Genomic DNA, 288,358 nt, shown 5'->3' on the forward strand with positions numbered 1-288,358 from the left:
TGTTCATTCCTGGGTTTAGTTCTTATTTTTAGATTTCTGGTCCTTTATACACATCAGAATTACCAGGCAGTTTTATCAGATCTTCTGGATCTTTGTATTTTTTATTTGGTAGCATTATGCTGACTTGTTGACTACAGACGCTCTTTTTATGTAAGGCTATATAAATGAAGTCACTGCACAGCTCCTGGGAGGAGTTGTTTATTTAGAAGAGAAACTATCTTACTAGCTCTCTGTCATAAATCAGATATACTTGTGCCTGCCACAAAACAGTTACAAACTTTTTTGCTTCTTGTTCTCTTATGTGATGTTCCTATGTGAGACAAGATGGTAATGTACATAAATTAGATTTTATACAGTCTTCCAAACTTCATAGCAGGTGGTGCTTTGTCTTACTACACCATAGATGGAATACTTTGGGATCAAAGCATATTTCCCTGCACAGGAGGACGCCAACAAACTCTCTCCTTCATGACAGGTGATAAATGATTTCAGCATTTTAGCAAGGTGGCTGCCTTCACCTGGAAAATCAGAATTGGCAATGGTAATTAAAGAAACTGCTTATATAGAGACATCAATGCTTGCATGTTATGAGCAGTCTGAGACTGCTGTGCTGAATAAAGATGTTACAAACTGGATAGATAGAGCTGGCCTCATGAGTTCTGTAGACTAGGCCATTGAAATAAATGGATTTGATTTAGAACTACAGAGAATTTAAATCGTAATTTTACTATTATAAAACTCCACAAGAGATAATTTCTGTTTTCTAACAGCATCATTTTCTCCAGGGAAGTACAGCATAAATGCAAATGAAATGTTCTGTGAAAAATGTAACAGTCTCAGAAAAAAAAACACAACCCAGATCCCTAGACAAACAAAATCAACAAACCATGACATATTGCTTTTCTTTATGAGAAGGCTTGATTTTAATAATTTTCAGAAGTTCTATTTTGAAGAAGCCAAACCATTTAATTTGGACTTCATAGTTTGTTTCACTTAGTTCAGTAAATTATCGTGCCACACTCTGTCACACCATAACATATCTTACTACATCAATCATAGAACCCTAAGCGTGGTTGCGCTGCACCAGGCAGAGGTCCACCCATGCAGAACCTCGACTGCAACAGCGGCCAGCAGCAGATGCTGGTGGTGAGGAGCAGCCAGGCTTGTGAGGAGGACCAGCCTCGTGGTTCGGAGCCTTCCATAGCCAGGGCTGGTGTCCATGCTGCCCTGCAGTGGTGGCAAAATAAATTTTAAGCACTGAAACAATACAACTGCACCATCCCATTCATTGGATTTATTACATCCATAAGTATTGAAAATACCAAATTAGATACTATCACAGTATAACTGGAAGGGTACATTTAGTGCTGGTGTAAATTTAGGAGCTTCACTGATGGAATCGATACAAGCCCTCATATTTTGCAAACTAGGGCTACACCCTTGCCACTTTACTTTCCAAAGTGGTCTTTTGAAATAGAAGGTGTGAGCTTAGCAGAATGAGGCACTCCAGTTCCGTCATTGCAAATAGATGTTACAGGCTGGTAGAAGATTGCAACCCCAACCTGATCTTACAGAGGTTGTAGCTACCCAGGGTCTGAGTGCAGCCAAGGGAACTGTGAAGGCACAGTTGAGGAAGGGGTGAATAACCAGAGCTTTTATGAGCTTTGGACTAGTTCTGACTAAGCCAGTCCACAGTGCAGAGCTGTTGGCAGTCACAGCTAAGTCTGTGCAGCTCAGAAACCAGGGAACATGACAAAGACCTGTGTAATTTGTTCATTCATTCATTCACTTATTTGTTCATGCAGAGGCTGAGTTGCAAGTGATCGGCATAGCCCAACAAGGAAGCCTGCAATTCACAACCATAATTCTAGCCATCTCTTACAAGAGTGTCCCAAACAGGTTTCCTGTTCCAGATTAAACAATAAACGTTACAAGAAGGTGTTCCTTGCTGAGACTCTGAAGAGCCTTTCACGGTCGAGTGAAGGTGCTGGCTTTGCCAGAGATGTCTGCACAGGTGCTGTTAGGAAGCAGCAAACCCACTGGCCGTCCTGAGCTCTGGAGCTCAGCTCCAGCCTGCTGCAGTGGGACAAACTGGGTAGGGGCTTACAAGGATGGCTAGTTGTGTTTCCAAACCCATACCTCAGGGTCTGACTTGTCCCCATGAGGCTGTGCCCTTGTCAGATATTTTTGCATCAGGTACAATGTCTGCAGCGAACCCCAAATCTTTCTGCCTATTTTCCAAGGGTTTTCAATTAATGTGTCTGAGTCCCACCTCCAAGACCATGGGCTCACAGCAACATTGGAAAGTCCTATTTCCTTCTCTGTGACATTTGTCTTGGAGGCAGCCAGCTGGGGTGGCCCAGAAGAGAGCCAAGGACTGGACTAACGCTTAGGCAGCGTGGACCTGCAGAAAACCACATCTGAACTTACTGCATCAGCCTCTTCTAGTTAGCAACATGCCCAGACCCTTACCACCCATCCTGTGTCCTTGAACCTTCAACATCTTCTTTTACAAATGAAAATATTTCCTTTAATGCTTGCTAGGTAGTGGAAGAACCTGGTCCCTTCATCCTGGCCAACAGCTTGAGCTGCTCTCTGCAGGGCTGGGCAGCATCTTTGGCAATCACAGTCTGCACTCTATGTGATGGCATCCAGATCTGCTTTTTCCTTTGCTCTTGGAGACATTAAAAGGCTCCATGTGCATGATACACAAAATGATGATCTCCAGGCATGGGATTCACTCATCCTTTGCTTGGAGATGTCTGTGAGAAATTTAATTTTAAGCTTAGTCTCAGAGCAGTGCAGAGTCAAGGATTCTTTAAAGGTTTCTTCCTCTTTCACAAAGTCTTTATTAAAATTTACACACCGTGAGCACCAGCTAGAGCTGCCCGTGAGCCTTGTTAGCCTGCTGGCGTTGCAAGTAGGTTCCCCATACAGGTCATCATCCCAATAATACTTTGCATCATTTCCTTGTCTGTTGGGATAGATGTATCAGTAACGATTTCAGCCCCACCAGGATTTGCATGCAACGTTGCTGTGCTATTCCCCATGCCAGGTGTGTGATTTCTGTTGCATGGAGTTGGCAGTCATTGTTAGCTTCGCTGCAGCCCCGGGAGGCCGAACCATTTTCCGAGCTCAGATCTGTAGATTTTCTTCCCTTTAGACAAAATGATTGTGTATGGAGACTAGGAAGATTTGTGCAGGCAAAAGGTGGCTTTTCTTGAGAGTTTTCTTTTACTGAGAAACACCTCCAGTTTCAATCACTGCCCCGATGGCGGTGAGGCAAGGACATCTCTGAAATGAGGATGCTGAGTGCACGCTCTGTTTCCATACCAGCTCCTGCCCGAGAGCACTGCCTGGTCTGTCAGGTCTAGTGTGTGGTATCAACAGTCTCCTAAAAGCCATTACCCCTGGGAGGAGAGGAAGATGTGCTCTGTTCACGTACTGACTTCATTTTCCTTATTTGTTTCGTAAGTGACATTTCCTCCTGTGGATGGATGTGGAGTCCCTCCAGGGCTGTGTGCTCATTCCCAGGGCAGCGTGCTTGTAGCCCTCACCCCGGGCTGGGGGCAGAGACCCTAGCCACCCCCCTGGAGCGGGGATGGGGAGGGTGAGGTGCTTTTGTGCTCTCTTCTGTAGTTTGCAGCGACTGTGTCTACTCCCTGGAGCCCCTTGGTCTTTTCCACTATTGTTTTGACTCCAGTGCACTCGCCCTGCGGATGACACCAAGGATGTGACATTTTAAAAATCGCTGACACTGTTATGAACTCTTTCTTTCATTTGCACATGCCTTTATCTCCTTCAGTGGGGAATAGCCCTTCTGAGCCCTTTCTTTTCTTACGTTATGCTGCCTGTAGCTTTTCCTTCAGTGCTTGTAACCCTGTCAGACACATTATCATCTTGCGCAGCTCTGTCCAGCCGAAAAATGATTATTGCCATTTGCCTACGGGCTGGTTGTTCTTTTATCTTCTGCCACAGCATTTTTCATGGCTCCTGTGAATAAGTTCCTTCCCTCTAATGATGCCGTCACCATCCTCCTTGCCCATGCTGTGCACCATAGGTTCACGTTGATTCTTTCTCAAATGACGTAATCTGTTGTGATTTTTGCATCTTTTCCCAAATGCTGGGTGTAGCTGTGGCTTGCCAAGGCACATGCATCATATGTGGTCTTTCAGTGTCTCCCAGCACAGCAGACTTAGCTTGCCCTTCTATTTCAGGGCTCTTTTCCGAGGTGTTTCAGAGTCTCTGCCCGTCCTTTCATCAGCCTCACTCTGTTCTGGTTGATTTCCTTTGCTTGGCAAATATTAATTCCTTTCTCCAGAGTTAGTTCTGCTTCCTACAGTAGCCCCCAGCCTCTGCCGCAGGCAGCAGTTGCAGGGGAGGCTCTTGGCGGCGTCCGCTCCTGAACTCCTAAAGCTGTAGCTTTGGCTCTGCCACGTAAGGGCAAACTTTCCTTTTTGTACCCTCTATTTGAAAACCTCTTAGTTTTTTTAGCTTTTAGATGAAGTATAGGACTCGCATTTCTACAATGGTTTCTTTGCCTGGCAGAATTGAAAATTATTTGGAAACACCAAGGAATGTCTCTTTCTCCTGCCTCTCCTGCCTTTTCCTGGCAACCTCTCTCACCCTTACTGTACTCACACTCAGTAAACCACAGTTTATAACCTCTTCTGGTGTCCTCTCCAGGTCCAGTGTCTTTCAGCTCTCTCAGATCTTTGCCACCTCTGGTCTTACACAAAGAATATTTTAGTATATTTTGTTCCTGAGGCTGTGTACTGCTGTCCTTGCTACCACAAAAGCCCCTCTGTGGTCTTGCTCATTACATCCCAAGCTGGGGCCAAGGAGGACAATGATCCCTTGGACTTTCTGTGACCTGTCACACCTCTGTGCCTTGAGCACCCCCCTGCAGTCAGCAGAGCCCCAGGATCTTGGCCAGCCATGGAGAATCACTGGCTTTTCATAGAATCATAGAACTGCTTTGGCTGGAAAAGACCTTTAAGATCATCAAGTCCAATCACTAACCTACCACTACCACCACTAAACCATGTCCCTAAGCACTACATCTACGTGTCTTTTCAATACCTCCAGGGATGGTGACTCAACCACTTCCCTGGGCAGCCTGTTCCAGTGCCTGACAACCCTTTCAGTGAAGAATTTTTTTCCTAATATCTAATCTAAACCTCCCGTGGCACAACTTGATGCCATTTCCTCTTGTCCTATCCCTTGTTACTTGGGAGAAGAGACCGACACCCACCTGGCTACAGCCTCCTTTCAGGTAGTTGTAGAGAGCGATAAGGTCTCCCCTCAGCCTCCTTCTCTCCAGGCTAAACACCCCCAGTTCCCTCAGCCGCTCCTCATAAGACTTGCGCTCTAGACCCTTCACCAGCTTCGTTGCCCTTCTCTGGACACGCTCCAGCAGCTCGATGTCTTTATTGTAGTGAGGGGCCCAAAACTGAACACAGGACTTGAGGTGCAGTTTATGGGGTCCTTGGTTCCACACAGCCTCGGGCAGGCCTGCAGAGCATCTCTCCTTGTAGAGAGGAATCTAAATCACTCTTTTGTAAAGGTAGCAGTGAGACAGTGGTTTAAAGTGCTTTTCTCAAGTTCAAAGGTGTTTAAATTTAGAATCGTATGAGTCTTTACTCTGTTTCTGTACCTGAAGTCTGCCTCTGATTTACACTTGTAGTTTGAGGCATATTTTATATCAGAAAGATGTTCTTGCTTTTATTTGAAATAAAAAAAAATCATACAAGATTGCAAAAGATGCCAAAACTTCACTCACATCAAAATCCATGACAAGATCTATTTAATTCTAGGCTTATAGTATGGTAGAATAATTAAGTTCATATGTTCATTTGGACTGAACAAACTGCAGTACTCTAAGGAAGTTCAATGAGCTTCACCTCTGCTGTGGAGACTAGAAGGCAGAGCATCCAGCTGTCAAGGAACAGGCAGTGGTGGCACCAAATTTGCACCTAGTGCAAGGTCACAGGTTGCACCAAAAGCCACAGAGCATTGCCAGCTTTCATTAGGTGAGGATCCAGCGCCTGGGCTCTCTCCTTCTGAACTGCAGCAAGCTGCTTTCTGCAATTTTGGCATCTGCCAGCACAGGCATCTATTTTGTTGAAGCCGCATGCAGCTGTGCACGGAGATGTCCTTGTGGCTCTGCCTCTACCAACTACTGGGGCTCCAGGAGTTCATCTGAGTTCAAAGGGACTTGTGTGTGTGTAAAACTGGAGAATAGCATGGATTTTGGTGCAATTAGAAAGCTGCCCACAGGGAGCAAAGGACTTGTTTCTGGCTCTGTTTAGTAGGCAGCAGTTTTGACTGGGGACATTTCTGAAGCTGGGATTTCAGTGAGTTGGCCAAAAAGACCATGTGTCTGAAGACCTACCTGCAAAGAGGTATTAAAATGCACAAGTTTTGCAGCTGAGGGCGCAGTCTGAGCCTCCGACCATGCCACCATAATGACTTTTGTCCTAATAATAACTTAAATGGTTTCCTAAACATTAACTTGAACTTGCTCAAGGGAATGGCCTTTCTTTGCTTATAATAATTTCACATGAAGTACAGCATGCACATTGGAGGGTAACTGGAGTTAATGTCAATTATGAATCACCAATTTCCTGCTCTAAATAGCATTTCTTCTCAGCAACTTCACAAACGGCAAGCTGCCCTGCAGTTTTAACCCAAATTGTTTAGCTGAGACTGACTTTCTTTTAACGTTTTCTTTTTAAACATGGGGTTTTGCACAGAGAGTGGCCACGCAAATCTGGGTGGTAAAAAAATTATTGGCTTGAATTTTTCATAGTAAATAGCATAGAAAAATGTCTCTTCCACTTTGCTTATTGCATTTTTACTGCAAGAAAATCACATCATGTGGGTATTGGCAGCAGACTGCAACAAAATAAGGTTGCCATTATTAGTATCTGGCTGTATCTTGCCAGGTCATTTTTGCTGCTTCTATGGGAAGGTTTTGTCATTATGGAAATGTTGTTCAAATCACAGTCCTAACCTGATATTATACTGAGGAAGGCAATGATGCCCTTCTCAACTAATTGGAGATCCTCCTGCCCCCTTAGTTAGCGTTTTCTCTCTCTCGTACAAACCATCCTAGAAATGAAGCTACAGTTTGACCCTCAGCGATACACAAGCTACAAGGAAGCCCTCAGGATCTGACCCTTGCTGAGGGAAGCTACTTTAAGCCACATCTAGAAACTTTAACCCCTGGGTTATGCTCAGGCAAAACTGCCAGATATGCCACTGGAGGCTGTATAGGACTTTCTGACAAACTCTGACCTCTGGAGGAACACGGGGGACAGGAAACAGCTGAAATGTTATTGTTTGTGGTTTGGGATGGTGGAGTAGAGAGACCAACTCTGACGCCCAGGGTGCACCATAATATCACCCACATGGGGAGACAGAGATGCAAATGCTGGAGAAGCATGGGAGAAATTGCCAGAGACACCACATGTAAGCTGTATCCCAAGGTCCCAAGCTCCACATTGGAAACCTGAGGGGCACGATCATAACTTCTTCCTACAGGAGACCGGGGTTAATGCAGCCATCTTTTAGATGCAGTTTGGGGATCCTGTAGGACAGATCATAACAGTTCTTTGATACTTGGATAAGCATTTGCAGACTACAAGTCTTCACAGAGAGACTCTTTCTGCCTCTGTCAGATGGAAGAAATACACTGCAAATTGCACACTGCACGTCAAGTGTTATTATCCCACACTGTTTGACACAAGACTTTCCCTGCAGCCTTGGCAAAACCAAGATAATTAGCCTTCACCTATGTACAACTATAGATATCTGGTATGTTATGCATCTACTGCATATGCTTATAAGATAATTTGAAACAACCTTAATGGTGGAATTCACCTGCCCTAGCCAAGGCACCCAACAGCTGGAGGACTAAACTGGAACTAGTCACTCCTGGCTCCCTTTGTTAGGAATAGAGATAAATTGATACTGCCAAAAGGCAATTCCACCTGGTCCTATCATCAGCAAGTGAGCAGCCCTTCGGGTTGTACCTACTTGTGGTTTCCACTGACAGTAAGAGGAGCCAAGCTGGGATGGAGATATCTGACTTCAGGAAGGGCGGATAAATCCCACAAGTGTCTGCAGAACTGTTGATCCATATTGCTGAGATTCAGAGAAACATGGTAGCTTTCCTCTCTCTCCATTAGATATAAAAAAAGTGGCAAAGGAGACCAGAGAGGTGCAGCCAGTCACTCCACAGGTGATGGGGACAGGGATTATGGTGGCTGCAGTCTGTTCCAGGAGAAAGAGACTCTGCCTTCCAGCAGTCTGATGGTAGAAAAAAAGACATCTTTACTCTCTTATTTATGATTTTATCATAGGATTGAGTTGCCTTTTTGTCTGTCTGCCCTGATGTTAGACTCTCCTATCGGCATTTCAATCAGTCATCCAATTTCAACCGATTTTAACAGCACAGCAAAGGTCTCCAGGAAAACAAAGTTTCTAGATGAGTTCTTGGAGATGTAAGGAGCTGTGGTGCTCAGGCAGGAGTGTTGCATGCTATTTCTGTCCTGCAGAAGGAAAGTGAAGCACCCACAGTTTGGCAGTCTGAGGAGGCGAGGAGGCAGGGCATGCTGGATGGTGAGCATGTGCTTGCTACTTATGGAGGGCATGCTGCCCCTTGCTAAGCCAGCAGTCTTGTAGAGACTTTAAAAGCAGTTGAATATTTTGTGGAAGGAGCAAAGGCAAGGTGGGACATTACACATCATCAAGAGCTGCAGGGATCAGGGAATTGAAGGTAACGTAGAAGCAAAACCTGAGTGGGTAACCATGAGGGACATGGGCTTGAAAATGTGTAGGAATGCAGGCTTCTTCACTTGTCCTACACCACCTGTTCATCACGGCTCTGTGGTGAGCGCAGGGGAGCCTGAGTGTGACTAATGGCAGGCAGCGACTTTCGTTAGGAGGGCAGAGCAGCAACGTCGTGCACCGGGATCACTCATGCTGACCTTCCCCCGCCTGACTGCCGCCCGCCTCTCTCCCACAGACCTGTTCAAGCCACTGTTCATCCAAGATCTCTCCCTGATATATTGTTTTCCCTGTTAGACTCTTGAGCTTGTCTTTTTTAAGCACCAGTACTCCAACATCATTCTCACCTTGTAGGCAGCACACCGCAGGGGAGCCCTACCTGACTGGCTCCCCCTTCTTGCTGAAGGAGCCAGGAGGACACCAACTTCAGGTCCTGCTGAAACCACACTTTTCAATAAAACTAAAGTCTGAGTATAGTCCACAGGCAATATGTCTTTCTGTGGTAAAATGGACAAGCACAGTCTTCTCCATAGCAAGAGAGCCTTGCTATAATAATGATGTATGAGTAAGGCACTGAATAGGCATTTCCAGATACTGTGTCGTAAGAACACACATTCATGGGTACATATAAACATTGAAAAAAGAGGCCCATCTAGGTTACAGAAGAATATATGCATTTAGGTGTTTAAATATCTTTATAAAATTAATCTGGAGGAATGCACAACATGGTGACAGAAGAGATGAAAAACACTGAGTACCTAAACAAGCTTTTGTGACACCTGGTCCTGTATTGATGTATGTGGGTGTGCAATTTTATTTGTTGGGAATATTATTTACCTAATACTTATTTTGATTACTAAAATGATAGAAAATACTTCCTCTAAGAATTCTGAGCACCTCTTGTCTGCACAAAGTATATATTCATTATATAAGTATTATGTTGCTTGTTATTGTAGACTATTGTTACAACACTTCCAGTTCCTCCTACATTCCCAACTACCAAAAGAATACCGACAGCCAAGCTCCAAATATAAACCACCATGTATCAATTCAATAATGGAACAAAAGCATTGTCCTTCCCTGAACCGCATTCCTATACATTCAACTCCCTCTAACTGCTTGCAGCAATAGTGTGCATGTGTTTATGTCTGTGCGTAAGTATCTATCTATCTACACTTAAAAATTGTCCTTGCGTGTGTACTACACTCATGGTCTTCACAGACACAACCAGCACAGATACCAAGTAGTGCCTGTTCTGGCAGTACATTTGATGATATGGCGGTCTGTTATCCACGGTCTTAGAATGTAAAAATTGGCTGGGGAAGACTACAAAATGGCAGCACTGTAAAATCCTTCAGATGAAAACAAAAGATTCCACAGTGGTGGAATAAGGAAACCTGCGAATTAGGGTTGCAGGTCTGCAATGCATTTCATGGGGATGGAACCAGGGAGGTTGGTAGAACTCCATGCAGAGGTGGATCTCCATCTCTTCAAAATTGCAGCCCGAGTTCTTGAGGGATGGATTTATCTCATCTGGTTTTATCTAGTTAAAAGAATAGATATTTAATCCAACTGAGTCAGCAGAATACCTTTGGTTGTTCACAGAGAGAAAAACTGTTATTGATGCCGACCTGAAACTGGTCTGAATTGAAATTAATTTGGGATGGAAACTCTCCATTTGCCACTAGGAGAGCCTAAACGTAGTTTTCAGTCATCTACAGTTAAGTGAGATAAACTCCCTCTGAAGCGAACTTAGATCAGAAGTCATGGGAGCAGGATACCTGAGATCTTCTAGAAATCTTATCTAATATCTGGGGTCATCTCAGATGCCTAATCATCTTTGAAAACTGAGCTCTGAGCTCCTGTGCTTTCCGCTTTTATTTGTTTCTTTAAAATGACTGGTTTTACGGATGGGGTTAAGTCACAGAGGTTGAGAGAGGCTGAAGATTTATGAACAGCTATGAAAAAGTTATGGGCCATAGTGTTCTTGCGGTGGGGGGAGGCTACATTCGATGCTTCTACTTTTGTGCTTGTGATCATCTGTAAATTCATTCAAAAGGCCACAGATGAGGGCTTCAGTTTATAAGTCACCAGTCTGTGAGGTCAATTAACTGCTAATTAACTCCCACTTACTGCCAAACACAGTCTTGAAGATGAAGATAAAAAAATGAAATCCACTTTATTCTTTTTTTTTGAGAAATTCTTAGTCCAATATCTGCAGATTTTCCTGTACTAGGAATGTGTAGCTGTTGTAGCAAACTGCTGAGCACTACTTCTCAAAAATACCACTGGTTGAGGTATTACTGATAATTTTTGAGTATTTATTGTATGTTTAGCACCCAACAAACAATTAATATAGATAGTGTCACCAGTAGATAATGCAAAGATAAGAAACCTAAGCTGCACCAGTAGAAAACTTTAGCATTATTTTCAGGAAGGACCATGAATGGGATATCAACTGTGTCCTGGAGGATTTCATCCAGGAGCTGCTTAGCCAGGCCTTTGTCTCGCACGTGGCAGGTCCTTAGAGCAAGCAATTGGAGTATGTACGTGAGCCACCTTCTTGCTCATGGGAAAAGCGACACAACCTGGCAGCATAAAGACCAAAGGGCCGATAGCCTTAATTTTAAAAGAGGGTGTAGGCTAAATTAAAAAAAAAACACCCCACACTCAAAACATTGCTATGTGAAGTCTATCTGTTTAAGGTATATGTAATACCAGAGCATCGGTGACGTTTCAGCCCGCAGTTACAGCGAGGCAAAGGTGCTGGTGAGCTCTGCCATCGCCCACCCTGGGTGACTGCGGTGGCATCTGCGAGGGAGGCAGAGAGCTGGTACACGTATGGTCGGTGAGAGAAACACGGGGCTGACTTAAAAGGCAGAACACTGTAAACACAGAATATGAGGGGGAAAATGTGCAGCAAAACTCACATCCTGAGAGTCTCAGTCCTAAGTGGATCATTTGTTTTTCCCACCAGCCAAACCTGGCTCTGCAGCAAAGCAAGCCAAAGAATGTCTCCTTTATTGTTTCCATGATGCTTACTCATCTACAAGCCATTCCCTTTTTAGATTATTCTATTTTTAAGGCATAATTTCCATCTGTTCTTTGATCTTATACCACATAAGACATTTAGCTAATAACATCATCCATCAAATACCAACTTTCCTTTAGAGTTCAAACACAATCGACACAGGACCCCGTCCATCTGCTGGCCAGTGGCTCTGAACAGATCCAGCTTGTGAATGGCCAGCTATGTCGCCTATTTTTTAATTAACCGGCTAAGGTCTGCGCTTCCCGTAGCGCCGCGGGACGACTAGGGGGCACTCCAAAGGGAAGTGAAACCCGCTGCTCCACGGGAGAGGAGAAAAGGGTTTGGTGCACTCAAAGCTGCGATGTGCTTGTTGTAAGCGGGGTTTTCCAGTGGATGGACTCTGCCTTCGGCCCCTCAGGGAATTAATTTTCGCATTAAAAATGCAATATTTATATAAAAGGTTTGAAGGATAACCGTTTTCAAACTTGGCATTCTTCAGAGGAAGGTGGGTAAAGCAGAAAGATAATGTTTGAAATCTTAAATATCTCTGCTTCTGTGAGCAATCTTCTGAGTTTATTTGAGAGAAACTGCAGAATTTCAGGGCAGGTTATCTGAAACATTGGAATTGCAGATTTGCAGACAAGTACTTATACAGAAAATGCTTGTCTGCTTACCCAACTGGAGAGCCAGGGAATGTCAGATGATTTAGGTGACCAATTGTAGTGAAGCAGCACAGCTTGAATTAGGGATATCTGAGATCAATCAGAGTTAAAAAAAATCTAAGAAAAACCTGTCAGAAAAAAGGGAGATTAATGAGTAATCCAGGGGAAAGGTAGTTTTTCTATGGATATTTTCCAAGTGTAAACAGATAGCAATTTTTTTAAATCGTTACTTTCAGATTCTTCACTTAGCTCTGTTACCTTGCTTCTCGGTGGTTTGCTTTATCTTGCACACAGTGCATTTGTTTGGGAAGGAATTTGATTCAGGATTTCTATTCCACTGGCTTACATATGCCACAGCGTACGTATCTCCAGATCCGAAACAATAACAACAACAAAGAAGCGCCTACATTTCCTTCTATTTGCTGGCTTGCCAATAATAAGAAGTCCCTGCAGAGGGGAGCTTGGCTGGTGGTGTTTTGTGATTTCTCAGATAACAAGAGCTTCACATTTCTGTGGAATTCCCATTTGCCAGCGAGCTGCTGCTGCCGCTGCCCTGATTGATATATGACTGCAATGGCACTTTTCCATTTGACATTCCCTCTCTCTCTCTCTCCCCCTCTCCCTCGCTCTCTTAAACAACAGCTCTAACTTTTGTGTGTTGCAAATATAAAAGGCAAGCCATGTGACAGAGGGACAGAAGAACAAAAGCATTTGGAAGTAACAGGACCTCTTTTTAGCTCTCCGAAGAGTTTGAGGGGAGGAAGGAGCAGTGCATTTTCCAAAGGTAAGCACACAAATAAGAGATTCCTCCAGATTTTGAGTATCACGTGGACTTAAACTGAACGCTTAATCTCTTTATCTGACAAACCCATGTTCTCCTTGTACCATTTTTAAAATTAAAATGTGCTGATGTGGAATCGACACAGCTCCAGTACCCGTGTCTCCTTCTTATCCTTGTATCTTTAACTGCATCTCCTGTCTGAAGGATGCCTGTACACAAAGAGGTAGCCCAGTGTGCTTCTGAGCAACTTGGTTAAACATCTATTCTTGTGAGCGTGCTGGTCTGCAGCTCTGCACTGGTCCTAGCTGTATGGCTTTGGAGTGAATGGACTTGCTGGACTCTGACCCGAATTCGTTGAGGCTGGTATCGCCAGCACCCTCTTTGTCCCATTACAATAGGGCTCTATGAACACAGGCAAGCCTGCTGGTTTAAAGCTAGACTGTTTACTTTTATCACTACTTATGCATGCTGTTCTCTTGCCAGTCATCTGCCGGAGTGCTTAGAATAATTTGAAACAACAGGCAATATTTATTTCTAGCTTTGTGTGTCATGCTTCGCAGGAGCACTCTTAATTTGCACGTTATTATTTATCCAAACTTCTGGGAAGATTTACTATGGACTAGACAGCACTGGTTATGGATTAGGACAGATTTAATATACACTCTTGATTGGCTGAAACCTATGAGGAAAGCCACGGCATTTGCCTTTGCTGTAACGCCGTAGGGTATATTTAGTAGGTAGCCGACCCCGTCAGCGAGACACGTAATGCAGCGTGGCTGTGCAGTCAGTAGCTGACACGGGAGGATGCTGCAGGACCCCAGACCGCCTGCTGAAGGAGAGAGGGAGGCTCTCCTCATCTGCTGGCAGATCATTTCGCTGTGTATCAGCGTCAGAGGCACGAGCATAACTGTTCTCTGTGTCTTTGGGACAAAAGAAGAGTTTTACTGCTATGAGCCCAGTGATAAAGTGTCAGCGTAGCGTAGCTGCGAGGCGCGGGAACGGACAGTGTCCCGAGAGAGCCCAGCTGAGGAAGAAAGCCCTGTCTCCCTGCTAGAATTCAGGTGAGTGAATTCCTCCTATAAAAGTTCAAATGAATGGGTCTGGTAGCAAAATCCAGAGTAACCAGGATGAACCATGTGAAGACCAATCTGAGTACCCTGTTAGCTAGCTGCTGCAGTGTCAGTAAAGCAGGCTTACACAGAGTGTGTGTTGGGGGGGGGTAATTTTCTTGTGGCAAATCTGAATTGCAAGACTGATTCTTGTGGGACTGTCCTGCAGATTTCTTGTCCTACCTCTCAAATTCATTTAAATTTCTCCCACAGACTCCCCATAGCACATCTTATTTGTTTCTGCCTGGGACAGATGGCATGACAAGTAACTTGCAAAGGTTCGTGCAGCTCTTTAAAGATGAAAAAAAAGTTTCCTATAATGTTACTAACAGGTCCTAAAGCTTTGTAATTGTCCCGGTGGCTGAGAGGTGAGAACTCTGCATTTTGGAAAAGGGCAGGCAAATGATTATTTAAAACCAACAGTGGGAACAAATTCACTTCAAATCAGTTCCTTATTGCAAAGTTATTTTCTAAGAGAAGCAACCCAGCTGCCTGGTGGGGTCAATAAATGTGGATGTAATAATCACAGTGCTGTTATTTTTCCCTGCTCAAAAGAACATCTACATTTTAGGACCTCTATTTTTTTTTCTTTTTTTCTTTTGAATTACTAACGATGCTCACTTTTGCTCGGGTTGTGGGACCTTACTCATAACTGCGAGTAGTTATACACATGAATAATTCCCTCGACCTAAATAGAACTATTTGATGAGTAATTACTTACCAGCTTGAATCAGAGGTTGCCAGCGTGACTTATATATACTTTGACGTACTCTCGCTGGAATAATGAAATCTTATTTGCAATACTGGTATTACAAGAAGATGCTTTAAGATTTTTCAGTTAAAGCAAATGTGGAAGGAATAGATGTTTCAAGTTTACAAAATAAAATAAAATTTGATTTAGTGAAAGGGTATAATTAGGGGCTGCTGCTGATTGCTCTAGTTAAAAGCTCAGATCTCTACCTGAATGTGTCCCATGTAGGTTTTGCAGTGGGTTTGCACAGTGCCTGGTTTTGTTCAGATGCATGTTCACTGATGATTCCCCCTTGCAGAGCAGGATACTTGTTTCAGACAGTCTCATGTGCAGTTTGCAGTAGCAATACCCCAGGTAGCTGCCTACTCGTGGCTGATCTCCACAAAAGCCATCCGTCCCACTGGAACAATCCCTCACATGCTGTGGAGGCTTGTGATACCATCTGTATGTTCTTGCTTGCTTGAGTTGCCAGGATTGCAATCTTTTTTGCCCAGGTGGGAGGGAAGCAAGCCACCTCCTTGAGGGCTCACATTGATGCCTGCGGTGACTCATTTGGCAGGGAGTCCTCCTGGAGCTGGCTTCGTTCCCCGTTTCCCCTGGGGTCGACTGTGTCCCATTCCTGGCTTGTCTGCTCTCAGATGCACTAGGAAGTGCTCAAGGTTGTTCTCGGACCTTGAAGGGACTTGACTACCTATGGTGCAAAGCTTACATGAAGCCACTGAGACATTTGCTTTTGCAACAAGTCTGGAGGATTATTTGTTTAATTGAAAGAAGAAGAAAAAACCTCAACTCTCCCCCCCATACTTCCATTGTAACTACAATTATAAATATTGCATAGATGTATTACAAATACTACAAATTCCTCTGCTGCTAATGTCCTGCTGAGTATGAGGAGACACTTGTCTCTATGAGTTTTAGAACACATGAGACTGTGCCACAGTCCCATGTTATTTGAGCAATTCACCTCTTGAGCGTGGCTGGAAGCGGCCACATCAAAGAAATACATAGAGACCCCATGGCAGGCAGCTACAGTGTAACTTGCTGTGGCAAAAGATTTTTCCCTAACCCCATCAACCCTTCCAAAAACTCTTTAAAAATAAAACCCTTGCGACTGTAACCCTCCTGTACACAACAGGTCCTTTTGCTGAGCCCAGCTAAACTTTTGCCCTCTGTGATATCTTGTTCCACTGGATCATTGTCGGTTGTGTAAACATGTGTTTCTTTTCATCAGTGTTAAATGTGCAGCCTCTCAGCTCCGCTGGCCTTCTCCACGTCCCGGTATCTTGGGATGGGGTGAGCAGCCATGCCCAGATCACCTTTTTTTCTGCTGTCTTGCTTCCTGCTCGACAGCCCTTTTGCTGAAACTCGGCTCAATAGTAGGAGAAAGGTTCAGTTGGGTCAGGTTAGCTCGGGTGCCTGAGTCTCCCTGGCCAAGAGCACCCCACTTTGCCCACGCTTCTGTGCATTCATATGAAGAGATGCTGCAGTCTCCGCTGACTATGATCAGCTGTTATTTCCTTTTTATATGTGTCAGTGTGGAACATATTAAAATTTCTCAGTAGTGGTATGTTAGGAATCCCTCTGATGCCCCACCTCTAACTTAGCAGAACAATAAAAGCAAGGTTGTAGTAAGCCTTTGAGCAGCTGGCCGTCTATATATTCCTTCTTTTTTCACATAATCTAATTCAGACTATTATCCGGGTAGCAGTGGCACTACCACTTCCAGACACCATCAGTCCTTGTCCTGTTTGCTGGAATTTCATTGTGTGGCACGGAGATCCTTTCTACCACAGATGAGTGTAACCTTTCTTCTGGTGTCAGGGTATGGGGGCTGCTGGTGCCATGGAGACATTGGTCCTAGGTATTCCACCACATCGCTGTTTTTCAGCTTCTCTTTGTTACTTTTCTATTTGCATCAATCATTGTTATGGCTTACGCTTGTCACTTTTACGTGCTTATTATTACTGAGCTGTAAACTGTGTCGGTCCGGCAGTGTGGAGGCAGCACAGGTTACGTTGCCCTTTAAGAGATGTGAGTTGAGGATCTGAGTTAATGCCTCAGCTCTGGTTTGGCAAAGGTTAAGCATACCATGGCAGTGACAATCGCATTACTGTCATAGCAGCACGGCTCAAAAAGAGTGGGACCTAGGGGAACGCTGTTCCCCTTGTTAGAAGACATAAAATTGTTACCATGAGCCAAATATTTAGGTTCCCTAATTATCAGAGGCCAGGGTATATGGATGGTGGTCTGAATTTTGCCTGTGTATAAATGAAGAGAGGATTTTGCCCCTAGGGTCAGAAAAGAGGGAACATCCCCTTCAGTCGTGCTACCTCCAGCATGCATAGCACTCTCTGCTGGTCCCAGTGGCAGGGATGTCTTCGCTTAGTATTAAAGAACAAGAAACCCATTCCTACCCTGCATCTATTGATAACTGCAGTCCTTTGAAAGACTACAACGTAAAAGACAGGCCACAAAAACTGCCTGCCTGCTTGTAACACACTCCAACAGGTAGAGGACACACGCCTGAATGTGCTAGACCTCTCAGCAACTTGTCATTTGGCCAAGAGCCATTTTTCCTCATGTTGGGTCATAAGACTAAAGTAGAGGTAATTACTGAAGCAAATCCTACAGCTAATGCTTGGCTGGGAATATTTGCATTTTAGCCAGCAGCCACACTTGCTGGTTTGCCTCCTGAGAGGGATGGGAAACCTTACTTAGCTCGGCTCTGCACCTGGTGCTTCACCGAGGAGTGGTCCCATCCAGCATCTTCTGAATCAGCAAGTGGAAAACTGTATTCCTCTCAATTCCTGTCCCAGACTCAAGGCCATGACTACTCTGATATTCAGCAAGACACAAGAATAAGGAAAGAATCCAAGGCTGGCATCATCTCGCCATTAAATGGCTCTACTAGCTCATTAGAGAGAGATCCCATACATGCCCTTAATCAATCTATTTAAAGTTTCCTGGAAGCAGGAAAAGGAAAGAATAAAAATACAAGCACTCTTTTGTCCACCAGTAGTTATTCTTTGCGAGTGTATTAAAAACCCTTTTCTCCATGTTGGCCTGTGCCTGTCTGCTGGCAGGGCGCCAGCTTGCAGTACCCACTAGAGTTTGTTATTTCAACCGCCTAGCAGGAAGGCACTGTTAGCTCCCCCTCTCCTAGCTACCTGAAGGACTGGTAATATTCTTGGAGACTTCAAAAGGAGAGGGAAGCTCAGCCAACTCAAGTGCTGTTCACCTTAATTTGTTCCACCTCATGCACAGGGTCCCCGCCGCGTGAACACTTATGGGGGCCTTACATGAGCCGCCCCATCGAAGCCCGGGGAACCAGTCCCATGCGTGCTCACCCCATGCGTGCTCACCCCATGCGTGCTCACCCCATGCATGCTGATGCTCCTGGGGTGCTTGCAGCAGTGTGTTTTTCCATTAGATTTGCTGCAACTGCGATGTTGTTTCTTATGCTTCGAATACCATGGTCTTCCTGTTTTTTCAGTCTGCTTACAATCACAGGTGTTCATCTCCTGAAATATTAAAAGATTTAGCGAAGCCTCACAGCAGAAAATGATGTGCAGAAGTTTCTCTCAACTACCATCAGTGTGATTGACGTTTCTGACGGCTCAGAGGTAGTGTCCTTTTTCCCTTCTTGGTTTTTACGGGATAATGATCTGCAGTTGCTGGCTGGCAGGCAGTAGGACAGCGCAGCCCCAGCAGGACCAGAAGATGTGCTTCCCTCCTGCGGACACCCAGATGAAGATGCTTAAATCCCTTCTTTTGAGCCTGTTTTGCTTTCTACTGCCTTTTTCCTTCCGTTCCCCTCTCCTCTTGCCCACCAGCTGCTGCCAGCTCTGGCCAGGAGTGCGTGTTACTTGTGCACCCTCCTCACAGGCGCGCGCTGCCCTGCAACCTGCTGTGCAATGCGTGGATGGAGCTCCTACACGATGAGTGAGAACATTCCCCTTGGTGTCAAAGGGGACAAGCTTCAGCACAGCTGGATGTCAGCAGGGCAAGCGCTCATTTAGCACAATGAGGCCTCGGGGAAGCATTTCACTTATTTAGACCTGTAAGGATCTCACTCAAAATATTTAGTTTGGTATTTGCTCTGTCTTGGGAGGGGAAAAAAAACCTGTTCAAATGCTGCATGGAGGCATTTCACAAACAATTGGAGTTCCCCAGGTTCACCTGCTGCTTCCCGGCTGCCACACGGCCACTCGGTGACTTTGTCAGGTGTTTTGAAAGGAGGCTGCAAAGCGGAGTGAGGATTTTGAATGCATATATAGGAAGCCAGCTACTTCACTGCTGGAACAGAAACGGCCACAGTAAAATAACTAGATGAGAAGATGATTGCATTTATTTACAGAGCTACAACGTACCCTAGAGCTGATAAAGCCCTTGAGTTGATTCAACAGAAAGCAGGATCAGGCACAGCGTCTTAGGTCATCTCTCCCACTAGACAATTGTTCTTTTAAATTGCTCAAATGGCCACTGGTACGATTTTGTCCCACAGCACACCGTGCTTCCCAAGTGGTTCCTGGGCATGGTGCGGGTGGTTGCATGGACTGGAAGCCATCTGAGTGCCATGGAGGCTGGAGGAGGTCTGGGAACGGACCACACCACGCCAGGAGGCCGTAGGGCTGGAGAGCCACTCCAGGGGGCTTTAATGTCCCATCAGAGATGTGGCCTTAGAGCAAGACTTGAGCTGTGGACACGCAGAACCACGCATGGCTTAGGGAGAGGGGTACCCCTCCACAAAGACAGCCCTGGTGGAAGGGCAGTCCAGCTGTTGCTGTCATCTGGGAGCTGTGGTCGAGCGTGGGGTGGTTCTGTACATAGGGGCTCCCCAGCCGACCACCCAGATGAGGCCTTGGCAACTCATTGCAGGAGCAGAAATGATGGTTTCCAAGTTCCCTGAAAGCACAGATCCTTAGTCAGAAATCTCAGTCACGGGCCGCCATGGGCCATGCTAGCACCGTGGCCAGGCAGCAGCGGGGACACCGCAGTGCCGCCCCATGCCCTGGGCTGGGGTGCTGGGGTTGGCTCCAGCACAGAGCGCTCTTTCCCCCCTTCCCATCCCCAGCCCCTTTTGTGGCCCTTCTCATGGCAGCGGGGAGCTTAACCCTGCAGAACAAACCCTGCTGTAACCTGACTGCGGAGTTTGCCCAACGCAGTCGTTTCCATTCCAGTCCAGATCTTGGAGTACAAAACCCCCACTCAAATCCTCATCTTTCTGGACTAAACTTTTCCAGGTTAGCTGAAGTTCTTGAGAAATCAGTTTGGTCTCATAAAGATCTTGGTGGCATTTTTATCAGAACAGCAGCAGCAAACTACACACACACAGACATATATATACATACATGGTTAGCGACACTTTTTTAGGGCTGGAGTTTGGAGAAACTGAGTAGTCTTGTAACTCTTCTGTTTACATAACAAATTCAGAATGAGGGAACCACATGGTAGGATCCAAGTAATTGTGTTTACTAAATATGCACAGCATGCAAGGCCAGGCTTAGTTATATATACACACTGCTGCTCCAATGGGATTTTGGCAGCCTCCGAAACATAAAAGGCATTGAGTGACTTGAATTGTACCCTCATCGTCAAGCAGGAGTCTCAAACACGGAAAATACACAGCAAACGAAGGCCAAGCGGAACATACGTGCGTGCCTAGTTCAGGGGGCTCAGGAGCGGGGAACAGCGAAGTACGCCATAAATGGGCTTTTCCATTGCTCCCTTCCTACCTTCCAGGGTGAAAGCTGTGCAGATCCAATAGACCTTTGGAGAATTGCTCAGCTCTTTATTTTTTCCAAGATACATAGCAAAAAGGGAATTTCTGTTTACGTTCTCACAAAGAGACTGGCTAAATAATTCCAGATGATGGAATTTTCTTCTGTCCTTAAAGCGAAACAAAATCTTAGCCTTCACCACTCTCTAAATGATATTAAGACTGTGATAAGAAATCTTTATTTCGGCATTCGCAAAGCAGTTAATAACAGCAACATAAAGTTGGAAAAATAACCCTAACTCTGCCCATATGTTCATGTGCTGTACAGTCCTAGATTCATATGGGCTTTCTTTGGGATGTCTTCTATTTTTCCCTGCAGTTTTTAGGTAACAGCTGTAGCAGTTTTAGGTAACAGCTGGAACAGCTTTTAACGTGTTATGTCCTATGAATTCCTGAAAACTAGTTATATGGAAAGGGCACTATAAGCCTATTACTAACAACATGTAATGCCCCTATCAGTGAATTCTGAAAACATGAGAAGTAGTGGTTTTCATCCACTGTTAGGACAAATATTTTTATAGTCAATCTTCAGACTGAGAATATGAAGTCACCTTTGCATCTTGTTCTTTACAGGATGCTGTAAAGAGGAAGCATTTTAGCTTCCTTTTTGTTAGCTTGGCAGATGAGCTGTTTACCACAGTTTTTCACATGAAAAGAAATGGAGGAAAAAAAAGCTTAAATAAAAGAAAAAAATCTACGTGAAATTGTTAATTTTGATAAAAAATTGTATTTTCCAAATGAAACAAAATGTACAGCTATAATGATTAATGATTACAGGTGTACTTGCTTCTGGTTTTGGACAGATAGGTAGACTGGAAGCTACATATGTCACTCCTGGTATCATGTACTGTCTAGGATTTTATAATTTCAGACAGCATTTCAAAAGGAATACAACCTTTTTCTTTTCTTTTCTTTTCTTTTCTTTTCTTTTCTTTTCTTTTCTTTTCTTTTCTTTTCTTTTCTTTTCTTTTCTTTTCTTTTCTTTTCTTTTCTTTTCTTTTCTTTTCTTTTCTTTTCTTTTCTTTTCTTTTCTTTTCTTTTCTTTTCTTTTCTTTTCTTTTCTTTTCTTTTCTTCTCTTCTCTTCTCTTCTCTTCTCTTCTCTTCTCTTCTCTTCTCTTCTCTTCTCTTCTCTTCTCTTCTCTTCTCTTCTCTTTTCTTCTCTTTTCTTCTCTTCTCTTTTCTTCTCTTTTCTTTCTTTTCTTTTCTTTTCTTTTCTTTTCTTTTCTTTTCTTTTCTTTTCTTTTCTTTTCTTTTCTTTTCTTTTCTTTTCTTTTCTTTTCTTTTCTTTTCTTTTCTTTTCTTTTCTTTTCTTTCTTTCATGTGCACTGGCATGTGCAAATAGCCCAATGTTGTCGTCAGTCCTGCTTCCAATACCTACACACTTGTTTCGCCAGTATCTCTATCAACGACCTTACACAGGCTGGGTTTTTTTCACGAAAGATGGGTCACATTTACACCCGTGGTCTCTCTTTTTACTAATAAATATGGGATATCAGTACATTTTTCTTCTTTCAAAGCTTTGTTACGAAAGCCTGCTACATTTCTTTGCCAGGGAAGTATCAGGGCAATTGAAAAAGATCGTGCAAGTGTTAATACTTTTTGTATTGTGCTGTGTTTATCCTGAAGAAGGTACAGACATCTTCCTTTTCTCACATCTTTCCCTGCTTCTTTCCAGCTTTCTCAGAGTGTTTTCATGAGGCAGACTCTATGTCATCCAATTATTTCCTGAAGAAAACTAGAGAGATAAGCCTTTGAAAACTGAGCCAGGACTTCAGATTTCTCTCACTGTATTAAATCATACTGATCAAAAACATAGAAAGATATAGCAGCACAGAATTAACAGTGGGACAGAGACAGTGGGAAACGGAGATCCCTGGATGTAATATTACATGAGATGAGACCGTCCAATATCAAGTAAACTTATTTAGACAGAGAGGTAATTACTGGGTGTGTAATACTGATTAACTATGTTGGAGAGAGACCTTGCCAAGCAGCGTGTTTTGGTCAGCTTCTTTGTAAAGAAGAATAGGAATGTAGGTAAAAGGTTAAATATTTTTTTAAAAAAAGTGCATCACTCCTTCTGTTAGCTAATCTTTAGGCATCATCTGCATGAACCAAACAAATACAGTTCACTTCTGGGAAGGAGTCTGTCCCAGCTCCCATGACAGAGATGTTTCTCTCTTACCCTGCTAAAATGTTTGGAGGGGTATTTATTGACATGAATGAGACTGTGTGTAAATGTAGCCGAAATCCTAAGTGTTTAGTGTTGTTTAAGCTCCTTATACTGCAAAAACATAGTATTTTTTTAAATGCCATATCCACTGAAAAACATTTGTTCGGGGAAAATGCACCAGGTCATAGGTCAGACTCCGGGAAAAAAATATGTTGTCTATTAAATCCACAGTCACATCATTTTTCCTTTCCTACTTAGGCACACGGACAATAATTTGAAACCCAAAAAAGGCCTTTAAAAATGTCTAATATGCAGAGCGTGCCTAATTACATTTCTTCCCAGCATGAGACTTTGTATGTCACTTCAGCCCGACAAGTCCTGACTCCCAACTTGGATGAACTCTGGAAGGGTTTCTCACTGCTATGCGCTCCTCTCACAAAAGTGTTTGAGCAAGCTATAAAGCAATACACAAATCATCAAGCACTCTTGTGGGGAGGCCTCGTAATTTCAGGCTGTTTGGGAGATGAGTATCAGTCAGTTTAGAGTATCACCAGCAAACCAGAAAATAATTTTGAAAGAGGCTTGTGTAAGGCAATAAAGGCACATATCAGCTCTTTAAACAGGCAACAGGCTCCAGGGGAGCATTTCTGCACAACCAGAGAATTGGTTTATCTTAAGTTTCTTCAGAAAGTCCTCACACTTTTAACTCTACTTATGACTATCCTTTGCTTTGTGAGGTTATATTTAGATGGATAATTCACAGCTCTTTCACGCTGTAGCTATTTGTAGTAAAAGCAAAATTAAATCACACATTTGAGACTACGGACTTTGTGAGAAGGATCAAGGGGCTGTGATGAAGCAGCTGAGGGAGATGCCCTCCTTTCCCTGCAGGCACAGAGCTCCGGGCAGCATTTTGGGGATAGTCCTGTGTGTGTTTTCTGGAGGATCTCCTGGTCTTCAACATGCACCAGAAATCTAGATGCTCAAGTGGCAATCCGCATGATTCTACCCGCATATATTTTTTTCCTAATTGCTAGCTGGGATGTACTGGGATATTATGGAATATAATGTATTTTTCAGATGCTGCTCTTTAATTAATGTGGAAGAGACTGTCACTGAGCAAGTGCAGCCTGATGAGTAAGCAAGTAAAGCATGCCCACCTTTGTGTGTGTGAGTTTGGTACTGGGGAAGGCAGGGCAACTGGAGACCTACGTGCGGGTCCTCCATGCAGTGCAGGTCCGTGCTTAGTGAATTTCCCAGGGGATTGCACTGCCCATGTCTGGGCTTGGACCCTCTGCGCCCCTCCATCCTGGGGGTGCCCCTTGTCCTTGCGGGACACCGACACTCAGCCCCTTGAGCCGGGGGTCAGCCTGCCTCCAGCCTTTCCATGTGCTGCCTGGGCCAGAAATTCCCACCTGTAATGCAGGACGAAGCCTAGCTTTGCCCCCCAAGTGTGGGGGTTGATACTTCGAGTGGATACACAGTCCTTTCAATTTGCAGAAATCTCTGATGTGTTGGTAATCACCAGTTTTGAGGGGAACACATTAGGGACATCACCAAGTGAAGAAGATTGGCATTGCAGCACTTGTGATGTTAAAAGTCAAAAGGTTCTCCCCAGTAAAATAATGGAGCAATGCTTAAAGTAAAAAAGGCCTTGACATCTCCTTCTTAATGCCATGTACTGTACCTACTGCAGGAATGATGCTCACTCAGAGCATGTATTTTGGCTAGGAAAAATCCTGTGTGCCCTAATATTATTTATGTCTGTTTTTCTCCAGAGCTCTTTTTGGTCAGGATTGTGATTTATGTTGTTTTTATTCCAACTACACAGGAGATTCTTTGACGGATTACAATCTCAGCAAACTCCAACTCGAGAAGAAGAATGACAGCTAAGAGACTTAAACCAGACTTTTCAGAGTCCTGGAAAGGAACTGGCTGCCAGTATTTGGAGTTTTTTTAATACTCTATCTCCCTCTGCTGTTATCAGCGAGAAGTTCCTCGACAATGGGAAATCATGTACTTGCGGCTTCGATTTCCATGCTCTCGCTCCTGGCAGTGATGGGAGACGCGGACAGTAAAACAGACAGTTCCTTCATGATCGACTCCGACCCCAGCCGCTGTATGAGGCATCACTACGTCGACTCCATCAGCCACCCACTGTACAAGTGTAGTTCGAAGGTAAGGACTTCCTTCACCCCTTCGCAGCAGGGTGCTGCATCGCTAGAGTTGTTAAAATGAGCCATTTTGTGTGATCTTTTTTTTTTTCTCTGCACAAATTCCTTGCTACCAAAATCCAGCTGCAGAGAGATACAGATGTAGAGACATCTGAGTGTGTGCATCAGAAATGGGGCTGGAGAGAAAGGTTCTTGATTCTCTTTTCACCTTCTCAAAAGGAGTAACACACCATAATGATAAAGCTAAATGCAGTAAATTATAAGATTCAAAGGAGGATGTTGGGGTCTCAGCCGCTAGTGCCAAGGAGATGGGCTAGTTTGGAAGTTTAGATCATCACAGTCACCCCCTCCTTCAAGTGAGTAGTTAATCCAGAGTATGTAAACTTACGACTTTCGAGGTGAAGTACTGAGATAAAGAATCAAGCTGTAAAATGGTAATAAAAAAAGAATGTGAAAAACATTGCTATTTCCCCCCACACACACACTTATTTTCAAGGCCTTTGTTTTCATGTAGAATGACAATTGGATGTTTACTGTAGGGCTTAGGAGCAGAAGGAAATACAAGATTTTCTTTTATTTGAGATTTCAAGCCTGAAAAAATTTGTGTCAAAATGCTTTAGCAGCCAGAGCATGTAGCCTACAGTCATTTATTTCATTGCATGGAGAAAAAGAATGGGGAGAAACAATGGGAAAATCTTTGCTGGTCCCTTTTGTCTTGTCCTAATGTGTTTCAGCTGAGTTAACTCAGCACGTATTCAGATGTACAGTCTCCGCCTGGACCATCCCTCTGTCCCACAGAAAGTGGCTTTGCCTTCTGCACCCGCATCCCTGGATTAACGAAAGGGAACAACCACCAGCTCCAACACTTTTGCCAGCCCTGTGTTGGGTAAGAGAGCGATGGGAAGCAGGTACATGATGGGGTTTAGGATAGGAGGGCTGCCTGCGGTGTTGCCTGATGGCAAACCCCAGCAGCGGTGATCCCAGGAACATTTCCGAGGACAGAACAAGGATCCACACAGTTCAGATGGATGCAGCGCTGGCTGTGGAGACTCCCAGACGTCTTTGCGTGCAGAACAAGTTATTTGCTTCCCATGATCAGTGCAGGGGTGAGGTAATGCCACAGGTAGCAGCAGGCCATAAAATTTAAAATAAAACACAGAGAGAAGCGTCGAAAGAAAATAAGACCTGCTCAGTTCTCTGCGCTCCCCCTGTGCACCAGGACGGCTGCTGTCCTGGCTGCACACCTTCAGGGGGTCTTGCCCTGTGCCTGCTCGCCAGAGAGGGGCTGACGGGCTCGAAATTGGGCACAGGGGAAAGCCCTGCTCTGGGCTGCCTTGCATCGGTCCCACAGCAGTGCTGTCTGCCTGGCTTTGCATAACCACGCCTGATCCACAGCAATGGATCAGGCCATACTGCTCCTTAGTTCAAACAGTAAAATTGTGCATTACTTGTGATTCAGAAGAGATCTTTTGGTTTGCTTTTAGCCTAGACTAGACCTTCCTACTATCTGGGAAACATCCAGCATTAATATACAGAACTGCAGAGATGCACCTCTTTGTGCAATATTGATTTTATTGCAGTTGACTCCAGTGATAGGCAAAGGTGAAAAGTGTAGGTACGTGGGTGGTGTGCGTGGGTTTTACTTACTGGTACGCGGGTGCTAGCAGCCCTCCCCTCTCAAGGCACTTCAGATCACCTATTAGACCTGAGAAGCCATAGCTACGGTGGTGGTTTAGGCCGGGAGGGCGATGCTTCACCCAGCTGGCCCTCACTCTCAGCTCCCTGCTCTGCCAGAGAGCAGGAGGAGCTGTGGTATGTAACATAGGCAAGATGGTAGGTAGCCCCCAGAGGCCCTTTGGTCTCCAGGTTTGGGTAGGATCCCCCTCTGCCCCTCTACACATGGAAGAGAGAATGAGTAACAAGCGGTGACTTCACTGGGGCGGTGAGAAATGCAGAGTATGACTGACCTGGGCACACTGCTTCAGACATGAGAGGATAAACGCAACAGGCCCCTATTTGCCTTAGGCAAATCCGTCCTGGAGCATGAAGGATGGGGCTTCTCCAGCTCGGGGCCAGAGGGCTGCCGTATCCCGGTCTCTCCTTCCCCCTGGGCCATCACCCACCCGCCCCCATCCCCCAGCTGCAGCGGCTTCCCTCTGCTCGGCCCCGCATCGCCACCAGCTCTCCAGCGGCCACTGCCACGGCCAAGCCCTCCTGTCCCCGGGCCAGCCGGGCACTCGCCCCGAGGCTGCTGCCCCGGCACTCCCAGCCCTGCGGCTCCACACGCTCCTTCCTGCCGTGCAGTCAGCCCGTGCCTTACCTCTGGCCGTGGTTTTCTTCCACACTCAGGGCACGGCTTCCTACACAGCCCATTTGCTCCTCAGCTGGCTCTCCTGGTGGCGGCTTTTAGGGTAATTGTGTTAGGTGGGATCCTAAATACACGACGGTCCATGTGACCGAGAGCTGTGATTGCGCCTGTCCAGGACTCTGTCAGTCTGTCGCCTGATGGCTGGGATGTGCCGCTGGGTCTGGCACGCTCCTGCACGCCTCTGCGAAGCCCTTTCACTGTGTGGCTGCCTTCCTTGCTCCGCCATCGCCATCAGCATCCTCTCGGTTGGTCTTAAAACTCTGGCTGCCGCAGACATCAGAGAGAGGGTCATTTTTCTGCAGACAGAACAAGAAGAAAGGGACAAAGGAAAGAAGGGAGGGAGGGAGGGAGGGAGGGAGGGAGGGAGGGAAGAAGGAAGGAAGGAAGGAAGGAAGGAAGGAAGGAAGGAAGGAAGGAAGGAAGGAAGGAAGGAAGGGAGCCCACCAACAACTCAACTTCTTAGCATCTCTAATGACAGAGAAAAGCAATCAGGCCTTTAGGAGTGGGATTGATGGAAATGAGAACACAGAATGCATTGTAATGAAAACCATATTATTTCAAAACTGAGCTTTGAGAAAAAAGCTGTTGACATAAACATCTGTAACTCTGACTGCAAAATGTCAGTGACTTTTTTTATATCAAGCCTTTAATGGAAATCATGTTTGAAAATATTATCACATCTCTTGGCTTCCCAAATTCCACAATGGTTTCAAGAACAGTTTTTTAACAATACTGTAAGTTGTATGGACTTTCTCATGAAGTGGAAAATGAAAACAGTTTCCATACAAAGCAAAATAATTTTGACATTTCCTAGAAAACTTCTCTCTGTTTGTTAAATCAGGCTCTTTTTTTTAAGGTCTCAGGGATCTGAATCATCCTGCTAGACATATGGCTTCTGTTCTGGCTCTAGCATATAAACACAGACCAATATTAGACTTGCTAATGAAAATTAGACGTAACGTCTGTTCCTATATATATTGTGATAAAATATAAACAAGTCAAAAAAAGGAAGGTTCTGCGGGAGTAGCTGTGGGAATTGTGGTACCTTGTTTCCACCGAGTTTCCATTGTGAAGCTTGGAGCAGCAACTGATGTCAAGCAGAGACTTTGCCCTTTTTTGACGTGATATATTGGTTCCACTGAGCCATTCTTTTTCACTCCGTATGTTTTCCCTTTTAGTGCAGCATAGAATTACAGAAGTTAAAAATGGCTTCAGAAATTGCAAGACATATTACGTTTGCTGTCCGTCTTGGTTAAAAAAGGATTATGTCCACCGTGCTTCTCTGTGGAGGCTGCCAATTGTACCCACATGGGAAGTCGTTTTGTTACATTTGGAAACATTCACCCAATATAATTTAATCATTAAAATCCTTCTTGCTTGTGACCTCAGGCAGATGTTGAAAACAGGTTTCCAAAGCCTTCAGAAACGTAGTCCATTATAGTAACAGAATGTATAACAGAGACACAAAGGAAGGATGGAGGAAGGTCATTTGTTCCTGAAAAACAATGTTTGCCTTTGACTTCAAGGAAATATTTGTGTTAGCTCACGAGGTATTGCCTTTCCTGACTATATTTGATTCTGCCTGACCTCTCTCATGGCAACCCGCTGGTCTTCCATGTGCTGGATCGCCTTGCTGCTGCGATCAGAGCCGGCTAGATTACAGTACTGGCTGTCACGAGTGCTTCCTCCAGATGTGCCAGAAGTGCGCTACCACTGGCAGTCTCGCACTGAGGAATCCAGCCCAGAGAGACACGGACCAGATGAAGAAGGATTTAGCAAAAGTTTGAAGACATTTGCTCATGAGGTAACTGAGGAGATTTTCGGTAATGCCTGCTTGCAGCCAGGCCACAGATACTATTTGAAAGTCTATTCTCATGCCTCTCAGCCCATCTGCCTTCGGGCCTCAGCTTGTTGCTGAAGAGGACTACAAACACTGTTAATATCAAACCAGTTCACAACTTCTGAATTTCCAGAATACAGCTCAAATGATCAGAGTCAAATGTTGCCTCAGATTCAGGTTGCTCTCTTTTGTGACTGTCCAGATACCTACAGACTGCTGACGTTAAGTAAGAAAACCTATTTTTCCCTAGCTGCTCATACACATGAGACCCACTGCAGTTCCCACATCGTAGCGCACCGTGCTTCCGGATCTAGCATCGCAAGGTGACACGCACAGGCTCACATGTGCAGGGGATGAGGGGAGCCAAGAGGCATGTGTATCAGGTTATAAAATACCCACGCGTTTTTACTATATATACACACCCACTGTATTACTGCGCTGTGCCATCATAGCATTACTAATTATTTAGGCAATAATCTCTATTGTGCTACAGTACACGATGCAATAAGCAGCTGGTGTGATTGATTAAATGGCAAAGCAAAGCTTTTAAAGTACATGCTACTTCCAGCTCATTTGCACACCTGCCAAAATCCACTGGTGCTGTTCTGGATTTACGAGGAGGAGGAGGTAAAATTTTGCTGAGGACTTCAGGTTAGCCCAGAAGTTTAGAAAGCTGTCAAAATGGGAGATCTGAAAATTTTTTATCCTGCAAGTTTGACTTGATACTCATGGTGCTGTGCCATTTGCAAAGATTTACAGTCATCCAAAAACAGGGCATAAAACCAACTCTGTGTAATTTTACATGATATGAATACTGACTGTAGTCTTATGAAAAACTAAGTGGCCAGAACAATTTGAGTTTAAAATTAAAGTCTCTGTAGAATAAAACATGTTTTTAAAGACAAGACTTGCTAAGCAATTATAAATGCAGTTGCACATTGAAGAAATATTGGCTGGTTTTGCATTAGAAAGCTTGCTGTTGATTAGAAATGTATTCAGACACAGATATTGGCACATCAGATAATTCTGCCCTATAATTACACTGTTGTACTGTAGTCCTTAATCCTTTTCCTTGAGGATTGGTTTGATTTTTCCTGGCATTTCTGAAAGTACCTGCACATACGGGAGCAGATGCGTGCCATAAAAAGTCCTTAGGGTAACAGTACCAGCAGTGACTAACTCTTCCAGCTCCAGAAGCGTCAACCATTAGAAGTCACCTCCACCATACAGCTATATGTGCTGTCACATTTGGGCTGAAATCACAGAATCATAGAAATGTTGATTGGAAGGGACTCTGGAGGCCCTCTGAACCTCCCAAAAAGCAACTCGTGGCAACTGCATGTCCCCCGTTGACACTCCTGAGGAGTGTTTGGCTCCGTTGTCTTTGCAGCTCCCGTTCAAGCAGTTGCCAGCTGCCATTGGATTGCTCCTCACCCTCCTCTTCAGCCAAAGGCTTGGGAATAGCCTGTGACAGAGCGTGCTCGCAGTCTGGTGAACTGGTCCAACGGGGGGACCTAACAAGAGCTGTCAAGATGCCAGAAAGGAAACTAACTTTTTAAAGATGTCTCAATCTGCTGTCTTTGCTTTGTAATACAGGCAGGATTAGATACCTGTGTAGCTCTTCACCAGCTGCCTGCCTGCCACTATGGGAAGTGAGTTTTGCTTGCTAGGGGACAAAAGTGGATCTTTTATCTGTCAGTAATGGGTTGATAGCACTGTAATAATTGTCCCTTTCCCTAAAGGGACACTGATATCACTAAAGACACTGATATTAAGGAGCTTGACATAGCTGATACGTCTAAAGGTAGGGTGTGGCTCAACAGTACACTGAAATTTTCTTCCCACCATATTACAACCAACAGCTGAAGTGACTTTGCTTATGAATAGGCAACATCACAGGAAGGGGACCATAAATTTATGCTACAAATCATGGTAAATTTATTGGACACCCACAAGAACCCATCTCTTAATTAAACCAAGGAACAAGATGGTACCAACCCCTGATCATCAGGTCATGAAGACATCTTCCTTGTGATCTGTCTGTGTTGACTGAAGTGTACTTTTTAATATATCAATACATTTCCAAGAAAACTATTTAGCATGCAAGTACTCTTGGAAGAACCATTTTTAAGCACTGTGCAAAGTATGTTCTTTATGGATGATCAGTTCCCTTCCCATGGATACAGGCAGTGCTGGTATTTCCTGCTTTATGCCAGGAATATTCTCTTTCTTTCTCTTTCATCTTTCCTCATGACTCTGACTAAAGATAAAATGAAACATTTGACATACGTGCTTGCAAGACTTGGAGACTTGCAGCCAACTGATCACGTGTAGTGAAAGCAGCTCAGAAGTGTTTAATGTTGTAAAATATTTGCTGTCACATTTGTAGTTATCCTTTTAGATTGTCTGGAAAACTCATGAGATATGGGCAGCATGGTTAAAATGTAATTTTCTTCCTTGCTTATAAGATAGATTTCTGACTGTTTTACTGCCTACTTTCTCACCTCTGTCACATTTTGGCCTTGTTGGGGTGATACAATAAGTTGATTTCAAAGTTTGTGTTGGTTAATGAGAAATAGATGATCTGGACTTAAATAATATCTCATTCCCCATGAAGGTGTAAGAGTTTGTCTAGACTTGTCCAACACTTATCTGTTATTAAGGTGATAACAGCTATTTCTAACCACATGATTTCCTGAGCTTTAGAAGATCCTTTCCCTATTTTCAGTAGAGCTTAGGAGACTCGATCCATCTCCTCTGCTCAACAAGGGGTTGTTGGGAAGGAGAGTAGGTGACCCCCCACGGACTTTCCTTCCTTAGCACCTCCTGTTGTGCAAGTTACCTTCCTCTGGTCACAGCTCAGTTTGTGAACTCTGGAGGAGAAGAACCATGGAGCCTGCACTGCTTGTGGAAAATCTCACTAGCAAACCCTCATGTTTAGCAAGGAGTTCACCTTGCTTACATTTTCACTGCATTGTGTTGTACAGTGCTATTTATACAGATACGATTGATGCAATTATAGATATATACACACATATAATTACAAAAACATATTCAAGGTGATCTTTGTAAAAGAGTCTAGAAACCTACTTCTTTAGAAGCAATGAACTGAGCATCTTTACATTTCTACTTCGTATGTTTATATATCTAAGCATTTGAGACATTCACTGGCCCCGAGGATAAGTTCTGATCATTAGTATACACTCAAAATGTTGGAAACTGTCCAACCAAAGTGTCAGTCTGGCTGATGATTTAAGGGTTTGGCTGCCACAGATCTGGGGTCAGCAAGTCACAGTTGTAGTCATCATGCCTGGAAAGCAGGGCTGGCTGTGATCGTTTGGAGCCCCGAGGTCAGCTTTCAGAAACCCAGGCTCCGTAGTCCTTATCAGTGTCGGTGCCTGGGACTTTTATTTCCTCCTGCCCACGTTATCGCCCCTGCTCTCTCAGACACAGCTCGGGGCCAATGCACTGTGTGGGGCTCAGTACCCTCGCCGAGGTGGGGATATGCAGCAAGGGAAGAAAGACCTGCCAGACTGGAAGGAGGTACCCACCTGCCGTTGTTAGCTACGTGCTGGCAGCCACAGGGGCACATTTCCTAACCCGCCTCTTTTCCTTCACAGATGGTGCTGCTGGCTCGCTGCGAAGGGCGCTGCAGCCAGACGTCACGCTCGGAGCCGATGGTTTCTTTCAGCACCGTCCTGAAGCAGCCTTTCCGCTCCACCTGCCACTGCTGCCGGCCCCAGACCTCCAAGCTGAAGGCCATGCGGTTGCGATGCTCGGGGGGCATGCGGCTCACTGCCACCTACCGCTACATCCTCTCCTGCCACTGCGAGGAGTGCAACTCTTAGGGACGTACCTGCCACAGCAGTGGGGGGACCGCGATGCTGCTGTCAGGGAAGGCTCCCAAGAAGTCACCCTAGGTGAGGTCGACGCTCCCAGCGTACGATTGCAGCGAGGACAGGACTGACCAGGCTGGATTGGATCTGAGAGCTGAAGCGTAAAATATCCTGGGGCCCTGGATGGTGCCGGTACTGAATTGTGGGCTGTGACAAAGGCAAAAGCACGAAGACTTGTTTTTAAGAAACCTTTCTTTCTTCTGAAAGGATATTTTTGTGAGTTTCTTCTTTTTCAGGCTCAAGTCTGACTACAGAGAGGTGTTTTTACTTTAGGCAGAGGGCAGCAGGGGAAAAGACAGGAAGGTCAGCTGGATGACAGCACTGCGCTCTGGGAGCTGGCGTTCGGACAGAGGATGGGCATCAGTTCCCACATACGACCTCTTAACCTATCAATTTATTCTCAGTCTCCTAGCTATATTGGCCTTCAAAACAAACTGTGTTGTTGGTGAGGGTTATCTGTTACTGATCTAGCAGGCAAGTGCTGGATAACTTTGACTGTGGTTTAGCAGAAATTACAAATAAATCATTGAAAAGTGAACTGGATGTGAAATGTAGCGCTGGGACTACCAGCCCTAGCCAGCTGAAGTGATTATTTGCAGCGAGCAGCATCACAGTTCAGTGGCTTCTGAGAAGTGAAAGGTCATGAGACTCATTCTTCCCCTCTAAAAGCCTGGAAATGTGACACACCACATCTGTCGCAAAAGCCATTATTCAAACACTAAAAACTAATCAAAGATTAAAATGACATTTGCTAAATGCAGTCTTTTCTTAACTTGGGTAGACCTGTTGATGCACAGAGCCAGAGCCACCAGAATAATGACCAAACCTAGGACTTATTTTCACCTATGGCTTTGAGGTCATTGAGTGAATACCATTTTGTCTTTAAAGACAGGCAATCCCAGATGCAGAGGAATCACACTGACACGCCTGTAGGAAGTTTAAGGCAGAGTCTAAATCCCAGCATTATCCACTGGTCCTGGTTGACTCACGATCCAGCTTGGCAGCTGCTCGGGGAATCGCATGGCTCTTGGCTGGGCCATACGCCCATGCATCCTTTGTGCACGCACAAGGATGTAGGAGGCTGTGGCAGGGTTATCACGAGCCCAGACCTCACCCATCAGTGAAGCTGTATCACAGCCAGGGACTCAGAGTGGGATGGGGACAGCACTGCAGGGTCCTGCAGAGCAGGTCTAGACAGCGCTTCTCTGTAAGAAGCAAGTGAGACCATGAGCTGCTTTCACCTGTAGGACCGTTGCACAAACAAATGCCCCGAGGAGCTGAGTGAATTGCAGTGACTGATAGGGTGAAAGGATCTCAAAATAACAAAGGATGCCAAGTTTCAGAATGGTATTTGTAGAGAAACTCTGTCCCTCTTCCATTGACATGAGGTTTTAGGAAGGGTCAGTCATAGTTTCTTGCGACTGTAAGGAAACAACTTAACTTATTACAGCTCTTATCTCCTTAAATGGCAGTATATTCAGTCAGTCAGCAATATGTTTGTGACGTTCATATAAACCTGGGTAAGACTTTTTTTGATAGAAGTCATGAAAGTTTTGGGAGCATCTTTGCTGTGTAAGGATTCAGTCAGTGCAGTTTCTACCCCTCGGTAGCCCCCATGTGCATAATCCCACAGTTATTCTCTGGAACAATGTCTGGTGGGGCTCCATGGTACAGAGGGGAAGTCCTCTCCAGGCCCAGTGTTCGGTCCCTCTGTGCAGCGCCATCCAGTCTGTCTGCAGCAAATGCCATACGCAGCAGCTCGGGGATGCACACCGATGTTGCAGGGGATCCCCAAGGTCTGCCAGGGAGGGCAGTTGTCCTCTGGTCTACACAGGAGTTACTGCGGCTGCTTGGGCAAAGCCAAATTCCTTTGTCGCTGCCTCCTCATGGCGAATATGTATAGGATGTGAAGGCAGGCAGGTGACGGACACTGGGCTTGCAAGCCAAATCCTGGAGCAGGATGGCAGTCAGTAGTGGAAAGTGAAGAGGGACAAGTACACCCACAGACACCAGTTAGAGAGGTTTGTGACACATGGGAAGGACAGTCTCTGTCTTCCGGAGATGACTTGGAGATGGCCAGTTTTCAACAACTCAGAGCTGTGGGCAAAGAAGAGGGGGAATCAAACTGTTAGAGTCTGAGCAGCTCAGATTAAAATGTCAAAATCAGGAGTGATGAGCCCCAGTGAGCTCATAAGACACTACACCTGATTTCAGCACTGTCAGTCATTCTTTTCACAAACGATCCATGGTCTGAACATCAAAGGGTGAGCGAAGGGAGTGCGAGCTGGGCACTATCACCAGACTACTTTATATGAAAGATCATGCATGCATCCCTTTTCCACTCTCTTTAAACTTCCAGCATGTTATCCAAAAAAGCACCGCACCCTTCCATTAATTATATATGGAAAATTCTAGTCCGTATCTGAAACATCAGCAATACCTTCGATAACCAAATAACTGTAGTGTAAAATATGCGTGACATCTAAGTGTGGCTATAGAGCCTGCTGCACGCAAGCAATGCTATGCACTTATCTAAAGAATGGGGAATGTTTGAAGCATAACTGCTATATCCATCATCACCTCCCCCATGGGTCGTGCTGTCACTGGCCTCCTTTGCCAGTGCAAAATGGGATGCTGGGGGGCTGTGACAAAATTCGGGTGACAATTTGCAGCACTCCTGCATGGCTGCGAGTGGCTCTGCTGGCTGAACAGGACATGGCAGAGCAGTGTGGCCCCAATCGCGATCCTCTGGTAAAGGGAGAGGAGAGGTCTGAGCAGAGACTATGCCTGAGCTGATTTAGAAAAAAGAGAATATTTATAGTGAGAGAAGAGCTTGGCTGGTGTTTATTCCCACATCCCCTTGCTATCACAGTGCCAGAGCTATAACTGCTCAAATCGGTCTCACAGAAGATATTCGTGTTTCGACAAAAGCTTTTTTTTTTCCCCACTCACACCCCAAATTCCTTCCACTTTTGCTCGGTTCCTCTAATGAAATCATCGCCTTGTAACCGCAAAGGCTGTTGCCAGGCATAAATGTTGAGGTGAATTCAACATTTTCTAATTTAACTGTTGAGTTGAATAAATGCATGGAAGGAATATAATAGCAATTAAGAAGGACAAGGCAAAACATACTTGTAAATAGCTAGAACTGGATATTAAACAATGAATCAAACTTTCAAATTCTCCTTTTAGTTTTGTCAGGCAACCTTCATATTAACATTTAAGAAAAGGAGGAGCTATTCTTCAAAACCAAATGCCCCAAAGTCTGTTATAAATCCATTTTTTGATACTTTTTAATCAGTATTTTAGGCAACTAAGTACTGAATGAAGCACACAAGTGCTACTTATGTTAAAATTCAGGAGGCATACTGAAGCAAAAGAAAGTAAGGCTTCAGGTAAAACTACAGGATTTGGCTCATGGTGTGAGAGAGTCTAAATGGTGCTTGGAGGTGAAACGGCTTCCTGATTTCTTAGCTTGACACCACTCTGGATACTTAAGCTCTGTTTTTCAAGTCAGACTACCATTGTAAGCTTCTTAAATTGAACAATAGGCAGGGCAATGTCTAGTTGTCCAGATAATATTGTGGGGCTTTTTTTTTTTTTTTTGCTAAAGCATCCAGTTGCTGAGACTCAAATGAGACAGCTTTCTCCTTTTTTGCCCTCACTGCACCTCACTCTTCCGGCACTGTCTTCCCTCACGGAAAGGCTGGTTCAGCCGTGGCCATCCTGTGGTTTGCTCAAGATGAGATGTGATACAGAATTTTTTCTGTGACCACCCTATACCCTCTTTTCTTTTGATAAAGTTTTTGAGTCCAGCTTGGCTTACTTTTGAAAGCCACCCGTGCCAGCAGTGGTGGTGTTACTTTTCATCTGGAGTGATTGCACTCATGGAGACCAGAGGGAAACACTAGACCTTTGCTGGTACCCTTTGCTCGTAAGAAAAGTCTTACAATGCCACTGCATTTTGTGCCTATCAGAAATAATCTGTGATTTGCCAGAGGAAAAGAGCCCAAGACCTAGCAAATTTTAATTATTCTGCTCCTAGCTGCAGTGGGTCTGTTAAGCGCTTAAAGCTGCATAGGCAGAAAATCAGTTTGCTGCTTCAAGCCTCTTATGAATCTTTAAACTGAAGAACTCACTGCTTTCTTGGGGATGTCCCCACTGACTTTCCTTACACCTCACTTTGCCCTCTGAGCTTGGAGAACTTCTACCAGACAATTGATCCTGAGCCTGGCTGTCTCCTGGTGGCCTTTATCAGGGCTTTTGTAAGCTACTGCCACAGCGCTCATGGCAGTATCGGAGAGGTGACGCTCAGTGGCATCCATGGTACGCCACAGCCTGTGCTGGGCCTGTGCATGAGACCAATTCACCAAGTCCCTGCAGATCTACCATGAAGCCCTGAAACTCAAACGAGAATGTGTAGACTGCAGTCAGAATATTTTTGTGAAAGAGAAGAAAAATAAAAGATGAGAGGTTACTGTATCATAGGAATAGTCTCATGCTCTGCTGCTTTCTGTGTCTCACCTCAGTTCTGAGGATCTGATATGAGAAAAGAGATGCTCTTGAGCTCCCTTTTGTGGCGAGTGGTTTTTTTAGTGCCTAGTCCTACATGTTTAAAGACAGTGGTTTCTTACTGAATTTACCTGAAACACGATTAAACCCTCTAGAGAACACACTTCTGCTTAGCAAGGAATTTTTCCTCTGACTTGGGACATAAGTATTTTTGAAAAAATCAAAATGCCATTAAAAAGATCAGGGAGAGTGTTCCTTACTTTTATGACTCTGTAGTTTTTTAAAATAGAAGGGCCATAGAAAAAGAAAAAAAAAGATTATATCCAGGGTAAAAGTGACTAACAGCCTTCTAAGATACAGCAGTATAGCGTTACTTATTAGCATTATAGCTAACAGATATTGAGACAGATACTCCTACAAAAAAGTGCAGGAGGCTGTGTTGGAAAGTAGCAGCCCAGTAATTTTGCTGTGTTGCACATGTGCAAATAAGCTGGTTGGAAATCCAAATAATGAGTCTATCCCTTTTATTTTGCAAGCAAGGGGTTACAATCGTTATTTATGCTGCAAAAGAGAGAGGACAGGTAACCACTGGTCTGTAAACTATCTTAGCAAGCAGACTAATGCACTGAAAATGGTCCTTGGTAGTTCTATGGTATGAAGAAGATTCTTTACATCCGTCAAGACACAAAAGATCAGAATTCACTAATGAGAATAAGTAATCTTGTTTGGCCTCTACTAAGAATGCATATTTCAAAAAGTTTTGTTTTGGCTTCTTTTTTTTTTTTTTTTTTTTTAATAGACCATTTGGGAGTGGTCTAGGAATCACAAATATGTATGAAAAGACAAAAGGACATCTATCATTTGTCCAAGTAAGAATGAATACTTCCTTTAGATGCTGACCAACAGTACAGTCCATTAAAACAAAATTTTAAAAGCAGTTAATATCATTCCCAAGTAATCTATATATATTTATCTCATATTTTTTCTAGGAAGAATTAAAGAGCTAATTCTGAGTTAGAGCTATTTTCATTTGGATGCACAATTGCTATTCCAAGCTCTGCATGGATCTCAAGACTTCATAGCACAAAATCTAATGGAGGTTAGCACTGTTGTGTAGTATAGACAATCACTGTATAAAAAAGAGGATTAATCTGGGGAGCAGCAGTAAGTGGTGTGCCAGGATTCATCTCCCCCAGATCCCACCCAAAGCACTAGAGACTTTCTCTTGCTGGGTCTAGTTCTGCCTCAAAAGGATTGATACTCAGGAGGGGAGGTGGAAGGCCCTGTCCCCTGCAAGTATCAATAGCCAGCTCTGTAACAGACGGGGGTCAAATCCCCTGTTTGAGTGGAGGAAGGCCTGGAATCAGTCTCCACTCTCTCAGGTGAGCGTGCTGCCATGCAAGAGCTGTGCAAAAAGGAGGTGGTACAACCACTGAAGTGGTTGTCACTAAACACAGTGCAGTCTTGGTGAGCTAAGCACGCTCTGAGCATCAGCAGAACGATGAGGCTGCTCTTTCGATTTGAGTTTCCTGTACGCTAAATGACCTCACGCAGATGCAAATTCCCAGGTAGTCCCTGCAGGAAAGGCAGAGGTAACTTCTGCTGGTCACAGAGGCTTCTGTCTGAAACTCTGAGGCTGGAAATGTCCCAGGCAGTGTCTGACTGTATTAGAAATTAGATATGTGGAATTCACACAGATAGTATTGAAAAGCCATTGAAAATATTTCAAGTACTGAAATGATGTGCTTACCACCTGCTTTGCTCTTTGAGAATGAAAGAAAAATGTTTTGCAGAAGTCAAACATTCACAAGGGCAATCAGCCCCATAGCTTTAGTAAGGAGCAGTTTAGTACTATTAGAAGTAATAACTCTTGATCTTTTTGTTATATTTTTGTGTATATATATATGTACATATATGCACAAAACAAGGCTGTATTTCACAGACATCTCTCCTCAGCCTCACAGCCTTCTATCACTCCCTGAGGCCCTGGGAGCTGGAGAGGAGCAAAGACCTCTCCTAGACCCTTTCCACTGCTCTTGGAAAGCAGTTATGTTTCACCCCCGTTCGCGAGATGGACAAAATTTAGCAAGCAGGTGACTTGAATGACTCATCATTCTCCTGAAGTGAAACATCACAGTGGGCATCCAAATCTATCCATAGATGCAGCAGAGGATGCTTGGGGGAACTAAGTCACCATGTTCTACACTTTGATGAAATGACAGTAAGGGATTTTCTTCACCTAAAGAGATCCCATAGTTAATACTTAATTGGATAAGCACTAAATTAATTCTGAGTGGGATTTTTCAAAGGTGCTCAGCATTGACTCAACTCTACTTTTATTCACACCAAAGGAGAACAATCAGTAGCTTCAGTGAGAACAAACCCCGGCCAGCACCACGAAGTGTCCTGCCTGCGGGTGATGGGGGAGGGAAGAGAGGGAGGAGCCAGTTCTGCGATACACCTGCTCAGGATATTGCCAGTTCTCAGCATCAGATGTTCACAAGTCAGCTGCCCTTAACTGAGGAAAATGTGGAATTATGCTCATTTAAATTTTCTTCATCCCTTTCTCCTGCCCTGCTCCTCCTCGCCCACCCTGCACCTCTGCTACGTGGGAACAATTGTGCTGCTGGGATCCAGCTGCTAATGTCAGACACATCTCCATGTTGTCGCATACAGAGCTTGGCCAAACACTCCCAGTAACTGGGATGCTGGGAGAAGAAACCTGTAACCTGCTGCAGCAAGACTGTGCAGACTTAAACCAATTCTAATTTTATATGAGCTACATATGTTCAAATATTACCACTCCAGGGACTAGAGTTAGTACTGCCTTGCATATTTCATTCCCTTTGAAGAGCAAGAGAGTCCCTGCACTGGGAGAACCCATCCCCTTACTTCCTAATTTCTCCCATGTTGCTTCTTTGTTTATGCTTGCTTCTGCCTTTAAGGCCTTGAGCAATGAGGAGTCGGTAGTCCACTTCTCTTCCTCTGTACTGTCCTATTTGGAAACAGGCTCGGGGGGGGGGAAATACATCAATCATCCTCCTCTATATTGAAGACTTCTTTCCTCTTTTGCATCTTGTTTCGAAGATTGAATGATGTGCTGGTTCTGGCTTTTCATCTGCAGGCACTGTAGAGTCTGGGACATTGGGGCTATCTATTTTGTGACCTGATGTTGGAAACTCCCTAATGACTACTTTGTGGGGTTTTTTTTCCCTTAAACTGTAATGATAGATACAGGTACATGTGTATGTTTATATGCACACACACATACATGCACAGAGAGAGAGACAGAAAGACAGGGAGGGTGAGGCTGTGTTTACCCTAGGGTGGGAAAAGCTATAGTTTCTAGCCTCGACTTGGATAATCACAGCTTTGTGGGAAATGATTTATACTACAGTCTGTCAGGGAGATGTAAAAGAGAAACATACAGAGACACACACAAATCTACCTTTATATATTCATAAATATATTTTATGCATTTAAACCTCAATAGTGCCTTTGCTGTCAGACAAAATAACTGCACAAATGATCTTGAACGCGGTAAAACAACAGGCGATAAATACGAAATGACGCCAGGTCAGGCAGCACACCAGGCTGCAATGGAGGCAAAGGGCATTCCTGACTCTGCTCCTACATTTTGCTGAGTAATCTACGCTTTTCCCTGGAAGTGGAGGACAGCGTGATGCTCAGGCATGACGACATCCCTGCGGATCCCTCCTCCCTTCCCGGGAGAGAGCTGGGGCCGAGCCTTTAGGTGGAGCTCACGTACCGCCGCTCCTGGGAAGAGCAGCGCGGCGGCTCCCGCCGGTCACGGCTGACCCGGCCCAGACCTGCGAGGGCAGAGCCAGGAAAGCAGAGTTAGTCTCCTGATTTTCACAGCTCGGGTTAACAGCCAGGTTCCTCACAAGCTGGAAAATGTTTTCTTTCCAAAGCTGTTTGAAGATGACTTTTGTCCTGCTTACACAGTGTTGACTAGTGCATACAGGGCATAAAGCTGCTAGTGGCTCCACCTTGGCTAGGCTGCGTTGCCGGGGCTGGAGGTGGTGTGTGCACCCAGCTACCATTGCAGGATGAATATGGTATCAGAGACTCTCTGTGTAGGTCCACACAGCCAGGGAAGTGCCCTTCAGGTCTAACTCGCATCCCAGTCTAAGAGGATCCATGGACCTTCAGAAACCATAGACTCACAGAATGCTTTGGGTTGGAAGGGACCTCAAAGCCCATCTAGTTCCAACCCCCCTGCCAGGGGCAGGGACACCCGCCACTAGACCAGGTTGCCCAAAGCCCCATCCAACCTGGCCTTGAACACTTCCAGGGATGGGGCATCCACAGCTTCTCTGGGCAACCTGTTCCAGTGCCTCACCACCCTCCGAATGAGACGTAGTATGGCCCAGGGGCACCCGACAATGGATGCAGTTGGCACATTTTGCTGCATGGCAGCAGAATTCTGTGTTGGGTTGTGGGATGGGGAGAGCAGTGCAGAAGCTGTGTGACTGGGAGGAGGGCCATTGCACAAGTGAAATGCAGTGGAAAGCACAAAGAAGCAGGCTTCTGTGCAAGTTTTGTGCTCAGCAAGGGAAATTTGGTAGGTTTGCACCAACCGCAAAATGTGTGGTTCCCACATGCATGGCAGCCCGGAGAATAGGCAGAAATAAGTGGAAGAAAGCTTTATGCTAGCAGCAAACCCCAAATCAGTGGACTGCAATTAAGTCACATGTCAGGGCTTGCAATGTTGTCTAACAAAACCAGGCTTGTAAAAGCTGTGTTTATTTCACACTGTAAAAGTGATACCAGGCATCACTAGCAGGGCGCCCTCTGTGTCAGCACAGGATGAAGAACGTGAGTGTCCTGGAGAGCACCAGGGGATAGTTCCAGACAGCAGAAAGGGACAGGAACGGTCCTTAAACCTGCAAAATCACTGCATTCCACTTTTCCTATTACACATGAAGCTGCCAGTAATATCACACTATACTCAAGGAAGAGCCTGACATAACCCCAAATCTTGCCCACCATGCTTTTACACTCGGAAGCCTCCTGGGATGAACAGATGTTTGGGACAGCAAACTTGTACAAAAGCAGTATGTCCTGCTGCCAGCTGTGGGATGGTGAGGATCTTGCATGGATATCAAAGAGGAATCAGGAGGTGACCAAATGCCCTGTTGAAGCCCTAGCAGTGAATGGAAAGGTTAGATTTGTAACAACTGCTTCTAGCTTGCTGCCCCAGGGCTGAACTAAAAAGTTTGGTGGGTAGAGCAAGCCTGGGCTGCGGGGTCAGCGTGTAGATGGGCTCTCCCTGTGCTGCAGCCAGAGTGGTGATGTGTGTTAACAACAGAGTTGCTCTAACACTCTTGTCATTTCATGACATTTCATGAAATACCATGACTATGAGCTCTTGCTCCTTCTTGCACTTAGCGTAAGTTGAAATGAGGTTTGGTCAGTGACAAACAAGGTTGATATTGCCAGTCTATAACAACTTCAGTCAGGAGAGTCTGTCTTACAGCATCTGAGTCTGTGCAGCTGGGGCAACTAAAGGGGAGGCAAAGTTCAGATATTCAGTTAGCAGCCAAGGCTTTTAAAGAGCAGATTTTGTCATCCACCTTCAGCTTCATACTTAGATGGTATTTAAGTCTTTACAGCTGAGAATCAGTGACAGGTAGAAGAGGAGATGTAAAGTGATGCCTCCGAGGAAGGACTGCTACAAAGGAGAGTACAGAAGGGCAAGAGGCATTTTGAAAAACAAAACAAAACCTAAATCCAAACTAGATAGGCTCGGTAATTCTGCAGCCTGCAGAGCTACTTTTCTTTCTAACTTCAGTGCTTGCTCATTTCAGCTGGATTCTCATAAATTCCTGTTCTTTTTTTCTACTTGTGCAAGAAAAATACCCTGATGGTTGTGAGTATCTGTAAAATAGCAAATTTTTTGGTGAGCTGTTTTCCAGGCAAAACTTCATCAGCTGAAACTATGTCTGTATCAAAAATCATTCCCCATTTTGTGACCTCTCAGCATTATCCAAATCTCCCTCTCATGTATGTGATAAGAAGTTTTAAAAGGAAATCAAGTTATAAAGGAAACAAATTTTAGCAGCATTGCTGTTGCATGCTTCTCCTTATGTTATTACTTTATTTTCCTCCCCACACAAAAAAAGGACAATTTTCACTCAAAGAGCCCAGATTCAGGTGTAACTACACAGCAGCTGTGGAGATCAATAGGAGTCACACTGATGCTCTTAACATAGTCTCTCTAGTGATATTCTCATAAATAAAATGAGGAAACACGGTCTAGATGGAATTTGTGAGAGGTGAGTAAACAACTACTCTCAGAGAGTAGCTACTAGTAAACACTGTCAAAATGGGAGATTACATCAGTTGGGACCCTTTGTATTTTCACTGATGACCGAAATGATGGAATAGAGAGGATGCTCACTGTATTTGCACGTGGCATTAAGCGGGAGGGACTGCAAATACAAATCAATACTCAAAGCAATCCTGACAAATTGAAGGTACTGTCTAAAGTAAACAGAAGGGAGACCTGAAAGATGCAGCAGACAGGACAGAATCATCAGCTGTACAAATACAAGCCTTCACCAGGAGGAGGTAGGGGGGTTATGGTGGGTCAATAACATCCTGTTGTTATGAGAAAGCTAAATGTGATACTGGGTGGCACCATGAGGTACCTGAAGCAATCCTTCCACATTATCGTTAGTGAAGCTTCAGCTGGAATAGTGTGATCAGTTTTGAGCTCAACAAAGATGTTCATCAACTAGAGGAGAGAAATTCAAATAATCAGAGGGCATGAAAACATTGCCTATAAGAAAGAATTGAAGGAAGTGGGTTGTATAACCTAGAGAAGGCTGAGGGAAAATCTGCTGAAAATATTAAAATATGCAAAAACCTGCTGCAAGGATTAAATTCCTAATACCCATAATGAAAAGACATTCTTACGCAGAAGACAATGAAGGACTGGAAATAATTGCAGAAGGTGGCCGTTAAGACATATCCTTAGGTGTCTTTAAGAACAGTTTAGATAAATGTTTAGGTATAGTCAATTGTACCTCGAGATGGTGCAGTGAATTAGATGATCTCCTCAGGTCTCTTTCCATGTCCCAGTGTGTAACAGTGCCTCACGACCATTTTGTCATAATATCTTTCTCTTGGGTAACTTTATGATGTGTGACCCCTCAGGAAAGAGTTAAAAAATTGTGCCACTAAACTAAGCAAAGGAGGTCAAGGCATTTGTCCTCGTTACAGGGGCTGCCACAGAGAAATTATGTCAAAGTGATTCTCTGGTCCGGAAGCACAAAAGGAGAGTCATTTGCAAGCTCCTGTCGAAACTGAGCTAAACAGACAGCAGAGCTGCAACGGTTAGAAAAAGTAAATATACCGTGAATTTGTTTCACGTAACGGGGCAGGCTGCAGAGGCCTGGCAACATTTGGCTTGTTAAAGTGTAGGCTAAGGGAGCCCATTTGTTCTGACTGTTCTTTGGCAAGAGGGAATCTAGCTTTAGCTTGCAGCTATGAGCGTGAGCTCTCTGTGCCTGCTGCAGATGCTTGTAGAGCTGAGGTAGATTTAACCCAAAGTCTTGAACCTACCTCTGCATCTGCTTTTACCCGCCCCCCCCCCCCAATTTTTTCTCTCCAAGAATGACTTTATTCTGTTCCTCCTGGTTTACATTTTCTACTCTTGTTCTTGTTTATACTCTGCACTTTCCAATGACCTTAAAACGCTTGTCACATAGCCAGGAGGCTTAGAAATCTCTTGAGGCTTGAAGTCAGGTCCTTGGCATAGCCAGTATCAACATTAATCCACACTCACTATAATGCTCCAGCAATAAACAGATATGCTACTGGTCTAAAGTACAGTGTCAAGACCGTTAGAAATAAGATATCCTAGTTTTGAATAAAGGAACAGAGAGGCCTAGGCTTTATAGCCATGAAGGTATATAGGTAAGGGGATGGCCAAAAGGCAGGGAAAAAGGTGTTTTGAAATCTCAGAAAACAGCCCAAGAGAAAATATTTAGAGAGGAGAATGTAGTGGTGAGGCATAGGGATATGACTTGTAACTACAGTGCAAAAGAAGACGTGAATGCTGGTTCCGTAGAGAACAGGGACATGGAGCTACACTGACTCTCAGGGCAGTCGTCTCCTGGGAGTCTCTGCTAACAGCAAAGAGCAAAGGTTAAGTGAAGATGCGTGCGGAACCTCAGCCTTTCCCTGAGCAAGCTTTGCGGTGTGTACGCCTTTGCTAAAGGGCTACAGCTCTGAGATCCCCGTTCAGGAGGCTCCTGGGCAGCTCTGCTGACTTCTCGTAGCACAGTATCACTTTTTATCTTTTTCTCCTTTTCTCCACCCTCCACCTCCCCAAGCCCAGCTGAAGAGGGAGTTATGTGTGTGTATTCCCTGCTTTCCTAACTACTTATCTGTGCTCTTGGAACAGCTGACTTTCAACTGAGGCAACATTAAAATGCCCTCCTCTGAATTCAAAGACAAGCTAACAGGGAAAAAAACCCCCAACAATTTATTTGAAGATTACTTCATCTGTAATCTGTCTTGAAATCACTAAGGTTATGAACCTTCTGGAGAAGTATACACCAGCCTGTAGAATGCTTTGCCTCTATCTCGTTTAATTGCCATGGCCTTTTCAAATGCCAGCACTGAAAATTTTTTTGTACTGAGATCTAAGTACAGGACATGTGTTCAGGCTCTGAGGCATCATAGGACTACAGTAATAATCAGAACATAATTTTTAATTGTATTCTGAGGTGTCATTCTGATTTTGCTGGATTATGAATCGTTGTTGAGCATCAGACAAATCTACCAAAGTTAGACACATAGAGGAAAAAATAACCTTATTGCTGATAAAACTTGAGATTTTCCATTTTGCTGCTGCATACATTTAAACCAGGTTGTTCTATCATTTTCATTATAAATAAAACCAGCTTCTCTGTCTCCTGGCAGGCAACATATGTGCTTCTCCCCTCCCTCCCTCTCCCTCTGGGACTGATGCTTTGATGGGAGCATGATTAGATATTGGAAAAAGAAGAGGAATCTTGCTAGAACAGAACCAATGTCAAGAGAATGTAATAAAAGACCACATTGTTCACATGAAAGGGAACAAACAAGTACTTCATAACATAGCTGAGACTCATCACCTTTTTGCTTGCCTATTCAAAAGCAAATAGTAACAATACCGTTTGTCTTACACTGAACACAGATCAAAATGCTAACAAGATGAAATAGCTATCAAATAATGATGCCTGTGATACAAATTGCTAATCTTATGATATTCCTCTTCAGTTTTTTTTTGTTACAAATATTTACAAAGAATTCCTCTTGTAGAACACTAATAATGTTGAAATACAACTAAAACTGCTACAGTCTATGACTAATATTAGTACAGGATAGGATGGGACTAATGTTAACTGCAGAATATATACAGTGACAGCTCTCCTTTGAAATAAACTTTTTGATGCTGTGTATGGCATGTCTGACTTTTAAACTATAGCTTGCATCTGGAAGTGCTGGAAGTATTTCTTCACAGTAAGACATTCAAGTCTTATGCTGTTTCTAGCGGATAGAACTGAGATATGCACTTCACATCAGCCAAAGACAGACAGACATTTATGAACAGAAAAATCTTCTTTTTTTAAACATCTCTGATCATAATCAAAACAATTCCTCTCAGAAAGTATGTTGTTCCATACTTAGGAATTAATGACATCATTTAAATTTTATGCTGTGTTGTTAAGCTGTCCCCAGACATTAATATTCATTTATATTTTATCTTCACTCCTCCATAACACCCAGAGGTTATGGAGTCTGGTATTCTTCGCTTGGTGATTTCCAGATTTTTTTATCCCTCAAGCCCATGTCAGCTCTCAGGATTTCTGTAGGCAACCATGCATCTTCAGCACAGTTTTAACTGGAATTACTGTGAAGGTGATGTTAGCTCCATGATCATCTGCAGATCACTTGCCACAGTCTTGCAGAACTCAATGCTTTGAAGAGAAACAGTTCCTTGGGATTTATTTACAGGGTACAAAGAGTAATTTCCTTTAAAATTCAGCATGACATTATTTGGTAGGTAATAAGCAACACCATTATCTCTGCAACAGGCCCTTGTTCAGGATGCACTTTACAGTCACTGGAATGATGAAGACCAGCAGGCTATGAATGTTGGAAACTGTTTTAAAGAAATTACACAGTTACTGCCCATGACATCATATTATCTAACCTTGGTCATTTGGGGAAAGATTATTTTGAATGCACAGTGCCATGTTGAGACATAAACCCCAGAGCCAGCTTCCAATACCCCCAAGTTTAGAAAGATCCTTAAATCCAATGGTCACATAAGACCTACTGTATGCCTGCAAGATTATCTACAGAGAAACTGTGCTCTGGGTCTGCAGAATGCCTGTGCTTACCTTTATTAGAACGTGTCTTATCCACAGGTATTGTACCTGTTGCTGCGGTCATTGGTCAACATTCATCTGGAGCTCAGGACACCTTGCATAGGCTGTTACCACAAATACGTTTCAGAGGGACGTGAAAACAAATTACAGCTATTCCTAATGAGGAAATCAATCAACATCAAACAGCTGTCATGACAATATTCTATGTCTGATCAATTAAATGTCACTACATTCACTGCTCTACAGTACCTGTCCCAATATTTGTGCTATCTTAACCTCCTGTCACCATGAAGTCCTTCATCTAACCTTTAACCACACTTCACTGTGTAAGTTCTGTACATCTGCAACCTCTTTTTCAAGCATAGCAAACCACTGTGAAAGTAGGTATAGCAACACTGCCATATCACAACAAGATGAGACCTAGACATGAAATTTCACAACATGGTTTACAAGGCATGAATGCTGTTTACTTTACAAAGGCTTATGCAAAGGAAAAGATGACATAGAAAATTCCAGGCATGGTCTTGGGAGATAAATCAAAGTTTTAGATACAGGAGAGTTCCCTGGAAGAAGTCTGTTGTGGTTTAAGGCATGACAGCCATCTCCCTTCCCATTCAGAGTGGCTGGAAAGAATGCTCAAGTGAACGACAGCACTGCTCATTTTGCTGGCATCCTCTATAACTTCTTAGGCCAAAGTCTTGCTATTTCCTCACATGGATTATCAGTGTTCAGTACCACCACTGCCTGAAATAGTGTGAATGCAGCCACCATCCTGACTTCAGGAGGCCTCTCTGGCTCTCCATCAACACGTAGCTGATGTGAAACTTGCAAATTTATCTCTGACCTTTTGATCAACCTGAGTAAATACAAACACTACTGGCCAGCCCAGCTCTACAGCAGTTTGCACTAGCACCGCGAACTAGTAAACAGTTTTATGCATCATGTTCTCCTAGGGGCATGAAAATGATGCTGGCTTTCCCTGGGAGACAGGTCAAGGGCAGAACAGAGGGATTTAAGAGTTTGACTCCCAGGTATATAATTCAGTGGCTACAGGCTAGCTTCTGTGAGATCTCTCACCACTCACCATGCGACCAAGTCCATAGAGCCAAAGTTTAGAAGCTGTGCAATGGAGTGCTAATCCACAATGTGCAACATCTTCTTCAGAGGAAAACCTATATCTCAAGGTAATGCTATTTTATAACGCCGTAAAAGCCAGTGCTCATGGGGATATGGCTACTGAGTGCCAGTTTAAAAGGTATGGCTACATGAAAGAATCTCGCTTCAGAACACATGCCCTCATTCAGCAAGCCTCATGGTTATATAATGTTTACAATCCCAGAGTCTCCTATGAAAATGTCAAGATTTTTTTCAGAAATACCACATATATTTGCTAATTAATCATAGTGTGTTTACTTTGCTTTTCTCTACTATTTTTATCGGCCAGTCAATCCCAGATGAAATGCTGACTATTCTAATGAACTCAGGGTATTTGAAATCACTAACCAATATTCAAAAGGCCATTTCTTTCTGGTGTTGTCTATACCTATTCTCCAAGTATGAAAGTATGCAAATATACCTGGTTTATTAAAATCTTACATCAGTGCTAAGGCATTTATGACTGTCAGTTCTTAAGACCTGACTGACAGAATTGCTTCAATTGCTTCAGCTCATTGACATAACTTAAAAGTCACATTTATTTGCCAGAAGAATTACCAGATGTGATATTTCTTGTACCTTTGTCCAGATATCTCTGGACAGGTACCAGTTCCAGAAACCTCTGTGGCTTAGACAAAAGTCTGTCTAACTTCAGTGAACTGCTTGCACATGTTAGTGTTCTTGTCATCTAGAATCATGCATGAAAATCAAACTAGTTTTTTCAAACCCAGGAATTTTAGAATGGCAATAAAAACCATATCACAAGATCTCAGAAAACAGTCCATGACACCAATATAAATCTCTCCACTGACTCCAACAGCCACTGGAACAAGATCACAAAATACATTGGTGATCAGCAATACGCAAAGCAAAAAAACATGGCAGAAGTTGCAGATGGCTATAAACTAATCCCTTACACCACAGTCTGCAATACTAAAAACAATCCAAACAATGAAACTTATTTTGTGACCTATCTCCAAACTGGCAGAGAGACATAGCAGATGAACCAACCCACAGCTGAACTAGCCATATGCACAATATAAACAAGAGCAGTAAGCACTGCTACTGTACTCAGAATGAAGAAATCATAGCAGTTTCCCTGACCACTGTGCTTATACTGCACATACACACAAGTAACGGGAATAAAGACTGAGAAAGTTCAGGCTCACTCAGCAAGGGTAGAGAATGCTAACAAAGGAGAACCAGAAGAAAATAATGCAAAACAAGACAGACAAAAGGATGTTAGGGAAGCAGACAAGACTTGAAAAACAGTACAGACTCAAATGAGTGCATAGTCTGATCCCAGGGCATCATCTGGAGTTCTAATAGAACATTTAAAATAAAAGGATGCCTTTCTGAACAAGCAGAGCAGATGATAGAAATAGCCTTGCTGAGTACCCTACTGCAAGTGCCTGCATACAGTGAGTCACAAATGCCTGACACATCACCATCAGACATCAGCCATTCCCCATAAAGGCATGAGAGAAAGCAATGGCCACTGCATACAGAAAGGAGGCAATCAGTCAAATGCATGCAATGGCTGAGGACCAAGATTTTAATCCCAACAGAGAAAACGCAGAAGGCTCACCTTGATTTTTTCTGCCACCTGCTGTGAAATGAGAATTGCCAGAAGATGAAGGATCACTGCAGTTCTTCTCCCAGGCATGCAGACAGTAGGGTCAGGTATTTGAACATGACAAGCTTCTGGTTTCACACTGCACTCTAGATGATTGATGATATTCTAGATTCTAGATGATATTCTGATTCAAGAATCCAGTTCATGAACATAGAACTATGACCAGGTGAGGATAAAATAATTTAAAGTTGATCTCAGCCCTGACATCTCCATTCAATGCAGTCACCAGCAACTGGAAACTAGATCACCACCTTGAGCTGAGGAATGGGACAGAGACCAGGTCCCCTGGTGCTGTCCATCTGGTTGCTCATGTCTGTAAAGTAACAGCATTTTAAAATATCCTGCCTAGTACTGACCTCCTCTAAAATCTACCTTTTGTGAAATACAACCCACAGTAACACTAACTACATGCTGGCTACCTCATGAAACCAAAATACGGGTCATGAGAAATGTGAGAGGAGATCAAATAATGTTTTTATCTGAAAACTCTTGTTCAGCGTCTGTATGTGACAGTAGTTAAAATTCTCATGTATCTAAACTCAAAATATTTTTATTTCGTTGAAACTAGAAGAGAAGATTGGCTTCTGTCAGAGATCTGTAAACATAAAGGGAATGCAGCAGACTCGTTTTGCAGAAAACTAAGAGACTTATGACTGATCATAGCTGCACTGTAGAGAAGTGCTAATATAAACAAAACATCTTTGCAAGTTAGGCTTATTAAAATAACAAAATGTTTCAAAAGAAGTAGGCTATAAAATGCAAGACAATAAGCAAAGACAAACCTAAATACATAGAGAGACAAAAAAATAGCATGAAGACAACGTGAAAAGCCCTGCTTATTTTTAGATCCAGATTCTATGGATTTTAAACAATTGTACATCTAGTAAGTGGATACATATATACTTTTTTAATTGTCTGAAGGAGGTTTGTCTTTTATGGAAATGAGTTAAAGGAAGCATACAAGGAAAAGTTGATGAGGAGCTGGACTTGGGAATTTATACAGTAATTAAAGATTCTGGAGAAAGTTTAGGCCTGAAAAGAATGAAAACTCTGTGTGCAACAGAAATAAAAATAACATGAGTATGGAAAATCTACCCAAAGTCTCAAAGAGCAGGGTCAAGTCCTGATCCCAGAAGATTTAGCACAGAAAGATTTGGATTAAACTCAGCACTTTGCAATGCCAGGATTTTGAATGTTTAGAAAACACAGAGTGCAAAGGGCAATTACAAGATAAAAACTTGACTCTGGTCCAGCAGACAGCTAATGTTGTTTGTGTCTATGGGTGATTAAAATCTGTGCTATGACGTTAATAATTATCAAGGTCCTGCACATGGGTCGGGGCAATCCCAAGCACAACTACAGGCTGGGCAGGGAATGGATTGAGAACAGCCCTGAGGAGAAGGACTTGGGGCTGTTGGTGGACAAGAAGGTCAACATGACCCAGCAATGTGCCTTTGCAGCCCAGAAAGCCAACCGTATCCTGGGCTGCATCAAAGGAAGCATGACCGGCACGTTGAGGGAGGGGATTCTCCCCCTCTACCCTGCTCTCGTGAGACCCCACCTGGATACTGTGTCCAGCTCTGAGGGCCCCAACATAAGAAGGACATGGAGCTGTTGGAGAGAGTCCTGAGGAGGGCCGCACAGATGATCAGAGCACTGGAGCACCTCTCCTAGAAGGAAAGGCTGAAAGAGTTGGGGTTGTTCAGCCTGGAGAAGAGAAGGCTCCGGGGAGACCTTCTAGCAGCCTTCCAGTACCTGAAGGGGGGCTACAGGAAAGATGGAGAGGGACTGTTTACAAGGGCATGTAGTGATAGGACAAGGGGTACTGGCTTTAAACTAAAATCGGGTAGATTTAGATGAGATATCAGGAAGAAATTCTTTACTGTGAGGGTGGTGAGGCAGTGGAACAGGTTGCCCAGATAAGTTGTGGATGCCCCATCCCTGGAAGTGTTCAAGGCCAGGTTGGATGGGGCTTTGGGCAACGTGGTCTAGTGGAGGGTGTCCCTGCCCATGGCAGGGGTGTTGGAACTGGGTGATGTTTGAGGTGCCTTCCAAGCCAAACCATTCTATGATGCAGATGGTCAACATAAGATGAAATGGATCCCACCTGTAAAAATGATAACCTTTTAACCTTCTCCTCTTTAAGTTTAGATTTTTTCACTAGCAAGCATATTAGCATATTTCCCCATCCATTTATTGTTTTCATGGCTCTTCACTGAAGCCATTTCAATTTACACAAGGCCATCTTGGACTGTGGAAGTGTGCACAGAAGTGTAAACAATCTCCTCCGAGTAGTCGCAGCAGCATTACCATATACAGGTATAGTAATACATAATACATACATAATAGCTTCCTCAGTGATAATAACCTCCATATCGACACATGATAGCCTGTTGTTCATTATTTCAATTCTTTCCTAAGTTTGCACTGAAGGAGCTTCCAGAGTATCTTCTTGTGTGCTTTTTCCTTTAGAAGAACATGAGTTTTGCTACTGATGCTGGACTATTTCATGACAGCTAACAGTCAGGGCATGAGGCATTAGAAGAAACACAGGGGAAAAGACATAATTAGAGAATGAGGAACCAGAGGAATGCAAACCTAGGAACTCCTTTTCCTCCTGTTCAGGTGAGATAGGTTAGCAGAGAGCTAATGAAGGCTGGCAGCGGCTGGACTGAAAGGGAGCTATCTTTCAAGGGACAGATAGAAACGGTGTGCTGTGACTTTGATAGATGCGAAGCAGCAGGACCAGGATGATTAAGAAAAAATAAAAGGTCACCTGTCATTATACACTAAGAAAAGATTTGACATGAGCGAGAGGCATAACCTGTCTCTTCAGGAACTCTTCAGATTAGGTTATTGGCAAAGGATATAGCAATCATTTTTGTTAAAACGATGATAGTGTTTTATTTCCTCATGTATTCTGAGGTATCCCAATGCCTATTACACTGTGGACTGTCTGTTTAGAAGTATGAGAAGGAATTTCACTGCTATCATCTGATTTGCATTCTTAGCCTTTGCTCACCTAGTTCAAGAAAAGAAAAAAAGAGCTCAAACAAGCTCTAAACAAGGGACAGAAAAAAATAGGCATTACACAGCAAAATCTGTTGATTTTCAGTTCAGAACATATGTCTTCTGGTCACTGCTTACAAAACACTGATTATTTTGGAACAATACCCTTTGACGGCAAACTTAAGTCAGGCTCTGTCTGAAGCAGGAAGATACTGCTCTTACTGACTGCTCTCTGCCATTCCAGGTCATGCCTTGCCTGGTGGTCTCTTTTGTGGCCTTTGGGCTATAGGTGAACTGGAGGGCTTGGGATCACCTTACCCAGACTAGTTCTGCAACCTGGACAAGAAGGGGAACCATTGTCATGATGCACACGTGGAGTTCAGTTTAACTGCTGCTGTTGAGATTTTTTTTTTCTTTTCCATTTTTGTTACTTTCTAAGAGACTTCAATTGTTCTAACTCCTTTACATCTACTTAAAATGTTGCTTTCCATTCTGTCATTATTCTTGTCTGTGTGGGTCACCTGTGGACCTGTCTGCCAGACTTCTGCACAGTGGGAACTGGTATTGCCTGTGAATGAATGCAAAGCATTTTTTGAAATTGGTAGAAGTGCATCACAGATGCCATGGCAGTACCAGGCATCTCTGCCAGATATGCATGCTAATACCAATAGCAAACATCAAACCTGGCAGTGGATTTCTTTTGGAGGAAAATTTTGCAAAAGAGAAAAGTAATAGGAAATTGGACCAGTCTGAACTGTAGCAAATGGTCAGGAAGAGACTATCATAGTGCAGGGATGAGCTTCATGTTGGAAAAATAATTTATGCCAGTTTAAGGTTTTCTCCCTGCTTTTTCTTTGTTGGCTATATTAGTAAGTATGCATATACTTGTATAATTACCATAATTGTTATCAATCCTTGCATCAGAATGGTCGTTACATCAGTCACAGATTTGTAAAACCAGGCTCATTAGGACCAAGACTGGAAAAGGAAACTAGAGACTATGAAGTAGTACTAGCTGGAATGGTTTGAGACATCACATCAACTTTCTTCTACTCCTCCTTGGGGCTTCATTACACAAGCAGTCATGATGAATGTGTTCCCCGTGAGATCTAACGAGGGGGACCCTCGTTGTGTTAGAGCCTACATGCCCTCCCTCCACTGAATGGGAGGCTGCCTCTATACCCATTACAGATGCTTTTGGCCAGAAGGATCCTTATATCTAAATAGACAAAGAGCTAATAAGAAGAAAGCCAAAATTATTTGGCGTTACAATTTAATGATTGTGGTGTCAGTAGGGACCTAATTTTGCTGGTCTTTCTGACTAACCTGTAAATACGCAAAGCAGTTTTCACTCAGCTTCGGGGCCCTGAGGGTGCCACCAGCCCTGACTGCCCCTTGGAGCCACCTGCCTGCAGCCCAGGACCCCATGGCACCCCCAGGGCCGTCAGCCCCTGCCCCAGCGACACTGCAGCAGGGTCGGTCTGCAGCTCCCCATGGCCCTGCCCTGCCCGGCCATGGGCCCCGCTGAGATGGGCCCATCTGCGGGCCCACGGCCCAGCCCATCCTCAGCCCATGCCTGTCTCCAGAGAGGTGCCCGATGCCCGGGGCTGGGACTGCCCCGCTGCCCCCAGCTGCTCCGGGCTGGGGGTGGGACAGGCCCGGGGTGCCAGGCCCTGCCCTGCCGCCCTCCCGTGGGGAGCACCCATGGTCCCGGTGCCGGGGAGCGGCCAGCCTGGCTGCGCCATGGCACTCGGCCCCTTGTCCTGTTCTTGTGCTATGGCTCTGTGTGCTCATGAGTAACGTGTTTACATTCACTCATCGCTTTTACTAATGGACTTAATCTTATAGGTTTTATATTTAATGATTGGTCCTACCTTGAATGGAATCTGCCTGATAAAATATTCAATTTTTGCTTATTAGCTCTAGATTAATGTCAGACTGTTGTATGTTGGATTAAAAATCTTGGCTATTAATATTTAGCCTCTCCAGTTAACATTTGCTGCTAATCAAGATACATTTTGGTCATGGCTGATGCTGCCGTAGGGCAGAAGGACAGACTAGACAACCTCCTGAGACTCCTAGAGCAGTTTTCCTTTATTGGAAAGCCTGGCATGGAGCTTATGCTCATTTAATTGTATGATATTTGAAAAGTACTGACATGTGCTTTCACAATTTCTGCACTGATTGCTTTAGAGAAATTTGAAATTATGTATGTTTAAAAACGTGCTTAAACCTACTTGTCTCCTGTAACATCAGTATTCAACAGACACAAAGGTGCTAACCAGAAGAACGGCATGACCTGGTTGCAGACTAGAGAGACAGCAAGCCGCGTTCACCCAACCTTCAAGGGATTCTCCACCACAAACCAGTAATGAAGTACAAGCACCAAATTCACTAGGTGCCTGAAAGCACCAAGCCTTGGTGTATGCTTGTGGCTGATGGAAGACGCAATCTCCCTCTTCACAACCAAGCTCCTTGTTATATTTCTCTTCACACGGTTTCTCTGCATGTGACTGCAATGCCCTAAGGCTGTGTCAAGACTTACCTGTGCTCCTGAACCCAAAGCTCTGGCCACCAAACAGCCTAAAACCTGTTGGGTTCTTGTGCCCTGACCCCAGTTATGAAGGTCTGGGACCTCCTGTGGTGTGCCATGGTGCCCGTCTATCCTGTGTGCACAGGCTTCTCCCTGTGCAGTAGGAGATGGTGGCAGTGGTGGGTAAGGGTGGGAGGCAGGATGAACACCCAGGGCTCGCTAACATGGACCTGGCACAGTGGGAGTTTGCATCCAGACACAGGAATTTAGAAGAATTCCTGGTTCTGATCATGAAGCTGTCGCTGAAGCACCCTAGCAATGCAAGTGCTAATACAGTTTGCAGGTAATGGAGGAATCCATTCTGCCACCTTGATTAAAGGTGATGTCAGCATGTATTACTTGCCAGCAGGAAATTTCAGCAGTGAAAACTGGCTTGTCCTGAAGCACAGACTTCCCCACTGAATATGATGAAGAGACACTGTAGCACAAAACAAACAACGGAAAGCTGGCTTATTAAATGCACTGCTATTTAAGGAGCAGAAGCTGAGAGGATGTGTAATTTAAAATGCTGCACTGGGTTTTTACCAGTGCCTATATTCTACCTCTTAGTCTTTGTAAATTTGGAGGTCTTTGGCTTTGATCCCTACTCCACCAACTTTCCAATCATTTCTCAAAATTTAGTCCAGGGCTGTCAGTACATTTTCTACCAGACAGTATAGCTATTTATGCCATCTCATTGCCACAGTGTATAAGTGCCTAACAAAATTTATGAAAACAATATACTTTCTCTCAGATGAATTCTCTTCCAAGCTGAGAAAATGTGGAGGCTCTCAGTTGCTCTGTTTTCTCAAAAAGTTTGCTTTGCTTTAAACATTATGCATTCAAAGGATAATGCACCAAAATCCAGGTAGAAGACTCTTTATTTGTTTAATCAGTTAGAACCATGTGTGATGAGAGAAGTAATGGGGCCATAAAAACCAGAAACAGAATCCTAATATGATTAGAAGAGATGTTTCCAGACATTAAAAAAAAAAAAAAAAAAGACATCAGATAGGCTTTATTTGGATTACATGTCCCGTTCTGATCATACCTGTTGAAGATGGATACTTTTGGACTAAGAAAGATGCAGAAAAGAGCTATTAGGATCAGCGAATGTGTATCCCAGTATGTAAGGCTACTGAAGTTCTTGACAAGCATCAACCTTACAAACAGAAAAGCAGAAAGGAGCTTATGCTATCTGTTTAAATGCATCATGATATAAACATTTTGGAAGAAGAAGTGATTGAGATGAAAAAATGAACCTTTGAAACGGAATTATCGTGGGAGAGAGGAGGGAAAAACTACCAAGCTGGTTTTGGGAGACATTTGTCCTGCTCTTGACAGAGCTAGATTTATTAATTAGAAGGATTATATAGTATGTTCATGATGATAGAAACCCAGACTTAATGACCCAGATGTTTGCTCTGTTGTATCTCAACAGCCCTTTGAGGGCTTTGTGCCCTCAAACACCTCCATGGACCTTCATGTTACTTCATGGCATGCACCGCAAACCCCCAACTGCAGGCAATACAGCCCTCTCTGTTTCAAACACTCATATTAAAAAAAGAAAAAAAAATTATTCTTTAAAGCCACAGGAGGAAAATAATGTCCAGAGGAATCCTAGGACTAAGTGTTACTTATTGTGGACATTGTGAATCTGTTGCATTGGCATTAACTGCATAGATGGAACCATAGCTACCCTCACCAGCAGCCCAAACAAAATGACCCACTTCTGCTTCTGGAATATCCTTCCCTACCTTTCAATGTTTCATATGAGGTTTAAAATAATCTTTACAACTATTATTCCTGACAATCATTTGATAATTATATTTCTCTCAGTATGAAGAGGTCTTGGAGTTTGATTTAACCATCCTCAAAATCAGACAGATTCTTTTAATCACAGTAAGAATCTTTATTTCTGAGTAGAAACTAAAAATCTTCTATTAATTCATCTTCTATTAATTTAGCCTCATCAGCCTCCCAGTAACTTTTTATTCAGGTTGTTTGGAGAGACCTCTTTCTTTCTTCTCCATTAACCACTTCTCTCAAAAATAAGGAATTTCTTCTTGTAAATGATTAATCATGTGGTACTGCTTCAGGCAGGGCAAGTATCACTCAGCAAAACTGTTTTCAGAGGAAGATATTTATGATACTTTTAATGAGGCAAAGGTTCTTGTCTTCACATATCTTCTAGGTAGAAATGCAATAACAGTAAAAATGCAGATGCTCTCATTAGACTACTTCCTTTTGTGAGAAGTTGATATATATATACGGCCTTAACAAGAAAGAGATCCCATCTAAAATTACACAGAAAGGGTAAACAAGCAGCTAGGCAAAGATCTAGAGAACAGACCTAGGATATGGAACGAGAGCAATAGAGAAATGATGGGGTGAGGAGCTGTAAGTGTTCTTCACAAATGTTCATTTTTTTTTTAAAGCAAAAGATTGGTTTGATCAAAGCAGACTTCACCAGCACAAAATAGAACTGAATGTCTAAAATTATCTGGAACTGCAGTTACAGATACAACACCTAACTGCAGTTATGATATTCATAACTACAGTGATGAAATGAGACCCAAATCTCACATACAATAAAATATCCTTGTGTTGGGTTTGCGTGGCAAGGTTTTGGTAGTGGGGGGCCTACAGGGGTGGCTTCTGTGAGAAGCCGCTAGAAGCTTCCCCTGTGTCTGACAGAGCCAATGCCAGCCGGCTCCAAGTTGGACCCACCACTGGCCAAGGCCAAGCCAATCAGCGCCTCTGTGATAACGTAAAGACGGAAAACAAAACAGTTAGAGGGAGCTTTTGCAACCGGAGAGAGGAGTGAGAAGATGTAAGATACTCTGCAGACACCAAGGTCAGTGCAGAAGGAGGGGCAGGAGGTGCTCCAGGCGCCGGAGCAGAGATCCCCCTGCAGCCCGTGGTGAAGGCCATGGTGAAGCAGGCTGTCCCCCTGCAGCCCATGGAGGAAGGATGAGGGGGTGTAGAGATTCCACCTGCAGCCCGTGGAGGACCCCACACCAGAGCAGGTGGAGGCACCTGAAGGAGGCTGTGGCCCGTGGGAAGCCCACGCTGGAGCAAGCTCCTGGCCGGACCGGTGGACCCGTGAAGAGGGGAGCCCACGCCAGGGCAGGTTTGCTGGCAGGACTTGTGACCCCATGGGGGACCCCACGCTGGAGCAGTCTGTTCCTGAAGGGCTGCACCCCGTGGGAGAGACCCACGTTGGAGAAGTTCGTGAAGGACTGTCTCCCATGAGATGGACTCCATGCTGGAGCAGGGAAACGATTAAGAGCAGTCCTTGCCCTGAGGATGAAGAAGCAGCAGAGACACCGTGTGATGAACTGACCGTAACCCCCATTCTCCGTCCCCCTGTGCCGCTGAGGGGGGAGGAGGTCGAAGCCGGGAGTGAAGTTGAGCCCGGGAAGATGGGAGGGGTGGGGGCAGGTGTTTTAAGGTTTGATTTTATTTCTCATTCCTCTACTTTGTTTTGCTTGGTAATAAATTAGATGAATTTCCTCTCTCAGTTCAGTCTGTTTTGCTCATGACGATAATGAGTGAGTGATCTTTCCCTGTCCTTATCTTGACCCATAAGTTTTTTGTTATACCTTTTCTCCCCTGTCTAGTGAACGAGGGGAGTGACAGAGCAGCTCTGGTGGGCACCTGGCCCCCAGCCAGGGTCAACCCACCACAGTCCTACACATTAAACATATTAGGTATGGCAATACAGCTTATTGCTGACCCAATGAAAAGGAATGTATGTACTAGCTAACTACTTCTTAGGGCAAGCACCCTCGGAAAGAAATCCAGTTCAAGTGCTGAAGTATATTGGTTGATTTCTCGCATTTAGAAAATTAAAAGTGAATGAAAAAAATGTGCACAGACAAGAGGCAAATAAAGTAGGGCCACTGCCCTCTTCTCTTCCTCTTTCAGTCCTTTTTCTACTCCCCTTATCTACCCTGATCTCTCTTCTTACCAGCAACCAGCCTGAACTTCAGAAATATAAATGTAGCATTCTGCTAAGCATATAAAAAGGAACAGTACCACATGTCCCTTGCCTTATAATGAATTTCTTTGTATATTCCAAGAGGTGTCCTGGCCTTGCAGATGACAGCTCAATCCCTCGCAGTCTGACATCCCTTGTCCCTCTGGGTATGCCTTCTCCTAGCCAAAACAGAAAATACTCATGATCATGAAGGAATTGCATTCCCGTGAAAGGTAAGTGCTGCACATGTTTTCTGGGTATCACCACTGCAATTATTAATCTAATAGTCACAAAGTAATAAAGATATTAGGTAAATCAAATGAAAAATTTCATACTTCCAATATTGAAAACTGTGCTAAACTAATTTCAGCTAGATATTGCTATTTCTCTAGGTTTTGGGTTTTATTTATTATTTTCTGTAACCCAAACTTACCCTTAAGCTGAAATCATGGGATTTAGTTCACTAGTTCTTTAGGTTTTGGGGGTCTTTCATCCTAAAGGTTGGACTTCATTTGTCACTTGGCACACAGGTTGGAGAAAGAGTGGGTAAGATAGAAGGAGAGGAGGTTTTGAGGTGAGCAGGGCTGGAAAAGGGATTTAAAAAGGGGCAGGAGAAGTGTGGAGACCACATCTTCAGGGAATGAGAGATGAAGCAGAGATGGGGAGGAAAGTGAGGTGAAAGCATATGGAAAAAAAATTTCATGGTAGAAGTTTCTTATGATGAAGGTGATGAGACACTGGAACAGGTTGCCCAGAGAAGTTGTGGATGCCCCTTTGAAGATTATCTAGTCCAACCCCCCTGCCACAGACAGGGACATCTTTCACTAGATCAGGGTGCTTAAAGCCCCATCCAACCTGGCCTTGAACACTGCATACTTGTAAGACGAAGAGTAGTGCATCCCGGGGTGTCACGAAGATGCTACAGCCTTAGCACTGGATGTTGAACTTCCTTCCCACGAACAAAGTGTCATCCACTGTGCATGGGATACAGGATACAGGTCTCCTGGCAAACTAACCATGTCCAGGACAAGTGCTAAGGCAGCGTCCTGTGATCATCTTACTGCCTACTGCTAGCACACCTCCTGGCACTGTTTGGCCCATGCCAACCAGTCCACTCTCAGTGTGGAGGCCAATCTGGAGGAGCACTGATGCATGGCACTGTTGCACGGCACAAACTGTGGCTGGCACAAGATGCTGCTTATTTTGAGGTGCTCTCAAGGAAAGCCCTAACTGGTCTCACAGAGTCCACACCGCCAGCCTTGGCAGCCACAGCCACAGGTCCCCTCTGGTGGCCCCGGGACAGCCACAGAGCAGGCAGAAGCAGATTCCTACATTTCCATGGCCTTTGGAGAGCAGAGGGCTGTGAGCCCGCGGCTGCCGTGCCTCCGGGGCCGCGCTCCTCAACCAGGGGCACGGTCTCCCCCCAAACCCTCCCGGAGGTAGGAGAGAAAATGGCAACGCGCATTGCTGTGGGTGACTGGGGCTGCTGTGAGGGGTCAGCCATCATCTGGAGGGCCAGCGCCCACTCAGCAGGAGCCCCGCTCGCCCCTCTCAGCAGGCCTGCCGCCCCGCGGGGCGGAACCCCTCACCGGGCGGGCCCCGGCACAACCCCGGGAGTGCGGCGGGGCCCGCCGCCGGCAGCTCTCGGCCTCGCACGGGGCGGCGGGAGGCGGTGCCCATCGGCGGGGCGGGGCGGTGTCCGCTCCGCTCGGGGGACGCCAGAGCCGGGCCGGAGCCGCCGCGGGAGGGAGCGAGCGGCCGGTGTAGGGACAGCGCCATGGCCGAGAGATACGACGTGGTCGTGGTCGGGGGCGGCATCTCAGGTGGGTCAGGCGGCTTGGGGGCGGTGGGGCGTCCTGTCAGCCCCTGAGGCGCCGAGCCTGGGCGCCCGGTCGCTGGGCGGGGTGGCGGCACCCGGGGTGCAGTCGCCTTGGGCGCCGTCGCTCGCCGCCCCGTACAGCCGCTGGCCCGCCCGGCGGGGGGAGGCGGCGGTACCGGCGTGGCGGAGCATCACGGCGGCCGTGGGGGAGAGGCTGCGCTGGAGCTCGCCTTCTCCTCGGCCTGAGCCGGTCTCCCCAGGGAAGCCCGAGTTGCGAGCGTATCCCAGCGGGCTCGGTAAGGCTGGCTGAGTACAGTCCCTGTAATTCAGGGGCACTGAATGACACATGGTGCAGGCAGTATTTTATTATTTTTTTAGTTTATTGTTTGTATTATTCTGATTCTTCCACTGTCCAGCCCCAGCATCCCCTGAACCTCTGTAATTGCTGCTGGAGCCCCTGGAAGTTTTGGGCAGGCGAGGCTATACGCGCTCTGCATCCTCTGCGCCCGGTGCTGGGGTGCTGTGCAGAGGCCCTCAGTAACACATGACTAATTTAAATCTTGGGGTGCTTTCTGTTTAGAGCAGGTTGAAGCATAAAGGAAAAATGGCTGAAATCAGCTAGATTGTTTAGTTAGTTTCCAGTTCCGCATTCAGTACCGGACGGATTGGAGAACATAAGCAGTCTGGCAGAAACGGGCAGCAGGCCTGGAACCCTTCTTGCACTGGGTGGCAATCTGCTGTTTTTAACCCAGTCCTGCCTAGAGGAGCTCTGTGCCTGCCCAGAGTGAGTCTCTCTCTCATGCATTTTGTTCCGAGATACACGTGCCCAAATAAATTGTGTATGTGCAGTAGATATTTTTTTTTTCCTGTGCCTTTGACATACCGAACAGTTGCTTTTTGGGCTGTTAGCGTTGAGAGGTATGCGGTGTGATAGCTCCTGTGCTGTATGTTGCTCTCCTCAGTGCATAATGAGTATGCGTACGTCCACAGATGCAAGTAGCATCTCTTGCCAAACTGAAAACAATTTACTCGAGATGTGTTACAAACCATGATTTTAGTCATCCTTTTTTAACATAGCTTTTAATTTCCACTGTTTTTTTAAATATATAATTCTAGATGTCTATTTAACCATTATATTAAGGTATGCAGTGTGCAATTTGAATGATATATGAAATGCAGTGAACAAAATCATTGGCATTATTTCCTAAGGAGGATTCTCTGATAACAAACTGCTGAATAATAATTGAATGTTTCAAGTATGTTTATGTGATTAGCAAAAATTGACTATTGCTTTTCTATAAAGCACAGCTGATTCTGAACACAGTGTTATGGCCAATTTTTAACTGACACCATGTTTTCCAGTGAAAGTCAATTACAGAAAATTAACCAGTGGTAACTATCTATTTATGCCTTCTAAATGGAAACTTTGCTAGTGGTGTGTTTTTGTACAGGAGTATTGCTACAGGTTCCCTCTGTTCCATGAGTTGGAGTGAAAGAGTTAGTGTAACAGCTTTTAATATACCCTTGTTTTTCATAGTTGCCATGGGAATATTTTCATGGCAGGCCTGCACAGCCCACATATGTTTTCCTGAAAGAGCACTCAGAACAGAGCAGCAGTGCTGTGTCGTATTAAATTGTGTGCTTCGCTCTTTGCTACCCGCAGACAGCAGCAAGTAGCAGGGTGGTGGTAAGAAGGAACCTGTTTTCTATTTAATTCCTTTTACACTAAATCTTATACAAAGCACTCTGCTTTCATGCTGTAGCAACTTTTCTCCTGCCCTCACACAGAGGCTTGAAAAATACACACTTTTACAAAAATTACTAATGACTAGGCACCTCTCTTTAGTTACTTTCTTTCAGCTACTATATATGACTCCCGATTCACCCGTCTTCTACCCACATACTTCTCTGCAAATCATTGAGCTTACAGCCAGGTGATGAAACCATGCTTTTATATCTCCTTGCTCTGATTGACGTGCCAAACTGCTGCGGAGATCTATTCTCCTGTCCACTGGAAAATAAAATACATGATTTTTAAAATAACTCACTCGTCGGAGACGAGGTTTGTTACTGCTCCCAATTTGATGTGCGTTCCTTCAGAAAGTCGCTGTTTTTGAGGCACCTGAGGCACAGCCAACTGAGACTTCACTGTTACTGCCTTTAGGTGAGGAAGGCAGCAGTCGGTGCGCGGCTGTAAAACAGCAGAAAGCTCTCATAGCCCTCGGAGTAGGTGTGCTTGAGTTAGCTGCTACAGCCATAGGCAAAACAGGTAATCACAGAAGAAACAAAGAGTTGCTGTGCTGATGTGAGGATGCAAACAAACATGTTGCAGAGGTGCTATTCAGCTCTCTCTTCTTCTGTTTATTTATTTAGGTTAATAAAAGCTATCCATTTGCAGTGCTCTGACCCTCTTTGGCAGTGGTTCTGCCCATCTTTTAAACCCTACTAATTAAATCTGGATAAAATTTAAAGAGTAAATAAACCTGATAATGGAAGAGCAGTGCAGAGGCCTTCGCAACCCTGACAGTCGCTGTTCTTCTCTGAAGGGGCTGATGTTTTATCTAAAGATACCACTTGGTTTGTTGAAAAGCAAAGAATAAAACTAAAGAATTGGCTAATCTAAGTGTTATTTAATGAAAATCTATTCAAAATTAGTCTTCATTAATTTCTTTCAAGTCTAAAAAAAAGGTCTGTGGCTTCTGTGAAGATTTCAGATCATCTCAATACAGTTATTATGACAATGAAGACATTTGAGGAACAGGAGGATTTACTACAGAGTAGATTATTTTTTATGAGTAAAACTTCTGCTAAAGTCTTTGAAATTGTAGGGAATGGGGTAGATTAAAAAGAAATATTTTAGAAGAAGATTTCCTGACTTAAAAATGCATATATGAAACCACTTTGCCACACACTTTATCTAGTGGCACTGTATTTACCTGGTACTAAAGAATATTTTGATAGGAAACATAAAAGGTCCTCACTGAGCTGGAACTTCTGTCATGACAGGTTCTTCTGTTTGCTCAAAGCTCTCTCTTTTTCCTGGAAGGACTCCGTAAGCACGAGGATGGAAATGACTATGAGAAAATGATGAGGTTGTGTCATCAAACTTGCCTATCTTCTTAATTGATTGAGACACCGATGACAGAAATTTTCTTAAAATCAAAACTTGAAATCTGTTCAGAGATTTAATTTGAAAACTTCCTCCACATGTTTCAAAAGTGCCTTCCTGTCCGTGCTTTTGCCATGGGGACCTCTTTCTTTTTTTGTTTTAAAAGAAGTTATCAGATTTGAACCTAATTTTATGCAAGTCCTAATTAAGAAAATGCTTCTCCTAAATTACCGGTGCACAGATTTTACAATTAAAGTGAGATTAATTGATTTTTTTTTCCCCTGAAAAGTAAAGCCTTTTTTTAATTATGGCAAGTGTTATTTGAAGTATATTTAGTGTTTTCCTGTTCACAAGCAATGTGTCATGTTCCTGTAAGTTTAGAACCAAAACCTACTGTAAAATCTTTCTATTGAAATGTTAGGGTTTTAAAATATTTACATACCTATTCTTGTGTTATTTAGATACCACTGTGCTCTATACTCTTACTTTTAAGTCTTGCTTTGTATTTGTATGAAGATCTAATATGCCGTGTAATTATAGTAGTTTTCACTACATCTGTGAGCTAGTTTCAAATTACTTCAAAAAAAAAAAAAAGGTCAGGTGTTTTGGGGGCTATCATCTGAAGATGTTCAATCCATTTTAAAATAGACTGAAGCAGAGGGCAAAATTGTTTTTTCAAAACAAATCTGGGACATGTTATAAGAAAGGTATACAAGAGGCGCATAACCTCCACTACTTACTTCTCAATGTTTTCCTTTTGCTTCCTGGTAGTAATTTACAGTGTCATAATATTCGTCCTTTGAAAAGATAGCTTGCCAAATGAGACGCTATTTTTTTGAGATTACCAGTCAAGTAGTCCTATACTAGATGCCCATCTGGAGAGGAGAAAACCCCAAACCAAAACAAAACGTGGGCATGGATGAAATAGCTGTGCATGCTGAAATGGAATGGACCCATCTGTGGGAGGATTTTGATCCTCTCAGAGGGATACCACTCTCTCCGGGATGCGCTGAGGCAAAAGGAACCCAGGATATTTCCCTGTCAGTTGACATGATGAAGCTTTTCATTCGCATTTTCAATCGTCCATCTCTGTATCTGCCATCAGGGTATTTTTCCGTTTGTATTCGGCTACTGTCATAGCTACTGCAAAGGAATATGAGGCAATTAGATGGAGCCTGCCATTCTACTTCTAGATCTTTCACAAAAAACCTTGGCAATACACAGTAAACAGTGCAGAAAGCACCTGCGTTGTGTTGTGAGATAGTTTGGTAGCCTAGGCAGCAGGGACAGTATTGTAAGTCACTACTGATACATCCTAATTGGTCTGAAAGTTGATTTGATAAGAAGCTTTCCATTCTACCTGCAGGAGCCATCTCATCTCCCAAGGCTCAAAGCAATGCATCATTAAGGAACGCTTTTCCATTAGCTTATTTAATCATTATGAAAGGGTGTTATTAGGGAAAGTTCATTCTGTCTGTTCAGCAAAATGTGATAACCACCCTGGAAGGGGCAAAAAAGGTAAGTTGGGATGGCAAAACTTTGTGCAAGGGATTCCTGGGTGGGTACTATGGAAATAACTGGTGGAGAACCTAAGTTTATATGTAGCAGTTGATGTTAGGGTTACAAACTTCAAAGTCCACAGGATTTTCTTACTTGTACTGCTGAATTGTGTATTTTTTGACAAACCAGATTAGACACAGGAGAAGCTTAAAGTTCTTTGTAAGAAAGTTCAGTCCATTGTTTGCTTGGGCAACCACCCGCAGTGTTGCTTTTAGTTTGTTAGGTTTGTCGGAGTCTAGTCTAGCACTTGACTAGAACCTAATCACACTTCAGGAGGTGGTAGGTATTCATCTGCATTAGTGTATTGGTTTGGATTGAGTGTGTACTGTGAGCAAATCTCCTGGTTGACCCTACGTATTGCTCTACAACGTGTACCACAGAGCAGGCACAGAGCACATGCATTGGATTTCTTTTTGCACAAGACCAAATGGGAAGACATGCTCTAGGAGCTCACCTTTTGAGCTCCAACCCCATCAGCTTGTAAGACCATGCAAGAGCTAGTCTGAAATAAAGCCCCTGTCATGCATATAGTATGGATACTTGGTATTCAGGATACAACTGTTTTACTCTGCAGATCCGCTGTTCTGCACTATTTGCTGACATAGACACTGCAAACTTTCTGTCTTGGGATACTTTTAGTTTTGCAGATCAAAGGTAGCAACATGGAAAGAGCAAACATTTCAATTTTGTGCTCTTCTTCCATGAATACACAGTTAAAAATAATTTACTTGGTCATCTTGACCACAGATGTGTGCCTGCATCCTCTGTCTCCATCCTTTATGTCTTCTCCTTGCCTGCTTTTTTTCCTCTTTAATTTTCTTATAGCATCAAGAGATTGCCAAAAGATCACATTCTGTGTACTTCTGAATTTTGATTTGTTCATTTTACTCTTTGGCACCATCAAGGACAGGAGTAATTTTAAAACCACACGATTCAGTATGCTTCCCCCTGTGTAGCAAGTGACCATAATGTCAATCTCCAGCAAATAGCAAGATGCTCATCACCATAGTGATACGAGTCTGGGTCAAACACTGTTACTCGCAGTCCCAGAGGCTGTGAGGAGCAGCCCACTGCTTTGGCTCCGTTCTGGGTGCGTTCAGGCTGCCTGATGTGATCTCAGGAGTGTGCAAGGACTGAAGGGCAGCTAGTGAGTGAGTGAGTGGAGGTGGTCTTATCAAAAGGTGGAGAACTGTGGCAAAAGCTAGGTAGGCATGTTTGTACTGCCTAAGTAGGCAGCCTGAGCAATGCAGGCTTACACAGCCCTGATAGTCCCAGGGGTAAACTTCCAGCACTGCTTGTAGTATCATAAAACAGCAGAGAATTTGCTCTATATTTACATATCTTACACAGCAGCTAATGACAATGAATTAGGGCTTATGCATAATTTAGTCAATTGAGAAGGCTTTTCTTCTTCAGAAGTTACTATTCTGTATGTAAACAATCCGGGTGATTTTGGCATGCTTCCCACTGGCACAGTTTCCTTCTCTATAGCACAACTGACAGCTATAGTTAAGTAGTTCTGTTACTTAAAGATAAAAAACCATATTGTCTCACTGCCCCTTCCCAGAAAGGGAGTAGCTCACTTTTGTGTTTTGCCTCAGTTCTGTAGCAGCTACTTCACACAGTACACGGATACAATGGTACAGTTTACCATGGTTATAAAAGTTTGCTGAGCAATGCCATAGTGGATTAAATACCTTCCTTTGATTTTTGTTTACAGAAAATGTGTCTTGATTCACTTACAAAGCTCTCAGTTATGTTTCTGACATCAGTCGCCATTCAGCTGGGCTTCAATTTCTTGAGTAAACAGTTTCAGTCATTTAATTTTTTTTATAGCCATTTTTGAACTTAACATGATTTTCCTTCTGGGCTGATAACCTATTTCATCCTTGTAAACTTATGTCAGATATTAAGGTTTTTTGCTGCCTTGTGAGGTGTTTTGCCAAAATGTGATCGCCTATCTAATTGACTACCTTTATTTCCTTACGGACTGATTTGTGTCTAAGGTTTATAATTCTGTAATGTATGATCCTTGTTTAAAGATACTTTTTGCTGATTTTAGTGGTCAATGAGAGTGCACTGCAGTATGTCAGTATTTAAACCATGAATGTCTAGTATTCTTTTAAATAACCCATCCAGGCATTTGCATTTTGCGCAGCCTTTTCTGTCCTGTCACTTTTCTGTTCAAATAGCTTGCTTAAAAGTAATGTCAGTGTGGTTCCTTAAAAACTGTATTTGCTCCACAAACCGTTATTATGACCAGTAGTTGGGTCTGGAGCAGTGTAAGGGAAAAGAAAGAAGAATGGGCATCAATATCATTGCCCAGAGAAGCTGTGGATGCCCCATGCCTGGAAGTGTTCAAGGCCAGGTTGGATGGGGCTTTGGGCAACCTGGTCTAGTGGAGGGTGTCCCTGCCCGCAGCAGGGGGGTTGGAACTAGATGGTCTTTAAGGTCCCTTCCAACCCAAACCATTCTATGGTTCTATGTCTCAGTTGTGAATATCCTGACTTCTGGATAAGTTAGCGAAAAAGAAGATGCTGGAAAGTGCCTGTCAAGCCACAGGGGAGTTGCATTAACTTAGTCAAGAAACAGTGATAATATTGTTTATGGGAAGAGCAGGCTTCCCAGGAGAAAGAGTGACACATTTTCAGGGACAAAGCTGCCCACGGGAATTCAACCCATCTTCTTCTCCCCCATCTCTTCTCTCCCCTGTCTGTCTTTGTGCTGTCCTCACTGCCAGAAAGATGTTTCCACGTACATAGCAAATATGTGGGACTGCTGTCCCCACCCCACCCAGAGCCCCATGGGACTCAGCTGCATGGATATGGAGGGAAGGGGTGTTGATGGCATGAGGAGCATTAGCAGCTATGGATGGAGAGCAGGGAACTGCTTAAGGAAATGACGGGCATCAGAATTTTTGTAGGGAGTCTGTGTGTGTTCATGTAGAAGAAGGGAGGGCAGGGGACAGGATGGGGGAAACACAAAGTGCAGTCCAGTCTGGAAAGTTTAAGACCTCGTGAGCTACTTCTGGTAACTGGTGTATATGGCAAAATACATCATAGATGTGCTAATTTTTAACACTGGCTTAACACTGAAGAGTCTGGCTGTGGTTCGTTACAGCCTCTGACGTCTTGCAGTTACAAGGATTAGGTTATGGTGGTGACCACTGTTTGGCGCTTCATGTTTCAGGTGGTTAAAGAGCTCCATGAAGTTTTAATTACTTTGAAACCTGTTCATTTTATAAATATTACTTTGTACTATTCAACTTCTTCATTTTTTGCAGTTTCCACCATATAACTCAGCTAGGAGTGAGGGGGGTGGGGAGGAAAGATGCCTTTGTAGCCTCCCGCCTGCCAGCCAGCTGGTCTTTATATATGAATTATACCATCAAGATAAAACATTGAATGCAGTCTATTCGGTTGACTGCACACGGCAACAGCTGATCAAACAGCCAGTTCATACTATGCATCATGATTACCTGGATAGCTTGCATATAAACTTGCATCCTGTTTGCTTGAGTGATAGATCTGTGTTTGAATGCATTAAATATTGGAGCAAGACACCTCTTTTGTTCCAACATGAGTTAATTTTTTATAAGGCTAGCTTGGGCAGAGGCTGAATCAGTGAGTTATGCTGAATAGTGAGCAGAAATGAGGAAAGAATCTAAGTTATTTTATTTGTTATCCTGAATATTTCTCTTTTCCTCTATGCTTCCTTCGCCTTTTTTTCCCCTCGTGCATTGTATCACAATGGTACAAATCGAATGGTAACATTTTTTTCTTTCATAACACTGATGTTTTTATGAGTTGTTTGGCTTATAAGACTTTGTCCTGCCTGCACTTAGAGATGGAGGGAAGACAATCACTTGAAAATCTTCTTATTCAGTGATTCCCTTTTGGGCTTCTCTGGATGACATCTATGTTCTCAGTCTTTGGTATCTCAGCTAGGGAATGGTTCATCCTGAGCTGGCCGTCAAGAAATAAAGTGGTCTTTTTGGGATATCAGCAAAGAGCTGGCTGACATATAAAGTGATTATAGAGGATGCTGGGAAGTGTTGTGGTTCATCTTCATTTTTCAGTTGTTCGAATAGATAAAATGTTCACAAATCCTTGTAAGCTTCACTAGCTATTAGTATCTAGCCTGTACGTGTGTGTACACTTACCTACTTGTATGTGTGTGCTATGATGATGATAGGAATTTCCAGAAAGTCACTGGGGTAGGGCTTGGTGGATATTCGAAAGTGACCCTGAAATATGCTTGATATAAATCCATAATTATTAGGTGCAACTGGGTGAAAATAGTTAGCTGAAGATCAAGGAAAACATGAAACAAAATGAATACCCATGCAATGAGGGCATGGTGGCTCTGCTGGGTGCTTTGCTAGCTGCCATGGGAAGTGACCTTCTCTAGATGGATGCCTGTGAGTCACCAGATGCTGAGAAATCTGGGTAGTTACATGTTACTCTCTAATGTCAAGATATGAGAATGATAGTCTGTTTATTTTTTAAGTTCACATCTTCTATTTGATCATGTATTTTGAGCATTTACTTTTCTCAGGGGACTAAAAAAAAAGAATTCTTTGCTTGAGCTCATGCAAGACTTAGCAAAACAGATAAGCATTTATCTTGAGACAAATGCTGCATAATTTTGCAAAATTTTCCAGACATGGCTTAGGTTTTTTGGTTTTTTGGTTTTGTTTTTTTTTCCACATTGCTGTGTATGGAAGGCAAAACTCTTCGTCAGAGTAAATCTTGCTGGCATTTTATTTGCTTGTGTATCTCTTTGTAACAGTAATGCCTAAAAGGATGCTTTTAGTAAACTACCCGTATAATGCCTTACCCGGTTCTTTGTGCTAAGCTTTGTTTGTTCCAGTGGTACAGTATGTTTGTCGTAGTGCTGCCTTGTCTTTCAGTTATCTTTGTCATCTCCTTTGTTTCTTCCTTCTGTTGTGTTTTGAGGCAGCCTAGGTTGGTAAACTAGCGGAAAGGGATGACCTAAGCCAAAGGAGGCCCTGGAATTGAAAGCATGAGATAATACTGCAGTACAGATAATAATAGTAATAGTAATAATAATAACAACAACAATAATGCAATTAACTTTAACTTGTCAGTATATCCTGGGGCCATAACAAAGGACATGCAGAATGTGTTTGGGTTTTTTCACCTGGCTGGAGCCTAGAAACTTTCGACTCTTCCTTTCAAGGTGTGAGGTGGGCATTGAAGGGGTGTACCACTCTGTATGTAAGACATGACAGGTCCATAAAATGAAGAGAATACTGAGTAAATGATTGATACCAGAACTACTGGTCCTTTGAAATGCTGGAGTGCTCAGTTTCATCAATCTATAGTTTCATTGGAAACTTTATATGTAAAAATACAGTGGACATTAAAGGGAAGCCCTGTGCAAGGGCGGAACAGCTGTGGCTTCAGAGCATGAGCCTGAGCACCACCGCACTGAAGGCGCTGGATTTCCACCCAAACACAGCAAGCCATCTTCATGCCATGCTTGGCAGGGCTTGGGCTTAAGGCACCACCACTTTGCTCCTCTCACTTATAACTGACCACTTATCACTGAACCAGGGTACAATGCCCGGGACAAGTGTAGCCTGAATGTTTTTCATGTTGGTTTAAAGAACTCTGCTTAATAAATACTGCTCCTGAACCATGGATGAATCATCCAGGAGCACTGCCTAGGAGAAGAGATCACGTAAAGTTGGAGCTAGAGTCTGTGCTCACGTAACGTTGCAGTAACTCATGGGGACGCTCATACTGACCTCAGTAACAAGGTTACAGAACCAGCGCTCAGATGGAAAAACTCATTGCCTCGGCTAGACAATGAAATGCTGACAGAAATAAATCATGTTTACTCATAGAGTGCTAGGCAGAAATGTTATGTCCTTTGTACAAATATTTTAGGTAAACGTACATTTTAAGCAGCTATGCAGATTGAAAATGTCTTTTTTTGCTCCTTGGAGTTTCTGAAACTGTAATTTTATTAGTATTTTTTAAGTTCTCTAATGTTGTAGGTGTGATATTCATTTTAGTGGCATTCATTGCTGCATAGTGATACAGCTTAGGAAGAGAGAGTATTTCCCCCCCTGGTCAAAATACTTGCATCAAAAAAGAGTTGCTTTGGTACCTTTCACTGTACTGTTCAGCACGTGGAGGTAAGGCATTGAGAATAGCCAAGAGTGACAATTTACAGAGACCCAGCTCTGCCATGGTTTTAGGTTCCGAACTGTAATTTTTGTATCTTTATTCCATGAGATTGAGTCAGATATGTAAAGTACCTTTGTAAAGGTGGCCCAAATTAGAGAAGTTAATAGGTTACCTTCACCCTGAAAGCATATGGATGTAGGTGAGGGGCTAAGTTAATAAAAGGTATTGTCAGGTTGCAGTATCTTGTTGTCCTTGCAGCCCTTTGCTTTTCAGAAGTATTGTCACCTAGACAATTCTTGGAGCAATCTGGATGCTGTGTACCTTGTCTTGCAGAGGACTAAGAAAGCAGTGAAGCAGGAAAACTGACTGTTATTCATGCTCACCATTTTTGATAGCACTGTGCCAGCCTGATGTGAACTGAATTGCAGGCAGCGTGCTCTTAGCTATCCCTGTTGTAGCGCTCCTGTTACAATTCTGAGCATGTACTTTGAATTTTTCACAAGAGCAAAATCCCTTGACCTTTCCATAATGTGAGGAAAGTTACAAAAAATGCCTCTATCACCTTAACTCACCCAGACCCCAGGCCAATGTTAGTTTTGCTTTTTTGTTGTTGTTGTTTTGTTTTTTATTTTGCTTACAATCCTTATCTATAATGCCTTACAGGCATTACTGTCTCAAGCCATTATTTCAATTAAAACATTTTAGCTGGCTAATGATGAGTGACAGAGGTAAAGGTGACCAGTGCCAGGTTCAATCTCTCAGTGGCAGAGCAGTAATCGGATTGTGTTCATTAGAGCAGTCAACACAAATGAAAACAATGCTATTAAATTGCAGTTTCTAACGCAGTAATGCAATAAAGAAACTGTGGAAGATTTGAAGGAGAAAACCCACTGGTGCAAAATGGCTGCTTAGCTGCAGGTAAGTACATGCCTTTTCTCTGGTTCTGCCCTCCATCCCTTCAATATCGCAGCCGTATGCAAACTGTATTGCGCTAATGGCACTGAACTGGCAGGATGTTTTTGGGACATCTCTTAAAAGGAGGTCAGAGAACCCTCAGTATAAACAAGGAGGCTTTTTATATGAACTTTATAGTAATAAGGTCTAAGCAACAGCAAACATGATTCTTCCATTAACTGATCTAATTTTTAGATGCTTGGAACTTACCCAGAGGCTATTACGGGTTGAAGGAGTGTTTTTCTGCATCCCCCAAAATTTACCTCAACTGCTTGGGTCATATCCCCTTTATTTCTTCCAATTACCCTAGGTCAAACGCTGCAATTGTGTTGACCACTAACAAAGGGGCTCTCCTCAAGAGTTCTGTCATGTTAAGACAGATGGATTTTGTTTCACTGGGTACAGTGCAGCAGTTTTGGTCAAACTCATTTATGTATTTACTGTATGCATTTTGTATGTACTTCTGAGAAATGGAGAGTCAGACATGGTAGGTAAGGACTGCTGTACGGAGACAACTAATAGTGAGAGAAGTTGTATTCCCAATGTGATTCCCCAGCAATGCCGGCTTCTATAACTTTGTGTAGTTTTTGACAGATTTGCTGGTTTTTCTTAACATTTCAGCTACTTCAGGTTTTGTGATTTTTGTGAGACTCACCACTTAATGAAGAAAAGAAATTAAATTCCTGGCCCCCCGGTCAAAACGAGACTTAGACTCAAAATAAAGAAGACGAATACAAATCCTGAGACTTCTAAAATAACACCTTCAAGATGTTAAGTGTCCGTGGACAGAGGTGGTCTGACTAATATTTTTGAATACTCATGTTAAGAAATACTTGGGTTCATTTGCTTTAGTGTCCCTGAGCTCAACTCTTACTTGTTTATATATAATAAATTATGGTATGTTTCCTTTTGTTGCTATCAGTCTTGTGAAACATTTTTACATGCCACAATTTCTCCATTCACCCCAGGGCAGAGGACTGTGCTTGTTCAGCAGGCTGAGTCATTATGACATTTCCAAGGTGCATTTTGTGACAGATCCTCACGTCGAGCCTCGTGCTATGTTTGTTTACTGCCCTGCACCTCATTAGGAATGCTCAGGCCTGGGAAAACCAGGTGTTTGCCCCTGCTCGAACACATGATGTCAAGGGAGATGCTGTCAGCAATTAACCAAGCCAGTGTAGAGCTTCTTCACACATTTATATCCAAGTTGTGGAGGCACAACAAAGGTAAAAATCAGCTCCTTGCCTGTTTTAAGTGTGTTGGATGTTTCTAACCTACATGTACAGCCAATGTTTGTGTGCAAGACTCAAGTGTCTGGCATCTGGTACAAATGTTAAAACTTCCCTGGGTGGTACTTTGTAAACATATCTTTGGTGTTAAGATAAATAAATAAAGAGCAGGAGAGAGAAATACCAATACATTTCATGAATCTGAGGAAATCTAGGTGTGAGACATCTAAGTTCTGCAGTAAGACCTGCAAGTAAGTACAGTACAAATATGATGGCAGCCTTTCTTTCTGTTCAACTTATAGTTTTAGTTGGAGAGAGAAATTTTTAAGGTTATAAAGTAAACAAATTTTTGACAGCCATCTTAGAAACTATTAAATGAATGCCAGTGGCTTAGAGGCTCTTTCTTTGCCCCCTACATGAATTTAAATTTAGAATTTGTAGATTATTTTTATAGTTGCATATATGAGAGAGAAGAGATTTTGTTGTTGTTGTTCTTAGAAGGGAGATAATAAACATGGGGGAACATGATAAAGTAGTGAATAATACAGAGAAGGTACATCAGGAACTGTGGGAATGCCTTCAGAAATAAACTTTATTTACAGCTTTTTAATCTACCCCCCTCAAGGTTACCCACCCTGTCCCTTGTACACTGCAAGGGAATTGGGTGTAGCCTGATGGAGAAATAAGAACTTGCTGATGGGTTTGCTGTTGTGTATTGGCTGTCTAGCCATCCAGCATATGACAGAGGTATTACATGAAAAAAATAACTATAATGGAAGAAGGCACAAGTATCATTTAGAGAAGCATCAGAGATGTAACTTCCAATCATGTCCTTTCCAGTGAAATTTTTGTGGAAATGCTAAGGTAAAAGGATATTTCAGTAAATTTGCTGATTCCAGGCAGAATCACACTGGTGCTATGAAATTTCAACCATTTTTTAAAAAATCTACTTTAAAATTTATTTTTTTTTAAAACATCAGGTGTGTTTGACTCTAGAGCTTCATTGTAGCCCATAATACCTGGAGGTCAGATGAAAAATGTGACTCTTGTCACATTTGTCAATCCAAACAGGAGTTTGGATTCTGCCCTAGTACAGAAATTTAAATTTCTCTCTTACAAAAAAAAAAAAAAATCCAAATTAGTTGTTTTTCTTAATGTAAGCAAGCTGTTAATGCTAGGAGGTAAGGTTATAATGAAGCCGTTTAATCAAATGATGCAATTTAAGAAGTTTAGCAGGTACAGATATCTCAAACAGGAAAGAAATAAGTTGAAACTGAAAATGAAATAATTATTGTGATTATTACATCTGAGTAAGATCCTTGTGAATGCAGAGTGCTGCGTGATGGAGAAGCGATTTTCGTGGCTTGAACTTGCATTATAAAATTCTGGGGGAGGCAATCTCTCGCCAATATCTCCAAATGGCTGCGGTTGGCTACCGGGTTGCTATGGTAACGGATGAAGGCTTGCCTGGTTAAACATCATCTAAGCACAATGGTATTTTCAGTCTGGGGCTTCAAATAAGACCTATCATCTTGGCTTCTTTGTCGTCTGCATTAATTATCTGCCTGTTGATTCTCTGAGCAGAACTGCAGGTGAGGCTGCTTAACCATATGTTTTCCACTCTATACGTGGCGCTCTGTTGCCCCTTGAAGAAAGCTGACCTGCGGTGGAAACTGGACCCAATTACTGTCCTCTGCAAAGTGGTGGCGAAAGTGGTCGAGCCCTTATATTGCAATTCAGATCTGATTCTGTTGAAATGCTCCTGGAGGAGGGAAAGGTGCCGCCGGGTGACAAAACATTGTGCATGAAATGGGAGTAGCAAGAGCATCAGTCACATTTTCGGATGGACTTTACATTTGAATGTGGTGGTTTGCCTCACTTGTGAGCAACAGGGACAGTTTTAAAGATCTGCCTTTTGTTAGTGCTGTGCGAGGGAGGTAAACCAGAAGCAGTGCTGAAATGTGTGAAACTTGTGAAGGGTTAAACTTCTCAAGAGGAAATCTTACATCATGTATGACAATTTTTTTTCAGGCTTTGCTTCACAGGCTTCGTGCATGCTCTGTTTGTGGCAATTGGTGTATTAAGCACAGAGAGGCCACTCTGACTCTTGCCCAGAAAAGAGGTTGTGGTTTGTGGGAGTTTCCTGCAGCAATTCTTAGTTTCTGAAAAGCAAACCTCAACTGCGTGCGCCACTATTCATGTGCTAGTATTCATTTCCATTTTAATATGTTTTTGTTGCTGTTCCTGACACCTTATCTATCCTTGTATCACTTTGGCTCAGAGCTTTCCCTCTGCAACATCTAGTCCTCTCCCTGTTATTATAGTAACAGTCCAAGAGCCCATTTGGGATCTTGGGTCCAGCTCCAGGGAACAGGTGCGGGGCGATGTGGCAGTACCCTGATTCCAAATGTGTGAGATACCAAAAATAGCAAAATTCCTGCCTGTCAATATTGCACTGTAATGTGGTATCTGTGACAGCAGTCTTGCCTTAATCCTGCACTGTGCATGCTACGAGGTCCTATCTGGTCCTTCACTGTGCCATTTGACACTCCTGAGCTTCTGCCTTCACTTCTTACACCTTTTTCCCCCAGTTACGTTATTAGCATCTCTTAGTGATGAGGGAGAGGAGCTAGAGGTAGGCTGTGTTCCCTGCCTTTGTCAGCACTTATCTGCATAATTTCTCCAGCGAAACTTTGGACCAGAAGAGAACTGTCATGTAGTTGAGAGAAGGGGGTGAACCACCAGCCCTTGGAAAGGAGTAAATGGTGCTTATTTTGGCAACCTTGTAGGCTGCAAGTTTCACTATAGAGTCCAGCCCCAATGACACATTCCTGCCCCTACAGAGATCTGATCTGCTGGAGAATGGGCATGGGGCAGTGAGATATTAATAACCCCGATCCTCCTCTCAACGCTGGCTTGTTTTTTTGTATTTGCATCAGGAAAGAGCTAACTGCTATCCATCTCTAACAGGTACATCTCTAAATGTATAGAGGGGGGAAAAAAAAAAAGCGGCACCTGCCCCAAAATAAACAGTAGGGACTAAATAGTAACTAGGTGAAATAGGGTGTATGAAAGGCACATAAGGAAACAAGGAGGTGGTATCTCGGCTGACCACTGCGAATTGGCTGTTTCAGTTGAGTCTAGAGAGCTATCCTTTCACAAGCTCCTCTGTCTATTCAGCTCTTGGGAATAAACTGCCTTTGTTGCCAGCTGGACTGAAATGTTTATTCATTAGATTTTAATAAGGAAAGTCAAATCTCATATTCCTTAATCAGTGTTGGTAACTGAATATTATTAATTGATTAGTCAATACCTGTTAGCATGATAAGCCAAAAGAAACCTGCAGTGAAAACAGCCTTCAGATTATATATTCATTCTGTAAATTATTAATCACTACTATTGATCCTCTCCCAGCTGATGAAATATTTGTCTCTTATGAACAGCAGCTTTTTTTTTCTTTAACTGGCAAGCTATATTTATTTAGGAGTTTTGTTGCCTATTTTTCCTTCAGGAGCCAATCATTTTTTGCAAGTTGTTTGAAGGGGTGGTCTGTGTTTGCGTACCATGACTGTTTTCTGTATTTTGTTCTTGCTTGGTATCCTCAAATATTTGTGAGTGTAGTCAAGGCCACTGATCCAGTCAGATGTTTTTGCAATATAATTTCCTCAGTAAGGAAGTATGGAAAGACCTTTATCAGCATCATTACTGATTTTCTCACTAACACTTATGTGAAAACTCAAGATAAATAAGCCCATGAAGCTAGAAATAAAAGCAGGACAGTATGATCTTTTAATGGAAACATCTGCTGCTTTTCTTCAAAAAATGTCAAAACCTTTCGATAGATAGGTCTACACCATTGTCTCTTTTTTACAGATGGGGAAACAAAGAGCTTAAGTGATTTAAACAGCACAGTGCAGCAGGTTCACTGCAGTGCAGGGAACAGGACCTGGTTCTCCTACTCCCAAGCCGCTAGTTGTTGATCAGGGTGTTCTGTAGCACGTTTAGTACCTCTCATTAATATTCTTTCTGTATCCAGGGCTGCTATATTTTCTTCATTATCATTTCATTCAGTCCTGCCATGCTAGCTTTGGCCATCTGTTTTTCCTGCCAGCGCTTTTGCCATTTCTTCCATGGCTGCCTTATGGTTGGAACAATCTCTTTGGATGACTCCTTCTCAAAAACTACATGTACTAGGCACAGAGAGGAAACATTGCCTTCTGATGGTGAGAAGGCAGAGGGCCAGAAAGGATAGCTAAATTCTGATGTATGAGTGTGGCTTCCAGCCTGGCCTGTGCTGAACTTTCTTCAACACATCCTGTCGGTTCGAGAGGATGACGTAACCCTCTACAATATATCTCTTGTCGTCCTACTAGAAATGTACTGTCATGTGGCCAAAGTAAGAACCTCATTTTATACAAATCTCTGTGTGCTGAAGTAAAAGGTATAGATGATCTTAAGAAGTTGAGAGGTTGCAGGCTGTATTCCCTCCGTGTTGTGCACCCTTTCTAATTCCCTTCATTTCCATAGTGGCTTGACATACTTGCTGCAGGGCCTAACGCTAATATTTTCCTCTGCAATTATGAGGATTTATGGCATCAAAACTGAAATGAGATGTTCCCTCCTGTATTCCCATTGTTCTCTCTCTTCATGTCTCAGCTTCAAGAATTACAAGATGGAAATAAAAGTGTATGAAGAAAATGGATGAGGAATGAAACTTTTTTTTTTTTTAACACTTACCCATACTTTTTCTTCTTGCTGCCACACACAAGCGCACATTCTGTCTCTTCTGAGTCAGACCACGTGTTCTTCAGGAGCAAAAACTTGTGACCTGACTGTGTGGGAACTTTGCTTTAAAATATTCAGAGCTGGAAAGCAGAGACTTACAACAAGCTTCAGGAAAACTTCTGAAATTTAGGACAGTCCTAATAAAACTTCATTTCTTCCATTGTTTTTGTTGGGGTTATAAAACACGACAGGCTGATGTTAGAAAACAGAAAGCTGTCCTCCCCAAGTTCTCTGTCTTGCTGGATGACTATCATAACAAGTGCTGGCTTATGCATCAGAAGAGCCGAGCATGTGGTGCAAAAGGTGCTCAGCACAATTAAAATTTAACCACACTGGGTTTTTTTCAGTTCCATTTCATGATTATTGGGGTTTTTTTTAATTCCACCTCACCCCCCTGGCAGTGTTTGAATGAAAAATTCAGGATTTGGATGGATAGCTATGTGAGTGTTTACATGTCAAGTCACAAAAGCCATGGAATGCATATACAGAAGTGTTCTTCAATTGTTCTTGTTATCTTTTAGGTCTCTCAGCAGCCAAACTGCTGACTGAGTCAGGCTTGAACGTGGTGCTGCTGGAAGCCAATGACAGAGTTGGTGGAAGAACTTACACCATAAGGGTAATTACCTCCAGACCCATTTATACTACATATACATGCATGTAGTATATACTGTATATATGTATAATTACACACATGTATGGTGTATGTGTATATATTTGTATAGTATACATATACCATATGAATAGTGTACGTAAATGTATTTATCTTTCCTGCTAGAGGACCTTCTTGAGGGAAACTTTCTAGAGCACTAGCAGGTGGGAAATTTCCTGATATTGTACTAGCAAGAGTAGGGAAAGGCTGGCATGATGGTGAGGACAGAATATTTCCATGTGATCTGCAGGTTCTGGAGTCATCAATCCTTTCCTCTGGGAAGGAGAACATGATTAGCTAAGTTTCAAAATCATTTTCACTCTCTACGAAAAACCACCTGTAAGGCCAACCATGCCATGAAGAGCCTTAAGCTGAACAGTAACAAGCCCCGTGAGCAGTGTTGTAGGCTAGAGGAGTGGCAGGGTTGGCTGGGAACTAGAAGCAACACGTCTCCCTTCACTCTACCTTCTGCCTGACCTTGACCTGGGAGACCCTCTCCCACTCTGCTCATTAGAAAATCTTACCTCTGTTACTTTCTAGTACAGTCAGAACTAGTCATTGGCGAGATGCCTGACTGAGCAAGAAACACACAGATGTCTCTGTCCTTCTCTCGTGTTTATTAAGGCTGTAATGTAACAACATGCCAACTAAGCTGGTTATGAAATCTTTATCTGAGATTCTCGGTAGTTGCCACACCAGAACTCTACCAAAGAATTGGAATTTTCCATGGGGAGAGGAATCTTGGCCAAAATGTTCTGAAGTATTTCACTTAAAGAATTCCTCTGGATTGCGCTTTTAACTTGTGTATTATTTACAAAGGACTTTTACTTTTTTTAATCTTTTTTTTCCCCTTTTGTGTATTTTGTGTGGTAAACTAGAATAAACAAGTTAAATATGTGGACCTTGGAGGAGCTTACGTGGGGCCAACACAAAATCGTCTCCTGCGATTATCTAAAGAGTTAGGAATAGAGACGTATAAAGTGAATGAAGTTGAGCACCTAATACACCATGTCAAGGTAAGATGCTGTCAAGCATGCTGCTGCAGACAGGCAAGTTGTAGTGATCTCCTTTCTCATTGCTTTCCATCCATGCTACAATGGAGTATACCTGTTTAAGTATGCATCATGTGAGTTTCTTGGAGAAAAATAAGTGTGTTGGTAATGAAGAAATCATACCAATTACTATAGGCATGCACATGTAGTTGTGTACCCTGTAGACACATCCTTTTAGCTGATGCCTTGGTTCAGGTCTGAGCTCTTAGTTAAAAGCTCTCAAAAAGCTTCATTGTTTATGAACACTACAATTGTAACTCTTCTGTACAGGTCAGCTCTCATATACACTGCCCAAGGTGTCTGAAAGTCACCTTGGTCTGAAAGGACCTTTCAGAAGTCCTAGAATTATCTTCAAGCAGGCTGAAAGTTTCTCAGGATGGGCTTCCTAAACCAGTGATAATTATCCTGACTGGAAGAAATATGAGGCGATAAGTCTGGTTTTGCTGATGGGGAAACTAACATGCAGAGTAGCAAAAGGCATTTTAATAGTAATTGCAGAAGGCTCTGGGAGTCAAACATTCTTGTGGAGGCAGATCTAAACGATCTGTTCACAATCTGAAACAGGACAGCTATGGCAAAGCTGTTAAAAAGCCCACGTATTCTCAGTATTTGTACTATGCTTTCTCCAAAAGAGCATCCTTTCTCCTTTCCTGATATAGAGCAGTGTTGCACTCCCACAGAAGGGAAACTTTCTATGTTGATCCTGAGGAAATTAACATTGAGTTTCATTATATGCTTGTGAAAAGCTATTGTGCAATGACTGGCAAAATATTTATCAGATAGTAGTTATAGTGTTTGATCAAAGGTTAAAGAAAACATTGACAGATTTTAAAACAGCACTAGAGAAAAGATGCTTTGCCATATGTTTTCCAATATTTTTCCCACTCAATTGTTATAAAAAAGAAGTGTGTTCTCAAAGTGCTTTGCTATGGTGACTGTCCACAATTACTTCTTCTGTGGTAGAACTGATTGGTACATCCACACTGTTCTGTTTTGTGTGCCTCTGGCATCATCCTCAAAGCCAAATTTTCTGCTTGTTCACACTATTTAGCCTTCAGAGTCTCCTCAATAGCAATAGGAGGTCATGCCATGAGGGGAAATCTTAATGGTAGAAGACAATTGACATGGCCAGTCAGGATGACCAGCTCTCAGGACAACCTTGCTATCCTAGCATGGGGGCATTCCAAAATTCTGCCAGAAGTCACTGAAGCCAAAGCTGAAGCTGACGTGTGGGCCTGATTTATTGTCAGCGGCCTGCCAATGTCAGACCCCATTTTCTTTTAGGATCTCTAGGAACCAGCTTGTGGGGGGATATTGGTGTTACTATGCTGGTTGAAATAGCCTTTTGTTTTCCAACAGGCTTTCAGAGTGAGGAAAACAGAGAATGGCACAAAAGTAGAAGTTTGGGCTCTTGCCCAGGACAATCAGTCTTTGCCTTGCCCACAAGTGTCTTATTGCATGAGTTGCCAGAGGTTGCATGTAGCCTTTTACTGTCATCTATGGATAACTTTTAGCCCAGGGCGGTGAGTGCTGGTGTGAGTCAAGGCTCTCAGCTTTCCTCCCTACCCAGCACTGATGGGACTTGCTGGCATTCAGGGACATATCCCAGGCTGGCAGAGAGAGGCATGCCTTGGCTTTGTATATTGGGCGTAGAAAGGGCCTTGAATTGAGACACTAAGGCATTAGGACACAAGTCCAGGCAATCTATACAATAGTATGACTTGTATATGGAAATCCAGAGGTGGGGGAAGACACTCTGCTCCTGGAGACATTCAAGCCATCTAAGCCTGGAGATATGGGGTGCTTGTGACTTTGGTTAATGCCCGCATCTGTGCAAACAGATCCTGGGGGAGCTGCGAGGAAGGCTGAGGGCCTGGGCTTGCACTCATGTGCCTGTGCCAAGACCTACTAAGAGATCATAGAATCATAGAATAGTTTCAGTTGGAAGGGACCTTAAAAATCATCCAGTTCCAACCCCCTGTCCTTGGGCAGGGACACCCTCCACTAGACCAGGCTGCCCAAAGCCCCATCCAACCTGGCCTTGAACACTTCCAGGGATGGGGCATCCACAACTTATCTGGGCAACCTGTTCCACTGCCTCACCACCCTCACAGTAAAGAATTTCTTCCTGATATCTCATCTAAATCTACCCTCTTTTAGTTTAAAGCCAGTAGCCCTTGTGCTGTCACTACATGCCCTTGTAAACAGTCCCTCTCCATCTTTCCTGTAGCCCCCCTTCAGGTACTGGAAGGCTGCTAGAAGGTCTCCCCGGAGCCTTCTCTTCTCCAGGCTGAACAACCCCAGATGTCTCAGCCTGTCTTCATAGGAGAGGTGCTCCTGCCCTCTGATCAGCTTTGTGGCCCTCCTCTGGACTTGCTTCAACAGGTCCCTGTCTTTTTATGTTGGGTCCCTCAGAGCTGGATGCAGTACTCCAGGTGGGGTCTCACGAGAGTGGAGTATCACACTCATAGATGACACGTTATGTGCTTAACATATGCCGGGGGATGACGATAATTAGTGAGTGATCTCTCCTTGTCCTTATCTCAACCCGTAAGCTTTTTGTTATACTTTTTCTCCCCTGTCTAGTGAACGAGGGGAGTGATAGAACAGCTCTGGTGGGCACCTGGCCCCCAGCCAGTGTCAACCCACCACAAGCATCCATGGCAATTTGATGCAGGCAAGTGGCTCGGTCTGAGTGCTGGCAGGCATGTGCGAGATTTGCACGACACCTTACACAGCATCATGGAAAAAGCTGCCCTGGAAGGGACCCTTGGAGGTTCCTACTCCACCCTGGGCGTGAAGCAGTGTCTTCCTCATAGTTACGCTAGGTTTCTTGGGGCCATTCCCAGTCAAGTGTTGAAAGTCTCCAAGGAGAGAGATGCCACCTGCTGTCTGAGGTGCTCCCAAGGCATGCTAAGAGCCTGCAGGTTGGGTTCAGAGTTTGTAGGCTCCAGCTCCCAATGTGGCTGCATGTCGGAGAGCTCCTGAAGACAGGAGGGAGAGAAGTGTGTGCCAGGACTCCCGGGTAGCCAAGCAGAAAGTAGAAAGAGAAGATATTAGAGAGTCAGTAGCTCCTCCTTTGAATCTCCTAATTTCACTCATTTAAAATCTTTTATTTCCTCTTTGCTTCTGTGTTTATACAACCGTGGAAAAGTATTATCATAGCTGAAGAATAACTTGCAGTTAAAGAATTGGAAGATGAACAGCATATAGTAAACATACGCATTGTTTTGTGGTGAAATCGATGTAATAATCTTCAGCCTTTTGCATTTCATGTAACTGTAATACATTCCTTAAAGATCTCTTACTTTCAGCCATGTGGCTTGCCCATGTGTTCCCTGAAAATGGGCAGTGTTCTGATGTGCTCCCTGAAATTTAAGTACTACTCTCAAGTCATAGCTTGCAAATCGGATTCCAAAGCATACAAAGGTCTGTTACCCTTGCATGTATTTGAATTCACTTGCTGACCCACGCGTTGTGACTGCAGCCAAATCTAATTAAATTCTGGACCACAACTTTCCCTCTGAACCCAGAGAGGCAATGAAACCTAAAGGTTTTAATTCTTCTCTTGCTACACAATCAGGCATCACAGTGCATCTTGTAAAATCAGCTGCTGTTTTTACATATACCCAAAGGCAAAATCAAGCCTTTCATAGTTAATTAAATTCATTTTAGGGGCTTTTTAGTACAAGTAATATATGCAGCTTCTTTGTACTACAAAATGAAAAGAATGCATTTTGTTGATCTCTGGGTGGGTCTTTGCTAATTAGGCTTTACCAACTTGATTGGGTTGTGTGGGTTTTCCCCTTTAATCTTTTTTTAATGTCAGGTTCTATCATGAGATTATTTTTGGTCTCACTTATATTGTGTGTGATATCTTCACAGAAACTTGAAATTATATTTCTTGCCCTACTTTTTTTTTTTTTTCTCCACTTGTTAAGCAGCCTTTTTCACAGTCTTTGAAAGGAAAAGAATGTACTAATCTCCTTTGTGTAAATACTGGTTCATCAGCCTTAGTGAGAAAATTAGTATATCTCTGCAAGTAGTAATTGGCAGGCAAATTGCTGCCAGAACACCATTGCTTTTCAATAGCATAACTGAAGTTAGGATCATAAATCCAGATTTAAGAAGCAAAAGCAGAAGTATCTGAGAAGTCATCATCTCCTAACAGTGTTCCCATTGGACTGGTAAGCAGATGTAAAACCCTTCTTAAAATAACTTTTCCTTAGCTGTCCAAGAGAAGATTCCTTAGGTAGGTAGATTTGCAGCTTCTGACTGGTGGTGTTTATTTTCCTCACCAAAATGACAGCTTTTGTCTTAGAAAAACAAACCAAAGTATATATAGTCCAGGTAATTTTTACCTTTGCCATGTAACAGCCCCTGGAAAGAAGTGTTGAAATATGAAGACATGTCAATTATTGTGAGGGTTTAATTATCAACATATTTTCTTCATTAATTCAAATTGCATTTCACTTTTGTGCAGTCCCAATAGCCATGCAAACTTCTTGCATTTTAAAACGCCAATTTATCAAATGTTATTAGATGTAACACAGGTTCCTTTGCTAAGTAAGATAACTGTGGAAATGGTTTACTCTGCTACTCTAAATCTGTGTAAATAAACATTTCTTTGTATGACTGGTTTGCCAAATTGATCTTTTTAGAACTTGATTCCTTCATATACAGTCAGGATGATCTACCCTTTGTCCTGCTGTGGTGCCAGCTGAACACCCTCTGATTCCATTTTCGCTGATGGAGAGCTTGCATGGAAACCTGGCAACGCAGACTGGCAACGAGACTCCTCTTACTGGCTACATTAGACCAACAAAGCTTGTTTCTCAAAATCTAGTTGTCAGCCTGTGGTAGATCCCCCCACTGCCATTGATGCTCATTGTCATTTTTTTCCAGATGTTTTTTCCACCAGAACTTTCTGTGGGATAATGCCCCAGATTATAGCATTGCTGCTAGAAAGTGGTAGTAACATTTATTCCTTTTAATCTCTGTGTTGTCTCAGTGCAGAGTGCGGATAGTGCTAACAGCTGGCTTAGGTACCTGGCTATTTTGACAGTGTATTGCACCTGAAATATTCCTCCTGCAGTGGTAAATGAGATAAATCCTGCTAGTTGTTTCCTTAGCACCAAAAGGCAGGCTTGGCATTGCGCACATCCAGGGTGGTCTTTCAGGTTAAAATGGTGGGTGAAATATGAAGCATCCTCTCCCTACTCACTGGACTTTTTAAGAGTGAGTTGCTGATTATTTCATTACCTCAATTAAGTTCCCTGTAAAAGAATGGAGTTTCCTCATACCCATTCAGCTGCCAGCAGCGCTGGCTAGAGTTGTCCAAATGCATGTCATGCCATCTTCAAGTTTAGCACAACTTTTATGCAAGTAGAATCACAGAATCATAGAATCGTTTAAGTTGGAAAGGACGTTTAAGATCATAGAGTCCAACCGTTAACCTAGTATTGCCAAGTCCAGCACTAAACCATGTCCCTAAGCACCACATCTACACATCTTTTAAATACCTCCAGGGATGGTGACTCAACCACTTTCCTGGGTAGCCTGTCCCAGTGCTTGACAACTCTTTCAGTGAAGAAATTTTTCTTAACATCCAATCTAAACCTCCCCTGGCACAACTTGAGGCTGATTTCCTCCTGTTTTGTCACTTGTTACTTGGGAGAAGAGACCAACACCCACCTGGCTACAACCTCCTTTCAGGTAGTTGTAGAGAGCGATAAGGTCTCCCCTCAGCCTCCTTCTCTCCAGGCTAAATAACCCCAGTTCCCTCAGCTGCTCCTCATCAGACTTATGCTCTAGACCCTTCACCAGCTTCATTGCCCTTCTTTGGACATGCTCCAGCACCTCAATGTCCTTCTTGTACTGAGGAGCCCAAAACTGAACACAGGACTCGAGCTGCGGCCTCACCAGTGCCGAGTACAGGGGGACCATCACTTCCCTCGTCCTGCTGGCCACACTGTTTCTGACACAAGCCAGGATGCTGCTGGCTGCCTTGGCCACCTGGGCACACTGCTGGCTCATATTTCAGCTGGCTGTCAACCAACACTGCCAGGTCTTTTTCTGCCAGGCAGCTTTCCAGCCACTCTTCCCCAAGCCTGTAGCGTTGCCTGGGGTTGTTGTGACCCAAGTGCAGGACCTGGCACTTGGCCTTGCTGAACCTCAGACGGTTGGTCTCTCTTCCTACCCTCAAGCAGATCAACACTCCCATACAATTTGGTATCGTCTGTGAACTGACTGAGGGTGCACTTGATCCCTTTGTCCAGATCATTGCTAAAGGTGTTAAAGAGAACTGGCCCCAGTACTGAGCCCTGGGGAACACCACTTGTGAGCAGCCACCAACTGGATGTAACTCCATTCACCACAACCCTTTGGGCCTGGTCACCCAGCCAGTTTTTTTTACCCAGCGAAGCATACACTCATCCAAGCCATGAGCAGCCAGTTTCTCCAGGAGAATGCTGTGGGAAATGATGTCAAAGGCTTTACTAAAGTCCAGGTAGACAACATCCACAGCCTTTCCCTCATCCACCCAGTGGGTCACCTTGTCATAGAAGGAGATCAGGTTTGTCAAGCAGAACCTGCCTTTCATAAACCCATGCTGACTGGGCCTGATCCCCTGGTTGTCCTGTATGTGCCACGTGATGGCACTCAAGATGATCTGCTCCATAACCTGCCCCAGCACCGAGGTCAGACTGACAGGCCTGTAGTTCCCCAGATCCTCCTTCTGGCCCTTCCTGTAGATGGGTGTCACATTGGCTAACCTCCAGTCAACTGGGACCTCCCCAGTTAGCCACAACTATTGTAAATGATGGAAAGTGGCTTGGTGAGCACTTCCACCAGCTTCCTCAGTACCCTTGGGTGGATCCAATCTGGAGCCATAGACTTTTGCGTGTCTAAGGGGTGTAGCAGGTCACTAACCATTTCCCCTTGGATTATGGGAGCTTCATTCTGCTCCCCATCCCTGTCTTCTAGCTCAGGGGGCTGGTCTTACTATTAAAGACGGAGGCAAAGAAGGCACTAAATACCTCAGCCTTTTCCTCATCCTTTGTCGCTATATTTCCACCCACATCCAATAAAGGATGGAGATTCTCCTTAGCCCTCCTTTTGTTGCTAATGTATTTATAGAAACATTTTTTATTGTCTTTTATGGCAATTGCCAGATTAAGTTCTAGTTGGGCTTTGGCCCTTCTAATTTTCTCCCTGCATAACCTCACGACATCCTTGTAGTCCTCCTGAGTTGCCTGCCCCTTCTTCTAAAGATCATAAACTCTCCTTTTTTTCCTGAGTTCCAGCCAAAGCTCTCTGTTGAGCCAGGACAGTCTTCTTCCCCACTGGCTCGTCTTTCGGCACATGGGGATGGCCTGCTCCTGTGCCTTTCAGATTTTCTTCTTGAAGGATTCCCAGCCTTCCTGGACTCCTCTGCCCTTCAGGACTGCCTCCCAAGGGACTCTGCCAACCAGGCCCCTAAACAGGCCAACGTCTGCCCTCCAGAAGTCCAAGGTAGCAGTTCTGCTGACCCCCCTCCTTACTTCTCTGAGAATCAAAAACTCTGTTATTTCATGATCGCTGTGCCCAAGACAGCCTCCAACCATCACATTACCAACAAGACCTTCTCTGTTCACAAACAACAGGTCCCATGGGGCACCTTCGCTAGTTGTCTCACTCACCAGCTGTGTCAGGAAGTTATCTTCCACATGCTCCAGGAACCTCCTACACTGTTTCCTCTCTGCTGTATTTCCAGCAGACGTCTGGTAAGTTGAAGTCCCCCACAAGAACAAGGTCTAGCGATTGTGAGACTTCTCCCAGCTGCTTGTAGCATATTTTTTCTGCCTCTTCATCCTGGTTGGATGGTCTATAACAGACTCCCACGATGATCTCTGCCTTGTTTGCCTACCTCCTGATTCCTGTGCATAAACACTGAAATTTATCATCACTATCATCAAGCTCTAGACAGTCAAAACACTCCCTAACATACAGGGCTACCCCACTGCCTCTCCTTCCTTGCCTATCTCTTGTGAAGAGTTTTTAGCCGTCCATTGCAGCACTCCAGTTGTGTGAGTCATCCCACCGGGTATCTGAGATTGCCACTATATCATAGTTTTCCTGCTGCACCATGACTTCCAGCTGCTCCTGTTTGTTGCCCATGCTCTGTGCGTTGGTGTAGATGCATTGCAGTTGGGCTGTTGATCCCGTCACCTTTTTGGGGGGAGAAGCCCTAATTCCTGTATGACCGTTCTCAGGCACTTCCATGGTTTCTAACACGTGAATAACCTTTGTGTCTTTGCTGTCGCATGGCTCTTCATCCCCTATCTCCATTGAGATGGCAGACCGAAGGACCTTGCTAGCACACCATCTCTGGAACATTGGCATGCCACCCCCAGGCTTATCTCTAATGAGCCTGGTTTTATCCCTTTCCCCTTCCAAATCTAGTTTAAAGCTCTTTCAATGAGCCCTGCTCATTGAAGTACCAAATATACAATCGGCATCTCTGGGGAGAATGCTAAGGTGAACCCAGTCCACAGCACATCACCAAAGGTGAATATTTAGTCTTATACACGCAATACTTTTAACTAGGACCACAAATCTGCACTAATGTGAGTGGGTTACATACTAATCTACAATAGATCTGCAGAAAAAAATTTTACAGCCCTCTTGGGTGTCATTCATTTTCAGCACTATTGTGCTTATTAAAATGCAGTTTGCTGTGGTCTTGTTCATGAATAAAAAATGTGATGGTGCTGTTGTATTGGGATTTAATTAGCAGCTGGAAAAGTGACTGCTGTATCTAAAGTTATAGAATTTAGTGGTCTTTCTTCTGTGATATCAGTGATACATGCACTGAAGCTAAGCAATATGATTTATTTAAGCTTTTGACCTGCTTCTCTGCAAATCTAAGGGCAGTATCTCCTGGCATAGTCTGGCGTATATAGTGTAACAGCTTAAATGGATTTTTGAATGACTAGATAAAAGTGCTTTCATTTTTCTTTGTATATCTTAATTAGAGTGCAGTCAGAGAATGAAAAGTCTGTGAGACTCTCAGTTGCCATCAATTTAAGTGAGGCAAAATGGCATCACATCTTTTGGTTTTTTTCCCCTTTTTGCTGACACTTCATAAGCAAGAACGTGGGGAGCTGAGAAGAATACATCTGAATCTTAAAGAAGCTGGGCATCTGGTGTCTTGAAAAGGAAGCCAAGTAAATTCACCGATGCTTAAATTACTACAGGGCTTTGGTAGTTTCACATGTCATTACTGGAATGCAGATCTATGTTATTTATATCAAGAGAGGCATGACCAGCAGGTCGAGGGAGGTGATCCTGCCCCTCTACTCTGCTCTTGTGAGACCCCACCTGGAGTACTGCATCCAGCTCTGGGGGCCCCAGTACAGGAGAGACATGGAGCTGTTGGAGCGAGTCCAGAGGAGGGCCACAGAGATGATCAGAGGGCTGGAGCACCTCTCCTGTGAGGACAGGCTGAGAGAGTTGGGGTTGTTCAGCCTGGACAAAAGAAGGCTCTGGGGAGATCTAATTGCGGCTTACCAGTACCTGAAGGGGCCTACAGGAAAGCTGGAGAGGGACTGTTTACAAGGGCATGTAGTGACAGCACAAGGGGTAATGGCTTTAAACTAAAAGAGGGTAGATTTAGATTAAATATCAGGAAGAAATTCTTTATTGTGAGGGTGGTGAGGCAGTGGAACAGGTTGCCCAGAGAAGCTGTGGATGCCCCATCCCTGGAAGTGTCCAAGGCCAGGTTGGATGGGGCTTTGGGCAACGTGGTCTAGTGGAGGGTGTCCCTGCCCATGGCAGGGGGGTTGGAACTAGATGATCTTTAAGGTCCCTTCCAACCCAAACCATTCTATGATTCTATGATTCTATTTTAACTCTTTACTAGATATGAGGATGCAGGCATTCTTGTCACAAGACGCCATGTCATTAATCACACTCACTGGTAACCTCAAAAGCAAGTCTGAGGACTGAATAGGCTGAGGTTGGTGAAAGCATCTTGCAGACTCCCACAAGGTATATTCTCCATGCTGTGAATGAAGAGCAGTCATTGGCAGGAGTATAGAAAGGCAGGTCTTATTTCGGTCTCATTGGACCTGTCCTATAAATAATGGGGCACCTTCCCTTTTTGTGCCAGCCATGTGGCAGTAATTGCAAGAAAGTAGTTCATAATTAGGCCTTTTTAATTAAAAGATGGATAATATTTGTATTACAACAGCCTAAAAGAAGTAAGATTATGTACAGCAAATCTGCAAAGTGATGTCTGTTAAAGGGGACTGTAAAGCATGGTCTTGCGAGGGATGTTTATTGATTGAGAAGGTTGACTGGAAGACTGGCAGCTGTGACCTAATGGTAGCATGAGGATGAAAGTAGTAAGAAAAATGAAGTAAAAATAAAGTATGCATTTCTTAATTAAATCCAAATGGAAAGAAACTTCCTCAGTCTTAGCTCTCCCAGACCCAAGGGTCTGTTCCCTAGGAGATAAGGAAAAGGAGCTGTGCTCCCACCTAGCTTATTTAATTCAGGCTGCTGGGAGAAAAGCTTCAATTGCATCTGATTGTAAGAAATGATTTTTGTTTCCCTTGAGAAGTTGATTGAGGTCTACAGAAAAACAGAATTACGGAAATGTGTATTTCATACAAGAGCAGCTGGCTGAACATACTGGGTTTCACGCATCTATAAAATTTTATATAAGGTTTCTTTTTTTTTTTTTTTTTTAGGTAAGAAATTTAATACCTGGTGTATCTCAGAAACAAAAGTAGTGAGCCCAACGTTATCTTCTGCTTTAAAGACAGTGTTCTAGTTGTGAGAGAGTGTGTATGCCCTGTCTGCTCGGTTATGTTATCTGTGGGCAGAGCTCATTTGATGGCTTTCTCCCAAATGAAACTCCTCTTTTCTCCTATTTTCATTTATTTTTGCCCATTTATTGGCTTTTGGGAGGGGAAGGAGATTTTTTTAAGACTAATTCTAGAAATACTGCAAAGTTTTCTATTGATTTTATCCACTTTATTGGCAGGTTTAATTCAGGTGTTGACAGCCATATGCAGGACCAGTTTCAAAGGGTATTTAGAAACAAAGTCCTTATAAATCTGTGCTTCATAAGACACCTGAATGTTTTTGTAAAGGTGTTTTTTAGTGTCTGAAAACAAAAAAAATCCCATTCTGGTAGGAAGGAGGCTTAGTTAACTATTTTCTCAGCTGATTGGAACAAATAGTTATATTCGCTTTTAAATTCAGAGCAGATCCTCAATTTCCCTTTCTAAATCACTTTAGAGTTCTTGGTTTTTCTCCTTCTGCCTTTTTTCAGGTAAGACAAGTATTCAAGGGGTTGCATGACTAATGTGGCAGAGTGAAGATGGACTTTATTTCTATAATATGTCAGAAACAAATTGCTCCCAATTAGCTCCTTTCCTTTTCAGGATGCATGTTTCAAGCCAATGTGTTTGGCTATGCTACACTTAAAATGGTATTACTTTTGCTGACCAGATTTCACAAAACACTCTGGCATCTACAGCTGATGATCTCAAATTAGATATTGAAAGATATTTGGAGGTTATTTTGGTGTTTTTTAATATTGTAGCTTTGACTGTTACTTATCTAGATTTTCTTGTGCTGCATTTATATTTTCTAACCTATATATCTTCTTACCTTTAGGATATCTGTCAGTATAGCAGCCAGCTGAGTGTATGAGCTCCTGAACAGTTTAACAAAGAAGGGAACTTGAATGAAGTTCAACACTGTTAACAGTTTTCTCAGTAGGCCTGTATACGCTCTCAGCTTTGTCCGGCTACTTGCCATGTTTTACTGAGAATTATGATTACACAAGAGGCTTAGTCCCAAAGACACGTATTGTTACATGCTATGGATTAAAAAAAACCAAAACAAAACACACCCCACAAATGAAACCAAAAGGATAGTCTTCTACAGGGCAGCAGATGAGAAACTGAGTATCTGAAACAGGTACAGAGTTACAGCCTGAAGTGATGCTTTTCTGTTTCTTGTTTTCCTTCTCACAACTTTGCATCTTACCATTTCTGTGCTTTATATAAATGACATTACTAGGATTTTAAGTTGAGAGAACAAGGTGTGTGTGATGTACCAGTGCTGTGAATCAGCAGAGGGCACTACATGCCTATAAACCTGTGTAACTGTGAATTAACATGCAGAGTGACATCTTGGTGAAGTTAGCATCAGTTACTCCAAGGTTTAGATGATTTAGCTGAGGGAATATCTGTGCTCATTCGGTGATGCAGAGAATGCACCACACTATCTCATTTCTTCCAGTGAAAACTGACTATATTTATAAGATGTTTATACTGTGCTATAAAAAAATGCAAGGATCATTGGCACCAGGGGCTTCAACTCACAGTATTGCATCCCACTTGGGGCACTACCTGGGTACATAATGTTTAGGGAAGCATGAAGTTGTCTTGTGCCTGCAAAAGCAGACTTTCTCCTGAGATCCCACTCTGCATGGAGATACTGATGATATTTCCTGGAAGAGCATGTCCTTTCTCAGCTAACCATTCACTCTCACCTTCACAGGAGAAGGTGTGTAGGATCTGGTCCCTGTGCCCTTGCAAGTGCTGGGGCTGATATTCAAGGGGCTGCTGATACTCAGTTGCCATGCTGTGCTTTTTCCCCCTATAATAACCCACTTCTTATGTTAGCTATTTGATCTGAAACAGAGCTGATATATGCAGAAAGTTTACTTCTATACTATATTACATAGGTCCAGTGTAACTAAGCCAAACATTGGTTGACGTGAAACAGATGGATGAGAAAATAATTTGGGAATTGTAATATTTGTGACAAACACTGGATTTCTTATTTCCTTCTTTGTTAATTCCCGAGACAGCTGGGTTGCATGAGTTTCTTCCCTATAGTTTCAACTCCTTCAGTATGTTTTAGCCCATACTGCAGCAACAGCCTTTGTAAGCTGTTAGGTATAAAAATATTTGAAAAGAAAATCTTTTGTGCATCCTGGGGCATATTTTTCATCTGTGTCTTGTTTTTCTTTAGAGATTATACAGCACCAGGAGGTATGGAGAATGCCATTCCCAGCAATATGATAGAAGTAGGCAAATTTTGCCTAAATATCAAAAAAGTTGTTGTATTTGCAAAAGCACAAATTCATCTGAAGTAGAGCTGAAATGTTTCAGTTTATTGGAAATTATTCAGAGCTATGTGTAATCTTGCTTTTGTGCTGCTATTTTTGTTTCTGTGTAGAGCCTAGTCTTGCAGTATCTTCTCAAACAACATTCTGATTGACAGCTCCTGGAGTGTTGTCTGTATAGTAAATAAAGATTGGGCCTTAGGTAATGTCTTAGGAGCTCTTGAAAGTAACTTTCACAGGAGACTCCCTAACTTTGATGGTTGCTTTTGTTTTTCCAGGTTGAAGTTTGTTCTTGTACTTTATGAGACATGTCACCCCAGATTTCTGCACAAGAGACATACCCAAGATTTCCGTTTCAGCAGTTCAAATGCAGCAAAACAGAAGAATACTAAAAGAAAGATATGTTTTGTGTGTCTTAGCCATGCACTCACGAGGAAGCACCACAGGGAATTCATAAGACTTGAGTTAACTCAGAGGGGATAACTCAGTTAGGATTGCCTCTGGCAGAGCAGGAAGCTCAGAACAAAATCAATAATTGGAATAAGCCATTCTGATGCTGTTCTGGTTTTCTTGAGCACAATATACATGTTTCGTAAATCTAAACCTGGGAAATGCTAGGTACTTAAAACCAAATGGATATGCTCTGTCTTTGGAATACCTACACAGTGTTTACATTAGTGAAGGGTGGCTCCAGTGTTCAGAAGAAGGCACAGTAAAACTGACTTCTTGCTGCCATAGGAGTTAATTATGTACTTTTAATATGCCCAAAAAGGCTAAAAGATAATTACCAACATGGTTCAGATGTTACTAGCTAGGACAGGAAGGTACTCAGTCTGAGAGCTTTTGCTCTTCTTTCATAGCCCTTTGGCAGCAAAGTATGAAGGTGTGCTTCAGTTCAAATTAATTTCATGTTAAGAGATTCCATAATAGTGCCCAAATGTCCATGTCAGGACCAAATGCTTCTGATGGAGCAAACTCATTGAGTTATCTCCATCTACAAGGATATGTTTTCCTGATTACAATTTAATGTGTTTTCATATGGTCGAGCACAAGAGCTGTAGAAATGTGCTTTTTTTCCATGCTGAATGAAAAAACCCAAAAACCCAACCCTCTATTTTCTGGAGTATTTGTGAACATGTGCTGTAATGTCCATTCTTAAAGTGTAAATGCTAGGTTTTCAGCTTTGGTGCCTCTGGCTTCTGAAGTGACTGGAGATCTTCTCTGGCTATGACAAAACTTCTGATTGCCAGAATATCAATTTTTAGAAAGTTTTCATTTTACAAACCGTAATCTCTCCTCAAAAGCACTGCCAAATAACATTGTTGCTTTGCAGCTACTTCTTCGTATGTCCACGTACCAAAGAATTAAAAACTTTCCTCCCACACTTTGCTTTCTTCCCAACTTTCATTACCTTGGTGTTTCTGACAAGGATTCCATTAGAGTCCTGCGTCTGTACAAAGACTAGGTGAAAAAAAAGTTTCTTCTTCACTTTCTCTAACCTGTTGGGGTTTTTGTAAACTGATTTTCTCTTATTCTTATCCTTAGCTTTGATTTTTGGCCTTATTGCTTTCTAAGTATCTCTGCCTTTGAATTAGAAATCATTAAAGTTATTAGCCAGCGTTTTTCAAGGTTATATCTCATTTTGTTATTTCTGTACCAAGTTTTGAGTCTTTCAGGATCCTTTTGTGCCCTTTCAATGTCTCTTCTGGTACTTGTAGACACCTGCAGATTTGAATAATTTGCTCTCTATCCCTTCTTTCACATTATTAATAAAGAGAATAAATCATATAAAGCCTGACACTTCTTTGTGTAAGTGGTCTTTGGATACTTCTCCTCAACAAGACACAGTGTTGTTGTTGTTACCTGGTTCTAAATATTAAATCTTGATGTAATATTTCTTTTGAAGCCAGTGTAAATATTTTTTAAATGATGGATTGGTGTGGCACTGCATCGAATACCTATTAAAAGTTTCTACTTCTACCAATTGACATTCATGCTGATGCAGTGCCCACTTAAATACATAATTTAATATGAGTTTTGAAAAATCAGCTGTGGCACACAATATGGCCTTTATTGTTTATCTATTTTATGGAGTCCACAATGCATAGTGAAAAAATGAGTAATCACATAATGCTAATGAGCATTTCTTTGTAAATTTTTAAAGCTGTTATGCTGCCATCCATATAGTCAGCCAGGGAAATCCCATGTAAATAAAATGGCTCTACAAATTACCTATTGTCTTCCACTATTAATTAAACCAGACCTTCTGAATATCTAGTAGTGGAGATATAGATATATAAAATCTAACTATTAAGTATATAATGATATTGTTAGAACATACGTATTGGCCACCCTATCACTCTCTGGAATTTATGGCCAGACATATTAGATTGGAAGAATGAGTCATGATTAGTAAATGCTACATTTTTCTTTAGGGCTGGGGATTTTTAGGTTAGCTGAAACCATTTTTTTTTCCAGGAAGGTCTCTGAGCTGTGATTTTAGTGTATAATAAAGCTCATCACAGATGTTTTTGCCTGATTTTGAAAGGAAAAAAAACCCAAAAATGCTAACACTAAATACAATTAACAGTTCAGTCTTTTCATGAATATTTATGAGAAATAATGTAACATATGTATCTCTTTTTCAGTAACAAATAGCCAATTTTTCATCTCAATTGAGCAATGCTGTTCCATCTCACTTTTTGGCTCTGATCTTAGTGACTCTACTGCAGGGTATTAGTTTCGCTGCCCAGAAGCGCCCAATATAAAGCTTTGAAGATACAAGGCAGTGTCAGTTCTGCACACAACTGACTTAATTCAACTGTATATCACACTTAAGTTGCAATGCAGAATAACAGGACCACAGAATGGTAGGTGTTGGAAGGGACCTCTGGAGGTCATCTTGTCCAACTCCCCCTGCTCAAGCAGGGCCACCTAGAGCAGGTTGCCCAGGACCATGTCCAGGCAGCTTTTAAATGTCTCCAAGAGTGGAGATTCCACAACCTCCCTGGGCAACCTGTGCCAGGGCTTGGCCACCCTCACAGTGAAAAAGTGTTTCCTGATGTTCAGGAGGAGCCTCCTGTGTTTCAGTTTGTGGCTGTTGCCTCTTGTTCTGCGTGCACACATAGACATGATGTGTCAGAAGCTGTCATGTGGATTGATTAAATTTGTGCTTTCTTCCAGTGAACACTTAACTATTTGGTGCAGCTTCCCACACATAGAAGCCATGCTTACAGTTATATTTAGTTTTTATGATGGTTTTGTTTGTTTTTCATCTTGCAGGGTAAGTCTTACCCCTTTAAAGGTCCATTCCCTCCTATGTGGAATCCGTTGGCCTACCTGGACTACAACAACCTGTGGAGGACCATGGATGAAATGGGAAAGGAGGTATGGCATGAAGAATTGCAGCTGACCATCTCAGCTCAGCTTTGCCTCCGTAAGGGGCAGAGTATAGATGGGACTAGGATGCAGACAGGCAAAGCTGGTCTAGCTTGAACAAACCTGGTGCTGGCAAGAGCAGCATCATGCCATGCCTTTTGGTAACACACTGATGGTAAGAGCATATGTATAAGTGGCATCCTGGCAAGCTCTTCTGAAGGCCATGCTGCTGAGGCTCTTTGCAGTCATACCTTCGTTTTTCTGGATATATGGACATTAGGGTTTATGTGTGTGATTTTTAGCACTTTGTCTGACAACTGGGTGAGTAATATTTTAAGAGGTTTGTAGACCTCAGATGTATGCCCTTCTCCACCCTCAAATTCAACGTGTCTGGTTTAGTTCGTTACCAGTAGTGTATGTTTTCCATTGACTGAGCTACAAGACTTTGAGAAGAGGTTGCTGTTACTTGCATAGATGAATGGGAGAGATATGGAGTAACTCAGAGACATCCCCCAGGACTGTACTTTGCCTTTCTGGGCAAAGTTCTTAACTCTAAATTTATTGTCCATTATTCAATCTAAATAAAAAAAATCTTAAGCAAACAAACAACAAAAACCCTAAAAGCATCCTCTGATAAGTTCACTGTATTAGTTGCTAGGAATTTGCAGGCTGAATTACCATGTAAAGATGAGATTGTGATATTGTTTGTGTTTGTTGTCTCTTTCTTATGCCACTCATTCATTTGCTGAGGAATGCTCTTTGATGTCTCCTTAGATTCCCAGTGAAGCCCCGTGGAAGGCTCCACATGCAGAAGAATGGGACAAAATGACTATGCAAGATTTCATAGATAAAATTTGCTGGACAAAGTAAGAAACTCTTTAATACAAAGTGTAATAGCTTATATTTATATACCTTAGAGCTTCAAATAAGCATTACTGCTTTGCAGACAGATATAACTACCACTAGAATGCAACATTTTTAAAGAAATGGGGTAAGAAAATCTTGTAATAATGGACCTGTCAGCACACACAGTACATTCTGTTATATTTCCATAAATTTTTTGACTAAAACAAAGATAAAAGGAAAATTTATTTTGGGAGGGTTACTTCTGAAGAGATGGGTAGTACCTTCATCTGTTATGTGCACTTTACCTCTCTTTACTGTGTGTTCAACCTTTAAGAGAAAAATGGTGTGGCTACAGCAGGTTTTTGAATCAAACTTTTGATGGAATAACACACATTTATTCTGTGCTGGACCAGCTGATTTTACCAAAGTGCTATAAAAATAACATTTGTCTTGAAATAGCACTAAATCACTTTAACACCCATCATTCTATTGTTTAACTGCTGCACTATATACCACCCAGGGAAACTGAAAATGCTTCCTTTTTTTATGTATACATCAAAGCAATTTTTCTTTACTTGCCATTCAACAACAGTTTGATTGGTTTTCTTCACACTGAAGGAAAAAAAAACCCCATATTAATTCTGCCTCGCTGTAAAGCAGATTGATTTCTACAGCAACCTCTTCAGAATTGCTAAGCATCTGACACGCGGCTGCCACGAGCCTGCACGAGCATAGTGCAGAAGCCTGCTAGCACCCACTCAAGCTGACGCTGTCATTGACAAGGGCATTTTTACAGCATCAGCCAGCCTCTAGAGAGCAATGTGATCATTGTTAACGGACTATAGGTTCTTGCCCCAAACCTTTTAATCTTCTGGTTGTTTTCCTTTTACAAGAATGACAATTGCACAAAAGCAAAAAGAAATTCTCTCTCATTTTCACCACCATCCCTGTTCAGTAAAACCAAACATAAATGTGTGCTGGTGGTTCTGCTGGCCATCTGAACCTCTGATTTGGTAAGGAACTAGACAGGTTAGCAAAACGCCATGCATCGGTGGTCATTCAATATCCAATAGCTCACGTGACTGCAGTGATATTTTTTCAAACTCTGATGGAATAAGACTTGACATTTTACCTGAATATTGGCATAACTGTCAGCCTCCCTTAATTCCAAGATGCTTTTCAGATTTTATATGTGCATCTCAGCTTGATTTGCCCAGTTTGCTCAAGATTCAGGTAACATGCTGTACAAACTTCCCACCCTGGAAGGTAATGATCCAGAAGGGTAATCTTTTACTATTTCCTCTCATCTAACAGACTGTACAGATTTGCTTTTGGCTAGAATTGCATGCTGAAAATACCCTGAGTGCTCTTGGTTGAAATCATGCTGCCATTCCTAGCTAAAACACCAGGAGAAATTGGGGAACTGAAATGCTGAAAAGCAATGGGAGAAGACAGCAGAAACTAGGGGAGTTTAACCACCATCTAATCCTTCTGCTTATGAAATATTAATAAATACATATACTAATTCTCCCATTAGAAAAAATATCTTTCAGAGTTGATCATATTTACAGTATGTGTTTATAGAGACAAAAATTGATGAATATTTTCTGTATTATTTTTGGCTGTCAGGAATGAAGCCAGAATGCACCTGGATTTCATAAAATGGATCAGCTTTTTACTTCAGCAGGATTTTGCATTTTTAGAAAGGACAGAAGATGCCTTTTTTCTATGTAGATCTACAGCTGAGTTTGAAAAAGTATGTTTGACATACTTTTTTTTTTTCTTTTCCTTAAAGTTCAAACACTGTATAAAGGAAGAAGCAATTAAAAGTGGATTATGTACTGGCTTTGGAAGTTATTGAGTTCCTGGTGCCTGGTATATGAATTGCCTATAGAAACTCAGTCCCTGTCATTCACAATGCGGTTAAACCGAGCAACTCTTGGTCCTATCTGTGTCCCTTTAATCTCCTCCTTAGAGGGAGGGCAGAGGAAGTGTTTCCTTCTAACAGGAGGAATAATGTTTCCCTGAGCCTTAATTAACCCTGTCTTAGTGCGCCCCAAAATCTTGTACAGGTTTATACAGTAATTTCCAGTAGAGCTGTTATGAAATCATCAACTGGAGGATGTAAAGCAGACACAGGCTACTTTTCCACTTCTGTGTTCATCACCGCTGGCTACCAGATCACCAGACCTAATTTTGCTGGAATACAGCAGTGCTTGATTAACCTTTTTTTGCAGGATTACTTGAAAAATGTTGCATAAAAGGAATTGTTATTGTTTCCTATTTCAGCTGAAATTTAGGAATCCTTTACTCTCAGTGAAAGAAAGAAGAGGTTGCCAAAGACAGTCTCTCTCCTACTAAAAAACAAGATTTTCACCCTTCTTCCATTTTTAAATTAACTCCCTTTCTTTTCTTTGCTGCAGTGCTGCCAAGAGTTTTGCAACTCTCTTTGTGAATGTGGATGTCACTTCTGAACCCCACGAGGTCTCTGCCCTTTGGTTTTTGTGGTACGTGAAGCAGTGTGGAGGGACAACGAGGATATTCTCAACAACCAACGGAGGGCAGGTAATGTCAGCCATCACCTTCTGCGGCTCGTGACAGGCCTTGTTTAACTTCATTCTTTTGCTTGTTTATTTTAGTTCAGAGGGCCAACTGAGACATCCATGATTTTGAGCCAATAGCACATTGATAACTAGTTCTATTAATTTACACGTTAATCTGGATCTTGCAAGACTCATGTTGAAAGCTATTCCTGTGCTGAAGGCATTGGCCCAGGGATCAGCAGATTTGTATCGGTTCCTGACTCTGGCTTCCTTTTGGGCTCTGGTTAGACCACATATTTTGCTTTTCCACTTCAAAAAAAAAGAAGAAAATATTACTTATGCTTATTTCTCTCATGAGGCTGAAGCAAGCCTTACCACTTCAGAAGCACGGAATGGGGATGGCACTGCTAGCTGCACGAGTACGTAGAGTGCTCCAAATACTGAAAATGTAGCCCAGAACTGGGTTCCTAAAGACAATAGCTCCCAGGATTAAAACTGTTAAGATTTTAAAATCAGTCTGAAGAAAATGAACACCCCTGCTTAAATATGGTATTGCTCTGAAATGTTTGAAATCTGGTATATTAGTGCTGCTTCTGCATTTCAAGAAAGTAAAGACTCTGTTAATGGTCTTCCTCTTGAGAAATGCAAATTTTACTAATTATATTAGAAATAATTATATATTAGAAATGCAAATTACTTAATCATAAATAAATAACTAAAATTACAAAGAATACATTCAAAGATGTTAAAATGCATAAGTATGCATGGATAAGCAATAATTATAGATAATTTAACCATATATACATTGCATTAAATATTTGAATTCTGTTACGTTAGAAGTGATTTGAATTTAAGTTAGTTTAGACTACATGCTGCATTTTTGGTGTGAGCTATGTCACTTCTTATACCTTGTTATTTATTATGAGGATCAGGGTTCCTACTTCTGACACACAGACCTCTGCAGGGATAAGAGTGAACTCAGAGAAAGGTTTAAAAGTTTAGGCGCTTTTCAGAAGTCTTGCTGATTCACACAGCTCTGTGGAATCCATTTGGAGACCACATGAAAAGGGATTTTCTCATGAGGTTACTGATACTTCTAGTTTTGGCTGGTGGTCAAATACGGGAAGCATTTGAGGAGTTCACTGAAAGAGAAAGGAACATGAATTTGTTTTCCAAGTGAGACTGCTGAACTTTCCTAAAACGGTTTGATAACAACAGAACGATGGATTTGTTTTGAATGCCAAGCAAAACGTTTGTCATGGTACGTGCTTCACATGCATCACTCTGCTGATTCTGCTTTGCCAAGTTGTTGTTTTCTGTGTTTCAGGAGAGGAAGTTTGTTGGGGGCTCTGGCCAGATCAGTGAGAAAATAATGGAGCGCCTGGGAGGCCGGGTGAAGCTGAGGAAGCCAGTCGTCCGCATTGATCAGTCGGGTGAAAGTGTCATAGTGGAAACCTTAGATCATGAATTATATGAGGTAATGAAACCTCTAACACTTAAACTACTGTTAGTGCTGGGATGGCTGTAAAACCTTTAGCTTTTCCTTTTTCACTTCTCCAAAATCTTGTAAAAAAATGTAGCAGGGATTAAAGTGACTATGACAAAGTCACACTTTCTCATTGTCCCTGAGTAATAGCAATGATAGAGTTTAAAATGATGCCTGAAAAGCAAAGTGTATATTTGAACTCCTCCTTCACTAGCATCTCTTCTACTATTCAGTTACATTCTGAATTAAAGGATAGTTGTAAGGTGAACACAAAAATGAGCTTAAATGTTTCAGGCTTTGCTTCCAAGTTGTAACAGAGGAGTCCAGATGGAAGGGAGACCGATGGACTCTTGTAACACAGAAAATCTTTCCACTGGCTTTTTTTCAAGCACTGAGGAAAGAGCAGCTGCCCATCATTGGAACAGATGGCTGTTTATATAATGCTTGTTTGTTGTTTAACAACCAGGATTTTGTGAGGGTTCAGTTTTGCAATTCTTATGCTAAATGCCAAAATTGCTTCAGAAGATACATGCTGCAGCCTCCCCAGATGTCTGCCAAGATCATTAGAGCAATATACTTAGGATGAAGTAGTGGAGAATGTATTTGGCTTATGTATAATTTCTTTTCCAGGGCAAATATGTGATCAGCGCCATTCCCCCTGCTCTTGGTTTGAAGATTCATTTCAACCCACCCTTGCCGCCAATGAGAAACCAGCTCATCAACCGAATCCCCATGGGCTCAGTCATCAAGTGCATTGTGTACTATAAGGAAACTTTCTGGAGAAAGAAAGGTATTACATTTTAATTGAAGGGAATAATAGTGACACAGAGGGGGAAGAGGGTACACGGTAATTGAGTAGACTTTGTGTTTAGAGGATGCCAGACCTTAGAAGGAGACTTTGTACACCTCTATGCCATTTTTGCCTTTCCCTGTTTGGGAAACTTGAGAGATCAGTTGGGAAGAGATGGTCATGGGAGAATAAAAAGGAGCAGGTAGGCATGAAGGGCGAACTCATGTCTGTTGCTTATTGGCTTGGTTGTTCTTTGTCATCCTCTCCTTTTCCTTCAGTGTCACCTGCGTATGAGATGAGTCTCTCTCTCGCTGGTATGGTAGCCTAAAGGTACAAGTGATATGTGATGGAGAGAGGTTTTATCCTATCAGCTATCAGCCTGCAAAAACTCTGCCTTCTGGATGCACTGGGCAGGATTAATTTAAGGTGACTTCACATGGTCATCCCCAGCTGGGCTAGCCATCCTGCACTCCCTTTACATGCTGAGTAGTTCCATAGTGATTCCTCAGATCTCTTTTAGAACTTACTGAATCTAAGACAATCTGCAGTGTAATAGCACCCATTTCTCTTCACTGTTTATAAAGAGTCCACACCTGTATTTGTCTACAAATGTCATCCACCCTTCGTCTCTGTGAATGACTTTAAGAGTTCTGGATCCTAGCATATTCTGGCTATTAGGTTTGGGATGGATTGGCAAGAGGTGACTCCCATTTCCTGGTAGAACCCATAGTTTGCATACTGTGCTTTGCTAACACTGTTGTTGTTCTTTCAAGAACAATTTATTTTCTTCAAACTCTTCTTTTAAAAACAATTGTGTTTTCAAAACAATGTACAAATGTGTCCTATGCCTGACATAAATATCATATATGGAAACAGTTGTGCTGGAGGCACTTGAACATCTTAGTGTCTGAGAGCAATCTGTTTCTGTGCAATTAATAATTACCTTGCTAACTGGGTTGCAGAATAATTTATTTTTCTTTCATAAATTCAACAATAGGAGATTCCTTTATTGACTTTCTCTTTTAAAGATATTTGAGAAGGACTGTTAATTGCCAGCACATCTCAGATCTGAATTTTCTCCTGTAGAGATGATCTAGCACTTCTCGGAGCCAAAGGAACACTACACTGCAAGGGAGCCATGCGCTAATCTTTGTCTGTTAATGGGGATCACTATCCTTGTTTGGGTTTTTGTTCTTCTTTCTGCTGTTTCCATCTCTCTCTACATTAGAATCATAGAATCGGAGAATGACAGATTGGGAGAGACCTCTGGATGTCATCTAGTGCAATGCTTTGCTCAGAACGGGGTGAATTTAGGGGTTGTTTAGGGCTTTTTCCAGTCAAGTTCTGAGTATTTCACAACTTCTTGGAAGCTTGTTCCTATGTTTGGATACACGGATCCTAACTTCTTTTCCACTTTGTGCTTATCAGGGTATTGTGGTACCATGATCATTGAAGATGAAGATGCTGCAATTGGCTTAACACTTGATGATACTAAGCCTGATGGCAGCTTTCCTGCCATAATAGGGTAAGAGACAAAGAAGGTGTCTAGTTAATGCCTTTTTATTTTGCCTTAGAGGCAACAACTGAAACAGAAAAACTGCTACTTTTGAAGGGAAATACTTTAAAATAGTTAAAGGGTTGAGTTTCTCAGTGTGTGATGACTATGTTCCATGAACTTTACTTTCAAAAAAAATTCTCCCTGTGATTTAATTACTAATTTAAATAAATGAAATTCTGTTTTTCTTCTCTTTTTCTCACTGTCATCTTTTGCCTTTTTGTGTGGCAAAATACAAAATTGGGGAAGAGGAAAGGAAGGAGAAGAAAAAAGGGAGTGATTGCAGAAATGTAAAGTTTTCTCCAAATATTTTGCCACCTCCAAATTTTCCAGTTCTTTAAATGAAAATTTGTTTTCTAGAATTATATTTTATTTTCTTCTTTTTTTTTTTTCCCAAAACAGCCAGAGATTTAACAATAATTTCCAGTTCAATCCCACGCTTCACCTCGTGTTGTTTCAAGCCTGCACACACTGCTATATAAAATTAAGGTCATTGGGAAACAGCTCATGCAAATATTCTAACCTGAATCTCAGAGTGGTTCCTTCCACAGTGAGTCCTGCAAGCAGCGGGCATAGCGTATAATGTTATGCAGAGAGGTGAAATGGCTATTTTGGATAGAGACACAAGCTAATACTATGAATCAGAAGCATCTTATCATAAGGTATTGGTATTTTAAATAATGCAGGAAATGTAGTAACATAATGGAAGTAAATTGTTTGTGGTCTTCCTTGTTTTACAGCTTCATTCTTGCTCGGAAGTGTAGAAGACTGACAAGTCTCACAAAAGAAGAAAGGTGAGTACAAAGACTGGAGATCTGCATGGAATCTGAGTCAAATTTTTGTTGTAAATGACCAGAGCAGGCATAAAATGCCCCAATTGGAAGGAAGTTATCTGTAACTTTGCAACAGTAGGAGGACATGTCACTTTAAGGAACAAGATCTCTTATTTGTTTTTGGATGAAGACCCCATAGGATTCCCACAAACGGGCAGCAGATGTGGTAGCTAGCCCCTGCCCTTTGGACACTCTCAGGTCATGGTTCTCATTGTTCAGCAAGGCTGCTCTGCTTATGTGACTTTCGCAAAAGGACTGCTCTAAGCTGCTGACTATGAAAGTAGTGTAGATATTCTGCTGCCCTCACTGGAAAGCATCCAGGGCCAGCCTCATCCCTCCCCACTGCTACCCCTCTGGCTTCTTGCAAGTGCACCAAGCTCTTTGAAACTTGTCAGAAGGGACAGGTTTGGCCCCTGTGCTTGATTTTTTTCTAATCACCCTGGAGGGTCCTTTCAGTGTCTGTAACTTAGTGCATGCAACCTTGTAGCTGCCATGAACCAGACCTCCATATCATGAAGAGGTCAAAAAGCTGCCTCCAGCTTTCCACCCTCAGTTATGGGAAAAAATGCCCTTCAGGCACAGATGAAGGTCTTTTTTACTGTCTGGTTGAAACAAATCTCTGCATACAGTAGTGCTCTTTTGTTTATTACTAAAATAGAATATACGAAGTAATGATTTTTTTTCCATCACATTGATTCACAGTATCTGATCAAATTAAAGCTACAAGTAGAGAGTGTGGATATGAGTAGAAGCCTTATTTTGACATGGAGAAAATACATTTGTTTTTAAAGCATGCCACAAGGAATACTGTGTCCAAGTAAACATTTTTACAGTAATAGCTAGTCTAACTAGAGAAGATGTAGCCACCTCAGTTTAGCTTTGCAGGTAGTCCAGCAGTCTGTGGATAATGGGTCTAAATGGGGTTGTTAACGTCCCAGTCTTTTCAAATGATAGCCTGGTAACATAGAGCACTCTTAATTTTGGCAGGAATGGACAAGGCAGCCTTTTCCTCAGCACTGAGGCTTTTAGATAGACTCCCATCAGGTGACTGACAATAAAAGTAGTGTAGGTATTCTGAAATCCAGCGTGCCCAGCATTTTAAGCCATCGTAAACACCAAATGGTGTCTTACTCTGTATGTCAGTACATTAGATACAACTGAGCATTGGCAGTATTTGAGAACCACTTCTCTTTCTGTGAAATGAAGGGCTGTCCTGGCTGTTTGCAAGGCACTATGAAGGAAAGGTTGCTTTCCCCTGGGCATTAAAAGCATTAACACAATTATCTGACTCTGCTGCTGCCTACAGCAAAGTTTTAAACAAAAGGATTTTGAAGTCTTGTCTTTTGTGGAATAAACCTTAGATTAGGAAGGACTTTGCTTTGTTAAAGAATAGTTATGAAATATGTTTGGGTTGGTACCTGATAGAAGTACCCTGGTGCAGGGGGCAGCGGTGCCTCTGGCTCCTAAAGTCTTGGTCATGGTCAACCAAGAACCCGCTGGGCTACATTGCAGCACCTCTCCTGCATATGAGCACAAGTCTCCTTCCAGTGGAAATCAGGATCCAGGAGGAGGCAGAGCATGTACCTGGATGTTCTTCCCGTGTACACTCAGGGTGCAACCAGTTTGTGTTGTTTAGATGGGGGCTATGGTGTTTGCAGGGAGGGATCTCTTCTGAGGATGGGCTTCTTGTGGCACCCTACAGAGGTTGCATCTCGCTGAGATGCTGTGCCCACCTGTCAGCACAAGCTGGGCTCTCCCTTTATCACGTTGATGACAGGGTAAGGTTTTTGGTAATCCTTGGATATGAAGAGTAGGATGTAGAGTCCATGGCAGCTATCCTAAATCATGGCTGGGAACAGCAGTTGTGGGAGGGGAGGGAAACTGTTTTACAGCCTAAGCCAGACTGAAGGGAGTAAAACTCATTGCTGCCTTCCAGCTGGTCTTCCCAGGCCAGCTGCCAATGAGTAATTACAGTGGTTAGATTGTGCCCTACCTTTCACAGCTGTGCCATGAAGGTGATGGCATCACACATGGCTGTGGAGTAAGAGACCACGGAAAAGAGCTGAGTGTCTGCATGTGCACTTCTTCCATGCTGCACAGTGTAACTCTCGACAGGACCCTACCTAGGTAGCTCCAGGCATAACATTCCTCTTATTTAGTACTGGTGGCAATTTCACAGCTGAGTCCAAACCCAAGAAATAATGATTTTACTCACTGCATATTCCATATGTTCCATGCTGGCATTAGCCATAAATCCATAAATAAGTATTTAGTTAAACTGTTCTAGGACAAAAAGTGCAGAGGTTGCAGAGAGACCAGCTCATCTGCAAGGATTGCTCTTATTAGGGGGAATGCCCTCAGTGATAGATTACTGTTGTAGGATTCAATCCTTTAGAAACAGCATTTCTGTGGTTTTTTTTCTGTCAATACCTTATTATTGATGAATAATTCCTTCCAAGATTGAAATTTCTTAAGAGTCTGAAGATGCCCTTGACCTGAAACTTAATATTTTCTTTTGCACAGCTATCTGAAACTACCTGTATCTGTATTTACAATGTAGTTGGCAAACAGCAGTGAACCTGCACCTTCTTGGAGCCCTGCAGTTGGCCATACATGAGAATCCCTACCAGCCTCTGATATGCCATTTCCAGGCTCCCTGAAGGGTCACGTGTGGAAAAAGGGCAGGGCACAGGCAGATCTAGAGGGGTCCTTCTCATCCTTGTCATGGTGCTGGGAGGAGCAGAAGCAGGTGGATCCCAAGGTGATAACTCACTTTCCTGTGTGGAGCCCCATGGTGTCACTGACCTGCCCTGAAAGCAGGAGCCAGTGGGCATTTTTGAGAGGTGGTGGGCAGACCTCAGCAGAGGCTTTGCTGGATCGTGCTGTTAAAATGGCTTTATTCTCTTCAGACACTGGGTAGGTGCTGGTAGTCTGCAGGGCATGGTGGTCACCTCACTTAGAGAGAAATGCAGAGAGAGATGGAGGAAATGATCCTTTTTGTTATGGCTGTTGCTGGATTCACGTCACCCCCTGAGTGCAGTGGGATGTTCGTACATAGATTCTGCAGCTCTCTGAGCCCTCCTGGCCAGCCACTGCATCACCATGCATTTCTGCTTCTGGAGCAGAAGGCTGACCCTCGTCCTCTGCCGTGGGGCACAAGGAAGGGGTGCTTCCTTCCCTTCTGCTGCTGCTGGGCTTGACACCTGCCAGCAGCAAAATCACCCCAGGGCCACGGCTCTTCCTGAACTGTAGCAGCTTCACTTTCCTGCTCAAGCCCCAACCTACACAGGAGGACACCTTCTTCAAGTTCCTTCAGGTCTTCCAGGGTCTTTTTTCTCCTCATCCCCTTTCTATAGCATTCTTTGAGTTCCGCTGCTCATGGGTATAGCTGTGCTCCTGTGTAGCTGGGTTGCTTCATACAGCAGTATAGATATGGTTTCCTCATATGCTTATATAGGTGGGAGTGTAGCTCATACAGTTACAGAGCTGGGGCTGCTGTATTTCTGTGCCCAGCATGGCTTTCTGTGGAGCACAGGACTTGCTTCCAGAAGCAAATGTCTTTCCAGTGCTGTATTTGCGTGTTTGTTTTTCATAATTGTTAACTGTTATTTCATCTTGATCTTCTCGTGTTTGGGAATTGGTGCAGTGCGGCTAACAGTAAACAGTAAGACCTAAAAGCTTGTAGGAATAAACTTAATTGCACTTGGGATTTGCTACAGAATGAAGTATATTCATGGATTTATAGTCTCATAAACTAAAACAGGAGGAAATTTTATAGATACAGAAATAAAGTACTGATTCCTTGAGAGCCTCAGGCTATCAATACCTGTATCTTTGTAGGAACAAACCATCAGTTAGACTATGTGCCAGGACAAAAAAGTGCAATGCCTTACTACTTTCTTTTCCTGACAGCCTACAGCACCTTTGGATAATGTATGGATTTGGGCTGCTAGAGGCATCTTAAAGGAACAGCTTGCATAATTGCTGGTAAAACCAGCTCTTATGCAGCACAGGAATTTGAGTTATTTCTAGTGATTCAGAGGCTGAGCAATTAGGATAGATCCCAAAAAACTGGAACCTCAAATTCAAGCAGATATTGATAACCTGTTCTCTTGAAACTAGGACATATTAGAAGTGGTTTGTTTTTTCTTTCCTTACACAGAAGTCTTCTGTTGCTTTTCTCTTGCAGGAAGACGAGGTTGTGTGAGCTGTATGCAAAGGTTCTGGGATCAGAGGAAGCTTTACATGTAAGCACGCAATCTCAACCATGGCGTCTCTTATCAGACTTGTTGAGCTGGGGAAGGGCAGAATGAAACCGGAATGCAGCAGTGCTCCAGCACAGTGTTGCGTAACATTTTGGAAAAGGTACCTGCTATGGGGGCGCTTGCTGCCCTCTGCAGAGGTGTGGAGAGAAGGTTATGGCAAGTCTATGGTTGTGTTTGACAGTGAGGGTAAGAATGAGCTTATGAAATAGTTAAAAGGCAGCTATGGATGTTATGGGTAGTTAAAAGTCCAGCTTCATCGGTGGCATTCACAGTGCTTACCACTGTACATCTCACTTGTTTTCAGATGTGGCAGGCTTGCCTTTCCCTCTCAGTCTATGTTGAGCATAATGTTTCTTCTCTCTTGCTAGTTGCTAAGATCCATTGCTGCATGTGTTTTTCTTTTTTCCTTTCCCTGGCCTTCTCTTCCCTGTAATGGTAAATAACTGATAGGATTTGTGTGATCTCACACTTAGTTTATGTCATCAGCACCCTTTATCCTTTAAGGGCAATTTTACGTGAGTTAAAAGTTGTAGACATCAATCTCAAGATTACATCATTTTAAACACAACAATATGTTGTACGCACAAACATGCAAGTGCCATACTTTGCATTTTTAACAGTATATAGTTGTATCAAATGTGCATATTACAAGTGTTATACCTGTGTACACCAGAGGTTAATTTTGCTTTACAAGGCTTAAAGCATAAATTGGTGCTCAAAGCATAAATTTACATTGACAGATTAAGAGGATTAAGTTCTACAGTGGCCATATTAGCTAGTTTTTAAAAAATAGCTAGCAGTGTCTAAAATTAAGGTTTATTGTGTTGGATCCATGCTGCATTAAGAGAGTTGTTAAACGTGCTCATCTTGTCAGATGTTGACATGCAACAAATCATAAGCTATTCTTTGCTGTCTCTTCAGTTCTTTTATCAGCTTCTTCACGACTTTGTCTTTTCCTTGAGTGAATTAATCTCTGTTTTACAGCCAGTGCATTATGAAGAGAAGAACTGGTGTGAAGAGCAGTATTCTGGGGGCTGCTACACAGCCTACTTCCCACCAGGCATAATGACTCAGTATGGAAGGTACAGTGTCTATTTATAGTGGGCTTCGGAGTAGTAAGATAAGACCAAGTTAATAAATATCCTCAGAAAGGGTCATAAATCCTCTGTCACTGTTCGCTTTATACCTTTAAGATCACTGGGGAATATTTTAAACAGACATTCTAACCTTCCACTTGTCTCAGTTGGGCTTTATGATGGATGAGTACAGTAACATTAGGGGGTTTTATTCACTTTTGTTATTCAGTGAATACAGCTGACTAAGTTCTTGGAAGGGAGTTGGGAAGTTTTCACAATCTGTTTACAAAACTGCCGTTGGATATTTGAGATTGGTGTTACCATTTCCAGCACATCTTTAGCTGGTTGTTTTTTTTTTTTATAAATACTGGCAGAGAGTTAATTCCTGCCAACACTGACAGTAATGAGTGATTTCTTTGGACTGTTCCTTTCCTTTTAGCAGTCAAGGCTTAATATAGTGATCAGTGTATACAGTCCTTTCTGACTTAAGTTTTTGCATGAAAACAAGATTTACCAAAAAGAAAAAGACTTGCTGGTCAGGCTGGTGATTAGATTCAGATACATAGTTTTTTAATGTGGTGGCATAGACCTACTTTTGAAGTATAAGTTTTCACAATTTAAGAAGAACTTAGAGCAATAAAGCAGTTGTAATAAAGAGCTTAAGGAGGCCTTAGGTTTTAAAGTAATTTTAGTGATAACTATTGCAAATTCTGGCAAAAATAGGGTAACACACCCCCTTTTTTCTTTTTTTTTTTTTTTTGCTTATTACTTTAGATATCATAGGCATATACTTCAGAATGCTACACTATGCCAATAATGCCTAGCACTGGTATTTGTGACAAAGGCTAAAATTGTGAGCTAGAATAAGCCTCATCTCAAGCTAATTGTCCTTCACACCTATGAGCGCTAGATTCACAACCCGAAATACCATTGCAAGAGTTGCAGTGTAAATGTTTAGAAAGTAGGAACACTGATGTGTTTACTGTAAGAAATGACATGCAATGCAGACTCCCCGTCCAGCTCAACTCACCCAGAGTTGCTATCTGTAAGTGTTCGCTGTTATTTAAAACACTTTTATTCTAATAATAACTCAAGGATTTCAGTTATCTTTTCTGATATGGCTGATGTGACTTACTGCTTGTCCCCCGGCAGGATTATTCGGCAGCCTGTTGGCAGGGTCTATTTTGCTGGCACAGAGACAGCCACAGAGTGGAGCGGATACATGGAGGGGGCTGTACAGGCTGGAGAGAGAGCAGCCAGAGAGGTACAGATGGAAGCACAAATCAGGGGACACCATCAAATATCCTATGGAAAATGAAAGATCTTTTTGTTAGAGGTGAAATCGGAATGGAGTATTGACAGCTTTAGGTGTTCTGAAATCTTGATGCAAATACCTGCAAAAGAGACAGACTTCAAAAAGGATGAAGGTTTTGCACTTAGATTTGGAATGCTTTGGAAGGGCTTTGACTCTTCAAACTCTTCTCTGTCCCCAGGAATGAAATCCTTTCTTCTTTAACAATAATCCCTAATTCTCACATAGTCATTTTTGCCCCAAATGGGTGCTTTGTTAGTCATCATACTGAGAAATCATGGCTGTTAACCTCACTAGGAACAGCTCAGTTCTGCAGCTTTGCAGACCAAGCCAGTCCCTTTCTCAACTGCTTCCAACAATTCCATTGACCCAGTGATATACCATTGAGACAGTCTTACATGAAGTCATTAAAGAAGAACCTAAATATTTTCCTTCTGAGAAAATGCCAATTCCTCAAATATTTTCAGGAATATTACAGTTTATGGAGTAGCAAAAGAAATTTCATCTTTGTTTTATGAGGTGAAGGGAACCTTGTGGCTAAGAACTACAGTCATAGAACAGAAACTGGCCTGGAAGGGATCTGGAGGGTTTGTCTAGTCCATACCCCTGCCCCAAAAGACAGGAATAGACAGGGATTAACTGTCCCTAAACTGTCCCATTTGTGAAGGTTATACCTAACCTGTTCCTGAAAACCTCCACAGGTAATGCTTCTCTAATGACCTCTCTAATGTGAGGACATTACAGCAGGACCTCCATAGGCCTCAGCAGAGAAGCTGGCAAGTGAGCTTGACTGGTAAAAAATTTTATGTTTTCCTTTCCTCATTTACTTGTGAAAGGAAAATACATTTAAAATCCAGTGCAAGGGTGTTTCTCACTCTCCCGTATTGAAAAGTTGACAGGTTCCATGAATCTTGCCTAGGATAAAAGCCCATCGTAAAAGATGGCAAATCTTGTTAAATCTACAAGTGCCTGGAATAGGAAAAATGTTAATATCGCCACCTCCATTGTATTTTACTGCAGAAGAAGTTAATCTTGCTGTCTTTCATGACTATCATTTCAGATCATCTTTGCTATCCTACCCATCTCTGATGTCTTTGATACTTTGAATGGTTACTTTTCATTGTGAAGGTTTTCTTTTTACTCTTGCTTTTCTCTGGCTGAAAATGGTGGTCATCACTCGCAGGATTCTCTTCCTCTTCCTACATCATGGTAAAATTTGCAAACCAAGCTACTCCTGGCTATATAGGTTGCCCATGCAGTAGCAAGTTCATGCACACCTCACTTTGCCATGAGTGTATACTTAACTCCTAGTCATGTTCATATTACCCTGTTCCCACAGGACTACTCAAGTTCTGATATCTCACATGGACTAACTAAGCATAGGCTTTTCTGTTACTGTTTCTACTTTCCACTAGGATCAGTGACTTATAAACATCAGGCCTCCCCAGAAATGAGTTGCACAAAGGTCGAGTTTTCTTTAGAATTTGAATACACAGAGGTTTATGTGTTCAATTGTTATCTTTATCATGCCTTTTTAAAACAAAAAGTGAAGCCAGCCCTTTTTCCTTTTCAATGGTACTTACTAGAAAATGTTATTTATTTTCAGATACTGTTTGCTATGAGGAAAATCCCAGACAGTGAAATTTGGAAGCCAGAACCTGAATCAATTGTAAGTCTTTCTGTAGATTAAATGCATTATTTTTTTTTTCTGCTGTTTTGCTGATAAGATAAAATTTTGTCAGCTGTTTTTATTTACGTTCACTAAACAAAAGCCACAATAAACTTTCCCTTACTCACCAATACTGCCCTTTCCTAAACATGGAATATGATAGAAATTCAGAAAAGGCACCCATCTGACAACTCTGTAACACGAGACTGGAAAGAACTGCATATTTTAACTGGTCTGTGAATCCTTTCCGTGTGTCTTTTCCCCTTCCCTTTAACTGAGCAGAAAATTTTGATACACTGTACTTCTTCACAACATGAACTGCTTCAACACAGTTCCATTTCTGTGGCAAGAAGCTCTTGATTTACGTCCTGCCTCTCACAGTGGAGATGTTATGTTGATAATGGATGCTCTCCCCACAGGATGTTCCAGCTTTGCCCATCACTACAACCTTCTGGGAGAGGAACTTGCCGTCTGTGCCGGGACTGCTAAAGCTGATTGGATTTTCCACTTTCTTCACTTCTGTGGCTGTGGCAGGATTATTTGCCTACAAAAAGGGACTTCTGGTTCGAAACTGAAAAAGGTACCAACGCAAAGTCTCACACTTGAGTGGTTTTCTTTCTTTCAGAGTTTTTTTTTTGGCATGTACTTCCCTGTCTCCAAAATCAGATCAGGACTGGGGAAGAGGAGAAAACAGTAGAGATAAGAGGCTAGAGGGGAGGGATAAAGGAAAACGATCCATACTGAAAAAGAACCCATTGAATCCAGGCCTACTTCTAGCAGTAACTTCTTTGTTGTTGAATTTCTAGGATACCCTGCCAAGCATTATCACCTTGAAGCTTTTATCCAGATCTCAGAGCAGAAGTGACAGTATACCTCTTAAAAAAGGTTCTTTTCTGATGACATTTCCAGTTGTTATTACACTTATATCTGAACCAGACCCTGAACTCTAAGTCTTCACAGGCACTTCGATTTCTAGCCATAAACAAAGGTTTTCTGCCTTTCTGTGTGGTGGACTGGGAAAAGAAATCCATAGCTTAAAGAATAATTAACCACTTCATGCTAATTGCTGGTGAGGATCTTTTTTTTTTCACCCAGATATGCAGAGCCCAGGCAGCACCTAAAGGACATCAGGCTCAATTTATCCATCCAAACTACGCAAGTGTGGCCATAGGTTGTTAGCATTTCCAGTGGCATATTTGCCCTACAGTGAGTTAAAGAACAATATTTTTTCTGCCTTTGGCAATGGAGTTGAATTTCAGGCTCCCCAGCTGTGTTCACACTGCCTGGAACGGCAGAGCTCCTGCGTCCAAGTCGAGTCCATCCCTGTGCGGAGTCAGATCTCCTCTGCCTAGAAAACTGGCTGGCTCCACACTAGAACCGACGTGTGCAGCAGTGCGGCTGATCAGGCTGTTGGGCCTGATGATGAACAGGGAACCTTGTGCTAATGTGATGGCACAGGCACAGCCTGTTGAGTCTTTTCACCCTGTCTGACATCTCTTTGCCTCCAAGGTCCTCTTTTAGCTCCCTAAGTTGCTGCAAGGCCTTATCGCTCTCTACAACTACCTGAAAGGAGGCTGTAGCCAGGTGGGTGTCGGTCTCCTCTCCCGAGTAACAAGTGATAGGACAAGAGGAAATGGCCTCAAGTTGTGCCAGGGGAGGTGTAGATTGGATATTAGGAAAAAAAAAATTCAGTGAAAGGGTTGTCAATCATTGGAACAGGCTGCCCAGGGAAGTGGTTGAGTCACCATCCCTGGAGGTGCTGAAAAGATGTGTAAATATGGCGCTTAGGGACGTGGTTTAGTGGTGGACTTGGCAGTGCTAGGTTAACAGTTGGACTTGATGATCTTAAAGGTCTTTTCCAACCTAAACAATTCTAAGATGGCAAGAGAACAAATTAACTTCTGTTTAGCCCAGGAAGTTTTAAAGCCATCCATAAAAATGCTTTTACATAATTTTCTTATCGCCTTCCTTTCTTTCATCTACTTAAGTTTATACTTTGAACAACCTTGAGGCTGTCTCTTGCCTGGTAGGGCATAATGGGCTTGAAAACATAGAGTTAGCATTAAAAAACTCCAAACTTTAACTGCTCCCCAACATTTGCTTTATGCTGAACACAGCTTTATGCTTTATGCTGAACACAGCTTAGCTGACTGAGAGCTTCTGAACAACCATATTGATGTGACTAGCACTTCCACTGAATGATAGAGAGATCAAAGAGAACCGTGGATAGGATAGGATAGGATAGTCACATGCAAGTGCTTCTGCCCTCCCTAGCTTTCAAACAATGTAAAAAAAGAAAAGAAAAGAAAAGAAAAGAAAAGAAAAGAAAAGAAAAGAAAAGAAAAGAAAAGAAAAGAAAAGAAAAGAAAAGAAAAGAAAAGAAAAGAAAAGAAAAGAAAAGAAAAGAAAAGAAAAGAAAAGAAAAGAAAAGAAAAGAAAAGAAAAGAAAAGAAAAGAAAAGAAAAGAAAAGAAAAAAAACGAGCCACTAAAACCTTAGGTGCCTACCTGTCAACATCACAGTACCTTGTTCTAGGTGTTTCTGCTGTTTTACATCTGCCCGACACAAAAGAGGAAGTCACAGGTATAACTGAGAACAGGATTTGGTGCACATGAAGTTTGAGAAAAGTTGCGTGTCTGGAATTTTTCTGAGCCCATTTGCTGTACTTCTCCCTTCAACCAGTGTTGATTTATATGTAAAAAATTACATTGCAGTAAAAAGCCATGGAGGGAAGTATAATAAGAATGTATTCAGCAACTGGTGTGAGCAGACGGTAGAATTGCATCACCAGTCTCAGGCAGACTTTTTGGGCTAGCGTTTGATCTTGCTTGTGCACAGCAGTACTTCATTCTCCAAATAGTCCCACGGAAATCCACTGAACTACTTATAAAGCTGTAATATTTGTGAGCAGGGCATCAGTTTCTGGCCCTTAGGTTTCATTCTTTTTAACTTGATGTGCCAGTTAAAAATCTTCTTGTAGCAGCAGCTTGGATTTTATCACAAATGAATAGCCTCATAACAGCCTTTTAAAATGCATAGGGGAACTTTTCAGACATAAAGATCTTTAAGTCAGAAGAACAGTGCAGCAGTGTACATATGGCCTTTCTCATTGTACCACATAGAGCACTAATTAGCTGGGACATTTGCCTACCACAGAGTGCTTCTACGTGGCTTTCTCTCTCTGTGATTTATTTACTAAATGAATTAGGAAGCAAAAGCTGAATGGGAACTGTGTAAGTTCTGAGCTTTTGCAACTCAGACAATTCTCAGGCCAGAAATAAACATAGGAACCTAAATTTGGGAAGACATTTTAAAAATATTGACCCAATATTTGTAAGTGCTAGACGGTGAATACATGCTTAACATATAAAGAACTGCTGCATTTGCGGATGATTTCTCTGCCAAAATTGTTTGGAATTCAAGTCCTGCTTCTGCCCTAGAAATGCTCTGCTGGTCTCTAAAGGGGAGCAGATCCATGAGACTGAGGGTAAATTGGTTTTATTCAAGTCCAAAATGTACTTCTCTCTTCTTTGGTCCTGAATCTGGCAGAGGTTTTTCCCAGTCTAACAAGAAAATGTTGTGTGCCACAGGGGCAGAAAATCGAGGAAAAAACAGAAGTCAGGTGTAGGTAGAACTGAACTGAACCATAGCCAAAGTTTTTCCTGAGATCTGTCAATTAAAAAAAAAAAAAAGAAAAAAAAGGTGTATATAGTTATAAACCTTTCTTATTCTTACTTTCAAGGTGAAACAAAAATGGAAAAAACCACCCACAAAGCATTTCTCGTTATTCTGTCACAACTAAAAGTAGCTGTGACTTAAAATCTCAAATTAAATTTGGACCCCCTGAGATTTGTAGCCAAATCTGATGGAGCTGGGAGATCTGGATTGCAACATCTGTATTAGCACTCAAAGGTCTCTGTCTTCTTCCTTCCAGACTGCCGAAGCATTAGGAATGCTCTCTTTGTCTTTACAGCCGTGTCTTACTACGATTATGCTGTGGAGCTTATCATCACTATGGGATTAAACAGAAGGATTTGCTGCTGTTTTCTTGACATCTTGCATATAAAAGGAACATGTGGCACTTTGTCTATGTGGATGCCAGTGTGATGAGAAAATTGACAAATGTAGGTAGAGAATCAAGTTGCTTCCCCGTGGGTAGAGGGAACTGTTAGCACTGGCTTACATTTTTAAAATTCTTTTGTGCCAACCCTTCAAGGAGAGGAATGAAGTCTGGTTTAACGGGTAACCAGTTGTGCTATATTCTTAATTTATTACATGTTTGATGAGAAATCTGCTATCATGAAAGTTCCAGCAGTTTACCAGCTTCGTAAAATGTATTATAGGAACAACCATGGAAATAATTGCATTTGTCTCTTATGAACTGATTTGTGTTACCATGTATATTTTGTAAGGCTCTTAAGAGTTTGCCAAAAAAAAAAAAAGTTTACTTGCTTGTACACTGTTCTGATAGCAACTGTATATTGCAAAGGATGCCGGGTCATGGCATGAAAATCTGTGTTAACCAAAGTACTTGAAAGCTAATTGTACAAACTACTCCACAATAACAAGGAAGTGAGCAATCTGAGGCAGCCCCTTGTCTTTCCTTTAACTAGTGCATTTTTTTCTCAATGCAGATCTTGATTCCAAATAGCACATCTGCTGTCAATAAAACAAAGACATTAATCACAATTAAGTATATGTCTAAGCATTGTCCATCACTGCAACCCAAGGCCTGGAGGAGAAGCTAGGGACTTCTATTAAAATAACCTTCCTGTGTCCTCAGTGGGATCGTTTCACTAAGGTAGATTTTACAGAAGTGCAGAAATTTTGAGTTTGTAGTTTTGGGTTGGGGGTTTTTTTTGAGACAATATTTTTGAGGAAGAAGGAATTGTATGTCCTCCAAAAGTACTTGGATGCAAAAAGGAGCCAGGCTTAAATGACAACAGGTCTGCCACTGCTCTCAGGCCAGAAGCAAACCCACATAAATCACAGATTACAAATGCTCCCAAACAAACCTGACCTGTGTTTAAATGGACTAACATTTCCTCTCCCATCTCCACCACCTTAAGATCACCTTGATCTTAGAATCTATTTGTCAATAGAGATAAAACCGAGATGGCCAAAGCAGTCTTGCTTTCAAAGTATCTCAACAGTGAAATTGTTCAGGCGTTGTCATAGACTGCCGCTTATAGCGTGTCTCCCGTGGTCATGTACAGGTCAGTGTTCAGTGATGCCTGCCTCTGTGTTTTGGACAAAAAGAGTGACTTCACTTTGCAGGAATATATATGCTGTGTGTGTGATGAATTTGTGCCTTTTATAACTGTAGCATTTTCTCAAGTGCCTCTGTGGTGACTGTCTCCCTTGGTTTCCTTCTTAAGTTCCCTTTTCAATAGGCTCTGCAGATATTTTTATCTGACAGCTGTGAACTTTTTTTAACCTTAATTAGAATCAATAAATATTGTCATGTCACGTTTACTGTTTGAGGTTTTTCTTTTGTGGAAGCCCCTTTTGACTTGGTTGTGGTGGTGAGCATTGCTTAGTAACACATTTAGCATTTCATACCGAAGCCAGTGAGGTATCTTCAGCTTTTCTCAGTAAAGAAAGCTCTGTAAAGAAAAGGAGAGAAGGATAAAAAAACCCAAAAAAACCTCAAAAAAGCAAAAAAAAACCCCCAGCCCCCCAAAAAACTAAACACCAAAAAAATCAAACTGCATTTGGCAGTAGTTCTTCCTAACATATAGATGGACAACTGTCTCACACTTAAGAACTAGTTTTTATTGCTGTGGGTGGATTTGGAGTGTCGGAATCGTGAAGATACCTCTCTGACAGCACCTCATGTACCAGAACACGTATGGGCAGGGACACGTTTTATAGCCGCTCATAAGAGTCAAGGGCGTGCGGCTGTAACTGAACATGGGACGAAACAGACCGTGTAACAAATACTGTGTGGTGTAAACATAAAAAACTTGGAGGAAAAGAGAGACAAAGGTCACTGGCTAAATTTCATCCGGCAGCTCAGTGTCAGTGCTAGAGAGCTAATGTAACTGAAGAACAAATTCAGCCTTGGGAAGGGACCTGTGTTTCACAAACATATAGTCTATGAATAATCGAAAAAGCGTAATCATCCGTGTGAAAAACGTGTCAAAAGCATGCAGTGATCTTTGTATAGGCTTAACTTTCGGTATTACTTACCAGTTATAAGGGAACACAAATACCATGAAAGCAAATATCCTCCACTAATCCTTTGTATGCTCTATAAAGCATCCGTCCCCTAAGAAACGTATGGGAACCGGCAATGCATTTCACAGTCCCTCAAAGCAGCAGCTCACAAGTGGTTATGAGTCTTAAACGTTGCTGCCTTGGGTCAGATCTGAACTACTGCTTTAACCCTTTGCTCAGACATATCCTGTGGCATCCCAGAGGAGGTACTGAAATGGTATTATTATTAATTTTGATTTATTTTTTTGTTTGTTTACAAAGCTTTCAATGTGCACATTAAAGAGACTATGTCAGTCATGAGGCACTTTATTATTTCCAGCAGTCCAGTGTACGGAAAATTAATTTGGACAGATTAATACAGGAGAAATGCAATTTGTATAACATCTATAGAAGATACTAACATGATTTCCTGATACCCATTCGTTGATTAGGAGAGGATAGCATGTATTTGCAGATGATTTGGCTAAATCATACAAAACTCACTTCTAGTCTGAAAACTGAGGATCATTTTTTCTTCTCACCTTGTATAATTATACCAATCTACTTATCTGAAGCAAATCCTGGAATGTTGGAGGGACTGATGAGTTTCGCCTTCCGGCTCAGGGCAGGATGAACTCCCCTTGGGCCTGTAGAGTTGTCTCAGAAAAAAAGAAAAAAAAGCATCTGAGAATAAAAGGCAAAGCTGGCCTCAAATTGTCCAGAACCAAGATACAGCTTGGTATCTACTGGAAACAAGGGGAAGCATTCTGTTTCATTTAGACCAACACATTAAGGCCCAAGTTTTTGCCAACTTGTTTGAGGTGCTTCCCTCAACGGGGCTGCGGAGACACAGTTCTTGTCTGGCTGGTCCTTCTCTGTGCGGCGACAGGGGAGAGGGGCTCCGCACCTGGTGGTTCTGCCATGCAGGACTGAGGAGTCCTACGGACATGTCCTTCTCTCTCGCTCTCCGTCTAGGAGGATACCTAAATTGATTGGGTTCCTAACTTCGGTATCTCAGTTACGTGCTTTAAACACATGGGATGAGCTCAGGTTAGGAGAAGAGGTTTTCTATCCGATATGTGTGTTTCACTTGTTCTGCAAAGACATTAATTACAAGGTTAGATGTTTTCAAAGAGCGCATGATATTTACCCACCTAGAGTGCAATTCAGGAGCCAAAACAGAGTGGCCTTGTGCCTTTCAGAAACCTGAGGGCACCTTGTCCAGCCTCCAGCTGCTGCTCCAAAAGGTGACAGCTCTCCGGAGCTGACGTGTCCTAAACCAGCCCGGCACTTTGGATACCGAACTTGGCAGCTTCTGCCTCCGACCAACTGCTGATAGCAGTTAGGGACTTAAATGGTTCCTTGGGATATTTAGCTTTGGAGAAATGCAAACAGGGGTAATGCAGGCCCTGTGAATCTTGCGTGGCACAAGTTAATAAATTGCATGTTAATAGGTAGCTGCACATGTAATATGTTTATACATGGCTGTCCTTTTTGCAGGCAGGCTATACAATGATTTTGTTGGTCATTGGAAAGAAAAACAAAGGCGTGGTATTCTAATCAGTTAGAATATTAGTGATATTTGCTAGAAAAACCTTCAGGTAGCAGCTGAGTGCCATGTTAAGCTGCAAAAAAAAAAAAAAATACACCTGAGTAAGAAGGTTTGTAAGTTGATTTTAGTTTGCATGATTTGTACAGTCAGTAGCAATAAACTGTTCTGAAGCTAGGCTAGAAAAAAGCTCAAAAATGAATTTTAAATAGCTGTGACAAGCTGTGAAACACACACTAATGGTCTTGTCCACTGGGTCTTTATTCAGTGCCATGCTAGCTCATCCCAGTTTTCCATTCTTCCTGGCCTTGCTGAAAGAGGCAAACAAATTTGTTTTGAGTTTTTACATCCATTGTAGGTCAAAGACAGTCTCACTCTGTGCTTTGACAGTGTGAGAGATACCTTTTCTAATTTAGAAGTAAAGGGTTGTTAGCTTTCACTCAGCGTTTGTTTTTCTATGTGCACAGGGAATTTTCTGTTAGCAATTTTTTCAGTCCCTCCTTAGCAGAACAGCCCTAACAAAATAATCAATATCCATCCAGCTCCACTCACTCTGGCATCCACAGGCTCTGTAGACTCCTCCTCCCCAACCCTGCAATTTTGAGGGGGGAAGAAAGTCTCACCCAGATCCAAGCGATCCATTCACCTGATCTACAGCAGAATGGGTCTGAGCAAATACAGACCAGCCTCACCTGGCCATTGAACGCCAGCAGTAACTTTGGAGGGGTCTCATCGAGTGCCATTTCCCTGCTGCAGCAGAGACTTGTTGAAGAAGTGCTCGAGAAGTGGTACCCAGCAGAAACACCCAGCAGAAACACCAGCCTTTGGCTGACGGAGTTTGTCAAATGGCTTGGCTCACTCCTGCACCACCGTCTAATGGGATTCAGCACTGCATTCAAATATGCTCTAATGCCTGGATGGGAAGGAGAGGAGAAGAGGAAGCATATTAATAATGCACTGAGGCATCCTTGTCAGCTCTCAGGCTGTTCACTCCCAATTTGCATATGCTCCAAGTTGTAAGAAAACACTTTGCACAGCAGTGTTGCATTTAGCAGAAATTACATTATAATTTCAGATGTGGAAACTTCTATTCCAGGTCTGAGGCAGTGAGATGTCCCATCGGGCTGTGCAGTCATTATCTTAAACAATTGAAATGCATGCTCGCACTTAATCAAAATCAAGGGGAGATGTTACTCCAGCCTCCACTTGCCAATTCAGTCCAAAGTGGAACAAGATTATTAAACTAAATTAGAAACCATGTTATTTCCCTATCATTTGTTTATGAGCTGGAGTTTGGCCAGAGTGCTTTTTCAGAGGTTGCATATTTGAGCCAACACCTCTATCTATATCCATAAAGCAAACTGTCCCCAAAGAAAGCCCCTTCTCGGAGGAGGGGAGTGTTCAAGCGCATTCAGGATCTGTGCTCACACTTTTCTCCCAGCTCCTTCATGCTGCCAAGCAGCAGAAAAGACTTAAGCTTAAGACTTCAGAAAAGACTTAAGACTTCAGAGGAAGTCTTGCAGTGCTGGCAGAGGGGTGGTGCAGCAGCCATTTCATCTCTTTCTTTGGTTTCAGCCAGGGACTGGCTGGTGCTGGGAAGCAGAGGCTGCGGGGATGGAGCCTGCCTTTCTCTGCTTCCTCCAACGTGGCGTATCAGAGCTTGGAGACGGGGAAAACTGGGGCTTGAAGCTGGGGATTTCCATCCCTTTCCTTTCATGTGTTTCCATCCCAGAGTTCGATATTTTGGGTACCCAACAGGAATGGTAAGAACCAGCACAGAAATACCCACTGAGACCTTTCTGCAAATAAAAACGTTAAGTTTTGCCACGCTTTTGTTTGCGAGGTGATAAAATCCTGCTGTTAAGTAGCCAGAAGATGGCAGCCTTTATTTCAGCCTTGAGCCCCGCTGCGCCCCGGCTGCTGTGCAGCAGACAGGTGGCCGGCTACGCTTCAGCACAGCTGTCTGCAGCTGGTGTCTCTAACACCCACAAACACTAGGCTTTGCCTTTTGTAATTCAGCCGGACATCCTGGATTTAACCAATATTTTGATGAAAATGATGGTGCTCAGGCTATAATACAAGGGGTTTTCAAGTGAAGGGTCTGGCAATGGAAGTCCGAATCCCAACACAAGCGGTAATTACATCCCTTGCTTCATTTTCAACCCCATCCTGAGTGGAAGCTGTCTTGTTGCACTGTGAGTGTCAGCGGAGCTCAGAGTTACATTTCATAGAGCAAGAGTAACAGTGGGAAGACAGAGATGGCAAAGGACATCTGTCTTATATTGTCTTGTGCTTGTTAAGGTCACAGGCAGTGCAAACTCACACCCCTGTCTGATCTGTTCATGGTCACGTCTCCTGGGACCCCTGGAAGAGGAGCCGGGCAGCTCGGAGGCACTGCTGACCTCGGGCACCCAGCAAGCAGCCAGCGCTGCTCTGCTAAAGCGTCCCTTTCCTCTCATAAGTAATGCACTCAGGAAATTTTTCTCCTTTGTGTCCTGGGTTATTCTGTGCCTACTATGTAAGATGAGCAAAAAAAAAAAAAAAAACCCAACAAACCCAAAGAGAGTGAGAAACAGAGAACAGAAACTGGGAAGCCAAGCGCTACAAATAAAGAGCAGAACAGGAATTGCAACTGGAGCCCAAAGCCTTGATTGCCAAGTGCAGGAGCTGAGTGGGAAAAGAAGTTACAGTTCACTAACAAAGACCACATTTAATTTCCCCTTCTGGATTTTCACCAAAATGAAATTTGCTTTCTCTCTCTGTGTGTGGAAAGCAACTCTTGGAGGGTTCATTTACAAAGCAAAATTGTTTCCAACAGCTCTGTGGAAGAGAAACAGTCCAAAAGGAAAAGAAAAGAACCAACTAAAATCATGTTTCTGCAGAAGAGGACTCTCTGGAATTGTCCATTTTTCTATTTTTTGATGCTGATGTCAGGAATTGGGAGCTGAGGTCTGTGCAGAGAACATAAGACCAGCCTCCAGCTTGTTCCCGGCACGGTCTGTGGCCGGGGAAAGCCCTTGCTGTCGGGCAGCAGAACCAGGTCAATGGGATGTGGGAACCGACTGGTGGTAAACCAGCACGTTACAGCCTGTCAGAGCGTGCAACGTTGGCACATCCCTGTGGGTGGTATTTTTAGTCAAATATATAATACTAATTTGCGCCAGTGGTTGGGGGTTTGTTTGATGCTGGGAAAAGGGATCAAGCGTGAAAATGGGGGCGGGATCAAATGTGGACTGGAAAGTATTGCTGGTGAACGACTGTCAAAGAGGCCAAGCGCAGGCTGCAGCACTTGCTTGCCCAGAGTGGATTTTGAGGCTGGATGTACCTTTAGCACTCCGGGTGGATCTGGTCAGACAGATTCCTCCTTGCCACATGCGAGGAGCACAGCTGGAGGGACGCTGCCCGACCCGGGGGAGGTTCACGTCCACCGCGCTGAAACATGCAGCCTCTGCAACCTGGTGCTTCATCCTCACAATAGTGGCTCCTTCCCAGACCTCTCACATGGTGGGTTTCCAACCAGAAGGGTTTGGGATGCCAGGTCCTGTGCCGGGAATTCTGGGGGTTGTGTGACAGATGGGCAGGTGATGAGGGACAGAAAGCCTCCCTGGGCTGATGGTGCAAAAAAGCCATCCAGTGGCTCTCCTCCTGCACCTCCTGCCCGTCCAGCTCCTGGTGGCCCAGCAGCTGTCCTATTTCAAGGTCCCTGTCCCCAAGGGGCTGGTTGATGGCAGCCAGGGAGGGGGCAGCCGTGCTGCCCTGCACAGGCAGGAGCTGCAGCCGAGGGGAGTGGAGCAGACAGGAGGTGGGAACCATGAGAGTCTCACAGGAGCGTTTTCCCATCCCCGGTGATGATTTCTGTAGCTCGCAAAGGTGCTGAAAGGCTGATTATGTGACATACTGTGAGGGGCTTGGGCACAGCCACTGTGGTATCCATAAGTAAAACCATCAATTTAATTAAAAAAGAGGCAGGTTCTCTCATATGCATCATCTCCACTTGCTTATTTCAGACCAACTGATCTATCTGCTCCGTGGTGCTCCTTATTTCACTGTTAGTCTGGAGGTTTAGTCTATTTCTTTCTCTCTTTCCCTCTGCTGCTCCTTCTGCCAGTGCTTGTTCTGATCTTTATTTCCAAGCATCAAACAGCAGTTTTTTTCACCTGAGGCTTTCCTGTTCCCCAGGTGTATCAATGCAATTCAGTTCCCACCCTGGAGCTGATGGACTTGGCGTGGACCTTGGACACAGCATCTCCCACCTCTGCCAAGGGAGTGCAGGGCTCTTCCTCCAAAAAACTGAGGCACTAAGCACCCCTGGTCAGAAAAGGTCACCAAAGGCTTTCCCACCCCACAGCCCGGGTGAGGAGTCCGCTCGGTCCTCAGCAGAAAGAGATATTTTCCACGGTGCTGCAGCCTCACGATTTTAATAAAGGCAGCGGCTCGCTTGGAGAGTTGTCAGTGGTGATAAACTCAGTCCCATTCTGTTTCAAAATTGGTTTAAGAAAGATGCCTGGCTGTTTAATATTTAAGCTTAATGTTTAATGTTTAAACAGGGAAATTGTTCTGATTGTCAGAAAGGGCATTAAAGCAGAATGGAAACTGGTCGACAATCTCTGACAAACGCTGCCCTTTCTCTGCAGCAGCGTGGTGCCTGGGAGCTGCAGGAGTTTCAGAAATGCCAATTTTAATCAACCTCTTTCATTTCATTTGCTGTTTACCACTCCCACAGCAGTGAGACGTGCTTTTTTTCCCTGCGAAGTGGGGAACATTGTACCTGGCCCTGTTTAACAGTTTGAGACTAGATCAGCCGAATTGAAATTGCACTTCAAAACCCAAACAAATTGCAACAGAAATGTGCGTGGATAAGGTGAAAAGCAAAACTGGATGGTTGGTGTTGGCCTGTGGGTGTATTCCGGATGATTTGGGATCCCTTTTGCACACGCACACAAAAGCTGTGAAAGTCAGATGTCAAATTTCAAGTCAGCACAAAAATAAACAGCTCTAACTGCCACAAATGCACATATGGATGCACGTTTTTGAACAGATATGGACACTGTTTTTCAGGCAGTGGAAACATCCCCCTCTGGGGGAAGTATGTAATGGTGCAGAACCATTTCACACCACAAAAGGCTTGTCAGGAGCGAGCCTGTGCTCCCCGCCGGAGCCCTGGGGCAGGCACTGTGGTTCTCCAGGCTGCGTGCACGGGGTAGTCCTGGTGCACAGGAATCCCTGCTCCGTAATGGCTGGAGCTGGGGGGGGAAATATTCTGCAGGGAGCCCACGAGTCACAGCAATTCACGCTGGCCACTTTTCCCCCACCTAAAATATTCCCAGGGTGGGTGTTACACTGACCTGTCAAATGACCTGTCAAAAATCCTTTAAACAAGCATTTAATACTACAGTTCAGTGTGTTCAAAATCCACCATTGCTGCTTCCTACTGAGATTATTGTCTCCTTTCCAGTGTGGGTAATTTGAAGTGCATGTGTAAGTTCAAAGTAGATGGGAAAGCTGAAAACATAGATAGTCTTATAAATACTGTGTTCAGGCTTTTTTCCCCCCAGAGAAACTGGTCCTGGCTGGCTGATCCTCACACAGAATGATTGTGAAGAATGAACAAAGTAGCTCAGGAGACACGTACTGTCTGCACAACCTTTTCTGTGCGATGCTTAACACTGGCACCCTGAGCACCTGCTCACATCTGATGACAAGGGGCCGCCTGAAGCACCTTTCCCTCTGGAAAGGGCTTCTGGTTTGGAGCCCACCAGCACCTAGGCTGAGATTGGTCTGCACTTATGGTGCCTACAAGGCTTTTGTACAAAAAAGTGAGAGGACATATGAATATGGTTCAAGCAGAGGCCAGGAGCGAAGTCATCTCGGGTAGGTAGGCATTTCTGTTGGCAGAGCAAGGGTTTGGTGGCTGCTGCATGTGATGCACCTAGTGATTTAACAAATGTGCAGAGAACCACCACCTTCCACAAATTCACAAAAAACGACGCGAGAAAGAATCTGAAGAAAAGTTTATAGAAGAGCTCCTCTTATCAAGGTTTCAGGACTATCGAAAGGCACATTTCACCCATGTTGAATGACAGTTGAGTTCATGGACACATACAATGCTCACATTTCATGGCAAAAAGACCGCATGATGGTACGTTGTGAAACATATATTCCAGACGTCCGTTAAACACTAAAGTGATTATTTTAAGTGTGTCATGTCCATAATAAGAGCAGAACAGGCAGATGCATCCAATTACTGTAATTTACAAGGCAGTAATTCAACCCCCAAATATATTTCTCCTTATTGGAGGAAGGCGGTACCGATTACGAGCAAAACGAGGGGCAGCGAATTGACAGGGAGCCAGGAAGCTGCTGCCGTTTGGAAAACAACAGCTAGCGTCTGCTGCAAGTCGGAGGGGCTTTAACTTTGTTAATTAATTTCATTCCACTTCAACAGCGAATGGCCGGGCTGGATTGGATGCTCTTGGGCCAGGAAGCAACCGAGAGCCGCGCGATGGCCATGCCGCACCGACGCAGGTGCCCTGCAGAACAGATAAGCGCGGGTGTTTGCTCAGTAGCGGGCAGAATAAAGTCCACCCGTGCTTTCTCTCTCGCCGTTTAGCAAGCTGCTTCGTGCTAATTACCTCTTTTCAACCAGCTCTTGGTTAAGTTAAGTTTCACGTTGTGATGATTAATAATTAATCAATCAAATGCATTTGAAAATTAATTTGGCGATTCTACGTCTGATTGGCATGCTAATCTCTTCCGTGCAGCAGGGATGTTATGGGAATAGCCTCGGATATTCTGAGCCGCTAACCGAGGTGAATACATAAGGGCATTTATTATCTCGTCTGGTAAAAAAATAAAGCAGCGAGTGGAAATGAATGCATTCTCCAAGGCTTCCTTGCCTTTCGGGAACAGCGTGATATGCATTTTGCCTTCCCTGTGTTAAGGAATATACCATGGATATTATCATGTCCAGTCAAAACAAATGGACAAGGAAAAGGCAAACTTGGTCACCACTCCCCCTCCCTCCCCCCATTGATTTATTTCTGTTTTGCTGGTAGCAACTGCAGTAGATTTGATGCATTAATTATGGTACTAAAAGAAAAATCACAAGGAGAACAACTTTTGCCCTTTCCAGCTGTCTGTGCCACTTCTCTCCAAAAATAACACTCATCTGGTAAAAGGGAAGAAAAGGGAGTATGCAGCTTCCACTGGACGTGTGGTCCCCACTAGTTTCGAATTAGTAGTCCTTTTTTACAGGCAAACAGCCCCGCAGCAGCCACAGAGGTGAAACACAGGGTAGAGCTAAGCAGGCACAGCAGTCCCGGCACGGATGGCAGGTTCCTCTCCCAGAAGCTGGTGGTGAACGGTCGGGCTGGGACATCCTGGGGGAGAGAGGAGATGGTACCACCACAGGGTCTCCCTCACCGTGTGAACGGAGAGGTGGCCAACGTCCCCCACTACGCTGGGGAGATCATGGGGGACCAGATCGGGGTGGGAAGGAGGGTCAGGGCTGTGAAACACCTATTTTCTGTTGTCCACAGGACAGTGAAGGTGGAGTAACTTGTGACTGGAGGGAGGTTATATTTGACTTAAAACCATGGCCTGGGACTGGGCAGAACTAGGCTGATTTCCTGCATTTTCCAGTCCTCGAGGCTCTGAGATCCTTGTCCCTGGCTCTAGCCATCCACCCCTCAGACAGGGGTAAGAATATTCCTCGGATGACTCAAAAAACCAAAAAGAATACCAACAGCATGTGAGGTAAGCAAAACCTTGCTGAAGGAGGGACTGCAGCCTGACTGAGGGGTGTGTTCCTGACTGGGTGACAAGAAAATCTGGTTTACCTTCGACTCTGGCTCTGGCATCCAAATTTCATTCTCTGGGATCCTCCCCATACTGTGCAATATCTGGAAGAAAAAATTATTTGTCCCACATGAGAAAAAATTAATACCCACACTACTTTCAGTTTTGGAAAAGCAGAGCTAGTCAGAGCAAGGTGACATTGATAAAAGGCATAACTATGATGAGCTGAAAGTGCTTTGAACCAGCAAATGTATAGTGATTTCTCTGTTTGTATCAGCAAAGAGAGGAGGAGGAGGCAGTTTTGGTAGTTTGTGTAAACATATGACAGCTGGTCATCAAACAGTTGTGTGCCTAACCAGTGTTTTAAGGATAAAATGACAGTTTCACAGAATCATTTGTAAAAATTAGGACTTCACACAGAAATCCACATGAACTACAGCTTCTCCAGATGTTTATTTTAAATTTTCTTCTGAGTAAAAGTAAAAATGCTTTTTCACATATTTTGAGAAATAGCAAGGTGAGGTTACTGCCAACGCACTCGGGACGCAAAGCCTGTTAGGAGTGATGCTGCTTGGATCACAAACTAGAAAGAGGAGAGAGACAACTCTGGGGCTTTCAAAGCATACAATTATGAAGTTATCTCTTGGCTATTCAGGCATTACAAAGCTCATCGAGGATTTTTCTTGAGAATAAACTGATTGTAACAGTCATGGAGGTTCTCAGGGGCAAATGAATGTCTCCAGAAGAGACAGCTAACCATCTTTGTAAATACTGCTCACAGGCATGGAGAAAAGAGAAATTAGGTGACTTGAAACAGAGCAAGTAATGAGGATTATAAGGTGAATATGACATTCTGTCAAACAGAAGCAAAGGGCTGATTTTCCCTTAAATAACAGCTGCGTGGCTCTGCCATACAGCAGTTGTAACTGTAATGTACACCCTTTAATGGGTTTTTCCCCTCCCTCCAGACTGTTGTAAAGGGATTTCACTATGACTGGGAACCCAGCCCAGTGCCTGTCATTCTGAGGAGATTTAGACATTATCAGAGCCGCCCATTACGAATCCATAAAGCCGAGCTAACAGTACTCTCTCGTCAAAGGAGAAGCAGAAGGGATAGATCAAAAATGAGAACAATGCTCAGATTTCCAGATTGCTGCACAGGAAATAGCTGCAAGCATTTGTAATGACTTAAATTACTTTTAAAACATACAGTGATTAATTTGTTAGAAGTTGTGGTGGTATATCTAAGGGCAGCATCAGGTTGGAGGGTTTTTTCCTCTAGACATGAGATATACAGCATGAGCTTTGTTTTAAGTCTCCAGTGCAGCAACACACTGTGTAATGTTCTGATTTGGGTGAGATTCGTGGCTTTACTTTATTCAATAGCAAAGTAAAGTTAAAAAAAAAAAAAAAAAAAAAGGAGGCTTTGGTTCACATCCTTTTCTGGGATTCTTCCCCATCAATTATATGAGCCTCTGCACAATTACAGGGTGTGATGTACGAAATCAGACCATCCAAGCTGTACTTAATCCTTTTTAAACTTTTAATAGAGATGTTGAAAGCAAACCAATGATCTATACCTCTCTGGCTGCTCTTTCTCCTGCCTGCACGGCCCCCTCCATGTATCCACTCCATTGGGTAGCTGTCTCTGTGCCAGCAAAGTAGAGTCTGTCAATGGGCTGGCGAATGATCCTTCAAAACAAATGGAGAATGTCAGATGACAAGTAACAGGAAGGTGATGATCCTTCTAAAAGCAATTTACGGGCTATGATGGAGCACTCAACTTCAGTTCTCCAGAATTCCTGCAGACCTGGGCTGGGGAGCATGGTGCAATAAGCTGTCCCTGCAGGACCATCTACTTGCTTCTGTACACAAAACTCAAGATATGAGAGAAATAAAATCTAAGGCAGAAATCAGTGTGCCCAGTTTCTGTGCAAAATAATGTGAGCCTTATTTTAGTGCTGGGATAAGGGATAATCCTAACAGCCTCCAGAAATGCAGTGTAGCTGATAGATTTATGTCTTCTGCATGGCAGCTTTGTTGTTATCCTGCCATTACAATGGGATGTGAATGATGTTTCTGAAGTGATAAGTCACTTTGGAGGCTGGACTCGCCTGGCTGCAAGTCCTGCCAAAAGGGGACGGACGGCAGCTGAAGGCCTCAGCATTCAGGGAGTTGCATTCGCCCCGTAGGGTCATATAAGCCACCCCTGCAGACGTGCAAAGCTGCACAAGCATCCCGGTCAACCCAGCCACAGGTAATGAGCTCCCTTTCCCTTACAGAGATGTGCTTGCTCTAAGGGCTCCCATCTAACCCCCGATTAGGTTTTCCCTGTCTGTAAGTAACCTAGCAGGGAAAGGTTTGCTGGCTCTAGCAGGTCCCTTTGTGACTGTGCTTTGCTTCCTTGGAAATCACAAGTGTCACTCTGCTCTTAGGAAAGTCAGTAGCAAGATCCTTGTTAGCTGGGGAGTAGGGGAGCAGAAACAGGGTTGGCATTCCCCTGATACGCTACATATGCCATAAGTTTGTTGCATAAGGTATATCATTGTATATGAGCTAAGAAATGTAAATTAGAAAGCAAAGCATTCTCTGGTTTACCTTCCATAAGAATGCATTATGCCTGGTGGGAAGTAGGCTGTGTAACAACCCCCTGAATATTGCTCCAAGCTCCAGTTCTTTTCTTCGTAATGCACAGGCTGTAAGTATTAGCAAACATTAGAGAGTGAAACAGTGGAAGAGAAATTGGAAATAAAAACCAAATTTCCTTCGAAGAGGGGAAAAACAGGCTAAGGATACCCGTCAAAGGAGTGCCATGTCATCTGGCTAATGCTACCCATCCACACAAAACAAAGCTTTGCACTTTTACAGAAGCACTAGTCTCCCATGTGGAAATGACAGGGCAAATTAAACCATGCACTGCCTTCTCTTTTCTTGTAAAGAGTGAGACTGGCAGCTCTTTTCTTCCTGTACTAGATGCTGCTGCCCTCCCCTTGGGAGTACAGATTGTGTGGCACAACATGCAATTTTAGGTACACATTTTAGGTACCAGGAATTTTTGCGTCATCCTCCAGAACAAAGGAGCAACATTACTGTACAACAGAGGTGAAAACAGGCATTCATTTCTTACATGTAAAGCCTCTTCCATCCCCATTGCCTTGGCATATGCCTCACAGATCTTCTTCTTCCTATATGAAAACAAAATCAGAGTCAGAAATAAAAAGGTGGAAAAAACCTCTCAGCTATTGCTCTTCTTACGAAAAAAAAAATCACATTTATTGCAACACATTGGAAAGAAAGTTGCGTTTGGCTTTAAGTCAGATTTCAAGTTCTTATCTTAACATACATATTTCAAATGCTGATGCCTGAATGTGACATCCAAAATGGACCCAGGGAATAGGCTGAAATGAAGGTTGATTCTGGCAACGAACTCTAAAAAAATAAATCTTTGTACAGTTATTTTAGGATGCAGAGCCAATTCATTCTCATGTTCACTGGTGTAAGACCAGAAGAGAAGCAATATAAATCAATGAAATCCCTACAGATTTACTATAGCTGAGAACAAAATATGAACTGGAGAATACTACGCACATTTCTAAGCAGAACTTCTCTTTCACTTGCACGTCTACCAAAAATCACATTTAGAAAGTACAGTTTGTTTATTTCACAGACTAATGGAGAAACAATACTGTTGTAAACATGGAGGTTTAAAAATTTTATCACCTAGTCTGAATGTGAAGGACACCCAAAACTATGCATGTCAGCACTCCCCATATCCCTGGGGTGAAGCATCATCCAGTGGGGATGCAGTCTGGGAATGTCTTTGGAAAAATCTTCTTAGTTCATGTAGAGACACAGAGCTGATAAGTCATAACATGGAAGAGCGGGCAGGACTTGGAAACTCAGAAATATCCGTAACTTGATGGATCGTAGCATTAGCGTCTTGGCCTGTCTATGCTAAAAGCTCAATTTTTACCCCAATTTCCATTATTGGTAGCTGCACTGAGCATGTGTATACGTGCATATACACACACATATTCACACACATATTCCTGTGCGGAAGCATCCCAGAACACTGACTTATTACTGAAATATTTAGTTTCTGAACTCTTACCTTTCCTCCTTACTGAGATGGGCCAGTTTAACAGCCTTTCTGGTAAGGATGAAACTGAAAAGAAAATTAAGGCATATAAATATCATGCAGTGTCAGCCTATCAGCTGATTTGCAAGTTCTTGCTTGAAATTACTCTAAAAAGAGATGGGCAAAGCACTTCACTGGTACATAATGGGCTTGACATTTTTTCATCATACCTCATCACAATAATTACAGGTCACACAGGTGAAAAGGCCTGTGCGGGGTACCCTGGGGAGTTAATTGAAAGGAAGAGCATGCTTTCCCGGGGGCAGGCATAGAGGACTGCCTGGCAGCTACCAGATGAGAAAGCTGCAGATTCCAAGTGTGTTTTCAAAGCTGCCAGCACTGGCCTCATTTTGCTCTGTGGGAATAAACTCTCCATCCTCACCGACTCAGGACAGCAAAGTTATACCCAAAGTGGGCAGAGACATGACAATGTCCAGCTAACTAGCTTGCACCGCCTACCCTTTTATACCTAGGTCTTATCCAAAAGGGCTGAGACCCTGAGTTTTCTCGAGCTTTTGAAGTCTCGCAGACAGCTGGCCATACCACTGCCTGTGCTATTTGGTGTTAATAAGTGATGGGAGCTTGCTGCTCTGACAAGCACTGCGCACTGTCGTGGACCAGTCCTGTAAGAACTGCGATTAATACTTATTCAGCTCGAAGGAAACAGATTTGGTGATTAGTTCATCTGACCTTACTGGAGATATCCAGGGGATGAAGTATGTTCCTGCACTCTTTTAGAAAGTTGCATAAATCCACAAGGAGAAAGCAGGAAACTGTTTGCCATAGTGGGTTTGGAGGAGGCTTATGGCTCTCAGGTCATGGAAGTTTTTAAGCCTTGAACATGCCCATAAACATTTACAGTTCAGTAGAAGTGGCAAACTTCCCTTGACAGATATTTAAGGAGTAGTTGCCTGACATTTATGTTGGCCTTTTTTTGGCAGTCTCACTTCAGATTACAGTGGAAACATTTGTTTGTTGCAAAGATTGTTTGTTCATGTTGGTTTAACCTATTTTAAAAGCCAGTCAATGCTGTTACATATTTTCCCATCTGTTTGTCCAAACCACAACTTTTTTACTTGGCAGTTTCTTCAGAATGTCGATTTCTTCATTGCACAGCTGCTGCTCTGCTCAACCACCAGCTGATGTTTGTTGTCCTGCCTTGGCTCAGTGGGGAGAGGAGGCAAATGAGGATTTCTTGGACAACTGTGTTTTCATTTTGGCCCCGGCACTAAATATAAGGCCCAACATAAGCTGAATACAGGCTTACAAAGCTGGGTAAGAAAGAGATTTATTTCTAAATCTACTCCACAGTAAAAAAAAATAAATATATATATATACACACTGAATGTTTAAAATTAACTACAGCTGAATTCAGCAACTCCTTCCCAACCATCTCCTTTGTATTAGGCTATTTGTAGCAGAAGCTTCACCTAAAAGCTTATACGGACTAGAGAGCACAAGAGGCTTGTCAGAAGTGTTCTCCTCCATCTATGAAGACTGTGGGAGGGGACACCACTGATGTAACCTGGCCATTTCCCCTCTTATTCTTCCTCCTACTCCTTCATACAAAAAGAAATACACATCTGTAAGTATGGGCTAGAAGCTCCTAACCCCATAATTGCAGGGAAAGATCCATCAGGTTTCGTGTCATCTATGGTTATTCCAATTGGAGACTCTTCATCCTCAATGACGAAGGAACCACAATAACCTAAGCGGGAAAAAGAAAACAAAATGATTGTCAGAGGAACTTGTTGAAGATCATTGTTTCTGGTAGTAATGAGCTAGGAAAATTATCCATAAAAGGATAAAAGTACATTAATTCCTTCATCATCAATAATACCTACATGTCTGAAGTCTTTTTGTAACGGTCTCTCTCTTCTCTTCCCTTTGACTTTGGGAAATTTTGTACACAGACTTATAAAAGTCATATTTAAATTCCATTATTACTTAGCTAGGAATTTCTGTGGACTGCTGCAACTCTCTTTGGCTTTCTACATTGGGTACAATAACCATTAAAAATAAATGGATCTAGCAAGAACTATGATGGTTCATCGCATGACTAACTTTGGACAAAACAACAACAGCAGCAACAAAACCCAGTGTAATTACATCTGGTCACTGCAGGCTCTAATTTGCACCCTGTGTTGATTTTGCTGACAATAAGACTGGAAGGAATGGTGTCCCATAACAGTAATGCAGCAGGACCATGGGCCATCTAATCTAGTATCACATCAATACACATTTCAGATGAATACACAAAAAATTCCATATAGATAACAACGCATAAACCTGCCTACATTTCTTTCTAATCCCAATGGCTGGTTTATGCCCTGAAACATGCAAAATTATATTCTTTTGATTAAGAAATAGTCTCACCCAGTGCAACTCTCAGTATCGTTACACAGGAAGAGGAAACTAATCTGTTCATACAAATAGTTCTGGAAACAGTATCAGTTAAAGCTGAGAAACACATGATGTTGCAGCACATGGGAAAAATATCTTGAGTCCAACAAAAAGCTAACCTACTTTTCCCAGTCCTCTGAGATATCAGGTCTGTAGAACAGAGGATTAAAACCAGAGAAAGGTCTTGCTTACACCTTAAGCTCTCCTTGTCATCTGCTGTAAATTCTCTTTGGCTGCCCTAACTCTGTCGCTGGCAGGGAGAAGCAGGGACCTGCTGCTGCAGGGTCACTGCTTCTGTGCACTGCAGGTTCCACCAACACTTCCCAAGGAAACCTTGCTTGTTCTCTCAGTTGCTCCTCCTCAGCTAGCAACAGTGAGATTCAGGATCCTATTGGGGTCTGGACTCATCTTTGGGACAAGGTGCGTACTCAAGCTTGGAGGAAGAGCTCTCCTTTCTAAGGAACTTTACCTTTCACCTTTCTGTGTGTTCGGTTTTGGGGTTTTGCACATTTAACCCCCCCCCTTGGATTTATTCCCTGGTAGACAGCAGACCTTCGAAATTCGCATAGCACGGGGGTCCCTAGTCCTTCACTTTCCCCACATACCCTTCCTCTGCCAGAAGGCTTCCTTGTAGTACACCATGCATTTTATGACACACCCCATAGGCAAACGCTGAATTAACTGGTTTCTCTTTGATGGCAGTTCTGGTATGTAATGAATCTTCGTTGTCAGGATTGGAGGGATAGCACTGATCACATACTTGCCCTGAAATGTAAAACACAGTCAATACAAACGAGGCGCTGCTTCCCACTGAGTTTGCCCCACAGGACACATTTGAAAGACACTCTTAGTCACTAACAGCTTTCCCACACCTGACTTTGCTATTTGGCTTTCCCACACAGATATTTCCAAGTGACCAAAATAATTCTGCCATTTCAGAAAAAGAAGCTGGGAAAAACATGTTGTTTTGTGGTTAGATGATTCTTGACAGTTTTCTGGACACTACAGGACCACAGTTGAAACTTGGCTAGAGACAGGTGGGGAAATGAGACAAGACAGATCTCAGCGCATAGGTAAAACTGCCTTTTGTCATCCCCAGGAAAATATGATCCACATCTGTCTAAATTATAAGCAGTTTAAAAGAAACAACAACTTTTGTGCATGTTCACAGGATACTACTTCAGGACAAGCAACACTGATGGTGATTTCAGCTTTCCTGAACGTGCTCCATCCCTCTTGCAGGTCCTGTATCTGACTGGAGCAATGAAGGATGCTCTGCTTTGGGGCTCAGGGTGACACTACATCACAACAGACACTGCTGCTCTCAGGCGCTCTCACGCTGGTGGGGCTGCTGAGTGCAGGAAGCCCATCTCCTCCGACTTGGCTGCCGCTCAGTCAGCATGGAGGGAGAGGCCAGCGGATTAACTCCAGGGTTTAAAAATCCCTGGGGGAGGGAGATAGTTTCTCCTCCAGGACAGCCTTGGACCACCTTCTCTGCCAAACAGCCCCTTCCCTTTTTGCTAGCTTTCTCTAAAATATCTTCCAAGCACTGCCACTGGTGAGACAGGGGTCTTGCAGATCATGACAGTCCTGCACAAACCCCTGTGGCATGCTGGGCTCTGCATGTAGAAGGGAGCTGCTGCCCCATGGGTGCCACTGCAGGTAATCACGTACTGACAGAGCGTTTCACAGCACCACTGTACAGAGGCAAAATCTTACTACAGACATTTGAAATGTCTTTTTCTTGTTCTGCAAACCACAAACTTACATATGAACAGGAATGTTACTTTTCCTTTCTTTAAAATGGACTCAATGCAGAACTAAAATGTAAAAATATATAATTACAGAAAAAGTTAAGGCAGAAAAGGCAGAGTAATGACAGAAACTAACTAGCAGAACACCAAGAAGAGACCCAGTTGTAAATAAACTGTGGGTTTCACAGAGTGTCAGCATAGTCCGAGAAATAGACTCACACAAATGGGTACTTCCTGATTACATCTGGCTAAGAGCTGCAGCAGATGTATTCCCCCACTAAATGCATACACTACTTTTATTCTGATCAAATTACCTCATATATCTCATGGTTTAGAGTCTCCACAATGACATTATCACCTGTCTGATCAATACGGACCACAGGTCTCTCCAGTTTAACTCTGCCTTTGAGGCATTCCATTATTTTCTCTGATATCTGACCAGAACCTCCTTTAAACTTCCTCTCCTAAAAAACAAACAGAAAAGAAACACAAACAAAAAATCACCAGCATTAATCACAATGACATTGAGTATGACTTCTGCTCATAATCAAGAAACTCCAGGCCAAATCTGCAAGTCCTAAGGGTGCGTAAAGAGGTTCAGACTTTCAGAAGAACAAAAGCATAAACCTGAGCCTCAGTGGGGATTGCTGCCTACACCACTTTTGCAATGGCTTCCTCAATTAGCTGGCTTAAAGACTCTTGAAACCTAAAGAACAAACACATATAATGCAGGTGTTCTAGCTAGTATAAACTTATCACTTCATTAAAAAGAGGTTTTGAGTATTTTACCCATCACTGTGCTACCAAAACCCTCATGTGTGACAAAGACAACAGCCTGCATCTGTACAGCAAAAGCCTGCACCAGCCCAGAAGCCAGACAGATCTTTAACTGGGTCTGGCCTCAAGTGCGGCAGGCAATGAGCTTTATCTGTCCCTGGGAAGACACAAAAACATTGTTGTCTGGAAAAAGCACAATCTAGGACACGTATTTCCTTGCGATGTCTGTGCAGAGGCCCGGGGGAAGCACTAACCTTCTTTCATCTACCAGCCACTAGCGTTATATCAAGCAGCTCACTTTTACATATAAGATGATGGCAGGGAGGAAAGAAGCCACAAAGTCTGTGCTGAAAGACTGAAATGGCTGCCTGAAGAAGTTTTATAAAATTCATCGTGGCTGCTAAGTCAGAAACCTTTAGCGTTTTCACTCAATTGATTTTGATTGGGGTGAGGAGAGAGGGGAGGATGGTAAAAACCAAGACAGCTTGCCCCATCCAGGCACAAAGAAAAGGAAGCACTCTTCCCAGGCTAGCTTTCCCGTCTCCACATCTTGTTCAGCTACGAGTATCTTGGGATTCATTTTAGCATGAATTCTTGCTGCAATGTCTAGCGGTTGCTTACATGGGACAGCAAATGCGGCAGAGAGGCCCCTGAGGAGGAAGGCTCTTGGGTCTGGCTCCTCCCTCAGGTCAGCATTAGCTTGACTTACATCCTTCCTGACACATGGCTGTCTATTCTTACCCCAATGGACAGATGTTGATGGTGACTTTGTATCTCTCCAGATAACTTTTCTTAATGTCTCCCTATTTTGGCACACTTGGAAGGGTGTGGTACTGTCTCCGCTTTTGCTGTTGGTAGGTTAAATCTGAAATGCTGCGCGTGCTTTTTGAGGCTGTGTTAACTGAGGTAGGAGGCTAGGAAAGGGTGCCAACATACCACATACAAATTACTTTGACAGCCCCCTCTCCCCTCTTCTGAAACTTCATCCGGAACAATCACATGAAAATCGTGATGTTCTGCAGGCAACCAGCCACTTGCCACGACCAAGGCGAGACAGTATGAAGTAGCTCATAAAACATGTTGCCATGTGAGCTGTCCCAAGAAGAAAGGGCCTTTTGCTATCTACTTCCAACTCTTGTCATTAGAGGCTTCAATGCCAAAAAACTGTATTTCACTCTGAAGTACACTTGCTTTGAACTCTTGAAAACACTCAAATGTGCTAAGTAACCCATAGAAAACAAATTGGCAAAAAAGCAACAAAACAGACACAAAAGAACTGTGCTGAAGTGAATGTAGGGGGAAAAAATGATTAAATTGTCCCAATTTATCCCAAAGCCTAACTAATAAAATTCCTCATTGTACAGAGTTAGTCGAGAGGGCTGTTCCACCCCATGAGAACATAATTGCCTCTGCTGCCATATGAACTTGGTGCCACATGAACCTCTTTTCATTAATTGCAGGGCTTTGATGGGTAAAACACTCCACTTGCTCTTTATGGTTTCAAGAGAGGAGGAAGAAGATGAGACATTTTGTACCTGGCCCCCATTGGTGATAGAGAAAATCCTGGCTGTGCCCCCACACTGCCTCACGTACCACAGGAACCAGAGAGCAGAGACTTCATGAGGCTCAGACGTGACGTTGACATTCACAAAGAAGGTGGCAAATTCTTTAACAGCTCTGCATAAGACACAGGACCAGAAACTGGCAGTGAGTAAATGTGAGTTCCTGACTGCTTACAGGATTTTCTTTGTTATTCTTGATAAGGGCTGCTTTCCCAAAGTCAGAAAAGGCAAGATTATTTATATCTATCTCATTTTTTAGTCTGTAGTGAAAATGTTTCAATGGGTTTGTATCAGTACCTCCCTCTCAAAGCATTTACCCATTCAGTTTGAAATCCCACTGATTTCACCTTAGTTATTTCTTTAAATAGGTTCCCAGCTGCTATTGCTTTCATCAGGACAAATATTTTTCTCAACAGGAGAATGCATTTAGCAACCAGTTGGTGAAACGCTTTTGTATTTCTCCTCCACAGGGAGCTTATCAGGCACATCACTTCCAAAGTCTGACGAGTCCTGAGGGACTCAACTAACCATGCAACCAGGACATTCCCCATCTCCCACGTGATGCTGCTGCACAGACCTTTCATGAAACCAAGAATCAGACACGGTAAATAACCCAGAGAAACCAAATTGGCACTCATGGCTATAAATGTAAGGAGAGGGTCAGCTGTCTACCACAGTAAGTCCTCTGAACATAGAGTTACACCAGCAGGAAATGAGGACCAGACTATTCACATTTCTTTCATTTGTGGCTACAGATTGCTAGGAGAATTGAGATCATTTTGCAAAGAAGGTGAAAGGTCTTTGACTTGGATGAAGTTTCATAAAACAACATGGATTTATAATCATCTGCTAAAGGAAGGAACTTTGCAAGTTATCTGGGCTAAAATACCTAACTTATAAACTTTTATAACCTCATTTCCGTGGGTATGAAGTCCAGCGACCTCTACTTCATTAGCCAGGATATGAAAACATCCTGCATGCAGGAACCCTTTGCTACAATCCTAAAAGCACCAAGACACTAAACAGTTGTAGCAGGTTCAGGCCTGAGAAATGTGAAGAGAGTCTCCAGGATCAGTAGATGCTGATCTGTGACACATGGCAAACAAATCTTCTTTTACAATCTTGACCCAAGTCATACAGAAAATGCTGCGGAAGAGCTTTTCTGTTTAGGGCACTATGGTTTTTAACTGTATGTAGAAAAATCGGGCTTGGCTTGAAGATCTAAAATGGCTTTTTACTGAGTTTTTGAACGTGTTTCAGCTGAGCACATCCATTAAAACCGGGGCGCCACAAAACCATTGGCAGTGGAAGCAGTCTTGCAGAGAAGCGTGTTACAGAAGCAATCACTATAAACCCAGCTCTGCTTACACTCCACCGGCTCCTTGACTAAGAACAGTAAAAACTAGAAGAGGAAGAGCCAGTGCACTTGCAACACAAAGGTTGGTGCAAAGTGATAGAGTTTGCAGGCAAATGGCTCATAAAAGTAATCATAAAACTACAATGCCACAGAGAGCAAGAGAAAGTCCAAATGGCTGTACCTTGTATCACAGGGAGCTGGAGCAAGTTTTAAGCCAGCCAAATAATTAGAAAAGGAAAGTTCTGGTCAGGAAGCTGCAGGCACAGTGCTAAACCATAATCAGAGTGAAAGGGCAAACAGAGCACTGCCGTAGAAATAAAAGACACTGAATGCAAGGGAGGAGAGTGTTATAGAATAGCACAGGGGCTGGCACAGCAAGCAGGGATACAAGTGCTCGTATGAGCACAATTCTCTTTGCCTTATAAAGAGAATTAATTGAAAAAGGAAAGGAAGAAAAGAGTGTTTCCAGTTGTCATCACCCATATTGAACACTGTGCCTTTTTTATTCGTACAGCGTGGTCCCTCATAGACATATAAAACACATCGGCCATTTTCTAGGCAGTATATCATCTTGGGCCCTCTTTCCTACCAACTAGGGTTAATGCTCTGTCGGACCTGCTACTCACAAACAAGGAAGATATGTTGAATGCTGCAAAGGCGACGGGCAGCCTTGGCTGCAGTGGCCATGAGACTGCGGAGTTTAAGATCCTGAGAGGAGTAAGACAGCAGAACTGCAAGCCTGGATTTTGGAAGAGCAGATTTTATCATCCTCAAGGACCTGCTTAGCAGCTTCTCATGGGAAACTACCCTGTAGGGCAAAGAGGCCCAGGAGAGTTGGCTGGCATTCAAGGACAGCTTCCCAGAAGCAGAGGGAGGGTGCACTGCAATGGGCTGAGCTGAGCAAGCACAGCAACAGACTTGCTGGAACAAACACGGAGTTCCCAACCGCGCTCAGGCACAAACCATCCAGGGAGGTGAAAGGCAACAAGAAAGGCCGCCTCGGCTCCAAGGGTTTCGGAGGCCCAGCAGGCACTATGGCTGAAACAAGGAGCAGCATTTGAACTTCTCCGGAGTTTCCAGAGCCAACAGCTGCTCCCTCCCCCTCCTTGGGTCTCGTGCTGCCCCATCCATGGAGCGACCACTGGAAAGCAGATGCTCTCTGGCACAGCGTGCTGCTCTCCGATGTGCCAGCGGCACCTGCCTGCTCCGTGGTACGTTCAATGCAGCTCACGCCGTAAAAGCAGACACATATGATAACGGCACAGGAGAGGACATAGCCAAGAGTCAGAGGACATCACTCCTAAGCTCCTAGCTTGCCATGGGGCTGGGGAAGCCCCCTGACTTCCTTCTGCCTCCATTTCTGTGCCTGCGAGTGACCTTTATTCATGCCTACAAAGTGGACTTTTATTTACATGTTGCTTTTCCTAAAGACAAAGACACATGCTGCCCAACTGAGTCAAGTGAAAGCATGGCGGGAAGACCCCACGCTGTCACTCATTCCTGCGTGCACTGGCCGGCTGAGGCAAACCCCAGGTTTCCCCAGCACCTTTAATCCCGTCTGCCAGCCAACCCAAGCTCTGCGTACCACCTTATCCTCCACAGGCCCTCACCCACCGCCTGACAACAGCCCATCACAAAGACCAGCCTCATCTCAAACACCTCCTGCTCTCTCACCGCCTGTACCCCAGCTGTACTCAGCTGTTATCCCAGAATTTTCCAGGGAGCCATTATCATTCTGCAGCTGGATTTCAAACTGAATAAAGAGTTATGTACTTTGTCCAGCAAATCTTATTTATCAGCTCTTTCATGGTCATTTTGTCCCATTCTTCAGCATGTGGAGCGTCCCACGGTGCTTCAAGAGGAATCTGGAGACAGAAGCAAAATATTCAAGAAATTATTCAGTACTATATCATTGCCTGGTCATAGCTAGGTAGTAGCACAGAGTTGACTGATATGTTGGCCAGGAATTGCTTTTGTCCCCTGCACATGGATATTTAGAATAAATTCACTAAATAGAATAGTTTCCATTCACACCTTTGGGCATGAATTGTACCATGACCACCAAATCCAGCTTTTTCTGACCAGTGAACTATATCCATATGTTGGGACTCATCTGGCTGTTAGTCATCCAGAAATGAGGTGTTTATTCTAATTTAGTTGTCTTGGTGTCCTCTAACAGCTAAGGCAAAAATTCTTTCTCCAGTCAGAGATTCAGTCAGTTAGAAGATGGGTATCCGAAGGCCCCTATGTCTCTCTGTTAACTACAGAGGGAGCAAAAATGCCTAGATACTATTATTTTTAGACAGTTAAATTCTTAATAATAATCCATTGCATATAAGTACTGTGACATGTGAGAACACTATCGTATATATGAATCTTGAAAAAAAATATGTATTATTTGACAAAAACGTGTAGTATCATGCACAAATTTGATTCTGCAAAACCACGTAAATGCAATGAACTTTGCAGGAATACAGTCAATTATGCTTGAAGGTTATTATAAGGTAGGGCCCCTGGTTTGTAGCCAGATTATAAGGCAACTGATAAATATTTGAAAGACAGCATGACACTCCAGGGACTACTTTTTGCACACAGGAAGATCTGCAGTTGTACTGCTTGAATTTTGAAAGCATTTACTGTTTACAAATTTTAGAAATAAAATTACTATGAAGCCATCCTGGAGCCCAGCTTAGGCAGCTACAAAAAAAGAATCATCCTTATTCAAAAAGGCTGTCACAGGGGAAGGAGAAAAACCCTTCTCATCTCCCAGCTCATGGAATGATTTTCCCTGGCGTGAGAAAGTACATACACTGAAGTTCAACTTCATTTTTTTTCAGATATCTTAGTCACCTCCAGATCTTTTTGTATCCTCTCATAGAATCACAGAATCATAGAATGGTTTGGGTTAGAAAGGACCTTTAAAGGTCATCTAGTCCAACCTCCTCTCAGTGAGGAAGCCCTGTAATTCCTGACAGGTCCTGGGCAACCTGAATCTCTTTCCTGATGGATGTTTCTTTCTTTCTCTTTTTTTTTTTTTTTTTTTAATATTAAAGTAGTACTAAAAAAGCCTGTCAGAAACAAAACAAAATCAGATTTACTCATGGTGACACGAGCATTGTAAGAAACAGATGCAATTTACACAGCCTACCTCTTTTCCCATCTTGTCCATGGTCCTCCAGAAGTTGTTGTAATCCAGATAAACTAAGGGATTCCATGTTGAAGGGGAAATACCCGTAAAATAGCGTGACTTTCCCTAAAATACACATAAGAATATAAGCAACTGAAACACAACAGAGCATATTTTCATTACACAAGAACGCAAAATTCTCAGTTATCAAAGGCTGACCTTTTGCCCCAAAAGACCTATTCTTTTTCCTTTTTTTTTCTTCTGCATATAAGCAATGGAATGCATGAAGCTAAGTATGAGGGGAAAAACAGTTGGGCAGACATTAAAAAGGACAATAACACTTTCTTTTTTTTATTTGGAGGGGATGGCAAAGGGTATATTTGTTCTGAGCAGGTTGTCAAATTCTGGGCTAAGGACACTCAAGCAATGTCCAAGGAGGTAATATTCCTTGTTCCTAAGCATTCTTCATTATTACATATGAATGAATCTAATGTTTGCCTGCCTGCTGAAATGTGCATCCTAAAATTTGCATGGGTCTAAAACTGTATGCATTTTAAACTATCTAAGCACCTTTATGGTACATCTCACCTATAAAAAGCAAACATACCTCTTTATTATACCAAGTACTTTGGGAGAAACATAGCCTAAAGAAAAAAAAAAGCCAAAAAAGAAAGTTTTTGGCTGTAGGAAGAAAAAATTTGTACACTTGCAAAAATGGTATCAATACTTACAATGTGTATGACACATAGCTGCAACAGGAATAAGGACTATTTCAGATAATCCTGTGATATAACGATAAGCAAAACAATCTAACAGCAGCTGGTTCTTTGTGATAACTTTAATCTGAAAGAGGGCTGGATGAGCAGGCAACATTTTCTCTTATTAAGTTTCTTTGAACCTTTCCCCATGTAAATAAATGGCAAATTTCTCATCAGATCTCTTCATTGCTCTTCCAGGTGTGTTAAAAGTTTGCGTGGGGTCACGTGGCAGGATGCAGGGAACATGTTGGACCATGACAGGTACGAGCTGTGTGCAATACATTTTTCAGTGCAATATATACTATGCCAGCCCATTGCACCTGGCAGGTGGGAGTCCCAGACCAAGCGAGAGGCTGCAGAGCTGCAGAGGCATGAGACGGTGACCCAGGGACCAGGGGACACAAAGTAGGAGCCAAATGTCCCTTCCCCACACTCAGTGTGAGAGAATTTATTGGTCTTCCTCACTGATAATTGTGTGTACATGTGTAAACACATACAGATTTCTGATATTCTTCAGAACATTTTTCTGCGAAGACTATAAAAAAAATAAAAGGTGCAACATGAAACTCAGAGACCGTAGTGAGCTTTCAGATTTGGAAAAAGCAGCACAAAAGCCAAACTCCCACATTTTGGTCAACTTTTGTCATCCCCAGGGCAGGTACAATGAAGGAGACAAGAATACATACGTGGGGGACAGAAGTCTTGCTATGACTAAGACTAATCGGTCCCTCTCGCCCCAGAGGACAGCTGCAGTGGTGCCCCTGCTCCTCCCCATCTTCAATGAGCACAACAGCAAAAACGCTCTCCTGTTTAGTCCAGACAGAGCAATCTCTGCTGTGAGCCAAGCAAACAACAAGGCTGTGATCTCAGCACTTAGTTCAGCTTGAGATCCAAGTGCTTAAAGGTTGGTTTGGGTTTTTTTAATTTCCATCAAATGTTGAGGCTTTTTTTCAAGTCACCAGGATGACTCTGGAGGTGGTTGGTTACCTCTAGATTTCTTAGTATGTAATCTTACTCTTGTGTACCACATATTTCTTTTATCCCCATTTCATTCTGTTTTAGAGAGTTACATTGGAGGAAGGTGGGTGGGGGATGCTGCTCCAGCCTTCTCCAGGTGCATGTGTGTATGCAAAACACACTTCTGCCATGGCAAGAGCAGAGAAAACGCTCCTACGAACTACCAGCAAGGGAATCCTCTGTACGACACTTTTCTTCCTTTTCCTTGAGCATGATTTCTCACTGCCAGTTTGGGGCACTGTCTCTTCATCGACAGAAAGGAGGACCAAAAAACGCATGCAAAGTGATATACTTCATGCTACAGCTTTTACTGTCATAAACTGATGCTATATCAAACAAGGAAATCCTGATACAAAGCAGTAATAAATTGCTAATAATTTTCTTCTTATTGCACAACATTTTGTTTTTCAAAAAGATCATCAAATACTGCTCTTTCAAAGTTCATTTATTGCTAGACTTTTTATTTCGGTCAGGGATGCAGGTGCCATTAATGTGACTTCCTTGACGTGCTTTAACACCAATAATCTTGCCCTTAAGCAGAGATGAGGTGCAAAGATGTCAGACTACCCAACAACAGCCGAAGATAACTTATTACTGAAGTTCTGTCATGTCAATATTGCAAGGGGACAAAGGGAACAGCTAAGCCCACAGTTCAGTAGTAGCAGGGAAAGCTTCCCAAAGTTTTGCCACTGTTCAGTAAGATCTCTTTTCACACAGTTTTTTGATCAGGGACTGTGCTTGTACCAAGTGGTGTGATTTGCAAATACCTATCCCTGGCTTACTTAAAAAAACCAAAAAAACCCACCACCACCACTTACTTAAAAAGAAAGTAAAAAAAGTAACTTCTTCTAAGGCTCCTGTCCTCGTCTTGTTTTCAGCCAAACCTATTCCTTATACTGCTGGAAACAACAGCCCAAGAAAAGTCTCTCACAGTAACTCTGTGCTGAGGTTTGCACCAAAACAGCTTTACCAACTCCCAGTATTAACTCTACCATGTTCAACAGCTACAGGTTCAGGAACTCCCAAACTATCCTGTCTGCTGCAGATGGGGCAATTGTTGACAGAACTTGCCCACTGCCTGGCTACCTAAATATTTTCCTCCAAATTTTCCACCTCTGTACTAGCTTTAGACCACCATAACCACAAACTGCTGAGGACTGATAAAGAAATCTTACTCAGCCACTGGTATGACATGTATCACATTAGCATTCTTTACTGTGAGGGTGGTGAGGCACTGGAACAGGTTGCCCAGAGAACCTGTGGACGCCCCATCCCTGGAAGTGCTGAAGGCCAGTTCGATGGGGCTTTGGGCAACCTGGTCTAGTGGAGGGTGTCCCTGCCCATGGCAGGGGTGTTGGAACTGGATGATCTTTAAGGTCCCTTCCTACCCAAACCATTCTATGATTCTATGATTTTATGATATGCTATTTGAAAAAAGAACTATCCTTTCATTGCTGACCTGAAAACATTATTATCCCCACATCTTTGGTCAATGACATAGCCCAGGAAGATCAATGAAAAAATATATTTTATCTCCTGAGAACTATGAAATGCCAACTGATAATTAACAGTCTAAAGTTGCATTACTTGTTACTCTCTTCTGCATGCAAAACCCCCCCATAATTTCAGTAAGACTGGAGACCAAGGATAGGAAAAGATGGAAAAATACAACAGTGCTAACAGACCTGGAAGAGGATGAGCCTGAAATAGTTCACAGAAACACTAACTCCTTGTGGGGGGGGGGGGCTGGACCTATAAGAGGTGGGAGCTGATCAGAGGAAAGCCCAATTCTAACAAATTCCAGGAGAGAAATTCCCATTGCCCATCAGAGATCGCACGCCAAACAGCCTTAGCCACATCAGTTTTTCGACATGCTCTCTCTTGCACAAGTATCTCCACAGCAGGGAATAAATCTATCCCAAATGACCTGGGGCTGGTAAGTTATTCATTTGTTTTTAATATTGTCTCCCTACTAGGCAGAGGAGCTCTGGCTGCATGTTTCACAGAGGAGCTCACTGCAAGCAGGCAAGGTCTTGCAGTATTCCGTTTTTAAACAAGTTTATAGTGTTCTGAGTGTATTATTTTGAGAACTACTGTTTTCTTAACTGAAAGGCAAATAACCTACTGGCTTTGTTCCCATGCTAACACAAGGCTGCTTGACTGACCCACAGAGTTTATCTAACTTTTTTTTCATTTCCTGGTGTGTCGAATGGCTTCCTGCAGACCTCAGATTTGAGTCCTGCTGCCTGCCTGGATTAGTTACCTCATACCATTCCAAAGGAAACTATATCCCCAAGCACCGTAGTTCAGTGGTTAGAAAGAAGGCAGCAGAGAGAGATGTGCTCTGCAAGGTCTGCTTTTTCCTTGCGCGAGGGCTATGCTGTGGCTTGTAGCTGTAACTACAGGAATTAAGCCCCAGCTGTGACACCACCCCAACTTTCAGTCTGTGCAAGAGAAGCAGACAATTTTGCCAGTCTTGAGAGAGGCAAGTCTGGCTCCTGCTCGCTGTGCTGAGGACAACCTGCACGTCAGGAAGTGCAGGAGGAGCATCCCTTGTGCCCCAGGGCAGGTGCTGCTATTGCCCTCGGGTCACGCACCGCATGCACAGGTACAGCAGCAGCTCCCTATGGTGTAAACCCTCAGGTGGGCATCCTTCCCTGCTCGGTATCTGCAGCAGGTCTAGCCTTGCGAGCATTGCAGTGCCTTGCACTCTGTGATTCCAAACTGCAGATTTATGGCAATCTGCGCAGACTTAGTCACAGACTTACCTGCTGCACCCTAATCTCTTAATCTTAAAGCTAGATAAAGGAAAGGAAAGACTAGATGGCCAATGTGAAGCATTGCATACAAATGCTCATCTTTTGCCATTACCTTGCTCTGAAAATCGTAAGCAAACAAATAAACAAAACCAGTCCTTACTTACTAATGTTCCGTATACCGGAGCTGGGTGCTACAGCCAGATATTAGAGGACCACAGTTATATGAGAAGGTTAATACCACACCAAGGCCCTAAAGCCTTTGCTTTCTAGGGTCTTCTACAAAAGAGAAGTTGAAAACGGAGCACAGCATGACCTTCAAGGACGTCTGTAAGAATAAAAAGCTATCTGTGCCTTCTGGGAAGGGAGAACTCCAGCACATCTACCTTTTCTCAGTCCTAAAGCATTCTTGATGAACTACGGGACCATAGCCGCCAAGCAATTTGGCTGGAAAGAAAGTCTGGGGCTCAAAACAAAATCTACAGTTTGAAGTTACCGATTTACAATGACAGGATACAAACAAATTCCTGATTGGTATCAAAGCAGCCCACATTACCATGCTAACTGCTGGGAAAGAATGAACAACAACAACAACAAAGACAAACAATATTTACATATTTGGATTTTTCAAATAATCTGTAACTACAAAGGAAACCTGCCCACACGAAGCAATGTGGTTTTTACTTGCAGTATGTGGAATTTTTCCACACACATATGGGAAAAATTCCTTTCAGAGCAAAGCAGCTCATGAAATCCCTCGGGGGATTTCCACTTTCCCTGGGATGCTTCCGCTGCTAGGATAAACCATTTCCCCACTTTCCCCTGACTCAATCCAAGCAGTATCCTGGAAGTCTTCAGAAAGAGCCAAACTGAACTGAGTAGTACAGTAAACAAAAGACCAAAAATCTCTTAATCTTAGGATGCTGGAGATTATATACAGTTGAATGACTGTCACAACAAAATCTAAAGCCATGTTTAGTCATTCCTCGAAACACTCTCCCTCTCGCCTCTGACAAAACCGCACAGCATTGCAGACTTTGGAGAAATGCCCTTGGGAACAGACCTTCCTGCCTGACCTCAGCCACATGCTCCCTCCTCGACAGCCATCAGCTGACAGAAACAGCAGATAAGACACAAGGAAAAAAGTTTAAGTCATACTTTTCAAACCTGAAAGGCAGCAGCTGGCCCACAGCTGACAGTATATTAGCCCAAGAAGATGAACATATCCAACTTTCAGATTAATATTTAATTTCTGGGGCAATGATCCTTTAATATCAAATTATCTCTTTGCTAACACATTTTCTATCACCTAGGAAATACCACAGGTGCTTGGGTTGCTGAAGCATCTTTAATGAACATGAGGGGTGCACCTATAGCCAGGAGAGCACAAATCCCTACCTGGACAACTCATCATTACAGTGTATAGCAGGCAGGTAAAACATACAAGCCCTAAGGTCCCTGAGCACTCACCAACCCAGCCAACAACCAGGACTGCGGTTTGGTTTCAACAGGCTTGTTGTAGAAGTGGGATGTAAGAGAGGGTTCTACAACAGGTCCCTAAAATAAAGGGCATGGTGGCTACACGAGGTCTCCAGGAAAGAGTAAGGAGAAAAAACAGTGGAATACCTTAGGGAAAGAAAACAAAAGGCCTACAATTCATGGGAAGAGGATGTGGGAGGAATGAGACCTGCTGGAGGCAAAGCATCATAATTATTTATCCAGTGCTTAAGTCTGTCCATGCTAGGAGAGCTTAAAACCCCTTCGCTGTCACTGTGTTCCAACAGCTATGCCTCCCCTGGGGACCCTGGTTAGCTTGGCAGGACCACGATGCCAAATCTAGAATTGATCCACAGCCTCTGATCCAGCCGAATAGCTCGTAACGCTGTCTCTTGCTTAGGAACATGCTTCCACTTCAAAGAAAACTTACGAAATTACATGGTCATTAGTGAGGACACGCACAATGTAATGTGGGACAAAAACCCCTGCAGCTTCAGTGTCAAAATGGATTAAGGGCTCAAATTCATATAACCCATTAGAGCCTTTTATTTACCATACAGAAGATAAGTGCCTTTTAAGATGCTAAGAGATCCATGTCTGAGCTTAAATTAAATAGAGTGGGACAAACATTCAGCTGGTACAAATCAGCCCAGGCCACTTGCTGTAGAATTACACGAATTTTACGCCAGGTGGTGCAATTAATTTATTTTTTTTAGTATTACGGAGCATCCATGCAAATATTTAAGATGTGACTATTTTATGGGCATGGCATGAATCTGCCCAATAAGGAGAGACTACAGAACCAGATGATAAAACTTTGCAGCATGAACACATTGCTCTAATTCTCAGAAGAAAAAGTGAGAAGATAATAAAAATGAAACCAGTTAAGGATCCATCACATAGCCTTGCCTCTATCAAGTATGTCAGCTGTGACTCATAAAGGCTTCGAACCTTGTTCTACCAGAGTCTGGAAAGTACCAAAACTAAAGGATATTAAAAAAATTACAAAGTGATGGTCTTTGGAAACTAAAGTAGTTTGTGAGTTTTGGAAATAGATGCTTGTACCACACACCTATGGATCTTAGGCCTCTCTTCATCCCTCTCCCACCCACTCTGCCTCTGCACTGGTTTTGGCAGTAGGTCCTGACTAGGATCTGAGCAAAAATTCAGTGGGCTAAAGATCTAAGACAGGGGCTGCTCTGAAGACAGGTTTAATTCCAGTTCACCAGTTCACTTTAGCCACACCACTACCTGCTCAAGAGTGGCCATCTGGACTCCTGCTGCCCCACATCTCAGAAATGAAGCTTATTGTGAGCCTTGGCAGGTGCCTGTTTCTCACCATTAGCTAGAGAGGGAATCTCAATGAGTCTCAAATTAGATGTCCAGCTGCCAGACATCCGTTTGTAAGTAAGATGAATCCCATGGTTTGGGACTGGGAAGGATCTCATGTGAATCTAGTTACATAAGTGGGGCAAAATACGTTACACTACTCCCAGACTAGTCCCATAACATTGTTGTCTAGTATCGTCATTCAATAGTATCCAACAGTATTATTTTTTTTAGTTATTTAAATTTGGCTTTTATTTCAGAAGAAGTATTCTCTGAATTTCAGGCAAAAATTCTTTAGAGGATATGTTCAAAGATAATCAGGTGTCAAACGTATCCCAAATTTTTTAACTGCTGTCAGTTCCATTTTCTGAACACTTTTCAAAAGAAAACAAGAACCATTGATCCCACTCCCAATAAGTTAAAACAGCTTAACAACACTTCAAATGGGTGCTTACTGGATGACTAAAAGTGAGCTTTAAATGAAACCTCCTTAATGACTCTCAGTAATTTCCAAAGCTCAATGATACCTTTAGGTATCTCAACCATGAAAGATGCAATACTTACCCCCTTATAATGGACCATATGGCCCTCAACATTCACTTTATAGGTCTCAACACCCAGCTCTTTTGCCAGTCGGAGAATCCGGTTTTGGGTAGGTCCCACATATGATCCACCAACATCTACATAGTTAACTTGATTGTTCTGTCAAAAGGAAGAATACAGGAATCAGAAGCTGTGCAGGAAATTCCTCAATACAAACACCTAGAAGCAGAATTACTCCATACTGACTAGCACTACAACCATACGCACAGGAGAAAATGTGTACTGACTGACTTAAAAGTAGGCAGTATTGAGCTCTGTAATGACAGACACACAGACATCACAGTGTCTTCACTTCATCATGCACATGTGTGCAATTGGGTTTAACTCTTGTTTAAATTTCATTATAGTTTTCAGTATTGGCTTTTTAGTCTCTCAAAAGACATGAGAATATGAAGAAATATCCAACCAAATCAATACTTTGGTTAAGTCTAACCCCAGTTTTTCAGAATTCATGTTACTTTTCTTGTCATTGCAAAACATTTCTCAAGTTGAAACCATCTCCGGCACCAAGGCTTGTTTTCTCTCTGTAGATATCTGCTTAGATTTAATGCTGTAGACGCTGAGCACTGCACTGCAGTACTCAGGGAGAGTAATCTCCTTTCCAGCATGGCACACCTTGGCTCTAGCCCAGTGTGCTCTGGCTAGCAGCCCCCAGCCATGCCTGCCACTGAAGGTGCCCCACGCACCCCTCAGACCAGCATCGCACTCACTTGGGAAGCAGGAAGAAAGCAAAAAGTTTTAGGGATGCATGCTACTACAAGCAGGCTGATTTCCCAAGATAGTAACTCTTTTTAACACTGTTTATAGTGAGCATTTTAAGCTAGGCATTCTCAGTGTCACAGAAGGATGGTGTTTACTCTTCATGTTTCACGTACAATGATTTCTGCTGAAACACCACTGTTTATCTCTGGTTCCCCAGCAGTGGCATCTGACATAATTTAAACCTCTTTTACTTCCAGGATGGGAAGCAGAGGTAGTGTCTGTATTACATTACCCTGTGCCACAGGTGACTTGTCATTTCTTTCATTTTCTTTTTAATGGCAATCAAGATGCAGTCCATTTTTAGAAGCAGGAGTGTTACTTCAGATAATTTTAAGCTGTGTTAAAATGTATGTCCGAGCTGTAATGATGTCTGGCCCTGTTCAGGCTGCTTCTTGTAGGCCTCTTAGTTATCATGCCTGTTACAGTATGCAAAGTGAGGTGGGAATGAGAGGAGAAATGCTTTGACACTCATGGTCTCAGATGATAATTTCCCTCCATAATGTTAAAGGCAGAGCAGATCCTGCCGTGGATAAAGGGTATGGACTATGTGGGTGGAATTCAATTACTTTAATACAGACATTTAACACCATTTTAGACAGCCCAAGGTATCCAAGACTTCTGTGCAAGGCTAACACATTTGACTTATGACCCACAGAAGACCTGCAGCTGGAGGCCAGGCAAAGTATCCTAGGGCAGCTTAAATGGCACTATACACTTCTGGTTAGGCACCCAAATCCCATTTGATGGCTCTCAGAGTTGCTTCCAGACCAATTTTAAAGCACCTCCTGTCAAGAGAAGCCCACTGACATATATTGCAATGCAACCTGTGCAAACAGAGTTCTATTACTTGACAAAAGTGATGTCAACTTGAGACACCTGTCTTCTTTGGGAGCTCTACTCCCCCTCTTCCCCCTGGTTAATGATGTCAAACCCAATAGAATCACAGGCTGGTTGAGGTCAGAAGGGACCTCTGGACGTCATCTGGTCCAACCCCTCCTGCTCTAGTAAGGTCACCTAGAGCTGGTTGCCCAGGACCACATCCAGACAGCTTTTGAATATCACCACAGAGGGAGAAGCCACAGGCTCCCTGGACAACCTATGCCAGTGCTAGATCACCCACCCTCACAGTAAAAAAGTGTTTCCTACTGTTCAAATGGTTCAAACCTCCCGTGTTTCAGTTTATGCCCATTGCTTCTTGTCTTGCCACTAGGCACCACTGAAGAGAGCCTGCCTTCATCCTCTTTGCACCCTTAAAGGCCAGGTTGGATGGGGCTTTGGGCAACCTGGTCTAGTGGGGGCTGTCCCTGCCCATGGCAGGGGGGTTGGAAGTAGATGATCTTTAAGGTCCCTTCCAACCCAAACCATTCTATGATTCTATGATTCCTTCCCTCCTTTCTATATACTGATGAGATCCTCCCTCAGCCTTCTCTTCTCCAGGCTAGAGTCCCAGCTCTTTCAGCTTTTCCTCATAGTAGAGATGCTCCAGTCTCTTCATCATCCAGATCATTAATGAAGATATTGAACAGGATCAAACTTGTATTGACCCCTGGGGTACACCACAAGTTACTGGCCTCCAACAAGACTTCATACCACTGATCACCATCTTCTGGACCAGGCTATTCAGCCAGTTTTCAGCTCATCTCACTGACTGCTCAACCAGTCCATACTTCATCAGCTTGTCTATGAAGATCTTATGGCAGATAGTGTTGAATTACTGAAGTCTAGGTAGACAATATCCACTGTTCTTCCCTCATCTACCAAGCCAGTCATTTCATCATAGAAGGTTATCAGGCTGATCAAGCATGACTTCCTCTTGGTGAATTCATGCTGACTGATGACTTTCTTGTCATTCATGTGCCTGGAAATGGTGTCCAGGATTAGCTGCTCTATCACCTTCCCAGGGACTGAGTTGAGGCTCACCAGCCTGTAGTTCCCTGGATCCTCCTTCTTGCCCTTCTTGTAGATAGGAGTGACATTTGCCACGTCAGAGACTGGCACAAGTGAGAGTCCAGCATCTCATGAAGCACTTACCCTGATAGTGAATGTCCTTCCTCCAACTCTGTTCCGGGCCTCAAGAACCACCACGCTGACCCCAGATTCAGACAGCAATTTCGCAGCTGACAAACCTACCAGAAAAAGAGGAAGTGTTTTAAAGCAAGTGGCAGCAATCAGCCACATTAATGGTCAAAAACTGAACCAAAGCTTCAAGGTCAATACTGTTCTCAAAAATTCCTGAGAGAAATCAGAAACTTTTTATGGTGTTTTACCACAGAAATCATACGGCTGCTGCTTAGTTGCATATTTGAACCAAGTCCATAAGTAGCATTCACAGACTGAAGCTTCCTCTTTCAGGTTAGCATTTTGGCTTTTTAAAAGCAGCAAAATCTCAATTATTAAGGGACACACATCTTACTTTTCATTTGTGCAGTGCATAGAAAGGCAGAACCCAGATTGTGCAGCTTGCAGCAATGAAGTGATAGAAATAATAATATACTAAAGAGGTGTGTTCCAGCAAGGTAGGCTTCCAACTTCCTCCACTCAACAAGTCTTCACTCTATTGCTATCTGTTGTCCTCATTCACATGCAGAAAGAAAGTCTACCTCACTGTCAAGATTAATTTTAAGCAATGGAGTTTGACCACGGCAGTCAACCAGGCTGTATGTAGATACTTTATAAAAGGAATTATGGTCTCAGCAAAAATCATCTAATTATGTGACTTTGTGATGCAGGCACTAGAGACAACTGAAAATTCAATAGGACAGGAGTCCTCTTTGCTTTTGACAAATGCAAGCTGAAATTGTAAAAAGCAATCATGAGTTTGTGAAATCAGATTATCCCATTGCCCTGCAGGCCAATTTGGCACTGAAGCATTGCTTCTTTGCAGTTGTTTCCCCTCCTTAAGTATACGAAAGCCAGCCTTATTGATCAGAACTTCCAAGATACCCTGCAGTAAGGAATAACAATATTATATTCATGTTTATTACACTACCTTGAAATGTGATTAAAAGCAACTGTTTGTGAGCGTACAAAGAATGCATGTCTGAAAAGACCAGAGAAGAGGAATCGTTCTGGGCAGCATTAAGAGTACTCATTTATTCTGAGGACAATACAGAATAGCCCATAAACTTCTGTGCACATAATCTTTTCATGGGGAAGTGGAGCACCGCTCACTGGAAACCAGAACTGAGGAAGTTCAAATGTCTTACATTGACAAAAATTATACATACAATTTCCATACTCATCTAAAAATAACTTTACATCGTTGCACCATATTCTTTAAATTGCTACTGGAGCAGAAGTATAGTTAATTCTTCCATCCATTTAATATTCTAATTTTTAAAAATGCAAGCCATTTGTCACTGAAGTGAACATCTTATAAACAGCACCTTTGGGTTTCTTGTTAATACTCCCTTACATATCTTTCCTCACAGGACTCCTAGGCATCTTACTGCAGGACTGAACACAGAGCTGTTTTCCAATGGTTAATCATGATGACTACTGCATGTTTCCAGGATGCGTTCACCCTGTGAAAATGGTTTAGGTTTTCTGCTTCTAAATGTTATAGAAAATATATTGCTTAAATTGTAATATATCATGAAACTGCCTGCAGCTTCCAAAACGATCGGGACTGCTCACTATTGCTGACTTGTTTCTTATATGTGATCTAATTTATTTCAGTAGTTCTTGATTATGTTTTTCCTGCATGGAAGTCCATAGAAAATATTTTACAATTTTTTTTATAGTTAATTCTTTAATTCTTTCCGTGATGGTGTTCTCCCTAAACATAAACATAGAAGACACAAGTCTATAATGTTGCAAACACAAACTGCAGTATTTTCTTACAAATTTTTTTTTATATAATAAAAATGATTTTTCAAAATATACAGTGTTTTTTGTCACAAAAAAAGAGTGCATTTCCTACATATATAAAATAAAAGGTTGAATATCTCTATTCTGTGTAAATACCACTGGACACTTAGGTATGAGTGGGTAATTCTTCTGTAAAAAAGTTTACTGCAGATATTCAAGTCTTGAAAAAATGCATAACGCATTCATATGTTACCCTATGGAACATGAAGCAGCAAAAAAATCTGGCCTTGGCATGAAAAAAAAGATTGTATGTAAATCCTCAGTGCCTAAGAACATCACTTCATGCTGTCTATGATAGCTATATTCACACCTGAGCTGTTTAGGAAGAATAATGGTTGCACTGGACTGGGTTGGAAGTTAAATTTACTACTGGTTTATAGCTTAATTCTATGATATTTCCAGAAAAAGAAGGACTGCTGAAGGATGAAGAACATATGGTAATGTGACTGAGGTTCTCTAACTTCTTTGCTTGTTAAACTGTACTTCTTGCACTCCAGCCTTAAAGGTTTTCAGTCTCATTAGTCCACTCCTTGGAAGTGTTCAAGGCCAGGTTGGATGGGGTTTCGGGCAACCTGGTCTAGTGGAAGGTGTCCCTGCTCATGGCTGGGACTAAATGGTCTTTAAGGTCCTTTCCAACCCAAACCATTCTATGATTCTATGATTCTGTGATTAACCCAAGTGTCACCATAGACACTGACCCCTCCAGAAAAAAAGGCTTCAGAGCTACACAGACTGAGAAAGGGCAAGAGATACATTAGGACAGCGATGGCTTACTGACAACTGGGAGAGGGCCTGACTCAGAAATAAAAACAAATGCAAAATATGCAAAATATGTTGATTGAAGACTGCTAGTACACATTTATTTGTTTAAAGCATGGAAACAATTTTCTTTTAAAAAAGAGGACTAGCACCAACACCTACACACGGGGTATCTCTATGTGGCTGTCTCTTCAACACAACTCTTTAGCTCCATTCTGGAGCACCAGATACAGGTGCTTCCACAGGTATGTCTTAAGCATCCCACAGGTCACGAAGCCTATGTTCTTTTTATACACAATTAATCTCTAAATAGATTGCATATTTTCCCTTTATCTTCTCCATAACTTGAATTTTCAAGACTTTTGTCGCTGTTCCAGTACCCTCTACAGGACCGGACACCAGAGAGTGACTTTATTCTGTTTGATCGATGGGGTGAGAATGAGAGGGAGGAAGGAACGAGACCTCCTCCTTTCCAGCTCCTTGCCCCGTCTCTGCCTGCTCAGCACCCCTCAGGCTGCATGGAGCCAGCCTCTCACCTCCCCTCCAACATCTCCGCTCCCTCCCCAGAGGACGTGGCGCACCTTCCGGGAGCTGCCAAGGTGTCAAGCAGGACCCTCATACCACAAGGGCCTCCTACAATGCCAGCACTGCTCTAGAGCTGTGGCCACCCCCCACGCGTGGGTTCTGACACCAGCCGCCATGTCCTGTGATTTTGTGGATATCCACAGTGTCCTGCGAGAGCACGCCATACCAAGCCAAACCGAGCACTGGGCTGTGACCTCTCAGGCCGCAGCCAAGACTCACGTGAGGATATTTTAAAACACACCTGCGTATGCCTGTATGACTGCCGCACAGACATGCCTGTCACGGCCCAGGCCGCTGTTGTGCCTCCTGCTCCTCCTCCAAGCATAGCCTAGAGATAAAGCTGCAAACCACCCCAAATCGCTGGCCATGCTCCTTCCAGATATCGCTCTAACTCTATGGATCAGAAATACACTACTTGCCTCAGAAAGATGGAAGGAGCCTGCCAAAACCATGCCTCATTTGAAGTATCTGGCTGTAGAAATTCACTTGTTATTAGATGAGAATAAACAAGGCGGGATGACTTATACATCCTCCACAAGGGTTTCTATGGCAATCTCACACCAAGCTCCCCCCGTCTGAAGACGCCATGCAGGAAAGCTCTATTCCTATTGATTTTGCAGTACAATTAAGGACTCAGAATTGCTGCTGCTACAGATCGTACTGCCGCTGCTCTCATTTCAGGAAACAGTCATAATCCTATCAAGCAAAGTAGTTTCAAGTGCATTAAAACGTTGAAAATACAGTTAAAAATAAAAAAAAAAGAAAAAAAGATAGATGAATTTATGCCAATCTGCAGACTACCAGACATACACCATGGCTGGAACATAGAGATGCTGAACAATACTGATTTTTTTTTATGTAGTCTGATGGAAAATGCAACAAAGCATGTCTCTGCCTCATAGGAGAGAAAGGTTCAGCTCTACAGGTAGTGCACAAGACTGGGAATTAAGACCTGAGCTTGATTCCCAACCAAGCCCCATAATGTGGAAAATGTTTCCCTGTTTCGTAAGGAAGCATTTATAAGACTAGCATTTATAAGAGTAATTCCAAGTTGTCTCAATACTGGGGTTGATACAGGGCGCAGGAACAGACACAAGTTCTGTAGCATAAAAAAATGCTTTTAAAAAAGTTGTTTTATTGGAATTGTGATAGTAGTCTATAGTAATAGTTTACTTATTCTACTTTTAAAAATCTAGGCTCTGTAAATCCAGTACATTGAAGAGATTCACTGATACACCATGATTGGAAGCAAAAATCACCAGCATCTTTCCCAGAGACGGCACTTCTCAAGTGATGCGTGCTGAGCACCCCCAGAACATGCAAGAGCAGTACCCATACAGGGTAACGAAGGGCAGCGAGGGGAGTCATGACAGTCTGATACCATTTTAACCCTTCAAACCAAGGCCACTATGTACGTGCCATATTGAGCACACCAAAACAAAGGCAGAGAAAATAACCTGTTAACTACTGAAAAGGTAACTGTCTGCTGGTTTTCTAGATACGTTGTTTGCATACTTGCTAGCTTCTTTGGCAAAGTACATTTGCATTTTATGCATCTCCTATCAGGCTGAAAGTTTACCCAAACCAACCTAATACAACATTCCTTTGTAAAATCCTTGTTAATCCACCCTACTGTACACGGAATGGGATAATTACATTGTGTGAAAGACTACTAACCCATTATTGCGGTGTTCTAGTAGGCTTTAACTGAATAGCATAAGGAAAAAAATCTTTCTGGTAAATCTCTACATTTCTTGGATCTTAGCAGGGGAATAATTTTTAAACTTTTTTCCTCATAATACATCAGTAAAGTGAGAAAATTGTCAATATATCCTCATTAAAGTTCCATTGTAACAGCATGCTATTTTTACTGATGGAAAACCTAACTTTTTCCAAACACAATTGAGTAATTAAATCTGGCAATGGTCACCTTGGAATCAGCCCTCGTTATTCAACTAGAAGTCTCTTTGCCAAGTAAACACGAACTTGTCAATAAAAGATGCAAAACATTTCTACCATGACTGCAAGGTAAATCTGCCTTCCTCACCTCTTTCTTCTCCTTCTACTCTCCGTCTGATTTTCTTTTCATTGGAAATTTTGTGCACATCATGGTATTTAAATAAGTTTTAAAATATAGTTAAAATATACTCAGTTACATCAGACTGACCAGAGAAATCACTAATGGGCAACAACATATAGAAGGCTGAGAATGAAAGAACTGCTTTCCTTCACAGACTAAGGATTTGAAGTTTTAAAATTGCCACTGAAAATGAAAAAAACTACAACTTATTAATTAAATTACAGTCCCTTAAATTTGTGCTAAACAGCAAGAATACACATTGTGGATCAAGAGCCTACATTTATTTCTTCTTCAAAGTTGCCTAATATCATAATGCCACTACCTTTCTGTCAAAAACTGTATTTTGTCTTTCCCCATGTTCTTTCATAATCCTTGCTGTAGAATAGTTGATACTGGAGATGAGGTTGCATTTGTTTATTTATTTTGTCATTTTCAGGTAAATGTTTTTCATTTCTTTTTCATCAATTCTCTGGCAAAAAATAATCCAGTTGATTCAGCAAAGATTTCAACCTAAAGAGAATAAATATTTTCTATTACAGACTACATTGTCCGACTGAGACCAAGCCACTCTAACTGGTTTCAATGTCGCTACTGTCTAAATGCTTTCAACAGATGCAAGCCTTGTTCTGAAGGGTACAAAGGCGGTTTCTCATGGACAATGTTAACAGAAACACAGTGGGCTGGAAGAGGGAATTGTATCCCGAGGATGCATCCACTCCTCCGTACACACCCACTGTGATTTTCAAGTCCAGAGCCCAGTGCAGTAAACAACTCTTCCCCAGAATAATTCTCTTCTCCTCCCCCCACAACAAAGGCAGAAGAAGGTTTAGTATAGGCATGGAGTTAGAAATGGAGTATCCTCCATCCCCTTACACATTAAAATAAGTAGCACCGGTTAAAATGATGATGGTTTGATTCCATTATGGAAACATCTAAGGTAATTATGCACATTGTCTAACTATTGATAATTGGTTTAGTCGATATGCAGAATAAATTCCTGTCCATTAAACGGTGATCTTCAGCTAAATAAGTATGTGAAAAAATGTTGGTGCAAAACTATGATCAACATCGTTACCACAAATGTCAAGAACATCCGCTTTGGTATTCCCAGGAAAGACATCATGCCTGTCCCATGCCAGTTTTTCTATGCTAGGATATTTAGAGATCAGTCCTAACTACTTGGCTATTTCTTTTGCTCACTGGAGTAAATAACGCTCTTAAGATTTCAGACCTACCTAGCTAACAGGAATACTCTTTCCTACCTTTCAACAGCTTCCACCTAAGCCTGAGGCATGGTGCAGTATCTGCTCCTCAAGGACAAACCATAGGTTTACAGCACTCTCTTAGGAGATCTGGATTTGCTAACCAATTAATTACGCTGGTGTACATTTTATTTTTGCCAGAGACAAAACCCAACACATTCATTCAAGAGCAGAACCGGCTGTGACTACTCAGGTTAACCTCAGGTTAGACAATGTTTATGAATGATGCATTTATCATAGAAAACCATGTGAAGAATATGATGAAAGATGAAGAAAATGGTAATACTTCTACATCTGGTTATATAATGAACAAGTCACAAAAATATTTTGGCCAAAACTAAATATCTAGCACTGAGGATAACACAAAGGACTGTCTTAACCAATGCCTTTGCCCCATGTCATAAGGTTTTGCATCTTCAGGAGCAAAACATGAGAGCACATTATGAAGAAGCAGGCAAATGGAAATTGGTATTTCTGCCTATTTGTGATTATTGTATAAAACATCCATTACACTTTATATGGTGGCCTGATTGTTTTGTTCCTGCTGTAAATTTTTCTCATAATGACAGTCAGCTTGCTAGAAGTACATGACGAACTGAGAGCTCTGTGAAACATTGCTATTTATTTCTGCATTCCAAAAAAATTACCTTTCGGAATTTCTGGTACCAAGTGACAATATTATCACTGATTATATGCTTTCCTGCTGGATCCAGAAAGAAAGCAGGAAGGAACTGGGTAGCTGGAGCCCAGCACAGGGCAGATGTAGAGATAAGCATAGGATACATCTTAGGAACCAGCTATTGCATTCCTACAGGTCAAATTCTGGGTAAATTTAGAAGTAACAGTAGAAAAAAATCTACTGAAAACTACTCCAGATTTACACAGGTGGGACTGATTATATCTTCTACCAGTAACTGTGTATTTGACAGTTTATCTGACACTACCACCCACCAGCAGCTTGGCATGCTGTCAAAACAAACAGAGCAGTATACAACATAAGTTGTGCTGCCATTATAGCAAGCAAGGAAAATCTGCATTTCCTCATTATTCAGTCTTTCGCTCAGAGATCACAGCCAATGCGTAGGTAGCTCAAGTGGTAAGGTTGTCGATCACACACCGTGGAGCAGGAGATGCCAACGCATAGTGATCTTCCATGAAGAAAGAAAAAAAAAAGCTTTAATAGTGTATCATATGCTTTATTTCAATATAAAGACTAATTACTACTATTTTTACATCCCAGCTTCTCCTACAATTTGTGGCTCTTGGCCTCCTCCATAAGTGCAATATCAAACAGTGCTATTTCCTGCACGCGGCTGGCAAACCTAAGCGTCCGTTCTGCTGAGCCATGAGATCTCCTTGTTTCTAGCTAAGAACAAATGTGTTTTTATTTGGAAATAAGAACTATCCATGTCAAAGAACGATAATTTTCAGTGCAAGTTTCAATTATGGCTGTGTTTCCCTTATGCTTTGTTCTTGTAACACAATGTGCTGAAAATTCTTCCAAAAGATATTTGCATACAATTTCTTTTGGACGTGCCTGCTTCTGCTTCTTATCTGTCCTGTCTCTGGTTTGCATTATGTAGACAAACATTCTTAATTCTCCACGCCTTCTTTTGACAAACTGGGTTTCCAGTGTCCAAAATTCACAGGTAAGGTGAGGCTGGCACACGAACGTACCCTAAACTTCCCGCTGAAAAAAAGTTAGAGTATTCTGCTTACCCTTTTTTCTTCACACACCCCACCCCCCCCCCAAATTTTGAACTATTTAAGCTTGGATTTTCAGGGTGTGTTTTTCAGGCTGATCCTTTTTGGCTGGAAAATCTTGGTCAAATGTGCTTGGCTATTTCTAAACCTCTAGGAAACAAAGATTGCTCTTTGATTTTGAAAACTTATGACTTTTTTTTATTCCTATTTTGGAAGTTCTAGCAGCAACTTGAAATTTGGCAAGGAGGTAGCCTCTGAGTCAACACAGCGCTTCTTGCTATCTATGTGAAAATATGCCCCAATAAGGTCAGTTAGAACGTTTTGAGGAATTACAGGTCACACATAGGCAGCAGCCATTTTCTAGATCTGAAAAGCTGAAATATCCGAGGTTTCTGTCAAAATTCTCCAAGCATTTAATGCTGTTCAGTCATTAACGAGCAGTCCCCAAGGAGTGACTGAGCATCCCCGATCTCCTTACAACCCATCTCACATCTCAGAGCAGCTGTGTATGCTCCATCCTAGGGCTATGGAGCCAAAATCCGAATTTCCCTGTAATTGTGGCCTTAGCTTGTGCAGAGGGTAGTGGAGCTGGGATGGGGGCAATGGGTCAGAAGAGGTATGGCAGTGACTTGCTGCATAAGAGGGACAACCGCTGGAAGCTGTCAATACAGTAGTTAGTCCACACAGAGGATGGCAATCTCCTCAACTAGTGTAGCCTCTTAACTCAAGCGTCAGAGGACTCCCTGATGGGATGTCAGGGTTACAGTCCTGCCAATTAATCAGACATGCGTCCATGGCACGTCATGTGCTGTCAGCTTGCTGTGTTAAATGAACAAGGCGATTACATAGCCTAAACCAAAATGCACAAGAAAAAGGTAAAAATCAACCCAAACCAGAAGACACTCTTCAGTTCAGTAGAAAAACCTTGTGGGTATGGGGAAAGTCTTTAACTTCAGGCATCAGTTTATTTAATATGCTTGAGTATAAAATATAATTAATATTAAATGTATTACGGGTGACACTGCTCCTTAAGAATGATACAAACGTGTGTCTGGGGCCTTTCCTGGCCACCATCCACATTTTTAACGTGCACACCCATGTGAAAAGAGGAATCTAGCCCAAGCTCTGCACTTCCCTCTCTGTAGGGTCTCCAAACATACTTGCTGATGCAGTCTGGACAGTTTGAACACGATTCCATAGAGTACAGCAAGAAAATCTCAGCGGTAGAGGCCACCAGAGCCGAGTTCGTCTTCCAAGAGCTTCCCCACTGTGAAGCACTCTTTGCAGAAGCTCCCTCCAGCCCTAGACTGCAGCTTCCTACAGGCGGAGTGGATTCTGTGTCCCTGTGAATGACCACGTACAGATGTGTGCATACAGAGGGCAGGAGCATGGACGAGAAGTGTGCCTTAGGCTGTACAGAAACTGGCTCTCAGGACCACGCTTCATTTTGAGGAACAGATATCTCCAGAGGTGCCAGTCAGGATTTGAGCTTCATATTGCGAATATTGTACAAATATTTTGAAAAGCTACAATCTCACCGCTGGGAAGCTCACACTTAATGTTACAAGCAGCTTGCTTATACTTGATATACGTGTCATGTATTTCTAGTAAAGAACTAGTTTATCCCAAAGTTTCCTATCCTTTCTTGCAAGCATCAGGTAATGACTGTTTAAGATAGTAGGAGAGAAGACAGTAATCTCATCAGACCAGGCAACTGCAAATATACCTTCAGGGAAGTAAGCAGCAGCAAGTCAAGACTGGAGTCAGAGAGATGTAGAGGGCAAAACCCTGTCCATGCTGCAGTATGTTTTACTATTTGTCTCACCAGAACCAAAATTCTAGATACAGATTACTTTTTTTTATGACCAGAAAGCAGCACTATCTAAATTTTCACAGAACTGAGGTGTAGGTATATTGGTACAGAAACAGTAACAACACAGAAGCTGTGTGAAAAGCAAAACAAACCAAGAGCTGACAGGAATTACAAAGATGGATTAATTATTAAATAAAGCATTTATCGTTCAGTTTCCTAAGGCTGCTTTCTTAAAATGATGCCTGTTCTAATTCATAACAGGCAAATACCAATTTCTACACCACTGGTGTGACATAAGGGTTTCCACTGGCAAGAAAAATGTTACTGTACCCCAAGCGTGATGTGACATGTTTATTTGTCTTCCTAATGCCACTGATAAATTTTCAGGGACTGTAATGCCTTGAAATTTCCTGCTTGGCGTCATTTCATGCTCCACACCAGGCTTTAGTCCAAGGCGTAAGTGTTCTGAAGTAACTTACTGATTCTTGTACTAGTGAGGAAGCTATCACTTAAAAATTCTCGATGCATTTTCCAAAACACTGCTACAGGTTGGAAAGCCAGAGGAGCAAGGTACCCTCAAGGGAAGAAGAGCTTCTCCGAGCCTTAAAAACCGTACTAAGATGACATCGCCATCAGCTGCACACCGTATGGGTAGTAATTCCCTAAGGGCACTCTGAGCATTACAGGAACCTTAAGGAACCTTGAGGATGAAGACCAAATGACTCCTGCTAGCAGGAAAATACTCAGCCATCTGATAAAACTAAAAAGCAAACAAAACTAGGTCCAAACTCTTTATTTCTGTTTGGTGATACTACAGATTATTCACATAATTACATTGTCACAAATAATTATTTAAACAATTACTGTTGGTTTAGCAAATTAAATAATGTAATGAAGTAATCAATTTGCTGTTTTGTGCATTAATTCACTGCAGATTAAAGAAAGGAAAGCTTCTGACTCCTTCTCAATTCTAATAAAAATAATTTTACCTATAGCAATAATGGTTGTAGTATCACTGAAATCAGTCACGTAACTCACCTTTTCCGAATCATCAGTGAAGTAAAGACTTCACTGAAAACTGAAACCTGGCCAAAGCTGCTAACACAATATTTATCCGATGGACAAACCAAAGACAGATTTTCTCCAACATAGCAACACTCTCACCTCAGGTACCACCAGGTGCCATAAGAAAAATGTCGTCTTTTTTTTTTTTAAGCATGAGGATCAGGGGCCGCAATGCACTTGCTAGTGTTAAAGTAGATCTGAATCCAAATCTGAATTGTATTTTGGGAAGTACTTTTCCAAGTCCGGCGCATCAGGAGAACCTGGCTTTCTAGAGAGCACAGCTCTTGTCAGAGTAACAAAACCCAACCTGTTTTTACAGCATTTATCAAAAGAGCACAACTGCCGTCACTGCAAGAGCCGCCGAAAAAACACAACTTCAAAATACCCCGTCTTTCTCGGGATGCAAAAATCCCAGCCCGTGTCCCTGCATTCTCCTGCACCTGCGGGCATTACCAAGTCAGTTTTTCTGCAGACTCTCTTCTGACGAGCACGAAGTACAAACCGACGCAAGAAGCGAATACGTCCTAAAATAACAACCTGGACAATTTTCCCCTTTTTTTTCCCCCCAAGCGTATCTGAAGCCCCCGGAGACCTGACACTCTCGCTAACCATCGCGCAAGCCTTAAGGCCAGCCGCGGGGGCGAGCCCCCCCCCGGACCCGCCGCTCCCAGGCCCCGCGCCGCCCAGCCGGGAGCACCCCGGCCCCGAGCACCGGTGCCCCCCGCCGTCCTCCGCGCAGGACGGGCTCTAGGACCGCTCCCGGGGGGGATGTCCCGGGGAATGCTCCGGGGGACGCCGGTGGATACGCGGTGGCCGCGACCCCTCGGGACCCACCTGAGATGCCGCCCCCGACCACGACCACGTCGTATCTCTCGGCCATGGCGCTGTCCCCGTCCGGGCCGCTCGCTCCCTCCCGCGGCGGCGGCTCCCACCCGGCTCGGGCGGGCGGACAGCTCAGCGCCGTCCCGCCCGCCCCGGACCCGCCCCTGGGCCGGCCCCGCGAAGCTGCCACCAATAGACGCCGTCTGGGGGCCCCCCGTGCTCGCGCCTCCGGCCCGGCCCGACGGGGCGGTGCGAGGTCCCGGCGGAGCGGGAGGGCGGCGGGGACAAAACACCCCACCCGGCGCTGCCTCCGGGTCAACGTTTAGCCCGGGCCCGGCGCGGTACCGGTTCTGTTTCGCACCAGACCGTCCCGGGAGCAGCAGAAGGGCTGGGAGGCGGATAGGCGGCAGCGTGGCTGTTGCAGGGTGCAGCAGCTCTAGCAGCCTGCGCTCACGAAGCCCTTTTTATTTACTGAAGTTCGGAAAGTGTGCTGGCAGCGAGCGCGGGAGAGGAGGAGAGCCGCGGAGCCGCAGCGTCCCAGGCTGCAGCAGCATACAAGCCTCGCTTTGTACTAGAACCCAGTAGCGCTCTGTCCGTGAGGCGGGGAATGAAGGGTTAACCTTTGGACGAAAGTAGCTTCCCAAAGACAACGCCTGAAACAATAACTGGGTGCCAAAATGGCAATTGTGTTTGTACTTCTACTATTACGGCTCTGAAATACATGATGGTTGTGATTTTTTCGTGCATTTTACGGCTCGTACAATTTTTATTGCCAAAGTGTAAATGTCATCTCTGTGAAGCTAAGTAGAAAAAACAGAGAGCCTGGCCATCCCCTTCCAAGTAAGCGCAGAAGACCTTTACAATTCACACAATTACAGAAAATCCTAATGCCACTTTTTGTTAAATATTGATATAAGTTCCGAGAGTTGCCCAATTCTGCAATCATATTCCATGCCTGAGTATGACCAAAGAATTGAATGAGATTGCAATGCTCTGCAGTCGGTGTCCTCAGAAATGCCTTGGCTTTCTTACAGTGGGAAAAAATGGGATTTTTGGGTTGTGGTAATTGTGCCAGATGAGCAAGACATGAAGCTGTTGGAGTGAGTCCAGAGGAGGGCTACAAAAATAATCAGAGGGCTGGAGCACCTCTCCTATGAGTAAAGTGATAGAGTTGGGGTTGTTCAGCCTGGAGAAGAGAAGGCTCCGGGAAGACCTTCTAGCAGCCTTCCAGCACTTAAAGGGGGCCTACAGGAAAGCTGGAGAGGGACTTTTTGATATGGCCTGTAGTGACAGAACAAGGGGTAATGGTTTTAAACTAAAGGACCCTAGATTTAGACTAGGTACAAGGAAGAAATTTTTTACAATGAGGGTGGTGAGGCATACCCAGACCAATGGGTTGCCCAGAGAGGTGGTAGATGCCCCATCCCTTGAAACATTCAAGGTCAGGTTGGACGGAGCTGTAAGCAACGTGATCTACTTGAAGATGTCCCTGCTCACTGCAAGGGGGTTGGACTAGATGACCTTTAAAGGTCCCTTTCATCCCAAACCATTCTATGACAACAGTGACTGAAGGCAGAAACACCTATGAAATCATCGAGCTCCACTACAAGAGGCAGAATAATGGATCTTCTTCCAAAATAAAACCAGGTGTTTAAAAAGTAAAGTAGATTTGCACTGCTAATTAAGTGTGTTGTACTAGCTGCAGACATGCAAGCGTCAGGTGCTATAGCAAACAAGAATGACAAGATCCCTACTGCCGAAAAATTGTTGAGAAATACAGTGGTACATCCAGAGCAAGGCTTTCACTTGAGATCACAGCTGTGTCAGCAACAATGAAAATCGTCATGTAGCCCCAAGAATGGGTCAAAATGTGTCAATTTCTTGATCAAAGAACATGAAGAAAAAAATCCAAATATAGGTAACATCATCAAGTTCTCTATTGTACTATGAGTGTTTTGTTTTCAATTTTGCGAACTCCTGACATAAGGAAGTCAAACTTCTTAGGTGATGTCATCAGTAGTCACAGTTCGTGTTATTTTGCCTCTGCTTGATACCTCAAATGATGGGTAAAATCAGTCATAATTGTGGAAGTCACAGATGTTTTGCATTTCTTCCTGATTTCACTGTTAGTTTATTTTGCCAATGCATCCAAAAATTGGAATGCAAACAGAGGGAAAATCCCTGGCATTAAAATAAAATGTTTTTGTTAAAATAAAAAAAAAATATCTATTGTACATTCATGTATACGGTATAATTTTTCAGTTCTTTATTTGTTTCATGAATGTCTTTTGACAGGTAAATTAAGAGAACCTAAGTGCTGTAAGGCAAGAATACATTATCACTAGAAGACTGATTGTCATTATTAAGTTCATAATTACCACCACTTAGCCACATCGAAAGTCACGTAATTCTTGTATCTTAATGATATCAACAGAGCTTATCTGAAATATCCTAGAACATGCCATCTTAAGTGCTACCGCCAGCTGAAATTTCTGCCATTAACTCATCATCTGTGTTGATTAGCACTCTACTCTGCAGGCACAAAGATGAGCTTTCCAGAGAGTATCAGGGCCTTTTGCAAAGCTTGAATCACATAAATTTACATTCATAAACATTTTAATTCTGGTAATTATATGGTTAGTACTCTGGGTTACATCAAGCTGAAATATGAAAAACTTCAAAAAATAACCCAAACTCTTCCAAACATCAGACTCGGTAGTTCTGTTGGGAGTCCATTTGCTGGGTGACAGTGTGCACAGTATGAAGTAACTTCAAGCCTCAGCTGTAGGTGGTACTATATTTTCTAAGGACTGTTTTCTATTTTGGAACAGTATCTTAGACTATCTTACGCTAAATTTGGGGTCATCAATTAATTTACAGTGCTAATGATGTTTACAGAGTTGTTGATTTATTTATTTTTTTTTCCCGAGGGACTTTATCAGTAAGGGAAATGATAAAAGACAATGTAGCACATGTAAATACACAACATTGTACACCATGAGTAGAGGAAAAAAAAGAAAATATTGTTCTATAAAATGTTTCATGCTTTAGAGCAGTTTCATCTGAAACAGACAAAATCCAAACAACCAACCCCAGATCAAAGCCTCTTCAAGGGTTTTACAAAAGTGGAGAGAAAACACACATTCCCAAATAGCAAGGAAGGGGCATTCCAGCCTCCTGCCCGAAGCAGATCCAGCAGATCCATCCTAGGGGACGTTCACGGAGTCTTTCTGCCTCTCTCTGGTCCATTGAACAGGTAGTTATTTAGGCCAACTGGAATGGCCTCAGTAGGGGATTCGTGAAGAGACTGTGTGACAGGTTGGTAAAAATTGGTAAGAATCAAACTGGCAAGCTGTGAATGGTATTGTAGAGTATTAATGGACATTTTTAGTGACTAGGTTGAATGTTCTTAGTTTTTCGAGTCCACTTTTTTACTTAGGTGTATATTCCAAACCATCAGAAAACAATCAGCAGTCTGATACTGTAAAACAGTCTTCGCTGGTATGAAAAATGCTTTTGTACACAAAGATGGCTGTGACATGTTTGTTCATCACTGTTCATTTTTACTGGCATGTTTTCAACAACTGTAGCTACTTCATGCTTCCTGGGTAGCTCTATTTCAGGCACCGTGCTAAACTCTAATCAACGAATAAGCACCTTGAAGCAAATTATCATTGCTTGTGGCTATTAACATTTGATTAGTTCATTTTACCTTACAATCACAACCAGGAATCTTCTGAAATATAAACACAGGCAATAAAAATTCAGTGTTCACGCTCTCCTTGACCCGTGTTTCCCACTCCCTCAATTACTGAGCACCCAACAGACCTTCTGGTGCGGTGTGTGTCCCGAGTGCAAGACAGTGGCAGTGGGACGTGGAGGGTCACGCGGGGAGTGGGGTGCTCCAAGCCAGCCCCCATCGCTGGCAGGGTTTCTGCTCTTCAGTGACTGATTAGCACTAGATCTACTTGTTCGCTTTCCATCATCCCCTGCACCACTCCAGAGACCTTGGTCCCCTCCGCAGAGCCGGACGCAGAAGGCGTCATCCGTGTGACTGCGCTGCCTTTGGGCACCTGGAGACTTTCAGCGGGGATGGGGAAAGTAGGCATGTGAGGAGATTTCTTAAAGCCACGAGGAAACGGTCAACTAGTATGACTTTAATATCCCTAGGTAAATCTACTAGAATATGTTTAGAACATTCATCCAAATTTCAAAGTGCTTCTCTACACCTGGGAACAGAAAAACAAAATACAGGCTGAGACTCAGCTACACACAACGAAGTTTCCTGTTCCCTCAGAGAAACCTGTTACATACTCGCTGGATAAAGTCTTACTACCTCAGGCCACCAAAAGATATTTTGACTTCAAAGAAACGTGGAATAAAATTTTAAGTATTTTTAGCCACCAAAGAGTTAGGTAAATATTTTCTTTCTGTGCTAGGATACCATCAATAATTTCATTTTGTAAAATATTTCCAACTCTTTATTTCATTTTATAATACAACATACCTAGGCATGTGGGGTACAAAAATTCAGAAGATAGTTTGGCAAGGAAACTGAATTACCTCATCAAAATTTTTTAAATTGCATGGCTGTGCAGGCTGACTAAAATTGTCAGAAGAAGAAGTCAGATAAAATTGACCGGAAGAAGTCAGATACGCCCATGCAGCTCTTGCACAAAGATGTGGTTGTTCAGTACAGAGTGAGGAGAGTTTGCTTCCTGGTATTAAAAGACATGCACGCAGTGCTTCAGGAAGAAGTAAGTGAAGCGCGATAAGCCCGTTTTTGTTCAGGACTTAGCCTTCTCCCATACACGGCTTTTCTGAATGCAAGCAATGATTTTTTAGGTATCTTTATAATTTCATAAATAGTTAAGCTCCACTACAGTGGCACCAGCAGATTCCAGACAACCTCTTGATAAACATCTTCTGGGGGCTGTACTAGGACATCACAAAATATTATTGTCACCTTTAAAAATTTACAGTCCCCATGTGTGGGGGTTAGGGTTTTTTTACATAAGATGTGAAAGCAACATAGTTTCAGATATATGACTCATGCTAACAAAACAAATAGAGGCAATTCAAGTTAAAGTTAGTATGTGTGACTAAAAAGATGATGCTGGTAACTCATTTTGAATCTCTCTAGCTCACTAGCCTTTGTCTTTAATTATGTGCGTTAGTTCAACCGCCAGTGTTAAGACAGACATGAAGTCTTTCCCTTTCTCTCTAATTTATCTTCATGACTCATTTCCCTATAAAGGGCATTTATTTTAATAACTGTGAGATAAAATATATTCCCTGACTGTAGTAATAAGGATTTTAAAAATATGCATATGTCTTCCTTTGCTTTCAAATAAAAGAAGCCCTGAAATTATTTCAACAAGCTTAAATTAAATAAACCTTTCTGGATGCTTAGTTCTACTAACTCTGTCAGCTCCAATATGAAGTCAGGAGGTGGGAGAGACTGCAAGGACGGTCTAGAAAAAGGGCTCCAGGTACTGCTCAGACCTCCGGAGCTCCTTCCTCCCATCTTCACGGAGGAAGACCTTCCTAGGCAGCACACGTGGTGGTTTTGTCACACAACGAAGGAGCAAGGTGGAGGCAAAGTGGGCGTGCAAGCAGTTCAGAGTGCGGGGTTGCATTCGAAAGGAGCTGCCCAAATAGCTGCCAGCGAGAGATGTCTGCAAGAGTTTTGACCGAAAGTCACGCAGAGACCCCAGGCAGGCGTGCAGGTGTCGGCAGGGAGCGGCGGTGGCGGTTCAGCCTTTGCCTCTGGACACAGGGGAGACTTTTCCGAGTCTTCCCTGCCGGACTCAGCCCCTCAGGAGGCAGGAGCTTAACATTCAACTTGTGACTCTGTCACTGTGCACCAGACTTACGCTACTGTATTTCGGAGGGTGTATTAAATTGACTAAATTCCATTCTTAGTTTAGCGGCTCCTGCTGATTTGCCCATGCAGACTTTTCAGGCTTTAGATATCACATGAGTGCAGGTGCCTTCTGACCTCTGGAGGGGAGAGTGTTGGTGTTGCACAACGTACGCTCCAGCCAGTGGATAGGACTTTATGTGGAGACTTGAACTTTGCTCATGTTCTATAAAGCACACGAAACAGATTTATACTGCACAATGGCATTGCTGCTATCAAATTTTCTATGTGCCCTTCACCACCATCACACTACCAGATAATTTTTATGCATCGGGATTTACAATGCACTTTCAGTGATATGAACAAAATGTTCCTTTAATTGCCAGCTCCATAGAAAAGTGGTTTGTATATAGCTCATGGATTGCTGGTGTCATGTGAGATTAGATCAGAGCTTGTATAAGAGAGAAAAACAATGGGAACATGATAGTACATTCAGAGAACAAGTATTGGTTGTAGATCACAGTTTGAACAGGATTTTAGAAGTAGAGCAGCCATTATAGGAATATGGGGAGATCAGTGGAGATCATTAGTGGAGACAGTTAAATACCAAAGAAGTACAGTAAGATTTCATCTGAGAGTAAGAAAAAGCCTGGTGGAAACACCAGCGGGAATAAAGAATCCAGTTAGGAGCATTGAACTCCAGGCTTTGATACAACAACAAAGAAATCAAAAAGCTTTGCTAAAAGCAGGTCAGAGAAATTTGTCACGCCCTCTCACTGTCTGTCAGGTAAAACAGCATTGGAAACCTACAGAAAGCATCCAATAGGAAATAGAGGCTGTTCTCCTCCGCAAAGCCTGTACGGGCTGCAGCCAGCTGAAGCCATGTGAACAGCTTCATTTCTCTTCTAGATTAATGACCACTTCACTGCCTACCTAAAACCCTCAGCACCCCTCCCAAGAACCAAATTTACTGCAGGCGTTTGGGAGCTTAACAACCCTTTCTGCCAGCCCTCCTCTCGCTGCCCAGCGACCCCAGGCACTTTGCCTTCCGACCCAGCCCGAAGTACCACCGGGCAGAAATCGGTCACCCACACGCATTTCCCCATTTCTGTCAGGGAGCTGAACTGATAGAGACAGAAAGGCTCATTTCCAAGATGCCATTTCTTCTTTTCTTGAAAGTCCTTGACTGGAAGTTGCCCTGTTACCCTGCTGTAGATTCAGCTCTCTTTCTAGTGTGACCCAAGGAATCACGTTTTTGTAATGGGTAAATACTGTTAATTGCATGTTTTCCTTTTTGCCTACTCAGATAGAGAATCTCAGATCCTAAAATGGTTTTAAGCTTCTAAGCAATGATTTTGGGTGTTAAACCCTGGAAATAGCCTGTTCCTAAGACTGACTCTGGAGAGGAGCACATCCTTTTCCCTTGCACAATTACTCAAATTCAGACAATAAATTACGGGAAAATGGCCAAAGCAACGAATTAGAAGATTTCCTAGTTAAGAATTGTGAATGAATTGGTTAAAGTTAAAATCATGAGAATTGTTAGTAATTTTTATTGACCTCTGGTGTAACTATATGATAGTATTTATGATAGTCACTGTTGCTTATCTGGTGATATCAAAACATGCTCTAGAATACTATTGATTATTTCTGCTTCGTGCAACTTAGTAACATAGTAAACTTTTGGACTGCTTCAGAGAAAAACCGTCTTAATCTGGCTCTAGATTAAAAAAAATACAACCCTGAAATTAATCTCTGATCAAGGTAAGTCTGGCAATGTGCTTCCAGTACAAGAAAAAACCTGACTGTGCCCTGTGATGCTATCCATCACCACCACCTTGTGTAGTTTCTCAGAGCTCTGTTGAGCAGTAGTTACTGCCAACTTCAAGCAGACAGTCCCAGAAGGCAAGTGGAAGCCCCCGGCTACACATACCTTCTCGATTAACAAATAGGTGTGCGGCCCTGCTGCATTCAACCGTACACAGCAAGCAGCCTGAGTCCGCAGGGTCTCACAGGGTTATGTAGGATACAGGCAGAGCAAAGCAGTCAGAGTTCAATTCGTAGCGTCAGGGCAACAGAGAGGAAGGACAGGAAAACTGCTCGCAAATGGGAGCTGCTTGCTGCTTGCCTCAGTGGCGCTGATTTACCTAGAGCCAAAATGCCGAGCACAGATGTAAGTATAATTTACAGCAGCAGGAGGTAGCTGTACTTAGATTCTGCTTACGCCTTTGGCACACACTGCAAGTACAGTGCAGTACTTGTAGTGCCAACGCAGCTGCCTGGCTGGGGTGGCAAAGTCCTTGCTGTCACAGTAAGTCCAGACCATGAAGCTACCCACATCCATAGAGTTGGAAATGAGGGGTGAAGCGACAGGTAGCTTTGCAGGTACCTTGTACTCCTGAGTCATTAGCAAAATGCATTGCCTGATGTCTCTTTTCTTAATGGGTTCCTTAAGAGATAGGGCAATCAGTGCAATTCTCTAAATATTTTGGGGTATTTCTTAAGTGGTTTTCATTCTTGTGATCAGTGTTATGAGATACAGGCGTCATTATGAGTTCAACCTTCATCTTACACCTGTGAAAAGAGGACTGAGGGAAAACCACACATGGGAGCGTACGTTTACTTTTTGCTCACAGCAGGAAAGAAAAAAAATCACCTGATGCTAGTCTGGACAGGCACGGGCATAGCTCCATCGGCAGTGTCCACGAGGCTACCTCTCACGGTGAAACCCTTTGCCCACCAGTCTGGGTAGCCAGTGCCAGGGGAAGCAGCAGGGACAGGGGACTGCACCGTCAGCCCAGGGCAGCACGATGCCTACACCAGGATTTGGAAGCGGAGGCATCTGGCTAGGAGGAGGGATTCACAGCACCCTTGCCTGTGCATTTGCAGTGCATCTGCAACGCTTTAAAAAGGCACCGGAAGAAAGGCGGTGCCTCCACAGAGTGATTTCTGCCCCTTCTGAGGAAGTTTGTCACTTCCCCACGCATTGCAGAGTCTGTCTGAGGATGACAGCACAGGCTGAAGTGTCCAGCCAAGCCAGAAGGTGCAAGTACCATTAGTGAGCAGTCTGACTGTGGATCTCACTTCATATTTTTCTGTACCCTAATTTCCCTTTCTGGACTTTTTCTGTTGTCTACATGACAGAGCCACCTGAGACCAGCTCCTGCAGCTTCACCAGCCTCTAGTAATTTAGGGTGCACACTGGATGCCTCAGCATAAAGACTATTTCTGTGTGTCGACTGCACAGTGCTTAAGTAAGCATATATCTTATCTGGTGCCCTTTGGATTTCGACTTCTGGCAGGTTTTAGTTTTACTACCTTGAATGTCATAGAGCTATTAAAAGGAGCCTACAGCAATAAACAATTTGGTGTGTTTGCTCTTTAGTGTGAAAGTATGCTTTCTGAACTGCGGGAACCTCCTGTATGTCAGGTTTTATACCTGCCTGAACCTTTTACCTACAGGTCGTTTTGTGTGTGCAGGTGGTGAAGGTTACATAGTGGTGAATCACTGACTCTTTTTAAAGGAGAATTTTACTTCCTCTGCAATTTGACTGGCTTTCAAATATATTTCTAAGGAGATAATACTGAGTCATAATTTTTTTTCCTGAGAAAACATTTATGTGATGAGGAAATGACTATCGACAGGAGATTCCTGAAAAGAGAAGGAATAAACAAAATTACAAAGAAGGATTAGGCCTGCACTTCCTGTGTATGTGTGGGCTAGGACATGGGTATTAGCATGAGCCACTCCCAAAACACTTTGTTATAATTTTTTTCTGTGCCTGTGAACCACAATTTTGTGAAAGAGTCAAGTTCGTTTTCATTTCAATACTATTACTTTTCTAGCTCATGCTACTCTTTTCTACTTCATGCTTGTCATCTCCTCAGACACCTTATTTGTCTGAGGTGTGCTGATCACATTCAGATCCCTTGGTGACTAATCTGATTGGAAATAATCCCATTTATTAAATATTCTTCTATCAGGACTATGCTAGATCTTTTTATCTTATTGTCCAAAGAAGAAAAATACCTGTACATGTATTGTGCCATGTAATTCAGATACTTATGTAGTAGAACATATTGACTATGTGCATGCAGGGTTGGGGTTTTTTTTTATATATTGCTCAGTGTCATTCAATAAAGTAGAAAATCCTTCTTGATACAAAAGCTTTGGTTATCCTGCCTGCTGCAGTTAGCGGTCAGTGCAGATGCGGAGCTGACAGGTTAATATCGCCCGAGAACAGAAGGACATTTGGGTGGAGCAGCCCTGACTTGGTGATTTGGAAGACAGGTTGCAGTGGCCGTCCACAGCCAGGGAGCAGGAGGGGGCATCCTGGCCATCCAGAACGGCTGCACAGGAGCAGGCTGCTCTGGGAGGCTCGAGCAGAGGAGCAACTTCCAGGTGCAAGGACGGATGCACGCTTCCTTGTCGTCCGTCGCCCTGGCAGCACTCCCTGTTTCTGGTTCTCCTGGCTGCACGGGTGGGCAGCGGAGCCACTTGCTCCCAGTCAGCTCACTGCGGACCTGGACCAATTCAGTGACAAACCCCGCGGAGCTGCCGCGGTGTGGGGGTGATAATCTGGTTGCCCGTGTCTCCAGCACTTCGCAGTGGCTGTGTCCCTTGCCAGCGCCCTGTTAACCACTCGCAGGGAGGTCCCAGACCTTCAGCCCACACTTAGCGTGGGGCTTTCTCTCCAGCCGGGAAAAAAGCCATGGCCTGGTAGCCAAGGGCAAGCAAAACAAGCTGCGGGCAAGTGCGATGGAGCCATTGCCAATCAACAGACCAGAGGCCGACCTGCAGGGCGTGCTAGCTGCTGGGCTCCTCCTCCCCGAACCTGGAGAAGAAGTTGGATTTCCTGCTTGCATGGCTTCTGCTGAAGCACCCAGGTGAACTAAACAGTTTCAAGCCTCCTGTATGTGAAAAGACGTTGCTAATTTATTTCTAGGACACCTAACCAAAATCATCCCTTATTGTCAGGCCAAATAAGGAGAGAGTGACTCTGAATACAATTCATCTCTCCTGATTTCATCTAACAAGAAGACATCTAGGTTGTCTGTACAATTCATAAAGAGAGGGGTGTATTTCACAGGCACAATTTATCCTGCTTAAATTGTATTTACAGGTAAAAGTATGACAGTGGTAGGCAATATAAATACATTCTTGCAAAGAAAATAAAGATTTTCCAGAAAAATAAAAACTTTCCTTCTAGTATCAGCTAGAACTGGAAGGGAAATTACATGGACCAGATAAGTCCCTGCACAGCACGTAGGGATGCCACCTCCAGGTTCACTGTCACTTTGGGCATGTAGAGTGATGAGATGCACGAGCTCAAGAGACAGGATCAAGGCTTTTACTTACATTTTTGGGCACTTCAATGCTTATTTGGCATGGCTGAGACTGGAAAGGGAAGCACTGAGATCCCAAGAGAACAATTTCCCGTTCTATCATCCCCAAGGCAGACGAGCTGCCTTTATTCTGCTCCCTCTGGGAAATTTCACACTGAGCCCATCATGAAGTTTGTCTAAATAAAGACAGACTGGTTTTTAGTTAGAGATATTTGGACAGCTCGGGTAACTATCCAGCTTTCATGCTTTTAGTTTTACCTGCATTTTGATAGTTGCCAGCCATCAACCCGCTAATATTGCAGCACAAAATCTGTCAGACAACACTATGTCTAGCAAACACTTGGCAGGGATGACTGTAGCAAAAATCTCATTCTTGTTCCCAGATCCTTGTAACAGAGGAACTCTGTGCGTGTAATTTTCTTTATTCATACATACATGTGTACACGCACAAGCACACAAAATCCTCAAGGTTCAAGCACACATCAGTCTCTGCTCAGCACTAGTCTGAAGGAATTTAGAATAAACAAAGTCCATGTGCTAAGATTACTTCCACAATCCATTACACCAGAAGCTGACAAAGCCTTTAAAAATGCAAATGCTCATTCAGAAAAGGGAAAGCCTATTATAAATAAACCAGTGCATTAACAAACAGAGAATTTAAGTAGTTAAACAAATGGTTTTTTCTGTCTATCTAGCAGAAATCTATTCCAGAAGGCAGCAGGTATTTTTAAACACCTGTAAAAGAAAAGAGAAAAAAAAAAAAAGTGAGAATGCTTTTCTCTCGTCTAGGATTGCAGCTGTGGTGGCATGATGTAGAAAACGTAAAAATCCTGGAATACCTGTCAAACATTTTCATAACTGCTAATTTCATTTCCTAAAAGTAATTGATTTCTGAATTTTTGTTAGCAGCTGCTGAACTTTTTTTAGTACAGATAATGTAGTAGTTAGCTGAACTTTTCTCTCTTTTCCATGAACAGCATGTAGGTGTCTGCAACACCTACTGTAAAAGTAGACAAGCAAGAAAGAATTATTTTTCTTAACCCTTCCTAATTTCTGAAGATTGCGTAGGCATAGGCAGGGCTAAAATCTAATCATCGAATCGGTGACACAAAGCTGTAATTCAGATGATGCAGTGCCGTAAGGCAGCACTTTTTCTTGTGCAATTTGGCATACGCAGTTCATGGCATAGGCTTTTATCTACTGCCGGAACAGACTCAGAGGCAGCCCATGGCCACTGCTGTGACTGCACGCTGCCACGCTCGCAGCACCTGTTGCAGAAGCAGCTATGCAGCTCTCATGCACATGTGGGTGAAACGCTGCTGAGACACCCATTCAAACTTCCAAAGCCGGACTTTATGGCAATTTCAACCTTTGAGGCTGATGAAGGCCGTAGTTCTTCCTGATTATTTTGCATTTTCTTGCATCTCTGGCCATGCCTCATCTGATTAAGACAGGATATAAAAGCTGAGATACTACAAAGATGGCTCTCATCGCAGGGGCCAGCATCCACTTTTCCTTCCGGAGGCCTGGCAGCTCCAAGCAATATGTTGGGCCCCTCTGTGTGCTGGGGAGGGGGAGGAGGGTGACCATCAGAGAGACCTCACGACTCAGAGGAACGCCGCATCCTCTCATACCTCTTTCTTGTCATGCTCTGGAAATGTTGCTGGGAGCATTTTTGAAGCCCAATAGCCCGTAGATGTCATGTTCTCCTTGCCCAGCTACTCCAGTCTGTCTGACAATTGGTAAGCCGTGAGAAATGACCTCTCTGTGGCTAAGTAGTCACTCTCCAGCTAGCCACGAAGGCAAGGCTGAAGCCATCTGTTGATGTGTCAAGCCTGATGACCAGAGATGTAGGCAGGTGACAGAAGGGAACCACATGGGCAGTGGTTGCTGCTAGATCATGGGGTACACATGGTCTTATTCTCACAGAGTCTCCAGGACTGTGGGTGGCATATGTCCAAGCACCATCAGACAAGCCCTGCTAAATCATAAAATGGGCTTAAAACTGTTGAGATTTAGAAAAAAAGGAAAAACCCAGAAAGGAAAGAGGTGTTCCTACTATTTCTTTTGCATTGTTAGCTTATACCAGTTGCAGCTGCAGCATTTTCTCTGCAGCTGTGGACAGCAGAAGCTCGCTTCTTTAAAAACAGCACAGTCTAAGATTTTCATATAATCATAAGAACCTGGAATCCAAATCTTTAAAAGCAAAGTCTCATAACCACAAGATTTTTGGTGGAGTCAGAAGAATTGGCAGTACTTGCTTTGCATTTCAGTTGTATGGAGAATCCAGCAGTAGTAACTTTGAGAAAACACCCTAAATTTTTGGCATAGCTCTTAGCAGAGAAATCCTGAGCTTTCAAGGGTTGTTTTCTTTATTCCTGTTTCTCTACAATCAGGCCCAAGGCAGCTGGTAAAAAAATACAGCATTTCCAGTAGTGCGGTTATGATTTCTGTCCAAGCATAATCATTTGTATAAAAACTTATGGCATCCTCAGGAGCAAGCTTCTGGAGACAAGATGTTTTATGAGAATTAGAAATACGTATCTCTTTCCACACTTATCTACAGTGCTTGTACTAATACTCAGCTCTAATAAATGCTTGCTTGCTTTCCTTCCAGACAAAAACACAGGCTGAATGATGTATGAAATATTTATACAATATTTGCAAGTATGTTATGCAAAATCCACTTAATGCACAGTGTTGGCACTGTAAGACAGGTACTATAAACCAGGTGTTGCTTTCCAGGCAGGGACAGACATGGTTGGCACAATAAATGGCAGGTTATCTCCTAGGGACTGCAGCAAGAGCAGGCTCCCAGGCTGCCTGGACACTGAATTTGTCACTGTTCAGTTGTCTCCTTGTCCCTTATGTGCTCCTTGCACAGCGCTGGTGGACAGGAGCCTGCCTGTGCCACCCCTGCCAGGTGCTACGCTCCTCTCTCCAGGCACCATGATGGAGGCCACAACATGACGTATCCCTGTTCAGAGGCCATGGGTCCAGGATAGAGGACATGCTCACCTATGCTGATATTAGCCCCTGAAGTGCTGTCGCCATGGGTTGGACCCTGCTCTTGCTCTGCCACGGGACTCCCCTTCTGAAGCCTCATGAGCCCTGTGTAGACCCGAGGAGGAAAGTCCCACAGCCACTGGGGTCCCTTCCTCAGGGTGCTCCAGCGTTCAGGACAGGGGCGGTGGCCCAGGCGCAGGGGAAGTGCTGCTGGGGAAAGTGAGCCAGAGGTGGAGTTTCACATCTGTTTCTATTTAAATTCATCGAACACTAAGATCCACGGAAGTGGAACAAGCCTTCTGAGGCTGCTGATCTCACTGGTGGCAGAGCACATTGCTGGTCTTTCACATAACTTGTTAATTGAAATAATGACATTCACCTCCTTTGCTTCGGTAGCATTTAACTGGGACATTTTGAAAACATGACAATGAACAGGAATATGACAGATTTCATAGTATTAAACATATGGGAAAGGGTTGTCTTTACAAAGATTTAGCCTGCATCATGACGTTTCCCAAGGGAGTTTACAACCTCAGTTGTATCTGGAGAGAGAAAGACAACAGACTATGTGCTTATATGACAGCCACCGTCCCAGCTGAGACACCAGTGGCTTATATGTAAGTGTTCAGAGACAAAACTATAAGCTGGATAAGCTTAACCTAAAGAATTAACATCAGGGGCTATAGCTGCTCCTTGTAACAGACCTTGAATAGTGGATTACAGATATCTCACAGGCTAAGAAAAATAACATTCCCATGGTCTAACATAGCTGGCTTGAATCTGTTCTCCTGCTTCCAGAACATGAATAAAAATCTCAGTGGTAAACCCTAGGGACTAGTTAACAGTAAGGAAGATATCTAAGCCAAAACAGTGACAATAGGCTTACACAGTCAGGCTGTCACTCCATTGCCTCTTTCTCTCCAGCTCCAGGTACTTAACCAGCACATCAGCCTGGACTGTGTCACTTGTGAGCTTGCTGGGTGGTCAGTCACATCCTGGGATTGCCCCACTTGCCTGGGGACAGGCACGAAATGTAGATATCAGCTCTGTTAATGCTGGATACCTCTGGAGAAGTAAAAGATAACCCCTATTTTTCATAGTCAGGTGAGTTATTTTTAGAAGCAGTAAAGTGAAAAGAAAATATGCGCTCTGGGAAAGCAAAGGACCAAGGTTTTTTGGTGGCAACTTAATTTTGGTTGAGTATTTCACTCTCTGGGGCAAGGCTCTGAGTACAAGATGGAAAGGCAATATTTTAGATTATTTTCCCAGCCTTGAAGCTTCTCTGATCCTGCCTTCCCATTTACTAGAGCTTCCTTCTAGCTTATGTAGCTTGTCCACCACTTGAAACAGACTTACACCTCTTGAGCAGGGGTGAGCTGCTGTTTCAGGTGCACTCACACCTCAGCAGCCTCCCTGTCCCACCCTGCCACTTGCTCTTCCCGGAGACACCTGCAACATGATCACAGTGACTCCTCTGGTACCAGCGCCTTTGGATATCTCCCCTTCCCTCTTCCTCTCCCCTCCTCAAAAACCTTTTGTCAAACTGATTTGGTGTGCGTTTTCTGGTTGGTGGTTTGTGGTAGTGTGTGTCTTCACAAACTGGGTCAGGGATGGATTGGTTGGTGGTTGGTGGTAGTGTGTGTCTTCACAAACTGGGTCAGGGATGGATTGGTTGGTGGTTGGTGGTAGTGTGTGTCTTCACAAACTGGACCATCCCCACTCCTGCTGAGCAGGCTCCTGGAATGGCCTTAGCGATGCAATGTGTTGAGGGGTGAGGAAGCTGTCCCAAATGGGAGGGCAGCCCAAGGGGCCCCCTGGGCGCTCTGCCTCCAAACCATGTGGGAAAGCCTCTCCAAGGAAATCAGGTGAGTTGAGTTTTGGGGAGCCACCTGCTGCGGTACCCAGCTGCTGAGCAGGCTGCTGCGGGGCCCCGTGCTGCCTCTGACGGGCTGGCCGGAAAACACGAAGCATTTGCTTTCCCGATGGGTCACTTCTCAGCTGTGAAAGGCAAGCTCCGACATAGGAGCACGTCGCCCCTTGGAACAGGGCTTTGTAATGAGGCTTTAAAAAAGCCTGACACTCTCTCCTGCTGCAATACCCTTTGCTACCCGACATCTTGTTTTTCAAATTTTGAGGAGATAAAGTGTGATTCTCTGAAAGCTTCAGAAATGGTTCAGTAAAGGCATCGGCATCTTCCTTCTTGCTTGGCTGCCTGCCAGAAAAGCAAAACTCCAGAGCTGTACTGGGTCTTTAACAACATCCTTGTTCTTTAAACTCAAATTAAGATTTTAGACAACAAGAGATGTGGTGTTTTTTTCTTTGCCTCTTTTTTTCCCCCAATTATACTGTTAACATACCCAAACTCCCTTCCCAAGTGAGCTCTGGCATGGAACTAAATCAGATAAACAATAATGAAACACAAAATGTCATAATCTCTTTCAAAAGATATCATAACTTCTGACACCACAGGAACTTTAGAAATTTTTATATCTTTTGAAAGATCTGATGTTCTTTTCTCTCTTGGACAGTCTCTGGGAACCTGTGTTTTTGAGGCTCCTACTGGGCAACTCTCTTTAGAGATAGCAGAAGTCACTCTGGTGGCATTTCTTAGTCCTGCGTCCTACCTAGACTGTGGCCTGCACCACCCTGAAGCAGAATATTCCCTCTAAGGTTGAGCTTCCACTATCATTGACTCAGTCGCGCTCTATCTTAATTGAATATTTAATTCCTGTAGATAAAAAAATGTTGTTTCTCATTGGACATTATTTTACCACTTTGATGTGCTCTAAGAAAAACTACATACATCTTGTTTGATATTGGTAGAGATTGTCTGGGGATATTTTAGGCTGATGCCATGCGATTTGTACACTCCCACTAATTGATACTCCAGGACCATGAATGCTGCAGACAAGAAGCAGTTAATTGGGTTTGGCTGGAGCTGGGCTCTGACCCTGAGGAAAGAGGGGGGACATCTGGCTCTGGGCAGGGGGACCAGGCATGGCCGGGCTCCGGCTGCTGCAGTGCTGCAGAGCCCAGAGCAGGGCGCGAGAAGCGAGTGGAGGGAGACGAGGGGAAGGAGAGGGGTCTGGAGAAGGAGTTGTGGGCAGGTACTGGAAGCTGCCTGGTCATTTCTGCCTGTTTAGCTTTCAGCGCTGAGAGAAATTAGTGGCTCCCCTGGGGAGGGAACAAATAACTACTTTTCACTCCCAGATTTCTGTATTTCATACATGGTCTAATCAACATGGACTGATCTCATGTTCTAAGATTCTCGGTAATGTTTGCTTTGTGTGAAGACCTCTATTTGGGGTTGTCAGGTGTAAGCATTAAAAATGGGCATGTCTCAAACATAGACATTGTGGTCTGACCTGCATACTGTGGTAGAGTGGCCAGCTAAGTATGCTAGGCTATGCTAAATAGATCTACTAGCTAACTGAGAATAAGTATGCTGTGAAACAAAATTCAGTTCTATGTTTCCAACAGAGCAAGTTGTTCATGCAAGATGCATGGAGCTTGGTCAAAGAAAAGGACCCTGCTGGGGAAGAGTTTAGAAAAAGCACTGGCACATTAGCCAGTGTGCACATCTCAAATGCTTCAACACTGTTGAAACAATTCAGCAAATAGTTGCTCTTGTATCTGTTGAGCTGAAGAAAAGCTGAATGCTCTCATCTTTTAACTTTGCTACTGGGCATGAAAATTGGGCCTGTGAGCCTGGGGGGACACCTCTGCTGAAGACCAAAGCACAACCAGGCATCTACACTGAGTCCCCACAGAGTAAACCTCAGGATGTCTGTGGGGTTACTTACTAGCTCATGACAGCCCAAGGTAAAGAAAGACATGCCCAGGATGACCTGGATTAGATAGTCCTCATCAATAAGTAAAGTGATGGTTGCATAGCAATGCTCTCATTAATGCAGGATCAGGTTCTTGTGCATGCCCTCTCCTCCTCAGCTCTTCTGGTTTGTGCTCGCACATGGACCAGTCCCTACCTGTGCTGTCAGAGCTACACCCTGAGATGGCTTGTTTGGCAGGCTGCACAGGATGTTGACTGACTGCTGTAGCGAAGAACGCCTGATGTCCCACATGCTGTATGCTAATTGTTGCTAATGAATTGCTGAACTCAAAAGGCTTAGACTCCATGATTTGGATCAATGTCCACTATTAATTCATCAGTGGACACCACCGACAATTTCAAGCTTTGTTAGGTACAAAATTACTCTGCTAACCCCTATTTCTCATGTGTGGATTACCAAGAAAAGGGAGTAATGTAGAAAAAAACAAAAACTCTGACTAACTTTGCCCAAAGTCCAGATGTCTATGTGGTAAATAAATGCAAGGAGCAATAAAATATTCCACTTCTGATAACAGCTTTCACTTTGGTGAATCTTATTTAAGTGTACCTGACAGGACTGTCTGGAAGGAATATCCAATGGATACCGAAAAGAGTCTGAAGAACATCTGAGATGCGGAACCCACACTGTCCCTTCTCATATACCGATAAGGAGAAAGTTGTGTGGGCTTTTAGAGGTATAGTTAGCACCCATCTGAGAAGAGCCACTGGACTGGATCTAGGAGGCGTTGTCTGGGCCTGGCTGCAGAGAAGTGATGCTCACTGGTACCAGCTGAGAATACAGCCCCAAACCTGCAAGCTCCTGACAGAGCAAGAATGTGGGTAACGTCCATTGTGGTCTGCTCCCAGGGTTGGAAACTATGCCTCTGAGGAAGTTTCAGTGGGGTATGTCTCATGTGGATGGTTCCAGTCGGAGACCGTAGCCAAGCTGTGGCTCAGGATACCAGCAAAAGTATTAGCAATTGAGATTCCTAGTTTAATAGATTGAGTACAATGTAATGACCAGAAACCCCAACAAAAATTACATTAGCATCAATAAGTGTAGAGGTGCTTTGTGCTGGCCAGATGAACACTAGTATGTTTATTGCAGATGGTCTGCTCCTGTAAGGACATGGACTGAAGGTTAGTTGGTCTTGTTTGATGATTGATCCCAATCAGAAGGAGTTGTGAGGGGAGAAACTAAGACAGGTCAGAGTTAAAGGGTGGCAGGAGCTCTAGAGACATGGATAGCTTATGTAAAATTTGTTTGGCATTACTTTCTGAATTTTTATGCTGGAATTAATAAGCTGGACTCTAACAGAAAGGCTTGGTCTTCCTTAAACCAGGAGCAGACTACATTTGGGGGTACATGGGTGGAAACAGAGGAAAAATAAGCCAGGTCAAGAGAAGTCATGGGCTGACAGGGTTGCTCGTGGAGTCCTTTTCTAAAATAAGAAGGAACAGGATGGGATATTTTATCTATGTTAGTAGAAGACATGCTAAGCAGTTAAAACAAGATCAGCTAGTACCTCTCCAAGGCCATACGGTGTGCTGGCAAAGAGGCCTAAAGCAATCTGTAAAGCGAATGGCTGACCTTGGAGAGATTCATCAGGAAGGCATGATGTGATGAAGATGACAAGGTGACCTGAGGCCTTCTTTTGGCTTTTGCCAATGATTGGCCAGATGACTGTTTTGGTATTTTCGCTACTGCCTTAATTTTAGCCTTTGCAGAGGCCTGGTGTGTGCTATTAGTGCCCTCGGTGTTGGGGAGGGTAGGAGGGTAGGAGCTCACGCCTCTGTTACAGGAGGCAGCCAGCCATTGATGTCTTCTGGGATTTTGCTACAGATGTCACACCGGTCCAAGGTAGCACTTGCCTAGAGCTCTCCAGAAAAATTTGGTCAAGGAAAATTATTTAGGGAATCTTAGAGGTAACGGCTTGTTCGTAAATATCTTTTACTGAGGTTTTCAGCTGGATAAAAGAATGAAATTTCCTTCAATACATCTGAGGCTCAGCAAACAAACGTCTTTAACATGGACCAGGCAACACCATGATCGCCCTCGCTTGCTTTAACCTTGGATTTGAAGCTCTGCAGGGCTTTCGTGGCTGGTGGTTCTCAGGGCTCCTGGGCACTGGAGCAGCTGGGACAACGGGCACAGATCTGAGGACTGGAGGGTCTGAAAAGCCCATTTCTAAGCTGGTGAGGCATGTTGAGTCTTTTGTTGGACCATACTCTGTCCACAGAAACAGACTAACTTAAAATTAGATGTCTTTTTAATGCCAAATTTCATTATTTCAGATGGATGCTTAGTAATTTATGTTTAATGATGTTAACAATATGAAAAAGTAAACCACCTGTGCAGTATGCACACAAATACCTAAACAGAGCAATGACGATGAAATTTAAAAAAAAAAAAAAAAAGGATTCAAATCTGCCAAGTCTTTTATCCTTTTTTTATATTATCTTTCTCATGGTGACCTCCCAAGCCTCCCTTTCTCTCCTGCTATTTTGTGTTTTCATTTAAAGTGCAGATCCCAGCACTGAGTTCATGAAAGAAGATGGGGAAAACAGCCATGTACTTCACTTTTTGTAGGTACAAATTGTGGCAAAGGGACATTTTTAAGGAGAGGAGATGGTTGCAGGCTTACATTAAAAGAGAGTAAATGAACTCTTACAAGGATTTGGAGCAAAATTGGAAGGACTGACTAGTAAATGACTAGTGCAGATGCCTTAACTTCACTTTTCCTTCCCTGAAATCAACAGAAGCATGCGTGTTTGATAGGACAAGGGGTAATGGTTTTAAGCCAAAGGAGGGTAGATTCGTACTAGATACAAGGAAGACATTTTTTTCACGGTGAGGGTGGTAAAACACTGGAGCAGGATGCCCAGAGAGGTGGTGGATGCCCCATCCCTGGAAACATTCAAGGTGAGGTTGGACAGCGCTCTGAGCAACCTGATCTAGTTGAAGATGTCCCTGCTCATGGCAGGGGGTTTGAGCTAGATGATCTTTACAGGTCCCTTCCAACCCAAATCATTCTATAATTCTACTATTCCATGCATGATCTGAAAGCACTTTGTTGCACTGAGCCTATTAAAGGAACAGCAAAGTGTTCAAGTCTACTTCACTGTATCAAGCCACAGCAGAAAGGGAAAGCAATAATGAACACCAAAGAGACTGAGATAGAGCAAATATAATGTAAAGGTTCATACACATGTGATTAGTAGCTCGCTGCTCCCTCTGTTCATCCAGAAAATCTGAAAACTATGGATAATCATGTGCTGTATGCAGTTGCTGTCTTTTGTTTCCCAAAGATACCAAAGTGTGCTGCAAATAAGAATACATAGCAGTAATTACATCCACAGTGGGCTGAAAAGCAGGAGCTTTCTAACCACGCACAAGTAAAGCTGCAGGGGAGATTTCAGTTTGGAGGTAGGATTGGGCAGGACCCAGAAAAGTGTGGTGCATCCCCCTACCTTTGTAAAGGAGGATAACTGATTATTTAATGACTACAGATGTCAGGACATCTCTTCTATCTTTCCTCTTCTGTATGGTTTGGATCCCTTTCTCTAAAATGGATGCAGCCCAAATGCACCCCAATGTCCTCTGGACTCAGCAAAATAAAATATTGGTGCTTTTCAACCTAGTGAAAAACTGTCAATCCTGATGTCGCTAAAGATTTGGGAGCTTGAGAAGCAATACTTAGAAACCCCCCAAAGTGTCGTAGAAACACCACATTATGCAATGGGAAAGTCGAATGCACAAGACTGCCTGTTTATTTATTTATGCAAATGCACAATTTATAGCCACACTGGTGATTTGTTGTTTAGCCGTGACTGGTTATACAATGATTAGGCAGAGCAATAGATTTCAACCAGAGTGTCAGCTTGGGTCTTTCATACCTCTGTTTGGCTATTACACCTAACAGTGAAGACACTGAAAAAATTTGTTATTGCCTATAATAAGCGATGGAGTCCTTGGGAAGAGCCTCCACAGTTGTGGAGGGTTTTCAACACTGGCAAGTGTTTGTACTGGAGCCGTTTCTGTGGTGCCTTCTTACCCTTTACATTTGGGGAAAAATAATTCAGTGTAAAATGTTTACAGGTCCTTCTAGTGCCACAGCTGTATCCTCCAGACCTTTTGTACTAATGCTCATTGGTTTTGCTCATCCTTCCAAGATGAACAACTCTGCAATGCTGTTTCCTTGTGGTGCCCAAAGTGCTGTCAAGCTCCGAGCTGCACAGATGTGCTGGGAGCTGTAAAGCTGGGCGCTACTGATCCAAGGGGATTGTGAATAACATAGCAAATAAATCTGCTCTTGAGATGAAGTCTTGGGAGGTCCTGCACTCCATTTCCATGGAAAGATGAATTTAGTGGGAAAAATGTTGTCCACTCCCCTAGCTGCTCCATGCTCCTTGGTCCCCTGCAGCCTGGGGCCAGGTGGGGTGCAACCATGGACTTCCTTGTTCCTGTTGGATTGCAGCCTTTTTTGTTGCTGTAGCCCTGAAGCCTACTGCCAACCAAGAACTGCATACAGAGAACAACAGCCTGAAAACATCTCAGACCACCCAGTGTTACAGCTGTTGGAGTACGTACATTCAACCTACAAATAACTGCTGAGTGGAGTTTGCATTTAACCCAGATTCTCAGGTAATGGGAATGGATCGTCTTTGAGTCGGGAAGACGTAAATCCTCCTTTCTACTGCAAATTCACCCACTGTGGTTCCTGAAAGGGTGACGAAATGCAGCTAGGGCTTGGGTAGGCAGTGCGTTTGCTTCTGGAGACACTTCAGTCTGTGATGCTTAAAGTTTTGTCACAGTAGTTTTCATCACTCCTGTCACACACTAGCTGAGTCCTCTCACTCTTTCCTGTCCAGGCAAGCAGGGCAGAGAGGCACCTATTTTCCAGGTGAGACCCTGCGGTCCCCAGCTCAGCATCTTAGAGGTGTCCAGGCACCCAGGTCGAGTCCCAGCAACACAAACATTGCCTAAGGCAACACAAAAAGTCTTTGGCAGGGCAGGGACACCATCAGCCTTTGACTAGATGACATCACATGATTTAAACCAGTGTCCGAAATCTCAGACTGGCTCCAGATTGCTTGCTTTCTTGGAGTCTTGCTACCAAAGGAAAAATTTCCTTATCATAAGAACTGCTACAGAACACAAGCTGGGTCTGCAGGACAACTTTTGTGGGGCTTTTTGGTGTCTGAAACCAGTGACAATGTACTCTCATAGGAAAGCCCTCACACATGGCACTTTCTCCAGCAAGCTGCTTGGGAGACCCAGTGCCTGGTGAGCGTTAGGTTTGACGAGAGAGTGTGTTTGCTCCAGCAGACCTCTAATGAAACACTACAGCAGACCCACAATTGTTTCGCCTGTGCTGTTTGCCTCTGACAGGAGCTTTCTGTCTGTGCTAGCAGTTGTTATGACATCCATGCATCCCAGCAGTGGGAGGCACATGCAAATAGATCCATAAATACTTAAATGAATGTATAACAGGGAAAAAAAGAAAAAACAAAAAAAAAGCTGCTTCTGCTAAGTCTCCATACGTGCCCCCTCCGTTTGGAAAGGTCGGTATTTGCCCGAAGAGCAGGAGGTAGCCCGGATTTATTTTAATTTTTCTTTCTTCCTTTACAGGAATAAGGCTGCCTGGAGCTCCCCAGCACCGGCTGCCGACCCCGCAGCCCGCGAGAGGGCGGCATCGGCTCGGGAAAGCCGCCGGGAGCACCGCACCGCACCGCACCGCGCAGCGCCGCACCCGGCACCGGCACCGGCACTGGGGCCGGGCTGCCCGCGGCAGCTCCGCGCCTCACCCGTCCGCCCTCTGCATCTCTGTGCATCCCTGCCCGGCACCGAGCGCCGGCTGTTTGCAGAGCCCTTTGCACGCAGCGTACACTCAAATGACAGAGGACACTGCATCTCCCCTACTCCCCCTGCAAAAAATGAATCTAGTGGGGCAGAAAATAATTTCGGGGCTGAATCGTTCACCCTCCTTTCAACAAACATGGAGAACTCCCGAAGTTTGTAAAGTCACCCGCATTTGCAGAGAAAAGGTCCGCAGGGTTGTAAGGGTAGAGCACTGGAGCACAGATGTTATGCCGATGCGATGGAAAGCATCCGTGCTGCCATGGCAACCGCAGCTCCTGCTGACGGAGACCGGCGGGAGGATGCTCCGCTCCACCGCCGCGGTGCGGAGGCCCCCTGACATCCTCGGTTTTGCACATCCTTTGGATTTTTTTGGTTTACAGCAGGGTTTGCTTAGAGCTGGCCGCCCCCAGCAGGCCTGTTATATTAGTTTCATCCAGCTGCACCGTGAGCTAATTGCAAATTCAAACATGCAAAATTTACCATAAAATGTAAGAAGGTCAAATTATGTTTTCGCTGTACATTTTTAATTTAGGAATCCCTGCTGTTGGATTTCTTTCTTTTTTTTTTTCTTTTTTTTTTACCCCTCTCCTGTGGCAAGGAAATAGAAACAGAACTATCCCCATTTTGTTATTCCTTTAGTAAAGACAATGGGAACCATTTGCTTTTCCACGGACATCTGCCCCTTGATGGTTGTGTCTTTACAAGGATAAAACCTCCAGTCTCGGCTAATTCCATGTAAAAACCCACTAAAGAAAAGGCAATTCACATTTTCGTCCTGATTTAGAAGGGCAAACTAAAGACAAAATCCCACAGATCTTTTTCATCACTTCTGATTGTTCTGTGTACTAGGGCAACAGCTTGGTCTGGCTGACTCAAGGCTGGGAGCACTCTGCTTTGGGGTTTGTTGTTTTAAATGTCAGTAGAATCCCTCCCTCTCTCTCGCAATGTGGTTGCCTGAATCTATATGCTGTGGGCCTGACACAGGGACCCATTTCTTTTTCTTTTCTCCCCATGGCCTATCTCCATAAGCTTATGGCATTTCCAGAACACCCCTTGAAAGTGCAATCCTTCTGCATCAATTCAGAGGCATGTAATTTTATTTTAGTTGCCTGAATTTCAATATTTCTATAATTTGTATATTCTAAAACTCTTACATTGTTTCCTTCCTTTTTCTTCTCGCCTCATCCCTGCCCAAATCAGGCATAAAAAAAGCTTGACCTTCTAGTTCAGGTCGTGAACCATGTGATCCTACTGCAAAGAATCGCTTGGCAATGTGTGGTGCACCTCTGTGCACACACACACACACACACACAAATATCCATGCACACACCCCAGGTCATTTTTACATGTTCTACTTTGCGTGTTTTGAGTAGCAAATGGTGTGCTGACTTAAGAACTAAGCTTTATAGTCTTTTGTATCTATTGAAAAATCAGTGATACGTTCATCAAAAATCTAGATAGGTCAATGCCAGGGACAACGCTGAATTGGAAACAATGTCCAAAGGGCAGAAAAATATCCACAGATTTTTACCACACTTTCCATTTCTGTTGTGAACCACATGAGTTATATTATGGGCCATCTGATATTCTCACATGATCCCTGTGTCCAGCATTGGCACACATGACTAGAGGAAGTTTTCTTTGTTTTAGGATGGCGCCATTATACTTAGATAGATGGCTTGCAAGATTTTGTTTGCTGCACCCAGCTGCATTACACCAAAGGACTATGTGAGTCTCCTACAAGGACAAAGGAAGGTCATATGTTCCTTTAATTGCAATTGCTCTTTTGAAATGGCACAAACAAACAGGGAATGAACACTGAAATGTTCAATTTCTGATACATAGAAAAAAAATGCACCACTTTCCCCAAATGTTATAACCAATACTTTTAAATGCTGTATCCCTCTCTTGTCCAGTTTACAGGAGAGTGTTCTAGCACAGCAGCAATATGATCTAAGTTCAATCATTATTTTGACAGAGATTTATGACTTTGGTATGTTTTAATTTATAATGTTAATATCTGTTCTCTTGGAAGAAATTTCATTTTCCATGGAAAGGCTCTGACATTAGGGTTTCACACCATTAAAGTCTGTGATTGATTTCAAGGAACTGTTGCTATTTTTACGCTTCGTTAATTTGGACATTCATTGGAGATGCATACGTGGTAGTAGCATCTGCCTGCCTCATCGTAGGCATTCATGAGGAGGCATTTGTGGTGCTGCTGAAGAATCCATGATGAAAAGCATCCAACGAGTGGACAGCGAGGCCCATCAGGGCTCAGCATGAAGGAATGTTCTGTGAGGGTACAAGAACTACTCTTCCATTACTACAATTTCCAAATCCCCAGTCATCTTTTATGCATGAAAGAAAAAGCTGAAAACTGAAAAGAAGGTAAAAAGCGAGACCAGTTCTTGGGCAGATCAGATCTGTGGAGTAGAGGACTGGCCATCTTCAGACTTGGCATTGTGAGGTTGAGAAAAGTAAGCAATGGACCCAGCTGATAAAAGCACATAGGCAACGCAGTTTTTCTCACAGCCTTACAGTAGGTCAATTCAGTTACATCATGCAATACAGAGCAGGAAAGAGGGAACCTGGCTGGTTGAAATAGCTATATAATCAGCATCCTCTGAAACTTCTCTTAGAAGAGATGGTAAACAGCAGAGCTTGCGACTTCAGGATCCAGCGATGTAATTTGTGTAAATCCTGTGCATTCAGACCCCGGGCTCTTGGGCTCACCGCAATATTCAGGCAAAGCCTTGTTGCAAAATGCATGGAGGAAGAAAGGCTCCTACCAAACAACTACTGAAAAGCAACGGTTGTTTTGATCCCTGTCTAGACAGTCCTACTGTTTATTACAGATCTACAAAATTGGGAAGTCCTTTCCCAGGCTATCAAAGCACGTAAAGCACATGGTTAATAACACACAACATAATAGTCCCAGGGACTCCAATCAAATTAAGCTATGTGCTTACAAGCTCTGCTGAACTGGAACCAGATTGCATTAGCTTGCTTTAACCTCTCCACAGATCACAAACACTAAGCTGGAAACACCTGCCTTAGAGAGCTGAAGGTAATAGGGGGACACAGGAGGAAGCGATGCTCCGACAGGCGCCTGCTGGGATGGTTCAGGCTGATACCGAGCTCAGGGGGTGGCTCCGGGTTTCAGCAGACTGAATGGTTAATTCTAGTGCTATGCTGTGATTTGGGGAAATGAAGTCAAACTAACCAGATATCTTGGCCAGGATAAGTGTTGACTTCAATAATGATGTTCCTGCATACAGAAAGAGGGGATCTTCTGCACATAGAGAGAGCAGGGCAGAAAAGGATCTGTCAGCAATATCCAGTCTTCTTATGAGAGATAAGCTGAGTCAAATGTAGGCTGGTTTAGAGCTTGCAGTCAATGGAGTGGCACCTGCTTCTGATGTGGGTGAATTCAGTCCTGTTTTGTTGCTTGGGGTTTGCTTGCATTAGCAAGGAGCATTATCGATACTGCCCAAGCTGCCTTCCCAGACTAAAATACCCTGCCATTGCCACTGCAGTTCTACACAGGGACAATGTGCTGGCATTACAAGGATTTTTCTGCTTAATCTAATTCTTTTTAATTGCATGTTCTGGTTTTGGCTAGGATAAAGTTAATGTTCTTCATAGCAGTTAGTATGGGGCTATGTTTTGTGTGCTGAAAACAGTGTTGGTAGCACAGGGATGTTTTCATTCCTGCTGAGCAGTGCTCGCACAGAGCCAAAGACTTTTCTGCCTCTCCCCACCTCACTGGCGGCATGGCTGGGGGTGCACAAGGAGTTGGGAGGGGACACAGCTGGGACAGCTGACCCCAACTGACCCAAGGGATATCCCACACCATATGACATCATGCTCAGCATATAAAGCCGGGAGAAGAAAAAGAAAGGGGGGGAGGACATTCAGAGTGACAGCATTTGTCTTCCCAAGTCCCCGTCAGGCGTGATGGAGCCCTGCTTTCCTGGGGATGGCTGAACACCTGCCTGCCCATGGGAAGTGGGGAATGAATCCCTTGTCTTGCTTTGCTTGCGTCCGCAGCTTTGCTTTACCTATTAACCTGTCTTTATCTCAATCCATGAGTTTTCTCACTTTTACTCTTCCAATTCTCTGCCCCATCATGGGGAGAGTGAGCAAGCAGCTGCGTGGTGCTTAGTTGCTGGCTGGGGTTAAGCCACAATATTGCAATAGGATTTTTTATCTGAAAAAATAATGAGTAGTGTTGCTGAAACTCTGGTTCCTCAACACTGTGGCAGAGTTTACGTGAAACATGCTGGTTTTGTCCTATATGGGTGTCCATCCCAAAATGGCATGAGGTCCTTGAATAGTATACTTTTATGTGAGTAAAATTAAACATACTCAGTACTGGAAACCTGTCAGGGATTGTTGATGGGATCCACTTTGGAAGCCATTATAGCTGTATCTAGGGACTTTACTTTCTGGCAAATTGTAGGTATCTATGGACCATGTCAGAATAGTCAGGTTCAGTTTTTCATGTGTAAAGCCATCAGCTGTGTAAGGACCTGATTACTCTTCAGATCATCTTCATCAGACCAAATCCCAATAGGTGCGTGCTGAAGATAAAGAGTGATGTCTGTATCTTTTTTTTTTTTTTTTTTTTTTTTGAAAGACCCTTAATCACGTACTGCCTTCACCAGGAGACTGAACATTTGCTTTGGAAAACCTTGGGATGTGAAATGAATGTCTCACAGGCACCTGTTTCAAAGCAGAGCTCTCCATGTAACGAATAAATATCTCTGAACATTTACTTTTCCATGTTGAAACATGGTCAGTCTCAATATGAGCTGCTAGCATTTCTGTAGTGTTACTCACTATTCTATATTTATCAAGTCTTGTAAGAGGGTTGCCGGAGCGTGACCAATGGACACTCGCAGCTGATAAAACCCATCTCCATGGTCTACAGAGGGACTTTTTAATAGTGACCAGAGCCATCCAACTGCTGACACTTAGCTTTTCTTCCACCGTGTCTGAGCGCTGGGGAGGTCGGGGCTGCTGGAGCTGTGCAGAGCCCAGGGAAACTCTGCTGAAGCACTGCCAGGCAGGCAGTGCCCGGGGGAGCACCGGGGCTGATGCCCTGCTCGCTCCGCCAGCCCTTCCCACGCTCAGTGCCGTAGCAAGGACCTATTGCAAGGTCTGGTCTATGGCACTGTGTCACCATGACAAGTCTCCTTTTTTATGCACGGCAGGAGCCCTTGAAATGCAATTTAGTGCAAAGCAGAGATTTGTGGTTTTAATAATTGTCACAAACACTGGCAGCAGTAACCAGGTGCTTGTTCAGATTGCTCATAACACTCTAACAGATACAGCAGCAGAACTTAATGAAATATAGTATAATATAATACAATACAATACAATACAAATCTCAGTGATAGAAAGGAATAAACGAATGATCTCTGAAGACAAAGCAATACCCTGGCTCATTTTCCATAGACCAGTGAATGGCTTCTCAGCCCATCTCCCCAGAAATTGGCAGAACAGCATCAGAAGACAACAGGGGATGGCATATCTGAAAGTATAGGAAACATCCTATTTGACAGTTACTATTCAAAATACATTAAAAGAAGAATATTTTCTTTTTAAAATTTGCATATCACATCAAAGTGTCAATTGAAAACTATGTTCTGACCAGGAAAGTATAGAAACTTGCAGTGTTATTTATTGCTTTTCCTCGGGCAGTCAAGGAGGGAGAGATGAGCTTGGTCAGACCTTTTACATTTCCATGGTTTTCAGGGAATGCTTCAACAGTTTGCCTCCCATATTCTAAAACTGTTTAGTGTGTTACTAGCACAACTAACATCTTATTCAATGAAAATTAATATATTTTTAAAGATTAGGTTTGCTTGCTACTTGTTGCTACTGTTGCCTGCCACTTGGAGGCTGTTCTTCAGAGCCTTCAATTTTATACAGTCCATATCATCTAAGTCTATATCAGCACTGGCTCATTTCATTTCTGTTAGCATATTAGAAGAATAAAATGTAATGTCAAAAGTACTTTAAACTTTGTTTCATATGAACATTTCCTAAGATAAAAGCATTAGATGCCCTGACAAATCAGCAATAAAATTCACATCAACTTTCCTGATGCAGAATCAGGCCCATAGAAAATCGTGAATGATTTGGTCTGTAGACTCCAGCCTATGAACATCTCACAAAACTCATCTCACAGATAATAAGGATGAAGTACTATTTCATCAAAATATGAAAGCTAGCAGTGAAGAAAAGCCGTTATGCAGTGAAAGCACTCAGAACATGAATACTCCATCCAAAATCTTTAGGCATAGCTCCTCAGTCCTTTTTTTGTCCTTGGGAGGGTGTGTCATTTTTGTGATACTTCTTATGAAACATAACTCTGCTGCCATCATTAACACACAGTTGGTGTGAACTGTCAGGTATTCTCGTTTACATTGATGTGGAGACCACAGTCCCCTAAGAAAAGTCCATGGAATTAGTTCAGATTTGGCTTGACTTCTGGAGAGCAGGATTTGACAGAAAGCAAAATTATTTAAGTAAAACTTAAAAAAAGCTTCCTGGTGAAATTACACTGATATATATTACATTCATGATGGTAGCATCCCTGTAATAAACTACAGACATATTTGACAATTTCAAATAACTTTGATACCTCCAATTTTAACCTGCTGTATGATTATACCTTGCATTTAAACTCTCTAATAAAAAATCTTCTCCTTATTTCCCATCCATATGGATATATTCTACTAAAATTACACAGCCATTAGGCCTGATACTACTAGCACTCTTCAAAAGTTAGGTTTAAAGTCCACTATCACCCCAGTCATCCAGAGTCTCCTACCATTAAAAACCTAATACATTTGTGGGGGAAAACCCCATTGATGTAAATTACAGGGGTTTCTAAAATGAAATAGTTATTATTTTTCTTTCTGTCTAAGGTCAGTCATACTCCAAAGAAAAGTGAGCTATAGAAGTGACGAGGTAGAAAGGCAGTATACATGTAATTTAATTGCTTTTTACCATTACTTTTAAAATGAAATGTGATAGAAGACTTTTAGTGTTCACATGGGACAACCTACATGATCCACCTAGATGCAGGTGGATCCACCTACTTTTCCAGCCCATGCAGTCATTTTGAGCCTGTGCTGGTAAAACCTTGCTTTCCCTGTCTGACTCCTCTACGTTTCTTCAGTCTCCACTTTTTATGCCTAATAAAACGCCAAGGAACTGACAGACAATATTGACTGTTTCAAGGAAAAGTGTTATAATGAATCAGCCCCTGTAGCAAGATTTTTAAAATTTTATTCGATTTCAATAACATGAATCCAGCCTGTTGCTTTGCACTCTGATGTTGTGCCTGGCAGCCCCTGGCCAGAAGCTAGGCTGATTGACTAAACTGAATTACAGCAACATTTGACACAAGCCCTGGCTTGAAACAACCCCTTTGTTCGCAACACTCCAATGAACCGGTTCAGTGCTGTGCTGAGAGTGTCCTGCTCTTCATTTTCCAACACTTTTTCCTTTGACCTGCACTCCATCTCGTCTTTCTCCTGGTTACCATCCATTTCTTCTCCAGCTGCTCAACTTGATTCATCTTGCTTTGTTGCAAGATATCGCCCCATCCCTGGAAGTGTTCAAGGCCAGGTTGGATGAGGCTTTGGGCAACCTGGTCTAGTGGAGGGTGTCCCTGCCTATGGCCAGGTGGTTGGAACTAGATGGTCCTTGAGGTCCCTTCTGACCCAAACCATTCTGTGATTCTATGATTGCCTGAAGATCCTTCTTCTCTCCCCAGCAGTCTCTGCATCCTCGTTCTGTGCCTCTCCAGCTCTTTCAGCGTTGATGCACAACACTGGATCTTTTCCTTTAACCAAGGTCTTGAGCCTCCTCAAGTGTTTCGTTGTCACCTGCTGCTCCACCACTGATTTCTTCTCCTGACAGCCGTTTGCCCTCCTCTGACAGCACTGGTACTTTAACCAGCAAAGCAGCCTTCCTGCTCTGCAGTCTACAACTTCTCTAACAGTGGGGGTTTTTCTGGGCATCTGGGCTTCTGCTTCCATGCTCACTGTTCTCTATTGTGTGCATCACTTTGCTACTTTCTCCCTCAGTGGATGTGCCTGCCTTTCCTGCTGATGAGTTCACCCTCAACCTTTTCCATTCCTCAGAAATGTACACAAGCAAGTCCTAGGGAACTTCACTGCAGGCTGTTTCTCTGTGTTTTCATTTTCTGCCAAAAATAAGAATAGAAATTATTCTAGATACTAAAGAATCACAATTTTTACAGATTGAAACCAAAGGCAGTTTGTCCTTGCAGTCCTGATACAGGTCTTGTGGGACTTTCTTTGCCTTTCATCATGGGCTGGAGCGGCTTTGGTGACCTTATGGATGCAGACTCCATCTCTGACACGTTGCAAGAAGCAGTTTAGCACAGAAGCCTTACTTTCCATGGGGATAACCAGCCAACGGATAGCTGCACACACATAGTTGCATTTTAAATGTAGACTAGAGCTAGTTGTAACACTTTCAGCAACAGAAAACTTTTTCAGAATTGCATTTCTGTAATTTCTGTCAGAAAGCACAATTGTGTTCCTTGCAGTGAGATAATACTTGGTCTCAGTTGAGTGCTTAAGTTTTACTTTGCATGACTTGGATCGCCCAGCAATGAAAAGCTCTCCCTTGAACCTGCCAGAGCTTGGACTTAACCTACTCCTCCCTTATCTTAAGCTGGAACCTAGACATCAGCTGGCACATTTTTGTGTGTGTGTAATTCAACTTACAGCACACTTTACCCCTGTGCTTCTGCAGGACACTCACACACATGTAGCCCCTGTTTTGGCAGGAACGTCAATCCATTTAGCTGCTACTTATTAAAAAAATAATATACTTCTGCAGACAAATGTTTATGTGAATACTCTCAGAAAGAGTTTCTCTGACTCTCTTCAGATCTGAGAGTTTTAAAGGGTGACTTACATAGAGGAGTAGAAAAATCTTGCTGTAAAAATCAAAGGCAGACGATGTTACTACTATATAGACACAAGCAGACATATATTCCACATGATTCCCTTATTCTTAAACCAAACACTCCAGTGGTTTAAGTATCCTGATGATTATTTGCAAATTAATATGTGTGCTAGACACGGTCTCCAAATTCAGTTCATGCTAAGGAGTCTTCCTTATAGTAGGGCTTCCCTTAAAGCTGCAAAAGAAGATAATGAGTTCTCTTTCTTGCTTTTCACTTGTGCAGGAGTGAAGTTACACTGGCTGCCCACTGAGTGCCCTTTGCTTTCTACCTCATGACTGTATGGATCTGTATGCCGTATTTACAGCCATGGCTCTCTTCCCTCCTGGACAAGACAGTTACGGGTGCAATATCAGCCTTCTCCTATTGAATTCTAGCAATAGTTAATTATCTGTAAAGAGCAGAGTGAAAATCTGCTTCCTTTTCAGCCCTGCAAGCTATACTGTCACTAGCCAGCACCTGGCCTTCCTAAAATGACAGAAATCACTTACAGCTGGCCATGGTCGCACCTTACCTGGAACTGGCCAGGTTCTCCTTTAAATTTGAATAAGCACTTGGAAAAGGTACTGCCTTGCATACATTAGGCCCCAAATTATTTTGTTTAGTCAGCTCATAATCAGTGCAAATTTCCTCACACAGCTGCCAAGCAGACTCTTGGCTTATCCATAGGGAGCAGTGTTTTGAAAGCAAACATGCTTTGCTGGGCTGCTCTTGGCGTATCCACTGTAACTCTCCTATTATTCACAGGGTGGGACTTGGGGTAGAGAAGTGAGGCCATTTGTTAAAGTACAGCCCTTACTCATGGGACTCATTTTACTTAAATGTAACTGGTGTTGAGGAGTGTATGCACATATATCTTTAGGTCCTCCAGCTTCCTACTGCAGACCCAGATCCTTGCTGACGAATCCCTTTACCCCTAGCAATCCATTTATATAACTGTACAGTCAGGGCTATTTTTGCAGTGTAGAAAGAGCTGGAAAATTACAGCAGTTGCTCACTTAGAGCAATTACCTTTCTCCCCAAGTAGTCCCACTCGTTTCAGCAAGGGGTCACTCGACGTGAATGAAGAGCTTGCCCATTAATTACTTTGCATAGCTGAGCTTGTCCTTTATGATTTTAGCTTCTCTTCTAATCTGAAGGTGCACAACCATGGGCTCTGTGGCATTCAAGGCTGAAGCTGGGAGGGGTGGACTCTCTGGCTGCAGCCAGCTTGTTGATCCTGCCTGTTCAGTGACATTTTTTTCACAGGTTGTTCCATCTTTGGAAAGTCACCCTGCTCAGATCGGGAACTGTGAAGAATCCTTTTTTCCTCCCTGCTTGCAAGTTTGTTTCTCTGGAGTCCAAAAATCACTGCTACCCAAATATATAAACAGAAATATGGAAATATCGATGGGAAGTTCAAATGCCAACATTAACATTGAATGGCAATCATACAATGGTTTACGTTAGAAGGGACCTTAAAGATTATCTAGTTCCAACCCCCCTGCCATGGGCAGGGACACCCTCTACAAATGATAATATGCACAGGCGGAGAACAAAATAAGAATCGATCTGTGAGCTGTAGAACAGCCTCTGAACAAAGAGTGGTTCTGGGAAAGATACTCAATTCTCGACCCACTCCAGCCTTGGTCACTCCCTGAAACCTTTTCAGTGAGATCTGCTGAGTGTTGTTGTCTCTATATAAAACCACATAGAATAAAATTAAATACATACATATATAAACAAGCATGCATAAGGTCAAATAAACTGCATATAAAATTACAAAACTTCATTGTACAAAACCTACAGTGTTGGGATGAACAATTCATGTTATCATTTGTTTGTGTACTTTTACAGGGAGGTAGAGGTGTTGAATTAAGAAGTCAGGCAACCTAGCTACTGTTCATTGCTCTTTCACATCCTTCTGTAATCCCACAGCCAAGGCAGCTCCAGAGGGCAAACTGCCCCACTTTTAAGAAAAGTGCCTTAGAGAGGTGGGATTAATCGCCTTCTGAAGGGATTTCTCTCCATGAGAACTATAGAAGGAGCCTACATAAAACAAGCTTAGACCAGATCCTTAACTTTTACATGGCTGAAGTTAAGTGAGATGAATTCCTTTTCTGTATTAGTCTGTCTGCCTGGAAAGCAGAAGATAATGACACTTCACTCTCTCAGAGTGCTCAAGTGAAGATCACTAGTGTACGTATTACAGTAAAAATACTGTTGAGAAGTAGAAAGGTTTCTAGAGGAAATGAGTTTGAAATAAATCAACCCACAGTTTCACAAGGTTTAGGGAATACATTTCAATTGGAGGAAAAACTGCAGGAATTATACAAAAAGCTTATTTTGAACATCACTGAGGTATAAGGAAATTCATCTCTCTTAGCAAACATCTTAATGTTCAACTCTACGAAAACAAGAAGGCTTGGCTGTAAATGCAGCCAGAAGCGGATCACTCATGCCAAGGTATCCAGTGTAATAAAAATATATCAGGTATTCCAGGATAATGGAAAGCACAGACTGCCATCAGTTTGTAGAGAAGTTACCACAGTGGAGCCTTGTAGGGATTCTCATCAGGTTGAAATGACTGGGCATTGCACCAACATAAATGTTTATTAGTGATAGCAGTTATGGGAGTATAACACTTAAAAAACTCACAGTGCTAGCCTCATTCACAAAAAACTGTTCGTCTGTTTCTCTGTGGGTACTATGGCCCAGACCTTCTCCCTCAGTCTATGTGCAGTCCATCTTCCTTTCTTTTTCCTCCTAGCCAAAAAGGCATGGTCCACTTCATGTTAGGTTTAACTTTCAGCAGCCATTTATCAAACTATTTATCACATTTATTTCACAAATCAAATGGAGTAAGAAAAAGGGACTTTGAATCTCAAGGATCATTTCAACCTGTGGTGTTCTTGAGGCAGCTCTAGTTAGTAACAGCATTTGAAGACATTAGTGATTTTGCACTAAACAGGAGTATTGTCCTTGGAACATGATTCTAGGGCATTTCCTGCACTTAAACAATTTAACTTTTGATTTCAAGTTGTTTTCTTTAAAAGCATGCCTTTCTGTAGTGACAGGGATAGAATGGACAAAATCCAACAGAAAACAAAGGCTGCCGGATCTTTCCAATAGAACTATCTGCTCTCACAAATGCTACTTTAATGTAATAATCTAAACTAAAACTTGCCTTAAGAAAACCAAACCTCTGAAACTGCACATCAGTTCAGCAAACAGCCCTTCATCCTGAAGAGATAAGGCCTCCACGCCACGGAGGGGACAACGTTGGCTCCATGTGCTGGACACGGCTCTGCTGGGCACGGGGCATGAGACAAGAAGAATATTCTTGACCAAATGCAGGCACGTGACTGCACTCCCTGAGTCAGCTTCCTTCAGCTCAGTCCCTCTAAATATCCCTGTGCAGGTCCTTATCTTCTCCCTGTTGTGAAATAGCATCCCTTAGCTTAAACCTCCCTAAGCAGAATTTAAGCCAAGGCACATTGCCTTAATTTGGGCACACAGAGAGTAAGCTCCAATCAGTTGCTGAGAGCAAAGTGGGTCAGTCACTGCACTTTTACCAGCTCACTTCTTTAAAAACTATGAACTATGTGATTTTCTGTCAAGTAACTTTTGCAAGGAGGTGAAACGAAAGCCTGAATCTGAGGGGCATTTGGCTATCCTTGCATTCTGAAAGCAAAGGTACACTAGGGTACTTGACTCCTTTGGAAATATTTGTAATTTCACCTAATTGTGTCTTTTATTTTCAATTTTCTAAATGAAAATTTACAATACCAATGTCCCTTCCCCCCCCTTTCTCCGCCCCACTCCCAAATACCTACTGCTACAGGTCGTGAGGGGTCCTTCCCGTTGGGGACTGCTGATGGATGGGCAGAAAGGATGCCCTGGTAGTTTTTGGAACAGCTGGGTCTCAGGGTGCCAGTTTTAACCTTCAGCTATTGTTGTGGTTGACCCCAGCCAAGCACCCACACAGTCGCTCACTCACTCCCACACTCCTAGTGGGATGGGGGAGAGAATATAAAGAGCAAAAGCAAGAAACTTTTGGGTTGAGATGAAGACAGTTTAACAGGTGAAGAAAAAGCGGGGAAAAACAAGAGATGCAAAGTTAATTGTGACTCACCACCTCCCTCAAGCTGACTGATGCCCAGCTAGGCTCCAAGTAACAGTCATCTCAGAAGCCAAAAAATATCCCTCTTTTTCCCTTACCCCAGTTTTATTGCTGAGTTGACACTGTATGGTATGGAAAATTTTTTTGGTCAGTCCAGGCCAGGTGTCCCGGCTGTGTCCCCTCCCAGCCTCTTGCCCACCCCACCCTACTCCCTAGGGGGTGGGAGGCAGGGAGGCAGAGTGAGAAACAGAGAAAGCTGAGAAAGCCTTGACTCTGTGCAAGCACTGTTCATCAACAGCCAAAACATCGGTGCGTTATCAACACCATTCTGGTCACAAACGCAAAACACAGCACCGTAGGGGGTGCTACAGAGAAAGTGAACTCCATCCCAACCAGACCCATGAACTGAACTGATCGCATAATGCAGTCTCACTATGGGATGGCCTCAAAACAAATCCTGTTTTGCTTGTGAACAAACAGTCCTTCCTGTCTGTCAAATTTACAGGGGCTATCTCTGTGTTCTCCAAAATATGGGACCCTTCCAATGGCCCTGGCTGTTGCTGGCCTTAGTTCTGCCTTCTCTGCTTGCCCTGAGCGCAGGGTATGTTTGCAAGGGAGTGCCAGCATGTGAGCGTGCATGGAGAGGTGGAGATGACCTCTAGCTGTCCCTCCTGTCATCTAAGATCTCATCACCTGGAGGTGATTGAAATGCCGGGAATTACATTTTTGATTATCACGGCTAGGGGTCTCACGGCTAACACCACTGCTGTTAGAGAGGCAGCTGGGGCTCTGAAACCCCAGAGCACGTTGCCACAGTGGAGAGCTTGGCACAGAGAAGATGAAGGGTGAGAAGCTTTGGAGCTCTCTTTGGAAAAAAGATGTATAGGAGAAGCTGCGTGGCCAACTGCTTTCTCACAGCTCAAGACCTAATGCTCTTTCATCATCTCTTAGTTCATTCCACTAACAAATTGGCTTCAAACAACTCAGTAAGTCCTACCAAATCATATCAAGCCCAGTAGAGAGGCAAGATGGACTGTATCTTTCACATTTACATAGAGATTTTCAAATTGGAAGGTTGTTAGGTCGATCAAAAAGTATTTGCGGTCAACTTTTTTGGGAAAAATAGTCCGTCAAACACATCAGCCTAATTATAGGGGTCCCATTTCTGCCAAGATATAATTAACAGTCTCACAGTTGTATTAAGTGCTGTGAGAGTTCATTTTGAGATGAAACTTGGCCTGAAAGATCCATGTCTAGGACTGTTATTTTTGCAAATATGTTTTATAATAGGATAATTATAATAGCTCTGAACTAATATTTTAAATACGTTTAAAATGGCTTGTCCATTTTTAGCCTAGCAGGACTATACATTTCAAAGCATGGGTTTCCATCACTTCCAGCACAATAATTTGGGGTGGCCTCTGTAGTTTAGACCCTTATGCAAGAATCAAGGGTCAGGATCAAGTGGTAAAGTATAACTACGGGAAATTAACCTAAATGCCAGGGAGAACGCAAACAGGGGATGGGATGCCCTCTCCTCTCTTGCCTTCAACTTCATGTCGACTGGAAGCAGTTAATTACAGGCATATCCTCAAAGCCATGGACAGTACTGGGAGGGCACGGCATGGCCCCATGAGTACCCACCCCCCTGTTTGTTCAGTGCCTTGCCATGACATGATGGCAAAAACCCACTTGGCTCCCCCACACTCTGTCCTGCACCATTGCAGTGGTGCCCGGTGAGCTGGGTATCTTCCCAAACAACTGCTCCAAAACAGATCAAAACAAAATGTAACTCTTCTGAGAGGGGCTAGGCACTGCTTTCCTTCTGCATTTCTAAGTACAAAAGCCTGGGAAAACCACTTTATGTTCTCACCTTTCAGCCTACAAGTAACTGCAAGCTGAGAGCAATTTCAGCCCTACTTAAGGGGAGAGCAAAGGATTTCCTTTGCTGGCCAGAAAGCCCTTTGTAAGTCAGAATGAAACTATACCAGAACCATTTACAAAAAGATAAACTCGGGCATTTCATTCCCTATCTGGAGAACTGAATAAGGTAAAGAAGCTGAAATTAATCTGCATTTTTCATCTTCTGGTATTAGGGCTGGCAGGGTAACTTGCTCTTATGTAATTGTACTAATAGCTATGGTTTATTAACATCATTAAATCAGTGCTGTGTAGTAAACTTTCCTTTTCTCTCACAGCGTCATCTTGTCTGCCCTGAAGAAAAGGACCAGTTTCGTAGAAGCACTTTCTTCCACATCACGCGTGGATCAAGTGACAGGTACTGACACGGCCGATTCAGGGCGCATGGCTGATTGTTTTAATGGTGAGGAAGAAGCACAGATTGCTGGTTTTGATGAGCAGTGTAACAGCTATTGCTGTGCTGCTGTGCTTTGGCTAGCAATGGCTGCAAGCAATTCCTGACAGTACAGATACCCCAAATCCACGGTAATGCTTGTTAATCTTGCAGACCGAAGACACAGTTGTAACGAAGGAAAAGAGCAGCTTGATCTGCTTTGCCATAGGGTGTCTCAAAACAAATGAAGATTTTGTATTTATTGGCTTCTTTGATGGTAAAGGATTACAAGGGGAAAGCACCTACTCGTGTTGTGCCTCTGCCGCCCTGATGAGCCTGCAGTTTGCTAGGCTGCAATTTGCACAGACTACATTAGTAAAGGAGATGCTACATTAGGAAGGAGGGCTGGGCGCGCTTGGAGGCACTGGATGACAGGCAAGACGCAAGCAAATAAATAGCAAGGGGAAAAGAAAAGAAAACACAGACCTGAGGGGTGCTGGCCTTGTTTGGTTTGTTATTTGAGGTCTGATGAATCGCTTCCCTAACCATTTGCATTTACAATTGGAACAGCAATAGGTAAAGAGAAATCTGCAGTTCCTGCTGATGGTACCTCTGTTTTCCAGCTGTAACTGTCTCTGCTGCCAAGAGATAGTCTTCCACATTCCCGGCACCTGAGCTGAGTTTTGGGTTTTACAGGTCCCGAATACTTACTTCCTCTAGAGGGCATGCTGTATGAAGGGCACATCAGTATGGAGAGAGGAAAAAAACCTTCCTGACTTGAAAGGATTGGAGTGTATATTTTGAAAGATGGGCCCACAAAGACCCAAAACACTGGGGAAAAGGTGAAGGGGAGGATCAGGAAATTATTTGCATTTTTTAATCTGGTACAACTTGGGGCTATCTAAAAACTGTGGAGGGACACCTCTGACACCACCAAAGCAAGGTTCACCCAAAGCCTCACATAAAAGGAATATTGCTCGGAGTGGAGTTCTGCTCTGTCCCATCCCTTCCCTAAGCCAGCTCCACTCCCCTTGCTCCATCCTCTGCTCAAAGGTGTGTTTTGCACAAGCAGGTGGGAGAGACAGGGCAGATGTGCTGAATCCCCACCACAGCAGTATGGTTGTACTGGTTCCAGCATAGTTCTATGTAGCTGTACCCCGAAACGGCTGTGGTGACTGCCAGAGCTCTGTGAGGGTAATCCGCTCCCGTTCCCTCGGAGGTCGCTGCAGTCCACCTCACCTCCGGCTGCGGCAGGGTGCACGGCAGACCCTGCTCTCAGGCTGCAGGCGCTGTTTCCCGCACCCGTCTTGGGGTGTTCATAGCTGTGGTCGTTTTGTGCATCACCAAGGCGGCCAGTCACTACTGAATGTACGCTCAGAAACAGACCCAGGCGACTTCCATGTTCTCAAGATTTAGCATTGTGGACCAGTCAGTGAGATGCAATAATTATGGTCTGGCAGTATTACCCTCAACTCCCCCTGCAAATAATGCCACCTATAACTGTTTACCAGTTTATTTGTTGTGATGCTTTTCTGCGCCCTTAACAGTGAACTCCAGGCAGCAGTCAATACTTTGTTATGTTGGTGTACATTAGACACAAAAAGCACAGCTGCATCTGTGATGTGGCTTAATAAAAAAATGTTTATGCACCATGAAACTTTTTCTTCTGATGACCACGATAATGACAAAGAGGGAAACTATGGTGATGCCAGACAAAATGCAATTTACAGCAGTCTTGTAAATTTTTTAATGTCACTTACTTTAATTAAACATTTTTCAGTGGAATTGCTGTCAGAACTTTTGTTCTCCTAAACAGCTAATATTGATATAATGTAAAAATGCCTCTGTCTGTACATTAACTCCTTCTCCTGAGGAAAAAAAGGGGTTGTTCTGTTCTTCTCTTGTTCTTCTATAAAGTGTGATGTTAGCTGAAAAGCCTAAAACTTAGAGCAGCCCAGTGAGATGAGTGGCTCTGTTTCTCATCCAGGCAAATGACAAGGTATTCAGAACATGAATTGGACATCCTTAAGGACCTTGCTGAACTATACTTAAGCAGCTCAGCACTGCTAGGACTCACAGATTTTGCAGTCTAAAAGGCCAGAAGCAGCGGTGGCCCAAGGCGGGAGATGAAAGTTTCAGCAATTCTCGGTGCTCCTTGCCTGATACCCAGAACGGCTTGTCCTCACTCCCTCGTCACTGGCCCATGTTGCTCTGTGGGCCTAACACTGTGGCCCTGTGAAGTTATCTCTGTACAGAATTATTTCTTCTCAGAGTTCATGGCCTGCAGCTTCAGAAGATGTTAAATTCCACATAAAATTACTTTCAATGAACTAGACTTATCATCAACTATGTTCTTGTATCCCATTGGTGTAATGATAACTAAAATATAGACAGGCTCATGTCGTTGTTGTTGTAGACTGGGCAGTGGCAAGCGTCTAAATTCTATGTATGCCAAATTACAAGTGGTTTAACTCCTTTGCATGTATTTGCTTGCCACTGGAGAAGACTTTTTCTTTGCATACGTTCCTTTCATTAGCTATGATGATTTTTAGGTAAGTCTTATCTGGAAAAGGATATTCCTGTTTTAAACTAATATCTCATATTATTTCCCTTCCCTTCCCCTTCCCCTTCCCTTCTCCCCCTAGGTATATCATTGATGGCGAATGTGTTTGTGAGCAGGTCTTCCAAGTCAGTGCTACAGCACTGTGAGATGTGGAGGCTGCACGGAATCAGCAGCCAATTTCAGAAATCACCTTTATCATTGCCAGCCCCTGGGACCTGTGCATGCGTGTGCCCCCGTGCCTTTCCCACGGTCTCGGTGCTCTCTGTGTGCCACCTGCATGCCAAAGCCACCGATCTCCTCGTGGGACTGCTCCCAAGGTGCACAGTGCAGGAGAGGGAAGACCTCACGCTACTAAATAACAGCCTTGGATTTTTCAAATCCTGAGTATAAGCAAGGCCCAAAAGCTGAATGTGCCCGACAAATTCAGGTTCAAAATCAGCCCCCCTTTCTTTCTGCCATCATCGCCTATGTGGATAAGCTGCAGATTCTTCCTTTTGTATTAGACACAGCTTTGAATTAATCCAATTTTCCTCATGTCACATCCCAGAGCAACAATTCCAGTTTCTATGCTGTACACATGTGCATGGCTTTGTCTTCTGTCCGACGGGAAGAAAGGCTACTATTCCTATCACAAGCTCCTATGCAATTCACCTCATGGGATAGTTTCCACAGAGCAGAGTTCAGAGTGGAAAAAGCTGGCTGGTAGTGAATAGCGAGGTTGTTCATTAAGGAAAATTTCTAGCCGAGAAACCTAGTGTCTAGATTTAATGAAAAGTTAATGAAACACGCACAACATCCTTGTGATCTGCAGCTCATTTTGAACAGAAGCTGAACTCAGACAGGTGCATGTGAGGTTTTTGATAAATGTTTCATAGGTATTTGTGCGTGACCCCAGACCTGGAAGGCAGCAGGGAAGCTAGCGGCTAAACCGCCAGCTGCACAGAGGGAACCAGGACAGCGGGGAGGAAGAAGCATCCCTCAAGGTTTTTGAATGAGAAACAGGATATCAATAAGAAAGTGAACATAAGGGCTTTTTTTAATCTGTAGTACCTTGGCTATCAGCTCTAAGTAAATGAGTTGCTAATTAGTTGAAAGAGAGTCTAATATAATTAAGATACAGTGAAGAACATGACCCTGTTTGCAGTATTGCTATTATAAGACTAGAACAAAATGTTGGCTCACACATACCTTGCCATCTATTATTTGTCTGAAAAGCTTGCTGTGGTATCTGTGTTAAATCTGGCCTGCAAACAAGTCAGTGCAGTATAGAAATGGAACAGGTAATGTGCGTCACACATCTCAATCCTCATTTTGACAGTAAATACATTAGAAAGTCAGTTAGATGCAATCTAGGAAGGAGGGAGAAATCTCTAATGCTATCAAATACTCAGATACTGCGAAACAAAGGAGCACTGCAGTTAAATTTATTCTAAAGCTCATACCGTCATATAACATAACCAAAGCCAAACTGTAATGCTGAATGCTTAAGAGTTTACAATTGCTTTTTGAGCTATGCGTAAATTATGAATGCAATATTTCTTTTCCGGATTGCGTAGTTAATGAGACTCAGTCTGCTTGGAAATAGGCTTGTCTGTTTAGAAAAGCAGGGTATGTGTGAAACACAAATGGATAACCAACAGGCTCACAGTTCTGGAAATAACACTTCCTGACAGCTCCAGGGTAGAGCCCCGCTTTAACCAGGGAAAGGCAGTCAGCCTCGCTTATGCAACATAACCCGCCCTGACTGCACTAGCAAGCGAGGCGCTTTTCGCTGCTTCGCCAAGCCCAGTGAAGGAGCCCTCCGTGAGGAAAATACTTCCCAACAGTCTCGTTCTTCCCTGTGTCTTATGGTTGTGCCCTGTCTCAGGTGCATCACATACACCTTTTCTCAAATACTCAGGCTCAGCAAAACTCAGTCACTTATTGACTCTAATTAGCTTGGAAATGGCAGGATACTCTGAGCTGGTGGAAAGTCAAAATGCAAACTACAAAACTTGAAGAAAGATGCATTTCCAATTTCTACGGCACGTTCTCTATACAGGATGAGAGAGCACCTTGAGTTCATACAGGACTTTTCTATACATGTTAGAGAAGCTTCCAGAATAAAATGACCACTGGCTTAGAAAGGGAGACCTCAAGATGTAAAATAAAGGCATTATGGTTGTGTATTTCTCCAGTCTATATAAGTACATATCTGGGTCTGGTATTCTTGCAAGGCTCCCTTTCCACTGTTGATTTGGCTTCAGCAAAAATGACGCTTGCAATTGATGGGTTTATTCTGCATAGTTAACATTAAGAAGTAAAAACTGAAAGTAATCAAAAGGTAAGGTGAAGCGAGAGGTGGAAAGAGAGTGGCCAATCCGTCAGTGAGACTCAGACTGCTCAGCAGCACTCAGCGACACCCCCAAGAGGTTTGCTCCGGAGGTTCCCCCTGAATTTCTCCTCCCTGAGCACCACAGGCTGCAGGGCTCTCAGCTGCCTCTTGGGCAGAACAGGTAGGTACCTGATTTCATGCTTTCTCTCCTGTTTTGTTTTTTTTTTTTTTTTCTGTTTCTTAAAATTCTCTTTTGCCTGCTGGCAATTATTTGCTGCTTCCAGACAGGCTTTGTAAAGCCATGATACCATTGGGGAGTCATTGGTAGAACAGCCTCAGAAGCGTTGCTGACCTGATTGCAAAGTATCACATTAACAAAACAGGACTTTTTTTCCCTTGCTCAGCCTACCAGCAGGGTTTCTGCTCAATCACTCTGTGTGTGGGAGAGGAATCCAGACACTGCTGCGTTACTCACTGGCCTGAATAAAGAAAGCGTTTCCATATGTTTTTCCTAATGTGTGCGTACACATTACAAACTGAACTCTTAAATCAGTTGCTCTGAATTTCTAACATGATAAAGGGATCTTTATCTGTCTCTGTCACAGAAGAAAAAAATGGCTTTTAGCTTACTGACATCTAATTTTTTCCTTGGTTTTCGTGCCAACATTTTTGATGGACACATCAACCTAGATATAGAAGATTATTACAGCCAAGTTAGCACAAATCACAAATCTACTGGGGCTTGAAAGCATTATTGTGGTCTCTCTTCTTTTCTTTCCATCCTTCATTTCAAGTAAATATTATTGTAGTGTGTATTCATGGCCTGGTTTATTTAACTGTAATATCAGATGCCTGAGATTCAAATACCATCAATCCATTCATATGTAGTTATCCTAAATTGAAAGCAAGTATTGTGCACACTAAATGAATGTATTTAATTACCTTCAATACTTTTGAGTAAAGCGGTACCGCATGATAGGCCATGAGTTTCTTGCTGATGCTGACACACTTGGGGTGATGCGAAGGAGCAGCACTGCTGTGGCTGTAATTTCTAACCACTGGGAAAGCTCAGCCATCACCCACAAGTGCATTGCCTGTCATGGGTCCCTGAGATTATGAAATGTAACTGGAGACAATAATGAGGAAGAATGGGCACTGTAAGCCTTGGGAATATTATCACCAACACTTCCAGTTTGCCCCAGTTTAGAGCTGGGAAGCCTCTTTGAAGTACTTTCTATTGTGATCTGATCAGGTCAAATCAGACCTCATTATCTGCGCGGCAGCACCGATAATGCCCTGATGGATGCCAGGTTACCTGGTTGATGATAATCAAGCCAGACTTGGAGCCTGAAGAGCAACAGTGAGACTCCTGCCTGTGCAACATATCCACAGCTGGGGAAGAGGTCTATCCCCACAGAGTGGGACTCAGAGGTTCCCAGTCTGAGGGGCTGGTGGAGGTTGAAGCGTGGAGGGGCTTGCCTGCTACATCTTTCGGTGCTGCTACAAGCAGGACACTTGACAGCATTTTTCAGGAGCTATTCAACATTCCTAGTCCAAAAACTGATGGAGAAGAGCCACAGAGTGACACACAGGAGAAAACAAAGTGGCCATCATCTAAGGACACACAGAGCAGCTGTTGGCACTGGATGGACTTATGGTGGTGGAGAGCCACCCCGGAGGTGCTGACACGCCAAGCAGGAGACCCTGACACTAGGACAGCCATCATGGGAGCCATCACCGTGATCATGATCAGTCCTGCTGTGGGGAGTCACGCAAGAGCAGGAAGGGATCGGAGAAGAGGGAAGGCCATTGCCATCTGGAGACATGTTGTGGAGGAGACTAGAAGGAGGACAGAAGAGAAAGTAGCTTCTGCAAGAGAAGAGGGGTAGGAGAATGCAGGTAAGTTTGGAAAGGAACTCCATAAATTCTAGGGACATGAGGATGGGAAGTTGGAGAGGGCATCTAAAAAAGAAGGATAGGGGAAAAAAAGTCTGGTAAAGATAGAGTCTTAAGAAGAGTTGCTGTTGTTAAGGCAGCAAGAAATCTGGAAGGACATAATTACTCAGGTAACAAAGGGCCCTAGTGTTATAGGGGAAATCTCGTTCCTGAGAAAATGAACACTGGAGGATATATTGCCCAAGTAAAGAGTGCATTTGGTTTGATTTGTTTTGATTTGATTTGATTTGAAAAACAAATAGACTGTATAATGATGCTGGTTAACATAGAGATGTTAGTCTGGATGTAGACATAAGGAAACCTCATTTTTTTAGTATATGGAAGACCAAAACTTCATGGTAGTCTGGCACTGATCTTGACAATGAAGTGGGTTTCAAGGAACTGATTTTTACCATGCAGAGCATAAAGGCAATACCATAGGAAACGGAGACATTAAAAAAAACATGGTTTCTGAGAGGTAAGAGGTATTCAATGGGGAGAAATGGGTTGTGGGATACTAAAGGAAATGATGCAGCCATGCAAGCAGCTGCCGGAGCTAGCCAGGCTGAGCCTGCACAGCCAGTGGCCGGTGAGATGGTCTGGCTGCTAACCCCAGTAGCGCACACATGCAAAACCTTGTGAACCCCCAACTTAAAAAAATAGCCTTCAAATGGGCACTTGGGGGCAGTGGTTGCTCGGCTGTAAGGAAGGCAGAAACAGTACCTGATTGTTGGGCGGGAGCTGTGTGAACCCTACCATAGGCAAATAACTGTAATGCAAAGGCAGCATGGGCCAAACCACAAGCTCTCCAGATCTCAGAGGGCTTCAGTTTTCGGAAACGCATTCGTGTTCTGTCACAGACCTGAATTACAAGGCGATTCTTTGGTTTTAACTTGCCTTCATTTCTCTGGGCAGCATGCAGCTGTGAAAGGGCTCAGAAAAAAAAGGTAGATGCTGGTCCTTCAGAGTTTGTCCCTTCCTATTTGTTTCTTAGCTACACCCTGGCTGTGCATGGCTTTTTACAGAAGGAGAGGAGAAGCCTGACGCAGGAGAAGCCCGCAGGTGACATTTGTACCAGGACCTACTCCAGTGGATGTTGGGACGGACGTCCTGGTTTTTACCTGTCTCCACCTGAACACAATGTTTAATACCAACTCCTTTAACACCAGTAAGTGCTTTTTTGTTGAACTCCTGTATCTCCTTGTGGTGGTTTACCCTCGGCTGGATGCCAAGTGTCCACAAAGCCGCTTTATCACTCCTCCTCCTTAAATAGACAGGGGAGAAAAAGTATAATGAAAAGCTTGTGGGTCGAGATAAGGACAGGGAGAGATCACTCACTCATTATCATCATGAGCAAAACAGACTGAACTTAGAGAGGGAATTAATCTGATTTATTACCAAGCAAAACAGAATAGAGGAATGAGAAATAAAATCAAATCTTAAAACACCTCCCCCCACCCCTCCCATCTTCCCGGGCTCAACTTCACTCCCGGCTTCAACCTTCTCCCCCCTCAGCGGCACAGGGGGACGGGGAATGGGGGTTACGGTCAGTTCATCACACGTTGTCTCTGCCGCTTCTTCATCCTCAGGGGGAGGACTCCTCTCATCGTTTCCCTGCTCCAGCATGGAGTCCCTCTCATGGGAGAAAGTCCTTCACGAACTTCTGCAACGTGGGTCTCTCCCACGGGGTGCAGCCCTTCAGGAACAGACTGCTCCAGCGTGGGTCCCCCACGGGGTCACAAGTCCTGCCAGCAAACCTGCTCCAGCCTGGGCTCCTCTCTCCACGGGGCCACCGGTCCTGCCAGGAGCCTCCTCCAGCGTGGGCTTCCCACGGGCCACAGCCTCCTTCAGGTGCCTCCACCTGCTCTGGTGTGGGGTCCTCCACGGGCTGCAGGTGGAATCTCTACACCCCCTCATCCTTCCTCCATGGGCTGCAGGGGGACAGCCTGCTTCACCATGGTCTTCACCACGGGCTGCGGGGGGATCTCTGCTCCGGCGCCTGGAGCACCTCCTGCCCCTCCTTCTGCACTGACCTTGGTGTCTGCAGAGTTTCTTACATCTTCTCACTCCTCTCTCTGGCTGCAAAAGCTCCCTGTAACTGTTTTTTTTCCTCCTTAAATATGTTATCACAGAGGCGCTGATGGGCTCAGTCTTGGCCAGTGGTGGGCCCGTCTTGGAGCCGGCTGGCATTGGCTCTGTCAGACACAGAGGAACCTTCTAGCAGCTCCTCACAGAAGCCACCCCTGTAGCCCCCCCGCTACCAAAACCTTGCCATGCAAACCCAACACACTCCTTCAGACCAGCAAACACCAAGAAGACAGCATTACCATTTCACATGTCCTGATGCTCCTCATAAAAGAAGACCCAGCAAATAGAATGAAAAAAGGGAGGGATTCAAAACTTGTTAATAGGCATCAGAAAGTCCTCTGAAAAGTGCACATAGCCAAGGCTGTGTTAGTTCTTCAGCATGACTTTTCCTTTCCACAGGAAAAAAAATGCACTTGGCGTGGTTTCTGTGGGCAGCAGTGAGAGGGGTGCACAGATATGTATAGACAGATGTGACCGCTGCCACCTCCACCTCTCCCAAAGTTAGCTGGCCACAAGCTATTTTTGATCCTCAAAGCCATCTGTCTGGGCAAACATCGCTCACTGCCCAGGTATTTAAGAAAATACCTTTTCTTAAGCAAGGCTTCCTTAGCAAAAGGGGCAAGATGGAAGTAGGACATTATCAGCCATACAATAACAGAGGGATGATACATAAGCCATTAAGACTTCTTTAAAAATTTGTAAAAAAATACAGTAAAAATGTTAGGATTTTATCGCAAAGTGTTTTATGAATTATAATTTGAAAGTTCAAAAGGACAACTAAGACAAATGTCAAGGCCCCATTCTTCAGAATTAATCCGAGGAGGCAAAAGGAATCCAATGAAAATAAGCATAGACGATTTCCATGCTCAGCTGTGCATAAAATAAATGTCCCCATCAGAAACTGGGGATTAAAATAAATGCTTCAAGTTTTAGTGGTGCAAACAAATTGGGGAGAAAAGATTTATGAAATTCTATGTTTTAATTTTATTCCTTTTATTCTATGCCAAATTGCCCAAACTCTGTTATGCATTAGGCCATAAAAAAGCACAACTGTGAAAATCAAAGCACGATATGGATTTAAAAAAAATCTTTAAAATTAAAATAATCAGATTTCTTTATCCACCTCTTCTGAGATGTCACTTTCATAATTATCTAAGAAAGAGTTAATTGAGTCTATTAGTGTAAAACAGAACTCTTTTGTGAGATATATTAAATTTGCCATGGTTTATAAGCAAATCATGGCTGCCAATTTTATGCTTTTTTTTTTTTATATATAGTCTAGGTTTTGGCCCTCTTGGCTTATCAACCAAGTGAAGGAGCACTTGGTTTCACAGGAGACAAACTCTGTAGAAGAAAAGCTAGAGAAGCACATCCTTTAGGGGTCTTCCTGACATGAACCCTCACGGACCCTGAGCTATCTGTTCCCAACAGATGCCTAATGGGAGAGCAGCTGGAGGTGTCTTGTCTCACTTCATGGAGTGTACAAAAGGCAGAAGTGAAGTATGCTCCAAGCAGGAGAGCTGTAGGACCTGGCTCCACCTGCAGTGTTGCTTTGATTTTGTTGTTCTTCAGAGGCAGACCCAAGTGGAGAGATCTACAGAGCTAAAAGATAACCAAACATCTAATTCAAAGGCTACTATTTTCCACAGGCTTTGCAGTAAATTGAAATGTGTCCTGTTTGTTGGCTCTGATAATTCCAAGGGCTATCATTCTTGCAAGGTTAATTTTTTTTAATCTTTTATAATTTCCCTTTGACATCAAAATTAGCAGTTCCTTTGGTCAATCAGTTCAGCACATTCCTCAGCAGAGAGCTGGATATGAAAGGCCATGGTCTCATCTCAGCAAATTCAGTACAGACTGACATCACTGGGATCAGAGTGCATCTACATACATGTCGCCAGAGGCAGATCCAGAAACTGGGTAGAAAGGCATGGAAAGTTTGTAGATATTCAACTGTCATCCATCAGTACTTGGTAATAAAGCAGAAAGAATGAAAGAAAAAATTATTCTGAAGTAATCCTGTTTTGTTGGTGGAAGAAAAATAGATGCACAATTAATAATACATAATGCAGAATTAACAGTCTTTAATACCTTCCTCTGAAAATGGTAGCAAAGATCTGGATTTCATCAGTTTTGCATTGTCCTGAGCAGGTCATTTACCTGTCTGCATTGTGAAATTAAGTTTTCTCAATTAAGGCTAATATCAGTTCTTTTTGTTCTAATCAGACTCTTCCAAAAAAGCAATAAGCAACGTGGGATTAGCATTAATAAGGGGGGGCGGAAGAAAAAGAAAAACAAGCATATTATGCCTGCTGGGTTTTTGCTGTTAGAGTTCCACTTCCACCTCCACTATTAATAAGGCTCTGGGTGAAATTGGTTTCTTTGATGACAGGAAAAACAGTGATGTACTTCTAAAGGATTTTTTTTCCTTGCAGAAACTGTTATAAGCAGAGCAATTGTGTGGATGTAATGGAAGGCAAATGTCAGAAACAGAGTGTGAATCTTTCCCTCTCAAATCATTTAACAATGGCAGTGCCCGTGCAAAGTCATCCAAGATGGGTAGAAATCACAAAAACCTGCCTATCAGAGTAGCCTGAAGTCCTTTGCTTTGTAGTATGGCAGCTGCATGGAGATCCCAGATAAAAGAATCTAGAGGAGCACAGATTATGAAGTGCAAGGGCCACCTCACATTTAACACACACACACACACACACACACACCCCCCACACACACACACACCCCCTTTTGACTCAGAAGCTAAAGAAGCTGTTGCGAGCGCATTGCGGCCAATTTTTAGCTATGGCTTTGTCTGTCACAAAAAGTGTGAATTTAATCCCTTACAGGTAGCAGGGGTTTGTTGACTGAAGACAGCTTTGAGGAACAGAGCACTTAACTGTTTTGTATGTTGATGTTTCATGCCCGGGTAGAGAAGAGATGATAAAACCACCACAAGTTTGGGTTTTACACACTGGATAAAAAGCACTAGAGAGGTTTCATTATTACTGTTCTTCAAAAGCTCTCCATAGTGCAGCCTCACTGACTGCGATGCATTCAAGTCATCAGGAAAGAAGAGTTGTGGAATTTCACAGATAGGGTAAGGCTATGGACCAGGGAATGACTGAAACGAGATACCACTGAGACACCTCTCTGCATCTGAGAGGGCTCCAATTCAGCCTCATTGAGCTATTGCAAGAAGAGAGTGCATGTCAGGTACACAGTAGAGCCCTTAAACCTACTCAGAGGAAAGGGCGAATGGTAAGGACAGAGCCCTCTCCAACCAGAGAGCGTTCGGGCACTCAGGCAGGGTATCATCCCCCCTTGGCTGACCTGCAGTGTATCTCAGGGCTTTCCAGGCCAGGTCACCCCTTAATACAGTGATCAAAGGAGAGGCCAAACCACTGCTGTGTCTGACACCCATCCTTTCCTCCATCCCCACCTCTTTCTCTCAAAAAAGGAGAAAAAAAAAGAAAAAGAAGTTGTTTCAGAAAGCCAAGGCCAATGCATATTTTCTCTAAAGACTAAGCGCTGCTTGCAGACCACAGGCAAAAGCCTGGTGAGGGTTTGGTGAATGATGCTATCCGTTGACCACTGCCACTGACAATATCTTCGGTGTGCCCCAGGGTCCCTCAGCGTGGCAGGACACCTTGCCCACGTGCCTTAGGGCTGCAGAGGACACTTTGGGTGGGGGCAGCAAGTGGCCTTGGTTGCACGGATGGAGCGAGTAGGAGGGGACCTTGAGACTAATGCAGAAACGTGTCACCTCCCCGTGAGCAGCCTCTGCCTCCAAGAAACTTTGAGGAACCTCAGTTTCTTCCTAAAGCCCTTGCTGTCCCTGCTCAGCCCTCAGACCACAGTAACCTACATGTGACTCAATCTGTTCCTGTAAAGGGCTGCAGTCTGGCGTTTTGCCGTTACCTGGAGAAATTAACTCTTCAATAGAGTTGTTACGAGCAGTATGATCCTGGGACTGTGTCTTGCCTACTGACATCCTTGTTGCCTGCTCAGAAATATCTGCCTGACCATGCTGGATGCTGCTGATTGATTGGTATGAGAAAAAGCAGAAAAGTACTCCAAGTGGTTCCCAGCAGTGGTCATGACAGCTGCCAAGGAACACAGCATGGCCAGGAGCTGTTTCAGGCTATAAAAGCATGCCCCAATCTCAGGAGGGTGCTAGGCAGCTTTGGCAAACCCCTGCTCACTGCTCAGCTGATGATTCTGGCGCTGGGCTCAAGGACGGGGATCTGCTTGCCCTCAAAGGCCATGATCCCATGAGGGGCCAGGGAGGTGCTGGTTGTGTGGCACTCACCGAGAGCAAAGCAGGCTCCAGCTCCAGCTGTAGCCACAGAAGCTGCCCTTCTGCAAGGAGAGTCTACAAGGGGCTCTCTGTGGCCTGGGTGTGCAGCGGGGAGGGGGGAGCAGGTGGGTCAAATCTTTTCCGGGAGGCCTCATTGGCCCTGGTGTAGCATGGCCTTTAGGAGGGCTGTTCACTGCACGTGTGGCTGGGCAGTGCAAAGATGTGATGTGATGGTGTCTTGGCACGGGCGGCACTGCAGTGCCTCAGTCTGCTGTGCAAAGTGTGGGTGCTGCCAGGGAGGACGGCAGGTGTGCCAAAGGATGGACCCAAAGGCCCCCCCACAAGGGCTGGGGACCATGTCGCAGGGTCCACCTCCATGGTATGGCTGGTGCTGGGACTGAGGGGAAAGAGGCTGCATTCAGTATTGTTTGTTCCTACATGGTTTGTTTCAGGAACTTTTGTAGTGGCATCCCTACTGCCACTGTTACCTCTTGCTATTAACTTATGTCAGTCACATGGCATCTAAGATCATCTTGTTTCTTGCCAACATCAAACTATTACAGTCCAAATTCTATAAAGGAATTCACATTTCAGGCATTGAATCATTAAATGATTGTAATAGGCAAATACTATTTGTCTAACATTGATTTCAAATTCTGCAGCCCGCTCCTCCTGCTCGGGTCCCGGTGGGCTGAGAGATGCTGAACCTGCTGAAAGCTCCTCTCAGAGGTACACCTCGCTGCGGCAGCGGGAATGGCTGGGAGGACAACGCGCCCAGAGGAGGCTGGGAGAGGGCTGGCATGGGGAACAGAAGAGACAGTCCCCTGTTCTCATCAAATGACACCGTGGTACAGAACAGAAGTGTCTTTCCTACACCAATGCATCATTTGAATGCACTTTGTGACCATAGAAAAAAAGTCTTTCATAAAACACATGGTGCTAAATCACAGAAACCCTTCTAACGCAAATTTTAATCAGTAAGGCTTTCCATAACATCTTTGCGAATGAAAAGTTGCTTACCTTAATGCTGGCTAGCATTTGCTTTCTCCAGAATTTTGCAAATAGTAATAAAGTGGGGTTTGGGGAGAGGTTGTGGGGTTGTGGGCTTTTTTGTTTCTTTTGTTTTTCCCTGAGGGAGAAACTGCTTGTGCAGTAACCAAGGTAGTCACTAGTGTTAAGGCTGTTACACTTCCAGAGGCTAGCCATTAACATTTGGCTGCACCACACATGATTTGAGTGCTCTTATTTGAAGGGCAAATAGTCATGGTTATTATTGTAGACACAGAAAATTCTTTAAAGAAGCATTTGAGTCTGCCTTTTGTGTAGCCCAGAAAAAGGATACAAACCACAGGATCCCTGTAGGTACAGAAATGTTCTTTAGGTTTTTAACACCTCTATACTTAGAATTCACCTTGTTTTTCCTTTCCTTTTCTAAATTTTTTTTTTTTTTGCTGTTTTCTCTCTGCTAGTATCAAGAGAGGATACATTGCTGCAAGTAAAAATAAAAGCTTTTATCTAGGACTTCTCCATACTCTAAAATTACAGTTCTCTATGCCCAAGTGATGGTCAGGTAAGGGATTCAACCTGTTAATGAGCAGTTTTTCATTCAGCTCACTGCAGGAAGAGCTTAAAGTTCATCTGGTTCTCATGTCCTTCACAGATGAGGCCTGGAAATTCCTTCCTGAATAATTTTTCATTTTTTTGTCCCTAAGTTTGGGGTTTTTTAAAATTGTTATCACAGTTGATACAGAAAAAAAAAAGAACATTGTTTTATTTTATGATCCTCACAGTATATATACCCCTTATGGAAGTAATGGAAAGAAATAATGGCAGACAGTGGAACAAAGTCTGGTTGGAGGCCAGTAACTAGTGTTGTACCCCAGGAGTCAATACTGGGTTCATTCCTCTTCAATATCTTCATTGATGACCTGGATGATGGGGCAGAGTGCACCCTCAGCAAGTGTGCTGATGACACCAAACTGGGAGGAGTGACTGATACGCCAAAGAGTTATGCTGCCAGGGTTGAACTTGAGCCAGCAAAGTAAACTTGTGGCAAATAAGGCTGATGGTATCCTGAGCTGCCTTGGGAGGAGTGATAACAACAGGACACGGGAGGTGATCCTTTTCCCCTACTCAGCACTGGTGAGGCCATATCCAGAGTGCTGGGTCCAGTTCTGAGCTCCCCAGCATGAGAGAGATGTAAACATACTGGAGAGAGTTGAGTGAAGGGCCATGAAGGTGATGAAGGGACTGGAGCATCTCTCATCTGAGGAAGGGCTGAGAGAGCTGGGACTGTGCAGCCTGGAGATAAGAAGGCTAAGGAGGTGTCTCATCAATGAGTACAAATACCTGAAGTGAGGGTGCAAAGAGGACAGAATCAGGCTCTTCTCAGTGATGCCCAGTGATGGCACCAGAGGCAATGGGCACAAACTGAAACACAGGAGGTTCTATCTGAACATCAGGAAACACTTTTTCACTATGACGGTGACTGAGCACTGGCACAGGTTGCCCAGAGAGACTGTGGAGTCTCCATCATTGGAGGTATTCAAAAGCCACCTGAATGTGGTCCTGGGCCACAGGCTTTAGGTGGCCCTGCTTGAGCAGGTGTGTTGGATCAAATGACCTCCAGAGGTTCCTTTGAACCTCAACCATTTTGTGATTCTGTGAAGAAAATGCACGTTATGAACAGGAATTGGGATTATCAAGATACACACTGCCTCTATTCCAGTATACTTTCAAGGTGTATCAAAACCAAACAATCTTGCCTGTAATCATCTATCATTCCATCACCATTGCACAGACAGCTTGTCAGAAGTAATAGCAGAGAGGTCTCTGAAAGTTGTCTTCATAACCCTTTTACTGCTGGAGCCACCTGTCACAGGGAAGGCTGTGGTTCAAAATCACCTTGTGATCAGTTCCACAAAGAGCATATTTTGCACTAACTTATTACCCCTCTTCCCTTCTTCTGTCTCTCCATATCGCAGCCCTATATACTATAAGCACAGCAGAGCACACCTAGCAAAAGTCTTGGTGCAAGCTGTTGCCTGGGTCCCACGCCAGCTCCTCTCCAGCACATGCCACCAAAGTCCCTCCCGCCCTTGAACTCCAATGTGGTTGCAGCGCCTGTAGCCGTCGCAGCGGAGCAGGAAGCCGTGGGCTAGCTTCGCATGCCTTTTATTTCTGACGGCAGCGGTACTACCCTGCTATTCAGCATCTGAAGGCAAAGCTGAGCACAGCACAGCCATTCGAGGCTGTATAGCATTTTTTATACCACACGCGCTATTGCTGCAGCGTGTCCTTCCAGGGAAGTCGGTGGCACGGAGGGAGCGGATCCACTCGGCGAGTCACTGGGCAGGTTCCTGCGGGCCAAGCCAAACGTGGAGTTTCAGCTAAAAGCTGCGTTTATGGGAAATATGGAACATGACAGTTTGGGTTGAAAGCTCCTTCAGCCCTCGGGGCCAAGTTCACCCAGGAGTGTGCTGCTCCTAAGCCCTCCCTGGAAATGGAGCCTGGCACGTTTTACGCCTCTTCGGCCAGGTGCTTGCTTACCACAGAGCTTGCTAAATCTGTCTTCGGTGTCATGGGCACCCGCTCGTTTCTATCTCTTCCTCCTGCCCCTTCTTATTAACATTTTTTAAAGGTTTCATATTTTTCCCCTAGGAGAGCTTGCAAGAAATGAGTAAATGCTTATGTAGCCGCTTTTCATCTATTTATTTTGGCTGTTTGTTTTCGTTCTTCTTCAGAGAGACTGTGATGCATAAATAAGCTATGACCTGTCATCCCACAGGAAGGAAATGGGAGACCGTGCATGGAAAATGTTCTCTAGTTTTCCTCCTGCAATTTTGGTAATGACATCATACTAAACGGTCAGCCTTTTTCCTGGAAGAGAGCTAGGTGTATTTTCTTCAATCATCCAAGGTGTATACACTCAGACCTTCACAGTAAACCTGAAACCAATTTGGAATATGTATCTTTTAAGTCCTTCAAGGTCTATATCATACACCATTTAAACAAGCAATTAGGGTTTAATTTCACTGTAGTTTTCAGATACAAGGCAATCACTGTCTCCTGCAGTGCCGATAAGGACTGCAGCAACAAAGACTAACAATCCAAGTAGTAATTTAAAGACAGAGAAAGGAGGTGAAAGTAAAAGATTTCCCCCTTTGAAACTAAGCAATTATAAGACTACAGTGGCCATTTCCTGCTGTGACAACTGCTGGTAAAAAAAAAATAAATAAATGAGAGATATCCTTAACCTATAGGCTTCACTGTCATTTGGGGGTGAAATATTTTTTGATGATTTTATGTGATTTTTTTTTTTTTCTTAGGGGTTTTGGTTATTTTTCTTTTGGTTTTGTTCTGGTTTGGGGTTGATGTTTGTTTTGTTTTGGTTTTTTTTTTTTTTGGTTGTGTTGTTGGGTTTTTTGCTTAAGTTAAGTAACAGCAGGGGCAACAGATACAAAAGTTTCCCTTACCACTGACCTGCGAGCACCCTTCAGCATAGAAGGGATGCTTTTGAGAAGCCATATATAAACCCTTCCTTGAGCGTCTCTGCAGCAGAGGCTCAGCTATCAGGCTTCCAGCACTTGCAGTTAAGCAGAGTGTCTGGTGTGTGATGATTTTGTGACACAGATCACTATCAGTGAGAAGCTAAGCTGAAAATTACTTATTTCATTTCGCACAAGATGGGTAATGGAGGCAGGGCTAGAAATGAAGTAAAGCACTGTAGCTAAATTCAGCAAATTCAAATGGGAGCAACTTTGCTGACTTCACCAGAGACTGGCTGCTGATTACAATATTTGAACCAGACTTCCCCAACTGTGTAATACAATGACTGCTCAGAGTCCTAAGTCTAAGTGATTTTACTAATCAAGACTATGTGTCTGAATATGCAGATGTACACACCAATGTAGTCAAAAATTGAATTTGTTCTATTATATTGGCTTTCCTTATTTACATTTAGTTAAAAAAAAAGGGGGGGAAAGAGGAGTGACCATAGCATACATGAATAGCATGTGCTGGACATCTGCAGACATTCTCATGACACTTAATAAGCTAAAAAAAGCAAAGTTTAGGAGGTTTAACAACAAAACTGCAAAAGAATGATCACAATTTCAATGTCAACTGTTTTCAGTGCATTAAAATGTACTGCCACTATGCTTCCCAAAGGATGCTTTTAGTATTAGCATCTTCTTGTTGCAATATTAAATTTTTTTCTTACATAAGGATTTGTTGCAAGATCATACCTAAAAGACCAGAAAATGAGTGGAAAACCGCCCAGGTGGGGGAAGCAATGAAACTGCATATGAAGAATAGGAATCCAGCCTAGACATCCAGACATCCAGCCCAGGCCTCCATCTACTCCCCTGGACACCACCTGCCATCAGTGGAACCTGGTCAATACACCCACTGGATTCATCTCATCCTAACATAGATGCTCAAACAGAGCAAGCACATAAGCTGCTCCCCAAATGCACCTATTTCTCTCTCTCTTTCTTTTGACTACAGTGAGCCCATGGTGACCAGTTCAGCTGTGGACATCTTAAATGACATGAGGCAAATCCCACCTAAGGTGTCTGTCAAATGCTCACTGAACTACAGAGATGTGTTTTGTGTCCTTTTATCCCATTAATTTCTAGCAGATTGTAGATGTTGTTTGTGACAATAGAGTATAAAACATTTTTAGGCACATATGTGACTTAAATTCACAATGCGTTTTTAATGTACAGTTTGAGATAGACTTATTCACAGTTTGTTGTGCTCCATGAAGTGGATGAAAGGTAGAAGAAGAAAACCCCACCATTATTTATGGTATGGCAAAATATTTTCTCTGTGCCCTAAGTTAAAAAGATTATGGAAAGAAAAAGAAACATGAGGGGAAAAAAAATAAGGAGAATAATCCAGGAAGACCCAGGGAACTACAGGCCGGTCAGTCTCACCTCCGTGCCTGGCAAGATTGTGGAGCAGACCCTCCTGGAGACTATGCTCAGGCACATGGAAGATAAGGAGGTCATTGGTGACAGCCAACACAGCTTCACTAAGGGCAAATCGTGCCTGACAAACTTGGTGGCCTTCTATGATGGGGTTACAGCATCAGTGGATAAGGGAAGGGCAGCTTGACATCATCTGCCTGGACTTGTGCAAGGCATTTGACACTGTCCCACACGACATCCTTGTCTCTAAATTGGAGAGACATGGATTCGATGGATGGACCACTCGGTGGATAAGGAATTGGCTGGATGGTCGCACTCAAAGAGTTGTGGTCAACGGCTCAATGTCCAAGTGGAGAATGGTGACGAGTGGTGTTCCTCAGGGGTTGGTGCTGGGACTGGCACTGTTCAACATCTTTGTCAGTGACATGGACTATGGGATCTAGTGCACCCTCAGCAAGTTTGCCGATGACACCAAGCTGTGTGGTGTGGTCGACACGCTGGAGGGAAGGGATGCCATCCAGAGGGACCTTGACAGGCTGGAGAGGTGCGCCCGTGCAAACCACATGAAGTTCAACAAGGCCAAGTGCAAGGTCCTGCACGTGGGTCAGCGCAATCCCAAGCACAGCTACAGGCTTGGCAGGGAATGGATCGAAAGCAGCCCCGAGGAGAAGGACTTGGGGATATTCATTGATGAGAAGCTCAACATGAGCCAGCAGTGTGTGCTTGCAGCCCAGAAAGCCAACCGTGTCCTGGGCTGCATCAAAAGAGGTGTGACCAGCAGGTCGAGGGAGGTGATCCTGCCCCTCTGCTCTGCTTTTGTGAGACCCCACCTGGAGTACTGCGTCCAGCTCTGGGGGCCCCAGTACAGGAGAGACATGGAGCTGTTGGAGTGAGTCCAGAGGAGGGCCACGAAGCTGATCAGAGGGCTGGAGCACCTCTCCTGTGAGGACAGGCTGAGAGAGTTGGGGTTGTTCAGCCTGGAGAAAAGAAGGCTCTGGGGAGATCTAATTGCGGCCTTCCAGTATCTGAAGGGGGCCTACAGGAAAGATGGAGAGGGACTGTTTATCAGGGAGTGTAGTGACAGGACAAGGGGTAATGGGTTTAAGCTGAAGGAGGGTCGATTTAGATTAGATGTTAGAAAGAAATTCTTTACTGTGAGGGTGGTGAGGCACTGGAACAGGTTGCCCAGAGAAGCTGTGGATGCCCCATCCCTGGAGGTGTTTAAGACCAGGTTGGATGAGGCTTTGGGCAACGTGGTCTAGTGGAGGGTGTCCCTGCCCATGGCAGGGGGGTTGGAACTAGATGATCTTTGAGGTCCCTTCCAACCCAAACCATTCTATGATTCTATGAATCAAAGAATCCTGAGGAAAATTTTATTTACAGAAGCCAAACTCTGCTACTTTACTTCCTTTGGCCCCAACATCCCCACTAAGGTCCTGTGCCTCATTGGCACCTTCTTGCTGGTTTTGAAGTTCTAGCTTTGGTGGAGGGTGGCTGCGGCAAGGCACTGGTGGGGACTCAGTGGGATTTCCAGCCTTGTGCCAGAGCAGATGTCTGGCTGCTCCCAGTGACCACAGGCTGCTGGCAGGGCTGGGAAAGCCAATGAATATCAAGTACCAGGTCCCTGCTAAGTTAAAACTGTGCTCTGACTTTTTCCCATCAGTGTGAGGTCTGTGCAGGCTCAGAGACACCCTTGGCTTTGTGCAGCGCACGGTGCTTTAAATCAGAGCCTGGAGTCAGCCGAGGTTAGGTGTGAACCCTTGAAGGAACAGTCCTGGCTGGGTTATCTTGTGCCAGGACAGACCCCTGCTTGTGTCGGTGAACTTACCTCTTCGGGAGACATCATGTTGTGCATCCTCCAGTAAGACATGGTCGCTTCTTCTCTTTGAAGTTAATGTTTTATTTCCATCCTCCAAATTCATGCATGTTTATTTATTTTACTAGGGAGGAGGGAGGACTATAGCTCAGACTGTGCCAAATTGAGAGAAAGAGTTCAAAAGAAAAATGATATTTCAAACTGGAGCAGGTATGAGATATGGAGAGGGCGCTCAGCAACGTCAGTCATACCTCTGCCAGGCATCTGCCCCTATAAGTTTTACATTAAAAGTTTATAGGCACTTGCATCTGGGAGCTGAGAAGCAGGGGAGCCCAGGACACAATCTCAGAGACCAGACTGGTGGCTTTCCAGGGTGGCTGTAGGACCCCAGGGCTTGGGCTGCCAGGGCAGGGTGGGTTTCGGCAGTCCAGCCGCCTCCTGTCCTCTCACGGAGGGGGCACTGGGACCCCCCTGCAGCCCACCCACCTGCCTGCGCAGCCCTGCCGGCGTCACACGTGGTCACAGCGAGGAAGAGGCTGCAAATTACGTGGTGGGAAATCAAAGAGATCTCCACAGAAGTTGCTGAAAAGGACGTCCACGTCTGGAGTGTGGTGGTGGTCGCCACAATGAGGTGGCTTCAAGACGGCACGCCAGAAAGAAAAAATATCTTGTCGACAGCTTGCTTGTTATACTCGTGGTTATATAAAGTGCAGCAGGCTCAGCCAAAAATAATGTGAAAAAAATGCCTGTCCTGAACCAGGGAAAAAACTAACATTTCCTAAAAAATTGAAAAATAAAAGAAGTGAGGAGGGAGAGTAATCAATCCACACAAATCAAAGCTTTTAATTTTGACTGCAACCATATCTTTGCACATGCATGTGTGTTCTAGTTAGCCTAAACTGCAATACACAGACACTTTGAACCTCAGAAAATAGAGTTCTGGTTACATAATGAGAAGGAAAATGCATTTCCACAGTTTCAAAAGTTCTGTATCACTGTTCTGAGAAAATATTTGTATTGAAACCTGTAATTTAGATTTAAGTGAATAGGAATTTTCTGACAGGAAATATTAAATCACCAAATTTACAGTCAGCTGTAGTACAGAGCTTAGCTGTAACTCATTGTTCTGGTATTCGTATATTAGAGACCAGTGTTTGACCTTCCTTTGAGTCTTGGGAAATCACACCTTTAGTTAGGTGTTCAAGGAGGGGAGTAAGGTAAGGAAAGCACGCTCCATGCCTTCTCCAATTTAAAACTAAACTTGTATTTTAGAATAATAAATTTAGACTAAGAGCTAAAGAGTGCATTAAGCCATAACTGCCTATTAAGATTAATTTAAACCCAACATATCATTTTTAAAAGTCTAATTTCTCCATTACAAAAAATCCATGCAACCGCTCCGTAAATAAATACAAATTTGCCCAAGCATCATCTAAAAGAGCCCCTCCCCCCAGGCTGGCTTCTTGTCACAGGCAAATGCTTAATAGGTTGTGGCTGGAAAATCCCAGGGAAAGCTGGAGATTTTTATGAGATGAGCAGTGATTGTGCAGGAGCCTGCAGCTATTGCTGACCTGCCTCTTTCACAGAAAGAGGATTATTACATAAAAGAGTGCTAGAGATATAGTATGAAAAATACATTTAAATTTCTTTCTCAGCAACAGAAGAAGATGGAGAGAAGGGAAATGAGATCAGGCAGAGGAACTACTTCTGCAACTCGTTTAGGTGGGATTCCTTTATTCTTTTTATTATTATTGTTGTTACTTGGAAAGTTCTTTAGAGGGTCCGATATGGATGCACATGAACAGATACCTAGTCCCACAGTCTCCTTTTATCTCCTCCAGACACACCGAGTTGGTCTTTTGCACACATGAAATCATACATACTCCCATGAGCATATATATTTTTCTGGCTCTTTCTGGTGATTTCCTTCCTGCTACTCCCTCCTTACCTATTAGACAGATTGAACCGAAAGAAAGACACTACTTGTCTTTCTAATTACTGTGCACATGGAGGTGCGTCAGCCTGGGCTTTTCTCTTAATTGTTAGCTGTCTAGGGGGGACTTTTCTTGTCGTGTTTAATGTCAGGGAGCCGCCTGCCTTCCTACCTTACACCGAAGAGCGTGAATGCAATGCCGTAACCTCAATATCTTTGTTAAGTGCTCTCTCCTCCTTCTCCCCATCTCTTACAGTCGTGCTCACCTGGCGATGGCAGCTATTTCTGCTCACCCATTTTCAGCCTCAGGTCCCTCCCTCCATCCTCCCATCCCCCTCCAGCCCAGCGCTGATGTTGCACTTCAGGCAGCTTGTTCACCTGTATCCATGACAACCAGGATGACATCAGCATGAGGACTCAACTTCACAGTGAGGACTCCAAACCAATTAAATGCTAATAAAGCCTTTTTAATTGCAGTTGAAATATTTCTGGTAACAAAAAAAAAGGGGGGGTGGATGGGTGAGGAGATGGAGAAAGTGGAGGAAAATTTCTCTTTCCTTGCTGGCTGCCTACACAATGACAACACCGCGTTTTCCCCAGGCACCACAGCAGTCTCGGATGCTGTCAGAAATCATCCTTTCATATCCCTGAAGCGGTTGTCTGCATCCTCAGCACCGCTTCAACCAGCTGCAAATGCTTGGGTGGCCACTAACGTCTGATTTGCCGTTGAGATGAGCAGAGGGGGTGACACCACTACTGCCTCAATTCCCATTCAGTTAGGCAGGGAAGCACACAGCTTTCCTCAGGCCAAACCTCTGCCCTCGCCTCTCACTCACGGGCTGAGCAAGGTCCCGGGCAGGGTGCGTGATGCTGCAGCGGGCAGGGAGAGAGCAGGCAGGTGTGCTGCAGGGATGTCGCTTCCGTTCCCTTGCAGGAGGTCCCATACGCCCAGGCAGAACTTGACGTACACTTGCCCATCTCTCTGCTGCTTCCCGTGCTCGCTCTGGCCAGGAGTAGCTCGGACACCCCTGTGGGCTCTGCAACATGGGGCTGGGGACCCATGGCAGCTCTTACCAGGTGGCAGTGCTGACATAGCTGAGCAGGGCAGAGCTACTGCCACTTGAGCACAGGCGAGCAGTCCTAATGCCTCGTCCTCCCCCACGCAGGCAACTTTCCCTAACACGGAAATTTCCTAGGCACGGAGCAGGGAGAAGAAATAGCTTCCACATAATCAGATTTGTGTACGAGCTTCCCTCCTAACTCGCTTGCTGGCAATTGGTATTAACAATGTAGGTCAGGTCAGTGCCTGACAACCAGAGGCTCTCAGCAGCAACCTCCCAGCAGTGGGGGAGCAATCATGTTCCCCCCCAGCCCTCATCTTGTGCTTCAAAACCTGCTCCTTAAGCTCCCCCCATTGCATAGAGCCAGAGAGCTTCCCCAGGCTGGCTGCCTCCGAGAGCCACCACCGCGCTCGCTGGGCTGCGTTGGTCCATGGGCATCCCCGGGTGAGCAGGGTGTGCAGAGGCTGACTTACTGGTGGCGCTGGGCTGTGGGCATCGGAGAGAGCTGCCGGGTGTCTTCACCTGCAGGGCTGCCCTTCGTCGGCTGACTGGTGGGGCTGGGGAGCAGCTACCTCCCTTATCTATGGCTCGCTTTTCCAAAGCCCCTGAGTTATGACTGGTTCATACTGAGCAGGCTTTTTGCAAAGGGAAGGGTACATCATCTCCACAGCTCTGAGATGGTTTGGACTACAGAGAGTCCATTTGTCAGTCTTTCATCACACCGAGCATTTTTTAGCTTCAGTTCATGGCCAGCAATTCAGGCAACAATCCCACCCTTCATGAAAAACAGTCACTTGTGCTCCATGATGTCCCGCTATATCATAACAAGTTAGCTTCAGACTCTCCTGGTTCCTAATTTTCTCAGGGAACAGGTCTTCAATGTCCTACAGGACACATTTCTCCCTGTGAAGAGGGCCTGTGGAGCTGTAAGTCCCAAGGATGACGTGAGACCAAATGCAGGGAGGAAACCTGTCTCAGCAGCTGGGGCAGAAGGTCTGGACTCATTACCAAGAAGCTCAGATGACGTGAATCTTACGGTACTCAGCTAGAAGGTGAAACCTGCTTGTTTGTGCTGTAACAACAAATGTCACGTGGGAAAGAAAGGGTAGAGAACCAAAAATGAAGAAAGGAGAGAAAGCAGAGACTAGAATGAGAAACAGGGAAGAGAGAGCAGAGAAGAGAGGGAAAAAATGTCATGCAAAAAACGTACCCAGTTACCCTTGGGAAGAACTCATGCAAGGATGAAAAATAAACTTTGAAGCAGGTCTTCAGCACTTCCCTCTGACTGTTCTCTGCGAGTAGCTCTGGTATCAAACCTCAGATTATATGGGAGGACTAGACAATTAAATCAGTTGGATAAGATCAACTGCCCTACTCAGTTTTAAGAAATGTACTTGTTGCAACCACTGCTAGGGATGCTACTGGAATGTTATTTCATGGTTTGATGTAGTTATTATCATTTATCTCTCCAAAGGGCTTGATCATTTGTCACTGGTATCTGTCGTCGTGGCTAGAAGTCAGATTACTGACAATGACTAAGATGTTGAATCATTTACTTTTATAATAATGGATAAATTTTAGCTTACTGTGAAGATAGCTAATTCATGTAATGATCTTTGATGTTAATCCACAAGGATTTATGATGCTCTTGTCCTATCTTATTTGTGTGAACTCCTTTTCCTTACTACAAGCGTAACTGCACCGCTTGGCTGACAGCGGCCTTTTAGCTGAACCGTGAACTGATTTAAATTGAATATTGGACTGGTTCCCTTTGTGCTCCATGGTCCTATAAATTGGGGAAGGTGTTAGAGGAAGGCTACTGTGGGCAAAATAAATGTTTACATCCTTAGGTGGTTCAACTCTTTCTCTGTAAATGTTATTCTAACACCTTATTTCCAAATTTCCAGATGTCAGTAAAATACAGTAGAACACTACCCACCCACTGCTACAGATGTTCTTGGCAATCTTTTAAAGTGTGCTGAGGGACATCTATCAGCTAGACTGGGCAAAAAAATATGTGCCCAGTGAAAAATTAGAGGAAAATGGAAAAAGGAGGTTTTATTTTTTTAATATTCACATATCTCAGGGGAAAAAAAACAAACCCAACAACAGAGAGCTTTAAATCTCAAAGACATTTTCCTAGCAGAAAGGGTTGGAGGAATGGTTCTCAACCTACTTCACCCACCACCTCACACAAACATACTACCTACTGGTGATGTTGGCCAAGCATGGACTGAGGGGCTCCCTCACGTAGTCCCCCAGGAGCCCCTCACCCCGGTGTCATTGCCTTTCCTCCCTGGGGCCCAGGGAAGCAGGCAGAGACAGCAGAGACAGCAAGACCCTCTCCTTTCCCACCAACGTGGCCTGTGGTCTGTGCAGGGCTGTGTGCTCAGGGTGCTGAGCAGTATATCTGAGAGAAACCCCCTCCTCAGGCATAGCACCCCCAACCCGTAATGCACCGTGGGTGCTAGCTGAATGATGGAGCTGAAGGAGGATGGATGAAATCTTGTTTGGAAAAGACCTGTGCTTGCCTAGTTGCAGCTGTAGAGGGGGAAGAGGGTGCCACTGTCCTTGTCCTGGAGGCAGGAGAGGAGGACCAGGCTCCTGTGAGAAGAGCAGAGACCTGTTTTCAAGGGCAGCTGCTTTACCTGGGAGGAAGGAGCTGGCTTGGGGCGAGGTGGAGGATAGGACAGACAGCTCCTGTGCAGAAAAGCTCCTCCGTGAGCAGGAGCAAAGCTCCTTATTAGTATTTTCCCTGTTGTGACCTGAGGAAAAATTCACTTCGGCTACACCCAGCAGAGGCCTTTAGCAGGGCTTTAGCTGCTGCTGGAGATAGCAGGATGAAGGCTGAACCTGCCGTGCAGCTTCCACCTCAAATGCTACCCCTGAAAACTGTTTTTCCAGCTGTGAAACAGTGTGAATTTCCATCAGTTCGCCAGCAGAAGGGCTAGCTGAAGCTTATGATTTGTTCCAGGCAGGCAACGGCTGGAAGTGTGAGCTTGAAAATCCACCAGAGCCTTCATGTGGATCCTACAGAGCTATGCCAGGAGTTGAAAAAAATGAATGTCTAGCATTAGCTCCCAAATGCAAAAGTAAGCGCCTAAATTAACAGCCCTAATATGGGAACCGTCGCCTGCTCAGACTGTCTGGAACTAAGATAATTTGTTTACATGATTCAGGATGGGTTCAGAAGCCTAGTTTCAGGTACTCAAATCTGAAAGTCTTGTTTTGAACCCTATCTAGGTGCCTTTGTATGCTTACTAATCTATTCAAGATGCTTACTTGAACCATTACACAGTAACACTGGGGGTGAAATCAAAACAGCAGATGATTTTGCTGAATTACCACCACGACACAGTCCTTCCAGGACCATCAGCAGAAGAAAGTTGGTAGTATAAAGAGAAGGGCAGCCAGACACTCTGGATTTCCACAGGTATCACCTGCCCCACGTGCAGCACTCCAGGTCCATCCTCACTCACAGAAACCCTGGACAGCTTAGACCGGCTGATTTTAACCCCCACCTTGTCTGAGAGGCTGTGGACTGCCTGCATGGCTGCTCGATTGACAGGTTTGGCATGCTTTTAAAGATGCATTTGATTTAAGGACAATTTCTGCAGAGGTATTCCCCAGAGTGTCCCCTGGCACAGCAGTTCAGCCCCAGGCTGGGGATCCCTGGGGGTCCGGGTGGTCTCTGGGCTCCCTGAACCCTCTGACAATGTGCCAGCCACAGAGCTGGGTTGTGCAGGCAACAAAAAGGCTTTGGGTTTTGTTTTTGCACCATTTTCTTCAAATGGAGACACAGATTGAATGATTAACTAGCCTTGGTAATGGCCATGGCTGTAGCACTCGACTGCTGGGAATTAGCTTGTCATTCTGTGCCTAGTTTACAAATGGAGGAAAAATGGTCTAGTCTCCATTCAGCTGTACCACTTTTGCACTCCAGAATTGCCTCTACAGCTTGTGCTTGAGCTGCAAGCATATATTTTCCTCTTTCCTCATTACGCTTCCAGCTCTCTCAAATATTAAATAACAGGTGCTTGGAATAAAGCATATTATTCTGACAAACATTTTCATCATGAGGTAAATTGGCACATACTAACTGCTTTAAAATACTTACTGAGTAATTGAATACAGCAGTACAGGTTACTATGCAGATGTCTGTCTCTAATAGTTTACGATTACACACGTTTCCCTGCTAAAGGCAGAGACTGTTCTGAAAGTAGAGCTTGTTGTTTCAAACAGGCAAAAAAAAAAAAAAGAAGAAAAACAAGAGAGAGCAGTCCGTGCTACCCCCATAGGATATTCTTAAAAAACCAGATGGTTGTATTTTGCAGAAGCTTTTGAAGAAAACTTTAAAGAAGTATGCAAATTTTGCCATTGCTTTTTTTGGTTTGCATATTTCTTCTCAGTCTCCTTCTCTATCATACATGATTGCAAATCTGTTTCAACCTATAAAAATAGCTTTTTTCTTGCAAGATACATATTCCAGAGATTGGGGCAAGGAGGAGGTCATTATCATTATTCTTTATCTTTTAGGAAGTTCTGGGTTGTAACTCGCAATGCTTTACATTTAGTTAATGCATCAGATCAAAACCATAATCCCTGCCCCAAGGAGTTTACAGACTCAAAGGGACACCTTCAAACTGTAAATTACATTTCTGTCTGAAATGGCTTTACCTACCGTTTTGACAGGTAGCACTTATTACCAAGAGGACAAAACCAAAGGGAAAGCGCGTTTCTCCATTTTTGCACCTTGGTTTGCAGCTTTGCCGGCACCCCACGCGCGGTCAGTGTGACGGCCCCTTGCCCTTCCTGTGCGGTGTGCTAAGCGTGACGGTGTCACACCTCCACCTGCGGCACCGGCCTGTGCTCGGGGACTTGTCTTTCCCTGCCTGGGGACGCGAGGCTGCCCGGCCCAGCAAGAGCCCGACGTCCCCGTCTGAGGTGTCCCCGGCTCAGGCTCAGGCGTCGCTCAGAGGAGAGGGACCGCTCCGGCCAGTGCCTGGGACGCCACGGCCTCCTGAGAGTCTTTGCATGGCACAAAAACTGCTTCCGAGTGGGATTTCCTAAAGGCAATGCTTTCCATCACTTTCACTCCCACTTAAGCTTAGTGGTGATTTAAATAAATAAATTCAACGCAGGATTTCAGATCCCTTTCATGAGTCTATTGAATAAAACTTGCTCTGAGTTTCAAAGAGCGTCTGGGTGCCCTGTGCTGTGATGCGGAAGGGTTGGTCTTGACTGGCTGTCTACGCTAGCAGTAGGCGGGTGTCACAGGGTGCCCTGGGTCCCCCATCCTCCAGACAGGGAACCTGGCTGAGTGTGCTGCTTTTTTTTTTTCTAGTCTGTGCACTGTCCCCATGGGGACAAATCCTTGGGACGGGGTGACCGGTGCACATCCCCAGCCCCTTCCTACTGTGGGGGTAAGAAACATCCACAGCCCACACACCGACACAAGAGCTTGGAAGCACTCCTGGGGCCTGCACACTAAATATGCCAGCGCCATCATCCACCCGTGGTGGTGAGACCAACCCTTCTGGGTTGGTGAGCTGCGTCCTGGGAACCCACCAGCTCTGCTTGTAGCAACCCTCACCACACACCGTTGGGGCTGGAAGAGCAGCCCCAAACCCTTTGCTTCTCTCCCTCCCGGGTTCCGGAAAGGGTCTGCTTTTCCCTTCCGGACGGCTGCCCACGGCCGCAAATCCACCTCCTCCAGGACCACTGCTGCTTGTGACCATGCTTCCCTGCAATAAAAACAACCAGCACCATTTTCATGGAGTGGTGGTTGCTATAAATATCTTGGCTCTTACCGGGCTTTTGTTTTTCTTTATCTGTTGGATACCTGTTAGATAAAGCAAATCAGATCTATTAAAACTGTGCTTTAACTTTATATATTGGCAAATGCTGTTGGATCTGACATCGGGTTCTAACTGTGCAAACATTTTTGCTTTTGGTTTTCTGTTTAACAAAATATCAGCCAATAATAACACATGCTGTAGTGGTGCTGTTCTGTAATTTAGCAGTGCTAAATAGGATTCAGAAGCTGATGCTGCAGCCTTTTGGAATAGGTGATTTAGTATTTTAATGCTTTTTCCACCAGCCCTTTGTATAAGAAATAACAGGAAATGGCAGTGACTTATCGGAACCTGTGCTTCACTGCAAACTGCTTAAGTTAAGGCCCAGTGAAGTGTGACTAATTGCCAGATATTACTATGCCAGGTCTGTCATGTCAAGATAAAATAAATTAGATATTCATCATTACAGGTTGAGCTATAGACTAATTAGAAAGTACTGTCTCAGTGCAATGGACAGAAGAGTGTAGGACAAGTTTAGCTTGGCTTGTTTTTTCCTCCCAGTGTGTAAACAATCCCTGTCTGCTTTCCTCCAGAAAGGACAATTATTCTTATAGGAGAAACATGGGGTTTTTGCTAACCTTGGCCGGTATTTGTGGCATAAGTAATCAACATGAATAAATCTCTTCTTCGTTACTACTTAAATCTTGCTAAGGTGCCTTCAACATTTAGAAGAGTTTGATTATGGGTCAGGCTGCTCCATCCCAGGTATTTTTTAGTTTGCATTAATCTTGATACTATATGTTAAGGAGGTACCAGTCAGACCCAAAATACTGGCAGTGTTTGAGACCTGACCGATCAGCAGCCTCTAACCTGAGCCCCTGCATAATGCAGTTAACTTGTTCAAACTGCTTCCCACAAGGCTCCTCAGAAGGAGCCGTTCCCTCCTCTCGCCCTTCACACCTCCTCCGTTGTGTCAGTGACGAGTGAGAGCACGCGCACTACAACAGCGCAGTGGTCACAGTGCTTAGAAAAGGTCTGTTTGGAAGATCTTTGTCACGGAAGATTTGACTGGTAGTTTATTGATTGTTCTACAGTTCCTTAGGTCACTTGGCCACTTGTGACCACATTTTATAGCCACATGGTCCACACTTTCCTGTAGGTATTAATCAGACCACTGTATCTAACTCTAGATATGAAATTGGCCTGATTTTTGCAGAGCACCCTTAAAGATAACATAAATGGAAAGAGATCAGCACTTGTGAAAACTGGTTACCATGCTCAGGTATCCATACTTGGGGAATGATGCTTGGTAAAACAGTGAGACTTCTGGGACAAAAAACCTTCAGATGGGCTTGCATGCAACATCCTGATCCGTGAGAGGAAAATTCAGACTACAACTTGATCTGAACTTTTACAAAGCATGTGGTTTTCAGGGGCAGCCTTCTCCTCACATAAGGAGTTACACATAAGGACTTAAGGAAATTGTCACCATTATGTCACCGCATTCATTTGTCCTGCCCTAGCACGTGCTGAGAAAGAACATACGGGGCAACTAATTTCCAGTCACTGGGGTATAAATTCATATAGCTCCAGTGAAGCCTGTGATTTTTCACCCGTTGAACAAAAACCTTGTGGCAGCTAGTCAGTGAAGCTGAATACCCATCCAACTCGACATAATCAGTAATGCTCATAGGAATGAATGTTATCCTTGAGAATCTGTGATTTGCTTGTAGATGCTCCCAGAAACCCAGGACACAAAAAGATAGCCTTTCTAGAAGTTTGAAGGTGGAAATAAAATAGGTAGCCTCATGGCATGTTATTTCAAAATAGCCTGTTATAATTCATTTGAGATTAAACAGAAGAGCATGAAGCTGATCCTGCCTTGACAGAACAAGCCTGTAGGACAGATGGGTTTCCTGACATCTTTCAGAATAGGCTCAGGGATAGGCTATAAGGAGTAACTGCATCCTCATGTACAGGCTTTTATGCTTTTTCTAATGTCCACAGAGGCCATCAGTTGGGCTCTGCCCATTGACATCAAGTTAGTCCTAAGAGTGATGTGTTAAATCTGTCTAAGAAAAGGACAAGAGAATTGGCTGTTAACATTACTGAGGGGAAATTCAATTTGGCTTGGAGCAGAACAAGCATCCTGACCAGACCAGATGAACTAATATGAGTGCAGTTAAAGATATATTGCTAGAGTTACAGCTGTATCAGAAAAGGAAGGAATTTTCTTGTATCAGGAATTAGGAGGTGTTTCAGAGGCCAAACAGCTTGCCTTAAGCTACTCAAGGAGAAAAGCTGGATTCAGAATTGAACTCACAAATATTTCCTCCACATTGGTCATTTAGACATTACAGGCTGTCTTTCTTGCCAATGGATGAGTCAATAATTAATGAATATTCCTGTTACTGGAATATTTAAAGACTAACATACCAGATGATTAGCCAGCATTTTTAAAGGAAATAAAAAAAATAATAATTCTTACCTGCATGCCTAATGCCAACTTAAACTAAAGTACTCTATACTTCGATTTCAATTGCCACTGGTTCCCTCTGGACCTGATTTACACTACTGTCCCCTGCTGATGCAGCGTGTGCTGTCCCAGCGACCAGCCACCTTCAGAATAAAAGACCTGAGGCTTGATTGAGAAACACCAGGATTAGTGCTGTATGAAGTATCTTAAGGCATCCATTTGGTTTCCACTGCTGATGTGGAATTCATAGGTCTCCTGGAGGCCCTCTGTCATATCTGCTGGTCCTACACGGGTGTTCTGGATATGGATGTTTTGGCGCGAGAGCTGAGTCCCCAGTGTGTTGTAATTGCACGTAGACCATAATCAAATCCTCTCCTCTGCTCCAGCCTGCGAATTCTTGTCTGTCTCAGCCACTTTTGCTTGTGCCTGGGAATCGTCTGGGCCCAGTGCCTTGTCAACCTGCATGACTTCTTATCGTCTAATTATCTGTTCCAGTATAATCATGAAGCCTTTTAACATTTTTCTTTCTCCCCAAGGAAAATATATCTCAATCATTAGAAAATGACCTTCAGCTTTTATTGTGAACAATGAAACAAAAAGCTTTCTGAGCAATATCAGCTTCATCTGTACTTTTCCATTGTCATACCTCAAAGACTCATTAGTTGCTGGTGATTTCTCGTGGTTTTAAAGAATTCCTCTTTGTTTATCCTGATTTTCTTGGCCATGTCTGTACTGTTTATAAATTTAAGTGCCTTTATCAACTCCATCTTTACTTTTCTCCTCTGCCACTTTCAGAATAATCCCAACAATTGTTGTCATAAATCATTTGAAGATCCTTTCTTCATTTACTTCGGTCTCCTGAGGTCTCAATGGTACATGCAAACTCGGTATGTTTCAATCCTTGGAAGGATTGCTTCATTTTCCTTCCCATGAGGAGGAACAAAGGAGCTCCTTACATGTCGGTACAGGAAAGGCTTACAAGGCGAAGCTTTACCTGACCACTCCCAGATGCAGCCAGCTTTCTGAGCAGCTCATTGCTTGGTTTTTTATCTTTCAGTATTAAATGGAGGAAAATACCCCCAAACTGACCTAAGACAAGGGCCCAGACCTGCAGCGGGGGGCATTATTTTTTATTCCTCCACTGTAGCATCTTTTCTATTGGTCTGAACATTTTTCTTTCAGCACGTCGCCGCAGTGATTTTCAGGGGAATTTGCTGCTTCCCCAATGTTATGTGCCCTGACCAAGGTAAACTGTCACCCCTCTGAGTCTTTGCCTCAAGACAGTCTCACCAGTCTGGGGGAGAGCTTTGTGCACTTTTGGTCTGTTCAGCCTTAGCCTGTCCTTTCCTCACTTTCTTACAAAAACCCCGTTCCCTGGAGAGAATCAGAGTCAGAGGTGCAATACCCCGCCCTATCACGCCAATTAGTAGGGGTAAAACTGCAAGTGCAGGCTCCATGGGCTTTTTAGCCATCTGTGTCCTGGTTGCATGAGGACAGAGAGTCCTGAGGTCATTTGCAAGTCCAGGCGTCCCCTGGGATCACAGATTGTATCATCCCTTGAGCCACTTCCATCTCAGTTAATCTGATCAAAGTGGCCCTTCAAATTCAATTGTTTTGACTCTTCTCTTAGGTTTTCACTTTTATTTAACTCCCAGGCCTAATAAAATTATAATCATGGCTCCCCAGCCATATTCCCCTTTATTCTGTCTATCGTCTCCTTTAATAGCTTCCTAATTCTCTGCAGTTAAAACTCTTCTACATTTATGTTCCTGCTCTTTATTTCGACCATTTTTCTAGATTTTACCATCACTACATTACACTGAATTGTTGGGTTAATGGCTGTTTCCCTTGGTAATTAGGAAAATAAATAATTAATGGTTTGGGTCATGTATTGAAAAAGGGTTATGATTCTAGACAGAGACGTGAACTAAACCAATCAAACTGAAGGAGTTTCTCCTTAAGCAGAATTTACCTTTTCATTTGTTACAGTTTTATTCTGTCTTTCCTTTGAAACACTCAAATACTGGTTTTAAGAGAAGTCCCTGGAAAGCTCCTTTATTCTAGACAGGAACTCTTTCAAGAAAGCAGCTCACTTAATTCCTGCGCATCCGTTCAGCCAGACTTGCAAAGAGGAAGATGTGCTGCAATGACACACAATATAACCTCTCTGGTAAACCCCGTTCTATCGATGTCAAGTAATCTCGAAGTACCTTAATTGTAAAACTATCTGAAGAAAAGAAGAAAAGCATCTTTTCCTTAAGTATGTTATGTCATTGTACTCTATCGTATCTAAAGTGATTTTAAAATGTTATTTCTTACCATAGTCAGGATGGGCCTATGTATATGGATTTTCCTATGGAATCAGTTAAATTCCAGTTACACTGGGACCATCACCCAAACGCAACTACCTTGCTAGCGTAATGTCTGCTAGTTTCTTCTGCAGCCACTAAACACACAGCTATAGAGTTTCACACTGGCTGACTGATGGGCCCCGTATTGCAATTCTTTATTCCTGTTTTGAAAACTTAGATGGCTCAAGAGACATCATCAGACATTCTGGATGCAAGTAAATTTGCCCATTACACCAGTCACTCTGAGCTTGAGATTTTGTACAAAAATTCAATTGTACAAGAAATTCACACCTTCTTGCTTTATCTGATTCATTTCTTCTGATTTTTTTCACAGGTAATTCACAGTAAATACCATATTATATACATCCTAAGATTTAAAATACAAGCCCGGAACCTCCACTTTCTCCTGTGGACACAGGAGTCTGGGACCAAAGGAAAGAAAGACCTGAGATTAACTGTAAAGATCCCAGTTTCACAAAATAATTTGACTGCAGAACAGTCACATTTCTGTAAGTCTGCATTGCTACTCGTGTTTCTTCTTTCTTTTTGCTTTTTAAATAAAGCTTGTTGAAGGGAGTAAAGGGAGGATATAGTATCTCAAAAATCCTATTTTCTTGAAACAGGTCAAAGTAATTGTGCATTGATTCCTTGGAGATAAACAAATGCTATTTATCAATTGATTTTAAAAGCTAGAAAGCAGTGGTTTGATATCACTTGCTGGCTAAAGAAGTTGGGGGTTGAAAATTACAGAATAATAAATGGCCATGGTTTGGCCACACAGATGTGAGGGAGACAGTCGATATCCTCCAGCAGTGCAGCTTATTTGCTGATGTAGCTATAACCGGGAATGAAAGTGCCTCAGCCACTAAACCAGGTCTGTGCCTTTGTAGAGATATTACAAACTCTTAAAGAGAGGTTAGGACAGAGAAACAAACAAGCTACCTTCAGACTGTTTTCAAAAAGCAGCTTAAAATACAGTTTGCTTTGCATGTTTCTTATACCCCAGACTTTCTTTGAGGAACTGCTTAGATGTTCGTAGCCAGCTACAGTGCTGCGATAATGAACGTGAGCAAGGGATCATGCCTGCCACCTTAAGCATACGCAGGAACTCAGGGAAAACACCAAGCAGAAAACTCACCTTGGGATAAAAGCAACCTGGGAAAGGAATTTTTAGATTAATTTTGTCCACACATCACGGTCTGTCGTGCTCTTCAATGGTAGCCCCCATGGAAGACCTGTGGGACTCCACCACCATCTGCACGATCCCAATATTTATTTCTGCTCCAGGGAAGCCTGCTGACCACCCTGCTGTCCTTGGGTGGTGAAAGGAGACCCAAAATGCCACTCCCTGGCCCAGGAGCAAAGGCCTTCTCCTCTTGTCCTTGCCCTGGGCTGTGACACCTGGTCGTGGTAGTGGAGGAGCACATCGTGGAGCACATCGAGAGGAGCAACGCCCGCTCCAGACTGCTGCACAGGGCAGGTGGGCTGCAGGGAACAGCCATGAGAGAGAGGGGCTTCTGCTTCCACATTTGTCCAAGCGCCTATGCAATTTTTTATTTTTTTTTTTCTTTGCTTTAGCTAGCATAACTTCTATACGAGCAGAGATATATTCTGATTGCAACAATAGCTCCTCCAAATACCTGAGAAGAACTGATCTGGCATTTTGAGTCATGCAGAGCTTGCCAGTCCCACCTAGAAGCCCGTTTCTTGCTGGCGCATATTGGTGATTGTGTTGTAGGTAATTGCTATGCACAGCTAAGGAGTTACACTGCAATCAAGAAGGTAACAGCTTGTTCACCTTCACCTCTTTCTCCTAAGAGCGATATTGCTGCTGCTCTTCTTGGCTAAAAGCTCCTGGCAAACATTTTTGAAAGCCTTGTTTTGTGACTAATTAGCAAAGGTCACTCAGTGTAAGGTGATGCTGACCTCCTACCTTTGGCTCCCCAGGTTAGTAAATCCTCCATAAGGTGGTCACAGACAGGTCTGTCAAATGTTTAGCATCACATAAAGATTGTTAAGCAGTACCATTTTCATAGTGTCACCGTGAGGTTTTTATATGAAAAGGAAAATCTCTCCCTTGTGGCTACAACATTTTGTTACAAATTCTTGGGGTTTTGGATGAAAGAGCTATAAAGTTGATAGGAAATAACATCCAAGGGACCTGTGAAACTGCACAGTAATAATAATCAGACAGCACTGTTTTCCCCATGCATTCAAACAGTCCATTCTTGCTTTGGTAGGATTATTTTGTATGTGCCTTTTCCCTTGCTTCAAAACGGGAGTGACTGAAAGAAAGAGTGTTGTGCAAGAGGTTCTTATTTTGTTTGACAAAGAGATCTCCAAAGCGACTCCTCCTCATCTTTGCCAGAATTCACAGAGGTAGAGTGACAGTTCACAATTCATGGCAAATAATTTCTTCTTACAAAATAATTGCTGGGTACTACACATCTTATCATGTACAATTTGTAATACCATCTCATATAAAAACTTAGAGAATATTTTCTCCATATCAATGATGTATTTCAATAAAATATTCAGACTATCATTTTTTAAATGTTACAGAATTACTCAGTTCTTTATATTAAAATGTCTCTGCTTGGAACAACACACGCACAATTATTTTAAATGTAATTTTATTAAACATTACAGCAACTCTGAAAAACGCACACACTCTTTCTCCTGTAGAATATATCGACTTCTCACTGAAAATCTCAAAAAAAATTAACACTGCTGATACATGTAAAATTTCTGTTTTTCACTAAGAACTGTTGGTTTTACAATCAAAGTTAAACGTTTCAAGGTAAGAAAAAAAATTAATGATTGAAATATGTAATTACCCACAGAAAAAAGTGTAGATAGAACGTTTCTGACCAGATGTGAATGATGTGCATCTGTGTCTGATACATGGACTGCATTTTGAAGTAGACTGCATCTGCAGTCAGGAGAGGACTTCCTTAGTGTCCACGGTGCAAAGCATCTGAAAAAATGCAGTCAGCATAGGACGTATCAGGTGCTGTCCTTTCCTTAAATCTGGCTGCAACTGTGAGTCCTGACCTCGGTTGGAAATCTAGTCCTTTCTTGGCAGAAAAGTCTTACTTTCATCTCTGTGTTATTAACTTTAATTAAAACTGGCCTTCAACGTAGTTTTGGCAGAACAGCTGAAAACTCAGTGTTAGCCTTGAACTGTTTGCTGTTGCCTTGATGAAGAACAAGAGGAAAGGATTGCATATGAGCCTCATTTTGTACTTTCATGTAATCCTTCTATTCTATAAAAAAGTCACACATATAACATTATACATAGACCCTGCAACAGAGCGGTGGCCTTGGATCTATCCTGGTGTGTAAATTCTTCACATGCATAAGTGTTTGCAAGATGAGCACTTAATCTTACACTTTCCCTATTATATCAAGTGAGTGGCTGAGAGAAGCGTAGAAGACTTGTAACAGGAGTGGGGAAAATCAATAGCGTGAGTTGGGCAGAAGAAATCAATGCACAATGCAGCAAAAGAACTGAATATAGTGGTGTGGACAGAGGTAATCAATAAAAATGCATGCGCTTTTGTGATGTGTGGTGAGTGTACAGGTCCAAATAGGACAGAAGACTAACCTGGACTTTTTATCTGAATCTGATACAAACTGGATATTTGGGGAGGTTCAGCTGAGCTAGTTTTAAATACACAGGCACATTTTTCCCCTTTCCTCTTTCTTTCTTTCCCCACCCCCCCCCCCCATCCTTTTCATCCCAGGTTCCAGCTAGCTCAGCATGCACAAATGATGAAAAGTTCAATGGCTTGAAAGAAAAAATAGATTTCTAGCATAATATGGTAGATTTGGTTGGTCTGGAGAGCTTGAATGCTGTTTATTCTGTTGGATGCTGCTATTTGCTGCCTCTGCATCTTCAGCTGTATTTTTTTCTGTGTTTTCATAATGAAGTAAAAGTCTTCCCCAATCCACTTTCCTCCCCAGAACTGGATTTCCATCTCTGATCATTTTTTTTGTGTTGGGCTACAAGTTTGCCTGTAACTTGGTAAAAAGGCAGCCCCTGTATTACCTGTGAAGGGGAACTGCTCCTTAATCAGGCCGAGTCAAATCTTATTTGACTGGCTGCTTTTGATGTGCTGTATATATTTTCTGGGAGCATTCTGCCCAGCCTTACCTTCTGGCTTGGTCTGTCTATAATGCCACATAGTTTTTTTGTTTACTTTTCCCTTGGTACTGCTAAAACAGGTATAACCTCAAAATCGATTTCTCTATGAAGGAATACTCTCTCCTTTTTTTTTTTTTCTTTTTTTTTGGGGGGGGGCACATATTACAGTGTAATTTTTATCCCTTGCACAAAACTCCTGTCTTTGTCCGACACTAGTTGAAAATATTTTTTTCTGCTTTGGTAGTGGATACAGGATATTTATGTTTCAGCTCTAGTGTATGGGTTTCTGAAATGGTAAGATACCATGCCCATAAGCTGCATATCTGACCTCAATTCTGCTACACCATTTATTACATCTATCTCGTTGCTGCTGTGTGGACTTCTGCAGTTTCAGTTGCAGAAGTTCAGTTATTTAACTATTACAATGCTAACACTCAACAGCGTGAAATCTGAGCTGCTGCTTTTAAAAAGCCACTGGTATCACCCATCAGCAGGCAACAGCTCCTCCCAACCCAGGTCCTTACAGAAGCAATCAGTGCTCTCTCCAGCTGCTGGGGAGATCTCACAAGACCCAAAGTTGCTGAGACTCATTGCTGGGCTTTGACCTTGCTGTCCTGTTTGAGTTTTCCCAGCCCTCAGCATCCCCTGGCTTTTCTACAGGAACCCAGGCGAGACCTTCTCCTCCACACTAGGTCAAGAGAGCTGAAGATTCCCAGAGATCTTTGTAGCTCACAGGAGTCGATTCAATAAAATAACGCTGAGAGACATCGCGTGTCAGTTGTGTTCCCTGTCGGGGATGTTACAGTCCTGGTACAGAGAGTTACTAAATCTTGGCAGATCTGATGACCGCGGGCATTTTTTCCCCCTGCGGCATGATAGTCCTGCCAGGAGGGCTTAAATGTTTGTTTACAGAGAAAACCAGAAATGTGGTGCTGCTTCTGTTGTAGCTGGTGCTAATAATTGCCTCTGAATAGGCTGGTTCAGCGAACACTGTAAAAGCAAAGGAAAGGGCTTGTGCCAGGCTCAAGGAGAAATCCAGGACAGAAGGCTTCACAGGAGCTGGTTCTTCCATGCTGCAAATTTCCACAGTCCTCAAATTTCTTTTCAAAGCTCTTAAAAAAAAAAAAAAAGTATTTATTAATAGCTTGTCTGATTCAGAAGGTGCTTTGTTGTGCTGATATTTGCATCCTCAAGAAAGAGTCGCACTCTGCTGAACTGACGCTACTTCCTAATTTAACTGTGTGTTTTCTGCACTTAGTGCATTTTCTGACCGTGTGCTTATGGCTCTGAACCACAGTTGATGACTTAGCAGGGTCTGGTGCAGGGTGAGGGGTAAGGAAGGACAAGGGGGCAAACAGAGAGAGCGGTGTATAGCATATGGCAATAGCACACAGACCTGCCAATGGGAAATCTTGGCCCCAGTTTCAGGAGTTTGAACTTATGTTTGAACCTACGTTTCCTCCTCAGGGAAACGCAGGCACGGGAGCAGGGTGCCTCACCAGGGCTTGCCTTGCCATGGGGCTGCGGCAGGTCCCAGCCTGCAGATTTAGACCCAGGAGATGGGAGCGGTGCTGCATCCCCAGCACAGAGGTGTCCACCAAGAGTGCCCACCCCCCCACACCCCCCATAAAGCCCAGCCTCAAGGGCTGCAGTATGCGCAGGGAAGAAGCTCCTTCTTCTCCTTCCTCTCTTTCTCAGAGACCCTCAGAAGGGCTGGGAAAAATCAAATTCTGTGGTTTTAAACTTCGCAATCTAAGACAGATAGTTTTTGAAGCTCCCTAGAGGTCTGTTTACAGCTTCTTCCACTGAGCTCCCATTGTGATGATGTTGTTAGCAGCGCCACTTTTCCACCAAGATGAATGCTTTCTCTGGGAGAACCAGGAGAAAAAATGTCAATTATAATTAAAAATAACCTCTTCATTTTCAAATGCATGTCACAGATTATGGAGAAAAGCTCAGCAGTGTTTCTTGCTGATTTGAGCTTCTAGATTTCCATACTGAGTCAAAAGCATTTGTTGGGGGTTCTTCACAGATGAGCAAAATCCTGTATGATAAGGGTGTAATTATAAATGTGAAAATGCAATGTTGTGATTCAAGGGGTAATGCTAATACTTCAAAGGTCTGTGGGACAAGATCCAGATCTCATCTACTCCACAGCCAACCCAGCAAAGCTCTCCCGAAGTCAGTCTGATGACTTCCTTGAAATTAAACATTTGCATCGCCGTAACCGAGGGGAGAATCATGCCCTACAACTTTAAATCACAGCTTTGGCATTAGTGCTAGAGGCCCAATTCCAAGGCTGTCAGAAGAGGATTTCAAGGATCTATTTATTGACTAGAAAAGAAGGTTGCCCTTTCAGAGACCATCAGCCTGACTTTTCATTTATTTTCATCTTCCTTGAACTTTTGCAAAAGTAAAGGAGACTTAGAAACAGGGAACTGGGCAATCTTTTACATATGGGGAACTGCTCCAAAGTGATTATCAGCTGCAAGCAACTACTGGAAATGAGGTAGCAAGGAATGTTTACAGGCAGGATCTGAAATAATCTGTCTTTTCTGCGGCTCCTTCGTTTTGTGTTTACTCAGGTAGTGCAAAGTTCTGGAAGAATAACTTGCCGAAAGCAAGATTAAATCTTTATTTTGAGGTTAGGCATGGGGGTATATGGGCATTGCTGCAGCTTTAATATTTATGTTGGTGGTGGGGAGAGTCAGTGGGGAATGGAATGAGGTTTTCGGTTTATTTTCTTTCATAAATCAGGGAAAATACTATTACAAAATTTACTTTTTAATTCAGGTGTTCTATGCCAAGGACCAACACTGGGCAAATAATTGCAGCTAATTCAAAAAAAGTTCCCAAAGCCCCACATATGGAGGCAAATACGCACTTCCTACTGCGTATATTGTGTGAGTCACATTCAATTAAAGTAAATGGAGTTGTGCAATGTTGAATTTGACCTCACATAATGAATGTACGTTCTTCCCACTGTGTGTTTGTGAAAGTTGCCTGGGGATTGCTTTATTTTAGCTGGGGTGCTGACAAGGAAGGCAAGTGTAATGAAAACAAAGCAGCCAATGTTCACAACATGATATATGTGCTGAAGTCAGGAAATATTTTCTCACTCTGGATTTTAAAGCGCTGTATGCAATGTACATGTCACTCAGCCTAGATGAAATTCTTATCTCAAGGGGTCATAAGAGTCTCCGACACATGATTTTAAACCTGGACTGGCTGAGGGGTTTTCCGGCTGCTTTTCTTTTTACAAAATGGCATTTGCATGGAAAACTTTATGTCAAGCTTCGCTCAACCAAAAAAACTCTGACTCTGTTAAGAAGATATTTATGTTGAGGTAAATGCTGACCTTGATCAGAGTTTATTGCAGGGTTTTGACCTTTGGCTATTTTTGAATTATTTATTATTTAGAAAGCAGGTCTGATTTCATGGATGTTTCCTGGACGTACTCCCTTCCCTCTCTTTCCTCTCAGGTAAATTTTGACCTCAAAGCCTTTCTGGGGAGATTTGTATCAAGAAAGAGCTGCTCAGAGTAACAGGGATGAATTCTGCAGCATTTAACCTGCTACTGTCAATAACGGGGTGTCCCTGGTTTTGTGTTTTAATCACACCTCTGCCTTCCACATTGGTTAAAGGTGTATAGAGATGTCAGGGGACTCATGGCAAAGGCTGAGACCGTGGCCTTTTTCTGCATTAGGATCCAGTGCCATGAAATACATCAATACTATTTGGGAGACCACAACAAGAGACATAGGGCAAACTCTGCTTCCATTTTTTCACTCTTCCCCGCCATCCACTGCCCTGGTTTCTGGGCTTGGTCGGTTTGAGAGGTCCCTCTGAGAGGACATGGGCAAAACACACTGCCTGAGTTCGGGAGAGCTGTCACAGCCCCTCGCGGCCCCGTGCCCTGGGGATGTGCCCAGCCGGGACCACCTGCAGGCACACAGCACTGTCACCCGGGAGAAAGAGAAGGAGAGGCTGGAGGAGTGAGTTGATGCACCTGACTTTTGCCTCCAAATACCTGGATTGCTTCAAACTTGGAGTACACATCGCAAGTGAAATGGGTCTTATTCTCATCACTTAGGCTTCAGCTGACATGTCTCCATCAAAAGCCGACACATAATTTATTTCCAATAGGAGAGCTGCCCAGGGAAAGTTGTCAGCGCTAAAGAAAAAAAAAAAAAGAAGAAAAGAAAAGCAGAAAGTGTTTTCATACACAGGCCAAAGGGAATTAAGGGTGAAGGGAGTTGGCTTGGCACTTGCCAATGTAGCATTAGCTGCTACTCCAAGACAGGATGAGGAGCTCACAGACCCTGGTCAGGCTGGCCTGAAGGCCAAGCGTTAGTGGGCTGCCATTGCGCTCCCCGGCTTGGCTTGGACTGCGGCACAGGCTGCAAGGGCAGCTGCAGGCATCGACCACCTGGTTCAGAAAAGGCAGCGTCTGGTGGGTCCTGTACAGGTCCCCTTGGGCAGAATGGCTATCACTGGCCTTAGTGATGAAGAGCACGCAGGTGAGAAACCAGGGGATGTAAGCCCAGGTTCAGAAGCCACGAAGGGTACATCTGTGCCACAGCTTTTGGAGGCTCACAGCCAGCTTCACAGCGACCAGCTCAGTGTGTCCATGGAGCTTGCTGTGAGCTACATAACTGGCTGAACAACCAATTAAACAACCCTCAGCAGTCTATTTTCATGTCAAGCCTTGGGCTACTGCAGCTTCCTTGCCAGCAGCACTAAAGTGAGCTAAACCAAAGCTATGGGTTTGTATGGGGGATATGTATGGACCCTGCAAGGGCTGGGCTACAGATCTGTCCAAACCTAGAAGGCCATGGACCGTGGGAAGATGTTACACCAAATCACAATAAACCAATAGGTGATCACCAAAAGGAGTCCCTCACTAGCTTTGGGCTGAATAATTTCCTAGAAGTACTCTGTAACACGTAGAGGCTGCTGCAGGTCCGGAGGATGGGCCGACAGCCGCCAAGCTCCCGGAGCAAATGTGCCCTGCCGTATTATTCAACCTCCTCTGTGGGGAACATGACCGCTGGCAGCAACCACCGTCCCAGGGGCTGCTGGAGCTTTGCTGGCTGTGTGTGGGGGGAGATGGAGGTGTGGGTTGACAGCCCTGGGTAGCTTGCCATGTTGTGGTGCCATCAGGGACACCCCTCACTTGCACATGGCACAGCAAGAGCACTGGAGCTGGGTCTTTGAGAAAAACTCATGAGCATCTGGGCAAGTGAGCAGAAAAGGTACCCATCACGTTTGAACCATCTCTAGGGACAGCAGGGGTCTGCTGAAGGGGTGTGTTGTGTTCTGCTTTAACCATGGAGCAGCACCTAGATTCACGTCTGAGTACATGAGAAAATGAGGTTTAACTAATCTGGCATTTAAAGAAATAACTGCCAAAATAATAGCATTTTGATGGAGCAAAGGTTATCTGTCCCGGAACAGCAGATATTCCTCAGTGACTCCGCTGATGAAAGGCACAGCCAGCATGAGCTTTGGGAGGCTTGGGAGTGCTTGCTCGCTTGCTCTCCTCAAGCAGCCTGTTGGCTATTTATGGCATTTCCCTTATGTCCCAGCAAAATTAATTTTACCATATACATTACATAACATGCTTTTGTCTCAAACAGCAGAGACCAGTGAGCTTCCCATCCTCCCCAAACCGAGACCTCGTATTTGTGGTGCGTGTCTGAACTGGAGGAAAATACTGGGGAGGCTCTAGCCAGAGAAGCGCTGGGGAGAATATCAGTGTGTGGCACCATCACAATTGTCTGAGATTTACATAGCTTATTTGTGTTGCTTACAAGTGAGGACAGGATTTTTTTTTGCCAATCTTGTAAACTCAGCCTTTGATCTGTAAATCAATTGGTGTTCTTTTGCTTTTTACACCCCAAAGGTGTTTTAAAATCTGTGGCCAGAATTGTGCTGACAATTTAGCTTTAGACCATGGGAAGCTCAGCTCCAGTCTTACTTTATGAAATGAAAAGCAGGTGTTAACAATATCCAGATGTGCTTTTTTTTTTTTTCTTTCTACTAAATTAGACAGAATTTTCTTAAAGATGCTGTGTGGGAAGATGCAGAACTTTAGTTCTTTGTGGTGCATCTTCTTTGTGTTGATGTATCAAAGTACAGATAGTGCAAAACCAGCCTCCTCAGCTGCTCCAGGGCTTCCCTCACATAGGAAGATGCTGTTGGCACATGGGCAGTGAGGATTGCTCCGTGCCACCCTGGTACATTTATGTTGTAGCCAGGGCATCAGGGAGTATGATGGGAACAAGCTGTTTGCCAGAGGATCTTGACTATCAAGGAATGAGGGCAGGAGGAGGGGATGAAGCTAATCAGATTAGCATATCTTGAAGCAGTTATGAGGTTCAACGAGACATCAGCATCTTTGGGTACTGGAGGGAGCATTAGTTTCCTTAGACACTCCTGTCTTCCCTGTACAGGTGCACTGTGGATGAGGAACTTGTTTCATTGAAACAGCCGCAGTGTTACTGAGCCCCTTGTGCTTAAACCTAGCACCCCTCAGAGCACCCAGCTTCTGCTGCTTTTGTTACGGGGGAGGAATCACCCTTCTTTTGCATTTGCCTCCTCTGCCTGTAGGGCTAATACACTCCTGTAAGTTACTATTTCTTTAGTATTTGAGTACCTCCACATAGGGTACTAACATAATGATATGCAACCAGAATAAGGACGCGCCACTGTGAGTTAGTGGAGTTGCTTGTGTTGTACTTTATGCATGTTAAAATTCTGCTCGTGGCAGGATGTAAATAATGATTTTCAGACTGTATTACTATCTATCTAACTGATCTGTAGTTTACCCAACAGAAGAGGATGCCAGTGCTACCCTGTTGGTAAAAGGATTCCCCAAATAAAGCTACGCAGCACTTCTCAAAGACAGTCAGCCTCCAGATCCTCCCCATCTCCCCAGGGAGCTCATTCCAAAAACAGGTCCCCAGGCTGTCACCTGCATTATCCCAAAGGAAGACAAATGCCTGTTTCAGTCAAGAGCCAGTAATGAGCTACCTCTTTCTGTCACACTTTGCGTGTTTGTTAATGTACAGATCGACAGAAATGTAAGCTTGGTGGGCAGACACAGTTCATGCTGGAAGGCGCATATTGAGCCATCAAAGGCTGTGAAGGGATGAATTTTACCTTCTGTTGAGCCTAGGAATTGTTGAACGGTCAGACAAGTCTTCTTATTACAAGGTGACTTAAAAATAAATGAGCTGATTCTTAATTTAGTTATAGGAGTGCCAGGACTACCCCCTGCATAAATTAGAGGTAAATATATTTTATGGGGGAAGACATAGATTTGGAGAGGAGATGGAAGATTAACTCTGCCCAGATCCTTCTGGAGGCTTCAAAGAAATCAGTTACGAAACTGGCACGCTCCACTAAGAACAGTTTCCTTGTGATGAATGAAACCTAAGGCACAAAGGAAGACAGAGTGCCTCACAAGGCATGTGTCATAAAAAGTCTATAACAAGTCAGCTGTGCAGGGGAAGAGAGAGATATTCAAAATTTAATTTGGTGTATTTCATGTCTTGATGTATCTTTTATAAATATTGGCAATGGTGCTGTCCATCTAATTTGGATACCAAACCCAAATAATTCAATGTTCATTTTACCTTAAATTCTTTTAAGCAAAGAGTGATTTCAACGTAACTAGCTAACAAGACAATCATTACAACACAATGGGGGAAATCTGTGAAATACGGTCATGAGGTAAATACCTTTCTCCCTTAGCACATATCTGGAATATTCAAAGACATGTCTCCACAGGAGCTGGGAGAACTTGTTTGAGAGCTGGTAAGAAGAAAGGATCTTTCAGTGACTACTCATAACCAGGAGAACTCTCTGGTATAAAATAAGGTGATGGACCCCACAAGCCAGAGGTCCCAAAAGAAAACTCACACAATCCCTCTGAAATATTCCAAAACCTAAGCTACCTTTGATGCAGTTTAGACCTCTGGAGACATTCCTTGTTGCTGTCTGCTCTAGCCAAAAATCTTTGCTAGCTATTTGAAATGGTCAAGATTCTCCTGGGGAAATAATTCCAACAGAAAATGCCCTTTTCACAAAATCCAGAATTTATACACAGAAATTTCTTATTTCCCCAAAAGATTTTGATTCTTCATCAAGAAAATAAGAAGTGGCCTGCTCTGCTGTCTCCTCCTCAGGAACACATCAATTTCAGTTTTTGTTGGAAGAGAAAAAGGGAAATTAACAAGAACCCACAGGTATGTGATGAAGACGCTGGGAAATAACAATAGCAACAAAGCTTGTGTTACAGCTCTCAGACTGGAATCTTCCTGGAGCCCCTTCTCATTAAATATTTTTGGGTTTTGACTTTATGTCTAGAAGCATAACCAAAATATATATTAATTGCGAACAAGTCCTTTGGTTTGGTTTTGCAAGACTGGATTTCTTTATTCCAAACCTTTCTACTGTCTGCTTCTTTCATTCACTTCTCTGGCTCTTGTTAATGGACTTTTTGTCATCAATGCCTAATGCCTGGACCCACTTTCATAATCCTGTCACTAGTCTTCTGCTCATTCTCTCTTAAAACACCCTTTGCAAAAAGCTAATCTTCCCTCACAAAGGACTGAACCTAAAAATAGGAAGACCAGTGGTGCTGTGATAATACATTGAGTGTGACTTTCTGACTATATGGCTATAATTGCTCTTTCATTCTCATTAACCCTGTAACATATGTCCTCTTGTCTTATTTTGTCTAGTTTTAGTCTAGCTTGAGTCTACAAATCTCTACTCAACTTGTAACCCTTGTACAAGTAATTCACTGAAACCAAACAAGAGAGGATTGATCCACTAATTAAAAAAAATCTACATTTTATACCACCAGACTGTTGTCTCCCTGGAGATAGCATCAGGACTGTTTTTCAGGAAAGCACTTCACATTTCAGTGGTGCTGTATAAATACTGATTTTAAGAACCAATAGCTGAATATCACGTTATAAACTCTTGCAGTGAAGAAGAAGTACTTTTAACTATGTCGGCTGGCTCTAATCAGCACAGGTCTGAGCAACCAAACATATTGTGCATGCTCAGGATCCAGACCTGCATTTTACAAATGGCACCTACATTAACAAGAGGCAAGCTTCAAATCCTGAACTGTCACATCCTTGATGCTTAGGGTTTCTCAGCCCAAGGCATCCAAACACTTCTCTTCCAGCTAACACCCAATTGTTAGCCTTGCTACCTAGACAGCCACTCTGCTGTCCCTTTTTCTTAGAGATCAGTAAGTAAATAAGCCCTCTGTACTGTTTCATTTCTAAAAAAAATAGATCTATGTTACTGCTGTGTTAGTCTTAAATACTCATGCCCTCCAGGAGGGCTGGCATCCCCAGGCCAGGCACAGAAAGCCAGATTTGCTGAAGCGCTCTCATATGGCGACAGCTGTGTTTCTGTCCTTGCTCACCCAGTCTCACAGATGACCACACATCCATTTGTCGCTGAGTCACAACATCATCCAGCGCGAGCGGCGTCTTCCTTATCACGGAAGAGCACATCAGCAGGTTTGAGCATCGCAAAGCACAACCAGATTTCATAAGATCAGGAGGAAGGTTGGTAGCAAACTCAGCAGCCCAGGACTAGCCAAGGAGGGACATAAGCACAAATACACTGTCGAAACCACAGCAAAACCCTCCAGCCAAACCCAGGTCTTTACACCCCGGCTTTCCCAGCAGCGCACGAAGGCAGCAGCCTCCTGGGTGAGGGGGAAGAGCCACTGGCGGGGCACGAACCCAATGGAGAGAGACGGGGTGAACCGGACCAAGCCCCAGCTTCCAGTGACGGCTTGAATCAGTCCAGGGAAACCTTCCTGGACGTGACAGCGCTCACAAGCTGTCGGAAGAAGGGAGGACAAATGCCGGAGTCTGTCTGAGGCAGGGGACTCACCCGAAGGTGGAGGCAGCACCAACGGGGGCAGCAGCCGTCTCCAGGAGGTGAATTTACCGTGTGCTCTGGCTGAGCAGCTCCAGTGATGCAAATTGCTGTAGCTCTGACTAATTAGGCTGCGAAACCAGATTTACAGATAATATATATTGCTATAGGAGCACAAAGCAGCCAGAGACTTTCAACAACATTTCATCCTTATGGCCTGGTTACACAGACAATGTTTTCTTGGTTTTAACCACTGTAACTGTGCCAGGTAGGAAATGTTTCCTACCAACAGATTCACACACATAAACCCTGAGTGTGGGCATGGCCATCTTGGCATAACAGTTCATTACAGCTGCTTTGCTTATTCATTTCCCAGACTAGTATAAAGCATCTACTGGTGCAACTGCATTGAAATTCAAAAGGTCATACCACTTGAACTGTACTGACGTAGTACAGAATTGGTATACAATCATTGAGTTAAACCAATATAACTTTTCATCTTTAGAAAAAGTTTGAGCTACAGTAATGCATCAGTTTTGCACTGTTTAGCAAGAGAAGTAAAATATAGTGTGGAAGAAGAAAAAGCAGAAAGAGGAAGAAATTAACTCCTCATGAATCCATTTTCACTAGGTCAGAAAAATCTGCATTTTCCTTTTATTTGTCTGATTACCAGCTTTCTCTTTGGCTGCAGCTTTGAAAACATTTTTCTTTCCCATCTTTACTCCCTACAGAAAAAAACCATTGTCTTCAAACAAATATCTCAAAGGGTTTATAGAACTGATTACAGACCGATGCTGGAAGGAAAGAAAGATAATTGTGTGTGAGCCGATAAATGTTGCAGGGACAACTCTAAACAATCATGCATGAATTATATCTTAAACAAATGTAATTACCGAACAATTCAGAAAATGCGAAAAAGCTGGTATTTTTTGTAGTTATTTCCTTTCCTGGCCTGTGTTTTGGATGGCTTTCAAGCATCCTTGATTAAATCTGGCCGGAAATCTTCTGGTGGAGCCCATTCCCAATGAGAAATGCTGAATCATCAGAACGAAACATTGCCAAGTGTGGGAACCTGCCGTGTTTAGTTCAGCACATATGGGCTTCATACCTCGCCCGCTGTGCAGGTTGCTGGCAGAAAACAACCAGCTTTCCTCCTGTCCCATCTACCCCTCCCGTGGCAGCCCCCCAGGCAGGCTGCACCAAGGGACCCATAGACTTGAGGCAGACTTCTCTGCAGGGTGTCCAAGGGTAAAAGGCATCAGGACGTAAAAGCCATCAGGCAAAAATCTTTACTCTTAAAATAGTTGGAGGAAAAGCAGGCAGCACCTGACTTGACTTCCATTTTTCTGATGTAGGACCTGTACTCCCAAAGCAGACTGCAAAATCAGCATAATGCAACTCTGAAATTGCTTACAAGTGACTCCAGAAAAGATTAGCCTTTGCTTACAGCAATATGTCAGGAAACATGTTATAAGCTCTTTAATGCAGGATATATGAAAGCGTTTTGACCTATATTTCTATTTGAGCACCCTGTTCTAACGCTGTGTTAATCACCAGTCCCTACTGCTAGTCCTCCATCTATGAAGCTGGAGGGACCACTGAGCATTGCGTGCAGTCGCAACCACTCTGCCATTTTTTTCATGTGCATGGTGGCTATCCTTCCTGGAGTGCTGCACGCACCATACCTGCCTAGGAGTCACCAAGAGCAATCTTCTACTGATCTACAGGACCTTGACTCTAGGCTGTAACTTCTTCCTTGCCATGTTGCCTCTGGCTCCCAACTCGCCTTTCTGGATGTTAGCTCAGGACACTGCTAGGGACAAGTGACAGAGAGGCATCACTAGGGAAGAGTGCATTGGCACAGTACCTTGGATTCCCAAATGAGATGACAGCCCTGAGGGACTCGCCAACACAAACATCTGCCGGGAGATATTTCCTACTCACTCAGCCTGAAAATGCAGGGGATGAAACAGTCACAGGATAGGAAGGAAAACAGAATCAGGTGAAGGGTTTCGCTCAACATTTTGCAGGTGTACCAGTACTGTCAGGAATGTTCCTTCCTGCAGCAAGATATTATTGCAGTGCCTGAAGTGCCTTCACCTGTGCCATGCTGAGAGCCTCCCGTCTGCAGTTCTGCAGCCTGCCTTTCCCTCGCAGCTGCCGGGACAGCAGTTTCCCTTGCTGTTCTCACGCTGGTCTTGTGTGGTTATTCTCTCGGCCATATACCCACAAAGTCCAACAGAGTGAGAATCCCCCTGGCCTGCTCCCCTCTCCCTTTTCCTGCCTCACGTTTTGTAGCCTTTGATTTATCACAGAGAAAAAGCAAGTCTTATCTGACAGCATAGTAGGTATTAGCTGATAAGTATTACGCAGCAATACCACCTGCACAAAGCTTAGCTACCCATCAGCCTGCAACCCTTGTACCTGATCAAAGTATGCTGCAATCAACACTGAGAGCACCAGAAGTGGGGAAAAACAACTGAGACTCTGAGCAGTGAAAAACAAATGGTACTGTGTTTTTCTGGTTGACTAGGGGGAAGACACAGCGTGGGAGAGGGGAAATCATCCTCGTTGTCGTGGTAATTTGCTGTACCTGAGAGATCAGTCTCAGGAAGATGCTTGTCTGGACACCCAGAAATAACCCTGGGAGAGCTTTTCCCTTTCTCATTTTAATATCTTGCTTTCTATCCCTTGTCTTTACCCAAAGGTAACTTTGAATTCACTGTATGCCACCAGCTACGGACACCACGGATAGAGGTTTGTGAATTTTGGTCTGTCACAAGATTGTCTGTGTGACAGTGTTTCTAAGGTCCCATCTGAGTCCAGCAATGAGCATCCCAAATCCGTTGTCCATTACAGATCTTCAGCTACGCTGGGAAACACTATCTATTTAAAAACCTTTATTTCAAAACAGTGTGCTGAGCTTGAGTCACAAGATGCATATTCAGGTGATTTATCTTCAAGATAAGCGGGTTTAGACAGAACTATTTTCAATTCAGTTTCAGTGAAGATGAGATCTACAGGATGCACTCAGAAACATCCAAGGGAGCATTGTGCATCAAAAACTAGCTTAACTTGCTTATAGCTCTTTAATTAACCCTTCTGATTGGAAGAGACCTTTCTGAATTGTGTAGGCTTGTGCTTCTCCTCAGTCTAACTCTGCAGCTCACTGCTCTATCTTTGAAATCTGCAAACATTTCCACTTGTGTTTTTAAGTCTTTGTATAAATTAAAGCTCATTTGGGCTCTGATCATGTACAGTTTGAGTCAAAAGGAGTTAACAGTTAATTTAATTGGGAGAAGGGTACATGCCTTCTTTATGAAAGCAGAAACAGGAGGTGGATCATCTTTACTAATTAAGTTAATTCATTAAGGAGAAGAGACAGTGGAACTTGCATGATGCCATTAACCTTACAGTAACTCAGTTTTCTTAACACTAGCTGGCAATCATAATTTCTCTGGCTGTTAGGAGACTCGCTTGCTTCTGGGACTTGGTTTCAGCTGCTGATTTCAGATTCAGAGCCACTGGAGTTAAGTGAAACCCTGCCTTGTTGGAGCTAGGGTAAGGCTACAAACATTTCAGCAAATACCCATTTGTATATTCAAGAGAGTGATATTGAACTGTGTTTCCAGCATGTTTTGTATTTGCTTGCATCTCTAATCCTGAGTGAATCTCAGGGGGAGAGGTGGCTGACTGTGGATTTCTTGCAGAATTTGACATCCCTGTGTTTGGATTTGGTTGTGTTCAACCATTGAGGGTCAATATTGCTCAGATATTTAAATTTCTTATGTGGTAGTGAAAAAATGCTTAAATTGTTAATGCTAACAAGCTGCAGATAATTGGGTATATGTGTGTGTGAGGGGATGCATATCCAAAATTTAACTTTTGAACTCTCAAGCAGAGGCCTGCTGCTTGCTAGCTGCAAGCAGTACAGGCTGGTTCTGAATTTTGATAGTACCTGGACTGAACAAACCTTGCATGTCCTGAATCCTCCCATTACTGAAGACACATAAAACGGAAGCACCAATTAGGAGGCTGATCATGTGCTCTGCTTCTGCACCTAGACTGTTTAGTTTAGGCAAAACAAAGACTTGGGCTATAGAAAGAAAAGATGACCAAAATCAAGGGTTCCCCAAAAGAAGAAGGGAGAGAAGAAGGGGACCTGGAATGAAGAAGGTGAAGATCTCGACTAGAGGAAAGATCCTGGAAGCAGGGGGAGTTCTTGGAGATCAGATCAAAGTGAAGACAAATGCAGTGGGATGCTCAGGGATCTGGTTATGTCCAAGGTCATTAACTGTGAGCAGCAGCAAAGCATGAATTGACATGACTTTTGCCCAGCCTTCCCAGAACAGCAGAGACCAGCTGGAGAGTGAAGCTGAGACGTCATGACGGGAGTGCAGGGAGGGGAGTGACTGTGTTAAATCATCAGGTAAGGTGAAAGCTCTGACCTTTCTGTTTCATCAGGAAATCCCAGTATCCAGATCCACTGCGAGTTGCTGTTACTCTGTCTTGCCATGAACAAGCAGGAAAGATAAAATTCACCCAATAAGCTACTCATTACAAATGATACCTTGAGGCTGAAATTCACCCAAGTGCAGGGAACAGTACAAACTATGTACCACTTCAAAGCCTCCCAAGTCATGGAGCTGAGAACAGGACTAGCTCTGCTCTTAACTGGTATAATGGCCTTGTGTTGATCCACTGTATAGGGATGAAATTAATTCCCTCCTCACCCTGGAAGCTATTATCAGTAGCAGAAGCTAAAGATTTTTCCTCACCAGCAAATCTCTTACTCCAAGACACCAAAGTGAATGGAAAGGCAGGTGTAAGTCAACAGGTTTTGGTTCTGTACCAATTTTGTTGTCTTTTCAACCTCAGTTCCTGCTAGAAACCAGGACATTGTCTTCCACATTTATTTTTTTTTCCTTGAAGATGACATCAGTTCAAGACCTTTTTTCCCCTCAAGGTAATCTCAAACTTGAGGAGGTAAACTCAAGGAGATTGAATGCAATGTACAGATATAAAAAAAAAATTATATTTTAGATGGTTTTATGAAGGCATGGCTGTGCTGTTTACAATGATACCTTCACACAGTAAAACCCAAGTAATTATAGACTATTTTCCTTTCTTTTGTTTTCCTCTTGTCATTTTCCTAAGCACTGTGAATTTCCAAGTGGAAACTCATTCAGGTGGCAGAAACGTTTTGTTTCATTTTTCTCTTATTTGCTTGTCACATGGTTCTCTACACCACCATACATCTGCTTGCTAAAAGAGTGAGCAGTGCTCAGATCTTACCAGTAGGACAGCTTTAAACCAGCTCTTTGACCCTGTTGCTGACAGTGCTTTCCCAGTGGTCCTCCGAGATATCAGCTGCAATTCCAAATAGGCTGCAATACAATACCAGTGGCAGAACAGGCTGAAGGCCATCTTCTCTTAAGAAGTTTGCCTTGATTTACTTGCAGGACAATCAACTGCTTTTTATAAAAAATAGCATGCTAGAAGTTGGACTGTGTAGTCCATTGCTTAAACTGCAACTCCTCTATTGGCCAGAAGTTTATCTGATGATAAAGCCATCTCTGGACCCAGCAGGAGCTGGAATTTTCAAGTATAGGGATTTCAGTCATGAGTTATGGACAGGGAGAATAAGTCACTTATAAGTGTACCTACCACAGTGTTTGGAGAAATGTTTCTCCACCTGCTTCTGTGCCAATTCATCTCTTTCTGCAGGTGCTACGGGGCATCTAGAATGGCACCATGATGTGTGATGGGAACTCAGAACAAAAAAGGGTTAGCAATGCAATATTTGCTGAGATCCTGGCAACACATAAGCCCATGTTTCTCACTGATTTATTTTACTGAAGACAGTATTTCAACCTACTGCTTGGCTGGATGGGCCACAGTTCTGAAGAGTTTGATGTAAGACCCCATGATATATTTCTAGACCAGATTGAGGTGGCCTATGTAGCTACTTGTAGTGAGGTTCACTCACACTAAGACTATGAGTGTGGTAAGAAGGGGCCAGGTGTTAAAAAAGGAAGTTTCAAGCCTTTACAAAGCCAGTAGGTGCAATGAAAGCAGATGTGTTCCAAGCTACATCTCTAAAGGAAAGTCATCTTCAGATGATGCATCACTCGATTGTCCTGAGTGGGAGCGAGACAAAACTCTGCTTACCAAAACTGCTAGCATCTCATCTGCAGACAAAGAGCAGCTGCTTTCAGCTGTCATGCATTTCAGCTAGGATATTCACCCAATGGCTTCAGGAACAACAGGGTTCAGCCTATGGATATTTAAGAACAATTTAAAATACTGAGAAATTCAAGATTGATTCAAATTGAAGAACTATTCACATAGACTTGAAGGAAAAGAGGATCCTTTGCTTTAAAGATCCCTAAAAATCTCTTGCTTTAGCAATGATTTTGTTATTGTGGAAATCAAACAAAATTCCATGAAGAATATGTAGATAGGATTTTTTAAATTATTTTGGCTATTGAACCATTGTAGCCCAAGAATGTTTAGCCTGCAGCACTTTGTACACCACAAATAATATATAACATTAACCTGTTAACACTAATAAACTCCAAATTGCAGAATATAAAACATTTGACAGCAGTTCTGGGATTATTTTGGCCTCAGTGAAGAAAAGCAACTATCATAGCTGTGAAGCTAAGAGATTTTGTGATGTAGAATTTATGACATATTCACCTCCAGCACTACTTATAAACAGAGATCTATGAAAAGCCAGGTTGTAGCATCACGATGCAATTTTGAAGGGATCTAACATTTTTTTAAAATTGGTGAAGAAGGGAGATATGGAGGGGAGAATGATGTGGGACAGTCTACAGTTATGGTGCTAAATGAACCAGTTTATCCTGCATTCAGTAAAACCAGAATGAGACAGACACACTTAACTCATGAGTTCTTTGCCTTTACACCCAACCCAGTAAGGTTCTGGGACCAAAAACCACTCTGTGTCCCTTAGACAAAAAAGAGCAGCCATAAGGAGCAAATTCTCACTCCTGTCTAATAAAAGGAAAATAACAGCTGAGAGATTTGTAAATGTTTGCTGTAATTCTGCAACAGAATAAAATGTTAAATTCCACATACTGCTTTGGCACTCCCATCCTGATCATCATCAGTGAAAATATACCTTCGGTACAGCAGCTGTAGCTGCTCTAATAAGATATCTACATAGAGAAAATAGGCAATCAAATTTCTGCAAAGTATGAAATTTTCCATTAAATTGTCTCTTCCTTTTATATAACACAGCTGCAACAGTTCTCACTAGCTTTTCCTATCCGTGCCTCAGCAAACATAACTTTTACTAGCAGGATATTTTCCAAATGAGTCATCTGAGATTCGGAAGATTTCCTCTAAAGGCATCTAGACCATGACCCCCAAAAGTTTATCCTGGGGAAAAAAAAAAAGAAAAAAAAAGATCCTATCGTCTATGGCCATAAGTTAAGAAATAGAGAATGTTGCAAATGAAGAACATATTCTGATGAATTAAAAATGGCTGCAGATGTAATGAATGTCTGTGTCATTTGCTTCTAAATGAATATCTGGTAATTTAGTCAATGTATTAATCTTCAAAAGGGCTTTGATGTTGTGGTCTGTTTGGCTTTGTCTGCTGAACTTTATAGTTTTGCTTTTAATAAGTCAGGGGTTCTGTGGTTTTCATCTGAGTAACAAGTCATTATTGGTAGACTGAATTGCTTGGAATTACTGTAAATTGCAGTGTTTGCCTGCTAATTGATGGAGTTTCTGAAGTCCTGGATGAAAGGTGTTATTCTTTTCCAACATTAACGATCTATTGAATCCTGTCCTATTACTAGTTTTGGTGTTGACAACGGTGATACAAACTATACCTATAAGGCTGTGTCATTGCATCTACAGAACAAGTCTTCGGTGATTTAAACAACAAACATACTTGTCTCGGAAAGATACAGTCATTGAAGTAATCAAAATGCCAATCCATGCTTACACGGGGTAACAACAATCATGGGAAATCCCTGTAGCTGCTGTGGAGTCTTTTTTTACCCCTCTTTGCACTGTCAGCCTGAGGAAGCAGTGAGTCTTGAGTTAATTAGGTCGAATCTGAGCAGGTCACTTGAGATGTGAAGGCCACTACAAGGTTTCTGTTACCTTTGAGGCCTACCTAAGCTGTGCCACAGTGACTTAAATGATGCACTGGCTGAGCGGAAATCACTCAATATTAATACACATTCTTGAAGGGTTTTGTGTCTCTGAAATTATTTAATTTTGAAGTGTCTTGCAATTTTTCATTCAACCTGAAATGAAATGTTTTGCTTCCTCTGGGTGTGGCTAAAGCCCATATGTCTTTAGTTTAAGACAAGGAGAAAGTACAAAAAACCCCTTTGAAAATCATTTGAAAAGGAAAAATAAAAAACTTACATTTTGAAACTGAAATAACAAAATACTTTCCTGTTTCAGAAATATTTCATTAGAATCAACAGTTTGTACTTCCAGTAAAACCTCATAATTCCTTTTGGATCAAAAGGATCTGCTAAATTCAACACATGTGGTAATAGGTTCAATTCCTATCCAAACTGAAATTTCATTCAAAGTTACCATTAAAAGAAACATCACACAATATGCTGCAAAGGTCTTTGTCAATGGTGAATTTCACCCCATTACAAGCTTTCTTTGAAGACCTCACGAGGTTGTTGTTCCCATGGGACAGTCTCATAGGCAGAAGCAATAGTGGTTCCTGAGAAACAGACAAACAAACAAGATGTCTTTGACCAAAACTGATTATGAATCTCAGAGATAAGACTAAGCACTGAGTAAGAATTGAAGTGACAAGAATAAACAAGAAAAATGCAAACCCACATGCAACTGCAAAGACTGTGATGGATTAACATGTTTGTGATGGGATCAAAGATATATGTTCTAGAAAAGCAATAAAAATTTATCAGGCTGGATGCAATCTAAATATCTATTTAAGAGATTTTCCATCTCGTTGAATTTGCAGACCTGCGAACTTTTCCAAACAGCAGTGCAAACTCCATAGCTAGTATAACTTCAGCATTGACTTCGTGGTGCCATTTCATGGGGTGTTTAGAAGTAGTCCATGGACAAAGATGAGTATAAAAACCACAGTCTGAAAAGCAGACTGACCTATTATAGAAATGTAGTTGGTTAAATTTTAACATGAATATACTGTACATTTTATCTGTGTAACAGATTGCTTTATTGTTATCACGGAAAGGAAACATTTATGTGGTCACCTTTTTAATTGTCATATTATTGACATTGCCTTAAGAAAAATACACCAAGCTCGTATTTCATTCACTAAACTTCACATCTTCAGCCTTCAGCACTGAAAAAACCCCTGTGTATTCAACATCACTTTCCCCATATAGAACAACTGTAACTGTATTACTGAATAATGCATACAGTAAATGGGAAATAGTCTTGCCTGCAATGGCCTGTGATATAAAAAACTCATGCTTTGGGTGACTTTGAACAAATGACTTCACTATTCTCTTCCTTGATTTCTCCCAGTATATGATGTATGTATAATATATACATACAATGCTATGGACCTGTTCGTCAAAGCACTTGGGTTCTGTGAATGAAATTGCTAAATGAGGGAAGTAATAACAATTCCCCTTTTCATTTCCCACTTGCAGTGATAAATGATATGTGTATCTGTTGTCAAATGCTCCTATTACATTAAATATGCATTATTATCATCCATGCGTTAAGGGCACGGTGCTCCACAAGGCTGTGGAAGGATCGTACGCAGGACTGAAGGACTGTGAAGGAGGTGGAGGGAGGTACTCTTCCATGAGAAGACGGTAAAAGGGCACAAGCACTCCCCAGCTAAGACTGCCCCTCAGCTGAACCTCAGCTCTGATGTCCTCAGGGCAGCTCTTCTTGTCAGAGAAAACACAGGGAGATTAAACAAGCTGGACAAAACCTCATCACTTCGTACAGGTCTGGCAGTGAAGCACCCTGGGCCCCTCTCAGCACTTGCACTTTCCTCCTTACTGCCTCCTTACGCCCATACTTACTTCTACCTGTACCTGCTTATCCCTGTCCTACTGTACACAGATGTGCTTCACTCTGCATGAATTCTTCCAGAAGAAGAAGAAGAAGCAGCAGCTGCTCTTGGCAGGTGTAAATACTGTTTAGCACATCCCCTTCCTTCCCCCGCCCCCGCAAAGCACATCTGCGTGCACATGCGCACGTGCACGCACGCATGCACAGAGCAATATTATCGCACATTAAATTACCTCTATTGAAATCAGATTCTGGCTTATATGATGCTGACAATATTGTGTTTTATTGCTAAATGCTACAAGTAATTCCTGACAGTCTCAATGATTTATCATGTAGCTCATCTACTCAGGGATTTCCTCCACCATGTAATATCACCAGAATTTTGCCTGAGGAACAACTGCCAGGGAGGACCTGCTGTTATACCTTGCATCCTTGTTCTGGAACATATTAGCATAATATAAGTAAACATCACAGAGCAGTTTGACATATTGTATAAGTACTGATTTTATGTTAAACTGATAATAGATGCTTGTTGAGAAGAGGTAAATTTTTAGAAACTTCCTTAGTCTGCTAATACATTTTAAAATAGGAAAATGTAAAAGCAGCTGGCGTATCTGTATCCATTATAATCCAGCCACATTTCTATATACTTGCCTCTCATTTAGCTTACACAAAAATTCAGACTGCAGAAAACAAGTTTTGCATTTATACTGTTATACTGTAAACATCTTTCCTTTGGTATCAGACAGTGAGCCTGTGGTTGCATATATAACGTCGAGCACACGCGTGGTCCCCCTTGCCTCCGCTTGGTTCACTCGCAGGAAGCATATTAGAAATGCCCAGGAACGGCGTACATGACTTGCTGAATCAAGGGCATATTCATACTCACTGGAACAGAGGTTGCTCCCAAAGGAGTACAGCGAATGCACTAATTGCTTAGTTCGTTAACATAAGAATATAATAATGACCAACCTGGTTCAGGCCCAACTAGCCCCAAATCCTGTTTCCCAAACTACCCAGTAGGAGATGCACAGGGGAAGTTCATAATAAGTACGGACGGATCTTTGGTCAAGCACCTCTTCTGGCAGTCAGTGCCTTAGAGAGCAACTGAGCTGAAGGTCATACAGAGACCAACCTGTTTAATGAGTGCCAATGGACCTGTCTTAATTTAGCTAATCCCTTCCTGAATCTATTTGCATTTTTGCCTCTGCAGCTTCTCTCAGCAATGAATGCCTTCTTCAGCTATGAGCTGTGTGAAAAAACACCTTCCTCAGTTTGTTTTAAAATCACTGCTTGATGCTTTGGCACTGAAGTCCCATTAATTCTTGTGTGACCAGAATCAGGGAATAGTCCTTCCTCATGCCCTTTCTCTAACCCTGTAATAACTTCATTCTGGTTTAGCATATGCCTTTCCCTTTCGCCTCTTTCTGAAGCCAAAGGTGGTCTGTTTGGTCTCTCCTCCTGTGCAGGCTGTTCTTTGATCAAACTTTTTGGTACTTCTTTCAACCCTGTTTTTTATGAGATGAGGGAAGGACTAGCCCTATGTGCAGTCTTCAGAATATGTCTGTACCAGACACTTATACAGATGGTTAAAAGTGTTTTCAGTCTGGCTCTCAATTCCTCTCCCTAATAATTCCTAACAGCCTGTTTGTCCTTTTGACTGCTGCTGAGCAATGAGCTTACAGAAACAACTCCAAGATTTACTTCTTGACTGGTAACAGCTAATTTAGAGCCAAGAACAGTACTGTACAGCTACAAATATTTTTTTTCCCAGATGCATTATATTGCACATATCAATGTTGAATTTTGGTTAGTGTCATGGTTTAACCCCAGCTGGTAACTAAGCACCACACAACCACTCGCTCACTCCCCCCTCAAGGGGATGGGGAGTAGAATGGAAAAAAAACTTGTGGATTGAGATAAAGACAGTTTAATAGGATAACAAAGGAAGAGAATAATAATACTAACAGCAACAACAATAATAATATAATAATAATAATAACCCAAGTGATGCACAAATGCAATTGCTCACCTGATGCCCAGTCTGTTTCCAAGTAGCGATCCCACCTCCCGGCTCGCTTCCCCAGTTATATATGGAGCATGATATTCTATGGTAGGGAATACCCCTTTGGCCACCCTGGGCCAGCTGTCCTGGCTGTGTCCCCTCCCAGCTTCTTGTGCACCTGGCAGGGCATGAGAAGCTGAAAAGTACTTGACTTAGTGTAGACGCTACAATTACCTAGCAACAACTAAAACCATCACTGTGTTATCTACGTTATTCTCATACTAAATCCAACACACAGCACTGTACCAGCTACAAGAAAGAAAATGAACTCTATCTCAGCCAAACCCAGGACAGTAAGTGTATAGCAAGATCTGCAATCATTCAGAGTCAGCTTTAGCTTTGACTGTACTAAGTAATTTTGCGTTATCACCAAACTTTGCCATCTAGCCCCCTTTTCAAGCTTCCTTCTGAGAATATGGTGATGCCCTAGCACAGTTAACATTTCCCTACTATGAAAAATTCATCATTTGTTCTTCCTTGTTTTCCATCCTTTAACCAGTTAATAATCCGTATGAGGCCTTTCCAAATGACAGCTTCATCTCTCTAAGAACCTTTGGGGATCAACCTTGTTGAAAGCTTTCTGGAAACCCTCAAACACTATATCAGCTGAATCACCTTTATTCATATACTTCCTTACACCTTCACAGAGCACTCACAGATTTTTGAGCCATGACTTGCCTTAGTAAAAGCTGTGTTGACTATTCCTCAATCAATTGTATTTTTTCCTCTGTGCCTAGTAATTCTATTCTTTAAATAAGTTTCTATGAGTTTCTTGTTACAAAAGCCAGGTGTAATGGCTTTTATTTGCCCACATCTCTCTTGCAGTCCCAGTTTAAAAAAAAAAAAAAGTGTTACATGTGTTGCTTTTCATTTTTCTGATATCTAGAGCCTAAACTTTGCTTATTCGCAGAATAAACCAAAGCCTTTAACTCCACAGTTTTTTTGAAATCATTTATTGTTATTTATTGATTTGTTCCATACCCTAGTCTACTGTTTTTTCCAGCTAAGACAGATGTTACCTGGATAGGTACCCCCTAAAGAACAGCACAGTTTCAGGTCTCTCCTTCTCCTCTCTGTGAAGAACATAGAGACAAAGAAATCCAATTACTAACTTTCCCGGGAGGATCAAAGGATATGCTTAGCACCAGAAGTGGTGCAGCTACTTCACGCCTTCCTGTACCAGAAGATGTGGTACCAGCTGTGCAGATATCTGTCTACATTGGAGTTCATCCCCTCCGGTACTCATTCAGCTTTCTTGCAATGACCTTGTCTTCCCTGTGTGATGCTTTTATGTTCACATCTGGACCTCACCAAGTCTGGTAGATATCCTACTTCTGATGCTTTTGAAGTTTTTGTTGTCATGAAATTTCACACTTCTAGCAAAGTGCTTCTCATAACCTCTATTATTTTTTCTTGGACTGCCTTAACAGGGTTTTACATTTCACTTGCTAAAATTTTTGCTGCTGGTTATGGAATCATTATCCCTTTTTCTCCCTGGCTCAGGGCTTGTTTAATTATTTCATGCAATGAGACATAACCTGGAAAGGAGAGACCGAAAGAGCCTCACATGAAGTGCCCTACAATCCCCTAAGAGCTAAAGGGTCATGTTCCCTTAAAGCATGGAAGGGATTTGATCTTGACTTCCTCTTGCTTCAACCTGTGAGAAAATGTTGCTCTCACCTTCACCTCTAGTTCCCTGAGTGCTTGCGTCTTCCCCTCCCCTACTTGGTGTTCTTCAGGGGTGCACAGGTGCCTCTCTGCACAGCATCAGTGGACTCCGTGCCTCAGGGCCAGCTTCTCCCCCTCACTCCATGAGGATCCCAGGCGTCTGACTCCGGGACCTGCTTTCTGCTCCTGGGAACCCATCACTGTGAGAGGCTCAGTGTTACGACTCCTTCTATGCTTCTATAGCTCCAGCCTTCAGGCTGTGTGTATACATTATCCTTCTCACCAAATGCTGACAGTTTCAAATTAATATGTCAGCACTAGTTAAGCTGAATATACAGTCTTATGATCATGACAAAGTAGTTTGGGTCAAGATTTGTCTTGTAATCTTTCTTTGTAGTAGCTTGTATGGAAAAGTCCCTTTGGTGCTGACCCTGGCATTAGCCTTTCAGACTGGAATGTAGTCAGGCAAGTCAGTCTGTGTTTGTCCCCTGCTCTAAAACAAAATAGTTTCTAAAGGATACTTGTATTCATTAGTGAAAATCCCCATCTTACTAACAAATATTCAAAATTTACTGTTACCCTATTGCAATGATTCGTACTGTTTCGGAACAGTGTGATTTAGTATGTGAAATACAGAGGAAATTGCTTTTTCATGGTGTTTCAATGCCTCTGAAACACAGCCTCACTGAAATTAAGCTAACTGATTAAATGAGCTAACTCAATCAACTAAATAAGCCCCACTCTCCCATAGGACTTAAAAGGAACCCAAACTTTCCTTCAATATATCTATCATGGCCCTAGGGGGCTTTTAACTGGATATTTGGCTGAATCTAAAAACAAGTGTATTGTTATCTTAAGTTTACCATCAAAGTTGCTTAAAGATACTATCATTGTGGTCTTCTCAAAAACAGCAGCCCAATAGGTGTCTGAGTTTGTCAGTGTATGGTAATGAAATAAGTAAATTTGAATTCCAATTGACCCAAATTCAAAACTGATCTCCATAACATCTGCTCTTATAGGGCATAGTTAGATTAACTTGCCTTGAAATGAACAGACCAGAGTTTCTTCTAATGCAGTGTTGGGATGCCATCAAAGCTTGGGCAACAGGAAGACTGATAAGAGTAACCTGATCCAGAGTCAGTATATCATCGCTCTGATCATTTGTTATGCCTTTATGTGGAAGGAAAATTGAAGTTCCATGAAAACAAACAAAATGAGGAAATGCTCAGCAAGGAGATACTTTGACACTTTCAAGAATGCCTGTTTTCAGAGAGGCTACCTGGCTGCTTCTCTCCTAGGGTGATTTGGAGGGACAATGACAGGACATATATGGTCTACAGCCACAGAGGAAAGTAGTCCAGACCTATTCTCTTTCATTCTCCTCCCCAGAGAAAGGAACTTTTTGGTCTAAAGCAAGAGGACATAGCACCTACAGGGATGTGCCTCCCACTGCCACCTTTCTCAAGGGGCTCAGGCTCTCTGGATGGACTGCACATTAGAGACAGTGGATGTTTTGGCAAGTCCTTCTCCAGGGCTGGGCTCCTCAGTGAGCGGGGAGCAGGTGTTTTCTTTAAGTGAATTTGTTGGGCGAGATGGTTTCCTCTTCTGTGTATGAATCTGATCTCTGTGGAGAAAGAGGCCAATTTCCATCTTCTCTTTAGCCCTAGAAAATTTAATCCTACATCTTCCTCAGAAAGGTCTAAGCCACATTAGTCCAGAACCACCTCTCATCACTCAGCCTAAGCTCTTTTCCACCTGCCCCCTCGAAAGAGAGGGGAACCATCAGCAATAACAGGCAGCAGCTCCATCGAAGCATCATCAGTGGTGAAGCCTTACTCCTCCTCACAGGCACCAAGACCTAACGCTTCCTGTTGAAGTTATGGCATGGTGTGACAAGAACTAAGTACTTAGCAGGCCAAAAAGAGAGCAAGCAACTGAAAACTTAAGACTGTGGCCTCAGTATTATATCATGGGGCTAGGCAAGTGGGATTTGGGGTCCTGTTTTAGGACTTTTTCTAGGTTCAGTCATATCACTGGGAACATAAATCAGCTCATAGGCTTATTCTCTTCAATAACCAGGAGGGAACGTCAGTCTGGAGGAGGAGAGGGACCATGTGTCAGGACCTCCCTCCGACTCAGCACTCTTGTGTTCCTGTAAAAATGGAAGTTGCTTTTCACCAGCAGGGAAAAGGAAAACAGTGTCTAATAAATTGTTCAGTGTAAACACCAGCAAATTCATTATTCATAGTTTTTTAATGAAAGTTTTATGTTAACAAATCTTTTTTTCAGTGGATGGCTCATAAACTATTTGCTGCCTTTTCCTGACTTTTTGCTTCTTCAATTCACTAGGTCACATATGTTGCAGGTGAAGCTTTCAAAAAAGAAAAAATAAAGATCTGAAGTGAGTAAGTGCTTTTGAGCACTCACCAGCTACAAGATGCCTTGTGCTCCATCTGATTCAGCTCCATTATTCATTGCCTGAAATTTTTCAGGAGGAGAAGCATGTTTAAAATGTCACTTACAGTATGAAAATTTGTTTTAATACAATTTAGTATGAACATTTATGGTACTTGTAGTGTTCCCATCTGTGCTTATGAACCTTTTCTTTCTATAAATAGGTGAAGGAAAGTGCATTTTGTTCAGCTCTTGTCTTCAATGAGAGTCTCACAACTTTTATTAAGTCTGTGTTCACAGAGGTCATTATGAATAACATCTTGAAGCTGCAGTCAGAGATAAGAGGTTTATACGTGGGATCCCAAAGTAAGGCCTGGCCACGGTGATTTTTACTAGTTTCAGGATATTACTCTGTATTTTCAGTGAGCTGACTCTGTCAGAGTGACTTTTCCAGGCCTGACACTTCCTCTGCTTGGTCTTATTCTGAGAGCAGGGTATACACATCCACCAGGTTCAACAAGGAGTGCTTCATCCACTTCCAACTCCTCCTTTGTCCTCGCAACATTATTAACAGCCACTGCATTTTAAAGCAGGCTGCACTGTTGATTATCAGGACTTTGTGGCTGTTGAGGGATTCATCTGCAAGCTTGAAATTAAGCATAGGCAGAAGTACTCAAGCCATTAGTACTTCATTGGGCTTCAGGCATGGGTAAATAGAAATTGAAGCTATATGCCAATGTATCAATTAAGACATTCTTTTATTTGAACACGGTATTAAAAATATTTAAAATCCATAGTATGAGTGAGGAAGATTAGATCTGTTTTCTTCAAAAAAATTTAGCCCAATAGCTTTACCCTTCCATTTAGAAAAAACACATTCCTGTCAATGGCATGTGTTGTATTTAATATGTCTGTGAAGCCAAACGACGAGATAAATAACCTTCAGTTGATAGAGAAACCCGCTGTTGAAAGGAGGTGCTGTAATCACAGCTGGCTACGGCTGTGCAGCACCCCGCAGGCAGGCAGGAGGTCCGAGGTGCAGACCCAGGCTGCGTACCAGCTGGCAGCTCTGCTGCACCAAAGTGGAGACAAGGAGGGACAAGGAACCCAGCAGGGTCTCGCTTGCCCTTCATCAGCTTCACTTTTCCTAGTGGCCCCACTGCTTATTTCAGATGTGCATACTTTTTTGTCTAGCTACCTAATTATTTTCATCATGAAAATGATATTCATGAGCGCAGCACGCAGGGAGGGAGAAAAGGATGGTGACAATGAGAGCACAAGGGGAGGAAGGGCTGTATCACCACAGTGTTTTTGCCAAAGCCTCGGTCACCTACCCAAAGAGACAGGTTCAGTCTCCACGCATCTTCACCGATACTTCAGACAGAGCAGGATAGCCAAATGACAAATAGTCACCCCTTTCTGGATAAGTGCCTCTTCTCCATTCAGTGCAGGACTGGTCAGGGGGTGGGCTGCTGCTGCTTTTCTGGATGTGCAACTTACTCGATTTGTTCCTGTCAAGACCAAATGCTCCATCACTTGCCCCAATTCAGGCTGCTGGACTAGAAGCTTCTAGTTGCCTGTCTGCAACCTAAGTCTGCTCTATTGATTTTAAATACTAGCAATAATTATTGCAGCAAACAGGGCACATATACTGCCGTTACTGTCCAGAAGAGGTCTAAACATTCATGAACACCTTTTTGTCCAAGCCTTCTGTAGCTGTTGTTTTAAGGTGCCTGCTCCTCTGGGGTACCTTCAGGCACAATTAGCTTTCCCAAATGATTCAAAGGTTATTATAACTATTGTGATTGCCTCCATTTCATGAAATAGCTGATTTTTCAATGGCCCTCCTGCAGAATAGTACAACTTAAGGCATGAGCTGAGCCTGGCTGTGTTCGCTCGCTGATCCCCTCAGCTTCTGTTCCTATTGCAGTACGGGCCAACACCTTGTCTGCTTGGGAATGCCAAGGTTGGACACTGCAAAGTCTGGGGGTACCTCACAAATGCATTTTGGGGTACTGAAGAAGAGCTTGTCCATTTGAGTTCCACTGAGTGATGACCTCAAAACGGGTGCTGTGGCAGGGCCACTGCAATGATGCAAAGGCTTGGCAAGTTCACTGAGGTGCCAGTATAAATTAGATTTTCAGCAGCTGCATGTATGTATTTTTTTCACTCAACTGATGAGAGCTGCAATGTAACCGACACTCTGAAGCTGGGTGTTTATGTTCAGCGAGTGAGGGAAAATGCTGATATTATTCAGGAACTGTTTGGTGTCTGCCAATATCTACCACCACTGGCTGAGGTTTGACGGAATAACTGAGAGAACATGTTGAAAATGTGACAGCCAGTGAATGCGTTCTTCTTGATTGCTTCAAATTGGATAGTGTTTGCACAGATGGGGCACCTACCCTGGCTGGCAGGAGTACTGGTTGTGTTGCTTTGCTAGAAAGGGGGTTGTATCAACAGTTATCCAAAATATCATTTTATTGTCATCAGGAGGCTCTTTGTGCTAAAGACCTGGATTTCTCCAGAGCTCTAAACTTGATTGTCTGTTTCATCAACACGATACCCATGCATGCACTAAATCAACATTTCTTGCAAATGTGAACAGGAGGAAATTAATGCTCCTCTGCAATGTTAGTTAGCTGGTGCAGGAAAAGGCCCTTCAAAACCTTTGCAAACAAAAGAAACAAGTGGCTTTTGGAAAGCAAGAGTGAATTTGTGAATCACAGCAAGCTGCTTAAAGACCAGGATTAGACAGTGAACTGGCTTCCCTTACAGGCATTACGTTTTGTCTCTACTGCGTCAGTATGTCTACAGGGGAAAGACTGTCTTTCTGTTATGATGTTTAATGGCCTTTTTCATGATAAAACCAATAAAAAACTCTTGTCTCATAATAATTTGGACCGCTTTCTTTTAGAGCAGTTAGAAGTTAATAATAGGGTTATAAATTAGGAGATCTATGCTGTAATGTCATCAATTCTGGGCTTATATGAGTGAAGTTTTGAAGAAATTACGGTAGAAAAGACCACTGTGGCCGTTTAGTAATCCTCTTGCTGAATTTATAATTGGAAATGTTGAAATTCAAAACTACAGTTGTGCTTGAGAAGGAACTGCAGTTCATCCCTACTGATGAACGCCAGTGCTGTCTTGAGCCGAGGGCCAGGTGGGTAGGCACAGCCCTGGCCTGACCGGGGCACAGTGCAGCTGTATTCCCAGAATAAATGGTGTGACATGGGAGAGATCTCCCTGCCCTGATCTGGACCAAAAAAGAAGCATTTTACCCTCATCCTGATGAAGTCATCTCTGCTAGAGTGCATAATTACCACTGAATTTTTAAACAGCTGTAACACATAATATTAATGCCTGAAGAGAACAGCAAAAGAGCATTTCCAGGGAAACGAACCACCAAATTTCCCTGCTCCTTGCCACAATGGGCTGAGATAAAACTAAAGCTAGTTGAGAGCTAACAGGGTTTAGAAATCAGTCAAAACACAGAAATACAACATTTTCAAATGGACAGGATCATATGATGGAGTAAGCCTGTAGAGAAAGGCAAGAGGCTTTAGCCTCTGTTTCCAATCTCATATTCCCAGCACATCTCCACCACTTCATCACCCTAAATCTGGCATGTGGGGGGAAGAAGCCAGAGCAGAGATAGTAGAAATGCAAGAGGTGCCACAGCTGGGGCAAGAAACCAAAGGATAGGTGGCAGAAATGACCCTGTGAGTCCAGTTTCGCACACACACATCAGAGATGTTCAGGTTTAAACACCTACCCACGTGGTTGAGGTGCTCCAGTGATGGCACATCTATTTAGAGAAGTGAGTAGAAACAATAGGGCAACAGAAAGAAGAGGTAGACCCAGCCCTGCCTCAGATCTTCATTTATGAAGGTATTTGAAGTCCCCATGCTGAACAGGTCCCCTCCTGGCTTCTGTGGAGCAGTATGGGGTGCTCCTCTGCAGAGGCAAATGGTTGTGCCAAACACTTGGGTGAGGGGAGAGACCGATGGCATTGCTACACCGCTCTGCAGATCCCAGTGCAGGCAGCCTCTAAGCCAAAGAGACCCTGCTAGAAATGCTAGTTTTTAACCAGTCCATTGTGCTGAATCAGTCACTAGAAATTAATTCTTTCACTCGTTCAGTTCTGACTCGGGATCAATGAAGACCTCAAAAACCCCACAGTTCAAGTTCAGTTCCGGTTTAATTGAAGGGGAGTGGATGGGATGTCAGAGAGGAAGCATTTCAGACTGATGTTTGGTTCAGGTTTAATACAACTCTTTGAGCATTTTTCTCTGAAATTCGTATTATAATGCCTCTGGTGAAAAAAACAGAACCTGGATACTGCAACATAATGACACACACATTGCAGCTAGACAGATCCTGATCCAAGTCTGACTGATTATAACTGCAGTGGAGAACTCCAGCCAGGGTAGTCTGATAAACTACACAATAGGATGGTGGGCAAGGTGATGGAGGTGTTAGCAGCAAGAGACGATAAATCTTTTTTTTTAAATGGGAACTGACAACTATCTCTGTCTCTAGTGTATTACAGGTTATTTTATCTGCTTCTCCCTACAGCCATGACTGAACAAAATCAAGTCAAATAAATGATTAACAGTTAGCTGCAGCAAAGTGTAGCTTTCCTCTGCCTGAAACCTGGGGTTGAATCCTGGGTGTGCTCCCTGCAGCACGTGGGAAGGGTCGCACAAGAATGGCATTGCGTGGTGCTGCAAAGGTTTGTGTAGCTCATTATTCTGTTTGCAGCAGTGGCTGTAAGGGGAAGGCTAAGGAAAAACGTACAATCAGACCAGGCGCATAGGTTCCTTTGCCCTAGCAGTCTCCCAACCTTCGGGGGCTGTAAAACCACAGCCTTGGCACTGATGGCTCGTTGTGCTAGCCACCTGAGGCAGGGGTCTCAGGACCTGCGTGTGAAATCAGAGTCACTTGCAAGGCAGAGCATAATGGCTCGAGCACATTTGCACGTCAGTGTGTCTAAATGGTGTCACGCAACAGTCAGCTGTATCAGCAAAGATTGCACATCTAGGTCTCTGCAGCTAAAAAGCGCCCTCAGAACAGGAACTGAAAGAACCAGCATACTTTAATTCAAGTAATTGGATGCAATCTTGGGAGCAGGGATAAGGCTTTCTCCTTTACAGGTACATGCCCAAGCCACTAGGGTATAGGTCCAGAATCCTGCATGACATTTCATCTCCTGCATCCTCAGAGGCTTTTTTTTTTTCTGTGCATTGTCAGAATTTCAAGAAGGGAGAACAAAAAACCACATCTCAGTTTAGATCACACCTGAGAGATATGCAGCATCTATCTAGGGCCACCTACGGCACAAGGAGGACCTGAAATGCATTCTTCCATTTCCTATGTTGATCAGTCTAACCTGTAAAATATTGTACAAAGCAGAGCTGGGAAGTCACAACACTTTTCCTACTCTCCCTTTTACAGAACAGAAACAGACGTAGTAACCGTGTTTTGTGGGAAGGTTGATACAGATGGTGTACGCTACAAGTGCCCCCACTGGGCATTGTTGCCATTGGGGCTTACACACTGCAATGCCTAAATTCTGTCAGGCTTGGCCATAAACAAGGTGTTAAAAGGTGTGGTGCTGTCAAGTCCGGGTCTGTTCTGGGGTCACACAGAGCTGTAAATCTCAGGAACCTGAAGGTCTATGTGCAAACCGCTTCCAGCATTTATAAACCCACAGTTTGAGTAAGGGATTTTGCATCTCAGTTCTGGAGTCTGGCAGCTCTGTCCCACCTCAGCACTTCAGGCACCCTTAAGAATACTACCCCGTCGCTGAGCTTGTTCTGTACAAATTGCAATGTAGATAAAAATTGTTCATATTACGCATTTATGTAGCAGTTGTAGACAGGCTTCCATTTTGACCACAGACTATGTCCTTAATTACACAGAAGAAGGTTAGAAGGTTACTTTCCTTACTTTTTCTTTCTTTTATTTTCTTTTTTTTTAATGTGAAAACAAACTAGGTACTTGCAGTGAATTCAAAGCCAGCCACAGAAAGGTAGTCTTTCTTTGAACCATGCCATGATTGACTTTGCAATTATTTTTTTTCTTTGCTTTCTTGGAAAGCACACATTTATTTTCCATACCTTCCCTTTCCACAGAGCAGTCATGTACTTGAGGTGATGAGTACTTAACAATGGTTTTATGAATCATAGCTCATGTATTAATGCTGTGCCCATGTCTGAGGTTTTCTAAATGCTTAGCTAAGATGTGGGAGATCTAGTGCAGTTTCAATATATTTCTGCAATCCATTAAAAGCTGTAGATTGCTAAAGTTTGTAGAAGACTGCAGAGTACATTGTATTCGCGTTATCCAGATGTTACTAATTTCTCCATTTCCAAAGATTTGCATGACTCCACTTTATTTTACCAGAGGCTACGCAGCTAAAATCTCACATAAAGGTTTGAAATCCTATCACAATATAAGAACAGAGCTAAATTTCTATTGTTGTACCAAGAATGCAGTTCACAGGTCATAGAGGGTTGCTACGGAACCAGAGTTTGAGCTTTGTGAGTAAGACAAAATGAGAATTTTCAGCTTTCACTCCTCAGTTGTCTTCCTTTTCTGAAAAGAATTGGAATTGTTATTGTAATGAGCCTTAAAAATAATTAGCTGTGCTCTTTCTCAATTACTTTGAATACAAAGATAAAAAAGAAAGAGATGTGCCAATCCAGTCACTGTGCTTAAGAAACAGAACTGTTACATATTTCGTAGGTGACCATAGCCAGGATTTCACAGTTACGCAGCTGAGCAAACCAGTATCCGACCCCCAGGCAGTCAGTCTATCATCTAGCAGGTTTTTTTTTTTTCCCTACCCTGAGTGGCTCTGTGCTGCTAAGGCTCCTTATGGAGCACCTGCAAATTGTCAAGAGCTTCTGTAAGCAGTTCTGGAAGCCAGTCAGCTGAAGAAGGAAGGAGAATTGTATGAAAATTGCCGATAGATGATGGCAAATGCATCCCTCAGTACGGAGTCCCAGGCGGTGAATGCCGCCCTGGAGGCAGGCACCCAAACCTGTTCACCCAGGGAGAGTATGTTGACACTGCGGTATCCTAAATTTGGGGTAAAATAATCATGTATCAGAAATTTCAGGGTAGATATAATTTAGCCCAGGCTGTCTCTAATGTGGAGACCCTACGTGCCCCACCAGTTGAAATAATCCCTACGTCTGTTTTTTAGACCTGATTAGCAGCATTGTATGATAAGGAATAAACATATACTTTCTCCACACTGACCATTAAGATTCAAACCACTTTGGGTGTGGATTATTACATTTATGCATGTGCTGTGTCCAAGTCTGTGGGCCTACCACTACCACTGCCTAGACTATACTCATGAAATGTGTTTTTGTCAAAGAATGCTGTGGGTTTTGACAATGAAATATTTTCCCGCTATATCCTCAAGGATGTTCTCATCCAGAAATTTAAGTTGTGAAGTTAAGGACTCTCTGGTGATTTCTAATCAGAAAGAGCCTAGAATGGAAGACTTGACCTTTTCAGACAGAAAATGCACATTTTGACATAGGTGGTTGGTTGGTTTTTTTCAAAATATCCAGAAGTTCATCCCAGCATGAAACAAAAACAAAACTTGAAGCTTAAAAGTAACTTCAAAATTTAGTATTTAGCTTTAAGATTTAGCTTCATTTAGCTCTACATATGATTTTTTTTCATTCCCATAGATATGTAAACCCTCAAAGATCATGGTAACAACAAGAAAAAGTATAAAAGGCATGTTTTTTCTGGTTTTGGAACAGAAGAATTCATTCAGAGGTCTTATATTGTCCCTGAAAGTGATAGAGAAAAAAACTACCAACGACTATTAAGAAAGCTGTCCTATTCGACAGCAATAAAGCTGTCAAGGTCTGCTGTCTCACAGCTCACTTGGGAAAGCTTTAATCTGAAGATTTCTGACTCATTAACATGCAGATTGTTGATATTATAGCCTTGTTATAGCTCACTGCATGAGAGTATCTGCATCACGATTCCTCACTTGACCACACACTACATTCTCTTCTATTCTGTCCAGGTTCTTCCAACAGACCCTTTGTGCCCTCCAGTACCTCATTAAGCAGCACTCTAGCATCTGCACAGTTTATTCTCTGTCATCTCCCAAGGAGGACATGCGGTTGCAGTAAAGTGTTCTGCTATGGTGGGACTTCCCTGACGTTTTTTAGATAAAGACTTATGACCTTAGGTATAAAAAAAGTGAATTTAAATGCACTAGATCATGATCCACCAAAAAAAGCCAACTTCTTTTGAATTGTGTAGAAAATTTCCACAGTTATTAGCATACTTTTTTTTTTATCTGCTACTTGAAAGAAACAGTCCCAAAGTTTTTCCTTTTTTTTTTTTCGTTGTTTTAATGCAGCTTAAACCTGTTGGGTAAGAGACCCGGACTGCTACTTCTGACTCTTACTTGTTCACAATGCTCAGAAGAAGCTTTTGCAAGACAAATGGGCATGCTTCCTGCCCAGAAGAGTATGAACCATTGTGAAAAGTTAAGATAATATTGCTCATCTTATATAACACAGAGGTAAAATCTCAGGCCTCTGGGTATAAAAGCTGGCCTTTGCCTGGGATAGTGATCTTTCCCTTGTGTACAGAACGAGGTGACACAGAGGGAATAGGAAGGAGTGTGGCTGTAGTCCTGCTCCATTCCCATCCTCCCGTGCCCTGCCCAGGAGGACCACCCAGTGTTGGGAGAAAAATGAACCCTGCACCACGTAGCAAGCAGAGGATCAGCCTCTGAGCTCCGTGCAAGTTTTCAGTTATGCTCTACACCTGTTTTTTGGAGACTGCCTCCCCAGCTATGCCCAAACGGCTGTGCCTGTGAAGCACGCCTGAGCCCACTGCTCTGCTACATTTTTGTTATTTAACTTTATCAGTTGTTCTGATCCTTTCCCAACTACCTTTTGTAAAGGCCTTATGTTAACTCTTTAGAGAAGTTGTGTTATCAACTTCCTCGAAATTTATATGTAAAATCTGACAAAATGCCAGATAGCTATTTTTTTCTTCCACCTACTGGTATATTTTCAAAGAGTTGGAAATAAGTATTTGAAAAAGCTATGTTCGTTTTCCAGAGGATTAGATACTCTTGAGCGACAAGTGCCCCCTACTTGAAGATACCATCCTCTCTCTCCTTAAATAAGATTAGATGCTACAGAAGCAATGTGTGTCATTAGCTCCTTGTATGTTCTCCAGTAAAGGGAAGAGGTTTGGAGTGGAGGCAAGAGTTGCCTGGAAGAAGGAAGAGTTTGTATTATTTGAAATTCCCAAGAGGCTAAAATATTAAAGGGAAAAAATACAGCCAGTCAAAGCAAAAAGAAAAGAAGAACAGGAGAGGATTAACTGAGGGAGAAAGTAGAAAGTCCTCAACCACATGGATTTGTTTTAGCACTCAGCACTATATAGAAATAGCAAAATCTTTACGGAGCACACTTGAAAGATGTTGAAAAGAACTCATATCATCATTAAAGTATGAAGCTAGATTACTTCCTCTAGCACTCTCAAGAAGATCCTTTCTGCCCCATCTCTGCAGCTACATCTCCTCCATGCTCTAGACAACACTATATTTGACAAGACTACTGTTACCTGCGGCTGCTAAAAATAATGTGCCTGAACAGCACTACATGCCTTTCTCCAAAGTAAAACTCCTGGAGTTACTTTCAAAACAAAAGTAATTCAAACTCTGAAGAAACTAGCTACATCCTTATAAGCACAAGCATCCTCTCTAAGAAGAGCATCTCATCTTCTGCTTGGGTCTGTTTGACATGTGTACGGAAATGAACCAAGCTGGGTCAAGGATAGCCACCAGCAGAGGAAATCAAGAGAAGTGCATGATGGACAGCCTCACAGATGAGTTCGTACTGGCTATGTGAGGGTGGCCCAGCAGTGCCTCTGAGTGCTCCTGCTGAGGGGTTGCTACAGCCATATCTCGGAGCCCTCATCGGTTCTCTGTGCTTGTCTCCTTCTGTTGCCTAATCGAATTATGGGAAGCAGCAAGGCAGAAGCTGCTCTTACTTCACTCTGTTTGCAGGCACCAGCAATCTCGTGTCCTAGGCACACCTAATCAATAGTAAAGAGCCTGGTACATTTTTTGTTTGTTTTTAAGACATAGCAGAATTCATTTGGCAAAATGAGAGCATCACTAGTGCATGTCTGAACTACCCTTTCTAGTCTGTCTTAGTGGTTTTAGTGGAGAGAAATGATTGCTGCTCACATGAAAATCATCTCATCCTAATGCAGATGTCTAAAACTGGTCAGAGGAATTGTTCCGTAAAAATGCCTTTTTCCTTCTTGGCTTTCTGAGGCAGTTCAGGGTGCCTGACTTCAGCAGATACCTATACTGCAAATGTTGAAATTTAGCTGCATCACCATATGTAACCAAAACCATAAAACCCCTCAAAAGGATAGAAAAAGATATGCAGAGGTTCAACAGGAGTACTAGATAGCAGAATTATAATTTCAAGTACACTTAAGCCTTTGGCTATGTATTTAAAACTCAGGGTTTCTGGTTCTCCCTGTAACTGAGTGAGAAGCCTACCTGCATGCTCTGCGGGAGCTGGGCCAGCCCGTAATTAATTGCTCCCCCTCCAAAAGACAGCAGTCAGTCATCCACCAAAGGCAGGCTGGCTCAGCAAGAAATGATGGAGCACCACTTAAAAGCATATTTTTTCTCCAATGAACAAACTTGATAGGATGATCTTTGTCCTTCCCCTCACATCACCATGATAGATACCCTTTTTTGTGGGTACGATTAAAAATTGATTGAAAGTAACTCGTCACTTTCTTCTTTCTTTATAATAGAGTAGAATTATTTACCCAGACAGGTGTTTTTCTGCTAGAGGTCAGATCTCCAATCACTGGCTTTCTGTGGCATAAAAAGAATCAGCATTCATGTCATGGTGTGTCACTAGGATCTCTGTCCTACAGATTTCAAAGAATAAAACAATCTTGTAGTTTTACACTCTGATCCTCTTTGTCACTCTAAGTTATTCTCATGATGGGTCGTAGCTTTACTGTTGGAAAGAAATAGCACTGTGTGATAATGGGTTATAAATTGTGATGCTCACACATTAATCTTCTGGCTATCATCTCTCACCTCCCCTTCAGTTTGAAGGGTTAATAAATATGTTGCAAACATTTTGCCAGAATGAAACTTGTCATAAAACCTGTGGAGTGAAATATCTATGTAGAAGAAATATGAAAACAGGGAAGTAGCTAGTTAAAGACTTCCCCCCTCCCCCCATTATTTGACTGAAAACTCAAATTTGAGTTAAAACGATCACTGATTTAATACTTTCTGGATAATGAATTGTTTCACCTGCTGAAATTTTAATCTCAGGATGCAAAACAACAGTACACCTGTGAATACATTAGTGTTTCCAGGAGCTTATAACCTATACTGATTTGTATGTATATGTATATGCAAGTATACATATATATACATATGTATATATATAATCTATATAATCCGTTTAGAATGTAAATTTAAAAATAGTTTAAATTCTGGAAAAGATTAATTTCCCAAAAATTCACACCAAACTAGTCTACTGGTTATATAGGTTGCATTCACCTGGTCTTCCAAAGAGCTCCTGAAGTCTAAGAGGAGTCATTACTGAGTCGTTGAGTATTATTAAAGGTAAACTTTGGTTACTCAGCGCTTCAAGTGTCTCATCCTTGCACATATTGAGTAAACTCATTTTTGCAGCAACTCTTTCTATGTATCACTGGATTGGAGTAAAAGATTTCACTGCTGTGAAATTCATGCCTAGCTGCTTTTTCTGTATCCATTTCTTCCACTGAGGATATGGTTTTAGCTTCACAAACAGGCCAGCTTTTCTCTGATGGTGAACAATAAATATGAAAGTCTCCTATTTCTTGTATACATTAAAGTGGATGCTAAACTTTAGCTCCAAATAAAAAACAAATGACAAACGTAGTAGGCTGATAGAATCATAGAATGATTTGGGTTGGAAGGGACCTCAAAGCCCATCTAGTTCCAACACCCCTGCCATGGGCAGGGACACCCTCCACTAGACCAGGTTGCCCAAAGCCCCATCCAACTTGGCCTTGAACACTTCCAGGGATGGGGTATCCACAGCTTCTCTGGGCAACCTGTTCCACTGCCTCACCACCCTCACAGTGAAGAGTTTCTTCCTGACCTAAATCTGTCCTCTTTTAGTTTAAAGCCGTTACCCCTTGTCCTGTCACTCCTTGCCCTTGTAAACAGTCCCTTGCCAGTCTTCCTGTAGGCCCCCTTTAAGTACTGGAAGGCTGCTAGAAGGTCTCCCTGGAGCCTTCTCTTCTCCAGGCTGAACAACCCCAACTCTCTCAGCCTGTCCTCATTGGAGTGGTGCTGTGGGGGAAAGGAAGGCAAGCAGGGAGGGAGGAGAGAAAAGTGCACGAAGGAGCCAATGTGGACGGAATGCAAGTAGATAAAACAATAACGGAGGCCAGGTGCCCTTACCTTTACCTTTCTCGCATCAAAGTACATGGTGTTAAAAAAATGACTGTGTGGACTGAGGCAGGCAGGGAAAACCTGGGGGGGTCACCAAAGCAGAGAATGTGTTTTGCAGGCTGAATACAGAGCAAAGGTGGAGAGCATTAGCTGTTCAAGTCGTGCTGTAACTTGCAAAGCGGTAAGGGAGTGGAGCAGTCAGCTCCTACAGGACATGTTCAGTTTTTGCTTTTCTTTCTGCTTTGGAGTATATCAGTGACAACTGTATATTAAAAGTGCTGCAGTGCACCTCTCTCTTGAGTGTGGATTTTCTCAAAATAGAGCTAACATCCTGTCTGAAAGACAGCTCCCACCAGTACCTTCCTAGCTCCATGCTGAGACACTATATTAGTCCAAAATTGGAGGGGAATCATGTTCACTGCTGAATCCACATCACTATTTCCTGCATTATTATGGATTCTCAAAAGAGGTTTCAGAGCCAAATATAACCTTGGCTCAGTTCAGCTTACTTCGTAAACGTGATGAGGTCACAACTTGAGAAAGCACGACAGCTGGCTCCACCACTAAACCACACGTGCTTGTCTCAGGGTTGAATAATTGAGCATCTGCTTTGGCGTGACATCCATCAGGGTAACGTGCTCACTATTTTATCCAAGCTGCTGCATGGGGGGCAGTGCTCCATGCATGCTTGCCTGCCTCCTTTAAGTCCTGTTGATTGACTATTGTCTGCGAACCAAGCAGCAGTCAGAGTGCTGATTAACAAAAAGACTTTTAATTGCCACTTCTCTTGAAGTTTTCAGCAGCAAGGATAGAGATGGAGGTTTCACAGTGACCCCTTTTCAGGGTCTAATTGGAAGAGCTGATGGAGCGATGCCAGATGAATGCATTGGATTGCTTCTATTCAACGACTTGAGGGCCTCCATAATAAAGCATGGGGCTCAAGCTCTCATTCCCTACTGGAGATGTAGGAACTGAAAAGCCAGCCCAGCCATGGCTCTTCTGCTTGCCTTAAACAGACATCAGACTGTAACTCTTAGGAAACTTGCCATACCTTTCAACTTGAGTCTGAATTTAGTGATGCTTTAGTCAGTGTTTTCCAGGTGGAAAGAAAGGTTTCAGCTATTGCATTTCAAATTCAGATATGCATATTCATGTAGCCTCGGGCCAGAGACTGCAAAGAATCTGTAAAGTGGTGAATAGGAGATGGAATCTGTGCTCTCTGGTAAAACAGCTCTGTTTTCTTCTTTCACTCTTTGTTTTTTATTTAACAAGGCATGAACATTGCCTCGCACTGCAACTGCACGCTAGAGAGCAGGCTGCAGAGCTTTGAAACGTAGATGCCATTTGTTTCTACCCTCCCTGGAGTTCTCTCATTTCTATTTATTTTCATTAGTAGAAATGAAAACAAATTAAGGCATGCAACACTCAATAGAGTAGGGCTGCAGCAAGCACAACTGCTAGCACCTGGAGCATTTTATTACTCCAGTGGTGTGCCTACATTTGAACAAAGCCCAGCTGCCTCAGAGCCGTTGGAGGCTGGAAATCCATGTTTTTTTCCAGTCATGCGGTTGTATGAGGTTCTTGATGTCACAGCTTGGTTCCTGTTTTACCCCCAAAGCCAATTCACTTCCCAGACCCCAGAGGTCTGTTTGCTTGAATTCTCAGGGTCAGATTCTCAGCTGGTTCAACTGGCTTGCTCCATTTGCTTTAATACCTTTGGTTTTAGTATGCTCCTTACCCTTAGTAAGTTCACAGACAACACCAAGTTGTGCAGGAGTGTTGATCTGCTCGAGGGTAGGAAGGCTCTACAGAGGGATCTGGACAGGCTGGATCGATGGGCTGAGGCCAACTGTATGAGGTTCAACAAGGCCAAGTGCCGGGTCCTGCACTTGGGTCACAACAACCCCAGGCAATGCTACAGGCTTGGGGAAGAGTGGCTGGAAAGCTGCCCAGCAGAAAAGGACCTGGGGGTGCTGGTCGACAGCCGGCTGAAATATGAGCCAGCAGTGTGCCCAGGTGGCCAATGCAGCCAACAGCATCCTGGCTTGTGTCAGAAACGGTGTGGCCAGCAGGACGAGGGAAGTGATGGTCCCCCTGTACTCGGCTCTGGTGAGGCTGCACCTCGAGTCCTGTGTTCAGTTCAGAAAGACATCGAGGTGCTGGATCGTGTCCAGAGAAGGGCAACGAAGCTGGTGAAGGGTCTAGAGCACAAGTGTGATGAGGAGCGGCTGAGGGAACTGGGGGTGTTTAGCCTGGAGAGAAGGAGGCTGAGGGGAGACCTTATCGCTCTCTACAACTACCTGAAAGGAGGTTGTAGCCAGGTGGGTGTTGGTCTCTTCTCCCAAGTAACAATTGACCAAACAGGAGGAAATGGTCTCAAGTTGCACCAGAGGAGGTTTAGATTGGATGTTAAGAAAAATTTCTTCACTGAAAGGGGTGTCAAGCACTGGAATAGGCTGCCCAGGGAAGTGGTTGAGTCACCATCCCTGGAGGTATTTAAAAGATGTGTAGATGTGACGCTTAGGGACATGGTTTAGTGGTTGGACTTGGCAGTGCTAGGTTAACGCTTTGTCTTGATGATCTTAAGGGTCTTTTCCAACTTAAATGATTCTATGATTCTAATATGCCCAGTTATATTTTAAAAGTAATATCATACTAAGAATATGGTAAGCGCTTTGTTTCCTTCCTGTGGAACCTTCAAAATCATTAGTGCAACTATGTGCTCTTACCTTAGTCCTGTTTTCCCACCAAGTTCAATTCCTCTGCCTTGTTAACTCAGTTCTATTTCTGCACTTATTATAGAGGTTCTGAAAACATAGGACATACTTTCTTTGGTTACGCAAAGGGTCCCAGCCGTTCCATGTCAGTCCAACTTTCGCTGCTGTTTTCCTCCATTTGTGCTTAGATATGTTGCTTCTATTTTTGTGAGTCTTCCTAATTGCCTGGAGAAGTAACAGCAATAACAAAGCCAAGTGTTCTGGATCTCCACTGACAGCATGGCACGAGGGGAATTGTGCCTGAACTATGTTGGTCACACTAAAAATGACCCCTTTGAGTCGGGGAAAAGTTCACAAAAATGAACCTAGTCATTAAAATACGGGCCTACAAAAATACTGAGGTTATGGTAAAGCATGTGTCTCATTCTTACTGTGTAGTAGGATGGCAAAACTTGTAGATGAATAACTGAAAAAAGGGAATAGAGTGTAGGAGGTCAGAGTGAAAAGGATCAATGTTTTCTCTTTCAAAATTTTTTCCCCAAGAAGAAACACAGCCTCTTCTCAAAAATAAAACCAAAAAATATCTTGAAAACTTCTAGCAATTTAGAAAGAAATTTGCTTTTACTACTGAAAAATGCCATATTCTAAAATTTCATAATGTGAATACAAAAAAAAAATCTTTTCCAAATATTGCTTAAAATATCAAAACAAAAAATTACTGAAAGAGTTCATTTTTTTAAATTAAAAGGCTCTCCAGCCTAGACTTTCAGCTGGTGTAACCTACAACTCCTCCCCCACTTTATAGCCTGGCTGAAATATATTTTCTTTCAAGGAAGCAAATACTATTGTGAAACATTCAATACAGTAGTTTGTCTCACTG

At 43.3% G+C, this 288,358-nt stretch overlaps 3 protein-coding genes and 1 long non-coding RNA gene across 21 annotated transcripts; 3 read left to right on the top strand and 1 right to left on the bottom strand.

Moving 5' to 3' along the window:
* The first annotated feature begins 12,178 nt into the window (after positions 1–12,178).
* NDP (norrin cystine knot growth factor NDP) lies at positions 12,179–47,298 on the top strand. Of its 13 annotated transcripts, none has more exons than XM_054816527.1 (5): positions 14,044–14,328; positions 14,590–14,654; positions 18,621–18,750; positions 24,912–25,258; positions 33,083–47,298. In XM_054816527.1, the coding sequence occupies exons 4-5, from the start codon at positions 25,085–25,087 to the stop codon at positions 33,308–33,310; spliced, it is 402 nt and encodes a 133-aa protein (XP_054672502.1). In that variant the 5' UTR covers positions 14,044–14,328; positions 14,590–14,654; positions 18,621–18,750; positions 24,912–25,084; the 3' UTR covers positions 33,311–47,298. The 13 variants fall into 13 exon arrangements, with proteins under 13 accessions (XP_054672474.1, XP_054672493.1, XP_054672484.1 ...); XM_054816552.1 differs by lacking the exon at positions 18,621–18,750 and adding an exon at positions 24,161–24,217; XM_054816499.1 differs by lacking the exons at positions 14,044–14,328; positions 14,590–14,654; positions 18,621–18,750 and adding exons at positions 12,179–12,329; positions 13,129–13,270.
* A 15,003-nt stretch (positions 47,299–62,301) lies between these two features.
* LOC129209666 (amine oxidase [flavin-containing] B-like) lies at positions 62,302–135,783 on the top strand. Of its 5 annotated transcripts, none has more exons than XM_054834792.1 (16): positions 62,302–62,456; positions 80,769–80,863; positions 81,775–81,912; positions 98,360–98,464; positions 99,230–99,321; positions 101,725–101,866; positions 103,172–103,321; positions 103,961–104,120; positions 105,549–105,645; positions 106,416–106,469; positions 110,698–110,755; positions 111,758–111,855; positions 113,002–113,113; positions 114,768–114,830; positions 115,250–115,410; positions 135,628–135,783. In XM_054834792.1, the coding sequence occupies exons 1-15, from the start codon at positions 62,411–62,413 to the stop codon at positions 115,403–115,405; spliced, it is 1,566 nt and encodes a 521-aa protein (XP_054690767.1). In that variant the 5' UTR covers positions 62,302–62,410; the 3' UTR covers positions 115,406–115,410; positions 135,628–135,783. The 5 variants fall into 5 exon arrangements, with proteins under 5 accessions (XP_054690767.1, XP_054690684.1, XP_054690518.1 ...); XM_054834709.1 differs by lacking the exon at positions 135,628–135,783 and adding an exon at positions 135,595–135,613; XM_054834543.1 differs by lacking the exon at positions 135,628–135,783 and adding an exon at positions 115,637–120,304.
* LOC129209839 (amine oxidase [flavin-containing] A-like) lies at positions 121,683–168,317 on the bottom strand. 2 transcript variants are annotated; one of them, XM_054835031.1, is made up of 15 exons: positions 168,186–168,317; positions 156,245–156,339; positions 153,413–153,550; positions 145,513–145,617; positions 144,138–144,229; positions 140,981–141,122; positions 138,983–139,132; positions 137,520–137,679; positions 136,123–136,219; positions 134,485–134,538; positions 133,501–133,558; positions 132,972–133,069; positions 131,954–132,065; positions 130,415–130,477; positions 121,683–122,122 (listed from the first exon to the last, which is right to left on the bottom strand). In XM_054835031.1, the coding sequence occupies exons 1-15, from the start codon at positions 168,229–168,231 to the stop codon at positions 122,114–122,116; spliced, it is 1,419 nt and encodes a 472-aa protein (XP_054691006.1). In that variant the 5' UTR covers positions 168,232–168,317; the 3' UTR covers positions 121,683–122,113. The 2 variants fall into 2 exon arrangements, with proteins under 2 accessions (XP_054691006.1, XP_054690909.1); XM_054834934.1 differs by lacking the exon at positions 121,683–122,122 and adding an exon at positions 128,573–129,955.
* On the top strand, positions 141,015–158,026 carry LOC129209906 (uncharacterized). The gene is made up of 4 exons (XR_008578261.1): positions 141,015–141,152; positions 141,478–141,611; positions 146,448–146,510; positions 157,645–158,026. It is a non-coding gene; the product is annotated as an uncharacterized LOC129209906 (long non-coding RNA).
* Positions 168,318–288,358: the final 120,041 nt, after the last annotated feature.

This window comes from Grus americana, chromosome 1 (assembly GCF_028858705.1).
Source record: "Grus americana isolate bGruAme1 chromosome 1, bGruAme1.mat, whole genome shotgun sequence".
NCBI lineage: Eukaryota > Metazoa > Chordata > Aves > Gruiformes > Gruidae > Grus > Grus americana.

Coding starts and splice junctions, on each gene's coding strand:
- LOC129209839 (XM_054834934.1), bottom strand. CDS start 168,231: ATGGCCGAGAGATACGACGTGGTCGTGGTCGGGGGCGGCATCTCAG. Junction 156,340..168,185: donor GGTCGGGGGCGGCATCTCAG/GTGGGTCCCGAG, acceptor TTTTTCTGGTAG/GTTTGTCAGCTGCGAAATTG. Junction 133,070..133,500: donor GGATGGAAGAGGCTTTACAT/GTAAGAAATGAA, acceptor TAATACTTACAG/CCTGTGCATTACGAAGAAAA.
- NDP (XM_054816499.1), top strand. CDS start 25,085: ATGGGAAATCATGTACTTGCGGCTTCGATTTCCATGCTCTCGCTCCTG. Junction 25,259..33,082: donor TGTACAAGTGTAGTTCGAAG/GTAAGGACTTCC, acceptor TTTCCTTCACAG/ATGGTGCTGCTGGCTCGCTG.
- LOC129209666 (XM_054834792.1), top strand. CDS start 62,411: ATGGCCGAGAGATACGACGTGGTCGTGGTCGGGGGCGGCATCTCAG. Junction 101,867..103,171: donor CAACAACCAACGGAGGGCAG/GTAATGTCAGCC, acceptor TCTGTGTTTCAG/GAGAGGAAGTTTGTTGGGGG. Junction 113,114..114,767: donor GAGAGAGAGCAGCCAGAGAG/GTACAGATGGAA, acceptor ATTTATTTTCAG/ATACTGTTTGCTATGAGGAA.